This window comes from Schistocerca nitens, chromosome 1 (genome assembly GCF_023898315.1).
Source record: "Schistocerca nitens isolate TAMUIC-IGC-003100 chromosome 1, iqSchNite1.1, whole genome shotgun sequence".
In the NCBI taxonomy this organism is placed as follows: Eukaryota; Metazoa; Arthropoda; class Insecta; order Orthoptera; family Acrididae; genus Schistocerca; species Schistocerca nitens.
The window spans coordinates 657,577,090-657,865,447 of NC_064614.1; the positions used below are offsets into that span (position 1 = coordinate 657,577,090).

General features: G+C 42.5%; 2 protein-coding genes, 1 non-coding gene and 1 pseudogene across 3 annotated transcripts; 2 read left to right on the forward strand and 2 right to left on the reverse strand.

Moving 5' to 3' along the window:
• The first annotated feature begins 13,938 nt into the window (after positions 1-13,938).
• LOC126193633 (neuroligin-1-like) lies at positions 13,939-210,496 on the forward strand. The gene is made up of 9 exons (XM_049932707.1): positions 13,939-14,391; positions 20,070-20,369; positions 58,899-59,062; positions 70,951-71,030; positions 107,988-108,155; positions 169,215-169,258; positions 169,322-169,442; positions 178,426-178,670; positions 208,804-210,496. The coding sequence occupies exons 1-9, from the start codon at positions 13,939-13,941 to the stop codon at positions 209,029-209,031; spliced, it is 1,803 nt and encodes a 600-aa protein (XP_049788664.1). The 3' UTR covers positions 209,032-210,496.
• On the reverse strand, positions 106,406-106,480 carry Trnas-cga (transfer RNA serine (anticodon CGA)). Its single transcript has one exon. It is a non-coding gene; the product is annotated as a tRNA-Ser (tRNA).
• On the reverse strand, positions 169,747-169,864 carry LOC126205456 (5S ribosomal RNA; annotated as a pseudogene).
• Positions 210,497-213,012: 2,516 nt separating the features above from the next.
• LOC126193790 (uncharacterized) lies at positions 213,013-229,798 on the forward strand. The gene is made up of 3 exons (XM_049932717.1): positions 213,013-213,055; positions 228,774-229,051; positions 229,181-229,798. The coding sequence occupies exons 1-3, from the start codon at positions 213,013-213,015 to the stop codon at positions 229,796-229,798; spliced, it is 939 nt and encodes a 312-aa protein (XP_049788674.1).
• The last annotated feature ends 58,560 nt before the right edge of the window (positions 229,799-288,358 follow it).

Genomic DNA, 288,358 nt, shown 5'->3' on the forward strand with positions numbered 1-288,358 from the left:
TACTGACCTGCGGCCCGCAACTGGTGGAGTCAAAGTGGGGCGGGCAGCCGAGTGCGAAATGAATCTTGCAGAGTCCGCGGCTCATCCGGTTACCGAAGGCTGTCCTCAGTTCGTTAGCCCACCCGGCTCTGCCTTTCGCCCGAGCGCGATTAATCGAGTGGGACACCCCGTGCTGCACCGTCCAACGTAACCTCGTCAACAGGCGCAACAGAGAGAACGGGTGAAAAAAAGTGTGGAGAGAGCTTTTTTACCGAATGGGACGTTCTGATGGCGCCACAGGTCTCAGCTGGCGTCCGCAACTCTTCCAGCAGTGGTACTGATCTCGATGGCTTCCGCCGACTACCGACATCGGCCGAAGACGTCCGATCTTTCCAAATCAGTACGCTATTATGCGCACAGTCACAGCGTAGCCCATCTCATCGCCCGAACGTACATACTTCGCACGACAAACGGTGAAATGCAAATCAGTTTGTTTTCTTCGATAACATTGACCGGCACAACACGAAATACGGACTGTGAGAAACTGTTAAGTTTAGTCAAAGAAAAGGTTTGGGGCATCTTGAGTCTGTATGCAGTTCAGAATGTATGAACAGAAGTCACAGGTGTATTACAAACCACAAATAGGCAATATCTAGGCGTAAACCATAACCTCAAAAAATTCGTTCAAATGAGAAGGATGTTGTATCCTACGCGTGAAGCTACTGTAGTGGATCTTTCTTAGGTTATGGTAGGTGTGTAACCTCCCCCTTCCTAATCAGCCTACTGGATAGCGATATAACTGACCGTGATTGCATACGCCTAATGAAATTTCACTGTGAGTAAGACTTTCGTTACAAGAGAAAAATAACAACGGTTACTTGGTGGAAACTGCACAACAGACCCTTCTAAAGAATGAATCTATTCTAAATTAAGATACATACTGATGATAATTGGGTAGGATATGGTACAATCGCTCACGAACCGCACAGAGTGGGAAAGGATACCACGTAATATGTATTACTAAAATTTCTGATAATACAAAGAAAACACTGATTATTGAAACGGGGGATAATTAAACGGTCGCCAGCCTGACAGGGCAATGAATCTCCAGAATCTTAAGAAAGGCAATGGTAAAGAAATTTAAGTAATAATCACTGGGTTGGCAACAGAAGGTTGTCACGCATTTCTGCAGCACAACGGTTCACGAGAAGATAAATGAACCATAAAGCACTGAGTTTGCAGTTACTTATTCTGAAATACTAAATTTTGAAAGTAAAATTGACTGGAGTTATTAATTAAATAAATGTAACTAAGACTTTTTATGTAAAAAAATTACTTTTCGTAACGTCAGTGTAACGTAATTCAAACTTTAGAAAGAGGCAAGCAAGCTGCTTTTGATCATTGAAACATTGAATTGAAATTACTTTGAGCAAACAGGCAACTGATTTTACTTTTAATGTAACAACCATAAAACATATACCAAGTCAGCGGAAGTCACTCGCTTAGCTAAGTACGGAATAAATGAAATTGTGCACTCTTAATTTCTGCTGTATCTTTAGTTATTAGTTTTGCCAGTGAAATTTTTCGTCACTTTAAGTGAATGAAGTTAATACTCAAAATTGCAAATTATTTTGGCCTCTGTTATGCAATACAAGAATGAACAGTTGCTGAGGCAAAAATTTAGACTGAAACTGGTCATTAGCAAACACACAAAACTGGCAGTAAATAACCAGTTTTCATATTCTTCCGACACTCGGTGATTGCATAGAAAGGTAAGGGACCCTTCCTGCTAATAATGTCTGAGGACAATGACAACACAGATGCCCTACAAGTTTTAACTATTCCAAGTTATTATTCGAGTGAATCATGCTTTTTGAAAGGAATTCAACTGGGCAAAGCCTCTACAGTACTATGTCAATTAACAGTCTTACGATGTTGTAGCTGTGCGGACGACGACTAATGTAGCCGACGACACTGCTGAGGTGCCGTTGTTGCTGCTGCTGCTGTTCGACGAGAGGAAAACCGAGTCGTCTTCAGTGCCACGGATAATTATGGGACAGGCGATAATAGGAATTGCAGCTTTCTCCGACTGTCCACTCCTACCACGCTGTCAATACTCGCGGGTTAACGAATTAGGCGCGCCTACACTGGCGCGATCATAGCTGCACCCCACACCTGAGGGAGAGCCCAACAAACACTTCTGCACTCGTTCATGACTCAAGCTGCTCTGCCTCCTCCCTGCTCGCAACGCGATAGAGACTCCCCATAAGCAAAGATAAACAATGGCATAGCTACTCGCATTTTGTCGTTGCTATCGATATATTTAAATAAAGTTCCCTTGGCTACTACTCAGCAATTTACAACATTTTCAAAATACTTACAATTAGTTACATATAGCCAGAAAGAAATACACTATTACATAGATTACTTATTAAATGTAGTTGCTGTAATACAGCTTGTACATTCAGAATCAGAAGTACAGTACAAGTTGTCAACGGGTATCAAACGGCAAAAATTTTTAAGTGGTGCAGGAGGTATTTCATCTGCATTTTCGGCGTTACAGGTGGACCTTAGCTGCCTACAGATTATTATTACTACTGACTGCGTTTCTATGCCAGCAGGGTGGTGATTCTGTTACATGAAGTGGTTTGCAAAAGTGGCGTTTTTCCATTATTCAGTGTTCTAGGTGTTCAGAGTATCTTTCACACGTATGCTGAATGGCAGTCATTCAAGGTTAATTGACCTATATTCACACAACTTCAAATAAATTCAAGCAGTGTCTGTAATCTTGCTTTTCAAGGTCGCTACGAATCATCTCGAGTATGTAACAGAGTGTTTCTCTTTTCACTTCGTATATTCGTAAGATTTGTCTGATAATCAAAATAACTGAGGACAGAGTGTACAGTACTAACCTCCGTGCCGGACGCTGCCGGCTGTCTGCCCTATGTAACAAAAACAACTGAATAAAGCATTCAATGATAAACTTGAACAGATGTATAGCAACATCCTCCCAGACGAGATTCCGAGAAAGATAACGGTAAAAAATGGTAGTTTCTAAAAAAAAGACAAATAAATAAATTGAAAAAGGGTCGCTGACGGAAGCTTGGGCGGTGGAGCTAGACCCGGAGGTAAGCCGGTTCCAATCCTGGTGGTGGAAAAAATTTTAACTGCCAGTATTTGGCCGGCAACGGGAAGAGAGGTGCTAGCGTAAAGCTCTTGATCACCACACTTTGAGCCAATGTCCTTGTTTAGCAACAGGACAACCATTAACTACATGTCTTTGTCTACCTTCTTATAAAATCTGAATCGCTCTAAACCGTTTCCTTGCATTCGGTTCACGTAAGAATGTTTTTTACGCGCTACATGTAGCTAAACTTTAAACCATCGTATCTCTAGAACCGATAGGATTGTTAGATGAAAAAATATTCGTTTCGAGTTCATCCTTTTGTCGACCTTCGTGCAACTTTTGAAGCGATTCGTACAAGTTTAAGGCATATAAGTGGCTCGCATCAGAATCCTCCCAGAAAAACATGTTTTTTGCACCTAAAATCCAAAAGAAGCAAGATCAGTTACACTGGTGGTCCACATTTTATCGCTAGTGATTATGTATTTTTTATTCTTCTGGCAATGCGATAACTTTACTATTTAATTAATTCAGTACAGTAGATAATGTTGATACAATCGGCGCTACTACAAAGGCTTTAAAACAGGCATTAAACATAAAGTTTTGATGTTTATAAACTTCATCTCGATTTTAGAACACGTAATATATCTGGAACTATAGGTCGTGGTACCGTCAAACACACGGAGTTAGGCAGATTAAAATCATCATCATCATCATACGACACAAGCCTTACACGCGCGCGCAATACATCTATGTAGTATTGCGAATAGTGTGTAATAGAGCACGTTGTAAATAAACAGTCAAGAAACAGTACTCTCCAGGTTGTTTTAGAGATAGATAAAGATCTTTCACACGCATTCGGCATCTTTTTAATAACAAAAGTCGCATTGTAGCACTCGTCTGCAACCACAGAGGCGCTGTGGTCTCCGACCCACCGTTGAAAGAAAACCAATGCTACTACCCACACAAAATAGATTCTGACCTAACCAAACGTAACCTTCTCGATCCCGGCAAAAACTGACGAAGGAGATCGGACGCAGTATGGCTGAGCTGTCGGCCGATGTAATCGGGCGAGCTCTGGCTACAGTGTCTGACGACCGTTGTCTGCGGAACTGCGAACGCAGCTTAAGCCGCGAGCAATGCGCGTCGGCGTCGACACGTATTTCGCACTGAGTAGAGAAGGAGATCCATGAAACATTCAGGGGCATCAGCTGTTCGGCAATAAGGGAAGACAGCGGCTCGGGTCGAGCAGCGAGCTCAGGTGGTGAATATTGCATCGGCGGATGCGCGCAGGCGGTGCGCCCGCCGGATATTAATCAGGAACGCCGGGGAGACGAGACGCCTCTTTCCCCGCCGCCGCCGCCGCCACCGCCGCCCCGCGCATAGCGAGCACGAGCAATTGCTTGTTAGCTGCAGATTACAGCGCGCTCCATTACTCCCATAAACCAGTAGGCTCGGAGCCCGCGCCAGAATACTGATGGAGGCCGCCGTCTATTAGACGCGCTCGCTACTTTAGCACCGGCCTCGAGATGTCGATATCATATCGCGCGGGGTTCCGGTGGAACGGAGAAACGCAACCACAGGCCGAAGGGTCACAGGTAGCGTCGTGTTTCCCACAAGCGGCTGCTCCGTCAGAGGACGCAGCTAGTGTTCTGTTCAATGTTCTACACTGCTTCCTTAGCTGCGGCTTGTCTTCCTAACAGAATTCTTCTTCTCCTCCTCTTTCGCCATCTTCTTTGTCGTCACGATACCTGTTTCTTCCTCTTACCGCACCGTAGTGTTAAAGGAATTCGAAACAGAATTCTGTGAAGTTATTGTAACTGGTAAGTAATACATCACTGGTAGAGGGAAAATTTCACACAGATTCACATACGGCATTGTTAAACCACTTTATATGAAAAATTATATTTCCATTTCCTTACTGACGTCTTTTCTCAAAATATTCGGAAAAATAATGAACTCAAGACAAGACTCAAATTTAGGTAGAAACTATACTTACTTGCTTACTTACTTGGCTCTACAGCCCATCTAGGGCCCTGGCCTCTCTGACTGATCACAGCCCAATCCTGACGATTTTCTGCTCGTTTCCTCCATCTTCTGACTTCAGTTTTTCTCAAATCATTTTCCACGTCCTCCAGCCATCGTTTCCGGGGTCTCCCTTTGCTCCTTTTGCCACCTGGATTTCCCGTGTGAATCTTTTTGACAGCTCAATGCTCCAACATTCGCTCTACATGGCCCAGCCATCTCAATCAGGATTTCTATAAATTTATTCCAATTCCTTGTTTCTCCTTATCCTCCATTGTCCCACCTCATACACGGCTCCAAAAATCTTTCTTGGTATTTTCCTCTCCCATCTTCTCAAGAGCTCTTCTTCTGCTACAGTCATTGTCCATGTTTCGTAGCCATACATTACCACCGGCCTTATGAGGGTTGGGTTCGGTTGTTTGGGGGAAGAGACCAAACAGCGAGGTCATCAGTCTCATCGGATTATGGAAGGAAGTCGGCCATGCCCTTTCAAAGGAACCATCCCGGCATTTGCCTGGAGCGATTTAGGGAAATCACGGAAAACCTAAATCAGGATGGCCGGACGCGGGATTGAACCGTCGTCCTCCCGAATGCGAGTCCAGTGTGCTAGCCACTGCGCCATCTCGCTTGGTCCGGCCTTATGACTGTTCGATAGACACTCACCTTCGATTTTATGCTCAGGCTACGTGACTGAAGGCTCTTCATCAGAACCCAGTAAGCTCTATTTCCTGCAGCAATCCTAGACTTTATTTCTTCTCTTATTCTTCTATCCCCCGTAAACAAAACTCCCAGGTATTGGAACTTCTCACATCTCTCATAATTGCCTCTGTTCAACTTAATATATTTCTCTTTAACAACAGCATTTTTCCTGGAAGTAAAGAGATACAGTGTTTTTGAATTGTTTACTCTAAGTCCCAACTATTCTGCGTTATTTTCCATTCCGTCAAATCCTTCTTCCATTTATTTCAAACTTCTCGACAGCATACACACATCATCGGCATAAACTAGATTTTGGTGCATACGGTTAAGCAGCGTTCCACCTCGGTTATCAAACTCCACCCTTCGCATCACTCTCTCCAACACTATGTTGAATAGTAGCTTGGATAATACATCACCCTGTCTTAACCCTTGGTTGACCTCAAATTCTTTAGAAAGTTTTCCTTCTACTTTTACCTGACATTTTGTGCTGGTGAGGGTCATTTGTATCAGTCTGATAAATTTACTTGGGAATTCCGTCTCCATTAAGTTGTCATATAGATTTTTCCTTTTAACACTATTATAGGCCTGTTTAAAGTCTACAAAATGCTGGTGTACATCCACAATATTCATAACACTTTTCCAATATTAGCCTTATAATGAAGATCTAGTCAGTTGTTGATCTGCCCCGTGGAAAACCGCACCGGTAGTCTCCGAGTACTTCTTCTGTAACTAGTGGAAGTCTCATAGCAATGACTTTGGCTAATACTTTGTACACGGCGCTGACTAAAGAAATACCGCAATAATTTTCACAGTTTGCTTTGGCCTTCTTCTTAAGAATCGGGCATATAATGGCCATGGAAATGTTCGAAATTTGTCGTAAGGTCTTACGGGACCAAACTGCTGAGGTCATCGGTCCCTGAGTTTACGCACTACGTAATCTAACTTAAACTAACTTACATTAAGGACAACACACACATACGCGCGAATGCCCGATGGAGGACTCGAACCTCCGACGGGGGCAGCCGCGCAGACTGTGTCAAGGCGCCCTAGATCGCACGGCTACCCCGCGCGGCATAATGGCCATGTTGCGCTCGTCTGTACTGTACTGTAGAAACTGTCTATACTGTAGAAACCGTATGTACTGTAGAAACTATACTGACGCAAAAAATAGATTAATGAAATTATGGGAATAAATTTGTGTAGGTAACATATCTAAGTGGTTAACATTGCAAAATCACAGGTCAATGTAAGTGCGAAATAAGCCATTGGAAATGTGAAATGCTGGTACATTAATAACGGGCGTAACCCCCATAATGTTGAATGCAAGCATGAAAACGTGCATGCATCGTGTTGTACAGGTGCCGGATGTCAGTTTGTGGAATGGCGTTCCATGCCTGTTGCACTTGGTCCTCAACACAGGGACGGTTAAATCTGCTTGTGGGTGACACTGTATTTGGCGTCCGATAACGTCCCATTTGTGCTCCACTGCAGACAGATCTGGTGGTCGATCGGGTCAAGGCAACATGTCGACGATCTGTAGACCATGTATGTGGGCGAGAGTTATCTTGTTGGAAGACAACCCTAGAATGCTGTCCGTGAATGGCAACACAGCAGGTCGAATCACCACATTGATGTACAATTTTGCACTCAGGTGCGTGAGATAATCATTAGAGGGTTCCTGCTATCAAATGAAGTCGCACCCCAAACCAAATTTCTAGGTGTAGGTCCAATTCGTCTAGCACACGGACTAGTGAAGTGCAGGTCAACTGGCCTCCACCTAACCAACACACGGCCGTCACTGGCACGGAGGCAGAACCAGCTTTCATCAGAAAGCACAACAGACCTCCACCCTGTCTTCCAAGGAGGTTTCATTTGACACCGCTGAAGTAGCAGATGATGACGATTTAAGGTCTGTGAAATGACTCGAAGCTACGCTTGAAGTAATCGAATTGTAGCAGTTCGTTGGGTAACTGTGCTGCAAATTTCTGCTCAAATTTCTGCTTCCGATGCAGTACGTTGAATAAGCCAAAGTCGAAAACGATAGTCTTACTTCTCGGTACTGCCATGTGGACATCCAGAGCGCAGTCTTCTTGCAACCGTACATTCTCGTGACCACCACTGCTAGCAATCATGTACAGTGGCTTAATTCCGGGCTGGTCTTTCTCCAATACCACTGATGGAACATCCAGATTCTCGTAGCGCTATTACACAACTTCGTTCGTACTCACCAAACATTGTTAGTCTTAAATAATAAAATATCGTCAGTTGGACTTTTTTGGATATTTACAAGGAGTTTGTTTGCGTAGATCACGTTCCCTCTTTGAAAAAAGTAAGTTTTATGGACTTGAAGGCTTTAAGCACAACTGGTTTGAATCATACTTAACAAACAGAATGCAAAAGATTGTGCTGCCTAATTCAGACACTCTTGAAAGCGAAGAAAATTTTAATAACTGGGGGGAAATCACGAAGGATGTCCCAAATCGTTCAATTTAATTTTAGGTCCACTCCTACTGCATTGCTTGTAAAGATAGCTTCGTCGATAAAGAGATAGAAGCAGTTGAATTAGTCTCTCATCAGAAGAGGATGACAGAGTAGCATGCCTGAAGAACTGCATTCCTGCCAGCAGCTGTAGGCATTGTTCTTTATTTTTATATTGTTTTCGGTCGTAGTGACTATCACCACAGGAAGAAAAAGCAGCTCATTAGTTTGATAACCAGTTCATCTTTCCTTTAGATCAGGGCTTAACAACTGGCCGGTTTTGAGCGCGAGTACTCGCGTCTGCTCAGGCACATGCTCGCGAGCTGGTGCAAGGTCGCGGAGTAGGGAGGGGAGGGAGGGGAAATGCACGTGCACGTTTGAATGTGATCTCACGTTCTTAGCAGATTTAACTAGCCATCTGAATGCTTTGAACATTTTACTACAAGGTAAAGATCTGCTAATTACTCATTTCATAGATCGAATACGAGCTTTTAAAATGAAATTGACACTTTGGGTGAGTCAGCTGGAAACAGGAAACCTAGCTCATTTTCCTAAATTATCATCCATGCAAGATGTTCACAAAAAATGGTTCAAATGGCTCTGAGCACTATGGGACTCAACTGCTGAGGTCATTAGTCCCCTAGAACTTAGAACTAGTTAAACCTAACTAACCTAAGGACATCACAAACATCCATGCCCGAGGCAGGATTCGAACCTGCGACCGTAGCGGTCTTGCGGTTCCAGACTGCAGCGCCTTTAACCGCACGGCCACTTCGGCCGGCGATGTTCACAAAACTGTGAACGTTATTCACATAGTTTAGTTGATCAGCGCTTTCAAGGTCTGACAGCACTAGACAGTGATTTTGATCTGTTCTCTCCATATTCAGCGAATATTTAAGAGATTCGTCCTGAGCTTCAGCAAGAAATTATTGACCTGCAGTGTGACAGAGAATACAGAGACAAATTTCAGAACAAGAAAAATATTTTGGAATTCTACAGACACTTCCCTCAGGATAGATTTCCTCGTTTGCACAAACTGGCGGCTACAATAATATCAATGTTCGGTTCCACGTATGTTTGTGAACAACTGTTCTCTGCAATGAAATGTAACAAGACGCGCCTGAGAAACGCATTGTCTGATCGAAATTTAAACTGCACGCTGCGCCTAAAATGCACAAGAACAATTACTCCGAACATAGACGCAATTGTAAAGGGCAAAAAGTACAAGATAACCGAGAATCGCACACTTCAGTGACACCTTTTATTGTGTAACATTTCACAAATTAATACGAATGTAGAGGCATACACTAAGCTAATAAAATTATGTGGCACGTGTACATTCTCCTTTATTTGTTTCATTTGTCGCAGTAATAATTCGTGAGTGATATCCCTGCAGGTGGCCGCGGATTTACATCGACTGGCGGCAGCTGTTGTGTGCCCCACGTGACTCTCCCCACTCTCCGCTCTGGTCCGGTAGTGGGGATAGCGTGCTCGCGCTGCTCCGTGCTCGCGCCTTGCTGCTCACAGCTTGCTCCGCGAGCACGTATGTTGTGAAGCCCTGATTTAGATGAACTGAAAGTTTATGTCTACAAGATCATACGTACTACCCCATGACTCTAAGTATGTGCTGGTTTTCATCCACATGACGACTTTGCGTAAGGTCCAACGTAAAATGAATACGTTTCATAACAGAAAGATCTTGTAAGACCTGAAGATCACAGCAAATTCTGTCGAAACCGGTTGTTTCAAATATAGAAATATCTGTGCGATCGTGGCTGTTGAATTTTTGTAGATCGTACAGATGACGAATGCTGTCCCAGAATACGTTATGCCACGCCTGCTGTATCTGTTCACGTAGTTCTGTAAGAGTTGTTGGTTGACGAGTAGCACGAATCATGCCCCACACGTGCTCGATTGGGGACAAGTTCGGAAATCTTGCTGGCCAGAGAAGTTGCTGCACGTCTTGCAGAGCACGCTGAGTTCCACGAGTGGTTTATATGAGAGTATTATCCTGTTGGAGCAGCACATCACCACGCGTTGCAAGAACAGCGAAAGAACGGTTATAACAACATTCTGCACATACCCAGCACTGGTCAGCGTCCCTTCCAGAAACACCAAAAGTGAACGAGCACTGTAGCTTAGTGCACCCCACATCATAAGGCCTGGTGTGGGGCCAGTCTGTCTTGGACGAACTGACTCTTTGAGTTAGCGCTCATCAGGGCTACGTCGTATACACAAATGACCATCATGTGAATACAGATGCAACTTGCTTTCATCGCTGAAGACCACGGCGCGCCATTCCACATTCCAAGTGATCGTCTGACAGCACATCGATGCCGTCGCTTGAGAGGAAGACGGGCAAGAGGTGTGCGTGCCCATAGTCCCACTGCTAGTAACTGGTTCACGACAGTTCGTGTTAAGATGTCTGGGCTCACAGGCTGTGGTAGCTGTACGATCTACCGTTGCTGCCCTTACAATACGACGATCCAGTGCTGTGTGGACATCCAGAACCTCCTCTATGAGTGTGAGAATGTTCACATGACCACTAATACCGCAGGATTTCAGGATTTCAATACACCATATTATTCCCCAACCTTTTGGCAACAAAAGACTATTTTGCGACATAATCTCCAATCAGTGCGACAGCCATACGCCACCTTTGCGTATTGTGTGTTGAACTGGGGACCTAGAAATGATGGAGAGGCTTCGTCCCGCCGTAGCCCTCAGTGGCTCACAAACCCACAACAGGGCACAGCAGTCCACCCACTCCACCGCCGCCCCACACCGAGCCTAGCTTTATTGTGCGGTTCGGCCCTCAGTGCCGCGTCTCCCCTACCCCCCCCCCACCCCCCTCACCAGCACCCCACCAGAAGAGTGTAACCCCAAATGTTTGCGTGGTAGAGTGATTATGGTAACTGAGGCGGAAAAAGGAAAACCGGCACGCATTTGCTGAGGCAGATGGAAAACCGCCTTAAAACCACCCACAGGCTGGCCGGCACACCGGACATCGACACTAATACGCCGGGAGGATTCGTGCCGGAGACCGGCACGTCTTCCCGCTGGGGAAGCAAGGCGTTAGACCACGTGGCTATCCGGGCGGATACGCCACCTCACTGGGATGACCTGTACCCCCGCATGGTACCACTCCACTGGTCGATGTCGGAGCCAATGTCTTGCAACATCAACAACCTCCCCATTACCCACGTACTGCTTCAATGGGCCAAACAGAATGGAAGGTGCGAGATATGGGCATGTTGGCTGCATGACGGAGAACAGTCCAATGAAGTTTTGTGAACTTCTCTCTGGTGCGCAGACTTCTGTGACACCTCTCGTTGTCATCAAAAAGAAGAAGTTCGTTTGCAATTTGTGTCGTTTCTTCGTTTTCCTGAGGGTAGCACTATACATTTCCCAGTTGATAGTTCCACTATGAGGGAGGACACCACATAGAAAAAAATGGTTCAAATGGCTCTTAGTGGTATGGGACTTAACATCTGAGGTCATCAGTCCCCTAGAACTTAGAACTACTTAAGCCTAACTAACCTAAGGACATCACATACACCCATCCCTGAGGCAGGATTCGAACCTGCGACCGTAGCGGTAGCGCGATTCCAGACTGAAGCGCCTAGAACCGCTCGGCCACACCGGCCGGCACACCAGATAGAACATCATCTTCAGGTTCCCATACTTTACTGGCTGAGGACAGGGCTTTGAACTTTTTCTTCCGAGGAAAGGCGCTGTGGTGCCACTTGATCGTCGTTTTGTTTCCGGTTCGAAGTTATGAATCCATGTTTCATCGCCTGTGACGAAATTCGACAAAAAATTGTGACGAACAGCCCTGTAATGCGCAAGCTATTCCGCATAGTTGTACTTCGTCCTTGTTTATGGTTATCTGTTACGCGGCGAGTAAACCAGCGGGCACACACCTTTTAGTACCTGTAGTGTTGACGAGTGTGTCAGAGAAGTGTTTGTGATCCGTCAACAATCTCGGAGGAGTGTGTGTGTGCACTTTCCGGTATTACAGGAATCCGTGAGCGACCGGTCAGCATGCGGGAGATCGGTCAGGTTTGCGACCTTGTTGCGATGATGCCAAACGCCTCGCCCAACGACTCACCGTGTTCATTGACAGATTTCCCTAGATAATCTGAGAGCACCGATGAATATCTGCGATTCTCTGATTTTCCGCAATGAAGCCTAGATCCCTGTTCTCTGTGAGACACAACGTTCCACCGCCGCCCCCCTTGGTGCTAGCTGAAGCATGGCCAGAGCTTACGGTGGCGCTTATCACTCCCCAGCTCGGGAACCCCAGGGCTGCGGAGCCCGTACTCAGAAAGCGAATGGTGAGCCACTGAGGGGAAGGCCTCGGCACCAGCAGCAAAATTTAAACGCCGGCAGACTCAGGATGGTGTTGATTTTAAAGTCACCTCTCTCCAATCTCGCCTCCCCGAACAGATGGTTCAAATGGCACTGAACACTATGGGACTTAACTTTTGAGGTCATCACTCCCCTAGAACTTAGAACTATTTAAACCTAACTAACCTAAGGACATCACACACATCCATGCCCGAGGCAGGATTCGAACCTGCGACCGTAGCGGTCACGCGGTTCCAAACTGAAGCGCTTAGAACCGCACAGCCACACTAGTGTGTCGATGGGGATGAAATAATGATGATAAGGAGAACACAACACCCAGTAGCTGAGCGGAGAAAATCTCCAACCGGGAATCGAACCCGTACCATTAGGTATGACATTCGGTCGTGCTGACCACTCGGCTAGCAGGGGCAGACAAAGTATAGGGCTTAAACCGGGACTATTCTACAACGTCCCACAACAAATTTCGCATCTTGTTAACCGAAATTGTCGGAGAAAAAAAAAATACTACATTACGTATTGATCGCTCCTTGTATAATCCATCAGGTTAGCCGAGAGCACTAATGTGCTGCTTCCTGGACTCCGGTAGGAGCGCCAGCCCCGGATCGAATCCGCCTGGCGGATTAAAGACGTGGGCCGGTGTGTCGGCCAGCCGGGATGTGGTTTTTAGGCGGTTTTCCACACCCCGCTAGGTGAATACTGGGCTGGTCCCCATATTCCGCCTCAGTTACACGACACGCAGACATTTGTAACACTTCCGCATTATATCATGGTTTACACTGGACGCAGACAGCTGTGGTACACCGATTCCGTCCTGCCGGGTGGGGGGGGGGGGGGGGCAGGAAGGGCATGCGGCCACCCCTTTAAATTAACCTTGCCAAATCCGTTGTAACCATGCCGACCCTGCAGACATTGCGGGACAAAGGCACAATTGCAAGAAAGATCGATCGCTCCTCGTATAATGGAGACAGTATAATATGATATATATGAAGTTTCTAAAAAGAGCTACAAAACATCCAAAATGTAACCACAAAGTGACACAGAGCAAATAAATACTGTAAATCTAAAGAAATATCCCTAGAATAAGAATGGTATCGAAAGATTCATATGACAGAGCTGTGTCGTCATCAGAACAGATATCACAAGAGTATAGATTAGGTTCAGGATGTAGAAGTTGGTGGAAGTTGGGGCGCGTTGGACGATAACAAGTAGACGATCGTATAGATGTATCAGTCATGGCTGAGGCCCCGTATAGAGGCGAAGTGATGGCGGCTGTGCTTGCAGAGCTGGTGCGGCGCGTGGTGCTGCTGTCTGGGTCGGCGCTGAGCCCGTGGGCGGTGCAGCGCGACCCGCTGGCGGTGAAGCGGCGCGTGGCGGAGCACACGGGCTGCCACGGCGACCTGCTGGCCGAGGACCTGGCGCCGTGCCTGCGGGACCTGCCGCTGGCCGCGCTGCTCGCCGTGCGAGCTGACGCCCCGCGCTTCCTGCCCGGCTTCGCGCCCTTCCTCACGCCGGCGGACGCCTCCTCGGAGGCGGCGGAGGCGGCGGCGGCCGCGGCGGAGGCGGCGACGCGGGCCGCGGCCGAGGAGGCGGCGCCCGCCTGGAGGCTGGCCGCTGACGGGGACTCCCCCGCCGCCGCCGCCGCCGCCGACTTCCCCGACCGCGACCTGCTCTTCGGCCTCACCACCACCGAATCCTACCTCGACCTCAGCGCGCAGGTAAATGTACTCTCACTCCTCCTAGCAGCTGATTAACTCTGCAACAGTCAGTAGGATAGCGGCGTCGCCAGTAGTGGATGCTGTTGATCTCGTTGGAGTGTGAAAGATCAGGACCAGATCTGTCAAGGCCGCCGTTCAGACTTCCTTATTCAAGGTGTGCAGTTTCGTTTGCAGGAAGCAGGAGAAAATATAGGAACTAGTTGATTGGTATCTTAAAATTTTTGTATTCATGGGGATCCACAGCTTCGAAATGTTTAATAAACGTAAACGTGGTCTGTAGTAGGCTGTAATGTGATTTTTATTTGCTCGTGCGGTTCGCTAATTTCTACTATTTGTCATTTTCAAGCACAACCGCATGGTAACGGACAGCAACTAGTAATTTGTTGCCCCAGCTCCTGTCAGTTACCATATAATAGTGCTTCATAATGACAAGTAGTCGAAATTAGCTATTCGCACGATTAAATAAAAATCACATTACAGCCTATTATGGACCGTGTTTACGTTTGATTTATATCTGTTTTAAGTCCACTTGGGAGGGGCGTGTCAAACCCACAGTCCACTGCGGCACTCTCATCCATCGCCAACATCCTCGAAGGTTCATAGAGTTCTAGAGCGGAGAAATCTCGCACAGTAAGCGCTACAGACTGCAATGTCAACACCGCAACGCCGCCGGAAGCATGCCCCAACAACAGCTAACGACAGATGCGATGGCGTCTGTGAAGCGAATTCCAGATGGTGTTGGTCGTCATTGGAAGTTGAATATCAGGAACAGATTTGTCAAAGCAGCAATTCTGATACCCTTATTCAGCGTGCACAGGTTCACTGATGGTAAGCAGAATCAAATCTAGCTGCACTGGGGTTAGAATTATCGTACTTGATTCATTTTTCTTGTATATACAACTGGCGCTTAGGTTCGTGAAGCCCAGTCTTCAGCGGCAGTATGCTGTCGTTTCCTCACCCACAGCCTTTATGGTTCAATGCTGTCTGAGTAGGGCGACCTTACACAGTTAGTATTCCAGTGTGGTGGCCAGTGCGGCATTAGTTGCTAACAGTGCAGACTGCCACAGCTATGCAGTGTTAGGGCATACTGGCAGTCTGACCCAGCAGTGGCTAATTCCAGAGGCGATGGCATCTGTGAAGCGAACTCCAGATGTTGACGGATAGCGTCGATCTCATTGGAGAGTAGTGAATCACGAACAGATTTGTCAAAGTGGCCATCCTGATGCCTTTACCCAGGGTGTGCTGGTCCACTAGTGGCAAGCAAGATCAAATGTAGCCACAACTTAGAACTAGTTTGTTTATTTCCCTTCTACGTTGAACCCATTGTGCTCAGTGGAAATGTGCTGTCGTGTTCTTGTTCGCAGCCTTCGGATTTCTGCGCAGTTTAGAGAGGGGCGATCTTACACAGTTAGCGTCTCCGTCTTGTGGCTGGTGCTGCATCAGTTGCTGGCGATGTAGGCTAAGCAGCGGCTAGTGCCAGAAGTGATGGCATTTCTGTAATGAACCCCAGCCCCTCATGTATGGCTGGCTGTTTCTAGTTAATGGTCCTTCAGACCATCAGAGCTGGTCTAGGACTGTCTGGCAGGCGAACCCGTGAGACGACAGACACTGACGACAGCCTTAGCAGACGACAACAGAGCAATGAGGCTTCTCCAGACCACACAGTGGTAGCCCACTCTACAGTCGTTGACGACTCAGTATCCTTTGCCAGCTGGTCCGCCAGTGCTTGTAAGTGACAAGAGCAGGTCTGTTGACATTTCAATAACTCCGCTGGTTGCCGAACCGGTGGTAATACCAGCTTACTGAGAAGGGACCATGATGGCAGAATGCTGTGCTACCTGCTAACTGCAATCAGCACATTTAGAGCTGCGGCGGCTTGCACTCTTTGTTCACGACTTCCTGATCAAGAGCTTCCTGGTTCTGGGTCGATGGAAGTTCATAGAAGTCACTCAACACAGGGCCAAAGATGTTTTGTGTCCAGCCACAGCCAACATTGACGATCTACAAATACAATACCTCTGTGTGTAACAATTTGTAGATTTGTGGGAAGTTCTATGGGACCAAACTGCTGAGGTCATCGGTCCCTAAGTTTACACACTGCTTAGTCTAACTTAAACTAACTTACACTAAGGACAACACACACACCCATGCCCGAGAGAGGATTCGAACCTCCGACGGGGGGAGTCGCGTTAACTGTGACAAGGCGCCTGAGACTGCGCGGCTACCCCGTGCGGTCTCTGCGTGTACAATAGCCATTATGAAGTCACTGTCGTGAGAAAAAAATATGCACAAGTGGGGTGGGAAAAGTGTAACTGGTTGCATCTGCACCCTCACCTTCCCTGCAGCCCTCTTAAGTGTTAGGTGTCAGTGGGGAGACCTTGCTTTCTCGCTCCCCACACCTCCCTGTACACTCAGTCAGGATGTCGTGAACAAATAATATACAGAACAGAGATCCAGAAATTTTAAAAGAAGATATTCAGAAGACCATAGAATCCTAAAAAGTAAAACCTGCATATGACATTTGCTGACCAATTAATAGCCCACAACCACCATCCAACTAAAATAGACATAGATTTAAAATACTGAAATCCAGCCATAGCCTATTTTGAAAACTTATTGTGTGGTCATTTTACCGCAGCAGTTTTAGGTAAGAGTATTTTGAACTATGACTGACTAAGACACCAGAAGAGGTCGGGCCTGTGCTAACTCGTTTACACAATCTCAACCTTGGCGAATAATTTTGGTAGCCACTACGCCATTATGTGTGCGTTGATCATTGCTTTGAGTTTATCCTGTGGTGAGTGAAGAGGCTGTTTCAGATCCATAAAGGGATTCGAGTATGATTCCGACGTCTCCGAAAAAGGCAATCGCTGTTACCGTGTGTCAGCACAAATCTCGCGTGTTGACTGTTAGCCCTTCCAGAGGCAAGCAAGTCATCTTTTGTTCTCGTTTAATTTGGTGCGCAGCCGACTGCTACATTAAAAATGTCCGCACTATATAGAGAAAAATAGCAGAAGGGAAACTCTCTATGAACGATTACACTGCCTTATAATGGGGCGCACTATCAGAAACATTGCAAGAACTATAAAAAAAAAGGCAAACCTAACAGATAAAAGCTGAAGACACACACGCACAGAAACAGATAGGGAGGGGGCGAGGGCGGGTGGGAAGAGAGTGAGACAGAGAGAGAGAAAGGTAAAGAGGGAAACAGAGAAAGTAAATAGGGTTCAAAATAGACGCCAGAACGAGCTTGAAAAAAATGGTTCAAATGGCTCTGAGCACTATGGGACTCAACATCTTAGGTCATAAGTCCCCTAGAACTTAGAACTACTTAAACCTAACTAACCTAAGGACATCACACACACCCATGCCCGAGGCAGGATTCGAACCTGCGACCGTAGCAGTCCCGCGGTTCCGGACTGCAGCGCCAGAACCGCTAGACCACCGCGGCCGGCGAGCTTGAAAACAAAGCCTGGGTTCAAACTGCTTCCCGGCAGCTGCAATAGAAGCTTCAAGTCTTGTGCGCAAAAAGTGATGCAAACGACCTAGAATTTCATCAGAAATTTCCGTGCAGGTAATAATAATACGTCATTTCATATTATCTGTTTTAGTCGTTATGTCTTTGTAAACAAGGTCATTTAGAATGAGATATTCACTCTGCAGCGGAGTGTGCGCTGATATGAAACTTCCTGGCAGATTAAAACTGTGGGCCCGACCGAGACTCGAACTCGGGACTTTTGCCTTTCGCGGGCAAGTGCTCTACCATCTGAGCTACCGAAGCACGGCTCACGCCCGGTACTCACAGCTTTACTTCTGCCAGTACCTCGTCTCCTACCTTCCAAACTTTACAGAAGCTCCCCTGCGAACCTTGCAGAACTAGCACTCCTGAAAGAAAGGATACTGCGGAGACATGGCTTTTAAGGTCATTTAGTTTCCCTCAGAGGAAAATAGCTAAGCTCAAATCTTGTAGACTGGCAGGCCGAGAAACAGGTCCTTAGATACAACCCAGCGTTTCCTCTGTCAGTCCTATCTGGTATGGATCGCATACTTATAAGCAATATTCAAGAATCTGTCGAACGACAGTTTTGTAAGCTACGAGGGTCACTCTAAAAGAAATGCACACTATTTTTTTAAATCCATCTTTTATTCACTTGTTTGAAAGTTTTACAGTGTATAGATACATCCTTTAGGAACAATATTTTCATTTCTCCACATAATTTCTATCCCTCTCAACTACCTTACGCCATCTTGGAACCAGCGCCTGTATACCCGCACGGTAAAATTCTGGACCAACCTGTTGGAGCCACTGTTTGGCAGCGTGCACAAGGGAGTCATCATCTTCAAACCTTGATCAATTAAGAGAGTCTTTCAGTTTCCCAACGAGATGTGATAGTCACATGAAGCCAGGTCAGGACTGTAAGGCGGGTGTTTCAGTGTTGTCCATCCGAGTTTTGTGATCGCTTCCAGGGTTTTTTGACTGACATGTGGCCGTGCATTGTCGTGCAACAGCAAAAGATCCTGCTTTTGCCGATGTCGTCGAACACGACTCAATCGAGGTTGAAGTTTCCTCACTGTCGTCACATATGCATCAGAATTTATGGTGCTTCCACTCGGCATGATGTCCACAAGCAAGAGTCCTTCGGAATCGAGAAACACCGTAGCCATAACTTTTCCAGCAGAAGGTGTGGTTTTGAATTTTTTTTCTTGGGTGAATTTCCATGATGCCACTCCCTTAATTGCCTCTTCGTCTCTGGTGAAAAATGATGGAGCCATGTTTCATGACCTGTCACAATACTTCCAAAAAATTCATCTCCACCATTCTCGTACTGTTCCAAAAGTTCGCTGCATACCGTTTTTCTTGTTTCTTTGTGAGCCACTGTCAACATCCTAGGAACCCACCTGGCACAAACCCTTTTTAACGCCAACACTTTCAGTATTCTGCGAACACTTCCTTCCCCTATCCCAACCTAGCGTGACAATTCGTTCACTGTGATGCGTCTGTCAGCAGTCACCAATTCGTTAATTTTCTGCACATTGTCTGGAGTGTGTGCAGTACGAGGCCTCAATATTGCCGTGCCCCTTTCATCACGTAACCTGCTTGCCCACCGACTAACTGTACTGCGACCGACAGCAGCATCTCCATACACCTTTTTCAACCTCTTCTGGATGTTTCCCACTGTCTCGTATTCACAGCACAGGAATTCTATGATAGCACGTTGCTTCTGACGAACGTCAAGTGTAGCAGCCATCTTGAAGACATACTGAGACGGTGCCACTCACGGGAACAGGTTGAACTAAGTTTGAAAAGAAGCGGAAAGGATGTATCTACACATTGTAAAACTTTCACACATGCAGAATGGAAACTGTATTTTTACAAAAATAGTGTGCATTTCTTTAGGAGTGACCCTCGTACTTCCTTTGTTGATGGCCTCACAGTAGCAGAGTGCACGGTCTACTTAATCCACTAGATAAATATCCTCCACCACTGTTTAAAAATTCTAAGTTAAAAACTAAACTTTAAATTTTCAATCGGCACCTTATTTGCTGCACATTTAAAGGCTTGTCAAATGTTTCTGTAATCTCCTTTTGGAGAAATCGTTTGATGCGGTATAAGGCCCTGTTTTTCAAAATAGTTTTTCATATGTGTAAGTGCGAATTTATGGAACGACGTGCGACAGGACCTGGAGTTCGGCTTCAACGAGAGCCGGCGCGACCGCATCCTGCGGACTTTCGTGCGGAACGCGTACCTGTACCACTTGAACGAGATCTTCTCGACACTGAAGAACGAGTACACGGACTGGGAGCGGCCGGTGCAGCTGCCGCTCAACGTGCGCGACGCGACGCTGGAGCTGCTGAGCGACGGCCACACGGCGGCGCCGCTGCTGCGCGTCGGCTTCCTGCACGCGGCGCGCCCGGGGCCCGGCCGTACCTACTTCCTCCACTTCTGCCACCAGGCGGCAGAGCGCGACTTCCCGCAGGTAGGTAGGCAACCCGCATAGCAAGCTCCCGCAGTGTGCCACTGGTCTGCACCTCAATCAAAACATCTAACGAGTAGAACACGGCAAGTGCCATAACCCGATTTCCCAGGACAAAATAACCTAACACATGTCTTGGCTTTTCTGTAGATACCCTACCGTTTCTGAAAAAACGACGATCAAAGTTTTCGAGGCATTTTCGAGGAACTGTGTGCGTCTTTCACCGCGTGATATCTTCAGATGAAATGGTGGCACAGTGGCTATCGTCGTAGCTTCTTAATTTTTCCCCTGAATCGAAACCTGATCATTAATTTTATTTTTGTTTTTCATTAACGTACCCCTGTGTGTAGAAGGTTACTATACCTATGTTTTCCATTGTGTAGTTATATAACGGTGTCCATATAAGTCTACTAACTGTATGTCAGATAAATGCTTTTTAAAAAATGACAAGATTATTTGAAATTGTTTTCGGTGAAATTTCTGCGATTCATCATGATTCATAATCAGCTAAAAACGCCAGTTTTCGGAAAAATAATCCGTTACGCATGGTTTGACGCAAAATTATTGGCAAGGTGTGAAATCTTCAACAGTGTTAGCGGCGTTTCTTCCCCGAGTGAGATTCATACGAAGAAATATTATTGAGGCAAACTTTCCTTCGTGCGGTGTTCGTGGTGTTCGGAATATCTTTGTTTCGAATGTTTCTACGATCGTTGTCATCCAAGGGAATGCACCAAATCTTCCTGGAGAATAATCATACGAATAAAATATAAGAATCAATGTAAGAATTGATATGAGAATGAAATATCAGAATTTGAGGATTTGAAAACAGGTAACTCCTCAATACAGCACACCACATCGCGCGGTAAAAGGCACATAAAGTACCTCGAAAAACCTCGTAAATTTTGACTGTCTTTTTTTCGCCCAAAGGTCGAGTATCTAAGGATAAGCCCAGACACGTTTTCACTTGTTTTTACTCCTCTTACACTGAGTGAAGTTCCTGAGAAATCGGGTGATGGCACTTGCCGTGTTCTCTCCATTTGCCAAATTTGATGACTCTACCTCAAGAGGAAGTACCCTATAGGTTTTCATGAGTTAGCTAGCGAGTGTCAAAATATGTCACATAAATGGTCGACTCTTTCCCATACACTGACTTAGAAGTTGCATTTTTTTTTTACATTGCAGACCAAAATATGACATAAATTTCAATTTGATACGTTGTCCATTCCTGAGAAAAAGATGTCTTGACAGATGGACAGACAGACAGACCTAGAGATGGTTAAATAATCCTAAATAATTGTGTTCTTTTTAAAAAATTTGTTGTTAGTGATTACAAATCCGATGTCGGAATTACAAAATTCAACAAGACGGATCAAAAATTATAAATTTAGAGGTTTTAGCGAAATTTATGGTGTATTTTAACGTCACTGTCAACGAATTATAAGTCGGATTTGCAGTACTGAAACATTTTATTTGATATTTTACATTTTTGAATGTAAATCGTACTCACATTCGTCGCTTGCGTCATTTTCGCTATCAGAAGCCTCGTTGTAGGGTTGTCCACTGGGAGATTGTTCGAAATGCAGATCTCTTACGTCAGGTACCTTCTGTTTATCTTCTTCAGTTCTCATTTTTCTGGAATCTCCAGATGAGTGGATCCGAAATCACTCGAAGCCGATGGAATAAATCATGCATCGTTTTCTAAAGGGAATATTTGCGCGTAAAATCTTCTCGATAATGCCAGATATCTTTTTTTCTAGTTTCCTGCGCTTCTTCAGATAGCCGACCAGTTAGCAAGGGAGCAACTTCGACAACGGCATCTCCATGTATCAAAACAATATGTACTAATATCGGCATCGGACATTATTGCAGAATATTGTTCATCACTGTACAATAATTGTCTATACTGAGGACTGCCGCACGGAAAGAAACTGATCGTCCACTGAAAACGCGCCAATATGAGCTCGCAGATACATTTGAACATTTGAATTCGTTAACTATACTATTGAAGTAGTAGGAGAGCCATTTACAGACGCAGAGCCAAGCAGAGGAAATTCATAACCAACGATTTCGGATATTATCAACAGTAGTTTAGATAGTATTTTAGCTTCAAGCTGGTGTATGTCATTACACCAGTTAAAAATGTAATACAGAGTAATCATATCTTCTGAATAGTGATTAAAATTCTTCTGGATATTATGCCGCGTCATTGCTAAAAACTAACAACAACAATAATAACCTAAAACCGACGTTTCGGCTGAATTGCAACGGCCTTCCTCAGGGCACGACTGGTTTTGCATGGGGATAGGTGCTTCTGTTTATTACAGACTATCGATGTCTGACGTCACTGTTGTAAAACTTTTAATTGGCCCTCTAATATGATTGGCTAGTCATGACGTAAGGAAAGGTGGAAAGAAAGAGGCAATTCGTGGACGTCCATGTCGTCAACGATTGGTAGCTGTCCGCCAATCAGCGTTCGGCTTCTGGTCGGCAAGTTTTCCTCCTGGTGTGCGCGGAAGTGGACCGACAGTTGCTCTACAGCTGTTTGTGTAGATACGTCCGTGACCCGTGTAGCTCCTGCCCCGCGACCACTCGCGGCCCGTTGGACTGGGATGGCCGGCAGCCAGGACGCCGGGAGTTTGTAGCCATCTTCGGCATAGCACCCAGAAGAATTTTAATCACTATGACACCGGCCGCGGAAGCCTACGTTCTTATATCTTCTGAAGTTCTAGTCATCTTATTTTATCCTAGCAACAGGGTAGGATCACTGTCATTTATTAAACAGACCTCACAAACAATATCTGAAACCTGTGCCATTGTTCGAATCACTATTTACTGGCGATTGCCAAGACATGTATCATATTGACTTCTGGCTAGAATGCCGTCATAGTATTGGACAAGTATCCAACCATGCAATCTACATTATATTTCGAGGGACTAAAGTCGGAACATACACCTTTTTTTCATGTCTATTCTGGCCAGGTTTTGAAGTAAGTTGGCCCATCGCGCAGTGACTCGAACTCTGCTGGAAGCCCTTTCAGTGAGATGTCTGACAGACCATTCGTCCTCAAGAGCCTAAACCTGAATAGATGGCGATGTTGGACGCTGGGATCTGGGCCTAGTCGATGTTATAATTCCGTTGGTTTCAGGTTGGGACTCTGTGCAGCTCAGTCCATTTCAGCAATGTTATTGCCCAGGAGCCATTGACTCACAGATATTGCTTTATGAAAGGGCTCACTGTGCATTGTGCATTGTTATGCTGATACAGTCATCGTGTCTGAACTGTTCAACTACGGTACACTATACACAGTGCATTACAAAGTTTTCATATCCTTTCACATTTAGTATTTTCTTAAGTGCAATGAGGGGCCCACATCCTAACCACGAAAAACATTCCTATACAGTACAATCACCGTTGGCATTACACACGATCCGATTGATATAGAGTATACGGTGAATTTACTCGTTTCCGATCATCGATTATCCAGTGGCGTTCCTCTTCACATCACGTCAACCCTCATTTATCGTTGGCTGGAGAAATGTGCGGCTTCTGAGGAGCTACTCGACCGTTGTACCACATTTTTGCCCAGTCATTGTACTAGCCAGACTTCTGGTAGCGATTTGGAACTGACGAACGATTTCTTCCTCTGGCTTCATGCGACTATTTTTTTTATTTCTTTCTTTTTTTTTCTTTTTACAACCATCCTTTTAAATTCTAGACGGTCCCTGTCCATCACTACATAACCTCTGCCTGATCTCGATGTAATTGCGGTGGCACCTTCGCGTTTCCGCTTCACAATTATCTCATCGATAGTCGACTTGAGCGACTTTTGAAAGGTTGAAATGTCTCTGATTGATTTGTTTCTCAACTGATATCCAGTGACTAGCCCATCCTCTCTCTTGACCGAACCATTTTGTTGTTACTGCTTCTTTGCTCACAATACAGTACTCCTGGTCTGCTTTTATATTGACATCTAGTAGTCAGTCCCACATTATACCGGTTGATCAAAAAGTCAGTATAAATTTGAAAACTTAATAAACCACGGAATAATGTAGATAGAGAGGTAAAAATTGACGCACATGCTTGGAATGACAGGGGGTTTTATTGAAACCAAAAAAATTAACCCCATATTGCTAGCCTCGTGAAAGATCCCTTGCGCGCGTCGTTTGGTGATGATCGTGTGCTCAGCCGCCACTTTCGTCATGCTTGGCCTCCTAGGTCCCCAGACCTCAGTCCGTGCGATTATTGGCATTGGGGTTACCTGAAGTCGCAAGTGTATCGTGATAGACCGACATCTCTAGGGATGCTGAAAGACAACATCCGAAGCAATGCCTCACCATAACTCCGGACATGCTTTACAGTGCTGTTCACAATATTATTCCTCGACTACAGCTATTGTTGAGGAATGATGGTGGACATATTGAGCATTTCCTGTAAAGAACATCATCTTTGCTTTGTCTTACTTTGTTATGCTAATTATTGCTATTCTGATCAGATGAAGCGCCATCTGTCGGACATTTTTTGAACGTTTGTATTTTTTTGGTTCTAATAAAACCCCATGTCATTCCAAGCATTTGTGTCAATTTGTACCTCTCTATCTACATTATTCCGTGATTTATTCAGTTTTCAAATTTATACTGACTTTTTGATCACCCGATATATCGGTGTCCAGATACTTTTAATCAGACAGTGTATGGTTGCAGGTCTATCCCGTTCTAGATACATTCACATGCTGCCCGTTCAGTTGCAGTATTAGGTTTGCTTAGCGGGGTGGTAATTGTCTTCACTGTGTACTCCTGGAACTATTTCAGAACATGCTGTCGCACAAAATAAACACGTTGCGAGGAGAAACAGTGCATCCAACGACAACTGTAGCGCACAAAACAAACACGTTACACAGAGAAACAGTGCAATCAAAGAAAACTTTACAGACCATAAGTGTCGAGTGTACTTTCAGTAGCAGAGCGATACGACAGAAGTGATCAGAACAGATATCGTGACCACCCCCGTAGTTTCTCTGATAGCATTGTTGCTACGATAAACGCCTTGTAAACAACTGTCAGTCAGTTTGTTGTTCTGATCCAGACACGTACTACGCCTTACTAGCTGTTGTATCTCTGTCACCTATAAGTCTTACAAAAAAATGGTCCAAATGGCTCTGAGCACTATGGGACTTAACAAATAAATGGTTCAAATGGCTCTGAGCACTATGGGACTCAACTGCTGCGGTCATTAGTCCCCTAGAACTTAGAACTACTTAAACCTAACTAACCTAAGGACATCACACACATCCATGCCCGAGGCAGGATTCGAACCTGCGACCGTAGCAGTCGCACGGTTCCGGACTGCGCGCCTAGAACCGCGAGACCACCGCGGCCGGCGGGACTTAACATCTCAGGTCATCAGTCCCCTAGAACTTAGAACTACTTAAACCTAAGTAACCTAAGGACATCACACACATCCATGCCCGAGGCAGGATTCGAACCTGCGACCGTAGCGGACGCGCGGTTTCGGACAGAAGCGCCTAGAACCGCTCGGCCACACCGGCCGGCTGTAAGTCTTACACGAACTACCTGTAGACGACTGTGTTGAAATAACATTCTTTTAAACTTTTGTATATGTCGTTTTTAAAACAACGGTGGTTCAGAAACTGGCTGTATAGTTTGTTTACAATAAGCGTTTAAAGAAACAACATCGGTCAAAATAGAAATCTGTTACGTGAATGTTTTCGTCAGATGTGTACCTACGATTTTCATAGAGCCCTAACTCATAACTATAGCCAGAATCGCATCTTTCAACACTTGGTAGTCAGTCACCTTCGTAAAAGGCCGTTTACAACAGGTTGAAGAAGTTCATCGTGCCCGTGCTACCTTCACCACTGAATTCCGAAGAAGTCGAAGTCATTCGGTTGTTGTTCCACGAAAACTTCGATGTTCTGCAAAACATTGAAAGCATTGCGCTACTGTTTATTTTGACCAGTGAGTTCATAACAGAGAAGTTACCCTTTTATATAAAATGGGATCTATATGTGAATAAAAGTAATGTGATTTTAAGTTCCGTAGTCGTAAGAAATTTCGCAAAGCACAACAGAATAACTAAAGAGGGGCTTAACCGTAAGACGAAAGTGAATCCTTAGAATAGATCACTTATAGATGCAACTCGTGCTGTACAAATGTTTTCGCTCACCGTATCTTGCGACATCTAGAAAATTGAAGAGACCTGAGTCAGTGTAGTACAGAAATCATATCGGTTTCTCCTTCTTCGCTGGCTCGTGTCTCGAAGTTCAGGCAAATCCCGAAATGAAAACTTTATTTCCTAACACTTTCATATCTGATTAAGGCAGCTTATTCCCTCTCCGCGTTAAATGAAGTTAAAGTCAATGTACTACTTTCGAGAACGTAGTGAATACATGTGAAAGTATGGAGCATGTGGAAGACTAATTTGAAGACAGATCAGGGGGAATGAAAATAAGCTTATATGAATCCCAAATTATGTTCATGCTTATTATAATGTTCAATAGTTGAATACAAGATATCGTAAACAAAAGCAAATTACCACATAACAGCAGAAATGCCCGAAATATTATTTGATGAGTGGAAGAGCAATGAGCTAAGAAACTTGTAATCTTTCATAACTGAAACAGAATTGTATATTCATCCCAAGTGATCTGAAAACTAGTGTACACGAACAGAGACCATACATTTCCCAAGTCAAACCCGACTGGAAAATGTATCGCAGACAGAAATTTAATGCTATGTAAGCTGAAAACGACGTAACGTACAATCACGTAAATATATTGCAAGCATGGGAGCCAGCAACCATCTCACCATAATCCAGGACGAAATCAGTCGAGTATGCCCAGTTCACTTCCACGTTACAAGCGTCTGTATTTTCTTTTTTTCAGTAGTGAGTCTTCTGGCTGGCTTGAAGTGTGCCACCCCCTCCTCCCCCCTCTTCTCCTCCTCCCCCCCCCCCCCCCCCCCCGCGAATTCCACTGTAGCGTTATCCAGTTGTAATATGGGAAGATGTCAGCCGAGTGTTTAGTCTGGTAACTTTCTCTTAATGGAGAGAAAGGAAAACCGTATACTTCACGAAACGCAGCAGTACATCAACCTTGATCACACGCTTAATGAGTGAAACTGGAATAATGTAATTCGAAACTTCTATGATCACAAATCAGAGCTTGTCGTTTCGTTTTACGACATAAAAGTCCGTTTTGTTTCATTTTATGATAGGTACTTATTCTACGAAACAAACAAGCAAATGCTGTCAGAATAGGCATTGAACGCCCAACGATACCGACCAGCTACCGTGTCATTCTCAGTTCTTAACCGTCACCGGACGCGGATATGGCATGTGGTGAGCACACCGCTTTCCCTGCCGTTGCCAGTTTTCGTGACCGGTGCCGCTACTTGTCAATGTAGCAGCTCCTCAGTTGGCATCATAACGGCTGAGTATATTCCGCTTGCCAACAGAACTCGGAAGAATCGGACGTTGACCCATCCAAGTGCTAGCCAACCCCGACAGCGCTTAACTTTGGTGGTCTGAAGGGAACCGCTCTTACCAATGCGGTAAGGCCAACGTAATATACAATTAATGTGTGTCTTTCTTGTTAATAGTTTTTATTGGTATATCGGTATAGATACTGATGAACAGGAAAATAAGAGTTTACCTATAATTAACTCAGGGAAAGTGCAACAGTTAACCACAGAGAAAGAGCTACGCCTTTCTAATTAGCAGACGAAGATATGGTGTAGAATTCACGCAAATATTTACTTCATGATTAACTACAGAACATTTTTGTCACAATCTTGCGTTGTTTGTAACTGGTAAACCTTACAAAATTTTCAAAATATTATTCGGAACGAACAACATTCATCGTTACAAAAGTCTTTCGTTTGGTGCTACTGTCTTTGTCCTGCTGAAATACCAGCAGAGGATTTTTATAGCAAGTATTTTAATGACAGTAATCTCAGAAATAAGAGTACATTTTCGGACGCCCAAAACCTCCATAGTTCTTCCCTTAAAATGAATTCATAATGAATACCATTGAATTTCCTTTGAACTGAATACCACTGAATTTCCTTTGAACTGGATGTTATTTATATTACAAAGGAAAAATATCTCAAATAAAGGAATGTCACTGGTAAGTTTCACAAAATTTTGACTACAATGATAGTAAATCTTTTGTAACAGTTATTTAAAATATGAATCGTACAAGTTCACAACAACACTTGGTAGTTTTTAACACCCATGAACTGACACAATTAGAAAAACCAGGAAAGTGTCACAGAACAATAATGACAAGGCGCACGAAAACTTCTCCTAGTAGTTTGCCAAGTTTCTTTTTCGAAAGACAGAATAGAACATTTCGTCATTATTGAAGCATCTAACTATGGAGAAACAGCTCACGTGGACAAGGATGGGGCAGGGAATCAATTGTGACTTGGTAGTTGGAACCGTCCCAGTATTCGCCTAAAATATTTTAGGAAAGTATCAAATTCGGGATTTTTCTCCCCCTTCTTGTACTAACCACTTCGCCAGATCGCTCGATGAAAAAGTTACTTTTGTTGTTGGAAGATAGTAACATAGAGGAGAGTGTTAGTTGTTAAGACTATCACTAAAGTTACACTCTCGTGTAGATAAATAAAGACCGAACGGAACGAAAGAAAACAATCTGATTTTGTATAAACAGAATGTAATTATGCGTGTGACACTTCAGAACGGATACAAACAAGAGAATTTTTCTTTGTGTTATATGTTTCTCACAAAAACATATGAGTACAATTCATTTGTTACCACAGGTTTTACGCAGAAACATTATATCGATAATTCGTAAGAATCACATGACTGTGAGTGTGCATTCACTGTGTTTCACTGAGCACGTCTTGAGATTTTCGCAAACTTGCAGAACTCACAACTGAAAATCATGGGCTAACTACATGTGCTTCTTCACGATTCCTCCACGACTGTACGGACATTAGCTGCGGCTTTCCTGAGTGCGGCCGACAAATTTTCTGTATTCATGGTGAGTTAACGTTGTTCATCTTCACTCTGCAATTACGCACTTTTGGTGTTACACAGCTTTATGGTACGCAAATCCAGTTCACAGTGCACTGTCGTTATTATAGCTTTTGTTGTGATTCATCACGCTTTCACGCCATTTAATGACGGCGCACTTACGCACTGTTCAAAGAAGACGCGGTCATCTCACGTACATCAATATTAGACACCAGGCCACGCATTTAGTACACCACCAGTCCATGTAAGGGCGAAGAGAGCAATCATCTTCATATTAATAGACTGAAGAAAAAAAAACGTGTGTAAGAGGTGAGAGGATGGAAGAGCACAAGGGAGCGATACGAAAGCGTCATGGTGGAAATGGTGAAATGATGAGGGAGAGTGAGAAAGAGAAAAACTTTTGTAGGACTGATGACACCTTGAGGGTATCTCTCTTTAGCATCCCATATGAGAAGTATAAAAAACGACTTCCCAGTATCCACAGGATCAGGTGGAACCATAAGGGTGCCTGAAGCTGCTATAATCTACTGCAAATAAAGTAAGACCTATAGGTGCAACTGGAAGTATTATCCATGGTCCATAAAGTTATAGTAACAGCTATGGATGGATCTACAGGGATATTCTCGTCCTGTTCTCATGAGTAGTCTTGCTGGAGTGATGATGTAACACATTTCGGTCTGTTCGTTACCCAGTACATCGTATTACTTCTTTGTAACCATAGGTCTTCAGGAAACTTGTAATCATTTTAATCAAGACCAGTTTTATCTGTTTCGTTGCATATGAGAGACCGCGAGCGTGTCTTGTTAATGATCCGTTTGCCGCAGCTAAGGTACATTATCTCTTCCCAGGGGCCAATGCTGTTAATCACGTTGTACAGCGGAGCTTAAAGAACGCGATAAATTGTGGGAAGCCTATGGATGGAGGAGGGGAAAGGGGGGGGGGGAGTTTCATTTACTACGAAAGGAAAATGAAGGACTACACTATATTTATGATTCATTTTATCGGTGGCATACCTACGATTAAAACAATCTAGCATTCATTACAAACAGATCACTTAAAACAAGTAGTGAATTGGTGACAAAAATGTATTATTATAACTAATTGTTGGCAAGGTTCTGAGGCAGATGGGAGTAGTAAACTGATCACGGCACGGTCATCTTTACCCTACCACGGAGTTAAGCACGGAGTACATACTGATACCAAGGCGAAAGAGTGACAGCCAGTAAAGTGTACTACCAGGGCAAAGCGACAAGTCAAGGGTTCCCTAATTCCATATATTAACCCACTTATGATACCCTAACATGCTGTTGCTGAAGCATGATCTTACCCTAGTCAAAGATGACCACCACCAAACCGAAACAGTGCTATCTCAAAGCCGGCCGCGGTGGTCTCGCGGTTCTAGGCGCGTAGTCCGGAACCGTGCGATTGCTGCGGTCGCAGGTTCGAGTCCTGCCTCGGGCGTGGATGTGTGTGATGTCCTTAGGTTAGTTAGGCTTAAGTAGTTCTAAGTTCTAGGGGACTGATGACCACAGCAGTTGAGTCCCATGGTGCTCAGAGCCATTTGCTATCTCAAAGCCGCTCACGACTGCAGTCCCAGACATGGAAGAATGCAGATGATCTGCATCGGTAGTCAGAAGGCGCCCTCCATCTGTCCTCAGAGTCTGGATCCCGCGTGTAGAGTCCTCTCCAGAGTAAGCAACCTACGTCTTCTCTCTCCAGTATACCAAGCCTAACTGTTCTGGTGGCTGTTTTCCGCACATCTAAAGTTCTTCAGTCAATCGTTAAATTTACTGCCAATACTGGCCAATAGTGTATCTTTGTAGTAGTTGCAGTCCTCCCTCCAGAGGCTCTGTAAAACTGTTTCCCCAGTCAACGGACTTAGCACACCCCTTAATCTAAGAAGTGGAACTCAGAACCTAAGGCGCAGGTGTCATTTTCAGACTATGGGAAAACAGACAGGAAAGAATTATCCTGCGTCTCTTGGTGTCAGCTTGGCGGACCACCAGCCAAGTGACAATAATTTAAGCTAGCTGATGTTTTTGTACACTTCATAAAGATGTAGCCAAAACCAATACTTTCACATGCTCAGGCATTCCGACAATATTTCTACAAAGTCCTTCATCCCAGCGGGAAAGATTTATGTCAACTTGTGGATGTGTTCTATGGACAGAAAATTAAACTAGGGCAACTCGGGTGGGAGGGAGGGGTGGAGGTAGGGGTGGCAGCTCCTTAACACTGTGCCAGGGTCTCGATATTTTGTCCCAAGGCTCTGGAGGCTTTGTTGCCTGTCGCCTTGATGGCTGCAGCAGGGCCTTCTGCGACTCACAACAGCTCCGTCCTTCTGATCCATACCTGGTCGCAACTGCATTCTCCGGTGTGAAAGGAAGTCACCTTTCCCATCCCAAGAGTCACCCTGCGTCCAGTCAGCGTTCTCCCTCAAGGGTCCGCTTGCTTCCAATGGCCTCTTGTCCGTCACAACACACAACTACTACAGCATCCAGCAAATCATATCAGAATTTAAAAGTCACAGAGAGTTAGTTGTGACATTGCAATCACTGTCCTATTATTCATTTCAATTTCAAGTGGAATTGTTGTGTCTGATTGTCATTAGCCCGCTTATTCATCCTATAGTCTCACACGGGAATGAAATGTGGTTGGCTTGAACGACTAGCCACCTCTCATCACTCCCTCCTCACAATTCAGATTTTGCACAAGAGATGTCATATTCAAAAATTGTTAGCGTGGTATCCTAAAAGCGAAATTTTGAGGGACCTAGCTTCCTTGTGATCTCCTGGTACTACCTTCATACACAGGAATTGGGAGGAGAGGAGAAACACAAATATTGAAGCAAAAGTTCCGTTCACGCTTTTGGGAGCCACCCTTTTCATTCAAAGTTCTAACTGGGCACAAAGCTGAAGATAAATTACTTGACTTCATGGAGGGCTTACAAATGTAGAAACATTAATTGCAAAAATCGAAATAACAACCAAAACTACAAACAACTCTGCCACGCTCTTTGAAAAACACATTCACATCTTAATATGAGGGAAAATTACATATTATATAATTCCCTTCCTGAAAACATTTGTTGGTCCTTCATCTGATTCTGTAAATAAAGGGTTGCTGTTATAAGGCTGAGTAGTGCACGGCGAATGATAACGAATGATGGTGAAACGATTCGTCCTGCCCCCCTCCTTCTCCTTAATAGCTGACTCGTGTCCACGCCCTGAGATTTGTAATTTGTGTTGGTTTGAGTCAACACCACTGAAATACATACATTTCCTTCACATTTCAATTATCTAAGCGATCCTTTTACCTTCATACTTCAAGCCCTTAAATTTCATGCCCTTTGTGTTTGATTTCATTTAATTATTGATATTAATCAATTGTTGGCTCCTAGTGTGGGGCAATGTCATCAATCATCTACTCGTCATTTAAAGTCCGACAACAGAGAATTCTCAGTTCACTACAGTTATGTAATAGAATAGTGCCAAAAAATGTAATTAAGAACATTTTTACATATGCAAGGACATTTAATGAACTGCAGTGTTTTACATTTCATCCCAGGAAAAGTTCACCCGAATGTGGGATCATTCCGGATGGGATAGAATGGAGAGCGAGCCTATACTGGTGACTGTACAGTCAAAGCATTTCGCACTTACACTCAATGGTATCCTAATCTGAATAAAAACACCTATGACATTTATAATTACTAATTATGCCAGGATTGATACCGTAATTTTACTGCCTGTGAATTTGCACGAAGGATACGTTATAATACATGATAAATATAATATGATTCATGTCATAAGCTCTCTAGTAATCCACAACCACTTTATAAACAAACATGTCATATACTCTGACATCACTATGTATGAATTACACTTGCGTGAACTATTATTCAGAACTAGCAAGTGAGGTCGTGTTGAGGCATGGAGTCCAATTTAAAGAGAGAGCAGATACTCTTCACTCGTCGTCAGATGTATTTAATTGGAGACATCTTTGCGGCATGGGAATGGGAGAGACATCCTTCCTTCATGGCTGTTGCCCATCTAGGAATCAGCTTTCCAACATCTCACACAGCGACCGAGGGAGCGAAGTGAGTGTCTCACGGTTGGCGATACACATTCTCATGTTTTTTTTCTTCTTTTTGCGCCTGAGTGGCTCTGTCAGGATTAGGTTTTGGCCAGTTTATTATCCCTTAGTAGTGCAACCATATGTGGAACCCCTCTACTTTCTGGCAACTGTTATGATTTTCATTTACATTGTGTAAACGCATGAAGACACAAGACTGGCTCATAGAAAACAAAAAGCATGTGACATTAACAGGGTAGCGTGTTACATTTTTATCTCTGTATACATAGGGCAGAACATGGCTTACTGTTTAAAGCTGCATTGTATGGTTAAAAGCAGGGTATTGGTCCTCGCTAGGAGAAAATTGATCATGGATATATGCCCCTTGACACGGTGCTACTATGCGTTGTAACCTGGCCAGCTCGCGGTCCTTCAAAAAGGAATAGCCTCTGTTTTACCCCCACTGGGTGCCTCAGTGTGTATGCGAAGCCTTAGCATTGTACCGCCCTGTCGCGGGGGAGTGTTGTCACCTGTGTTGCCATCACTGTGTTGTAGCATGGCTGCTTGTTGGTTCAGCTAAGGTGCCAGCAAGGACACGCCCCGCTCCACACCCAACGATATGCTGCAGGCCCCATGCTGTGGCTTCGCCACTACTGATCCCCTAGAGGCATGTGCCGAACATTAGGACAGCTGACTGTCCTTACTCCACTGCTTCACCATACCAATGTGCGGTCACCCTCCTGCGAAGCCATTACGTGGTCCCCAGTTCACCTCAGCATGTCCAGTGTGTAGTGCTCTCACTCATGCCTGCTACTGCAGAGTCGTCACATACCATTCATTGCTCGTTTTCGCCAGCCCATATATATAACATTCGTTTCATCCTTCTTATTACATTCTTCTAACGTGGTTTAATACTTCACACAAAATTTAATAATTTTTATCTTACGTATCTGCTTATAAATGAGCACAGTTGTAGTAATATTACATTGGCCTCGGCTTTCGGTTATTCTTGTTTACCCTACATTCCTTTGTGGTCGTTTGTGGGGTTTTAGACGGTGTGTATTTTTCTTCAGTTTTTATTAGCTTTCTCTCATTGCACATTTTATTTAAATGGAGAAAAAAAGAAATTCATATACTTATTCTGCACAAATCTCCCGTTACAATCAAGTTTATTCCCTTGGACAGACGCTCATTCGCCCTTTCGTTCTTCACCTCCCTTGAGTACTTTTAAGGTATAACACTTGCTCCCTAATTTTCAACATATATACAAAAGACGGCACCCCATTCTCCCACAGCATATAAAGAAAAATACCACACACATTCTGCACATGGACCACCATATTCGGCCTCACTTGTTAAATCGAACCACTTGCTCAGCGAGGATAAAGAAAAATCATCTTTATTCCCCTCAGAAGTACTCATATTTTCTTTCACTTACTAAAGCGTAAAAAAAAAAAAAAATACAGGTTCTCCGGAAATCGCATGCGTTCCTTCACATCCTTGTACTCCAAGCCCTCTAATAACGTATGTACCTTCCTCACTTCTATTTGGTCTTACAGGTCTCCTTGCAAAACTTGTGCACTTGGCTAATATTCAGTATTCTCATTAGACCATTTCCACCTTTACTACATTCAATTTCCACCTTTACTATGCGCCCGAAGCTGCACACTGTACTCCCAAGTTGGCTTCTTCTCTCCAAACGCCTATATTTACTCCCAATAAATCGTAATATAATTTGAATTATCACATACTTCGCTAATCCTGATTTCACTTGAACCAATTCCATTCTGTCATTTATTCTTACCTAAAAGGCCTTTCTTACATTTTACGTCTTTCCCTAAAATGTTTTATATTGCTGACACGATGTTCTCCCGTACATTTGCCTATCTTGAGTGTCTCCACCATTACGACACTGGCACAATAATACACGAAATCCTCACTGGTCCGAGACAGTCTATGCTACCGCATCAATATCTTTTGACCTACTTCAGAGCTCCATGCTTCCGCGGACCGTTCCATTCCTTCTTACCTCTTTGCCATGGCTGCTCTTTTTTTCGACACAGCCACTTCTTTACGCCGCTGGTGTGGTGTTTCAGGAACTCTGACATCTCTGTAGTTTTGTCTGCAGCTGGCTTATTCTTCAGTATTAGGTTACCAGAGCGATTCCTGTTGCACTACGTGGCAAACTGTTCACTTCCTGAAAGTCTGTGAGGAACACAACCCACGATGTATGATATTTGCTGCAATATAATCGGCAGAGTCATCTTAATTCTCTCATGACCCTATCAGATGTATTAATTGAAGGGTAGTAAGTTGATATAAATAGCGGCCTCATCCTGTGATAACTCAATACCTCTTTCCATCTCGACCGCAACTGTGGCCTGTTATCAGATATAACCTTTTCCACTTGCCCAAAGTGTTTCAAGAATTCCTTCTGGAATGCATCCGATACCGTCCTGGCACCAAGGCCACGTATTTCGAGGTCAATTCTACCGTTACCAAAATAACGGTACCTTGCGACGGCATTTGCTACGAAATATGTTTTAAAATGCAGAGCAAAAAAGGGTATTTTTCAAGAGCTCATGCCTCACGTTCTGTTGTTGATAGAAAAACAGCGTCTTGTGTTCGGATAGCCCTACAGCACACGAATATTGCACACTTCCTCCAGATCAGGCAAATGCAGCAAATCGGCTGGCTCTTTTTGCATTAGATGTAGATCACGGTACGCCTGAAGGGTCTTATGAGGCACCATTTACTTCATGAGAAGGTCCTGCGAAAACCAGAAAAACGTCGTATGTTGGGTACCAGAACAGAGCCGCGGACTCCACGACGGCTTTCACATCAAATTCCTGAAATTTTTGTGATACATTCCTGAGATACCGATCTTGAACAAAATTGGAAATTTTCTTCATATCTTTATCCGTTTCCGGGATACAGAGGTTCAAAACTGCCCTACTTTTACAGGTAAACTAAGCACGAAAAATTCGGTGTGAGGCGAAAACATAGTTTATAAAGTGACGTAGCACGGAGAAATATGCTGTAAAGTGTCTCCTTTATCACCAGCAGGGTTCTGGGAACCACATGTTTTAGTACTGGAGCACATTCAAAGTTTTGTGCACGGAAAATCTGGTTTTAGGTGTAAAATTACATGTCTTTTCGTTATTTCAGTTTCACATAAGTAAACTGTCAAAATTTTATTGACCTATACAGTCCTTTTCATCTGCAGGCGAAAAAGGAAGGTAACCAGCGGAAAAACACTCCTAGCGGAGCACAAGAAAGGCGAATATGCTCCTATACAAAGGACACTGATTGAAAATCGGGGCCCCAGTTGCCTCATTCTGCCTTCCTCAGCACTTTTACAAATTTTCTCAAATACTTTCAACATAAATATCATTTCCGCCCTTTTTCAAATGGTTCAAATGGCTCTGAGCACTATGCGACTTAACTTCTAATGTCATCAGTCCCCTAGAACTTAGAACTACTTAAACATGACTAATCTAAGGACATCACACACATCCATGCCTGAGGCAGGATTCGAACCTGCGACCGTAGCGGTCGCGCGGTTCCAGACTGTAGCGCCTAGAACCGCTCGGCCACCCCAGCCGGCCCGCCCTTTTTATTGCTCATGAAAACCACTCATTACATGTTGTACCACCATACAGCGAGATCTCCAGAAGTGACGGTCCAGATTTCTGTACACGCCGGTACCTCTAATACCCAGTAGCACGTCCTCTTGCATTGATGCATGCTTGTATTCGTCGTGGCTTACTATCCACTAGTTCATCAAGGCACTGTTGGTCCAGATTGTCCCACTCAATGGCGATTCGGCGTAGATCCCTCAGAGTGTTTGGTGGGTCACGTCTTCATAAACAGCCCTTTTCAATCTATCCCAGGCATGTACGATAGGGTTTATGTCTGGAGAACATGCTGGCCACTCTAGTCGAGCAATGTCGTTATCCTGAAGGAAGTCATTCACAAGATGTGCACAATGGGGGCTAATGCCACTCCAAAAGAGCAGTGAACTTCCACCTTGCTACACCCGCTGAACAGTGTGTCTAAGGCGTTCAGCCTGACCAGGTTGCCTCCAAACACGTCTCCGACGATTGTCTGATTAAACGCATATGCGACACTCATCGGTGAAAAGAACGTGATGCCAATCCTGAATGGTCCATTTGGCATGTGGCTGGGCCACTCTGTACCGCCCTGCATGGTGTCGTGGTTGCAAAGATGGTCCTCTCAATGAACGTCGGGAGTAAAGTTGCGCATCATGAAGCCTATTGGGCACAGTTTGAGTCGTAACACGACGTCCTGTTGCTGCACGAAAAGCATTATTCAACATGGTGGCGTTGCTGCCAGGCTCCCTCCAAGCCATAATCCGTAGGTAGCTGTCATGCACTGCAGTAGTAGCACTTAGATGGCCTGAGCGAGACATGTCATCGACAGTTCCTGTCTCTCTGTATCTCCTCCATGTCCGTACAAGATCGCTTCCGTTGTTGAAGGCCCTTCCTGGCACAAAGTAACAATGCGGACGCCATCGAACCCGCGGTTTTGACCGTCTAGGGATGGTTGAACTACAGACAACAGGAGTCGTATACTTCCTCCCTAGTAGAATGACTGGAACTGATCGGCTGTCGGACCCCCTCCGTCAAATAGTCGCTGCTCATGCATGGTTGCTTCATCTTAGGGCGGGTTTAGTGACATCTCTGAACAGTGAAAGAGACTGTGTCTGTGATACAATATCCACAGTCAACGTCTATCTTCAGGAGTTCTGGGAACCAGGGTGATGCAAACAATTTTTATTGTATGTAGATAAGAAGCAGCAAATGGCCTATTACATTACTTTGGGGAACGCCAGAAATCACCTCTGTTTTATTCGATGACTTTCCGTCAGTTACTACGAACTGTGACCTCTCTGACGGGAGATCACGAATGCAGTCACATGTTGTTGTGGTCTTCAGTCCTGAGACTGGTTTGATGCAGCTCTCCATGCTACTCTATCCTGTGCAAGCTTCTTCATCTCCCAGTACCTACTGCAACCTATATCCTTCTGAATCTGCTTAGTGTATTCATCTCTTGGTCTCCCTCTACGATTTTTACCCTCCACGCTGCCCTCCAATACTAAATTTGTGATCCCTTGATGCCTCAGAACATGTCCTACCAACCGATCCCTTCTTCTGGTCAAGTTGTGCCACAAACTTCTCTTCTCCCCAATCCTATTCAATACTTCTTCATTATTTATGTGATCTACCCATCTAATCTTCAGCATTCTTCTGTAGCACCACATTTCGAAAGCTCCTATTCTCTTCTTGTCCAAACTATTTATCGTCCACGTTTCACTTCCATACATGGCTACACTCCATACAAGTACTTTCAGAAACGACCTCCTGACACTTAAATCTATACTCGATGTTAACAAATTTCTCTTCTTAAGAAACGCTTTCCTTGCCATTGCCAGTCTACATTTTATATCCTCTCTACTTCGACCATCATCGGTTACTTTGCTCCCCAAATAGCAAAACTCCTTTACTACTTTAAGTGTCTCATTTCCTAATCTAATTCCCTCAGCATCACCTGACTTAATTTGACAACATTCCATTGTTCTCGTTTTGCTTTTGTTGATGTTTATCTTATATCCTCCTTTCAAGACGCTATCCATTCCGTTCAACTGCTCTTCCAAGTCCTTTGCTGTCCCTGACAGAATTACAATGTCATCGGCGAACCTCAAAGTTTTCATTTCTTCTCCATGGATTTTAATACCTACTCCGAATTTTTCTTTTGTTTTTTTCTTTTACTGCTTGCTCAATATACAGATTGAATAACATCGGGGAGAGGCTACACCCTGTCTTACTCCCTTCCCAACAACTGCTTCCCTTTCATGTCCCTCGACTCTTATAACTGCCATCTGGTTTCTGTACAAATTGTAAATAGCCTTTCGCTCCCTGTATTTTACCCCTGCCACCTTCAGAGTCTGAAAGAGAGTATTCCAGTCAACATTGTCAAAAGCCTTCTCTAAGTCTACAAATGCTAGGAACGTAGGTTTGCCTTTCCTTAATCTTTCTTCTAAGATAAGTCGTAAGGACAGTATTGCCTCACGTGTTCCAGTATTTCTACGGAATCCAAACTGATCTTCCCCGAGGTCGGCTTCTACTAGTTTTTCCATTCGTCTGTAAAGAATTCGTGTTAGTATTTTGCAGTTGTGGCTTATTAAACTGACTGTTCGGTAATTTTCACATCTGTCAAAACCTGATTTCTTTGGGATTGGAATTATTATATTCGTCTTGAAGTCTGAGGGTATTTCGCCTGTTTCATACATCTTGCTCGCCATATGGTAGAGTTTTGTCAGGACTGGCTCTCCGAAGGCCATCAGTAGTTCCAATGGAATGTTGTCTACTCCGGGGGCCTTGTTTCGACTCAGGTCTTTCAGTGCTCTGTCAAACTCTTCACGCAGTATCGTATCTCCCATTTCCTAAGTCGTAAGGACAGTATTGCCTCACGTGTTCCAGTATTTCTACGGAATCCAAACTGATCTTCCCCGAGGTCGGCTTCTACTAGTTTTTCCATTCGTCTGTAAAGAATTCGTGTTAGTATTTTGCAGTTGTGGCTTATTAAACTGACTGTTCGGTAATTTTCACATCTGTCAAAACCTGATTTCTTTGGGATTGGAATTATTATATTCGTCTTGAAGTCTGAGGGTATTTCGCCTGTTTCATACATCTTGCTCGCCATATGGTAGAGTTTTGTCAGGACTGGCTCTCCGAAGGCCATCAGTAGTTCCAATGGAATGTTGTCTACTCCGGGGGCCTTGTTTCGACTCAGGTCTTTCAGTGCTCTGTCAAACTCTTCACGCAGTATCGTATCTCCCATTTCCTAAGTCGTAAGGACAGTATTGCCTCACGTGTTCCAGTATTTCTACGGAATCCAAACTGATCTTCCCCGAGGTCGGCTTCTACTAGTTTTTCCATTCGTCTGTAAAGAATTCGTGTTAGTATTTTGCAGTTGTGGCTTATTAAACTGACTGTTCGGTAATTTTCACATCTGTCAAAACCTGATTTCTTTGGGATTGGAATTATTATATTCGTCTTGAAGTCTGAGGGTATTTCGCCTGTTTCATACATCTTGCTCGCCATATGGTAGAGTTTTGTCAGGACTGGCTCTCCGAAGGCCATCAGTAGTTCCAATGGAATGTTGTCTACTCCGGGGGCCTTGTTTCGACTCAGGTCTTTCAGTGCTCTGTCAAACTCTTCACGCAGTATCGTATCTCCCATTTCCTCTTCATCTACATCCTCTTCCATTTCCATGATATTGTCCTCAAGTACATCGCCCTTGTATAAACCCTCTATATACTCTTTCCACCTTTCTGCCTTCCCTTCTTTGCTTAGAACTGGGTTGCCATCTGAGCTCTTGATATTCATACAAGTGGTTCTCTTCTCTCCAAAGGCCTCTTTAATTTTCCTGTAGGCAGTATCTATCTTACCCCTAGTGAGACAAGCCTCTACATCCTTACATTTGTCCTCTAGCCATCCCTGCTTAGCCATTTTGCACTTCCTGTCGATCTCATTTTTGAGAAGTTTGTATTCGTTTTTGTTGCTTCATTTACTGCATTTTTATATTTTTTCCTTTCATCAATTAAATTCAATATTTCTTCTGTTACCCAAGGATTTCTACTAGCCCTCGTCTTTTTACCTACTTGATCCTCTGCTGCCTTCACTACTTCATCCCTCAAAGCTACCCATTCTTCTTCTACTGTATTTCTTTCCCCCATTCCTGTCAATTGTTCCCTTATGCTCTCCATGAAACTCTCTACAACCTCTGGTCCTTTCAGTTTATCCAGGTCCCATCTTAAGTTCCCACCTTTTTGCAGTTTCTTCAGTTTTAATCTACAGGTCATAACCAATAGATTGTGGTCAGAGTCCACATCTGCCCCTGGAAATGTCTTACAATTTAAAACCTGGTTCCTAAATCTCTGTTTTACCATTATATAATCTATCTGATACCTTTTAGTATCTCCAGGGTTCTTCCATGTATACAACCTTCTTTCATGATTCTTAAACCAAGTGTTATCTATGATTAAGTTATGCTCTGTGCAAAATTCTATCAGACGACTTCCTCTTTCATTTCTTATCCCCAATCCATATTCACCCACTATGTTTCCTTCTCTCCCTTTTCCTACTCTCGAATTCCAGTCACCCATGACTATTAAATTTTCGTCACCCTTCACTATCTGAAAATTTCTTTTATCTCATCATACATTTCTTCAATTTCTTCGTCATCTGCATCTGCAGAGCTAGTTGGCATATAAACTTGTACTACTGTAGTAGGTGTGGGCTTTGTATCTATATTGGCCACAATAATGCGTTCACTATGCTGTTTGTAGTAGCTTACCCGCATTCCTATTTTCCTATTCATTATTAAACCTACTCCTGCATTACCCCTATTTGATTTTGTGTTTATAACCCTGTAGTCACCTGACCAGAAGTCTTGTTCCTCCTGCCACCGAACTTCACTAATTCTCACTATATCTGACTTTAACCTATCCATTTCCCTTTTAAAATTTTCTAACCTACCTGCCCGATTAAGTGATCTGACATTCCACGCTCCAATTCGTAGAACGCCAGTTTTCTTTCTCCTGATAACGACATCCTCTTGAGTAGTCCCCGCTCGGAGATCCGAATGGGGGACTATTTTACCTCCGGAATATTTTACCCAAGAGGACGCCATCATCGTTTAATCATACAGTAAAGCTGCATGCCCTCGGGAAAAATTACGGGCGTAGTTTCCCCTTGCTTTCAGCCGTTCGCAGTACCAGCACAGCAAGGCCGTTTTGATTATTGTTACAAGGCCAGATCAGTCAATCATTCAGACTGTTGCCCTTGCAACTACTGAAAAGGCTGCTGCCCCTCTTCAGGAACCACACGTTTGTCTGGCCTCTCAACAGATACCCCTCCGTTGTGGTTGCACCTACGGTACGGCTATCTGTATCGCTGAGGCACGCAAGCCTCCCCACCAATGGCAAGGTCCATGGTTCATGGGGGGAGGGCAGTCACATAACTGAGACGATATTCCATAATTTCACTACAAGCCGCTTGTGTGATACAGTGTCAAAAGCCTTGAACAAACTTCTGTCAGAAATTACAAAGTGTCTTACATGAGTTGTAGAGGTAAACTGGCTCACAACAGGAGTACTCATGTGTGATAGGACAGCTCTTTATTTCTTATATACACAATAATCTGGTAATAGGGTCAGCAGCAATCTCAGGTTGTTTGCTGATATTTGCGTGGTGTATGGGGAAGTGTCGTCGTTGAGTGATTCAAATTCAAATGGCTCTGTGCACTATGGGACTCAGCTTCTGAGGTCATTAGTCCCCTAGAACTTAGAACTAGTTAAACCTAACTAACCTAAGGACATCACAAACATCCATGCCCGAGGCAGGATTCGAACCTGCGACCGTAGCGGTCTTGCGGTTCCAGACTGCAGCGCCTTTAACCGCACGGCCACTTCGGCCGGCGTCGTTGAGTGACTGTAGGAAGATACAAGATGAATACGACAAAATTTCTCGTGGGTGTGATGAATGGCTCTAAATGGAAAAAGAAAAAGTAAGTTAATGTAAATGCGTGAGAAAAACAAACCTGTGAATACAGAGTTAGCAGTATACAGTTTCACACAGTCACGTCGATTAAATATATAGGCATAACGTTGCAAGGCGATAAGCAATGGCACGAAAGTGTAACGATTGTAGCAGGGAACGCAAACGGTCGTTTTCGGTTTATTGGAAGAATTTGAGGACACTAGCGCGACCCATTCTTGAGTACTACCCGAGTGTTTGGAGTCCGCACCAGGTCAGACTAAAGGAAAACATCGAAGCAATTCATTGGCGGTCTGCTAGATCTGTTACCGGTAGGTTCGAACAATATACAAACATTACTGACATATTTCGTGAACTCAAATGGGAATCTCTGGAGGGAAGGCGACGTTCTTTTCGAAGAACACTATTAAGAAAATTTAGGGAACCTGAATTTAAAACTGAGTGCAGAACTATTCTACTGCCATTAACGTACATTTCGCGTACGGTTCACGAACATAAAAAAAGAGAAACTAAGTCTTGTACGGAGGCATATTCGTAGACAGTCGTAGTTCTTCGCTCTGTTTGCCAGTGAAACAGGGAAGTAAATGACCAGCAGTGGTAGCTGGGTGTCAGCGGCCACATACTGTGCGATGGCCTGCGGAGTGTGTATGTGGATATGGATGTGTATCCATATCTCTGGCCTTCAACAAGTAGTTCGCCCTCTGTGTGGCCAGCTATGGTTTTTATTTGTGCTGATCAAATTACTTGTTAACAGCTTTCGTTGCTCTTAGAGAATGCCCAGTTTTTACACTTTCAATAAACCACGTCCTAAGGAGATTCCACTTTAAATCATTATTAATTCAGTAATATTTCTCCTCTAATATCACAGATCTCCATGTCGATACGACTGGCAGGAAACATCCTTTTCCTACATACGTGGCCTTCCCTCGTGCAGACATATTACTCTTCCTAATTTAGTTGCTTAAGAGTGTGTTTTGAAACTACTTCTGCAGCATCACTGTGCATGTGTTCTTATTTCCTTTTTTTCTTAATTTTCCCATTCTGCATATTAATTTTTATGTGATTATGTTCTCGAATCTTTGGCTTCCTGAATTTCTTCCCAAATTCTTTGGGAATATTCAAGACAAATTTCTAATGCTTGCAGTCCTGTGGTACCGCTTTACATTTAACACTGCCACTGGCGGAGAGACGAAGCTGATATGCTTCATCTTTGTGTCAGACTGAGTCTCCACTGCCATGACATGACAGGCAGAGATACAAGTGATGCTAGTTACAGACGTGAAACTAGCATCACATCTGAAAGAAACAGATTTCAAACCCATTCAACTCGCCTAGTTTGAAATTTTTCCCTTATTTCCCTGAATCACTTCAACTGAATTGTGGAGTTATTTACTTGAACAGGATACGCCCAACCTTGATCAACAGCCCTATCATTCAGTTGATAATGACATCCGCTAGTATGGGGTGCTAATCTGTAACCTCTATTGTTGATAATCAATAGTTCAGTTACGACAAGCTACTATGTAAGATGTCTACTCCCTTATTCATATCAATCACGGCCAAGTTTCTAAAACCAGATGTGTTGATATTACCACAGCGATCGGACCAATCTATATGCTGAACACCTTAGAGTGGGCAACTTATTCCCAAGGAATATGCGCCTGAACATGAAAAACGGGACCGTATGCCTACCGGTAGATGCCCTATCAAAATCATCACATTTGCCACTAAAAATCTTCACTCTCGTTAGATACTCTTGCAGTTCCCCTGCACGCTATAAATCCATGTGGATGTTGACACTGTTTGTTCCAAAGACACTAGGGAAAACAGTACAATGAGGACAGACATAAACGCTGTTGAAAAGACATGAGCACTGTTAAAGCAATGTTTTCAAGGATTTTACTTTAACAATAACAAGATAAAACTATTTACATCTGATCTTCCGTCGTGAGATTGTGGCTAAGAATAGCAATCGTCTTTCCTTCCTACTCAAAAAGGAAGCACAAAACAGCTACTAAGATATTAGATATTAGGTCACCTTGACGCGGGAAGTTTACCGAAAACTTTTTGTCCAAGAACTCCTTCGCGAATGATTTCATAGCCATATTACAATCCTCTCGCACAAGCAACCTCAGTTGTCACCTCAGTGCTTAAGGACGAAGACAGTCTAGAATTTAATGACGAGGTGATTTAGGAAAACCAAGAGAAGATTAAATGTAAATGACAAGAAATAGATCTGAACCACCAGTCCAGTGTCTTACGACAGCGCCACTCCACTCAGTCTAATGCTCACTATCACGGTATTCATCCTCCTGTACTTTATATCTTACAAATGTTCATCATTCTCAATCCCCCCCACAGTTCTTGGATTTTGTAGTGAAACTTGAAGCGGTAGGGAGCTGGTTTGGGAATGGAAAAGTACTGGGACCACAAAATAAACTGTTCTAGAACAAAAATTACTAACAAAAAATTAAATATTTTACAATGTGAAAACACACAGTTAAACATATCCTTGAATCTCATGAGACTAAGACGATGATTAAAAATAACAATAATGGTCGCCCCGCGTTTACGGGCTGAAATAAATTTATCAAATAATTCAAGTACGAACGAGTTACAACCAAAGGCGCTACGCGTTAACAGAGAGTTCAAGAACATCAGTTGACTGAACTCAGAAACTGCGCGAACGGTTTAAGGCCCAGTGATAATATCGTCCGCAGCGATGCTGAGACAATTTAAAGTATTTACCAGTTGCAGTATAAGTGATTATTCTTTGCAACTGTACAAACGGCTTAAGATCCAATGATAAATATCAACAACGGCGGAGCCATTTCAAGTTATACAATTTTACATACTATTTTCACACCGGAACACGACGTTTCGACCACAAAGACCAGTTTATGGCAACACTGGCCAATCTTAAGTGGACATAATTACACTTCAAGGGACTTAAACAATCATTTGGAACAAGTATGGGGTAACTGAATTAACGGCACTCGTCTATGCAACAGCTTTGCAATTGGCGAAGGGGCTCCAGGATTCACATTAATTACATTTAACCACTAAATGTTGTGAAAGATCTTAAGCTTAATCCCAAAGAGCTTTACGGCACAATGGTCGACCAAAACATCAGGTTAAACTTATACTAAAGGCCGCCTGCAGACGGTGTTTATTTAGATTTACTTAAGCGTGGATTTAGAAGAAATCAGTTGCATTAAGTTACATACAGCTGAGATATAAACACCAGACCAAGGCAAACGCTTAACTATTTTGGATGTGGAGACTGAGTATAACATGAACGTCAGTTCGTCCGTTTTGATTGATGTCTTGAAAGGACAGACTGTTTTTCGAGGAGGTCGTTTTGATTTTACTTTTTCTGTTACTGACAATCCAGTTGGTCAATGTTGGTTGACTATTGCAATAATTCGTATTGATACTACAACTAAGTCTACAGCGACGTCTTTGCACGAAAGCAAATAGCTTAAATAGCAGAGCAACTATAAGGACGGTATCATCTAAATCCAGTGAGTAGAAACGGAAAATAAACAAATCACGATATAATCATTACACAAGGTGCTAGTTCGGAAAATAGCATATCACAAGTAATTCCTACTTACTATAATTAACGGGTCAGCTGTCTTATCAAAACAAATACCTTTTCCGTAGATGTATGAGAAATTTACAAACAATTTAATGAATGCCACTAAACCGATCAAAGCATACAATGAGTCCCCGTTCTTGTTTCGCCACTGAAAAATAAGGCAGTAAATAATGTCTAATATATCCCTTACCAAATATGTATAAGCTGAATTATAGAAAATCAAAATATCAATGAACAAAATAAGTTTGCCAAAGACTGAAAGGGTTAAATGGTATTCTACTTAAATACGGAACTTCAATGAATTAAGCCAAAGTGGCAGACACTGAAAGCGTTAAATACTATCCAAATAAAATACCAAAACCATCAATTGATTAAAAAGGCTGGCGAGCTTTGAATAGATAACATCCCAGAGAGGTAGCTTACACCTAACCACAACAGTAAGTGCGATAAACAGTATTTTAATAAAATACGGGACAGTAGTGAATTTAAGAAGGCATGGGAGCCTTGAACAGATAACAAGACGGACAGGTAACTTACAGAACGATGACAGAAAGTGCAGTTTGCCCACACAAACAACGCAGCTGCGCTGCACAGTAACGTGGCAAGTAGACAAAAAAATAATAACTAATACAGGTTCGCCACAAATCACGAATACATATCCAGCAAATCGCCAAACACAGCCTAGTAGCACGACACAAACGAGTGCGTTTTGCTCACAACAGCGAAACGGAGGAACGATCACAAGTACCAGTTAGACCCAAAAGCAACCAGGAGGCAGTGGCTCACACAATGCTTAAGAACAAAATTACTGCTCGTACAAAATGCCTCACCATATAGTCTACAATACGGGCACGCAACTGTACCCCAAGCAAGCTCGCTTCCTACAATGGTCGAAAAGCTGATAGTAGAACTCCAACCGGTGTGATGACGCCAGTATCACTGCACACACCATGGACGGTAAAGTTCGACAAAATGGCCCTGACTCAGATCTCTGGGTGTCCAGAGTGTGGTACTGTTGCCTTGTTCCGAGGAACTCATCCAGAGCCCCAGAGCACCACGCCCCCCGCCCCTAGAGTTGACGGGAATGGGAGTTACCCTGCCAGTCCTTAAACTGATAGAAGGAAGACTGAGGAGCTTGAGTTTTGGAAAATAGCCTCAGTCCACCTCCTATACAATGATAACGTCAGCCGTATTGATGCGACACATGAATTTAAGATACCGAAACGTGTATTCAGAACCACATTTACATATGTTCAGTCACACAGGCTAAGAACTTGCGATAACTTCGACAACCTAGGGTGAACTGGGCTCCGCGTGAGTAGGTGTGGTTAATTCCAACCTTTGGGTTAACACTCATTGTACCAATGCTTAGCAGCGCCATCTCCCCTAGGTACACCACATGCACTGTTCAGTTATATTACCACAGCTGACTAATGACTCAAGGAGCTCTTATTAAGAGGATCTATACCTTCTTAGAGAATTTCAGTGAAGAGTCTATATATACACACTGAAGCGCCAAAGAAACTGTTATAGACACACGTTTTCAAATACAGAGATATACTATGTGATCAAGAGTATCCGGACACCTGGCTGAAAATGACTTATAAGTTCGTGGCGCCCCCCTCCCCCCCCCCCCTCCCACATCGGTAATGCTGGAATTCAATATGATGTTGACCCATCCTTAGCCTTGATGACAGCTTCCACTCTCGCAGGCATACGTTCAATCAGTTGCTGTAAGGATTCTTGCGGAATGGCAGCCCATTCTTCACGGACTGCTACGCTGAGGACAGGTATCGATGTCGACCGGTGAGGCCTGGCGCGAAGTCGGCGCTCAAAAACATCCCAAAGGTGTTCTATAAGATTCAGGTCAGGGCTCTGTGTAGGCCAGTCCATTAGAGGGATGTTATTGTCGTGTAACCACTCCGCCACAGGCCGTGCATTATGAACAGGTACTTGATCGTGTTGAAAGATGCAACCGCCATCCCCACCACACCATAACACCAGCGCCTCCGAATTTTAATGTTGACACTACACACGCTAGCAGATGTTCAACGGGCATTCGCCATATCCACACACTGCCATCACATCGCCACATTGTGTATTGTGATTCGTCACTCCACACAACGTTTTTCCACTGTTCAATCCTCCAATGTTTACTCTACTTACACAAAGCGAGGCGTCGTTCGGCATTTACCGGCATGATGTGTGGCTTATGAGCAGCTGCTCGACTATGAAATCCAAGTTTTCTCGCCTCCCGCCTAACTTTCATAGTACTTGCAGTGGAGCCTGATGCAGTTTTGAATTCCTGTGTGACGGTCTGGATAGATGTCTGTCTTACGCTTTTGTGCTGTGCGTGCCACTTCACTCTGTCTTGAGCCGCGTGACCGCAATAGTCACTGGTTCGAATCCTGCCTCGGGCATGGATGTGTGTGATGTCCTTAGGTTAGTTAGGTTTAAGTAGTTCTAAGTTCTAGGGGACTGATGACCTCAGATGTTAAGTCCCATCGTGCTCAGAGCCATTTGAATCATTTGTCTCTTCGCGTTCCCACTTGACTATCACATCGGAAACAGTGGACCTAGGGATGTTTAGGAGTGTGGAAATCTCGCGTACAGACGTATGACACAAGTAACACCAAGTCACCTGACCACGTTCGAAGTCCGTGAGTTCCGCGGAGCGCTCCATTCTGATCTCTCACGATATCTAATGACTACTGAGGTCGCTGATATGAAGTACCTGGCAGTAGGTGGCAGCAAAATGCACCTGATATGAAAAACGTATGTTTTTGAGGGTGTCCGGGTACTTTTCATCACATAGTATATGTAAAAAGGCAAAATACGGCGCTGCGGTCGGCAACAACTATATAAGACAACAAGTGTCTGACGCAGTTTTTAGATCGATTATTGCTGTTACAATGACAGGTTATCAAGATTTAAGTGAGTCAAAACGTGGTGTTATATTCAGGGCACGAGTGTTGGGACATAGTTTTTCCGAGGGAGCGCTGAAGTGGGGATTTTCCCGTACAACCACTTCACGAGTATACCGTAAATATTGGGAATCCGGTAAAACATCTAATCTCCGATATAGTTGCATCCGGAAAAAGATACTGCAGGTACGGGACCAACGACTGAAGAGAATCGCTCAGCGTGGCAGAATTGCAACCCCTCCGCAAATTGCTGCAGATTTCAATGCTGGGCCATCCACATGTGTCAGCGATCGAACCATTCAACGAAACATCATCGATATGGGCTTTCGGAGCCGAAGGCCCACTAGTATATTCTTGATGATAGCAAGAGGCTAAGCTTTACACCTCGCCCGGGCCCGTCGACGCTGTTGATGACTGTAAACATGTTGCCTGACTGGACGAGTCTCGTTTCAGATTGTATCAAGCGGATGGACGTGTATGCGTATGGTGACATCCTCATGAATCCATGGACCCTGCATGTCATCAGACGACTGTTCAAGCTGGTGGAGGCTCTCTAATGGTGTGGGGCGGGCGCATTTGGAGTGATATGGAACCCCTGATACGTCTAGATACTACTGTGACGGGTAATACGTACGTAAACATCCTGTCTGAACATGTGCTTCTATTTATTTCCATTGTCAATTCGTTGAGCAAATGATCAAAAATTTTTATCGATGCGTATTCAACTCTTTTCTGAGCCACTGACAGTTTTAACATAGTTTTTTTCCTCTGATGTTGTAATTGTGGACATTACCATTCTTCCGGATCATGTCGGATTATTTATGATGAAGTTCTTTAACGAATATGTGTGTGTGTGTGTGTGTGTGTGTGTGTGTGTGTGTGTGTGTGTGTGTGTGTGTGTGTGTGCGTGTGTGTGTGTGTAGTTAAAATGCCTAACACCTTGAAGAAATACCTGCCGGTACGTGATGACAACCGGTGAACACCAGATATTATTCTTACTACTCGGTTTTGTGAACTGAGTCCTTTGTAAGTGAAGAGCTAACCCAGAAAATCGTCCCTAAGGCAGTAGTGAGTGGAAATATGTAAAATATGTCATGAGGCTGAATCATTTGTTTCCAAGATTAGCAATTATACGAAGAGCGAAGGTGTCTGAACTTAAATGTTTGAGCTTCCCAGTAATATACTTGACCTAGTTCATGTGTTCATCAATACATCACTCAAAATTTAGGGGGCTCTACTTTGTTTATTAAGTCCTGTCCATGTGCTAGACCAACTGTTGGTTAGACTATTTTTTGTATGGAACTAAATATTGGATGTTATCTCAAATTCTGGAGAGTGTAAAGAACGACTTAATAATTATTTGAAAAACGTTATTAACAATTCTCTGTAATAGTCTGAAAAACGTACTATCTCTACTTGATGGATGTTAATTGGAACGTCATTCATTTACAGTCTCATCACAAGTATTCAGACACCTGTGGGTGGATATTAATATATGGTATGTCCATCCTTCTGCTTTATGATCGCTTGAACTCTGCTGGGGACACTTTCAACAAGGAGTTTGAATATCTGTGGAGGAATCATTTCCCAGGAGCCGAAAGTAGAGAAGGTGTTGATTTCGGACGTTGGGGATGGAGTGAAGTCATCGAACTCGTCCCAAACGTGTTCCATTTGGTGCAGGCCGAGACTCTGACAGGCCGGACCATTTCAGAAATGTCACCGTAATCATTGCCTCTCAACCGCTGTTTTGTAACAGGGTGAAGAGTCATGCCGATGCAGTCATCGTCTCCGAATTGATCCTCTGTTGTATACAGTACGCAATATCGTAAAATGAACTCATATTCTTACACAATTAACGTTTTCCTATGTGCACCAAGGTGACCACAACCTGAAGCGGAAAACACCCCAGTACTACTACACCACTTCTGCACAAGTTGGCAGGTAATGCTCGACAGGCGTTGGTCAAACCTAAATCCTTCCATCGGACTGCACTGCGTATGTCGTGATTCATCACTCCAAATCACTCGTTTCTAGTCATCCAGTCATCTAGTCACCACCTCCACCGTCGCATAGCATTGACTACAAGTATGTGCGGTTGGTGAGCAGCTGGTCGGCAATTGCACACCATTATTTTTAACCCCACACGCAAAGTAATTGTGTTTGTTGGACCGCTGGCAGCACTGTGGAACTCACAAATGATTCCTTCCGATAATTTCATGCGATTTTTTATAATCGCCCCTCACAACGCTCGACGGTCCCTGTTGGACAGTACTTGAGGTCTTCCAGGTCTTGGTTTGGTTTAGGCTGTTCCTCGCCGTTTCCACTTCATAGTCGCATCACTAACACTCGACATGAGGAACTTTTGAAGGGTTGAAATGTCCCTGATTGATGTGTTACTCAAGTGACTTCCATTGTGTTGTTGGCGTTCGAAGTCGCTGAGCAGTCCTGACGCTTCATAGTTTATCCCTATATGTTACGTAGTTTATGTGAGTGCAATGTGAAAGTAATTAAAATTGCCTTCTCGTAATCCTACAGGAAGAAAGGTGACGTAAATTTTGGAAATTTGTGGTAAGTTCTATGGGACCAAACTGCTAAGGTCATCGGTCCCTAGGCTTACACACTACTTAATCTAATTTAAACTGACTTACGCTAAGGACAACACACATACCCATGCCCAAGGGAGGACTCGAACCTTCGACAGGGGGAGCCGCGCGAACCGTGGCTAGGCGCAATCTGCCGCACGGGGTAGCCGTGTGGTCTAACCGGACGGCTACCCCGCACGACAGAAGTGACGTTACATTGGAACAAATAAGCCCTCGGTCACAAATATTAAGTCAAAATTGACCTGGTTTCGACGCTACTATGAGCGTCGTCTTCAGAATTAGATATATTAGGTATATAGTACATTAATAAAATTAAAGTTTGTACAGACTCGAAAAGATGCAGTACTTACAAGTCCATATTAAAAAAGATCTAAGCCGGAAAGGCGACGTCATGAACAGTTGTGAGATGGCGAGCCGCTAAGGGCTGCTCGTACTGTGAACAAGGATTGCAACAAGACTGAGGTGCCCACTTTAGAAACTGTGGGCAAGTAAACATGGTGTTGCTACGAGCGCCATCTAGTAGCCGCAGAAACAACTAGGCTACTGTACATTCAAAATTAGACACATGAAATTGTGATGCAGCTGATTCAGGCATAACGTAAGTATTAATAATAACAGGATAAAATTACATATTTATCTGCTTTAAATAGAGATACATTTTGTAACGTAAAAAACGTTATGTCATAACTACTAGATGGCGCTCGTAGCAACACCATGTTTACTTGCCCACATTTTCTAAAGTGGGCACCTCAGTCTTGTTGCAATCCTTGTTCACAGTACGAGCAGCCCTTAGCGGCTCGCCATCTCACAACTGTTCATGACGTCGCCTTTCCGGCTTAGATCTTTTTTAATATGTGACTTGTAAGTACTGCATCTTTTCGAGTCAGTACAAACTTTAATTTTATTAATGTACTATATACCTAATATATCAAATTCTGAGGACGACGCTCATAGTAGCGTCGAAACCCGGTCAATTTTGCCTTAATATTTGTGGCCGAGGGCTTATTTGTTCCAATACAATTCTGACACTGTCACTGAACCTTAGCAGCTATGTTCAAAGAAGTGACGTTGTTTCAATTAATAAAACTGATATTATTATTAAATACACTCCTGGAAATTGAAATAAGAACACCGTGAATTCATTGTCCCAGGAAGGGGAAACTTTATTGACACATTCCTGGGGTCAGATACATCACATGATCACACTGACAGAACCACAGGCACATAGACACAGGCAACAGAGCATGCACAATGTCGGCACTAGTACAGTGTATATCCACCTTTCGCAGCAATGCAGGCTGCTATTCTCCCATGGAGACGATCGTAGAGATGCTGGATGTAGTCCTGTGGAACGGCTTGCCATGCCATTTCCACCTGGCGCCTCAGTTGGACCAGCGTTCGTGCTGGACGTGCAGACCGCGTGAGACGACGCTTCATCCAGTCCCAAACATGCTCAATGGGGGACAGATCCGGAGATCTTGCTGGCCAGGGTAGTTGACTTACACCTTCTAGAGCACGTTCGGTGGCACGGGATACATGCGGACGTGCATTGTCCTGTTGGAACAGCAAGTTCCCTTGCCGGTCTAGGAATGGTAGAACGATGGGTTCGATGACGGTTTGGATGTACCGTGCACTATTCAGTGTCCCCTCGACGATCACCAGTGGTGTACGGCCAGTGTAGGAGATCGCTCCCCACACCATGATGCCGGGTGTTGGCCCTGTGTGCCTCGGTCGTATGCAGTCCTGATTGTGGCGCTCACCTGCACGGCGCCAAACACGCATACGACCATCATTGGCACCAAGGCAGAAGCGACTCTCATCGCTGAAGACGACACGTCTCCATTCGTCCCTCCATTCACGCCTGTCGCGACACCACTGGAGGCGGGCTGCACGATGTTGGGGCGTGAGCGGAAGACGGCCTAACGGTGTGCGGGACCGTAGCCCAGCTTCATGGAGACGGTTGCGAATGGTCCTCGCCGATACCCCAGGAGCAACAGTGTCCCTAATTTGCTGGGAAGTGGCGGTGCGGTCCCCTACGGCACTGCGTAGGATCCTACGGTCTTGGCGTGCATCCGTGCGTCGCTGCGGTCCGGTCCCAGGTCGACGGGCACGTGCACCTTCCGCCGACCACTGGCGACAACATCGATGAACTGTGGAGACCTCACGCCCCACGTGTTGAGCAATTCGGCGGTACGTCCACCCGGCCTCCCGCATGCCCACTATACCCCCTCGCTCAAAGTCCGTCAACTGCACATACGGTTCACGTCCACGCTGTCGCGGCATGCTACCAGTGTTAAAGACTGCGATGGAGCTCCGTATGCCACGGCAAACTGGCTGACACTGACGGCGGCTGTGCACAAATGCTGCGCAGCTAGCGCCATTCGACGGCCAACACCGCGGTTCCTGGTGTGTCCGCTGTGCCGTGCGTGTGATCATTGCTTGTACAGCCCTCTCGCAGTGTCCGGAGCAAGTATGGTGGGTCTGACACACCGGTGTCAATGTGTTCTTTTTTCCAGGAGTGTATAAGCTTTTTCTCTTTCCATTGTTAAATTGAAAATGCCTTTAAATAAAGCAATCTGCCTTTAAATAAAGCATTCTTTATAGGGCCTATTCTGAAAACTGACTTTCTGAATGCATTATCTTGCTCTGTTTGTATGAGTTCGGTCCATGCTAAAGCAAGTAAACAGCATCTGTTCTGTGTGGTTGCGTTAGGACCGTGTGGAAATGCGTAAAGAAATTTATACAGTGTCACGTACATAAACACGGACTTCGAGAGCTACTAATGTTACTCCCGATATTATTCTTATTTGCAGGTACTGAAATTACCATCGGTCGCGAATGCCGACCGATCGTCCATGCTTCCACGCAAAGCACCAACTAGCACCATTAATACGGCCAAAACTATTGGTTAAAAATGACTTCCGTTTGGAGGGGAACTCGGGGTGATTAGATTCCCTGAATGAAAAACGAAATTCTTTTTATGGTGATATTATTTAAATAAAGCAGCTCATACTTACAGAATAACTGCATGTATCCCGTCGAAGTGTAAAGGAGAGAGAACGATAAATTAGTCAGGAATAATTATGTTATCATCATTACATCAAAACCAAGCACGGCTCGATAATAAATGTTAAACAATAGGTTCTTTGGATCATGGTTAGATTTCTTTGATAAGTGACAATGTTATCTTAGGCACTTTGCCGATACCTCAAACACTTTACATCTTTTATTTGACATACGCGATTGCAAGCAACGGCTTAAAATGCTAAACTTGCTAGGATTTGTAAAAGCACTGCCACACCGTTCTGCTGTTACTGTTTCTCTACTGACGGCACAATTCTCCCCGCCTCCTTTCATACTGCAGGGTCAGTCTCTCGTCTAGTCATCATTTCCATATTACATAGGGTGTCCAGATACTTTTTGTCAAATAACGTACCTAAGGAATAGGAGTGAAACCTGGTTTCGCAGGACAGAGCGGATGAAGTTATGGTTGTGGAAAGAGCTAAGATCAATTGCTCTTAGTTGCACAAACATACAAACTTTATTTTGCTAAAACACTTAATCACACATGCGCTTAAAAGAATTCAGAAACAATACGGCTGAAGGCCACAACACAAGTCATTAAAATTGCCTTAAGGAATACACACTGCTGAAGGCCTTAGTTACAAAATAGAAGAACTGAGGGCTTAAGACCTGGATAACAGGAATTTCAGTTAGAAAATTTTAAAAGGTTTTAAACAAATGACCTAAATTTTAATTTAAGACGGCTGAAGGCCTTATCTTAAAATATTCAAATAAGGTTCGGCTGAAGACCATGGACAGTACTTGAGACAGAAATAACAATCTAAAAACAATAGAACAATGGTGTTCAGAAGTGCTCCAAGGGTCGGCCTGAGTAGGTAACTCTAACATAAGTTGCGGCGAGATAGGCAGCCAAGACTAAGTAATCAGATGGCAAACCGACCCAGGGACGGCTGAAGGACCGACCAACAAACTAATCAATCCCCTTCCGCCCGACCAACGCAGGACAACGGAAAATGTCAGCGAGGACGAAGATACCAGCAGCACTTAGTCTCCAAATACTGGTGTCTAAATACAGCCAAAGTACAATAACCACTAAAAAATATGAACACACACAAAGGCTGTCGAACTACACGCAGTGCCGGACAGCATCAACACGGCGAGGAAACTCGCGCTCGCTGCTCTGTCCCAACCGACCGACTACCTACTCCAGTACACAGACAGCATTCATTACTGCTCAGTGGAAATCGCAGAAGCTACACAAAGTTCCACGTAAACACTTGCACCAAGAACTCCAACAATCCTACAACCAATCACTGTGGAACAACAACAAGGAGAAATTGCAAGTCGACACACACAGAGTTTCCATAAACGGTCGGCGACCAAATACACGTCGTCCGATGAGACGACCGACCGAACGACCAACCGAGGTCGTCCCCGCTCAAGTTATGTGTGTCGGTATCAGTCGGGCGAGTTATGGCTGTCCGGAGCTCACTGCAGCTCCATGCCGACTCCCTTAATGTCCGTTCGGAGCTCGGAGACACGGCGACCCGGGCACACTAGCTCGGACTCACCCATGCAGAGGGAACAGTTGCCCATTGGGCACCCGACGTCCCTGTGCAAGGAAGGAACCGACCCACGTCCGGTCAAATAACCAACTGACGAGGCCCAGAAACGCTCAAAAGACCAAACACACGTCGCAAGATGAGACGACCGACGGAACGACCAGCCAACGCTCCTTCCTGCTCAAGTCTCCTTGCGTCGGACAGTGCATGTGTGTCGCCAGCGGTCGGCGATTACTGGCTGTCCTGAACTCACTGGCGCTGCGTCCCGATTGAACTGCCGACACACGACGACCCGGAAAATACTAGCTGTCGCTCCAGAGATGGTACGACAGTGTCCTTATCGATAAGCGTTGCAGGCAAGCCGGAAACTTAGTTACGCCAGTAAATCGAATAAGAAATGTGACGGCAGTACCGCAAAGAGAAGATGTTAAAATAAACGGTACGAAGAATGTTAACCAGCAAACCAATACTAGATTGTATAGACAGAGGAACGATAGATAAGGTCATTAGAGAATTTGGTGTTAAATCAAAACTAGCAAACATGATTCGTGAAACACTAACAGGTACAGTATCTAAAGTCAAATTTATGGGAGAAGTATCACAGCCTTTTGAAATAAAAACTGGTGTTAGATAATTTGATGGTTTATCACCTTTACTATTTAACTGTGTTCTAGAAAAAATTGTAAGGATCTGGAATTCGGAGCTAAAAAATCACAAATTTGAACCAATAACTCTGGGAAGGAAGACAAATGGAATTAAGGTAAACCGCTTGGCTTTTGCGGATGATTTAGCAATACTTTCAGAAAACCTGACATAAGCAGTTACTCAAATAAACATTCTGGAAAAATTAGCTAACAGAACTGGTCTCAAAATTTCAGCTGAAAAAACAAAATTCATGACAAATATAAAAAAATGCACCAAAATACATAGAAACACAAATAGGTAAAATAGAGCGAGTAAATAAATTTAAATATCTTGGAGAAACTATACAACAGAATGGACTAGAAAAATCTGCAATAGATGTAAGAATTAACAAAATGGAAAGAGCATATTGTTTGACCAAAAATATTTACAACAAGAAATGTATACCTAGAAAAACAAAACTAAAACACTACACCACAGTGGTACGACCAGAATGTTTATATGGATATGAATGCCTAACGATGAACTATAAGATGGACAAACTAGAGGTACTGGAAAGAAGGATTATTTGAAAAATAATGGGTGCAATGAAAACTGCAGATGGTTGGAAAATAAGAATTAATGAGGATACCTACAAAAATATAGAGAAAATATCTGAAGTAATGGCCAAACGAAGATTAACCTTTTTTGGACATCTGTACCGAATGGATGGAAATAGACTAACAAAGCAAATACTCCTATATTTCTGGAAGAAGTAATCGACAATAGCATCGATTACAGAAGTAACAAAAAATCTTGAAACAAACAACTTCAAAGAATCAGAAATAGCGGAAAGAAACCGTTCTAAAAACAAAGTACTAAATTTGGAAGGCTTTCAAAGCAGAAGAAATAAAAAAGCGGGAACAACATGGACAGAAGAAAGGAAGAGACTTCATGGGGAGAAAATGAGGGAATACTGGAAAAATAGGAAACAACAACAAAGGAAGAAGAGGAACTGAAGTTGTTAACGTGATGGTAGATGGTCAATACGATTGTTTTTTAAAAAAAAAAACGTACGAACACGAGCCACACAGAGCTCAAGGAGTGGTCCCAAAATTGAACCCTATGGACTCCCTTCGCGGTTTCTCCCCAGTGACTAACATTTTCTTTCCTTCCAATGTTGTTTGAATTTCATGGTACATCTTCTTGCTTTCTGTTGTATTTGACTGAAACCAGTTGTTTGTAAAGCCATCAAATACTTAAAAGTTAGGTTTTTCTAAGAGAGTAACTTGATATACGCAATCAATATCATGTGACGACATTTAATTATTTGTGGCTTGTAACGTTTGATGAGTGAATGGATAAATAAATAACATTCTCACTCGAGCAACACTTCAGTAGACTCTTTTGATTATGCAAACACCCTGCGAGCGAGCTTTGTTTGGGCGACGCTTTCGTAGCACTTGCACCTGCAGTCCAGGGGGAGTGGCAGGTGTCTGTGAGAGCCGGCGGTGTTGCAGAGGACGGGCAGCGTGCGGGGCGAGGACGTGCCGTACGTGCTGGGCCTGCCGCTGGCGGCGGCCGCGGCGGGCGCGCTGTCGCCGCAGCAGCACAACTTCAGCCGGCAGGACGCCGCCGTGTCGCGCCTGCTCATGCGCTACCTCGCCAACTTCGCCAGGACCGGGTCAGTACGCCTCACCTGCACTCTGCTGCCTGCAGCCGCGCGTTGCTCAGTGACACGGTTCTAGCCGAGGTAGCAAATAAAGACAATCACACATCTACAAAAAGATAACACATTAATTCGTATAGGTTTGCTGTAATTGAACTTCTGCTACTTGAGACGGCACCCATGACCAATGAGTGACGGTAAGACAGTGAAACTTTGTGGAAACATTCGAAAAGACATGAAAAGTAGGAATAGCGAAAGCACCATTGAAAGAAATACTTTCATGATATATATTTTCAGAATGAAACGACGAATGAAAATTCGTAGCAAAGCCAGAATTCGAACCTGGGTCTCACTCTCACTTTCTTTCCATTTTTTCTAGTTTCCTCTTCCTACAGCATTGCCCCATCTCATTTTCTTTGTTAAAGGTTTATCTTACCAGGGTTCTATCCCGGGATACTGGTTCACTTTTTTTTAGGCAGATGTGCTAACTACACTACTGGCCATTAAAATTGCTACACCACGAAGATGACGTGCTACAGACGCGAAATTTAACCGACAGGAAGAAGATGCTGTGATATGCAAGTGATTAGCTTTTCAGAGCATTCACAAAAGGTTGGCGCCGGTGGCGACACTTACAACGTGCTGACATGAGGAAAGTTTGCAACCGATTTCTGATTCACAAACAGCAGTTGACCGGCGTTGCTTGGTGAAACGTTGTTGTGATGCCTCGTCTAATGAGGAGAAAGGCGTAACATCACGTTTCCGACTTTGATAAAGGTATTATTGTAGCCTATCGCGATTGCGATTTATCTTATCGCGACATTGCTGCTCGCGTTGGTCGAGATCCAATGACTGTTAGCAGAATATGGAATCGGTGGGTTCAGGGATGTAATAGCGAACGCCGTGCTGGATACCAACGGCCTCGTATCACTAGCAGTAGAGATGACAGGCATCTTATCCGCATGGCTGTAACCGATCGTGCGGCCACATCTCGATCCCTGAGTCAACACATGTGGACGTTTGCAAGACAACAACCATCTGCACGAACAGTTCGACGACGTTTGCAGCACCATGGACTATCAGCTCGGAGACCTTGGCTGCGGTTACCCTTGACGCTGCATCACAGACTGGAGCGCCTGCGATGGTGTACTCAACGACGAATCTGGGTGCACGAATGGCAAAACGTCATTTTTTCGCATGAATCCAGGTTCTGTTTACAGCATCATGATGGTCGCATCCGTGTTTGGCCACATCGCGGTGAACGCACTTTGGAAGCGTGTATTCGTCATCGCCATACTGGCGTATCACCCGCGTGATGGTATGGGGTGCCATTGGTTAGACGTCTCGGTCACCTCTTGTTCGCAGTGACGGCACTTTGAACAGTGGACGTTACATTTCAGATGTGTTGCGACCATTCGATCCCTGCGAAAGCCTACATTTCAGCAGGATAGTGCACGACTGCATATTGCAGGTCGTGTACCGGCCTTTTTGGATACAGAAAATGTTCGACTGCTGCACTGGCCAGCACATTCTGCAGATCTCTCACCAATTGAAAACGTTACTTCAATGGTGGCCGAGCAACTGGCTCGTCACAATACGCCAGTCACTACTCTTGATGACCTGTGGTATCGTGTTAGCCGGCCGGAGTGGCCGAGCGGTTCTAGGCGCTACAGTCTGGAACCGCGCGACCGCTACGGTCGCAGGTTCGAATCCTGCCTCGGGCATGGATGTGTGTGATGTCCTTAGGTTAGTTAGGTTTAAGTAGTTCTAAGTTCTAGGGGACTGATGACCATAGAAGTTAAGTCCCGTAGTGCTCATAGCCATTTGAACCATTTTTGGTATCGTGTTGAAGCTGCATGGGCAGCTGTGCTTGTACACGCCGTCCAAGCTCTGTTTGACCCAATGCCCAGGCGTATCAAGGCCGTTATTACGGCCAGAGATGGTTGTTCTGGGTACTGATTTCTCAGGATCTATGCACCCAAATTGCGTGAAAATGTAATCACATGTCAGTTCTAGTATAATATATTTGTACAATGACTACCCGTTCATCATCTGCATTTCTTCTTGGTGTAGCAATTTTAATGGCCAGGGGTGTACTTTCCCTGGTCACAACGCCCTCCCTCCCCCAGGTTTATCACTGTGCTCGTCCCTTACATGGTACTGGCCTCTTCTATGGTTTTGGATTTTATTTCATTGATTTATTTATGTTTCTCTTTGAAATCTTACATCGTGCTACCCGAAAAAGAAAGAACTAAAACCGGCTTCCACCACTGAAAATGAAAAAATAATTATTTCCAGTCGTTGCTTACAAAATTTTTTTGTTTATTTTTTAGTAAGTAAAAAAGAAAAACAAGTGAAACAGAGCCAGAAATATTCTCCACTTCATCCAACTCATTGATGATTTAATACGAGATACAGCATGTCTACAAAAAGCGCACGATACTGTGGCAGACTTAGCCATGTCCAATGGGCTGTAAACATGTACGGGTAAAAGGCACAAGGGTCCAGACCATACCCGCTCCCCTCCACGTAATGAACATCATTCCAGACAAGCCACATAATTGTATTGTTCTTCATCCTGCACACGAAGGTTGAATCTGGACGCAGGACAATCTCACTGCGGATTGACGATTCCGTTGTCCTGCCAAGAATGGCCATTTGACGGCGGAGCCAACCGCGATGCCTGTGTCCGCAGGCGACCAACCCCTGTTTCTTATTCTGTCACATCAGACAAATCTTCCCCCTCACAGACGCTCTCAATATACACTCTCCACCTACCCGCTCTTTCCTCTGCATTTAACAGTGGAATTCCGTTGCTATCTTAATGACACCGCCCTTACTTTTAATTTCACGTAAGGTTGTTTTCACTTTCCTATATGCTGAGTGAATCCTTAATACCACCATTTCTTTCTCGATTTCTTCTCATTTTTCATGCAGCTATTTCGTCTTCCTTCTTTCATCAATCAACTGAAGTATTTCTTGTGTTAACCATGGTTTCTTCGCAGTTACTTGCTTTGTGGCTATGTTTTCTTCCCAATTTATGTGATTGACCTTTTTAGAGGCGACCATTCCTCTTCAACTGAGCTATTCCTTATTGCTGTACCTATAGCCAGAGAGAGCTTCAAGCGTATTTCGTCATTCCTTAGGACTTCCGTATCCCACTTCTTCGCGTATTGATTCTTCCTGACTACTCTCTTAAACTTCTGCCAATTCCTCATCACTACCACATTGTGGTCTGAGTCTATATGTGCTCCTGGGTGAGCCTCAGAATCCAGTGTCTGATTTCGGACTCTCTCTCTCTCACCATGATGTAATCTAACTGAAAAAATGTTTCAAATGGCTCTGAGCACTATGGGACTTAACATCTGAGGTCATCAGTCCGCTAGAACGTAAAACTACTTAAACCTAACTAACCTCAGGACATCACACGCATCCATGACCGAGGCACGATTCGAACCTGCGACCGTAGCTGTCGCTTGGTTCCAGACTGAAGCAGAACCGCTCGGGCATACCGGCCGGCTAATCTAACTGAAATCTTCCCGTACCACCCGCCTTTTTCCAGGTATACCTCTTCCTCTTGTGATTCTAAACAGAGTATTCGCTATTGCGAGCTGAAATTTATTACGGCACTCAATTAGTCTTTCTCCTCTCTCATTCCTTTTCCCAAGGCCATATTCTCCTCCAACCCTTTCTTCTACTACTTCCCCTACAGTTGCATTCCAGTCCCCCATGACTATTAGATCTTCATCTCTATTTTCATACTGTATTAACCTTTCTATATCCTCATATACTTTTTCTATTTCTTCATCTTCAGCTTGCGACGTCGGCATGTAAAACTGACCTGTCGTTGTCGGTGTTGGTTTGCTATCGATTCTGATAAGAACAACCCTATCATTAAACTGTTCACACCAACTCACTCTTTGCTCTGCATTCATTTTCATAACGAATCCTTCTCTCGTTATGCCATTTTCTGCTGCTATTGATATTACCCTGCATTGATCTGATCAGAAATCCTTGTCTTGTCTGCGTTTCACTTCACTGGCCCCTACTATATCGAGACTGTGCCTTTTCATTTCCCTTTTCAGATTTTCTAGTTTCCCTACCACATTGAAGCTTCTAACACCCCACGCCCCGACTCGTAGAAGGTTATCCTTTCATGTGTCTTAGTTTCCATTACCTTCTGCATCCTCTTTCCGTTGAACTTTATTGATTCTTCCGAATTTAGGAGCAGTTTCCCACCCGAAGGACAAGACAGTGTCCTGAACCTCTGTTCGCCCCTCCGCCGTCTTTGATAAGCCCGTTCGGTTGGGTTGAGTTGGGTTGTTTTGGGGGAAGAGACCAAACAGCGAGGTCATCGGTCTCATCGGGTTACGGAAGGACGGGGAAGGAAGTCGGCCGTGCCCTTTCAAAGGAACCATGCCCGTATTTGCCTGGAGCGATTTAGGGAAATCACGGAAAACCTAAATCAGGATGGCCGGACACGGGATTGAACCGTCGTCCTCCCGAATCCGAGTCCAGTGTGAAGCCCGTTGGAAGAATGAGAGTGACTTCTTATGCGGGAAGTCTTCAGCCGCCAATGCTGATTATTAATCAGAGTTTAAGCAGTAGCGTGCTTCGAACCAAGACTTGAGGATATTTTTATTACTAATCAAAGACGCTACTCTAGACAACGAGTGCAGCACCTTCATCGAGTAATGATCAATAATAACACGAAACAATCGATGGCGGACGATCGCCACGGCCCATGGAATCTCAACCGCGTCAAATCTCATACTCCCGGTCGTTAACCTGTGTTCCCGTAAAACGACAAACTGCATCCAAAACGTCCTTGAGCACCCTTATGTCGTCCTGGGTACGAAAAAGAACCATAACGTCATCGGCACGCGCGCGGACGATAAACCTTTTCCAAATAACGACCAGCCATCCAACCGAGCACCTATGGGCTGTAATAAGTATTCCAGAAATCGCACGAATAGACATAAATTGGGAACTCCACTATAGGACACCTCGACATACTTCATTCACGTCGATAGATGCCTGAATACCAGTAATTAGAGAGGGGAACACCCATCGTGCACCATTATTAGAACCAACAGCCGTCAATACTTGCAACAGAAAATCATCTCGACCAAACGCGTGTTTAAAATCAATAAAAAGTAAAGCTGCCGACACAGGAACGGTGGAAGCAATCGAGATGAGATCTCGACATTCAGCAACGGGAGTCAGTAGAGTACGACGCGAGACACAACTTTGATAACGCATGACAATGTCAGCAGGCAAAACTGACAGACGGCAATTTATCGTCCGCGCTACAGTTTTATAATCAAAACTGAGTAGTGTTATCGACCGGACCTGATCTATGGACAGATGTCCCGTCTTCTTTGGAATGAAAACGATTTTTCCGACCTCATAGGAGAACGGGATGTGTACCCCCTGTCCTACTTCATTCACCATAGGTGTTATCGTATCACCTATAGGAGGAAAGAACCGAACATAAACGTTTTTGGGAAGTCCATCCAGATCCGGTAATTTGGGGAAAAGAGATTGAACTAGAATGTCAGATGTCTCATCTCAGTGAAAAGCTCCAAAACTTCTCACAGTGAGCTGGCGTAACAACACCATGAAAGAGGGATGTAAAATCAGCAGACGGTGTACCGCCTGACTGCATTACAGTGTAAAGATCGGAAATTTTGCTCGTTGTATCAGGTTGTGGTGACAGCTCACGTCCATTAATAGAACGAATGGTTGTGAGACATGTCGTTTGAGAACGTCCATAACTCGCAGAGGGCCTATCATAAATATAACGGACAGCATTATAAAATTCCCGAGGTCTCCTCATTTCAGCCGCTTTGCCAGTGCATAAGAGCATGAGTGCAGTGCGAAGACGAGGTTTGGCAATGGCAACCCATCATTCCATAATTGAGGGATAACGCCCTTGGGAACGGCTTGCCACTCCCACACGGTAGCGATGATATCATCCAGAGAAAGGTCCGCCAGATATAATTTAGCTTCCAAATAGGGCGAGTATGGTGTACCCGCTGCGGCACGTGATTAACAGTCATTGAAATAGCACAGTGGTCAGTGAAGCTGGCAGGAATAACATCAGTTGGCAAAAGCTGGCTGCATAGGGAAGCAGACAAGTAAAAACATTCCAGTCGACTATTATCCAAGCATCCTGCAGACTCAACGACGCCACCATATCGTTAAGTTCACGACATTAGCTATAGTTTGGGGTCTGATCCACAGGACGTAAGATGCAGTTGAAATCTCCACCCATCAAAATGTTTTTGCAGAAGTAAATAAATTTTATGTATAAAATCGCGATCGGTCGCATGTACAACCAGATCTAGGTGGAGCACATAGAAAAACTATCGTGAGATCATAAAAACGACACCCTATACGCCGACGCAAGGGCATATGAGGGTGAGAACAACCGCGCAATTGCGTCAACAACTCGTACAGCCAAGATGTTGAACAGAATAATGCAAAAGAAAATTGAGGATCTCTTAGATGATGATCACTTTCACTTTCGGAAAGGTAACGGCGCCTGAGAAGCAGTTTTGAAGTTGCGGTTGATAACGAAAGCGAGAGTTAAGTAAAATCAAGGCACATGCATGGGATTTGTCGATCTTGAAAAAGCGTTCGAGAATGCAAAATTTGCCTGAAAAATGGGAGTGAGGTGTATGGAAAGACGGATAATATAGAACATATGTAAGAATAGGTAATAATAGGAGTGTAAGACCAAGAACGAAGAAATCGAATTAAAAAGAGTGTAAGTCAGGGACATGGTCTTCCGGCCCTACCGTCCAATCTACAGAGTGTCCCAGGAGGAATGACCAAGAGTCAGGGATATGACAGGAACTTCATTCGAAACAAAAAACTTTAATACACAAGCTCTCTGAAAGGCGTACCTTAAGAGATATGAGCTCTTCATCTTTGCTACTGTGAAACACATATTTACTACTGAACAAGTGCTCATGGCTTCCGAAGTATGCATTTTAGAGTCCACGTTTACTAGACTATTTTTTGCCGTACTACCTCCTCCCAAAACATGGACAGCAAAGACCTTTCAGTAGAAGAGATTTGTTTCATAGTATAGAAAATGAAGAAGTGCTCATAGCTCAAGGTATCCATTTTAGAGGCCATATTTATTAGGCTTTTTTGCTTCCGATTATCATTCCTGTCATATCCCTGAATATTGAAGATTCCTCCTAGTACAGCCTGTGTACATTCAACACCCAATGAAGTGAATAAAATAAAGGATGTAAATGATAAGATTCGCTGATGACATTGCTATCTTCAGTGAAAGGGAAGAAGAATTCAGGAGGTTTTGATTGCAATGAACCGTCTGATGATTACAGAATACTGATTGAGAAGAAATCGAAGAAAGATAAAAGTAATGAGCTGTAGAGGAAATGAGATAAGCGATAAATGTAACATCAAATCGGAGTCCACGAAGTAGACGATGTTAAGCAATTCTCCTACCGCGGAAGCAAAATAAGACAACGGACCGCGCAAGTCGGATATAAGAAGCACATCAACACAGGCAAAGAGGGCATTCCTGGCCAAGAGAAGTATGCTACTAGCAAATAACGGCCTTAATTCGAGGAAGAAATTCTGAGAATGTACGTTTGGAACACGGCACGGCATGGTAGTGGATCGTGGACTGTGGGGAACCCGGAAAAGAAGAGAAGCGAACCATTTCAGATAAGGTGCTATAGAAAGACGTTGAAAGTTTGGTGGACTGATACCATAAGGAATGAGGATATCGGGGAATAACTTCGTTGGCAGGTAGGGGAAGCTGTAGAGGGTCACGGTATAGGGGAAGACAGAAATTGGAATACATCCAACAAGTAATTGAGGACGTATGGTGCAGCTGCTATTCTGAGATGTTGGCACAAGAGAGGAATTCGTCTTCGGCAATCAGAAGACTGATACTTTAAAAAAAAATTAAAAAAATAAAATAAAATAAAATCAGATCTTTTTGTGGTAATCTGTTCCGTAATTTCGTATTTCAAACTCCAATTTTTTAAACTCACTTAACATCTATTTTGAACTTCTGAAAATCGACTGTATGTCACTATTATAGATAGATTTTAATGACACAGCCGGAAAGACTGGAGCCGATAGTATCTAATCCTTTTATCAAAGATAGGCTTCGATACCTCAAAGTATCGATTTTTTTTCTCGACATTTTTGTGAGTACGATAGCTTTCTTACGACGTTACTCATGAGTGAATATCCGACACCTTTCGTTCGACCCCGTGCCACTACCCATACACTCATAGAAAACATAATAAGAGACACGTAGGAAGACAGAATGTATTGTAGTGGCGTGGCCTGCTGATAGTCGCTACATCCAAAAGCTGGCAGTAATGTTTCGGCAGGCTGAGAGGCCGTGGGGTAAAGATTTCCGAGTACAGCCACACTGCATTGTTATATTAGTATCACAATCCGCCACAGCCGCAGTCGCTACACTCGGTCCGCAATTAATACGGAGATAATCCGGCTAACCTGAAGGGCGGATGCGCGCGATTGCACGTAACCGATAAACGGTGCGTACGGAACTTGCGTCCGAGATAAGTCGCACGTGGCACGCAATCACGATTTGGCCGGACCCGCTGGCTGGTAATCGCGATTTGCGCAGATCCGCGCTCTCTCTCTCACTCTCTCTCTCTCCCTCTGCCGTTTGCGCCCTACCGGCTTTGTCGCCCTAATGAGTCGTTTAATATTGTACGAACGGATAATGCGCTAACTTAGGCTCGCCGAGCAACGGCGGTGCTCTCGGCGCTGCCCGTTTTTGCGGCTCTCGCGTGCGCTCTCACTCGTTAGCAAGTCAAATTTGTGCCGTCGCGCGACGGGGCTAGGCGCGGCGTGTCCGGGCAGAAATAAACAAATCCATTTCCCGTAGCGGTGACAGGTGACGCGCGTGACAAATGCCGGCGATAGCGGCGCGCCCCCTGCGCTGTTTCACGCGCCGCCGCCCGCACCTACGCCCGGTTCCTGCAGGTAATCATACAAAGCTGCAAACGCCACGCCACACAAAACAATATCCGCTTTCCGAACAGTGATGGACGATATCGCTACCAGAACAAACTCCCCGGAAAATAAAAGCCCATTTCCGAAATGCCATGTCGCGCAGAACACCCGAACCAGAAGCTTTTATGGCCTCAGAGGAGGAGGGATGTGGGAAAAGGTGGCGGTTCGCGGGAGGGGGGGGGGGAGGGGGAGGAGAGAGGGGGAGAGTTGTGCCGAGATAAACAGCAGCGTGGAAGCGGGAGCACTGCATCTGGAGTCGATAGAAGCCTGCTCAACTAGCGTACCTAACAAAACATGCCTGCGTAATCCTATTTTACGTATTTATCAGGGTCTGTAGGACCGTGCGACCCAAAGTTACAGGGTGGCGCACAAACAACGGACTCCGAGTATAAACTGCTCGCGAGTTACGCACAAGTTGTTGCCTGCCACGAGCAGATACAACAAATAGATAAACATGTAATTATTAGATAGTAAAGAAATAACAAGTAAGCTAATGCAAATATCTATATTTACTCGATTGACCTTGTCTTTTACAACACATTAAGCGGTAAAAATGGCCTCCTTATGTTTGAAAACTAGCCCCGTGTTTGCTAACTTGGGACCCTTAATTGATATGCAATGTAGGGTCAGAACCACGATGTTATGGAAACCACATTGACGTTTGTCTACACCGAATCAGCACAAGGTGTGTAATGCAGCATTATAATAGCTCTGACATAAATCCCAATTGGGGTGACTTGTTTCTCATATGACTCATTCTTAAATTAATTGATCAAAATTTCCCCAAAAAATTATGATGGGGAAGGATTCAGATACGCGTGACTGTTTAACAGATAAAAGCCGTCCCAAAAATTACAATTACACTTATTTCCTTTAAATGGAACACAAAACTGATTTTGAATTTGCGCGAGGGTTGCCCAGAAAGTAATGTGCAGCATTTTTTTTTTTTCCCTCAACCGAATGCAATGCTACGAATGCGAAACGTTACGTGTGTATTATTTGAAGTTTCCTGAGTCAGCGCGCCAAGTTTTCGTCACTTCAGACAGATAGCGTAGCTGCAGGACAGTTTCAAAATGGTGTCTGTAGGTGATGTACGTTACATTGAATTTCTCACTGCAGAGAAAGAAACTGTGGGGTATATTCACAAAAGCTTGTGTAAAGTCTATGGGGCATCTGCTGTTGACAGAGGTACAGTTAGTCGCTGGGCATGGAAGGTGAGGTCATTAGAAGGCGGTTTAGAGGAGCTCCACGATTTGCAGCGGTCGGGGAGACCAGCCACGGCTGTCCACCTGACACGCCTGACCGAGCCCATTCGGACTTCCACTTGTTTTGGCCATTAAAAGGTGCCATTCTTGGAAGACATTTTGAGGACAATGAGGAGGTGATACACACAGTGAGGCACTGGCTCCGCAACCATGACAAGGATTGGAACTGACAGGGCACACACGCCCTTGTTTCGCGCTGGAGGAAGGCCATAGAAAACTTGTAAATATTCCTCACTTGATAGAGGCGTTGGCAAGAATATAATATAGACGACACTGCGTGGTGTAGTGTGATTCTCTGCTACAAGAAGGGGTAGCAAAGAAAACGTGTGAAACAAGTGTTCTTTATGTGATTTCCTCTATAGATGAGCTACACTTTCTTATAATTAACCCAACAAACCGAAGTCGGCCATGCTCCCTCCCCTGCAACCATCCTTACGTTCACGGTCCGTTTAATGCGACTTTTCAACGTTACGCTTTAATGTTTAATGGACGTCATTGTAAGCAGCATTTAGAAATACGTTATTTGAACATTACAGTGTCGCATTGTGTCAAACACTTTCGGGAAACCTAGGAATATGCCATATGCCTGTTGCTCTTAATCCACGGTTCGGCGGATATCGTGCGAGGAAAGGGCAAGTTAAGTTGCTTACGGGCAATGCTCACCACATGGAACAGACTTTAGTTCCCTCGTCGAAACTGGGGACGGATGTCGGGCAGGAACATGGAAGCCATGAATTATGATATCTGGGAACGGACGCCGGATTCTTTACACCAGGGTTCTTAACCGCCTTTTCTGTATCTTAATGAGTGCTGAACGAGGAAGTGACAGAGAAAAGATTGAGATCTTCATTTCGACTGTTTCGTTCCCCCCACGACTGCAGAAACACGTAGAAAAAGCCATCGCGTCAAGAATACGGCATTATGTAGCGTGACAAAAATTACTACCAAATAAATGTATGATTTATACAGTACGTTTAGCCACAATATTTTACATTGCATTAGCCACTTTTCAATCTGCGATTTAGTAGAATCACAGACAGTAACTACTAGAAATCTAGAGATGTCTGTCTCCATAACTGAGGGGTCAGCGCGGCAGAATGGCGTGCGAGTGGCCAAGGTTCGATTCTCGGCCGTATCAGGGATTTTCTCCGTTCGAGGACTGTATGTTGTGTTGTCTTCATCATTTCATCCTCATCGACACGCAAGTCGCCAAAGTAGCGTCAACTATAAAAACTTGCTCCAGGTGACTGGCCTACCCGTCGGGAGGTCCTAGCCGCACACAGATTTCATTCCACTAATAGAAATGCTAAGAATTTTCTAATGAATAAAACCTCTACGCCCCTAGGTTTCAGGAGAGGGCGAGAGTCTCTCTTCCACTCCACCCAGGCACGCACCCTTTTAGGAACGCCTATGATCATCGCATTTCGTCCAATAACTGTAACATTAAAGCCATTGGACAAGTTATGTAGTGTGTGATGTTTCCAGATCAACATAGCATATTGCTGTATAATCTCTTAAAACAAAAAATTAAAAAAATAAAACGACTTTTAGGAAAGATTCACCAGCGTCTCTGAAGAAGAGTGCTACTGTGTGTTGCAGGGACCCCAACAGCGGACCTGGCGAGCCGCCGCCTTTCTGGGACACGTACGATGCCATCAACCAGCTCTACCTGGCGCTCGGTGAGTGCAGCGCTGAAAACGAAGCCTTATGGGAATAGACGACTATAGCGTCTACCTTGCTATTTGAGCACAAAAGTCTTCCTGAACACCAACGTTCAACCTAAACAAATACTACAAGTAAACCACGAACATGTAGAGTCTTTACAGGATGTAGCATAATAACCGATACCAGTCATAATAGAAGGTGATTTTATTTAACACGCCACCGGTTTCACACGTGTGCCCATCTTCAGGTGGTTAAATTCATGTACGTATTTCCATACTCCCTGTTGGAGATCGCGGATTAAATAAAAAAGAAATAGTGTGATAACTTAACAGACACAAATGAAACATCTGGAAGTTGCTAAGCGACGCGTGTTGTAAAATATTATAGCACTTACACATAGTTGGTGTATCTATATTATTTTCATATTACATTTATCACGTCTTTTTTACAAAAACATTTCGTTTTGCTACATATTAACTGTATATTAATGACCATGCTAATTATTGGTACTTCCACATTATGTCTTTGATAAAATAGTGGCACTACTTTATCAAAGATATAATGTGAGAGCATCAATAATTAGCATCGTGACTAATATAAAGTTAACTTGTAAAAAAACATGATATGGTTACACCAGCTATATCTAAGTCCTGTAATATTTTACCGCGCTTGTCGCTTAGCCACTTCGAGATGTTTCTTTTGTGTCTGTTTAGTCACGATCACATCATTTGTTTTTGATTTAAACAGCGATCTCCAACAATGAGCATGGAAACATGTACATGAATGTAAACCACCTGAAGATGGGCACAAGCCAGAAATTGGTCGTGTGTTAAATAAATCACCTTCTATTGTGACGTAACGGTTATTATTCTACAGCCTATAAACGAAGAATCACAGACTTCAACTGCCTCCACTAGGATAAAATATATGTAAAGCCTTTGTCTCTTTCAGCAGTGCTAGACACGAATTATCTTACTTTTTACTAATCGTTTATCTCTGCATACCTACTTCATCAAGAACCCTCAACAACATTTTTAGATCCTCTTTTGATTGATTTGAACTGACCGCCAGTATGTACCCTCCTGTGCCAATCTCTTACAGCACTTACACGGGACACCCTCTACTATTTGTTGTATGTAGTCAAGTTTTTTTGTCTTCCGCTACAGTTCTCTTCTCTTCGCTTATTATCAGGGAAGTTGTTTTCTAATGTCTTAACGCATATCTTACAATTCTGCGCTTTTTTTCAACCTTCTTCTTCTTCTTCCCCCTCCTCTTCTTTGACGCTGCATTCCTTGATAAGCCTTGGCCTATACAACACCCTGCTTTATTCATCTTCTTTCTGTGCTTAACAACAACACTATTTTAGTGGATGGTGTTACGGGAGCTCAAATAAGACACGAATATGAATTAGAGCAACTTACACAAGGGAAATGTACACTGAAATGCAAAAAATAAATAAATAAATAAAAATTAAAAATAAACGCTCAGGGAAAACGCTGTTCAGGACGTATGGTAAGGCTGGCAGAAGAATGGATGCCAAAATTATAGTGAAAGAAAATTATTGTGCTTTGAAACAGTATATATTTAAAGAAAATATAATACAAAACTCACAAAACATGGGATTCGATTTAAAACGACGGAGACCAATATGCCGTCTTCTGAGTTTTGCCTGTGACCTAGAGCGTAATCCAGCAGTTCATTGGGCACGTCCCTCTCCACGATGCAAAAAACTGACTTGTCTTATTCACTCGTTCGCGCTACTGAATGCTGGTTCCCTGAGTTTTGGCGGCTGTACGTCGTTGCCTTTCTCCTACCAGGAAGACCACACATCTAGCCGAGGCATGACGTGACCTAGTAGTGCAGTTTACCGTGGAACCCGTACCACGCTGCAGTTTAATTTTTTAACGTAAACACATCATTTTCGGAGGTTTAAGTAACATTTACTGCCAAATAAAAGCCACACGACGATCGGAGCTCGAATGGCGCAGCTTTCGAATTGTAGCCTAACGCTGACACTCACTGTTATCAAACTACAATACGTTTATATCTGAGGGGAAAAAATTATTCGCTCTGAAGTACGCATGGAAGAACTGACATTTTATGTACTGAGTTGCAGTTGCCATCTTTGGGCTACATTCGGAAAATGATATATCGTCGATATCAGATCTTTATTGTACAAAGATCTAAAGTAGTATCCACGAAGTGTTGCTGCCATCTTTCGGTTAGATCCGTATCTTTGTGTTTAATGAGGAGTGGCGAACTTATCGACGTCTTAAAATATTTATGTATACTATAGACTGACTACGTTATATGTTTATAAAATAAGAAATATTGATGAAAAAAGTAATCATCAAACAGTTTGCATAATCGTGTCATCAGTCCCTTTGCATAAACTACAGCCGCCCCAATAAATAAGTGGTATATTCGGAATCAGCAGAGCCAGAATACCCAGGATAAGGTCAAAAATTCCAAGTGACAACAAAAAAATTTCATTTGTTCCCCAACGCAATGATGGTGGTGGTTAGTGTTTAACGTCCCGTCGACAACGAGGTCATTAGAGACGGAGCGCAAGCTCGGGTTAGGGAAGGATTGGGAAGGAAATCGGCCGTGCCCTTTCAAAGGAACCATCCCGGCATTTGCCTGAAACGATTTAGGGAAATCACGGAAAACCTAAATCAGGATGGCTGGAGACGGGATTGAACCGTCGTCCTCCCGAATGCGAGTCCAGTGTGCTAACCACTGCGCCACCTCGCTCGGTCCAACGCAATGATGTTGCCGAACTAGTTTTCAGATGTACGTCACCCCATCTCGTTCCAGGTACAAACGGTCTCAATACGTAAATGATCAGCAACATGTATTCGCTTCAATTTTGTACGTTCCAATTGCATCATCAACGAAAGTATGTCCTCCTTACTTTCAGAAACGACAGCACTAGGTGACGTCTATGGAATTTCATATCTCTGTTAGACATATACAAATCATGTAGTTGGAAATTCACTGTCAAACGCCAGAGACGTATCTTCTATACAACACTTTCACGTTTTTTTTTTTTTTTTTTTTTTTTTTTTTTTTTTTTTTTTTTTTTAATGAGATATTGCATTATCCACCTGTGACTCACAGGATGTATATACTGCATTATAATTTGTGGCGAATTAAATACAATACACTTAGCAGCTTTGGTTACTAAGAACACACATGTTAATGGGCGGTGTTGTAGGAGCTCGACCCTAACACCTATGGTCGCGAAATTTTTCGTGGATGAATTTTAAGGTGGTGCACGGAGAACACCAGAGTACCAACGAAAGTACCTTTACAGATACGCTGAGCATAGGTTGGCGGTGGGGCAGCACTTAAGGAGTCTACAGCTGAATTCCTGTGCAAGCTACACAAGATTCGTAAAAATAACCGTGGATGTTGATTGAAGTGTCCACCTACAAAAGTAACGCGATGGCACTCTCGAACTTGGAGTACGGGATAAACAAACTCACACACTGTGTTTACCTTGCAGCAACTGCCCCTCCCTCCCCCTAACCGCTGCTCAGTCACCATCACCACCACCGCCACCGACAACGATATTCTGTCTTCAGCTCTAAGACAAAATACTGATGGAGCTTTCTTTGAGCCATCAGTCTTCTGACTGGTTTGATGCGACTCGCCACGAATTCCTGTCCCGTGCCAACCTCTTCATCTCAGAGTAGCATTTGCAAACTACGTCCTCAGTCCTTTGCTAGATGTATTCCAGCCTCTCCCTTCTACAGTTTTTAGCCTCTACAGTTCCCTCTAGTAACATGGAAGTAACTCCCTGATGTCTTAACAGCTATCCTATCGCCCTGTACCTTCTCCTTCTCATTGTTTTTCACATATTCTTTTTCTCTCCGATTCTGCGCAGAACCTGCTCATTCTCTACCTTATCAGTCCACTTAATTTTCAACATTCGTGTGGGACACCACATCTCAAATGCTTCGATTCTCTTCTTTTTCCGTCTCCCCATAGTCCATATTTCACTACCATGCAATGCTGTGCTCCAAACGTACTCGTATATTCTCAGAAATTTCTTCCTAAAATTGAGGTCTATGTTTGATACTAGTAGACTTCTCTTGGCCAGGAATTCCCTTTTTGCCATTGATAGTCTGATTTTGATGTCCTTCTTGGTCCGTCCGTCATTGGTTATTTTGCTGCCTAGTTAGTAGAATTCCTTGACTTCATCTACTTCCTGACCATAATCTCGCTGTTCTCATTTCTGCTACTCCTCGTTACTTTCGTCTTTCTTCGATTTACTCTCAATCCATATTCTGTACTCATTAGACTGTTCATTACATTCGGCAGATTATGTAATTCTTCTTTACTTTCACTCAGGACAGCAGTATCATCAGCGAATCGTATTGATATCCTTCCACCTTGAATTTTAATCCCACTTCTGAATCTTTCTTTTATTTCCATCATTGCTTCTTCGATGTACAGATTGAACAGTAGGGGCGAAAGACTACATCCCTGTCGTATACACTTTTTAATCTCTGTACTTTTTTCTTTGTCGTCTACTTTTATTATTTCCTCTTGGCAAATGTAAAATATTATGATGGTGCAGAGTGCAACTAGACTTAGTGATACGATAGAAGAAAAAGAAAAAATTAACTTCGTAGGATAAAGTGGTACAGCCTCCACAAGATTCAGCCGATCTCTAAGCCAACTAGGTTTATCTTTCGTCACCAGCAAATTTACGATTTTGAAAGACGGTCGAATATGAGTTTGGAAGTGGGCTTTCAGAAAGCAAAATAAAGATGCTACTGAAATACGGATGTCGTTGAATCTGACAAATCGTCAAAAGCGGTGTTTGCAATTTGTACTAAACCTGGGAGCGACGTATCGTTGAACTTTGCAGTGCACGCTATCCCACCCATGTAAACGGGTTGATAGTTATGGTTATGCTTATACATAAATGCGTGTTACATTTCAGAAATCGTGTACACGACAGATCAAAATACATCCCGCTTCAATTAAAAGAAAAGTTCTCCAAGTTTCTACGAAACCAACGGCAGCGCGCTGAAATTTAAACATGAGCAATAATTTACTATTTTGGAATACAGTAAAATTTCTGCCCTTATAAACGCCCGAGAGCGTTAATTCCAGAAAGCAGCGCCTCCGTTCAGCAGCATCAAGAGGATATACATGAATATCCGTGACGACGGCTGTTCGTGCGTGGCTACTCGAGTGGTAGGGTGCCCAGGGCGAGGCGAGGGAGCGTCGCAGTGCTTACAGAAGCTTAGCCGCGAAGGCCTCGCAAGTCCGTGACTCTGGCGAGTTTGGAGAGAGGCATTTCGCAGACAACCATCTGATGAAGCGACCGCAGAAGTCTCAAATGTAAGCCTTCCGCACTTAGGATGCTTCAGAACCCTAGGCAAAAGGGCTCTGATTCGCGCTCCAATTTAGGTGTTGATATGCAAAAGGGATCTGAAACTGACGGCATGACAGATTTCACTCGTATTAAGTGACGAAACAGGGTTCCTTATGTCTGACAAAGTGAAGAGGCACGAAGTGCACATCTGGGGAAGCGAAATTCACAGACAGCCCCATAACATATACGTATTAGCTTAAGCATATCTTTTGAATCGTTTTAAAAGGGGAGATACTGTATGTGAGTCAGCTTTATTTCAAAAGCCAACGGTCAAGCGATGGTTTACTTCGATATGCCTGGAAACTAGCTAAATGGCACATCTTGCATTTTGATTGCTCTCTTGTTTACTATCACAGAGAAGTGCCATGAAATGTTAATAACTATTTGCCACGGGCATGCGCGAATTACATAGTCGCCTCGGTGACCTGACTTAAACCCCTGAGACTTCCGTCAGCTTTAATTTGTGAAGATTACTGCCTCATCACCTTCGTTACCTCCAAATCTTCTAGCTGTATGAGACAACACTGCGAGCTCTCTGGCAGCGCTTTGTTGTTCTCAAAGTTTTAAACATGGATGTTTGATTCAGTGACCGTTTATAAATTAAAGTTGAAACAAATGAGCCCTCTGTCACAATTTTAGTCTTATTAACCATGTCTCAACACTTCTAAGAGTGTCTTCATCAGAATTTAAATCTTTAAAGTGGCCTATAACATAATTACAAATTTATGGGAAAAGAAATTTTTTATATAAAAGTGTAAGTGCTGTCAAACAATACAGGACAGACACAGTACTTACATGTCACGTATAAAATAAATAACAGGTGAGAAGGGCTATAGTCACAATTTTAAAAAAAATGGCACAGCTCCTTCTGTTCTACTTTCGAAAGAAAAATTCAACCAGGAAATCAGTTTACTCAAAACGATAGCAGTTAATAACTAGTATGAACCTTGCATGGTAGATGACCTAATTAAAAAGAAAACTGTTAAAAGAGTTACTACGCTCGACGCTTCTATCATTGAATCCAACCCAAAAAAATACTTTTCTATTCCTTTCATGGGGCCCATATCCTATCATATCCAACGCCTTATTCGTAATAAATACAACTGCAACAGTAATAATCTGAGAAAAAAAACTTCATTTATAATTTAAAATCGACTCGCTCCCCTTTAGAAGGTTCTGGAGTCTATACGATTTTCTGAGCCACTTGCCCTTCTTACTACGTATGACAAACAAGACGTGCCTTTGCAAACACATGTAAAGAACACCTTTTAAGAAAAAATGGCATTACCACCCAAAATTCGTTTTTTTGCCACCCGTCTTCTGATTACAGGTCACGCGCCTAAAACTATCTACGATATCAACATTTTGCACACCGAGAAGAAAGGGCGTAGATTAGATATTCTTGAAGAATTAGAGATTTTTAAACATCTTTCTCGAAATGATAGCCTCATTCTTAATGAGGAGCTGCGGTTGCGTAATAAAAATTTCTTTAACAGTATGAAGCCGTTACTTGACATTTAACATCAGGTCTCATCGTGCAGTTACCGAAATGTTTTTTTTTTTTCCATCTAAGTCAACTCATAATTTTTCATTTATTAAATGGTTTATTGGATGTATTTCATGTTATATCGTTTTCTACAGGTTGTGTCATTCAGCCTTTTTGTATGTTCTATAGTGATGTTTTTTCACTTCAAACTGTACTTCTAAGCTCTGATGTAGACAAATTGTTACTTTACCTGTCACTGTTAAACAAAATATTGCCTTTTACATCATGTACTGAATAATGTTGATCAAAATATTCGTCTGTCTACATTTGCATGTTAAGTAGCCAAGTTGTGCTTGCGGCTACTAGATGGCACTCTCGGTGCAATGTTCACCTGCCACAGTTGTTAATGTTGGCGCCTCAGTCTGAAGCAAAACAAATGCGAGCAGCCCGTAGTGGCTTGCCTCCCACACATTGTGACTAAAGCTGTTTCGCTTTACATTTATTTTATACGTGACTTGTAATTACTGCTTCTTTTTATACTGTTAATCAGTTTTCAGACTGTATTTCTATGCTTTTACATAAGCAAAATGTTACCATGTCTACTGTTGTTATATAAAACTTTGCCTGTGAGTTCAAGTACTAAATACTGTTCATTTTAACATTCAGCTGTCTATATTTTTAATGTTAAGTAGCCTACTTATATTTACGGCTACCAGATGGCACTCTTGGTGTCATCTTCAGCTGCCCGCACTTGTTAACGCGGGCGCCTCAGTCCCTTGCTACCTGTGGCTTTACAGATATGAGCAGCCCATAGCGGCTCGCATTCATCCATTTTTTTTTACTAAAGCCCTTCTGGCCTGCTATTTATTTTATACGTGACATGTAAGTACTGTCTCTGTCCTTTATTGTTAGTCAGCACTTACACTTTTATATAAAGAATTTTCTTTCCCCATAAATTTGTAATTATGTTATAGGCCACTTTAAACATTTAAATTCTGATGAAGGCACTCTTAGAAGAGCTGCAACCTGGTTACTAAAACTAAATATTGGGACCGAGGGCTCATTTGTTTCAACTGTGTTGTTCTACTTGAGTAGACCGGTGCGTTCGTCCCTTCCAAATTCTCAGTCAGAGTTTCATCTCCGTACCGCCATCAAGTGAATTACGAGAGCGCCATCAGCGCAGTTGGGTTTTTGTTGTGTGTTACGAAAACGTAACAGCGGAATTAAGAGCAGGGTTATGCAGTCAAGTTCTGTGTGAAACTTGGAGAAACCGCAAGTGTGATCTTCGAAAAGTCGAAACAGACCTGTGGCGAGCATCCCTTATCAACAGCACAAGTTTTTCGATGGCACAAACCATTTTTGGAAAGCCGAGAACATGTTGAATATGAACCTCGCTCAGGGAGACCTTGAACTTAAAAAACCAACGAGAACGTCGGTCGTATGCGTGCTCTTGTGAGATCGGGCCGACTTTTAACAATTAGGATGATCGGTGACCTGTTATACTAAAATACTTTCATCATGTATCACATTTTGAACGAAGATCTGCATATGCACCAGAATGGTGCCGAAAAACGTCACCACTGAGCAGAAGGATAATTGAATATAAGTGTGAGTTGATTTTCTTAAGAGGATTGCCAATGGCCACGAATGACGATGTGATCACTGGTGATGGACTACGATCCTGAGACAAAGCGGCAAAGTGAGGATGGCACACAGAGACATCTCCTCCACGGAAGGAGGTTCGAACGAGCAAAGCAGAGATCAAAACAGTGCTGGTTTCCTTTTTTGGCAGTAGGGGCATAAAGAATTTGTTCCTGTCGGACAAACTGTCAACCAGGTGTTTTACAAAGATATCCTTGAAAGGCTCAGGAAAAGGGTGAATCGAATGAGATCGGACACTGCAGACCAGGGGATGCTGCATCATGCGAACGCCTCATGTCACACGGCCACTTCCATCATGGAATTTTTCACCTCAAAAGGCGTTCCTGTTGTTCCACAGGCCTCCTATTCGCCAGATCTGAGTCTTTGTAACTTTTCTCTTTTTCCGAAATTTAAAAATGTCTTAAAAGGAATTCATTTTGTGACTCCGGAGAACATTCAAAAGAATGTGGCCGTCATGTTAAACGCCCTACTAATAGAAGCTCAAAAATGGCTCTGAGCACTAAGGGACTTAACATCTGTGGTCATCAGTCCCCTAGAACTTAGAACTACTCAAACCTAACTAACCTAAGGACATCACACACATCCATGCCCGAGGCAGGATTCGAACCTGCGACCGTAGCAGTCACGCGTTTCCACACTGAAGCGCCTAGAACCGCACGGCCACATAGGCCGGTACTAATAGAAGCCTTTCGGCGCTTCTATCAAGGCTCGGAACGACTCCGAAGGTGAATACCTGCACAAAGGAACTGCTTTGAGGGGGACAATATTGTTATTTGAAATAGAATAAAGACTTGGCAGATGAAAAGAAATCAGTCTCATTACTTTTATTACACACTTGGAGTAAGATTTATTGTTGTGGCTTCAATTGGCCCTGATACGATACGACGCGTATTGTTAACTTTCCTTTACAAATGCACCGCTCTTTCCAACAAATATATGTCTTCTATTCGCCTACTTCATTACGGATTTCACGTTTACGTTTCATTTCATGTTGCTTCCTAGTACCACCACTACATAAACTTGGAATTTTAAAAACCGCCTTCTACACAATACGATGTATTTCTTTTTTTCTATTTACCCAAACATATGTCATCGTCTGTGGACCTATATCTATTTCTGTAAAAATATTCCATAAAATTCATGGTTTTTTTGTACCTTAGGCGTAAACATAATAACATGTGCACATTTCTTTTCGTTTGATTGCTCAGCTGAAACTAAATTAATTTCGAAAGTGGACTTAAAAAAGTCGGCTTGCATTTATGTGCCTTTTTATGGTTTTACAGCATGCCATCTGTAAAATAGTCTGGATAATTTGTTTAAAAAGTTATTAATTTTAAATACTTTTTCCGAGAGCAGTGGCAATGTACGTACTGTACTTACGTTTTCTGTCCTGTTGTACATCTCTGTACGGCCCTCTACTTTACAATTACACATACTGCTTTTCACACCTTTTACACTCCTCTCACGTAATATCACATGTTTTCATATCCAGAAAATAGATTTGAAAGAAAACTTGCGAACGTTTGTTGCAATATTTTATAGTGCACCTGCTGAGAGACAACTTATTTAATTTGTATGTTTGTGTGCAAGAGAGAAAGACGGCGGGCAGGGGGGAGGGAGAGGGAGAAAGAGAGAGGGAGGGAGGGAGAGCGGGGGCGGGAGAGGAGATTGAGAGGCAATCGAGGACGTTTTACATGTTATGTCATAGAACAGTTTCTTGTCGCATAGCGGTGTGTGCTGACTCAAAATTTAAATGTTTATGTGTCAATGAGAAGTTAGACTGGTTGTGAATGAGTGTACCTTTGGTTGTGGTTGCCTTGTATAATTCAAGATTGTTTGTTGTTGGTTCTGTGTTTTAGATACATGGAACACTTAACAGAATTCCGCTAGATAAACTCAGCTAAACACAGGAGATAACACAATACACCATATAGCCAGATAGAATGCGTACAATACACAAACTAAACAACAAAATAAAAAAAATAAGAAACAAAGACAGAAAAATTAACAACTACCTCAAAGGCGCAGGAACGCTAACACACAAACACAGAGAGCACAGGTAAACACGAACACTTTACAAAAAACGCTGCCTGGCACATACAGTGTATTGATGAAAGAAGAACTACAAATGTCATACCGCGCAAACAACACAATATAAAAAATATCAATACTAACAACATCTCCACACACAAATTTAACAAAACTTGGATCTATTTGTTAAATCTGTCCGTTAGCTTGTAGTTCTATATAGGCCAAACATTGTAGGTGTTCTGGGGACCTAAGACACTTAAAAAGTGAAAATACACACTCCATTTTTGCGGATAATCTCATTCAGGAAGACCACCACCTAAATAAGTTTAAACTGATCACAAGTTCCTCGTAGAAAACAGTAACCTCTACGAAAAACGCATAGTAGCGATGAAGTACGATATACAGTACAAGGAAAGAAAGTTTTGAACGAACACACAAAGCAATGCAACAAAGCACACTGTTTGCAACACTTAATTAATTATACAAAGACACATCCTTAAAGAAAGTATAGTATATCAGACATCCTTGACAATCCAAAAACAAGTGCTTTTAAATTCCCCCTCCTCTCTCCACCCCTGTCCCCCTCCCGTCAACCTACCCCACCCCCTCTCTCTCTCACAAAAGCAAAATGATTAATAAATGAATGGCGACAAGAACATAGCGGCTCTTGATGGCTACAAAAGTCCTTCCAAAAATTTCACTTCTGTGTATGAAGATGTGTGATACTAACTGATAGTGAAATGCAAAGGCCTGAGAAACGTAAGTACCACTACTCCTCCTGGAAAAAGCATTTGCAGGTAATGATCCTTTAACAAATTCTTCCAACTACTTCGCTCATGACATGCTGTCAAATTATAAAGAAACCTGCCAAGTGCGAGTAGGTCCCACACTCTAAGTGCTCCGTACAAACTTAATTGTTTAGCCGGCCGCTGGTGGCCGAGTGGTTCTGGCGCTACAGTCTGGAACCGCGCGACCGCTACGGTCGCAGGTTCGAATCCTGCCTCGGGCATGGATGTGTGTGTTGTCCTTAGGTTAGTTAGGTTTAAGTAGTTCTAAGTTCTAGGGGACTTATGACCTCAGCAGTTGAGTCCCATAGTGCTCAGAGCCATTTGAACCATTTGAACCTTAATTGTTTATACAGATACGCCTGATTCACCTATAGGTTTTGATAAGTGAGCTCGCGTCTATCAAAATATGTGGCATAAATGACCGAATCTTTTGATTGCATTGACTCAGAAGCTTAATTTTTTTTACACCTCTAAGAGCTCGTAGACGATAATATTTCATATAAATTTCAACTTTATACCTTTACCTGTTCCTGAAAAATAACTGTTGCGGATGAACAACGAAAACAAAAAAAAATGCGCGCTTTATGGCTTTTAGGACTAAAAAGAAAACAACGACGATCTTTGTATAATTTTTTTACAGAAATAAATCCAGTCCAACAGGAGGTGAAACATAAGTGTCCATCACATTTGAGTAAATAGAAAAAGGAAATACGTAGCGTTATTCAGAAAACGGAGTTTAGAAACCGTAATTCCATTTGGAAATTCTAACAAGGTGATTACCCTCACCAGTTAAAAGCCAGTCATAAGCTGTTCCTTTAAGTCGCACCTGACGGTCGTAAAGGGTCTTTCAACTCGTAAAACTCTACCTGTGTAAGCCAGCTGTCCAGGTTCGAATCCTGGTTGGAACGTAATTTTGACTGGGCACACTTTATCGTGTGAACAATTATGTATTGACTGTAGAGCTTCTTTTTTCGTTTTCGCAGAACTACCGTTGTATGACATGCTGCCTCGTGAGTTTCTAGTCGGTTTCCTCCAATTAAGTCTGACGAATTTCTTGGTAGCAGCCCGTAAACGCCAGCGTTGGCGGGGGCGGAATTTCTTTCAGATGCATGCGACTGAAAAATTTGCTACAGTGGAGCGCGTCAATATAAAGCCGTCTATCGGAGACATGTCACTGGTGTATTCGCTCGGTTGCATATTTTGCGCAGGCGAACGAAGTCGGTGCAGAATAAGGAATACGTCAAACGTTAAACAGATCTTTACTGCGCACCGCCAAGAAAAATTTGAAATATAGCGATGCTCGAAAAAGTGTCTTCTTTGACGTCACTGAAAATACGAAAGCATCGTAAAATAAATGTGTGGTAATCGATAGGAAGACTGCTGGCTTGATGACACTTGCTCCTGCCTCTACTTGGTTGCCAGAGAACACAAAATGTTGGTCTGTCATCGATGCATGGCATCCCGAAGTAAAAGCTATTGACATGAATTAAGAAACAGATACACTGCCTGACAAAAAAAATGAGGCACCCAGAAGGAGAGGAGGAAAGAAAATGAGACTTAGCAGCTTGAGAGATTGCATCACTTTACTTCAGTGATCACAAAAACGAATTAAACTGTCAAAGAACTTGGCAGCATGAGCCCACTTACCCGTGTGACGCACCCCACTGGATAAATGCATAGATACTGTTGGGAAGGGTGTCAGCTAGATATCTTGGATACTGACACTGAGATGGAATTGATGTCTGATAAGGATCACAACTAGTTGTTCTTGTAGCCCGCTCCGCAAATACGTTCCACTAATGTCAGTACACTGAGCCGATCTGAGCGGCCGAGGTTGGCAGGAGCGGCGCTTATATTCACTTCTTGCAGATGTCGCTCCTGGCTCGACACGGTCCTTGTCAGCGGGCTATTGGCTGACGTTTCCTCACCTTCTTCTCTGGTTTTCCGTTCTTCGTCTTCGTTCAGGGGCTTGTGGCTACGCCAGAACAGCGTTTATGCCCAAGATGGATTTCTTGTGGTTTTTGCATAATTTTGTCCAACCCCTGTATGTAGCATAGAACCTACACTGATCAGCCATAACATTATGCCTATCGACGTATTATAGATACACACCCGACCAGGAGACAGCAGCGTCACCTGGCGAGGAAGGACTGCAAGTCAGGCACACGCATGGTGCATGTAATATCAGTAGCTGGCCATGTGCGATACGAGCATTTCGGAAACGGCATCACTTGTTGCGTGTTCGAGTAGTGACAGTCTTACACAGGTGGCCACCCCTCATTACAAATGTCGGACGTGGTAGGCTAGGCAGACTGACTAAACAGGAGAGGCTCGGAACTAACATCAGACTTAAACGCTGGGCAGAGTAAGAATGTGTCTGAAAATACTCTCCTAACGATGGGCCTGCGCAGCCGATGTCCCATGCATGTGCCAATAGTAGCACCGCGACATCGGCAACTACGACTGAAATGGGCATTTGACCATAGGCACTGGACGTTGATCCAGTGGCAGAGTTTTGCATGGTCTGATGAATCCCGATACCTTCTTCATCATGGGGATGGGAGGGCGCCAATCCGCCGTCTTCCAGTGGAACAGCTCGTTGACATGTGCGGGACGGAGATGAGTTGGTGGCGGCTCCTTTACGCTCTGCGGAACATTCACATGGCCATCCATGGCCCCAATGGAGCTCACGCAAGTCACCACTATGCCTCTCCAGAACACTGAAATAAAGTGCACCCCACACCATAACACCAGCATTAACACTGTTGTGCTTCTCCAGAACATTAAAATAAAGGGCACCCCACGCCATAAAAATAGGATTAACACAACTGTGCCTCTCAAAAACATTGGAAGGAAGAGATCCCTGCACCATGACATCAGGATTAACATGGCTGTGCCTCTCCAGAACATTGAAAGAAGAGGCACAGCACACCATAACACCAGGATTAACATTGCTGTTCCTCTCCGATACTTTGGTAGATAGAACTCCCCACCATGACACAGGATTAACACTGCTGTGCGTTGATCCTCCCCCCCCCCCCCTTTTAAACCAACCAACTACTGTGCCTCTCCAAAACACTGGAGGAAAAAGCTACCCACACCATAACACCGGCATTAACAACATTGTGTCTCTCCAGAACATTAAATGAGAGGGTACCCCACACCATAACACCAGGATTAACACTGCTGAGCCTCTCCAAAACATTTGAAGAATGAACTCCTCTCACCATGACGCCAGGATTAACATAGCCATGCTTCTCCTAAAAAGTGGAAAAATAGGATTTATTCACAGTTCGCCATAATACTCGTTGACGGTAGTAATCGGAGGTAGTGCAGAACTAAAATTCATTGCTGGACACAATGCGACACCTTTAATCAGGAATTCATGCTTCCTAGTAATGGGACCCCTATAAACGCAGCATTTCACATTGTGGTTCTAATGGCAGCCTAAATGTGCGATGGTAATTCCCTAGTCTGGCTGGTAGTAGGCTCTGACTAATTCTGCAGGATGACGCAGAATATTGAATTACTTGTTCTAGAGCAGAAGTCCCAGATGTGAAAGCCGGCCGAAGTGGCCGCGCGGTTCTGGCGCTGCAGTCCGGAACCGCGAGACCGCTACGGTCGCAGGTTCGAATCCTGTCTCGGGCATGGATGTGTGTGATGTCCTTAGGTTAGTTAGGTTTAACTAGTTCTAAGTTCTAGGGGACTAATGACCTCAGCAGTTGAGTCCCATAGTGCTCAGAGCCATTTGAACCATTTTTGAACCCAGATGTAAAAGCCTTACGTTGCTCTTGGTGCATAATATGGCGAATCACCTTTGGGGTGGTGACACGTGATTTACTGGAGCCTTGACAACACTTATGTGTCCTCAGTCTGTCCCTATGCATTCCAGCACTATGTCACTGTCATGTCCGAATGTCCCACACATTTGGATACTACACGATTTGACTAGCCTATCAAATGGAGACCCAGAATGATGCCCCTTTCAAACTCTGTCAGGTGCTGTCAACGCTAATCTAAAATGTGTGCGCAGACATCAGTGTCTTCAAAAGTGATCACTTAGCACCTCACGTTGTTCACACCCCTTATATTTCCTGCCAGGCCTGTAACAACACTTAACATGAACTCCACTAACGTACTCTGATGGCTGTTTACCCTGTCACAGAGAATTGCGACTCGTTTACATACCTGTCGATGCTGTGCAGGTATAGGAAATTGCAATGACATCCGGCAGTGTCTTGTTGGTACTTCACTCTTTTTTTCAGGCAGCGCGTATCGATTATGAATAAAAGAAATAAGAAATGTTAATTCTGCTCTTTGAACCCACATCGAAACGTTGAGAAGTATTCAGATTAATATTTGGCGTTGCAAGATCTACGTTAATTTGTGTTGTTGTCTAAAATGTGACATGGTAAGAGATGGGGCGCTTCTTACGTGAAATAACTGAAACAAGGAGTGTGAAGAAAACACTAAACTAGAACAAGGCACGGGATGACTGTACATGTGTTAAGACAGCAAGGAATCACTTCCATGAAAGAGGCAAAAGTTGCAGGGGAAGACAGGCTGGAATATATACGAAAAATGTCGGAGGATATTAGGTAGCTATACTGTTAATCTGAGATGAAGAGATAGACACAAGAGAGAAGACTATGATAGCGGGCCAAAATGTAGTTATCGGATTCAATAAACTATCGCCCTTAGATTAGTTACTCGTTGGCGGAGTTAACCTCGATAAAAATGATAAAAATATATTCTTATTGTAATAGACAGCTTTCACTTTTTTTTCGTTCAAATGGACTGAGAGAAATTTATATAATAATTTTTACCCACTTGTGTTAAAATTTTTTGAATGTCATCCTTAATTCTTTTCTGTCTTTCCTTACTCACTTCATCTGCTCATCTCTGCTACGTCCAACAACTCGAAAAAGTGGGTGCATATTCAAATGTTATATCCACTTAAATTATACATAGTTATCACCAGAATTCTTAGTCGAGACCCCGAACATATTTAGTCTCTTTTGATGCTTTTCCATAATCTTTCCACCTGCTCTAGTCTTTCTAGTAATCTCTTCCTTCATATTTATTCTTCGTCCTTGCCAGTCTAGTTATTACCTCACTTCCTAGAGCCAGTTTGTCTGACTCTTCTGAACTGTGGTAGTAAGCTTCTTCACAAGAACTTGCATTGCTTTGTTTCCGTTTTTATTATTCCTATTTTTAGGTACCTTCTATTCGTCTACTTTATACTAATTTATTTCAAAATGTCAAACATTTGGCAAGGGATCCATATGTGTATTTATTCTTCTTTTTTCCTGTATTGTTTTTCAATCCATTTCAGGGTTGGCTGGCAGTAAGTAAGTACCTGCTCTACAGCCACAGAGATTTGGTATTCAACAGAGCTGATGATAAAAGCTGTAGGGGTTTCGATTCTCCCTTCAGTAAGTATGTACCAAGTAAAAAATTACTCGAACAGTCCACGGGTGTACTGCCGGTTCATAGTGTCCAACGGGCACAATATTTCGGCGATCAGACATGTCACTATAGTCAGGTGCGCTGACGAACTAAGCTCCTTCGCTTCGCAAATCCACGGGACTTTGTGCTCCGGTGTGTTGTAGGATGGGCGGTTCACGCCTTTCCTGTTTCTCCCTGGGGTTATTTTACGTGTCTTCTCGTTTGGGATCTTTGTCACGGTTGCGTTGCTGTTATGAGGTAGTTGCGGTGTTCTGTTACACCAGCAACAGATCTGCCCACCTTGTGGTCGGGCGCCAGTGCACTTGGTTGCCCAAGTCGCGGACGAGGTTGTCCTCCGACGTCCGAGCGGCCGCATAAAAACGTTGCGCCGCTTGCCGGAATCGATGTTTTAACAACGGTTCTCTTGCTACTCTGTGGAGTTTTCTGGTGCTTAAGTCTCGCGGCAGATGGAGCGCTAACCTAAACGCCTTGTTCTGGACCGTCTGCAGCTTTGCAATTGACGAGACGGCCGCGTTGCCCCACATCACGGCTGCATACTCTAAAACTGGCCTGATAAGTGTTAGGTACAGAGTAATGCTGCAGTGCGGGGGCAGGGTCGTCGCTGGATTGAGTAAGGGGTTTAGTAAGAGCAATCTGCCTAGCGCTTTACACCTTACTTCCGTGATGTGCGCCTTCCACTTCAGGCGCCGGTCCAAAGTGACGCCTAGGAAGCGTCCTGTGTTCTACAATGGGATGGGGCCTCCCATGATGCTGAGTGGCTGCAGGTCGGCAGGAATCTTCTTCCTTGTGAAGATCACCGCCTGGCTTTTGGCTGCGTTGAACTTGAGCCGCCATTTGGTGGCCCAAGCTCCGAGGACGTCGCAAGCCGATTGCAGGCGGTGACGCATCAGCCTGGCGTTTACTCTTCTTCCATAAAGCACCGTGTCGTCCGCATAGAGATCAACGTGCAAGCCCTGCCTCTTCGGGACGTCAGCGGTGTATAGAGAGTAGAGCAAGGGGCCGATGACGGACCCTTGCGGTACCCCAACTGTCGACGTCCCGTCGTCGGCGCGCAAGTGGAAGGTGCGCCCAGTCAGGCAGGATTTGAACAGGCGGTCGTGCGACACCGGTAGCCCCTGTGTAAGTAGTTTATACACAAGGCTGTCGCGTCACACGCTATCGAAGGTTCTGGAAACGACCAGGAGTACCGTCCCAAGAAACTCGCGACGTTCCAGCGCCCCCATCGCCTGCCCTACCATCCATATAAGCTGCTGCTGTGTAGAGTGGCCTCTCCTGAAGCCGAACTGCTCGTCAGGGAGAAGGCCTTTCTCCCCGACGTGTCGCCACAGCCACTTGACATACAGCCTCTCTAAAACCTCCGAAACTGCAGGCAACAGGCTGATGGGTTGGTGGTTTTGCGGCAGTCGCAGGTCTTTTACGGCTTTGGGGACCGCTATAAGTTCCGAATGTTTCCATGGAGACGGGAAGCTGCACGTCCCGAGCACGGAGTTGAAGATCCTCGTTAGTTGCCGCACAGCGTTCGGCGGCGGCATCTTCAGCAGCTCGCTGATGATGTTGTTGCACCCTCCTGCCTTCCTTGTCTGTAGGCGAGCGAGTTGTTGCGCTACCTCATCTCTGTGACTTCTGTGATGACGTCGTCCACCTCTCGGTGCGCCAGGTACACAGGGAGGCGCTGTTTTATCAGGCGGCGGACGTGTTCTTCGTCTACGACGTCTTCCACCGGCGTGAAATCGACGGTGAATGCGTCGGCTAACGCGCCGACTATGGCGTCAGGCTCGGTGATGACGTCACGTCCGACCTCGAGCGGCTGGACTCGCTGGCGTTGTTGCAGGAAGCTTTTTGTCATCTTCCAGGCCGTTACGTTTTCTATCCGGAGAGTGGCAATTCTGCCGGCCCAGTCGCGGTTCCGGTGGTTTGCAATCACTTAATTTTGCGACGCATGCGGTTGGTTGTGGCCTTCGTTGCCGGCTGTCGCGTAGTCTGCCACTCTTGGAACAGGCGGTTCTTCTCCCGGATGGCGTGGAGGATGTCTGGTGGGAGCTGCTTCGCCGTTGACGTCTTCGTTCACGAGGCGTGGCTGCTGCTACTGCTGTTTCGTGCGTCAGACGCGTGAATGCGGCAAAGGCCGCATCGGCGCCCTCTGCTTCTGGGACAGGCATGGCGGTGACTGTCTCTTCTAGGTGGTACCGGAAGTGGTCCCAGTCGACGTTGCGGTACTGCTTGCAGCCCTCCCGTGGTGCGACTCCGTCAGTGACGAGATCGAAGATCACAGGAACGTGATGGGACGATAGCGCCACGCGTGTGGTCGTGATAGCGTCGTGTGTCGCACCCTTGATGATAGCGACGTCCAAAACGTCGGCGCGGCCGCGTTTGGGATAGTGTGTGGGGTCAAAAGGCCCCACCACTATCGCGTCGTGTTGTTGGACCGCTCGCAGTAGCCTCCTCCCGCTAGTCGTCGTCACCCGGGAGTTCCACTGTGGGTGTTTGGCGTTGAAGTCGCCGCCGGTGAGCAAGTTGCCACGCATCGACAACAGCTAGTGGAAGTCTTGTGGTTGCAGCAGCCGTCCTGGTTGTCGATACGCGGCCACAAACTTCACCTGGCCCGCTGAGGTGTTGACCACGACACCAGTAGCTTCTAGCGTGGTCAGCTCTGGCAGCTGGAAGGGATGGTGGCTTAGTGATGTCTTCACATACACCGCTGTTCCGCCGCCAGTCGTCTCTCGGTCGGTGCGGTACCACCGGAAGTTCGGCGCCCGCACTTGCGCTACTGCCTTCAGCCAGGTTTCGGTGATCACGAATGCTGTTCGCATTCCAAATGCAAACGGTGAGCCGCAGTATTGGCGTTTCAGCCATGATTTGGGGCAGGCACGTGTCGTGGTGGCCTGGTTGACCACAGGCAGGGCAGATACTATCATCCGCGGAAGCTGCAGTATGAGCTACATGAATTCACGGAGCATTTCGCGCAGCTCTGTAGCTTCACTGGGCGCACCTGGCGTCTCTGTCGTCTGCGTCGGTGGAGGCAGGGCTTGCTCGGGGGGCGCCGAAGCGGCGGGGACGTTGTTTGGCCGTCCTCCGCGTCTACCGCGCCGATTTTCTTCCCTGGCCGGCGTGGACACTGCTGCTGGGGCTGCTCCGGCCGGCGCTGGTTGCCCTCGCCGCTGTCCAAGGGGGCGGGTGGGCCGATCTCGTTGTCGGTGCCGCAGATGTGGCGGCAGCCGCCGCAAAATTTTTGCCCGCTTGCACAGGCCTGGAGGGCGCAGGTCGCCCCCTGGCTGCAGCTCTCTTGAAGGCCTTGCAGCTCCTGTAGTACCTCTTTGCAGTTTCAGCAGGTCGGTATGTCCTTTCTGGGGAGCGGACACTCCATGCTGGCGTGGTTTCCCGAGCATTTCACGCAGAGCGGCATCACCTGGCAGAACTTTGCTGTATGGTCGATGCCTTAGCAGTTGAAGTACGGTGGAGGTCCTCCTCTGCACCGTAATTTCTCCACAGTAACTTCAGCACTGCCCACCCTCTTTTCCTGGAATATCTTCCTATGAATAGAATTGTCATCCAGGACAGCAAGGAAGGGCGGTATGTCACTGTTATCTCTGGGTGATTTCATCCGCGATGTGCTGCGGATGACGTAGCCCTTCTCTTCGAGTAGTTATCGTAGGTAGACCTGGTCCATGTTGAAAGGCAGTTTTCGGAAAACCACCTTCAGTGTCTTCACCGGTTCGGACGAGTATGTGAAGGAACGGAGTCCCTCACGCTTCGTCAGCTCCATCACACCGCGGTAATCGTCCGCGGTGTGTGTGATGACGCGGTTCAGGTCTCGGCCTGTCACCACCTGTTTGATCTTCGTCTCAAAGTCTTTGAAGCTCCCTCCCACTGGATGACAACCGGTGGGACAGGTGGCGCCCTCTTCTGCTGTTCTGTGTTGGTCGCCTCCGCTGTTGCGTCAGGGAGGCTGCTGTAGGGGTTGGCGGTGTTCACTCCGCCTGCTGCTGTTGCTAGCACGACTTCCCTGGCAGTGTGCTGCCTCGTGCCTTCTAAACCCGTCTTCATCCGTCCTGGGCGGGGTCCCGGTCCCCTGGCGAGACGTCTTCTGCTGGGTGCGCTGTTGGACGTGCTGGCGGCGGGGCGCTTTGCGGACGCATCGTGCAATGCATCGGCACGACGCTTCCGGCAGGTGCTCTCCAGGGCCGGGTTCCCTTCTTGGTTTCCCGATTTTTGGGCTCCAGGGATGAGCCCCATCAGGAATTGGAGGTGCTTGTCCTCCTGCGTTGCAGCTGTTGCGCCCCCATTTTTTGGGTTGCTCGGGGCGCCGTTGCTGGTTTCGGCCACAGGTCATCCGGCAGCGGCTTCCGTGGTCTTGGTGGAGGTGGGTGAGGATATTTGCGGCCGTCCCACGTCAGAAACACGCGCTACGGTCTACGACGGTGGTTGGCGGTCAGAACGAGCCATTGCATCTTCTTGGCACCACTCTTCGTACGCCGATTTACCATAGGTGATGGGCGGGTCGAGTCCGCCACGCCACTCGCCTCGCCAGCCAAGAGTGCGTCCGCATAACGGCTCTTCGCGCAGGAGGAGTGTTGCCTGTCTCGGTGTCCAGGTCCACGTCGTGGTCCATCGTAGATTCCAGACAGGACACGGCCTCTGCCAGAGCAAGCCCTAACGACAGCCGCCCCCCACTCTACTCGCTTCAGTGGCGTATGCCACCTCCGCATAACGAATTCCTATACCCAGATCGTTTGTCGGCTCTTGAGCCTCGTCCATGAGCCGGGTCATTATGCTTGGGTGGCCGGATAGGGAAGCCGACTGAGCGAGCTCGGCCGGACAGCGATCCGCCACACCCTTCGCTTCGTCGCTATGGCATCCCGGCTCGGAATGAAGTGAGCTCCTGAGGGCGGGTGGCCGTCTTAAATCCCCTTCCCCTGCGAGGCGTTCTCTCCGCGGTCCGCGCCCGCAGCCGCGAGTCGGCGATTGCTGAGACGCTGGCGTCGGCGTCTAAGGTGGCGCCGGTGTAATTGCCTCGTCAGGCCCTGGTCGCCCATTCGTTTTCTTTGCTGAGCGTCTTCTTAATTAGACCCCACAAAAAATATACAGGTTCTATTTGATTTCATCTCACAGTGTTTACAGACTCTGATTGGAGCGCCTGATGGCTTCTTAATACTACTGGATTCTTACAGTTTATATACTGGTTTAAAATCCTAATCATCGGTGTACTACCATGTACCGAATCTGCAGTATAAAGTTCATTCAAAGTGAATGTCAAGATTTTGTAACATTACGACCATAGGATGTCCAACTGATCATTTCACATGTTTCGGCCAGTAATTATTCAGTCACGAATATCGATGCTTCCCATCTGCATAAAGCAACACATCCGGCGTCAGATACGACTCCATGTAATTTTTGGCTCTAACTTTGCTTATTCTAATAATTTTTTGGATATTTTTACTATACTGATAAACTCCTGAATGCTCTTTAAGAGCTTTTTTTGTAGAATCAGATTTCAATTAAAGAGATTAAATCATTCCCAGGCTATCCGCGGCAGTACTGCATTCGAGTCCCATTTCCTTCTTTTTTCCTTATCTTCCACCAAACACATTTATTGGTACAATGGATCATGTTTCTTCGGAAATGAATAAAAAATAATGATAATGTCAAGTAATCGAGGTATAACAACGAATCGTGATGAAATGAACATTTATTTATCCATACAGTCATGCACATGTCACAAACACGGTGTATGGCATTCAAAGCAGGTATAGCTCTGTATGACTTCAATGCGATACGCCCTTGGATGTATCGATAAACAAATATTCGCAATTTAATATTTCACAATGAGTATCAGTATTGTTACTGATCGTTCCTGAAGAAACAAGATTTGTCGTAGCGATACAAATATTTGGTGGAAGTTTAGGAAAACAAATGGAGTGGCCTGACCCCAGTCATCCTAGTTGGTTGCACTAATGGCGCTCCACGACAGCAGACCCACTCCTGTGATATTTAACACGCTCGTCAAACTTTCGACGTCGATTTCTGGAAAAGCTTGAGAAACGCATCTTACTAGAGCAGCATGTGTTATACCTGAGCATGTGCTACAGCTGTGCTATATATCGGCAAACTAGGAGACATGTCGATTGTATACCTCCATTTCAAGTTTTGGCAACCGTGCAATAACCTAATGCAGTCCTCCTCGGTAGCCATACTGTCAGAGTGGAGAATTGCTAACTCAAAAGACCCGACTCCGATTCCCGCCTCGGTCGGAGATTTTCTCCGCTTGGGGACTGGCTTTTCTGTTGTCCTTACGTTCGCGTCGTAATTGAAATTCCACTATCGAGATGACTGTATGGGAAAGTCATTAAAATCAGAAAATTGGAACAGAGATCAACATAAACATCATTTCCGCCCTTTTTATTGCTCATGAAAACTACACATTGCATGTAGCACCACCATACAGCGAGATCTTCAGAGGTGGTGGTCCAGATTGCTGTACACACCGGTACCTCTATTACCCAGTAGCACGTCCTCTTGCATTGACGCATGCTTATGTTCGTCGTGACATACTATCCACAAGTACATCAAGCCACTGTTGGTCAAGAATGTCCCATTCCTGAAAAACGGCGATTCGGCATAGATCCCTCAGAGTGGTTGGTGGGTCACGTCTCTATAACCAGACCTTTTCAATGTATCCCAGGCATGTTCGATTGGGTTCATGTCTGGAGAACATGCTGGATACTCTAGTCGAGCGATGTCATTCAGAATATGAGCACGATGGGGCGCGAATTTTCGCCCATGAAGACGAATGCTTCGCCAATATGCTGCCGATATGGGTGCACTATCGGTCGGAGGATGGCATTCATGTATCATCCTGTCGTTACGGCGCGTTCCATGACCACCAGCGACGTACGTCGGCGTACGTCGGCCACCTCAAAATATCAGGGAACCTACAGCTTGCTGCACTCTCTAGACAGTTCTCTAAGGCATTCAGTCTGACCGGGTTGCCTCCAAACACGTCTCCGATTATTATCTGGTTGAAGACATATACGACACTCTTCGGTGAAGAAAACCTGATGCCATTCGGCATGTTGTTGAGCCCACCTGTACCGCGCTGCCTGGTGTTGTGGTTGCAAAGATGGACCTCGCCATGGACGTTGGGAGTGAAGTTGCGCATGATGCAGCCTATTGCGCTCTGTATGAGTCGCAACACGACGTCCTGTGGCTGCACGGAAAGCATTATGCAACGTGGTGGCGTTGCTGTCAGTGTTCCTGCGAACCATAATCGGTAGGTAGCGGTCATCCACTGCAGTAGTAGCCCTTGGGTGGCCTGAGCGAGGGATGTCATCGACAGTTCCTGTCTCTCTGTATACCCTCCATGTCCGAAGAACATCGCTTTGGTTCACTCCGAGACGCCTGGAAACTTCCATTGCTGAGAGTTCATCCTGGCACAATGCGGACAAGTAACAATGCGACGCGATCGAGCCGCGGTATTGACCGTCTAGGTATGGTTGAACTACAGACAACACGAGCCGTGTGCCTCCTTCCTGGTGGAATGACTGGAACTGATCGGCTGTCGGATCCCCTTCGTCTAATAGGCGCTCCTCTTGCATGGTTGTTTACATCTTTGGGCGGATTTAGTAACATCTCTGAACAGTCAAAGGGTCTGTGTCTGTGATACAATATCCACAGTCAACGTCTATCTTCAGGAGTTCGGGGAACCGTTGTGAAGCAAAACTTTTTTTTGATGTGTGTAATATAAAGGGAGTAGAATTCGTTATGAATAGGAATGCAGGGCAGAGATTGAATTACTTTGGACAGTTCAGTTATATGTTTGTTCTCATCAAAATCGACAGCAAATCAATACCAATAACAATTGTTCAGGTTCACAGGCCGTCGGCGCTAGCCGAACACGAAGAGATAGAGGAATCATATGAGAAAAATGAAAGAGTAATTCAGTAAGTAAAGGGAGATGCCAATCTAATTATCATATTGAATTGGAATGTGGTTGTGGGGGAAGCAGCAGAAGAAAGGTTTACGGGAGAATTTGGCCTTGGTACTAGGAAAGAGAGAGAAGAAAGACTGAGTTCTGCAATAAATTTCAGCTATTAACAGCGAATACTCTGATCAAAAATCACAGGAGGAGGAGGTATGCTTTGAAACGCCTGGAGATACGAGAAGATTTCAGTTAGATTTCATCACGGGCACGCAGAGACTTATCCAGGACCAGATATAGACTCAGAGCACAGTTCAGCAGTGATGAAGAATAGGCTGAAGTTTAAGAGACTAGTCAGGAAGAATCAATACTCAAAGAAGCGGCATACGGAAGTAAAAGGAATGAAGAGATACACTTGAAGTTCTCTGAGGCTATAGATATTGCAAAAAGTTGGAAAGGAAACGATAGCTACAAAGAAAGTAACTGCGAAGAAACCATGAGTTACAGAAGAAATACTTCAGCTGATTATAGAAAGAAGAAAGTACAAAAATGTTCAGGAAAGTTCAGGAATACAGAAATACAAGCCATTTAGGAATTAAACAAATAGGAAGTGCAGGGAAACTAATGCGAAATGGCGACGTGAAAAGTGCAAGGAAATTTTAAAAAACGACTGTCGGAAAAACTAACTCAGCATATACAAAAAAAGCGTTAGACAGTGTGAAATGGTGGAAGTTGTTCGAAATTCTGAGAAAAATAGGGATAAGCTTGGGGAAATACAGCTAATATACAATATGTACAAGAGCTAAGAGGGAATAATAAGAGCGGACTACCAAGAAAGAAGTGCTCGGATTAAAAACGGTGTAAGACAGGGATGAAGTCTTTCACCACTACTGTTCAATCTGTACATCGAAGAAGCAGCGATGGAAATAAAAGAAAGGTTCAGGAGCGGGATTAATATTCAAGATGAAAGGATGCCAGTGATATGATTCGCTGATGGCATTGCTATCCTGAATGGAAGTGAAGAATTACATGGCCCGCTGAATGAAACGAAAAGTCTAATGTGTGCAGAATATGGACTGAGAGTAAATCTAAGAAAGACGGAAGTAATGAGAAGCAGCAGAAATGAGAACACAAAGAAAAAAAATCACGATTGGTGGTCACGAAGTAGATGAAGTTAAGGGATTCTGCTACCTAGGCAGCAAAATAACCAATGATGAACGGAGGAAGGAGGACATCAAAAGTAAACCAGCACTGGCAGAAAGGGAGTTTCTGGCCAAGAGAAGTACTGGTCTCAAACATGGTCCTTAATTTGAGGAAGGAACTTCTGAAACCGTGCGTCTGTAGCACAGTATACCATACAGTAGTGAATCATGGGCTGTGTGGAAACGGAAAATAAAGAGAACTGAAACATTTGAGATATGGTGCTACAGAATAATGTTGAAAATTAGGTGTACCGATAAGGTAAGGATCGAGAAGGTTCTCAGCAGAATCGGCTAGGAAAGTAATATATCTATAAAGCAGACATGAGGGGACAAGATGATATAACATCTGTTACGATATCGGGGAATTACTTCCACGGTACCAGAGGGAGCTGTTGAGGGTAAAAACTATAGAAGAAGATAGATGTTGGAATACGTCCAGAAAATAAGTAACAACATAGGTTACAAGTGCTAATTTTAGATGAAGAGGTTGATCTTGAGAGTTAATCTAGCGGCGTTACTTGAATCAAACTTCACGGAGTCTAATCTTTACTTCCGGAAAACCACAGCAATTTCACAAAAAATCTCCACATGACTCGAATACCCATACGAAGTCGCACACTCGGGACCACATATAAACGTTTTCCTAGCCCGAACAACACTTTCACTTAAGTTGAGTTTCAGAAAATACCCGCCGATAGCAAATACCTTTTGTCACGATCAAAGTTACTTCTATGCTGTTTGAATACTAGTTGAAGATTATGTATTTGCTAGCTTTAATGTTTCGCGCCTGCCTGCCAAGGGCACATTTCTGATTGATCAGTGTAGCTGTCCAGTGACTGACAACATTGCAGAAAATTTGTAATTAAGATCTGAGCGTCATTCGGGAGGTGAGTGTGGATAATGTCGACAGTCTAGATGGAGGTGCTTATAAACATTCAAATAGTAAATACACGTATTAACGAACAAAGTTATGCATTTCCCGCCAAGCCTTGCATTGTAAATCGCAGCATTGTCTATAGTTTCCAGTACGAAATGGCCCTTATTCGTAGCTTCTCTTTCGCGCTTCGTGACCACCTCTGCCAGGAGCGCAAGCTTACAGCAGTGTGATTCTTTCCATGCAGCATAACGTAAACAAATGTGCGATGACGTGGAGCGTAAATGCCACAGTCGTGCTCAAAAATATCCGAACGACCTGAATTGCATTTCATATGATTCACATGCCACCCACGTAACGCATCTATCTAGCAGGTCCTCTAATCGCTCCTCAGTACAGTCGTTTGACTATTGAAAATGGTTCCAACAACTGCTCTGTATCGCAATAACTCAAGATGTCAAGTAATACCACGGTACTACAAATATCAGGGAACACCTTATCACAGATAAGACTGTCCTTAAGGCTTGTAAGCTCACATTTATTACAATAAATGATATGCCTGAATGTTACCACTCTCATTATTACGTCAGATAGGTAATTGACGTTGTAAGTTCGTCATATTCATGATTTTCTCTTCAAAGTAACATACCATACTTATAATTTAACACAAAATGACATTATCAATTCAAGTTATTCACGAGCAGCTAGTTGAGAATATGTATGAACTTCAAATGACACGACGAACCGTCTCGTTCTGCATATGGATTCAAACCCAGGTCATGCAGACTAAGCAGAGATATCGCGGCTGACGGAAACTAACAGTCATTCCTGACTAGGCATATAGAGAGTGATATACCTCAGTTTTAGACAGTATCAGTTAGCAAATATCAACTTTAAATTACATAACGTAAACATTTTTAATGGACGCGAATTACTACCCAGCATCTATTGTCTTTGCTAACGAACTAAGAGATATGTTAAATATTGCTTCTTCACAAGTAACTTACTTGAAATGCCGTGAGGTAAAGCTTTGTATTGGATAGGGATTCGAACACAGAACCTAATCGGATTGTTATCGAAGCACAATCAATTGTGACATATCGGATTTTCTTGGCAGTAGCTAGATGTTTTAACTGAAATGACGAGACGAAATATTGATTTTTCCCTTCCCAGGATTCCAACCTGGCACCTATCGCTGTTATATTCTAGAGAAAACGGACGTTAAATATGAGTTTGTTGCACCAGCAGCGACATGTGAGCATGTTTGAACTAGAAATAATATGACGAAGAGTTAAGTGATGACTGGGAATCGAACCCCACACATATCGCTGTTGACTGCACACAAAGAGACGTCAGCTACCGAATTTTTCTCCATCAGCAGCTCGGAATAAGATCCTTGAACTTACTGTGATCTCGCAAATAATTCTGTGTCTCACTGGGAGTCAAAAACGTCAGACATCGTTAGTGAAAATACATTAAAAATCAAAATTTGTATCCACCAGCAGATAGGTGTTCTCATGGTAGAGCTTGATAATACATAATGAAAACTTTAGTGCCGGGCCAGGATTCTAACCCATTCACGTGCAATATGTGGAGATCTTGAGAATTCTGCAGTTTTGAACAAACAACAAATTGTAGTCGAGCTGTATTGTCACGAAGGGATCAAATTCCGTGTTAAGGGCGGTCTGAGTTGCATTCCCAGTTCAGAACCAATTTTATCGACATACAGACGCTCAATTAAAAGATGGAATAAGCGTCCTGTGACCCAACATAGCGTTTCTTTTGTCACTAGAAATAAATCACGAGTATAGGAAAGGTTACTGCTGATATAGTTTATTGTGGTTCAACATAACATCTACGTGGTAGAGAAGAAATATCATGTTTAACGTGAATTTCAGACCACAATGCCATTATACCTTCTTCATTTGGCACAGCCAGAAGAGAATAGAATCTGTCTCTCCTTATCAAAAATCATCAGCAGAAGGTGGAATGGAACCCAGACCATAGGGATACAAACCGATCATAAAACCAACAGACCACCAAATCCTCCGCTCCATGACTCATTTTTCTACCACAACAACGTTGCGCCACACTGGATGAGAATTTTGACAAACAGATTCCCTGTAGTGGTTTGCACCATGTTCGGTACATTCGTTTAATTGACTGACCGAATCGCCATGAACTAGCTGCCTCGGCCACCCAGTGCATACATTCGACTCTATTTTCTAATCACCGAAATAAAATAGCGTAACTGCCACCTACACAGAACTGACAACAGTGTAGGCTACAGAAATTTAAATAGGAAGTGTTCCTCTTCACTTGAGCTACTCTATTGCGCTATCTGTTTGTTGAAAACGTCGTGCAGTGCAAAAGAAAAGCCGGCCGAAGTGGCCGTGCGGTTAAAGGCGCTGCAGTCTGGAACCGCAAGACCGCTACGGTCGCAGGTTCGAATCCTGCCTCGGGCATGGATGTTTGTGATGTCCTTAGGTTAGTTAGGTTTAACTAGTTCTAAGTTCTAGGGGACTAATGACCTCAGCAGTTGAGTCCCATAGTGCTCAGAGCCATTTGAACCATTTGCAAAAGAAAAGCTGTAACTATCTGTCTCTCAGAAGTCTCGATCCGGCCATATGCATTATCCCACAGCACTGTGGAATGCGGAAGTTCTCCTTGACTTCTGGAGTTGGTATAGCAAACTGTCAGCTACTAGCGTAGTGGTAAGCGTTTTGCACTCTAGATAAGATGTCGCGAGTTCGAGTACATTCACTGCTACATTTTTTAAAACGCAATTCTGCTGTCTGCTGAAGTTATCAATCTAACGGAACTTTGAACATAATTCCCTTCACTTCTCAGCCCAAAATAGTCGCACGTGGAAAAAGAGCTAACTTCTGCGACATTTTGTTCTTTTCAGGTGTAATAGACGGCCAGGCAGCAGTTGCATCTCGAAACTTTTGTATTCTGTATGGGGGAGCGCATCGTGCCAAAATAAGTCATAAAAGTATTTTCTACACGCTGCCTGCCTTTAGGACAGATACAAGACAACGGTCGCGCCGGCGATGAGTGCTCCGGAGGCGAGTGAGGGGATCTTTTACCAAATAGGTGCGCCACCACTGACTGAACAGTTGTTGTCAGCCTGCGAAATACACACATTAAAAAAAAATTTGCATCACATCTGTTCCCAGAACTCCTGAAGATACACGTTTACTGTGGATATTGTAACACAGACGAAGTCCCTTTGACTGTTCAGAGACGTCACTAAACCCGCCCAAAGATGTAAACAACCATACATGAGCTGCACCTATTACATGGAGGGGGTCCGACAGCCGATAAGTTCCAGTCATTCCACCAGGAAGGAGGTACACGGCTCGTGTTGTCTGTAATTCAACCATGCCTAGACGGTCAATACCGCGTTTCGATCGCATCTGCAGTGTTACTTGAAGGTCTCTCAACAAGGAAAGTATCCAAACATCTCGGAGTGAACCAAAACGATGTTGTTCGAACATGGAGGAGATACATAGACAGGAACTGTCGATGATATGCCTCGCTCAGGCCACCCAAGGGTACTACTTCAGTGGATGACCGCTAGCTACGGATTATGGCTCAGAGGAATCTTGACAGCAACGCCACCATGTTGAGTAATGCTTTTCGTGCAGCAACAGGACGTCCTGTTACGACTCAAACTGTGCACAATAGGCTGCATGATGCGCAACTTCACTCTCGACGTCCACGGCGAGGTCCATCTTTGCAACCACGACACCAGGTACAGATGGGCCCAACAACATGCCGAATGGACAGCTCAGGATTGACATCGCGTTCTCTTCACCAATGAGTGTCGTATATGCTTTCAACCAGGCAATCATCGGAGATGTGTTTGGAGGCAACCCGGCCAGGCTGAACGCCTTAGAGAACTGTCTAGAGAGTGCAGCAAGCTGTAGGTTCCCTGATATTTTGAGGTGGCCGACGTACACCGACGTACGCCGCTGGTGGTCATGGAAGGTGCCATAACGACTGTACGATAAGTGAATGGCATCCTCCGACCGATAGTACATCCATATCGGCAGCATATTGGCGAGGCATTCGTCTTCATGGACGACAATTCGCGCCCCATCGTGCTCATATTGTGAATGACATCGCTCGACTAGAGTGTCCACCATGTTCTCCACACATGAACCCTATCGAACATGCCTGGGATACATTGAAAAGGGCTGTTTATGGAGACGCGACCCACCAACCACCCAGAGAGATCTATGCCGAATCGCCGTTTTTCAGGAATGGGACATTCTTGACCAACAGTGGCTTGATGTACTTATGGATAGTATGTCACGACGAACATAGGCATGCGTCAATGCAAGACGACGTGCTACTGGGTAATAGAGGTACCGGTGTGTACAGCAATCTGGACCACCACCTCTGAACTTCTCGCTGTATGGCGGTACAACATGCAATGTATGGTTTTCATGAGCAATAAAAATGGCGGAATTGTTGTTTATGTTGATCTCTATTCCAGTTTTCTGTACAGGTTCGGAACTCTCGGAACCGAGGCGATGCAAAACTTTTTTAGCGTGTGTATTATACGGCCCTTTGTCATACAGGGTACTATCAGTGCTTGGTGCTGGGATATCTTTCATTTCTCATATACAGTATACTGCATACTACAAATCGATGTTCCGAAATGCTTTTAAAAACATGTTTTATATTATTTTCCTTGATCATTATAAAACAAAACAACATGTTAACAGCACTTGAAACATTAATTTGCCACTAACACACATATTTTACGGGAAGTACGTTGACACAGTTTAGGCTGAACTTTAAGGCCTCCGATACCCAAACTGGTTCAGATTCTGAAACCGAGTGAGGATTCGCAGTGATAAGGCACTAGTATTCACAGCGGCCAGCACATCAGACTCGCATTCGTGATGATAGTGGTTCAGATCACTGTCCAGCCATCCAGATTTCGATTTTACGTGATTTTCGCTAATTCATTCAATATGAATGCTGTGAACAGCAGTACATTTTACAGCAGTACTCAGTCTGCACTTTTGGCTAGTTTCCACCATATTTTAACAGTTTTCGATGTTTCTAAGCTGTTTTTGTGTATTTCTTGCCTTTATTATATTAGCACATGTTTCAAAAAAGATCTGAAGATGTTCATCGCCGAGCGAAACCGGTTGTCTGACGACAAAAAGTTTTGTGATCTTAAGGAAATAAAAAAAATTATTCTACAGTAACATTAGTCAGGTTGTCAATAGTTCTTGTTGAGTCAGTTTATCTCAGTGAAGCAGGTTCTGCTTCACCAAACAATACCATAGATTAGTAGTGTATAATGAAGCTGGCTCTTTATCAGACAGAAGAATCGCAAGCATATTAGATAGGATATTCAGCGTCTCAATTCAATCTGATTTTTCAGAGTTGAGACGGGGGCTTTTTTTTTCCTGCAGAAGGTTTGAAACATTTCTTTTTGTGTCCTTAGATCTAATATGTACATGCATTTCAATGCTGAGAATAGAATAACTCATTTCTTTTATATGAAATGAGACAGCTTATTTACGGCATGCTGGGTTTACATGTTCTTTAAACCTTGTATTAAAATTGCGCCTAGTCAGAAACATATACTTCTAGAAGCATAGAACTCTGAAAGGATATTTTTCTGTTTTAACTTTCTGACAACATATCTCGATACACTCTCAGATTACGGTACTCTACGATAACTTGGTCTAACGCCATTTGGATCAGATGAAAGGAACGTTGATGGACGAACCAATAGCGCTTTTCGAATGGGCAGATAGCGGGCAGACCTTTCCTTGCTGAGGGTTAATTGATCCCTGAGATATTGCAGTGCCTGTGTTGACCAGAAAAGCGATACCAAGTTCCTTCGGAGACGTGTCCATCTCCGTAGGAACAGCCACGGCAACGACCACAGCCGTTATGAAATACATGAAATGTATTCGCTGTTGTTAGTATGGACAATCATCGCCTATATAATGGAATGACGACCAAAAAAATTGTGCCGGAGCGAGGATCGAATCCGGATTTGCCGCTTATCGCGATGTGTCGCTATCCGAGCACGACTCAGAACCAAAGTTCCACATGTCGTCAACTATGTGTGTACAACCTGCAATCGTACATCTATTATTTAATATTCCTGTACAGAGGAGACATTTTAATTGAAAGACGCTTGCCCGTCCATGTCTGCGTTTTCTGAATAACACAGGCACTGCAGTATGGTATTTATCCGTTGACACCGGGCGATCTACTTCCAATTACAAAGTCTCCTCTGTTCGGGAATTACAGGTAGGAGTGCAGGCAAATGGTTGACGACATATGGAAGTTTGGGTCCGGCTCTGATTCTTGCTCGGATAGCCTAATGGTAAGGTGACCACTCGCAATAAGCGGGAAATCCCGGTACACGTCCCGACTCGGCACAAATTTTCATTGTTGTCATTCCATTATGCAGCTGAACATATTTCATGTCTTGATTGATCTCCACAAAATCACTGTCGTAGCCATTCTGCGCAGCTTTATACTGAATAGTGTGGTATTCTCGTTGAAAAGCTTCCTTTTTTTGGGGTATGCTTTGTAAACGGAGTAAAGTGCCCGGTAAGCCGCCCTTTTGTATTTCATGGGATGATTAGAGGATTGATGGATAGTCGTGCTGGCAGTATAGTCTTCCGAAAAGCATCAAAATAGAAAGTAGCCCGTTCCTTAGTTACATGTAGGCCCAAATGCGGTAAGAACTTATCGACACTACGTTCCATTGAACATTGAATTTCATGCTGCAGGGAGTTCAGACGATGCAGAAACTAGTTACAGTTGCTGTTTAAACCTCTATATAGCATAAACACATCGTCTACATATCGCAACCACAATGTAATCCTATCCTTGTGGTCTAGGGATTGGTGATCATATTGAGACTCGAAGTGCGTCATTTAGAAGTTGGCAAGACAATAAGACAAAGGGGACCCCACTGCAAGTCCTTTTTCTTGGATTTACGTACAAACTCCAAACTTAAAATAACTGAGTTTCAAAATGTTGTCTAGAAGCTGTAAAAGATCTTCCAAATCGCCTTCTAGGCGTCCACTAAATGCACGAAAATCCGCGGATACAATTTACTGAACAAATGGCTCTGAGGTCATCAGCCCCCCAAAACTTAGAAGTACTTAAACCTAACTAACCTAAGGACATCACACACATCCATGCCCGAGGCAGGATTCGAACCTGAGACCGTAGCGGTCGCGCGGCTCCACACGATAGCGCCTAGAACCGCTCGGCCACTCCGGCCGGCTTTACTGAATACTTTTTGTAGGGATGTTGGAATACATGTTCCTGACATCAAGCGACGCCATAGTGCCTTCAGGTATATTTATCTTTGAAAACTCAGAAATTAAGTGCTATCTATTTCGGATTGTGGCCTGAATCGGAAGATTAGAGTGTTTATAAATGTACCAAGCCAAAAGTCTTTCCGACTCATAGTCAACCCATTACATGCATTCACAACTGGGCAGCCAGGATAACTATCTTCGTGGACCTTGAAGGTTGCGCTTAGGTTAGGCGCAGGTGGAATGAGAGTACGTTTCCAGAGGAATGAGAGTACGTGTTTTAAAACACTGGGAGCTGTGATGGCCCTCCCCAGAAAGTTTTTTTGTATCAAGATGTAACACGTCAGCCTCAGTTGCAAATAGAAACTAAACTTTACCCAGGTTTCAGCCAAAATAATTTGACCTTCTTCAGAAGCGAGTGACACTAAACTACCGAAGAAGGCCAAATTATTTTGGCTGAAACCTGGGTAAAGTTTGGTTTCTATTTGCAACTGAGGCTGACCTATAACACGTTCAGTCATCAAAGTTGCTGACAGGGCAGCACAATGTTAAAAATTCTTGTTTGTATCACTACAGTGCATTCGCAGTTACATTAAACGACTATTTTATGTATATTTGGAGCAAAAACAATGTTGTGTAAGACTTCAAGCAGAATGGTAAGGATAGTTGGGCTACAGAGTGGTGCAGTTATCATCGTCATGGAAAACTGGACAGCAGCAGAAATGATTAGCGAACAAGTTAACACAGTAAACAGAAGATTTACTTAACCTGTATTTCTCCAAGTGTATGAAGACTCAATACAATTAATGCAGCAAGAAATAGAGTTCAGCCCTCGTTGTCAACAAGGCAGAGGCTCTCTCAGCTGAGCACGAACTGTGGTGACAGAGCCGCGACTGGGCGGCGGCTGCATAGTGTCACGTAACGAAGAGTCTCCAAGAGCGAGTGGGTTGCCTGGCTGCCGTCCTATATTGTGGCGGCAGAGGCGCTCGTCCTCCAGAGCCGTCGGTGGCGTGGCTCAGTGGGCGTCCACCGGATCCCGTACGGCTGCTATCGGCATCTGACGGAAACTTTCAATTCAGTTGCCACATGTGATGTGGTATCCATGTGTAAAACCAAAAATACTATTTGAATACAGGGATATTTTTGCCAGTGAGGCATCTCTGAAATCAGTTAAGCTTGTTTCCAGAATGATATTTTCACTCTGCAGCGGAGTTTGCGCTGATATGAAACTTCCTAGCAGATTAAAATTGTATGCTGGACCGAGACTTGAACTCGGGACCTTTGCCTTTCGCGGGCAAGTGCTCTACCAACTGAGCTATCCAAGCACGACTCACGCCCCCTCCTCACAGCTTTACTTCTGCCAGTACCTCGTCTCCTACCTAGAGCACTTGCCCGCGAAAGGCAAAGGTCCCGAGTTTCAGTCTCGGTCCAGCACACGGTTTTAATCTGCCAGGAAGTTTCAAATGGTTCAAATGGCTCTAACAAGGGAACCTCCCATCGCACCCCCCTAAGATTTAGTTATAAGTTGGCACAGTGGATAGGCCTAGAAAAATGGAACACAGACCAATCGAGAAAACAGGAAGAAGTTTTGTGGAACTATGAAAAAAATAAGCAAAATATACAAACTGAGTAGTCCATGCGCAAGATAGGCAACTTCAAGGACAGTCTGAGCTAAGGAGCGCCGTGGTCCCGTGGTTAGCGTGAGCTGCTGCGGAACAGGAGGTCCTTGGTTCAAGTCTTCCCTCGAGTGAAAAGTTTAATTTTTTATTTTCAGACAATTATTATCTGTCCGTCCATTATGTTTTCTTCCCTTTTTTGGGAGTGATTATCACATCCACAAGAAAACCTAAATCGGGCAAGGTAGAAGAATCTTTTTACCCATTCGCCAAGTGTACAAGTTAGGTGGGTCAGCAACATATTCCTGTCATGTTACGCACATGCCGTCACCAGTGTCGTATAGAATATATCAGATGTGTTTTCCTGTGGAGAAATCGGTTGACCTATGACCTTGCGATCAAATGTTTTCAGTTCCCATTGGAGAGGTACGTCCTTTCGTCTACTAATGGCACGGTTTTGCGGTGCGGTCGCAAAACACAGACACTAAATTTATTACAGTGAATAGAGACGTCAATGAACGAACGGACAGATCATAACTTTGCGAAGATAAAAAAAGTAAATTTCTCACTCGAGGGAGGACTTGAACCAAGGACCTCTCGATCCACAGCCGCTTACGCTAACCACGGGACCACGGCACTCCTTAGCTCACACTCTCCTTGAAGTTGCCTATCTTGCGCATGGACTACTCAGTTTGCACATTTTGCTTATTTTTTTCATAGTTCCACACAACTTCTTCCTGTTTTCTCGATTGATCTGTGTTCTGTTTTTCAAGGCCTATCCACTATGCCAACTTATAACTAAATCTGAGAGGGGTGCGATGGGGAGGTTCCCTTGTAAGCACTATGGGACTTAACATCTGAGGTCATCAGTCCCTAGACTTAGAACTACTTACACCTAACTAACCTAAGGACATCACACATACCCATGCCCGAGGCAGGATTCGAATCTGCGACCGTAGCAGCAGGCCGGTTCCGGACTGAAACGCCTAGAACCGCTCGGCCACAGCGGCCGGCAGGAAGTTTCAGTTAAGCTTGTTATTTGACTTACAGGTAAATCATACTGTCACTTATAGACGTAAAAATGAATCTAGGACACTGCAGTGTACTATTAAGAACCGGTACACCAGTAGGCAGGTCCTGTCCAGGATACTGCTGGTAGATGATCGCTCTGCCTTCTCGACCAGACAGAGAAGTGATGACAATTACTCGCGTTGCAGGCGTGGGTGCCGGCGCGGGCTCGTCGCAGGCTGACACGAAGAGCCACTACCGCGGCCACAAGATGTCCGTCTGGCTCAACCTGATACCGCAGCTGCACCGGCCCGGCGGCTCCGACCTCAGCATGCGCCACCACCACTTCCAGGAGGAGGGCGCCCAGTTCTACGATGGTGAGTACTGCAGCCCAGGCGCCCAACACAAGCGGCTCCCTTGCGCCTTAACTGCTGAATACATACGTAGTGAGATGCTCACTACTCTAGCACTAATAGATATACACTGCTTGATGATTTCTAGAAACGGGTAAATGCTTCTGTCTGGATCTCGGCTAGGTAAAGCCCTTTCTTACAGGTTAATAAGTATTGAACTATGAAATAAAATCATCATAACATCTGAACGGTTTGCGTTAGGACGTTCGAACTGTACGGTTGGGTGCTGGGCGTGATGGGAATTAGTATTCGCATTATGGTATGGTTTAGCGACGAAGCCCATTTTCAGTTGGATGGATTCATCCACAAGCAAAACTGGCGCATTTAGGGGACTGAGAACCACCAATTCGCGATCGAAAAGTCTCTTCACTGTCAACGGTGACTGCCTGGTGTACAATGTCCAGTCACAGAATAATCGGTACGATATTCCTTGATGGCACGGTGATTACCGAACGATATTTGAAGGTTTCGGGAGATGATTTCATCCCCATTACCCAAAGTGACTCTGATTTCAACAAGATGTGGTTCACGCAAGACGGAGCTCGACCCCATCGAAGCAGGAGAGTGATGTTCTGGAGGAGCACTTTCGGGACCGCTTTCTGGCCTTGCGTTACACAGAGGCCACTAGTATAGGCCTCGATTGGCCGCTATATTCTCCGGATCTGAACACATGCGCCTCCTTTTTGAGGGGCTTTCCCGAAAGTCTGACTGGTTTGATGCAGCCCTCCACGAATTCCCCTCCTGTGCTAACCTCTCCATCTCAGAGTAGCACTTGCAACCTACGTCCTCAATTATTTGCCGGATGTATTTCAATCTCTGTCTCCCTCTACAGTTCTTGCCCTCTAGAGCTCCCTCTAGTTCCATGCAAGTCATTCCCTTTTGTCTTAACAAATGTCCTATCATTCTGTCTCTTCTCCTTATCAGTGTTTTCCACATATTCCTTTCCTCTCCGATTCTGCGCAGAACCACCTCATTCCTTACCTTATCAGTCCACCTAATTTTCAACATTCGTCTGAAGCAGTACACGCTGCGTCCGTCTTTGGTTATTTTACTGCCTAGGTAGCAGAATTCTTTAACTTCATCTACATCGTGACCATCAATCCTGATGTTAAGTTTCTCGCTGTTCTCATTTCTACTATTTCTCATTACCATCGTCTTTCTTCGATTTACTCTCAAGCCATGCTGTGTACTCATTAGACTGTTCATTCCGTTCAGCAGTTCATGTAATTCTTCTTTACTTTCACTCAGGAAAGCAATGTCATCAGCGAATAGTATCATTGATATCCTTTCACCTTGAATTTTAATTCCACCCCTGAACCTTTCTTTTATTTCCATCATTGCTTCTTCGATGTACAGATTGAACAGTAGGGGTGCAAGGCTACATCCTTGTCTTACACCCTTTTTTAAACGAGCACTTCGTTCTTGGTCGTTCACTCTTATTATTCCCTCTTGGCTCTCGTAAATATTGCATATCACCCATCTCTCCCTACAGATTACCCCTACTTTTTTCAGAATTTCGAACATCTTGCACTATTTTACATTGTGGAACGCTTTTTCCAGATCGACAAATCCTATGGACGTGTCTTGATTATTCTTTAGTCTTGCTTCCATTATTAATCGCAACGTCATAATTGCCTCTCTCATGCCTTTACTTTTCCTAAAGCCAAACTGATCGTCATCTAGCGCATTCTCAATTTTCCTTTCCATTCTTCTGTATATTATTCTTGTAAGCAACTTGGATGCATGAGCTGTTAAGCTAATTGTGCGATAATTCTCTCACTTGTCAGTTCTTGCCGTCTTCGGAATTGTGTGGATAATGCTTTTCCGAAAGTCAGATGGTATGTCGCCAGACTCATACATTCTACACACCAACGTGACTAGTCGTTTTGTTGCCACTTCACCCAATGATTTTAGAAATTCTGATGGAATGTTATTTATCCCTTCTGCCTTATTTTACCTTAAGCCCTCCAAAGCTCTTTTAAATTCTGATTCTAATACTGGATCCCCTATCTCTTCTAAATCGATTCCTGTTTCTTCTTTATCACATCAGACAAATCTTCCTCCTTCTAGAGGATTTCCACTTATCCGCTCTCTCCTCTGCATTTAACAGTGGAATTCCCGTTGCACTCTTAATGTTGCCACCCTTGCTTTTAATGTCACCGAAGGTTGGTTTGACTTTCCTGTATGCTAAGTCTGTCCTTCCGACAATTATTTCTTTTTCGATGCCTTCATATTTTTCCTGCAGCCATTTAGTCTTAGCTTCCCTGCACTCCTATTTATTTCATTCATCAGCGACTTGCATTTCTGTGTTCCTGAGTTTCCCAGAACATATATGTTTTTCCTCCTTGCATCAATCAACTCAAGCAATTACTTTCTTTGTGCCTATCTTTTCCTTCCCAACTTTTGTGATGGCCCTTTTTAGCGATGTCTATTCCTCTTCAACTGTACTGCCTACTGAGCAATTCATTACTGCTGTATCTATAGCCTTAGAGAACTTCAAGCGTATCTCGTCATTCCTTAGTACGTCCGTATTCTACTTCTTTGCCTATTGATTCGACCAGGTCTTAAACTTCAGCAATAATCCCAAAACCATTGCTGATCTGCTACTCATGAAGTCATCGATGGCATCGATGTTCCGACACTTCCGCGAGTCATGCAGAAATTCGCTATTCGTCTGCACCACATCATTGCCAATGATGATAATCATATCGAAGATGTCATAACCTAAATCTGAATATATGTAGTGACGTTTATGTGTTGAATTAAGTATGTGCACGCCGTAGTTTGTAACTAATTTACGGTTTTTTTCCTATAGTTCAATAATTGTCACCCTATACGAAAGCCACTTGGCCGCCTTGCATGTCACATTTTCTTTTGGGTCATCAATCTTAAGACTGGTTCGATGCGGGCTCACAACGATTTCCTTACTTCTGCCAACTTCTTCATTTCAAACTAGCACTTGCACCCAACTTCCTATATTATTTGTTGGATGTACTCCAATCTCCATCTACCTCTCAGTTTTTGTCATCTATGTTACCTCTAGCATCAAGTAAGCAGCCGCGCGGTTTGAGTCGACGCGTCACAGACTGCGCAGCCCCTCCTGCCAGAGGTTCGAGTCCTCCCTCGGGCATGGGTGTGTGTTGTTCTTAGCATAAGTTAGCTTAAGTAGTGTGTAAGTCTAGGGACTGATGACCTTAGCAGTTTGGTCCCTTAGGAATTCATACACATTTGAACATTTTGAACCATGTAAGCTGTTTCCTGATATTGTAACACATGTCGTATCATCCTGTTTCCTTCTTCTTGTCAGTGTTTTCCGTACACTCATTCCTTACCTTATCAGTTCACCTAATTTTCGACATCCTTCTGTAGTACCGCGACTCAGACGCTTCGATATTCTTTTTTATCCGTTTTACCCAAAGTCCATGTTTCACTACCATACAATGCTATGTTCCAAACGTTCATTCTCAGAAATTTTTTCCTCAAATTAAGCCCTTTATTTGATGTCAGTGAATTATTCTTGGCCAGGAATACCCTCTTTGCCTATGATAAATTACTTTTGATGTCATCCTTCGTTCGTCTGTCATGTTTTATTTTGCTTCTAAGTAGAATTCTCTAACTTCATCTACTTTGTGGTCACAAATTTCGATATTAAGTGCGTCCTTAATCTCATATCTGTGACGTGTCATTAGTTTCGTCTTTCTTCAGTTTACTCTCAGTCCATATTCTGTACTCGTGAGACTCCTCATTCCATTCTAGAGATCCTGTGTTGCTTTCTCGCGTTCTATGAGTGTAGCAATGACACCACCAAAACTTATCATTGATTTTCTTTCACCCTGAATTTTCTTTTAAGTTCTTCTGCTGTCTTTTTTAGAAACTTAGATTAGTGAGCTATTACGCTCACTGTGCGATAGTTCTCAGATTTATCACCCCTTTCTACCTTTGGGTTTGTGTGGATGATATTTTTCCGAAAGTCTCATGCTGAGTCTCCAGTCTCATAGATTCTACAGATCAACGTTAATAGTCGTTTGATGGCACTACTCCGAAGATTTCAGGAATTGCGAAGCAATGTTATTTATCCCTTCTGCTTTATTCAGTTGTAAATCTTCCAGAGCTCTGTTAAACTCTGGCTTTAATACTGGATGCCATATCAAGTCCCATTTCTTCTTGTGTGACGTCATCAGACACGTTCTCCCGTTCTTAAAGAGCTCTTTATATTTGCACCCTTACTTTTAATTTCACCGAAGTTGTTTTGACTCTATATGCTGAATAAGTCCTGCCGACGGCTATTTCTTTCTCGATTTCTTCACACTCTTCGTGCGACCATTTCGCTTGGCTTCCCTGTTATTTCTTTCCTAAGTGACTTACATTGCTGTATTCCTGTCTTCTCCTGAACAATCTTCTATTTGCTTCTTTCGCCGATCACTAAACGTTTTTCTTCTTGTGCCCCACGTTTCTTCGCAGTTACCTTCCTTATATCTGTGTCTGTCTGACCAACTTCCGTGAATATTCTGTTTAAAGCTGTCCATTCCTCTTTAACTGAACCGCCTACCGTTGTATTCATTATGGTAGTATCTACTGCTTTAGACAATTTCAAGTGCCCCTAATTATTCTTCAGTAATTCAGTATCACACTTCTTTCCGCACTGATTCTTCCTCACTTTTTTCTTTAACTTCAATTCACTCCACAGTATTACTAAATTGTGATCCGAGTCTGCGCTGTCTGATAAATAGTATTCACACAACGCTATGTAAAGCGAAATTGTTCACTAGGTATCACGAGAAGCGGACCCGCCAGTATACAAGGAGACGGGCAGCATTGCGTTGTCAGTAGAGGAACAGTAACGGCAGAATGAGTCAGTCAGGAGAACTCAGGACTTTGCACGCGGACTAGTCGTTGGATGTCACTTGAGAAACAAATCCATCAGGGACAGCCACACCCTTCTAACGCTGCTTGTCTGTTGTTGATGCGATAGTGAAGTGGAAACACAAGGGAACAACCACAGCTAAACCGAGACCAGACTCTCACGAACCGATGGATGGGAACCGTAGATCATTGTGAAGGTTGGGTGCAAAAAATAACATGAAATCGGCGAGTGGAAACACTCCCGAGTTTCAAAGTGTTGACAGCAGTCCAGCTAGCACAGTGACCGTGCGTAGGGAGTTTGAAAGTATGGTGTGTAGTGGTCGAGTGGTTCCCCACAAGCCACTCATTTCTGAAGTCTGTGAAAATCAAGGCTGTGAGACGACTCAAGTGATCAACACGCTGTGACAATTCGATGGAAGGGTTTGGGTTTGGTGAATGCCCGGAGAATTTTATCTTCCGTTATGTGTAGCGCCAACAGTGAAGAACAGAAGCAATTGTGTTGTGGTAAGGGGGTATTTTTCGTATAAATAGTGTGCTCCACTTATTGTGCTTGAGAAAATGCTAAATGAGGAATGATAAGAACACATTTTGCAGCATTTTGTACTGCATTCAGCAGAGGAGCTGTTCGCTCCCTGTCATAAACCAGCATCTGTGAGACAATGGTTTGTGGGTAATAACATTCCTGAAAAAGATTGCCATTCCCAGACTCCAGAGTTGAACACAACAGAACACCTTCGGAACGAGATACGTCGACTTCGGTCCAGGCCCTAGCTATCAACAACACTGCCTTCTCTGGCAGAATTTCCTGCCATTACCCCACAGACATTCAGACTCTTCATTTAAAGGGTCCCAGAAGAACTTGAGTAGTCAAAAAGGCGAAGGGGGGGATACACTCGTTGTTAAAGTCCATTAATAGGATTCGAGATACTTTTGATCATAAAGTGTATATCTGCTCCTGGGTACGCCTTACAATCCAATATGCAATTTCTGAATCTCTGTCTGAACATAATTTTTCTTTTTGTCATCAGTCTACTGACTGGTTTGATGCGGCCCGCCACGAATTCCTTTCCTGTGCTAACCTCTTCATCTCAGAGTAGCACTTGCAACCTACGTCCTCAATTATTTGCTTGACGTATTCCAATCTCTGTCTTCCTCTACAGTTATTGCCCTCTACAGCTCCCTCTAGTACCATGGAAGTCATTCCCTCATGTCTTAGCAGATGTCCTATCATCCTGTCCCTTCTCCTTCAGTGTTTTCCACATATTCCTTTCCTCTCCGATTCTGCGTAGAACCTCCTCATTCCTTACCTTATCAGTCCACCTAATTTTCAACATTCGTCTATAGCACCACATCTCAAATGCTTCGATTCTCTTCTGTTCCGGTTTTCCCACAGTCCATGTTTCACTACCATACAATGCTGTACTCCAGACGTACATCCTCAGAAATTTCTTCCTCAAATTAAGGCCGGTATTTGATATTAGAAGACTTCTCTTGGCCAGAAATGCCTTTTTTGCCATAGCGAGTCTGCTTTTGATGTCTTCCTTGCTCTGTCCGTTATTGGTTATTTTACTGCCTAGGTAGCAGAATTCCTTAACTTCATTCACTTCGTGACCATCAATCCTGATGTTAAGTTTCTCGCTGTTCTCATTTCTACTACTTCTCATTACCTTCGTCTTTTTCCGATTTACTCTCAAACCATACTGTGTACTCATTAAACTGTTCATTCCGTTCAGCAGATCATTTAATTCTTCTTCACTTTCACTCAGGATAGCAATGTCATCAGTGAATCTTATCATTGATATCCTTTCACCTTGTATTTTAATTCCACTCCTGAACCTTTCTTTTATTTCCATCATTGCTTCCTCGATGTACAGATTGAAGAGTAGGGGCGAAAGGCTACGGCCTTGTCTTACACCCTTCTTAATACGAGAACATCGTTCTTGATCGTCCACTCTTATTATTCCCTCTTTGTTGTTGTACATATTGTATATGACCCGTCTCTCCCTATAGCTTACCCCTACTTTTTTCAGAATCTCGAACAGCTTGCACCATTTTATATTGTCGAACGCTTTTTCCAGGTCGACAAATCCTATGAAAGGGTCTTGATTTTTCTTTAGCCTTGTTTCTATTATTAGCCGTAACGTCAGAATTGCCTCTCTCGTCCCTTTACTTTTCCTAAAGCCAAACTGATCGTCACCTAGCGCATTCTCAATTTTCTTTTCCATTCTTCTGTATATTATTCTTGTAAGCAGCTTCGATGAATGAGCTGTTAAGCTAATTGTGCGATAATTCTCGCACTTGTCAGCTCTTGTCGTTTTGTTGCCACTTCCCCCAATGATTTTAGAAATTCTGATGGAATGTTATCTATCCCTTCTGCCTTATTTGACCGTAAGTCCTCCAAAACTCTTTTAGATTCCGATTCTAATACTGGATCCCCTATCTCTTCTAAATCGACTCATGTTTCTTCTTCTATCACATCAGACAAATCTTCACCCTCATAGAGGCTTTCAATGTATTCTTTCCACCTATCTGCTCTCTCCTCTGCATTTAACAGTGGAATTCCCGTTGCACTCTTAATGTTACCACCGTTGCTTTTAATGTCACCAAAAGTTGTTTTGACTTTCCTGTATGCTGAGTCTGTCCTTCCGACAATCATATCTTTTTCGATGTCTTCACATTTTTCCTGCAGTCATTTCGTCTCAGCTTCCCTGCACTTCCTATTTATTTCATTCCTCAGCGACTTGTATTTCTGTATTCCTGATTTTCCCGGAACATGTTTGTACTTCCTCCTTTCATCAATCAACTGAAGTATTTCTTCTGTTACCCATGGTTTCTTCGCAGCTACCTTCTTTGTACCTATGTTTTCCTTCCCAACTTCTGTGATGGCCCTTTTTAGAGAAGTCCATTCCTCTTCAACTGTACTGCCTACTGCGCTATTCCTTATTGCTGTATCTGTAGCGTTAGAGAACTTCAAACGTATCTCGTCATTCCTTAGTACTTCCATATCCCACTTCTTTGCGTATTGATTCTTCCTGACTAATGTCTTGAACTTCAGCCTACTCTTCATCACTACTATATTGTGATCTGAGTCTATATCTGCTCCTGGGTACGCCTTACAGTCCAGTATCTGATTTCGGAATCTCTGTCTGACCATGATGTAATCTAATTGAAATCTTCCCGTATCTCCCGGCCTTTTCCAAGTATACCTCCTCCTCTTGTGATTCTTGAACAGGGTATTGGCTATTACTAGCTGAAACTTGTTACAGAACTAAATTAGTCTTTCTCCTCTTTCGTTCCTCGTCCCAAGCCCATATTCTCCCGTAACCTTTTCTTCTACTCCTTCCCCTACAACTGCATTCCAGTCGCCCATGACTATTAGATTTTCGTCCCCCTTTACATACTGCATTTCCCTTTCAATATCCTCATACACTTTCTCTATCTGTTCATCTTAAGCTTGCGAAGTCGGCATGTATATCTGAACTATCGTTGTCGGTGTTGGTCTGCTGTCGATTCTGATTGGAACAACCCGGTCACTGAAATGTTCACAGTAACACACCCTCTGCCCTACCTTCCTATTCATAACGAATCCTACACCTGTTATACCATTTTCTGCTGCTATTGATATTACCCGATAATCATCTGACCAGAAATCCTTGTCTTCCTTCCACTTCACTTCACTGACCCCTACTATATCTAGATTGAGCCTTTGCATTTCCCTTTTCAGATTTTCTAGTTTCCCTACCACGTTCAAGCTTCTGACATTCCACGCCCCGACTCGTAGAACGTTATCCTTTCGTTGATTATTCAGTCTTTTTCTCATGGTAACCTCCCCCTTGGCAGTCCCCTCCCGGAGATCCGAATGGGGGACTATTCCGGCATCTTTTGCCAATGGAGAGATCATCATGACACTTCTTCAATTACAGGCCACATGTCCTGTGGATACACGTTACGTCTCTTTAATGCAGTGGTCTCCATTGCCTTCTGCATCCTCATGTCGTTGATCATTGCTGATTCTTCCGCCTTTAGGGGTAATTTCCCACCCCTAGGACAAGAGAGTGCCCTGAACCTCTATCCGCTTCTCCGCCCTCTTTGACAAGGCCGTTGGCAGAATGAGGCTGACTTCTTATGCCGGAAGTCTTCGGCCGCCAATGCTGATTATTTATCAAAATTTAGGCAGTGGCGGGGATCGAACCCGGGACTGAAGACGTTTTGATTATGAATCAAAAACGCTACCCCTAGACCATAATACAAAAAAAAAGTAGTTGAAATGGTTCAAAGTACTATGGGACTTAAGGTCTTACGTCATCAGTCCACTAAAACTTAGAACTACTTAAACCTAACTAACCTAAGGACATCACACACATCCATGCCCGAGGCAGGATTCGAACCTGCGACTGTAGCAGCCGCGTGGTTCCGGACTGAAGCACCTAGAACCACTCGGCCACAACGTCCAGCAGACCATAATGCAATCCAGCTGAAATGTCCCAGTGTCTGCTGGTCCTTCCCAAGTATATCACCTCCTTTTCTGATTTTTGAACACTGAATTCGATATCACCGACTGAAATTTAATACAGATCTCAATTAGTCTTTCACCTCTATGATTCCGGTAATACAGTCTTCTGTTCTTTGCCTTACAACCACGTTCCAATCATCCATGTTGTTAGACCATCACTTTCCTTTACACACTAAATTACCCGTTCAGTATTCTCATATACTTTCTCTCTCTCTCTTTTCTTCTCCACTTGTAACATCAGCGGTTACACCTGAACTACTATTGTTGATTCTGATGACTGACTTTATCACTGAATTGTTCGCAGTAATTCAAATCACTCTCTGACCCACCTTCCTTTTCATAACGAATCCTACTGCCATTATACCATTTGTTGTTGCTGTTGATATTACCCTAGACTCATATGACCAGAAATCCTTATCGACTTTACGTTTCACTTCACTGCCTCCACTATATTTACACTGTCTTTGAATTTCCCTTTCACATTTACTACCTTCCCCACAACTTTCAGGCCTCCGACATTCCACGGCCCAACTTAGAACGTCATGCCTTTGTTGGTTACCCAATCCTTTTTTCATAATTATCACGCCCTTGGCAGTACCCTCCCGGAGATCCGAAAAAGGGACTAGCATGTAGTTTTTTCCAGAGGAAAGATCATGAAGACATTTTTTCCAACAGCAGGTCACATGTCCTGTGGATATCTCTCATGCTGTGGTTTCCACTGCCTCCTTTGTGGTAACGCCGTTGATCATTGTCGTTTCTTTCGCCCTTTATGGCCAATTTCCCATTCCAAAGGAACTTGGAACCTCTGTCCGCTCCTCCGCCCTCTTCGACAAGGCAGTTTGCAAAACAAGGATGACTCCTTATACCGGAAGTCTTTGGCCCCCATTGCTGCTGACCTACCTCCAAAATTTAAGCAACGGCTGGTTTCGAACCTGAGTCTTAGGACGTTTCGATTAGTAGTTAAATATGTTTCTATCAGTAGTCAAAGACGCAATCCGTTTACTTTCATTTATTGCTCAGTATGTATTGGCATAGGCATACAAAAAGCAGAATCGTGTATCGCTACTCTGCTAACGAACTTTCATTAATGAACTCTAACACTGACTCAACCTTTTCACAATTTAAATAAATCCCTTACAGGTTGTTAATTAACAAAGAATCTGAGCATTATCGTTTCTTCTATGCTGTATGTGGCAGAAGCCTCAGTTCTGAAAAAAGAAAAATGGTCTTCGGCCCCTATAACAATATATTTGGCACCAGCTCCAAACTGCATGCAGTACCCTTCGATGTCCGGGAACTGTTAGCTTTTCCCTTTGCATTGTTTGTTTTAGCAAGCTGACGTGTTATTGAAGGAAGCTTCTTTTTTAAGACTGCACTTGGTTTCAGACCGGATTTTTAAAAGATTTTTTTTAAAGTTCGCATAACTTTGCGTGAATTTCTTTTGTTTGCGATAACTCATGATGATGCGTTGTGAGGTTCATTTTCTTCTGTTAGAATATAGTGAACTGAATGGTTTCTGGCATCTGGGCTTATGAAGTCGGCCGGCGTTACCGTAGTTAATAACGTTCTGCTAATGTTTGCTAACTTTTATCGTGGAACAGCCCATATTTCTTTGGGATTTTCGGGTACAAATCTGTGATAATGAGTATCTGTCGAAATGCACTTGATACCCATTTGCATGTTTGCAAGATTTGCGTGCGTTTTTATTTTGTTGATAGTTTATGGTTAAGTGCAAAATACCACGATGCTTTCATCTGCAATGGAAAATTGCACCCAGCCGGATCTTTTTTGTTTTAGTTTTATAATGTTTCTTTTTGCCTCATTGGTTTCTGATACATCCCTCTCCATTTCGTCATCTCCTTTTCAGATATCTTCATTGTAAGGTAACAGTGTTTTATTAATAAGTATTTCAGTTGGTAGAGATCGTTCCCTATGTATTGTACGTCGATACATGTGTCCTACTCATGGGGGTAATCCTAGACCACGGCTGCGATCCCGTGTAAGTCATACCGTACTAAATGTAGAATGGTGTAATAAGTGTGTGTACAGTGCAGTGTTTGTGTTGCATCCGCAAGTCCTTTATCCGCCTCACCAGGTACTGGGACATTATAACTACTTTAGCCCGTTCTGTAGGTCTACGTTAGACTTATGATGTTGGGCTTTCGCTTCGTCTGAATTTACGTCTGCTGACGTCGGTTTTCGTGTATTTCATAGAACGTAGAGGACGATCGTGACACATGTTAATACAATGTACTCTGTCATATTCTGGATACGTTCCTGTAGTTCCAACTTTCTATCGTAGTTATAAAACGGATTTTGTAAAACTTTATGCAGAATATTTCCCCAACATTGGGACACATATCTTGCATACTGTTGAGGGTTACTAATAGAATTCGTTTATAAAATAAAAATGTACTAAAATATAACATTATATCAACGTACGACAGTTATCAGTATATTAAGCGATGCACAGTGTATTTGTAAATAAATGTATGAGAAACTTTGACAGTTACGCGGATAAAATGTTATACTGAACATTATTAGTGTTGTATGTGATACACAAACAGACGTCAGACAATAATATGAAGATTCCAATGGATGGAATGAGCTTTGTGGCAGCTTTCGCCAGTTACGTAACTGACCTCTATTACTGTGAAAGAAACAGGAATGACTAAGGAGCAACGCAACTGCCGTTGCAACGGAAGAAGGAAGGACGTGTAAGGTGTCAGGGAAAAAAGTAAGGTTGCAATGTTGCCATCTTTAGCCCTCAAAGACGTAAAAAATGCGTCTACAATCTCCACGATACTGCACATTCAAGCCAATATAACATATTCCCTCTCTAATAGGCAATAATAATGAGTTAAACTTTCTTTGGAAATTTTTGGTAAGTTCCTATGGGACCAAACTGCTGAGGTCATCAGTCCCTAGGCTTACACACTACTTACTCTAACTTATACTAACTTACGCTAAGGACAACGCACACATCCATGCCCGAGGGAGGACTCGAACCTACGACGGAGGCAGCCACGCGAAACGTGGCAAGGAGCCCTAGACCGCGCGGCTACGTCGCGCGGCTATGAGTTAAACAATAATAATTATTGTTACCAATCGCTTGTAACGCTAAAATATGCAAAACGGGTATTATTGACACTATCTTTTAAATTTCAGATTCAAAGTAATGTTATTAGACTAACCAGGGATACACCCACAAATAGAGATGTTGTCTGTTAGCTGAGTTGGGTCCATTGCTCTTAGTTTGTAATTATTGAATATATACAGGGTGGTCGGAAGCAGTCTTAAAAGTTTGTAAGGTTGTTGCAGAAGAGATTGTGCTGAGACACAATTGTTACGGAAACACATCGATACGTTGCACCTTTTCCAAGTTAATTGACGTTAAAGTTAGTCAAGTAAGCCGTTGTACGAGCGAATTCAGGTGGCTCACCAGTGAAGGTGTCGGTAAAACGTTCTTCGTTTCGTTTGCTAAAACTGAACAAGAGAGCGATTCAAAATTGGACATGGGAGGGTGGTAAGGGTCGAACGCGATCCAAAGGCTGAGCAATCTCGTGCACTATCATCTACCTCATGAGACTAACTGACACTAATTGTATCTTGAGGACAGTTTGAATTTACGGCGCAACGGCTTGATTGGCTAACTCCAGTGCTAATTAACTCGGGAACGGCGCAACGCATCGTATTTTTGTCTTAACACTTATTTCGAAGTACAACGTATCCTCCAACATCCTTACAAGTATTTCAGACTGTTTCTGACCACCCTGTATGTGGTTGTATGTTATTGTAGTCCTGGTGTAATGTGTATCTGACGTTCCAGTACTGTGCGCAGAAAAAGACTGTGATCTGGGGAACCTTCTGCGCAAGACACTCCTCGCTCTACACTTCTCTGTCTTACTCATATAGGCGCCTTGTTAGTAACTAGGATTAGTGTATGTGCCCACACACAGGCTGCAAAACTTAGTAACCCTTAGGACTCCCACGAGAGACGCCTAGGAGGCGTCTGATGACAGCCTGGAGGGAACTTCCGTCGGATGGCGCCCCCTCAGACGCCAGCAGAATCACGACAAAGAGCGGCCCGTAGACCAGCAGCTAGCAGAGGCTGTGGCTAGTTGTAGACGCAGCTGGGTGACCTACATCTCGTCGATGGCTGGTGCGGAGTTCAAATGGTTCAAATGGCTCTGAGCACTATGGGACTTAACATCTACGGTCATCAGTCCCCTAGAACTTAGAACTACTTAAACCTAACTAACCTAAGGACATCACACAACACCCAGTCATCACGAGGCAGAGAAAATACCTGACCCCCCCGGGAATCGAATCCGGGAATCCGGGCGCGGGAAGCGAGAACGCTACCGCACGACCACTAGCTGCGGACTGGTGCGGAGTAGCTCTCATCGTAGGTCAGCAGTAGGAAACAGATATCGCCAGATCCAGAAGGAAAATATTTATGAGAAATTTTTCCTACCGGGTAACGCAACGTATCACACAGTGGGGGGGGGGGGGGGGGGGGCAGCGTCAAGGGGCAGCGTGATGCAGCCCCTCTCGCCACTGCATCGGCTGGTGCCTCTCGCTGTTCGAGCCCTGGCAGCGACAATCCTCTTACAGACGCAGCCCGCCGTGTCACAGATTGTTAAGTTTGCTAGGGAAGGTACTGGTGCAGCACACACCAGGGGCGTTGAATAAGTAAAGTAACACATTTTCTCGGCCAATTTCGGACGGCGAAATGCGGAGTTTTTTGTGGGAAATCGAGGAATATTCCCGCTTCAGGGTCCATAAGTTCCGATAGGTAGTGGTGCTATATGTAGCCTTCAAAATGGAGGTTCTTCCCATTAAGTTTCTTGTGGTGGAACACCAGAACGTCGCAGATATTCATAGTCCCACGCAGAATGTCTACGGTGACCTGGCAGTGAACAAAAGAACGGTGAGTCGTTGGGTGAGGCGTCAGTCCACATCCCAACAAGGTGGCGCAAACCCGTCCGTTCACCCGCGTGCCGGCCGACCGCACAAAGCTCCGACGCCTGCAATGTTGGAACGTGCAGACACTCTCATTCCAGGTGATCGGCGGATCTCGATCAGACACCTCGCTGCTCAAATTGACGTCTCTGATGGTAGTGCCTGCACAATCGTCCACATTTGCAGTACTCAGAAGTGCTTGCTATTCTCAGGACATTGAAGAAACTACTTCAGCTTGTTCCTCGACACAAAAAATTCAGATGAACTTCTCTTTCTCCATAACAACGCAAGGCCTCACATAAGTCTGCACACTCGACAGGAGCTCACAAAAATGCATTGGATTGTTCGTCATCATCCGCCCTACAGCCTGGATGTCGTACATTTCGACTTCCATCTGTTTGGCCGAATGAAGGATGCACTCCGCCAGCAGCAGTACGTGAATTATGGGGAGCTTATTGACGCAGCAAGACGTTGGGTCGGATGTCGACCACTAACTTGGTACCATGGGGGCATATAGGCCGCAGCACTGAAAAGAGATTATATTAAAAATAAAATTTTGCGTCCAAAAGAATGGGGAATAATATAGTGCATTGGTGTCCTGAATAAAGATGATGTGTCAGCGAAGCATTGAATTCAGCTTTTACACAACGACACGAGCTCACCACAATATGTTGTGGGGTGGTAGGACTAGACCACGTGGCAATCACCATCGACAGTTGCACTGAACATTTGTTTGGCACATTTACACAAGACAACAAATAAAACCTTCAACACATTTTTAAAATTACCATTTAGGTGAGAACAAGTTACTTCAAAATTTAAACATTCATAAACCACGGAACTTACGGCCTATTACACATTTAGTGAAATGAGTTAAAAACGATTTACTCAAAAACTTGAAGAACAATTTACTAAAATTTAACGAGGAAATGTAGTCTTTCGTTACTGCAGTGATTGGTATTAACAAAGTAGTTCAGAGTACAGGTAACAACAAATCAGCTGCATCAGACTGACATCTGCCTTCAGTAACTAGAAACGCAAAATTCATTTCAGCACATCATCTGTAGAATTAATCAACCTATTAATGAACATCAGCAAGGCAGTACAAATCTACGAGTATTATCTTATGTGTGTAAGACCAATTATAGCCACACTTAAACTTGTGATTAAATCAGAATTGTGCCGGCCGGTGTGGCCGAGCGGTTCTAGGCGCTTGAGTCTGCAACCGCGCGACCACTACGGTCGCAGGTTCGAATCTTGCCTTGGGCATTGATGTGTGTGAAGTCCTTAGGTTAGTCAGGTTTAAGTAGTTCTAAGTTCTATGCGACTGATGACCTCAGAAGTTAAGTCCCATAGTGCTCAGAGCCATTTGAACCATTTTGAAATCAGAATTAACTACCATATCCACATAGTGTCATTGAAGGAATTCTTGTACTTTCATCAATAGAATCAGTTTAAAACAATTGCCGGCCGTTGTGGCCGAGTGGTTCTAGGCGCTTCAGTCTGGAACCGCGCGACCGCCTGCCTCGGGCATGGATGTGTGTGATGTCCTTAGGTTAGTTAGGTTTAAGTAGTTCTAAGTTCTAGGAGACTGATGACCTCATATGTTAAGTCCATAGTGCTCAGATCCATTTGAACCATTTTTGTTTCAAACTATTTAAACACACAATAACAACTGGCCTCTCAGTAACTTGTAAGTATTTATGATACTACTCATTTAGAATTAGACACGTGTCTTTCAGACACACTATCACTTCAGACAGAAACGTAACAGTAATGTTACTGCAGTTCACAGCAAAATATGTCCAGGTAAAATTTTATCCGTGTATATCTATAGCAATTAGCCAGCTTAACTCCGTCGTGTGATATAAATACAATAACCATGCGGCACTTAGACAAGGATCAGCCAAACTGTTTTCATTGGCCGTTAACACCGACAATAGCAATCTGCAAACCGAATGCATCAGCACTCCAGGTCCTAGTAGATGTTAATCATCACATCACACGCAGCCCTCACTAGAACCTTGCGCACTAAGCAAGTTGGAATTAACACATTCGAGGACAGACTCAGTAGGAGTAGCAACGGCCGGCCAAGAAAATGAAGTCAACAGCACTGAACCCAGCAGTCGATTCCGGCCACAATTTACAGCACAAGCAAGGCCCTTACGCTCTCGCTTCTTTGACGAAGCCAGCCGCCGCATATTCCTGTGCCAGGAGACATGCAGGAAGCGAAATACACCAACGGCTTCCCAGTAACGTGAGTGCTTCCACGCCGGCGATATTTGCTACGGCGCAGTCACCCAGGTAAACAGCCCCCTTTAGATGTGCTCTCCCTGCTGCCTCGCACGGCGCCTGTACTGTCCGCCAGACTTCCCAAACGACGTTGCTACTAGGCGCCCCAAAGCAAAATCCTCGCTACCTGCTAGATCTTACCCCTCGCTCCCCGATCGGCCCGGTAGGTGGCGCCACCGCGCGCTCTACGCACACCACCGGAAAGATGACCCACACCAGCGGCGGGAATATCGCTAATCGAGCCACACCGCTCAAAGACAACCTGCTTTCAGAAAAGAATGTGTTGCATTATTTATTGAATGCCTCGCGTAATTTGTCCTTGTTTTTTTATGGAGCTCTAAATAGCCGTAAGTACCTACAGTTTCTAACGGATATACTGCTGCAGTTATTGGAAGAGATCCTACTGGAGGTAATGCACTTAATGTGGTGTCAACATGTACACATCACCGTTTCGGTTCATAAAATTACAAACCTTCTTAAAGAAACATTTGGAGATAGTTTGAATGGTTGTTAGGGAAACGTATATTGCCTGTAATCTCTTAGACTTCACTCCACTGGAGTTTCATTCGTGGTGAAAATTAAAATTAGATGTCTATAAGGAAACATTGACGACGCCGGAAGAATGCCGTGTAACACTGACCCGTGCTGCGATGTAATCCGTACGAAACTGCTTGTCCGCAATCGCTTCACAGCAGGTATCACAGCCCAAGGTGAACATTTTGAGCATTAAATTTGACAGTTATAAACACAAACACATGCACAGTGCCTGAATTACGCGTTTGCTTGCAGCTGTTTAGGCGTTTATGGGGCCTCTTCGCCTGACTGCGGAGCAGTGCTTTGCGACACTGTTATCGTGTTACTGATAGGTCACGTTCCACGCATATTATGTTGTCGAAGGCACCTACGTAGGCCCTTTCAAATGACACAGAAGAATAGCGCACAGTTCCATCAAAAGGAAGTCGATGCAAACATTGTGTGGAGCTATAAACGTTTAAAACTACTTCGGTACGTCATTGAATTCGACTCATTGTTCTCTTTAAATTGGCGAAATCAGCACTTTAATATATTGGCGTCGGTCTGTCTTATACAGGGTGGTCATTGATAGTGACCAGGCCAAATATCTCGCGAAATAAGCGTCAAACGAAAAAACTACAAACAACAAAACTTGCCTAGCTTGAAGGGGGAAACCAGATGGCGCTATGGTTGGCCCGCTAAATGGCGCTGCCATAGGTCAAACGGATGTCAACTGCGTTTTTTTTTTAATGTTGTTGTTGTTGTTGTTGTTGTGGTCTTCAGTCCAGAGACTGGTTTGATGCAGCTTTCCATGCTTCTCTATCCTGTGCAAGCTTCTTCATCTCCCAGTACCTGATGCAACCTACATCCTTTTGAATCTGTTTAGTGTATTCATCTGTTGGTCTCCCTCTACGATTTTTACCGTAGGTACGTTTGAACATTTTATTTCGGTTGTTCCAATGTGATACATGTACCTTTGTGAACTTATCATTTCTGACAACGCATGCTGTTACAGCCTGATTACCTGTAAACAACGCATTAATGCAATAAATGCTCAAAATTATGTCCGTCAACATCAATGCATTTGGTAATACGTGTAACGACATTCCTCCCAACAGCGACTAGTTCGCCTTCCGTAATGTTCGCACATGCATTGACAATACGCTGACGCATATTGTCATGCGTTGTCGGTGGATCACGATAGCAAATATCCTTCAACTTTCCCCACAGAAAGAAATCCGTGGAAATGCCGCACCATACATTAACCCGCCAAGGTCGCTGATGTTCCACTTGTCACAGCCATCGTGGAGTTTCCGTTGCCCAATAGTGCATATTATGCCGGCTTACGTTAATCGATGTTGATGTAGCGTTCTCAACAGCGACGTTTTTGATATTCCCGATTCTCGCGCAGTTTGTCTGCTACTGATGTGCGGATTAGTCGCGACAGCACCTAAAACACCTACTTGGCCATCATCATTTGTTGCAGGTCGTGGTTGAAGTTTCACATGTGTCTGAACACTTCCTGTTTCCTTAAATAACGTAACTATCCGGCGAACGGTCCGGACACTTGGGTGATGTCGTCCAGGGTACCGAGCAGCATACATAGCACACGCCCGTTGGGCATTTTGATCACAATAGCCGTACATCAACACGATATCGACCTTTTCCGCAACTGGTAAACGGTCCATTTTAACATGGGTAATGTATCGCGAGGCAAATACCGTCCGCACGGGCGGAATGTTACGTGATACCACGTACTTATACATTTGTGGCTATTACAGCGCCATCTACCACAAAGCGAAAAAAGTGGTCCAACTAAAACATTCATATATCTTTACGCACTGCACGAATATGTAATAAAAAATGGGGATTCCTATTTAAATAATCGCAGTTGATATCTGTTTGACGTATGGCAGCGCCATCTAGCGAACCAACCATAGCGCCATCTGGTTTCCCTCTTCAAGCTAGACAAGTTTCGTACTTTGTAGTTTTTTCGTTTGACGCTTATTTCGTGAGATATCTGGCCCGATCACTACCAATGGACCACCCTGTATACTGTACAAGGTGGGCCACGTAAGACGTAACATTCCATTTATTTCATTAACGGTTCTAGGTATCGAAACGAAATTTTCGGCAGATTATAGTATTCTAAGAGACACCTACTTTTATTACGTGATAAAGAGTCTTAACTCTTGTATCGACTGGTATATTGAAGCAAGTGTGATTTTTTAAATATAAGGATATATTTTTAACGACAGCCGAAAGCGCTTGAAAGGACAAGTATAGGGATATAAAGCTCGTTAATTCTGAGACTGAAACTCTTCGCAAAAGAATTCGATAAATATTCTAAAATTGAAAGACATGTTGACTGGAAACGTCTATTGTGTTGTAAACAAGCTCATGCCATGCTACGTTATTGTATAAAACCTTTCAACTGTTTACTTGTTAGCAGTGCAGAATTAGCAGGAACTGTGGGGTCTGTTTGCAGGTCATTTCTTCTTCAACATTCCTTGCATGCAGACATGTACAACAACGGGGAGAAGTTAGACATGCTACTCTTATACGGCGAATGTCAAAGAAATGCTGTCAAATAGGTACCGGCAGTATAGGCATGTCTATCTTGATCGTCTCCGTCCTTCGCGGGAGACACTTGCACGATTATTAAGTCACTTGTGGGAACAGGTACCTTTAAAGGACGAAGACGAAAACTGCAACTGGCAGAGCACATGAAGAAGCTGTTCTGACTAAAGCGTTTATTAGTCCGTATGGTGACGCGAGACGTACTGCCAAGGGATGTGGGATCAGTAACATGAGTGTCATTCGCATCTTACACCGACATATATTCCACCTCAATCATCTGTCACTACATCAGGCACTCGGAGGACTTGTTTCTAACGTCATAGAGAATTTTGTCTGTCTGCTCTGCAAGGCCTGGGAAACCGCACTACATTTTTCCAACACGTGCTCTTTGCCGACGGAGCAACATTTACGAACCACTGTTATGTAAATTTATCTAACATGCGCTACTGGGCAGCTGAAAATTCACTCCTGGCTTCATCGGGTGCAACACCAACTACCATGGGGTTATACGTATGGTGTGGCAAAATAGAAAATTCCATTGCGGTACTTTACTTCATCTCAGGATTGTTAAATGCAAACAAATATGCACTCTTTCTTCATTTTACCTGTTCTAGAGAGACACCACTCGAAGGAACAGTGTGTTTCTGATACCAGCTCACTCTTTCCGTGTTGCAATGCAAATTTTCCTGACCGTTGCACAGAACGGAATGCTGCATTACAATGGCCGACCAGTTCCCCTCATTTGACTCCTCTTGACGTCTTTCTACGGGAAGCACTGAAAGGTGCAGTCTGTCATGACGCCCCAGCCACGCCAGACGATATGCGTTGTGGATTCACGACACCATGTAATGGCATAACATCCAACGAACTTTCATCCGTTCATCTATCTCTCGAACGGTAACTGCAAATGTGTCGCGCAGCCGATGGTAAATAATTTGAGCACACACTAACTAAGGTGTAAAACTAAGTTTCCTTAATAAAGGTATTTATTTTGTGGCCGACATTCTGAATAAAACATTTATTTTATTTAAAGTATATTCCACCTGATCACAATTTCGAGTAATAATTAGACACATTTGTCCGGCAGCAAATGTTTTATCTTTAACAAGCATTCCGTCGTCTCCAGGCAAAGAGAGATTAGGTACTACCTTTTTCACGTCTAAGAAAGTTAATATAGTAGTTTCTTTTTTTCCGTGAACAGGACTGTTTATCATTTGAAGTACGAACCACCGACGATTGTGTTTCGACTTTGACAAATAAGCAGCAACGGGGAGTGTTTAAATAGAAAACTACCTGGCGAAACTGTGGTTGTTTCCCCACGTTCCTGCTAAGGCACACACATCTTAAACCGCTTTCCTAAGACCCATCTGATGCACCAGAAGGTAGCATATGCCGCAGTTCCACGCACAGAAACCATAGGTGACGTGTATCCATGTCGTAGAGAAAATTAGGTTTTAGCTTAGTAGCATAAGCCTGTTCCATAGCGTATAACGATGGAGCCTGGCATGAGAGCTCTTGTTGGCGGTGTTTACACCGCAATAGCTGACTCTGGCCGTATTGCTTTCCAATTTTAATACATTTCTCAAGCTCTATATCACTGAAATTGTCTTTCCAGCAGCTGTTGAATGCAGTTATGAATGGTACACGGTTCCATTAAAAAAAAGTACTTGTTTCAATGTCGCGATTGATACCAGAATAATTAGCAGTATTCACACAAAATAGTTGCTTCTCAGCATACATCAACACGTTTCGATATTCGTAATCGCTCTCGAAATAAAAGCGGCGTTACGTCTTACGTGACTCACATGTTCCTAAATAAAAACTCATCCATGGTAAAATATGTCTCGTCACGAATTAGAGTTTCCAGCTTGCTCTATAAATTAATTTAGCCATTTGTCAGACATCCTATATAACAGACATTATTAAATCTAAAGTGTATATGCATGCTTCTTTCTCTCTCTCTCTCTCTCTCTCTCTCTCTCTCTCTCTCTTCCCGTCACACACACACACACACACACACACACACACACACTTTTTCTGCCCTACATATGAGAATGAAAAAACTCTGTTTCTCGTATAAAATACCATCTCGCTTAGCTTTTGTCTCACTAGCCCATATGGTTCTCATGAGCCTTGAGCTGGCACATTGCGCTTACTGTCGCCTTTTCTAGAAAATTGCTTTCGTTGTTTGGGTAGCTGTCTACTACTGGAAACAGGAAACAGTGGCCCGAATTACTTCCCTACGTTATGGAGCGTCTGTTTATATTTGCTCAGCTTTTCTCCGGCACAGGGAATTGATATTCTCGGCACACTTACACAATAACGTCGGAAGATATTTCCTTATAATGGAGATGAAGTTGCCCGCATAAGCAATGTTATAAGAGGCCAGACGATTTAAGCTTCAGCCATAGATTGCTCCACCAGAGGCGTTCTGTAAACTACAAATTGTAGCGATGGCAGTGGAGAACAAACGGCCATTACAACAATTTAGTAGCATGTGGCAACGCACAGGACTGGGTAATAATTCGAGGATGTCTGTTTCTGCCAACTCATTGCTTCTTTCCTTTTTTGTGAATCGAAGTGTCTCAGATCATGTCGCGGTTTTTCAGTACGGTAAAACGCTTTTAAATGCAGTTACGAGTAACGCAGGCATATACCATTTCACTGCTCAGAGCTCCACTACACGATCTAATAGGAAATCCTCTCACTGTAAGAGTAGTTATGTGATCCTAAATGATAAGTAAACACTCAAAAATTCGAAAAGCAAAAGTATACAATGTTTCGCAAAATTGCCGCCTCGGTCCATTGCATCATCGTTCGTCTGGAGCTGTTCTGTGTGTCAAAAGTCACGCACTCGCCAAAACTATAATGGCAGTCTTTCTTTTCGTCGTACTTGTACTGAATATTTTCTTGCCTTTTTTTAGTGTGTTTTCCCCATTTATATACACTGATGAGTCAGAAAATTATGACCATCCATCTAACAGCCGGTATGTCCACCTTTGGAACGGGTAAAAGCAGCGACACGTCGTCGCATGGAAGCAATCAGACATTGGTAGGCCGCTGGAGGGAGTTGGTACCGCATCTGCACACACAATTCCGGGGAGGGGGGCGATAAGCTCTGACGCTACGTTCAATCACATCCCACATGTGTTCGGTCGGGTTCAGATCTGACGAGTCAAAGGGCCATCACATCTACTGGAACTCGCCACTTGTTCCTCGAACCACGTCATCACACTCCTGGTCTTGTGACATGGCGCATTATCTTGCTGAACATTGCCACTGTCGTTGAGAAACATGATCGTCATGAAGGGGTGTGCGTAGTCTGCAGCCAGTGTAAGATACTCCTTGGTCGTCATGGTTCCCCACAAGAGTTCCATTGTACCATAGATGCCCACATGAATGTTCTCCAGAGTGTAATGGGGGCACCGCCAGCTTTTCTCAGCAGTGCAGCACAGGTGTCGAGGACCTGTTCCCCTGGACGAAGACGGATTCACGCGCTCCCATAGGTATGATGAAGAAGATATTGGGATTCATCCCAACCTTGCGAGGCTCTGCCACTGCGCCAACGTCCAAAGCCGATGATCACGCATCCACTTCAGTCGTAGTTCCCGATGTCGTGGTGTTAACAACGGCACATGCATAGGCCGTCGGCTACGGAGGCTCATCGTTACGAGTGTTCGGTACACTGTGTGTTCGTCCGCAGCTCGTGGTCGTGCGGTAGCGTTCTCGCTTCCCACGCCCGGGTTCCCGGGTTCGATTCCCGGTGGGGTCAGGGATTTTCTCTGCCTCGTGATGACTGGGTGTTGTGTGCTGTCCTTAGGTTAGTTAGGTTTAAGTAGTTCTACGTTCTAGGAGACTGATGACCATAGATGTTAAGTCCCATAGTGCTCAGAGCCATTTTAACCATTTTTACACTGTGTGTTCAGATACACTTTTACTCTACCCATCATTAAAGTATGATATTAGTGCCGCCACAATTCACCGCCTGTCCTATTTTACCAGTTTGCCCTGCCTACAACGTCCGACATCTGTAACGAGGGGTGGTCGCCCAACTCCACGACGTCTGGACATGATCTCACCTTGGTTTCGCCACATGTTGAAGACACTCACCACAGCTCTCTTCGAACAGCCTACAAGTCGTGCTGTTACCGAAATCTTCGTTCCGAGCCTCTGGGTCATCACACTCTGCCTTCGGTCAGATCAGAAAGATCGCGCTTCTTCCCAATTCTACACACGGACGGCTCACTCACTGATACTGGATGCACCGTGTGCGTGTCTAATTGGCAGTCATGCCCCTCCAGGTAACGTTGCTATCTCCTGGACAGGTTTATATCGATAGTAAGTCGGTAGTCGTAATGTTCTCAAGGATCAGTGTGCGTAGTTGTCTGAAGAGTTTTATAGCCCTCATCGCTTGTTTTCCGACGTCTCCATACATACGTATCATTTACATGTTTAGCATCTGTAGCTGTGCTTCGGCTAGCTGCCGAAGAATGAAGAATTTGTTGCACTACAATGATCGATTGATATGGCAGTTTCATTGCCAACTAGCGTGTGCTAAAGGTCTTGCTCAGTCGTGTGGTATAACTCAGAAGGAGTGTGTTGTGTTTGTTCCGTTAGACACAGGGATCAAAATAAAAGTACGTTACATGCTGAAAGGTTGCTGCCTTTAGCTGCAAAGTCCCAGAGACTGGCTGAATTTAACTTTCCCAACTACTGCACGTACCACCCCCATCGCGACACACGAAACTACGAAAAACAGCTAGTATATATGAGCTACCCTGAGTCGAAACTATCCACTTCCTTCTCTCGCTCAGCAAAAATGAGAAAAATTATTTTCGGTGTTAGTCAACTAACCTACAGAGCGTGACATAACTATTTTTCCGGAAATATCTGTGTACAGTATTTTCTTCGGTGTTTTCCTCTTTTTATTACTCAGGTCAATGACACTTACCTATTTGACAACAAAAATATAATATCAGTCACACACTTTTTAAAAAAATATCAATTTCTGATCATTAGATTATAATAAAAGATTAAGACACCGGAATAGAATCAGAGAGACATGGGGTTCAAGTCCCTCCCGGCCATAGAGATTTTCGTCGGTTCCCTTCATCGCTCAGCTGAATGCCGGGATGGCTCCTCTGAAAAGGACACCACCGATTTCACACCCGTCCCTGTCCAGTTCAGTTTTTGCTCCCTCTCGAAATACTTCGTCGTCGACGGGACGTAAACTCCTAATCTTGCTTCCTTTTCCTACTCAACAGATCAGAACAACGGGAGATTCCATAACTTTTACAGCTACTTTTCTGAGCCAGCTGAATGTTTTCTATTTGCGCGCATTTACGCATTATTCCTGGGAAGCATTGGTCAGTTGTTTATCTTCAACTAGTGCAAATACAGGAGTCTTGCTTCGAAACAACTGCAGTGAAGAGAAGTTTCTCGTGACGACATTCTCGTGTAAAATATTCTCGGACTTCTTTCCGTAACAGTTCTGGGAAAAATCTCGAAGTTTCGAGAACTGACTGCTGTGGCTGCAGCTGTAATGGCCTAATACACACATCAAAAAAGTTTTGCATCACCTCTGTTCCTAGAGTTCCGGAACCTGTACAGAAAATTTGAATAGAGATCAACATAAACATCATTTCGACCCTTTTTATTACTCACGAAAACCACACATTGTCTGTTGTACCACCATACAGCGAGACCTTCAGAGGTGGTGGTCCAGATTGCTGTACACACCGGTACCTCTAATACCCAGTAGCACGTCCTCTTGCATTGATGCATGCCTGTATTCGTCGTGGCGTACTATCCACAAGTTCATAAAGGCACTGTTAGTCCAGATTGTCATACTCCTAAAAAACGGCGATTCAGCGTAGATCCCTCAAGAGTGGTTGGTGGGTCACGTCGTCCATAAACAGCCCTTTACAATCCATCCCAGACATGTTCGATAGTATTCATGTGTGGAGAACATGCTGGCCACTCTAGTCGATAAATGTCTTTACCCTGAAGAGAGTCATTCACAAGATGTGCACGATGGGGGTGTGAATTGTCGTCGATGAAGACGAATGCCTCGCCAATATGATGCCGATATGGTTGCACTATCGGTCGAAGGATGGCATTCACGTATCGTACAGCCGTTACGGCGCCTTCCATGATCATCAGCGGCGTACGTCGGCCCCACATAATGCCACCCCCAAAACAGCAATGAACCTCCACCTCGCTGCACTCCCTCTAAGGGGTTCAGCCTGACCTGGTTGCCTCCAAACAGGTCTCCGACGAATGTCTGGTTGAAGGCATATGCGACACTCATCCGTGAAGAGAACGTGATGCCAATCCTGAGCGGTCCGTTCGGCATGTTATCGGGCCCATCTGTACCACGCTGCATGGTGTCGTGGTTGCAAAGATGGACCTCGCCATGGACTTCGGGAGTGAAATTACGCATCATGCAGCCAATTGCGCACAGTTTGAGTCGTAACACTACGTCCTGTGGCTGCACGAAAAGCATTATTCAACATGGTGGCGTTGCTGCTAGGGTTCCTCCGAGCCATAATCCGTACATAGCAGTCATCCATTGCAGTAGTAGCCCTTGGGCGGCCTGAGTGAGGCATATCATCGACAGTTCCTGTCCCCCTGTATCTCCTCCATGTCCGAACAAGGTTACTATGGTTCAATCCGAGACGGCTGGACACTTCCCTTTTTGAGAGCCCTTCCTGGCACGAAGTAACAATGCGGACGCAATCGAACCGCGGTATTGACCGTCTAGGCATGGTTGAACTACAGACAACACGAGCCGTGTATCTCTTTCCTGGTGGAATGTCTGGAGCTGATCGGCTGTCGGACCCCCTTCGTCTCATAGGCGCTGCTCGTGCGTGGTTGCTTACATCTTTGAGCGGGTTTAGTGACATCACTGAACAGCTAAAAGTGACTGTGTCTGTGATACAATATCTACAGTCAAAGTCTACCCTCAGGAGTTCTGGGAACCGGTGTAATGCAAAACTCATTTTGATGTGTGTATCCCATGAACGGTTTCTAATTAGTCGGTGTACGTCATCGTGTCCTTGGTTCAAATGGCTCTGAGCACTATGGGACTTAACATCTGAGGTCATCAGCCCCCTAGAACTTAGAACTAATTAAACCTAACTAACCTAAGGACATCACACACATCCATGCCCGAGGCAGGATTCGAACCTGTGACCGTAGCTGTCGCGTGGTTCCAGACTGTAGCGCCTAGAACCGCTCGGCCACCCCGGCCGGCTGCACCAGCAGGACAACGAAATGTGTCACTCAGCCCGCAGTGTACCTGTGTGGTTAGAAGAGCACCAGGATGGGATACCGCACTACCATGGCAACCAAACACCCCGTATTTAAATCCAGTCGACCACTTCGGTCGAGCTGTACGCGCCACGGATACTCAACCGAGAAACCTAGCACAGCTGGCCACGGCACAAGAGACGACGTGGCTCCACCTTCCTACCAGAACCCCTTTGATTCTTTTCCTGCACGACACGCGGCAGTTCGCAATGTGGTTATTCAAGCTTTTGATAGGTGGTCACATTAATGTGACTGGACAAAGCGTATGGTACTATTGGTGGAGGCAATACACGACCTATTTATTTAGCCTGACTCGTGATGTTTGAGGGGTCGGTCGTGCACTGTCGCTTTAAAGTACATAGGCCTACATTAAACGCAGAACTAATCCTGAAACTCATTTTGGCAAATGAGCAAATCAGCGAGACATAAATTATAAATAAATAAGAAAATGAAGATTAATGAAGTAGATCAGACCAGAGTGTTGTATTTTAAACCAAGGAAATATTTAGTTACCTGAAATTCAAACAAGTGAAAAAGTTGGCTTCACAAAAGAGGATTAAAATAAAAAATAGAACAGCAACTACACAATAATTAGTTATGTAGTATGTAGTACGAAGTGTGAAGTGCGAGCAGAGCTTATAATACAGAAATTCGTGTGAGCAAAGTTCATTTCACTGTACAGTAGTTTACCAAAATCAACAGAAAATACCCAGAGCCTGACGTGCAGTTTCCTACTATCAGTCGCGTTGTTAAAAGTTCGTTATTCCAAATAAACACTACAATAGAACATGAAATAACTCTATTACACACTAATTCAAGCGTTAACTGCAGTGAATAATCACAGTTCACAGTTGCCTCAAATCCCATGAACAAAACTAAAGTTCGCATAGTCACGCAAAATCAAATACCGATAAACACAAATACTCTAAATCCCCTGAAAAGTTAAAGACGTTAACTCGCGCCAACAAAATTATTCAGAGTCCACTGAACTGTTATAGGATTTAACTCGTGCGCGACACGTCAGCTGCACTCCTTCTGGACAGAAACAAGCTCACCATCAGCGACGAAAGCTCGCCGGCAGATTTTACTGACTAAAGAAATGATGACCAGCAAAAGACTTCACGCGTCCTTTTGCTCGTACTTAAGTGCTCTCTGTGACACCACACACAACTGAATCCCAGTTAGCTGTTTAAATACATCTACATCCTGCTCCACAAGCCACCTGATGGTGTGTGGCGGAGGGTACGTTCGGTACTACCTGTTCCCTCCAACCCTTTTCCGATCGCGAATAGTGCGTGGGAAGAATGATTGTCGGTAACCCTCTGTATTGGCTCTAATTTCTCGAATTTTCTCCTCGTGGCCATTGCGCGGGGTGTATGTGGGGGGGAAGTAATATGTTGTCTGACTCCTCCTGAAAAGTGCTGTCCCCAAATTTCAGTAGTAAATCTCTCCGTGATGCACAACGTCTCTCTTGTAACGTCTGCCAGTGGAATTTGTTTAGCATCTCCGTAACGCTCTCTCGCCAGCTAAGACATACGGTGACGAAACGTGCCGCTCTTCGTTGGATCTTCTCTATATCCTCTATCAGTTCTAACTGATAGGGATTCCAGATAGATGAACAATGCTCAAGAATCTGGCGAACAAGTGCCTTATAAGCCACTTCTGTCGTGGATGAGCTACATTTCCTTAAGATTCTTCCGATGAATCTGAGTGTTGTGTCTGCTTTTCCCACTATCTGTTTTGTATGGTCTTTCCACTTAAGGTCGTTCTGGATAGTTACGCCTGGATATTTTACGGCAGACGCTGTGTCCAGCTGTTTGTCATCAATCGTATAGCTGTACAGAAATGGATTTCGTTTCCTATGTATGCGCAATATGATACATTTATTTACGTTCAGCAACTGCCAGAGTCTGCACCATTCATCAATTATCTGCAGGTCGCTCTGCAAATTCTTACTATCTTCTGGCCTTGCTACTTTGGTATAAACAACTGCATCATCTGCGAACAGCCTTAAAGAGCATCCAACGCTTTGTACTAGATCATTTATGTGTATTGTGAACAGCAACAGTCCTATCACACTTCCCTGTGGTGCTTCGGATATTACCTTTACATCTGTCTATTTCTTCCGTTACGAGCGACGTGTTGAGTTCTGTCTCCAAGAAAGTCTTGAATCCAATCGCAGGTCTGCTCCAATACTCCATAAGCTCGTATTTCTTTCATTAAACGGCAATGGAGGACGGTGTCAAATGCCTTACTGAAATCAAAGAGTACGGCATCCGCATGAGCGCCGCTGTCCACTGCGCTGTGGATCTCATGGAGGAACACTTCGAGCCGAGTTTCGCAGGATATCTGTTTGCAGAATCCTTATTGATTTTTATAGAGGAGCTGTTAGTTTTCCGAGAACGTCATAATTCTTGAGCATAAAACTTGTTCCATAATTCTACAACAGATTGTCATCAACGATATAGGTCTATAATTGTGTGGATCTGTCTTACGGCCTTTCTTAAAAACGGGTATGACCTGCGCTTTTTTCCAGTCATTAGGTACCTTTCGTTGCTACGATAAATTACTGCTAGAAGGGGAGCAAGTTCTTTCACATAATCTTTATAGAAACTTATAGGTGTCTCATCTTGTCCTGATCCCTTTCCACTACTAAGCAACTGTAGCTACTTTTCAGTTCCGCGATCGGCTATCTCAATATCTCCCATTTCGACTTTCGCACGACGATTGAAAGGAGGGACAGTGTTACGATCTTCCGCGGTAAAACAGCTTCGGAAGACCAAATTCAGTATTTCTGCCTTCTCTCTGTTATCTTCCGTTTCGGTGCCGGATTGGTCGCTGAGAGGATGAATAGATGATTTTGACCCACTTACTGATTTTACATACGACCAAAATCTCTTAGGATTTTCACTCAGGTCGGTTGACAACGTCTTACTTTCGAAATCATTGAGATCTTCTCTCATTGCTCTCCTTGAGCTCATTTTCGCTTTGTTCAGCTTTTGTTTGTCAGCTAGGTTTTTACTTCTCTTGAATCTAAGATGAAGTGCTCTTTGTTTACGTAGAGCTTTTCTAACACGGCTATTAAGCCATGGTGGATCTTTCCCATCCCTTAAAACCTTACTTGGAACATACTTGTCTAGGGCATATTGAACGATGGCTTTGAATTTTTTCCATTTGTTCTTCACATCTTCGTCCTCATCACCGAATATTTGATGCTCACTGCTGAGATATTATGAAATTTGTATCCTGTCAACCTTGCTGAGCAAATATATCTTCCTACATTTCTTAACATTCCTTGTAGGACCCTGCGTCATAAATGCTGTCATAGTCTTACGATCACTGATACCTTCCTCTACGGTAACTGATTCGATATGTTCAGGTCTGTTTGTCGCCAGGAGATCTAAGACGTTACCCTCACGAGTTGGGTCTCTATGTGCTCAAGGTAATTTTCGGACAAGACATCCAGAACAATGCCACACGATTGCCTGTCTGAGGTACCAGTTTTGATAATGACCTCCATTCAGATTTAAAGCTAATTACACATAAAATATGACACCAGATAGCATAGAAATTCACTGGCGTTAACTTGGAATATCTCATTAAAATACTGACAGTATTAAACAAGTTATTAACGAAGTTTACGAATGTATGCCTACTTTCGGTTTTCCAGTGTGATAAAACTTACGGAACTTTACAAATACTTACGAAATAATAATAGTTACTCATCCAAAGGAGACATTAGGCAAGGATCTGAAAAACGTGCTGCCGTTATATCACGTGTGACTGGAGGATTAACATTGCTGGCACAGTTCCATGTCAAGTTTTAGTAAACTCGCCTGTAATACACATGCCTGATCTGCGTTGTGACGTTTCTTGACATCATACGCATTCATATGACGCTACAAATACTCCCTCTGGTTTTGCACCTGCGGCCTAGGGCACCTCCTTCGCTTATTAATTAAAACTTCGATCCCGTGTTCGAAACCTACCACTGCTTAAATTTTGAGTAATAATCAGCATTGTCCGTCGAATACTCCCGGCATCAGAAGTCACCCTCATTCTTCCAACGGCCTTGTCAAAAAGGAAGGAGAAGATGACAGAAGTTCAGGGCACACTCTTGTCCTTGGGGTGTGAAACATCTCCTGAGGCTGAGCATGCAAGCATGAGGATACAGGAGGCAATGGAAGCCATTGCATTAAAAACACACAACTTGTATCCACGAGGCAGGTGGACTGTGGAGGTAAAAAGGTGTCCATTGGCAAAAGATTCCAGAACAGTCCTCCATTCGGATTTCCGAGAGGGCACTGCCAAGGGGGAGGTGACCATGGCAAAAATATTGAATAACTAACCAAAGGATAACGTACTAAGAGTCGGGGTGTGAAATTTCAGAAGCTTGACCGTGGTAGGGAAGCTAGAAAACCTCAAAAGGAAAATTTAAAGGCTCAATCTAGATGTAGTAGAGGTCAGTGAAGTTAAATTAAAGAAGACAAGGATTTCTGGTCAGATGATTATAGGCTAATATAAACAACAGCAGAAAATGGTATAACGAGATTAGGAATCGTTAGGAATAGGAAGGTAAGACAAAGAGTATGTTACTGTGAACACTTCAGTGACAAGTTTGTTCTTGTCAGAATCGACGGCAAACCAACACCGACAAAAACAGTTTGAGTATACATGCCAACGTTGCAAGCTGTAAATGAAGAGATAGAGAAAGTATATGAGGATGTTCAAAGGGTAGTACAGTACGTAAAAGGATGTGGAAATATAATACTCATGGGGAACTGGACCGCAGTTGTAGGGGAAGGCTAGAAGAAACGGGTACATGGCTTGGGACAAGGTGTGAGAGAGGAGAAAAACTGAGTTCTGTAATAAATTTCAGCTAGTAATAGCGAATACTCTGTTCAAAAGGAGAAGGTATACTTGGAAAAGGCCGGATAATATGGGAAGATTTCAGTTAGATTACATCATGGTCAGACAGAGATTCCGAAATCAGATTCTGGATTGCAAGGCATACCCAGGACCAGATATAGACCCATATCACAATGTAGTTGTGATGAAGAGGAGGCTGAAGTTTAGGAGATTAGTCAAAAAGAATATACGCAAAAAAGTGAGATACTGAACTACCAAGGAATGACGAGATACGCTTGAATTTCACTCAGGCTACAATACAACAATAAGAAATAGCTCAGTAGGCAGGACAGTTCAAAAGGATTGTACATCTCTACAAAGGGCAGTCACAGAAGTTGGAAAGATAAGCATAGGTACAAAGAAGATAACTGGGAAGAAAAACCATAGTTAGCAGAAGAAATACTTCAGTTGATCGATGAAAGGAGGAAGTATAAAAATGTTCAGGAAAATTCAGGGATACAGAAACACAAGACGCTGAGGAATGAAATAAATAGAAATGCTGAATGAAAAATGTGAAGAATTCGAATAAGAAATTGTTGGAAAGACTGAGTCAGCATATAGGAAAGTCAAAACAACCTCCGGTGAAGTTAAAAGCAGGTGTGGTAACATTAAAAGGGCAACGGGAATTCCATTGTCAAATACAGAGGAAAGAGCGGATAAGTGGGAAGCGTACATTGAAGCCCTCTATGATGGGGAAGATTTGTCTGACGTGATAGAAGAAGAAACAAGATTCGATTTAGAAGAAATAGGGGATCCAGTATTAGAATCAGAATTAAAAGATCTTTGGAGCACTTACGATCAAATAAGGCAGAAGGGGTAGATAACATTCCAGCAGAATTTCTAAAATCGTTGGGGGAAGAGGCAACAAAACAACAATTCACGTTGGTGTGTAGAATGTATGAGTCTGACGAGATACCACCTGACTTTCGGAAAAATATTATCCACACAGTTCCGAAGAACGCAAGAGCTGACAAGTGCGACAATTGTCACGCACTCAGCTTAACAGCAGAGGCATCCAAGTTGCTGACAAGAATAATATACAGAAGATTTGAAAAGAAAATTGAGGATGTGTTAGATGGCGATCAGTTTGGCTTTAGGAAAGGTAAAGGCACCGTGATGGCAATTCTGACGTTGCGGTTGATAATGGAAGCAAAGCTAAAGAAAAATCAAGACACGTTCACAGGATCTGTCGGCCTGTAAAATGCGTTCGACAACGTAAACTGGTACAAAATGTTTGAAATTCTGACGAAAATAGGGGTATGCTTTAGGCAGAGACGGGTAATGTATAATAAGTACAAGAGCCAAGAGGAAATAATAAGAGTGGACGACCAAGAACGAAGTGCTCGGCTAAAAAAGGATGTAAGACATGGATGTAGTCTTTCGACCCTATCTGTGCATCGAAGAAGCAATAAAAGAAAGGTTAAGGAGTGGGATTAAAATTCAAGGTGAAAGGATATCAATGATACAATGAGAAGTAGTAGAAATGAGAAAACGAGAAACCTAACGTCAAGATTGATGTTCACGAAATAGATGAAGTTAAGGAATTCTAGTACCCATGCAGCAAAATAGTCAATGACGGACGGAGCAAGGAGGACATCAAAAGAAGCAGGCTAACAATGGCAAAAAGGCCTTTCCTGGCCAAGAGAAGTCTAATATTGTCAAAAATAGGTATTAATTCCAGGAAGAAATTTTTGAGAATGTACGTTTGGAGCACAGCGTTGAATGGTAGTGAAATATGCACTCTTGGAAAACCTGAATAGAAGAGAATCGAAGCATTTGAGACGCTGTGTTACAGACGAATGCTGAAATTAGGTGGACTGATAAGCTAAGGAACGAGGAGGTTCTGCGCAAAATCGGAGAGGAATGGCATATGTGGTAAACAATGACAAGGAGAAGGAACAAGACTTACCTTCTGAGGTCATCAGTCCCCTAGAACTTAGAACTACTTAAACCTAACTAACCTAAGGACATTACACACATCCATGCCCGAGGCAGGACTGTAGCGCTTAGAACCGCTCGGCCACAGTGGACGGCATATGTTAAGACAAAGTGCAGCCATCAGTGCTACATGAATTCTTGGCAACAAAACGGATTCGCATTCTGGAAGACGACGGTTCAAATCCACGTCCATATTTAGGTTTTCCGTGGTTTCCCTGAAATTTCTCCAGGTAAATGCCGGGACGGCTCCGTTGCAAGGGCACGGCCGAGTTCCTTTCCCATCCTTGAAACAATCCCAGTTTATGCTCCGTTTCTGATGACCTCAATGTCGGCGGGTAGTAGACGGAGCTATAGATGTCATAAACTGTAGAGGAAGACAGATTGGAATACACCCAGCAAATAATTGAGTACGTAGCCAGAATGAGATTTTCTCTCTGCAGCGGAGTGTACGCTGATATGAAACTTCCTAGCAGATTAAAACTGTGTGCCGGACCGAGACGAGGTACTGGCAAAACTAAAGCTGTGAGGACGGGGCGTGAGTCGTGCTTGGGTAGGTCAGTTGGTAGAGCACTTGCCCGCGAAAGGCAAAGGTCCCGAGTTCGAGTCTCGTTCCGGCACACAGTTTTAATCCGCCAGGAAGTTTCAATTGAGGACGTAGTTTGCAACAAGTGGTACTCTAAGATGAAGAGGTTGACAGAGGACAAGAAGTCGTGGCGGGCCGCATCAAACCAGTCAGATGACTGATGACTCAAAAAAAGATTATACCCAGATTACTCAATTGATTTATTAGGTATTAAATTATTAATCTATTGTAATTAAGACAGTATATACATTTGCTTGAAACTGCGATGAACTTGTCTGATCGCCATGATTTTTCTGTTGTACTTGGTTTCCCTATATCACGTATATAAGTTCCGCAATGTAATTTCGTTGAAAGTTTATACTGCCTTTCGTTTTGTCCATATTAGCTGTCACTGTTTCGCCTTTCGTTTCTCAGCCAGTGTGCGCGCTGTGGCCCCCAGGAAAATCCGTCGTCCAGTAACCCAGCCATCAGTGCTACCTGAATTCTTGGCAAAAAAATGGATTCGCATTCGGGAAGACGACGGTTCAAATCCACGTCCATATTTAAGTTTTCCGTGGTTTCCCCGAAATTTCTCCAGGTAAATGCCGGAATGGCTCCGTTGCAAGGGCACGGCCGAGTTCCTTTCCCATCCTTGAAACAATCCCAGTTTATGCTCCGTGTCTGATGATCTCAATTTCGGCGGGACGTTAAACCCTAATCTTTCTTCTTTCCTTCGAATTTCTTTGAATTACTTGCCCTGCTCGCGTAGTCAGTCTCGGCCGGCTGGTTTCGGTGGTCAATCATACACCATTCTGTACAGCGCCGCGAGCCTGCTTCTCGTAATGTCACATTCCTAGGTGGTCATAAAGTAGATGTTATTTCTCGTATTCACAGGACACTGCCTGTTTTGGTGGATGCAGTTCCACAGAAAGGAATGCGCGCAATCAGTAGAATATCACCTGATTGTTCAGCATTTTCGCGTTTCCATTTCATACAGAACGCCAAACTTATATTGCATGCCCCAAAGGCAATATTCGAGAAAACGTACTCGTACTTCGCAACCCAAGTTGTCCTCGTGAGGAACAGGTGTAGCTTTTTTATTTCAATTAATTTAAAATGGCTCTCTTCTGGATTGTATGGTGGAAACTCTGCACACTGGGATGTAAATCAGAAGTTATGGGTTCTTCATTGTCTCCAACAGTGGAGCATTTTAAGGAAAATGAATTAAGAAACAGAGGAATTCGCCAAATTGTTTGCGCTCCTGTGTGAGTGGTATTTGCCACCAGCGGAGCCGTTGACGCCATCTACGTCAGTATGGCACCAGGTGACGTACACCGACAAATCGGAAGGTATTCATTGGCTACAACAGGCCACCACTGTAACAGCAGCCACAATAGTCGGTAGTGATAACTGTTGAAAGCTTGAGTTTTTATACATAATTGACGCAGCAACCCTACCGATTTTTTTTCAGTAGAACGAACTGTTTTCAGGTGAATAGAAAGGAGTATTATTTTGTTATTATGATTTTTTCTTATGTCAGTGACGCTACATGGCCTGAAGATCCACACAAAAAATGTATAACTCTGAAGAACACGACATCGTAGACCTGATACTAGACTGGTGCCCATTAAAACTGCGACACCATGAACGCGGCATGTAAAAGACGTGAAACTGGCATGCTTGGCTAAGCAAATAATAAGCATGTCAATACAACCTCGTGAAGTCGGTGGGAGTGGCAGTGGGGTGAGTAGCAATTTACGGCTGTTTGCTGATGACGCTATGATGAACGGGGAGGTATGGATGTTGAGTGACTGTAGGAATCTACAAGATGACTTACACAAAATTTCTAATTGATGTGATAAATGGCAGCTTGCTCTAAAGGTAGGAAAATGTAGGTTAATGCGGATAAGTAGGTAAAACAGTCCTGTTACGTTCGAATACGGCATTAGTAGCGTGCAGCTTGAAACATTCTCTTAAATATATAGGCATAATGTTGCAAAGCACTATGAAATGGAATGAGCACGTCAGGTTGGTGGTTGAAAAGGTGTATGGTCGATTTCACTTTATTGGGAGAATTTTGGGAACGTCTAGCTCATCCATAAAGGAGACGGCGAATATAATGCTAGTGCTACCCATTCTTGTGTAGTGCTCGAGTGTTTGGGATCTCCACCAGGTCGTATTAGAGGGAGATATTGAAATAAGAAGCACGTGGCACAGATGTCTACGCACAGGCCAAGCAGTTACCGAAAATTACTGGATGTTGGTTTACGAGCACACTGCCTGCGCCCGACTTGTGTTTCATTGGGTACAATATGAGACACATTTGCTGGCCAAGACCTCGATGTGAGTTCACCATAATGCCCCCAAAACCACTGTAGCATGACTCTGATCTTTTAACACGGACGTTTATCCTGCTAAAATATATCACCTTAGGGGGAGGCTTCAAGCATGAAACGATGCTAGTGGTTCACAATAATGTTCACGTATGAGTAATTCACTGCTGTCAGGATGCCGTCGATTGCCACCACAGATCGCATGGAAGTCCAACTCAGTGCACCCCATAGCATAATTCTACCTGCATCTGTGGCGCGATGCATGCGCAGCCATTCGCCTGGATAATGGCATGTAAGGGCCCAACCATCTACCTGGTGTAACAAGAAATGCGGTTCATTCGACACGCGACACGTTACTATTGATCCATGGTGAAAACTCATTGATGCCGTGCCCACTAATATCATAACTGACGATGTCGTAGGGTCAACACAGGTACACGCAGAGGTCTGTGATGCGGAGCTCCATGCTCAACAATAGCTTGCGAAATGCGTTCTCCGAAACACTGGTGAATATACCAGCATCGCAATCTCTGGTCAGATAGGCCACAGATCATTCAGATTTGCCACAGATCATTGTCTGCCCTGCATTACACAAGAGGGAAATTCTCTACAAATACGTAAAGGCTTTTTTTTTTAAATTACCGCTACCAGTCACAAACTTTGTCAACTATTGAATTACTTATTTATTTAGCGACATGTTTCGATGGTTATAACTCATTTTCAAGCTAAATGGCATTACAAAAACAATTATACAATAAGGTCATACTGATGTTACATTGTCTTTTCGTAAATGCTGTCATCCGTGGACGAAGAGAAAACTTAGTAAGAGGCGAGGTCATTTTGGAACCTGGACCGATGTTTGCACGAAAATGTTTTGTAACGGTCACTCACTTTGTTCTTCTGGCGTGGCAGTCTCCATCGGGCACACATCTTTGAATACCCAACTGGTAGCCCGCGCGGCTAGCCGTGCTGTCTAATGCACTGCTTTCCGGGCGGGAATCAGTGCCGGTACCCGGCACGAATTCGCCCAGCGGATTAGTGTCGAGGTCCGGTGTGCCGGCCAGTCTGTGGGTGGTTTTTAAGACGGTTTTCCATCTGCCTCGGTGAATGCGGGCTGGTTCCCCTTATTCCGCCTCAGTTACACTATGTCGGCGATTGCTGCGCAAGCACTGTCTCCACGTACGCGTACACCATAATGACTCTCTACCACGCAAACTTTGGGATTACACTCGTTTGGTATGAGACCGCACAATAACCCTGGGTTCGGTGGGGATGACGGTGGGTTGGGTGGATTGTTGTGGCCTGTTGTGGGTTGTGAACCACTGAGGTGTACGGCGGAACGAAGCCTTTCCGTCGTTTCTAGATCCCCGGTTCAATACACAATACACCCCAACTGGTGAAAGATTGTGTCAGCACTATCAACAGAGACGTCCAGTTGGGCAGCGATTTTTTTCACTGTGATCGGCCCATCACTTCGAATGAGAGTGTCTCTAGACTCCAACAGTGCAGGAGTCACAATTGCGTGCGGTTGGCTGCCACGCGGGTGATCGGACAGGGTTGTGCGACCTTGTTGTGGTGATGGTAGACCCCTCTCCCCACGACTCACCGTGCTTTTGTTCACTGCCACATCTAGGTATTCGTTTTGCAAGCGCCTATGAACATCTGCGATGCTCTGGTTTTCCGCCCAAAGAAACTCATTGACGGCTCCCTGCTTGGATCGCACCTCTCTTACAGACGCCATTTTGAAGGCTACTTGGAGCACCGCCACCTTTCGGAACTTATGGAACTACAGGTGCTGAAGCTGAATATTCTTCTGTGTCCCACAGCAAATTCCGCGTTTTGTCAACCTAAATTGACCGAGAAAAAAATTGTGCTGCATTACTTATTGGCGCTCCTAGTAAAAATTAGCTCCTTCTGCGCATTTATGTAACTAAAGCAATTACTTTTGATGAAAGTACACTTTGCATGCACAACACAAAAAAAAATTACTGTCGTTATTTCGTACTCAGTAGAACGTTCTTCATCATGATCAAATGCAAAAGGTTCCTGTTATTATTGATAAGTTGTTTAGCAATAATACAAACATGCTTTATATATGGTTGACGAAGTATTCAAGCGATGTTTGACGTGATTATACGCATTCTTTTTACTTTACCTTTTTTTTGACGAATTGCGTTTTCTAGCACTACATGATAAGTCTGTATGTTTTTACTTTTATAACATCCTTCTGTTTCACGTAACAAATCAATAATTTTCGAATAAAACCAGATTTAAAGATTAACAATTTTAATTTTGATATAAATACTGTTTATTTTTAAGTAATAGATAGTAGGATAATTATATAGAACAAAAATGTTCCGCAGATTACGTAGCTCTTTATATATCCTCGCTCAGTTTCTAGACAGTTCTTTCTTGGGATGTCTAGTAAGGCAGAGGTCGCATGCGCAAACAAAGCGATCGCAATGAGGCAATGCGCGATAGTTATGCAACATCTCTAGTGTACAGATAACGCAGTTGCAATCTTAACTGACCAAAGGAGCTAGGAAAACTCCTATAGTCTGCATATACTTACGATAATCTGCTATAGCCTACAGTAGTTTTACAACTCTGGTCGTCATCGTGATTTCCTGACGCCACAGCTTGGGTCACTATTGGTTACACAACACAATCACCTCTGGTTCGCATGGCTGGTAGTTTCCGAAGCAGGTGCTACATTGTTTATCTGCCAAGGCCAGTAGTTGTGCCCTAGTTGTACGGTCTCCGTGAGGTTGTCGTAAAGCAATATAAGAAGAGACCACATGTGGCCCATGCTGTCCTGACGTACCTTTCCATTAAGGCCCAGGCCGTAATGTTCTCCAGAACTCTCAGCCACAAAAAATTATCGTCTTGGGTTGCCGAGAGGTTTGGCATGCTACTACTCGCTATTCACTATCACTGAGTTGGTGCAGCACGAAGTGACGTACCCGTGCCAGTCATCCAAGTTCAGTTCGAGTCGATGGCCAGACAGGTTAGAGCCATTATTACTGCGGGAGCTGGCAGCTCTGTGTACTACATTTCGCACACTGTATGCCCTCAGATCAGCTATAAATGTATTCATATACTCACACTACTGTGCTGCACACACGTAGCGAATAATATTCCATTATTCTTCCTGCTCTTGTCACTAGTACTGGTTAGCAGTATACCTATGCAAAACTGTCGACAGCACTAGTGACGCAAGTTATTTTTCGAGTGATAAAAATCAAGAGATGATTTATAAGACACAAAGAATGTATTCGCAATTGGGAATATAAACTACGATCGACTGCATATTGGAATGATGACAATGAAAATTTGTGTCGGACCGGGACTCGAATTCAGATTTCACGCTTCACGCGGTTGTCTTAATTACTTCGGCTATCCGTGCACGAATCACGGCCAGACCGGAACTTCAAAACATCGTCCATGTGTCACAACTTACACTCGTACGTTTCATATATTGCCGCCCAGGAATGACATATCTATTGAGAGTCGAATCCTGGTGTTGGCGAATAAATACGAAATAGCAGTGCCTATGTTATTAAGAAGTACGATGTAACGTTCTTTTGGACATGCTTGCACGTCCGAAGGAACATTGCATCGCACTTCTTTATAACATAGGCACTGCTATTTCTTATGATTTATAAGAGACTTCAAGGCGCTATTTCTGCTGTTCAAATGTTTTTTTTTCTTTGCTCACTAGAACAAAAACTGCCTTTCCGTCAGTGTTTAGGAATGGACTTCCGAATTATCATTACATTCTTCGTTAGGAAGATAAAAATTTCCAGTTATCAGAATGTTTTAGCTAAATTGAATGTTACGACGCGTTGAAATCCTTTATTAAAAAGGGCTTAAGGGCAATCAAAATATGTAACGTAGCGATAAGCTCCCTAGGGAGGATAGCACTTTCCATTGTGTAAAGGAAATTTCGCCGACACAACGGTTCGGCTACGCAGCACGTCTTGTTTTGCTGACAAGGGACAGTTTTCTCGCACTGCTGCGAGCTCCGGAAAAAACAACGCTGCCTTTTGTGCAAGAGAAGATGAGATTTTCGCACATCTCTACTGCCATAGCCAAATAATGGTCAAAGCAATAAAAGCAGAGTTAAGTAACTGCAATAGGAATACTGGACAGGAGCAGACTAGAAATGCTTTTGTTTGATCTGAAACTAATTCAGCTGACCACCCTTTAGAAAATCGCACGACAGCGTATTTTCAGCATGATTCCCCTCTGGAACAAGTGGACTTCCTGTAATCCGTACGCTGCTTGGCCATGTTTATTGTGAAGAACAGCTGCACCTACGCAGACATCATGAACGAGACATACTTCATTCGTTGCTAACGAATAAGCAGTACGTAATAGCCGCAACGTATAAGTCGTGTTTGCATTTTCATTGCGATCAGAGGCGTTTACACCATAATCCCAAAATGATTCCATCTGCTCATGGAGCCGGCCGAAGTGGCCGTGCGGTTAAAGGCGCTGCAGTCTGGAACCGCAAGACAGCTACGGTCGCAGGTTCGAATCCTGCCTCGGGCATGGATGATTGTGATGTCCTTAGGTTAGTTAGGTTTAACTAGTTCTAAGTTCTAGGGGACTAATGACCTCAGCAGTTGAGTCCCATAGTGCTCAGAGCCATTTGAACCATTTTTTCTGCTCATGGAAATACACACTTTCTGATCAAAAGCATCCGGACACCGCTACGGAATGCGGAATTGAGCGCTAGATCAGAAGCGGACCCACCAGTATAAAAGAAGGCGGGGAGTACCGTGTAGTCAGTAGAGAAGCGGTAACAGCAGACCGGGTCGGTCAAGAGAGTTCAGTGACATCGAACGTAGACTAATAATTGGATGTCACCTGAGTATCAGATCCATCAGGGACATTTCAACTCTTCTAAAGCTGCCCAAAAATGGTTCAAATGGCTCTGAGCACTATGCGACTTAACTTCTGAGGTCATCAGTCGCCTAGAACTTAGAACTAATTAAACCTAACTAACCTAAGGACATCACACACATCCATGCCCGAGGCAGGATTCGAACCTGCGACCGTAGCGATCGTTCGGCTCCAAAATGTAGCGCCTAGAACCGCACGGCACTCCGGCCGGCTAAAGCTGCCCAAGTCGACTGTTGCTCATATGGTTGTGAATAGAAACGCGAAGGTACAATCAAGCTAAGGGAAGGCCAGCCAGAGAGCATGGACTGACGAACAAGGGCCGTCGAGCACTGCGGTGTGTGGTCGTGAAAAATCGCACGGAATTAGCAGAAGGAAACGCTCGTGAGTTCCAGAATGCTACTAGCAGTCCAACTGGCACAATGATTGCTCGTATGGGGTCAAAAGAATGGAGTAAAAAGGCCGAGCAGCTTCTCAAAAGCCATACAGTTCTGTAGCCAGTGCTAAGCAACGTTTTAGCTGGTGTGAAGTGTGATTTGGAGTGACGAATCACGTAATACGCTATGGCAATCCTATTGAAAGGTTTCGGTTTTGGAGAATGCCTGGGAAACATTTTCTGCCATTACGTGTAGTGCCAACAGTGAAGTACGAGGGAAGTTTGAAAAATCCGCGCAAAGTCCGAGAGATGTCACCACCGGCGCGTGTTGAGGTCATGTTTAGTTAGTAGGATCATTGGATAGAACACACACTAAGTTTCAGCCATACTGGTCAGTTTCTTTGTGTTTGGCATTCGTGTGAATCAGGGAAGTCGAGTGATTGTCAAAAAATGGACGAAGAAGAATTTCGTGTGGTGATTAAACATTACTTTATGAAAGGAAAAACGCGTCAGGAGACTAAAGAGAAGCTTGATAAACATTATGGTGACTCTGCACCTTCGATTAAAACAGTTTATAAGTGGTTTCAAAATTTTCGGAGTGGGCATATTGGCACAAGTGATGCTGAACCTTCTGGGCGCCCTGTGGAGGTTACGACTCCAGAAATCATTGATAAAATCCATGAAATGGTGATGAATGACAGAAGAGTTAAGGTGCGTGAGATTGCTAGTGCTGTGGGCATCTCGAATGAACGGGTACATAATATTTTGCATAAACATTTGGACATGAGAAAGCTATCCGCAAGATGGTTTCCGCGATTGCTCACGCTTGACCAAAAACAGAACTGTGTGAAGTGTTGCAAGGATGGTTTGCAGCTTTTCAGGACTTTAAGCGTCGTGTGGTCATTGTGGATGAAACATGGATACATTACTATACTCCTGAGACCAAACAACAATCCAAACAATGTGTTACTAAGGGAGAATCTGCATCAAAAAAGGCGAAGACTATTCCTTCGGCCGGAAGGGTTATGGCGACTGTCTTTTGAGATTCGCAATGGATAATCCTCATCGACTGTCTGGAAAAGGGTAAAACTATTACAGTTGAATATTATTCATCGTTATTAGACCGTTGGAAAACAGAGCTGCAAGAAAAACGCCGGCGATTGGACTGCAAAAAAAAGTCCTTTTCAATCACGACAATGCACCAGCACACATCTCAGCAGTCGTGGTCGCAAAATTAATGGAAATATGATTCCAACTCGTTTCACATCCCCCCTATTATCCAGACTTGACTCCCTCGCACTACTATTTGTTCCCCAATTTGAAGAAATGGCTGGTGGGACAAAGAGGAGGTAATTGCAGCAACTAACAGCTATTTTGCAGACTTGGACAAATCCTATTATTCGGAAGGCATCAACAAATTAGAACAGCGTTGGACGAAATGTATAAGTCTAAAAGCAGACTGTGTCGAAAAATAAAAAATGTTCACCCCAAACACATAAGTAGTTTTTATTTTTGCACGGATTTTTCAAACGCTCCTCGAAAAGTGGAGGTGGTGTTACGGTATGCTGATTTTCGTGATTAGGGTGTGCTCCCGTGATTGTGCTTAAGGAATCGCTAAATGCGAAAGGATATGAACATATTTGCGTATATACTTTGGACAGACTTTTCCTCAAAACTAAATGAAAAATATCCTGAACATTTTATTTAGAGATGTCCGAGGCATAAAAACGTTTAGACAATACAACCGTACGTCCACTACTTAAGACTGCCTGTTCACAACTGAGTGATCGAAGGCACAACTGTTGTTCACACTTTCTTTAATTCAAGCTGCCACTGTAGTTATTGCGCTGACATTTATAAACAAGGAATAAAATCAGTGTCGGAAGTTTGGACAGACAATGTACAGCCTTGCACATTTTCTTTAAGTATCCGACAGAGTGATCAGGATCCCCTGCCCAGCCTGATTATCGATCTAGAGTAAGTCAGAAATACACTGGCTTAGAAACAGTGTCGCAGGACGCCTCCCGCGGAAGGCGCCGTCGATCCAGTGGCTCGAGAGCACCGGTAAACATCGCCGCCCTGCACTTGCCCCTTAGTCGTCGCTACTCTGTATCGAAATCTACATGATTACTCTGTAATTCACAATTATGTGCCTGGCAGAGGGCCCATCGAAACACCTTCGAGCTATTTCTCTACCATTCCAATCCCCAACAGCACCCGGAAAAAACGAATACTTCAATCTTTCCGTGCGGGCCTTGATTTCTCTTCTTTTAGTACCATGATCATTTCTCTGTATCTACGTGGGTTCCAACAAAATATTTTCATAGTCTGAGGAGAAAGTTGGTGATTGACATTTCGTGAGAAGATCCTGCCGCAACGAAAAAGTCTTTGTTTTAATGATTGCCACCCCAATTCCCAAATCGCACTCTCTCCCCCACTTCGCGATAACACAAAATAAGCTGCTCCTCTTTGGACTTTTTCGATGTCCTCCAGCTGTCCTAATTAATGTCGATCCCACACCACACAGCAATACTCCATAAGAGGACGGACAAGCAGTCTCTTTAATAGACCTGTTGCATTTTCTAAGTGTTCTGCCAGTAAATCGCAGTCTTTGGTTTGCTTTCCACACAACCGTCCGAGTTTAAGTTACTCGTAATTGTAACCCCTGTGTATTTAGTTCAATTCACAGCCTTCAGATTTATGTGATTTATCGTGTAACCGAAATTTTGCGAATTCCTTTTAGTACCCATATGCTGACTTCATACTTTTCATTAATATTTAGAATCAGTTGTCACTTTTCGTTCCAAATCGATATCTTGTCTGAATCATTTTACAATTGGTTTCGTTCTTCTGATGACTTTACTAGATGGGAAATGGCTGCATCATCTGCAAACAATATAGGAGGGCTGCTCGTATGGTCTTCTTAATCTTTTACGTAGATCAGGAAGAGCAGATGCCCCATAACACTTCCTTGAGGAACGCCAGATATTACTTCTGTTTTGTTCGACGAATTTCCGTCAGTTACTACGAACTGTGTCGTTTCTGACAGAAAATCACGAATCCAGCGCATAACTAAGACGACACTCCTCCATAGGCACGCAATTTGATTAGAAGCCGCTCGTGAGCAAAGTTATTAAAAGCTCTCTGGAAACCAAAAAATTAGAGCCAATTTGATACCCCCTGTTGATACAGCACTCATTACTTCGTGCTAATAAAGAACTACTTGTGTTTCACAAGAACGATGTTTCTAAATCCGTGTTGGTTATTTGTCAATCAAACATTTTCTTCGTGGTATTTCGTAACGTTCGAGCACAGTTTATGTTCGAACTCCTACTGTAAATCCACTTAGCGATATGGGTCTGTAATTCAGCGAATTACTAGTATTTTCTTTCCTGCGTATTGGCGTGACTTGTGCAACTTTCCTGTCTTTAGATAGGGATCTTTCGACGAGCGAGCAGGTGTATATGAATGCTAAGAGCGGAACTATTGTATCAGCATACTCTAAAGGGAATCTAACTGGTTTACGATCTGGACCGGAGACCTTGCATTTATTGAGTGATTTAAACTGCTTCATTACACCCAGAATATCTGCTTTTAAGTTACTCGTGTTTTCAGATGTTCTTGATGCGAATCCTGGAATATTTATTTCGTGTTCTTTCGTGGAGGAAATTTCGAAATTGTGTTAGCAACTTTGCTTTAGTACCACTGTCATCACTAACATCGCCATTGTTTGTCGCACAGTGAAGGGACTCGTTGCGTCTTGCCGCTGGTGTACTTTGCATACGATCAGAATCTCTTTAGGATTTCTGCCAGATTTCTAGGCAGAATTTCGTTGGGGAAACTATTAAAAGCATCTCGCACTGAAGTTTTGTAAAACGTCGCCAATCATGGAGATTTTGTGTTCTTTTAAATTTGGCATTCTTTTTTCGTCGCTTCTGCAACTGTCTTCGGACCTGTTTTGTGTACCATGGGGGATCAGTACAATCTCTTATTAACCGGAGGATAGCCACGAAAACAAACTTATTATTTGGTATAAATTTCGCAGATGCCACAGACACTATTCCTTTTAATCTAAACTACATCTCGTCTACGTTTACACAGGCAGGCTGGAAGGAGTGAAGACTGTCATTTTGGAAGGCGTCAAGCGAATTTTTATCTACTTCTTTTTAAATAGAAGTATTTTTTCGTTTATATTTGGTGGATTTGGATGTTACGGCATTCAGTCCCGCTACCAAGATCTTACGGTCACTAATCCTTGCATCCATCATGATGCTCCGCATTTGCTCAAGATTATTTGTTGCTAAGAAGTCAAGTATGTTTTCGCAGCCATTTACACTTCGGGTGGGCTCCGGAACTAATTGTTGGAAAAATTTTCTGAGGGCGCATTCGGTAAAATATACGACATTTTCTGCCTACCTCCGACCAGTGGCGGATACAGAAAAACCTCAAGGACGGGACGCTAAAGATATCTTGAGCTACCTTTACTTTTACCGTAATAAAAAATAATCAAGTCACATACAAAGTTTAAGAAAGTTTTGTTTAAACTGATTATACACATATACAAACCATCTTATGATATAAAAAAGTTACAGTTGTGGTTCTCTTCCTTAAATGATGAATTCTATACGCCTGTTCTTCCTGGCAAATTGGTTAATCACATCGTCAATAGGACAATCAATGTCAGGGTGAGTGTTCAACAGAGCTAAGCCATTAAGTCGATCCTCCTCCATTGTCGACCTCAGCCATGTCTTTGTACGCCTCAGTGTTGAGGAACTTCTTTCTGCTGTAGCAATATATGCAGGTAGACAAGCAAATACTTTGTACAACGTGTGCAAAGTAGGATAGTCAGATCTAGGACAAACAGACAACGCTTGCATAATAGAATCACGATCATTAAGGGCGTTTATGCTCGTTTGATTGTATTGAAGATTCTCTCCTATTAGCCTCTTTTTAATCACAAAGAGTGATTCTTCTTCAAAGAACGGTAGTTCAGTTCAGCACTCATTCAATTTATGCGCCAGGTCATTACCGTCATGGTTCAGTAGTTGTGAGGGCAAAAGTATGTTGAATTTTAAAAGATAATGGTACATAGGAAAGTATAACTACTCGATTCAGTCGAGTTGACTGGCGAAAGAAACGAACGAATAGCATGCGGGCTGACTGGCGGGGACGGAACGATTGACAATGCGGGTGGCCCCGCAATGGTTGTGTGTGTGTGTGGGGGGGGGGGGGGGGGGGGGGGGGGAGCGCGTGCTCCACGCAACCCTCATATGTATCCGCCACTGCCTCCGACTCTAAATATGTATCATCGCAGGTAAATTGAACTCACCACGAATTGTAAATATATGAACGGGGTAACTATTTGAAACATGATTCAGATCTTGTTTGGACTGTTCAGCAACTGTTTCATTTGAGTCGGGGGTCGATAAAAGGAACCAATTATTAATTTATTGCGGTTTTATAGTGTCTACCCATACTACCTGACATAAACTATCTACTTCAATTTCGCTACGGGGTAAACTACTTCTGACAGCAATAAATGCTCCATCACCAATTATATTTAATCTATCCTTTCTGAATATGGTTAGGTCCTTTGCAAATATTTCTGCCTAACTCGTTTCCGGTTTTACCCAGCTTTCCGAACATATAAGGATTAGAGCTTCAGTGCTTTCTATTAGCGCTTGTAGCCCTGGTTCTTTTCCGAAACAGCTGCGACAGTTTATAACTACAATACCAATTATTGCTCGGTCTACCTTCCTGTATTTCCCCAGCATTCTTTTAGACTGGCACACTTTCTGTAGCTTCCCGAGACCCTCAAAATTAAAAAAAAAAAAACTACACACAGTCCCCACTTCCCCTGTAGCCTCTTCCTGTGTATGGTGGCCCTCTGACCCTTGGCCCTATGGGGCAAGGCGAGGAATGTGCAGGCTACACGGTCGCAGAACCATCTCAGCCTCTGGTTCACACCAGCCACTCGGCTCTGTACCACAGCATCACAGTCGGTTCTGTCGACCATTCTACAGGTAGTGAGCTGCACCTTCACCTCTCAAGAAAGACTGGTCGTTTTAGCACTTCGACTAGCTGGCCAAAATCAGGGGTAAATCTTTTGCAATTTAAAGCGACACACATCGTTAGAACCGACATAAGCCACCACCTGAGAGTTGGATGCACGCTGTAATCTTCATGGCACCCAGAGGAAGCCTCTCCATATTTGGAATGACTACTTCCAGAATGCACACAGAGCGAACACTGAATTCCTTGACAGCGATATCCCTAAGGGCCCCCATTACGCGCCTAACGTTGGAACTCTTAAACTACCCATAATCCACCCTCGGTGAATGCCCAGAGCTTGTGGCCCGAGAGGCTTTATCTGGAACAGGGCGGCTGCATATGGCTGAGTGTCTTTGTCACCACCTTTGAACAACCACCCACTCGACCATGGGTGAGCGGTCATGGGACTCGTGGGACACGCCAGATGTCCTTCGGATCCCCCTATCCGGTTCCTCGCAACGATGCCTAATGGCAACAGCCTCAAGCTGTGTGACCGAAGCCAACACCACATGGAGCTGTGAGCGAAGGGTCACCAATTCAGCTCGCATCTGAACACAGCAATCACATTCCCTATCCATACCAAAGACGGCAAAACTCTACACCGAAAAGTTATTAGATCGTTAGACTGTGCCTAGTAATCACTCAAACGCATAATACATTAAAAAAACTAAACTAGTAATCACACAGATAACTGAAAATAAGTCGCTCCTGAATAAAGTTTTTTGATTCTCTGAAATATTCTGCACGCACCATTAATAGCGGATCAAAGTTGTTTGCTTTAAGTTTTCGATTCGGGTCACTCCCTGCACGGTTTTGCGTATGCTTACGACGACTTCCGCTAATCTCTAACCTTTTCTCCTTCGTGAACTCCGCCACCATCGACCTCAGAGAGCACCTGTTTGTTCGACCAGTCTGCGTCACTGTCAGTCAGAGAATAAATTGTGTTCTGCGAACGTAGAATACGGCAGAAAGTTTCATTATTTACTTTTCCATTCATTCATCTGTTTCGGTTTTGCCACCAAAAATGTCACTGCGACTGCCATCTAATCTATTCCGCTTGTTTTAGATTTGAAGGTGGCCTGATGCGGCCGAAACGATTCATCTGGACCTTGTTTTGTTTGACATCTGGTTATACTGATTTAGATTATCCTGGTTACAGTGTGTAGAAATGGCGTGATTTCTCCTTCAAGAAGACCGTAACCGACCCCTACTGCATTTCTCTTTCATTTCACTTAGTGTTCCGTTCATAACTTTCTGTCAAGTCACTGTCGGACGCTAACGGAGAAAGGACCTCAGGAGGAATACTTTTCCTTCATTATCACCATGAAAAAAAATGGCTCTGAGCACTATGGGACTTAACTTCTGAGGTCATCAGTCCCCTAGAACTTAGAACTACTTAAACCTAACTAACCTAAGGACATCACACACATCCATGCCCGAAGCAGGATTCGAACCTGCGACAGTAGCAGTCACGCGGTTCCGGACTGAAGTGCCTAGAACCGCACGGCCACCGCGGCCGGCTATCACCATGAAAATTAAGTTTATTTTGGTTCTTTGCCTTGACAGACACTGAGACTTCTCCTGTTTGTTTCGGTCCTGTGGGACTTGGCGTTAGTAATTGGTCTTTACTGTGATAAAATGAATTACCAGCCTCCGTATCGAAGAGACAACAATAGCAGAGCCGCAACAGCTCGCAGGATTCCTCTTCCGCCTTTGAGAAACGCGGTGACAAACGTATGGTAATGTGCTGACTCGCGGCGTGCTCCATTATTCATGGGCGAGATGAATCACAAAATCTAATAAACGGGGCAAGCTTTTAGACGCTCCCTGAGCACTCTCCTTTCTTTGTCTCTCTTTTTTATTCATTCATCGACAGGAGAGGCTGCGCCGGGGCCGGGGCGATCGGCGGCCGGGAATGGTCTTTACGCCTCGGCGGGAGCCACTTTAATGTTTAAAGTCGGCGCAACAGGCCAGAGCAGGCGCGGCGCGTCGGCCGCGGCTTAAAATTTCAAGGACGGCCTCCCTTCGAGGCCGGCTCAAGCGGATTAATTAGCTGCTCCGCGGCCCGGCCGTAAATCTGACAAACCCCCGGCCCGCACCACGCATAGAATATGCATTAACGCGCGCGCTTGCGCCATCCCAGCCCCAGCCGGCTACACGGCGCGAGCAAATCACGGCGCCCGTCACCTCACCTCACCTCTCCTGGCGGGTCGCTGCGCCCGTAGCGAGTAAACAGTCTGCACAGCCGAGACTGCAGCGCCCCTTAAGGCTACAGTACACTGACGTGACAAAAGGCGTAGGACAGTGATATGCACATACAAAGGGTGGTCCATTGATCGTGACCGGGCCAAATATCTCACAAAATAAGCGTCAAACGAAAAAACTACAAAGAACGAAGCTTGTCTACCTTGAAGGGGGAAACCAGATGGCGCTGTGGTTGACCCGCTAGATGGCGCTGCCATAGATCAAACGGATGTCAACTGCGTTTTTTTTAATAGGAACCCCCATTTTTTAGCCCACATCTCGTGGTCGTGCGGTAGCGTTCTTGCTTCCCACGCCCGGGTTCCCGGGTTCGATTCCCGGCGGGGTCAGGGATTTTCTCTGCCTCGTGATGGCTGGGTGTTGTGTGCTGTCCTTAGGTTAGTTAGGTTTAAGTAGTTCTAAGTTCTAGGGGACTGATGACCATAGATGTTAAGTCCCATAGTGCTCAGAGCCCCATTTTTTATTACATATTCGTGTAGTACGTAAAGAAATATGAATGTTTTAGTTGGACCACTTTTTTCGCTCTGTGATAGATGGCGCTGTAATAGTCACAAACATATGGCTCACAATTTTAGACGAACAGTTGGTAACAGGTAGGTTTTTTAAATTAAAATACAGAACGTAGGTACGTTTGAACATTTTATTTCGGTTGTTCCAGTGTGATACATGTACCTTTGTGAACTTATCATTTCTGACAACGCATGCTGTTACAGCCTGATTACCTGTAAATACCACATTAATGCAATAAATGCTCAAAATTATGTCCGTCAACATCAATGCATTTGGCAATATGTGTAACGACATTATTCTCAACAGCGAGTAGTTCGCCTTTCGTAATGTTCGCACATGCATTGACAATGCGCTGACGCATGTTGTCAGACGTTGTCGGTGGATCACAATAGCAAATATCCTTCACCTTTCCCCACAGAAAGAAATCCGGGGACGTCAGACCCGGTGAACGTGCGGACCATGGTATGGTGCTTCGACGACCAATCCACCTGTCATGAAATATGCTATTCAATACCGCTTCAACCGCACGCGAGCTATGTGCCGGACATCCATCATCTTCGAAGTACATCGCCATTCTGTCATGCAGTGAAACATCTTGTAGTAACGTCGGTAGAACATTACGTAGGAAATCAGCAACATTACACCATTTACACTGCCATCTATAAAATGGGGACCAGTTATCCTTCCTCCCATAATGCCGCACCATAAATTAACCCACCAAGGTCACTGATGTTCCACTTTTCGCAGCCATCGTGGATTTTCCGTTGCCCAATAGTGCATATTATGCTGGTTTACGTTACCGCTGTTGTTGAATGACGCTTCGTCGCTAAATAGAACGCGTGCAAAAAAATCTGTCATCGTCCCGTAATTTCTCTTGTGCCCAGTGCAATCGATGTCGATGTAGCATTCTCAACACCGACGTTTTTGAGATTTCCGATTCTGGCGCAATTTGTCTGCTACTGATGTGCGGATTAGCCGCGATAGCAAATACCGAAGCAAATACCGTCTGCACTTGCGGAATGTTACGTGATACCACGTACTTATACATTTGTGACTCTTACAGCGCCATCTATCACAAAGCGAAAAAAGTGGTCCAACTAAAACATTCATATTTCTCTACGTACTACACGAATATGTAATAAAAAATGGGGGTTCCTACTTAAAAAAACGCAGTTGATATCCGTTTGACCTATGGCAGCGCCATCTAGCTGGCCCACCGTAGCGCCATCTGGTTTCACCCTTCAAGCTAAACGAGTTTCGTTCTTTGTAGTTTTTTCGTTTGATGCTTATGCCGTGAGACATTGGCCCGGTCACTATCAATGGACGACCCTGTATACAGATGACGGTAGTATCGCGTACCCAAGGTATAAAAGGACAGTGCGATGGCGGAGCTATCATTTGTACTCATGTGATCCGTGTGAAAAGGTTTCCGAAGTGATTACTGACGTGCGATGTGAATTAACAGGCTTTTAACGCGGAGTGGTAGTTGGAGGCAGACGCATGGGACATTCCATATCGGAAATGATTAGGGAATTCAGTATTCCGCGATCCTCAGTTTCAAGAGTGTGCCGGGAATATTGCACCTCGGGGATTACCTCTCACTTACAGACAATGCAGTGGTCGACGTCTTTCACTTAGCGACCGAGAGCAGCGGCGTTTGCAACATTGCGTGAAATAACCGCAAAAATCAGTATGGGACGTGCCACGAATGAATCAGTTAGGTTGGTGAGGAGAAATTTGGCGTTAATGGGCTATGGCAGAAGACGAACGACGCGAGTGCCTTCGCTAACAGCACGACATCGCCTGCATCGCCTCTCCTGGGCTCGTGACCACATCGTTTGGATTCCAGATGACTCGTAAACCGTGGCCTGGTCAGATGAAACCCGATTTCAGTTGGTAAAAGCTCATAGCGCAGACCCCAAGAAAACGATATATCCAAAAGAACAGACACTAAGCATTCAAGTAATTGATTCGCCTCAGTGCACGATGAATCTACCAGCTTCAGTGCGGATGCACAGATACTTTCGACCTCCAGCAGGAATCTTAAAGCAGCTAGCATGGAGGACATGGGCGGGGACTGTGGATATGTGGCGCCCTGTGGGATTATAAGTTGGCCGGGAGGCGTGCCGAAGTGGGCCGCGCATTTGCGACAAATGCTGTGTGCGGATGGCGCAGTGGCTAACGCAACTGCCTAGTAAGCAACTGATCCCAGATTCGAGTTCCAGTGCGGCACACATTTTGACACGTAGATATCTAAATAGATGACAGAGGGATAGACAAACAATTAAAATCGCTCAAAAGAGGAAAGGCCGCTGTACCTGATGGGATACAAGTTCGATTTTACACAGAGTACGCGTAGGAACTTGCCCCCCTCCTTGCAACGGTGTACCGTAGAGGTCTCTAGAAGAGCGTAGCGTTCCAAAAGATTGGAAAAGGGCACAGGTTATCCCCGTTTTCAAGAAGGGACGTCGAACAGATGTGCAGAACTATAGACCTATATCTCTAACGACGATCAGTTGTAGAATTTTGGAACACGTATTATGTTCGAGTACAATGACATTTCTGGAGACTAGAAATCTACTCTGTAGGAATCACCGTGGGTTTCGAAAAAGACGATCGTGTGAAACCCAGCTAGCGCTATTCCTCCACGAGACTCAGAGGGCCATAGACACGGGTTCCCAGGTAGATGCCGTGTTTCTTGACTTCCGCAAGGCGTTCGATACAATTCCCCACAGTCGTTTAATGAACAAAGTAAGAGCATATGGACTATCAGACCAATTGTGTGATTGGATTGAAGAGTTCCTAGATAACAGAACGCAGCATGTCATTCTCAATGGAGAGAAGTCTGCCAAAGTAAGAGTGATTTCAGGTGTGCCACATGGGAGTGTCGTAAGATCGTTGCTATTCACAATATACATAAATGACCTTGTGGATGATATCGGAAGTTCACTGAGGCTTTTTGCGGATGATGCTGTGGTATATCGAGAAGTTGTAACAATGGAAAATTGTACTGAAATGCAGGAGGATCTCCAAAGAATTGACGTATGGTGCAGGGAATGGCAATTGAATCTCAATGTAGACAAGTGTAGTGTGCTGCGAATACATAGAAAGAAAGATCCTTTATCATTTAGCTACAATGTAACAGGTCAGCAACTGGAAGCAGTTAATTCTGTAAATTATCGGGGAGCAGGCATTAGGAGTGATTTAAAATGGAATGACCATATAAAATTAATCGTCGGTAAAGCAGATGCCAGACTGAAATTTATTGGAAGAATCCTAAGGACATGCAATCCGAAAACAAAGGAAGTAGGTTACAGTACGCTTGTTCGCCCACTGCTTGAATACTGCTCACCAGTGTGGGATCCGTACCAGACAGGATTGATAGAAGATATAAGATCCAACGGAGAGCAGCGCGCTTCGTTACAGGATCATTTAGTAATCGCGAAAGCGTTACGGAGACGATAGATAAACTCCAGTGGGAGAGACTGCAAGAGAGATGCTCAGTAGCTCGGTACGGGCTTTTGTTGAAGTTTCGAGAACATACTTTCACCGATGAGGCAAGCAGTATATTGCTCCCTCCTGCATACATCTCGCGAAGAGACCATGAGGATAAAACCAGAGAAATTAGAGCCCACACAGAGGCATACCGACAATCTTTCTTTCCACGAACAATACGAGACTGGAATAGAAGGGAGAACCGATAGAGGTACTCAAAGTACCCCCGCCACACACCGTCAGGTAGCTTGCGGAGTATGGATGTAAATGTAGATGCAGATATTGCCGCTGTTTTCACATAAAGTCTCGGTGCAGCTGATATCAATAATTCCTTTCCCCTTCTTTCATTTGACCCCCGTCCACCTTCAATTTACATAATACATATCACAGCTGTGGATAGCTCGTGGTGTCTGTTCTTCCGGACATGTTCGAAAGAACAGATACCACATGTTCATAGCATATATATCTACATCAAACAAAATTGTCAGACTTTGCATGGGGTTGATATTTTGCCTACATGTTGCTGTAATATTTTTCTGATAAACACTTTCCCATCAATCTAAGATTACTACTCTCTACTAAGTCTATCATACATCCTTGGAGCACATATTAAACGTCTGGAAAGCACCCCTTATTGTGGGTGACGGGGTAACGTACAGCTTTCTTGATGCCAAGAAGATTGCAGTCTACTCGTATACATCGCTAGATATCCTGCTCTTCTTCTTAGAAGTTGTAGTGAACCGAAAGCTTTACGAGATTCTAGAAGTACTGACTCCGAGATATACGCTCACTCACTTATAAAATTCAAACGTCCAGAAGGAGGAGAGGAAGAGAAATGAAATTATTCGCACTGAAAGATTATATGGCTTTATTTTAGTGATCACAAAGCGGATGAAAAGCGATATGGTTAGTACGGAACACTACTTATCTTTGTCAGCCGGATTGTACATCCTCTTAGATGCTTACACTGGTTCCCTAGGGAGAGGTACAGCTCTTGTATCGTTTAGTGCTGTTATTGTCTCAGAGCTGTTGTAACTGACCTTCTGCACCCTGAATATTGTCACTAGATTAGAGTTAGCGTACAAGCTAGTCCCATACGCATTCTATTGATGGAAGATCTGTGGATCTTTCTGGGAAAGGAAGAACGCTAATATCATTCGTGGGGTTATGATTATCACGTAGATAAGAAAAATCCCGTCTTTTGCAACTGCGTGTTTTATTTGTTTCTAACCAATCATGCTGCTCCGTTAATCTCAGGCAACATCAGCGTTTTCATTTTTGTGACCTTCTCATGCATATGGTCTTCTGTAGAAACTAGACATACACAGTACAGGTTTGTAGCTCACAGGTCACATTTACACATTTCACTACACGTAAGCTATCCTATTGCACGCTTCACATAATCTTGCTCACTTGCTGTAGAGCCGGCAAAGGAATCCTGGAAGCTGTAGAGGGTAAGAGTGGAGTGGGTTTGGAATGTAGATGAAGACGTAGGTGTAGAGGCGTAAGCAAAATGACGGCCCTTCAAACTCACTCAAGTTCTGATAACGTTGTCCCAATCTTTGTTTTAAGTCCGTGGTGGATCCAAAGTGCTACCTTTTATTGAGGCTGGAGTTCTGGCGTGAGGTAAGTTTACGATTCAATATTGGCATTATTTAGACATTAACACGGGCCTGAGCTCATGGTCCGTAGGCTATACTACAGTGGTCATTACTGCGATTAATATTTAATTTCACTTAGGGGCGCCTCCACAATTTTGCGAGGTACTTTTACCCAGTGCCATTGTTCTGGGGTGATTGAGTCTGTGAATTCCAGGTGTCTAGTGGTAAACCGTAGCACGTCGATTTTGTCCTGTAGGGTTTTGGCTTTAATCCTGATTTGGTCACAGATCGGTAACCAGTGGAGTTCTTGGTGTAAGTCGTTGATCTGGGCCCATCTAGGGGCATCAAGGACGAGTCTTAAACACCTGTTCTGGATCACCTGTAGTGGCTTGATATACGTGAGTCTTGTGATGACCCGCGTTAAGGAGCCCGTGGTCTAGGGCCGCCGGCACGGTAGCTCAGCGTGTTCGGTCAGAGGGTTAGCTGCCCTCTGTAATAAAAAAACTGAGTTAATCGATCATCAACGAACTTAAACTGATGTCTTACGACGTCCGCCCTGAACAGACGCAACGAACAAAAGCGAACAGAATGAGATTAAAAAAAAAAAAGGGTAGCGTCTTTGATTCATATTCAAAACGTCTTCGGTCCCGGGTTCGATCCCCGCCACTGCCTAAATTTTTAAAAATAATCAGCGTTGGCGGCCGAAGACTTCCGGCATTAGAAGTCAGCCTCATTCTGCCAACGGCCTTGTCAAAGAGGGCGGAGGAGCGGATAGAGGTTCAGGGCACTCTCTTGTCCTAGGGGTGGGAAATTACCCCTAAAGGCGGAAGAATCAGAAATGATCAACGACATGAGGATGCAGAAGGCAATGGAAACCACTGCATTAAAGACACGTAACGTGTATCCACAGGACATGTGGCCTGTAATTGAAGAAATGTCATGATGATCTCTCCATTGGCAAAAGATTCCGGAATAGTCCCCCACTCGGATATCCGGGAGGGGACTGCCAAGGGGGAGGTTACCATGAGAAAAAGATTGAATAATCAACGAAAGGATAACGTTCTACGAGTCGGGGCGTGGAATGTCAGAAGCTTGAACGTGGTAGGGAAACTAGAAAATCTGAAAAGGGAAATGCAAAGGCTCAATCTAGATATAGTAGGGGTCAGTGAAGTGAAGTGGAAGGAAGACAAGGATTTCTGGTCAGATGAGTATCGGGTAATATCAACAGCAGCAGAAAATGGTATAACAGGTGTAGGATTCGTTATGAATAGGAAGGTAGGGCAGAGGGTGTGTTACTGTGAACAGTTCAGTGACTGGGTTGTTCCAATCAGAATCGACAGCAGACCAACATCGACAACGATAGTTCAGGTATACATGCCGACGTCGCAAGCTGAAGATGAACAAATAGAGAAAGTGTATGAGGATATTGAAAGGGTAATGCAGTATGTTAAGGAGGACGAAAATCTAATAGTCATGGGCGACTGGAATGCAGTTGTAGGGGAAGAAAGGGTTGCGAGAGAATATGGGCTTGGGACAAGGAATGAAAGAAGAGAAAGACTAATTGAGTCCTGTGACAAGTTTCAGCTAGTAATAGCGAATACCCTGTTCAAGAATCACAAGAGGAGGAGGTATACTTGGAAAAGGCCGGGAGATACGGGAAGATTTCAATTAGATTACATCATGGTCAGACAGAGATTCCGAAATCAGATACTGGCGTACCCAGGAGCAGATATAGACTCAGATCACAATATAGTAGTGATGAAGAGTAGGCTGAAGTTCAAGACATTAGTCAGGAAGAATCAATACGCAAAGAAGTGGGATACGGAAGTACTAAGGAATGACGAGATACGTTTGAAGTTCTCTAACGCTATAGATGCAGCAATAAGGAATAGCGCAGTAGGCAGTACAGTTGAAGAGGAATGGACGTCTCTAAAAAGGGCCATCACAGAAGTTGGGAAGGAAAAAATTGGTACAAAGAAGGTAGCTGCGAAGAAACCATTGGTAACAGAAGAAATACTTCAGTTGATTGATGAAAGGAGGAAGTACAAACATGTTCCGGGAAAATCAGGAAGACAGAAATACAAGTCGCTGAGGAATGAAATAAATAGGAAGTGCATGGAAGCTAAGACGAAATGGCTGCAGGAAAAATGTGAAGACTTCGAAAAAGATATGATTGTCGGAAGGACAGACTCAGCATACAGGAAAGTCAAAACAACCTTTGGTGACATTAAAAGCAACGATGGTAACATTAAGAGTGCACGGGAATTCCACTGTTAAATGCAGAGGAGAGAGCAGATAGGTGGAAAGAATACATTGAAAGCCTCTATAAGGGTGAAGATTTGTCTGATGTGATAGAAGAAGAAACAGGAGTCGATTTAGAAGAGATAGGGGATCCAGTATTAGAATCGGAATTTAAAAGAGCTTTGGAGGACTTACGGTCAAATAAGGCAGAAGGGATAGATAACATTCCATCAGAGTTTCTAAAATCATTGGGGGAAGTGGCAACAAAACGACTATTCACGTTGGTGTGTAGAATATATGAGTCTGGCGACATGCCATCTGACTTTCGGAAAAGCATCATCCACACAATTCCGAAGACGGCAAGAGCTGACAAGTGCGAGAATTATCGCACAATCAGCTTAACAGCTCATGTATCGAAGCTGCTTATAAGAATAATATATAGAAGAATGGAAAAGAAAATTGAGAATGCGCTAGGTGACGATCAGTTTGGCTTTAGGAAAAGTAAAGGGACGAGAGAGGCAATTCTGACGTTACGGCTAATAATGGAAGCAAGGCTAAAGAAAAATCAAGACACTTTCATAGGAATTGTCGACCTGGAAAAAGCGTTCGACAATGTAAAATGATGCAAGCTGTTCGAGATTCTGAAAAAAGTAGGGGTAAGCTATAGGGAGAGACGGGTCATATACAATATGTACAACAACCAAGAGGGAATAAGAAGAGTGGACGATCAAGAACGAAGTGCTCGTATTAAGAAGGGTGTAAGACAAGGCTGTAGCCTTTCGCCCCTACTCTTCAATCTGTACATCGAGGAAGCAATGATGGAAATAAAAGAAAGGTTCAGGAGTGGAATTAAAATACAAGGTGAAAGGATATCAATGATACGATTCGCTGATGACATTGCTATCCTGAGTGAAAGTGAAGAAGAATTAAATGATGTGCTGAACGGAATGAACAGTCTAATGAGTACACAGTATGGTTTGAGAGTAAATCGGAGAAAGACGAAGGTAATGAGAAGTAGTAGAAATGAGAACAGCGAGAAACTTAACATCAGGATTGATGGTCACGAAGTCAATGAAGTTAAGGAATTCTGCTACCTAGGCAGTAAAATAACCAATAACGGACGGAGCAAGGAGGACATCAAAAGCAGACTCGCTATGGCAAAAAAGGCATTTCTGGCCAAGAGAAGTCTACTAATATCAAATACCGGCTTTAATTTGAGGAAGAAATTTCTGCGGATGTACGTCTGGAGTACAGCATTGTATGGTAGTGGAACATGGACTGTGGGAAAACCGGAACAGAAGAGAATCGAAGCATTTGAGACGTGGTGCTATAGACGAATGTTGAAAATTAGGTGGACTGATAAGGTAAGGAATGAGGAGGTTCTACGCAGAATCGGAGAGGAAAGGAATATGTGGAAAACACTGATAAGTAGAAGGGACAGGATGATAGGACATCTGCTAAGACATGAGGGAATGACTTCCATGGTACTAGAGGGAGCTGTAGAGGGCAAAAACTGTAGAGGAAGACAGAGATTGGAATACGTGAAGCAAATAATTGAGGACGTAAGTTGCAAATGCTACTCTGAGATGAAGAGGTTAGCACAGGAAAGGAATTCGTGGCGGGCCGCATCAAACCAGTCAGTAGACTGATGACCAAAAAAAAAAAGAAAAAGAGTAATGCGGGTATGACCGTTGCCTTATATAGTTTAAGCTTTGTCTTTTCGTTCATCTGCACGCTGGCCAGTAGCGGGTACAGCTGGTGAAGGAGATATAATAACTGCACCCTCTTAGACTGGATGTGAAGTTTGAAAAGAATTTTGCTGTCCGAAGTTACCTGTAGATAAATAACTTGATCGTTGCAGGTGATTATTCGGTTGCCGAGAGTAAGTCTGTCACGCAGCTTGGGACGTCGGCGAGTGAACATCACCGCTCTGGTTTTCCAGCGTTGACTCTAATGTGGTTCGCTGCTGCTCATTCTTCCATTAAAATGAGTTGACGCTGCAATCGCGCTATGCCAGCGGTAGTCCGTCTGCTGCTCGTTAGTAGGGTGGTGTCGTCCGCAAACTGGGCAAGGACGACTTGGGGCAGCACTGGTAAATCTTTTACATATAGGATAAAGAGAGTCAGCGACAATGCCGGTCCCTGTGGGACCCCGGAGTAGTCTGTAGCTTGACCGTTGCTCATCGTCTTCACCATGATCCGACGGTTTTGTTAAAAGGTGCTAATCAGTCTAGGGAAGAAGACTGGAATGGTCTGGAGATCAAGAAGTTTTAGAGGTAGCTAATCTCGCAATGCCCTACCGTTTGCCTTTTCGATGCCTTAAGAAATTGCTGCAGCGTAGTAGATTGTAGACGATGTATTCTATTACCCGCAGGAGTCGGGAGTTCTGCAGACAGCGAAGGCTGGAAGGGGAACTAATGAGACCGGATGATGCGATTAGTGATGAAAGGTCTTAATTGTTGCAGATTAAGACGTTTCAGAATTTTTGACAGTGTTGATAAAAGGCTGATCGATCTAGTCAACCATCCGACGCACAGCACGTTCGTTATATGTAAAGTGACAAACTTGATAACGTGGTCACACACACTAACACTGTTCTAGCCACGTCAGATGATTCTATTTCTAACCGCTTACCTACGGGGTGAGGGTGACTGCATCTACATTCAGTCCGAGTTCTTCACTTTGACAGCGAGTGTAGCTAAGCGCGTTACTTTCCAAAAAAAACTGGGTGCATTTCCGCATCGTATTCTCCCGAATACGTACCGTCTGCAGACAGAGTGCTAGCTGGGGGTCATCTGTGGGCAGGCTCGGTACGGCCGCAGACGCTGCAGAGGCCGGCGCCGCCGCCCCCGCCGCCCACGGAGCCTCCGCCGCCGCCGCCCCCGCCGCCCGCCGCCAGCGCCCCCGGCGGCGGCACGCCGCACCCACCCGCCTCCACGACCGAGTGCCCGCCCAACGCCACCACGACGGGGGCTGCGCCGGGCAGCGACGGCAGGACGCCGCCCGACCCCGGGTCGTCGTTGCTCAACCAAGGTAAAGCGGCCGCCCCTCTGCTTCAGCCCGCCTGCGTCTGCTGGTGTTTCAGGAAGATTCATCTCATTTTACAAGACTACGTCTTCGACACGAATTAAGACTAACTTAAGCAAAGGACTGCAAAGAATTTTTTTTCCGACAGAACCATCTTATTATAAAAAAAATACTCGTCTTCAGGCCACGAGTGGCCTACCGGGACCATCCGACAGCCGTGTCATCCTCAGTGGAGGATGCGGATAGGAGGGTCGTGGGGTCAGCACACTGCTCTCCCAGTCGTTATGACCGAAACCGCTACTATTCGGTATGGCAACAGCGCATGGCGGCCTGGATGGTCACCCATCCAAGCGCCGACCACGCCCGACAGTGCTTAACTTCGGTGATCTCACGGGAACCGGTGTATCCACTACGGCAAGGCCGTTGCCTCATCTTATTATAAAATGGTATATTTTTTCATACAGCCTTTGGGTATATCTTACTCGCACAACTATGATTATGATCAAAGTTTCCACTTACCTTTCACAAATGCTTTCCCCCGCAGGGACAACTGTTAACCAGTAGTCTCTACTTTAGTGAGCATCTCTGGAATTACTACAGGCACAGCTGTCGGTATGCGGCATCGATCTTTGACGAATCTGACAAATCCTGCACCCCTCCTACCAAAAAAGAAAAAAAAAAGGGGAAAAACATACCACGAGATCAAGGAATGTTGTAGTCCATTGGTGCAAAGAGAGATCTGTACGTCCCTTACGTTGAAGCAGCTCACTCTTCAGGAATGCTCCTCCACGTACACCAGTGTGGTTGTGCTTCGTCCCGATGAAAGATCAAATTGGTCTCTTCATGTGTAGCTCCAAATCCTCGACGTACAAGGGCTGTTCGGAAAGAAAGGAACGATCGGTCGCGAAATAGAAACACACATTCTGCAGTGTCTCTAGTATGCCCGTAGATAGCGCCACGACGCTCTCCTCAGTTCAGAGCACACAATGAGCACGCGAAGATGCCTAGGAAATAGTGTCTCCCGTGAAGTATGGCTGCCTGCCGTGAGATGTCGCCTGATTTCATGGTACCTCGCATAACGTAACTGTCACGCGTTTCCTTCTTCATGCCAATTCTCGGCCATACACTCCAAAGGCAATGAGGACTCTCCCGCAGCGTCTTCAATGGGAAGGGTTTGGTTACCCACAATACCGCCCGGACTTAGCTCACTCTGATTTTCATCTCTCCTCCAATGAACCGCTGGCTATGGAGACAACATTTTGGCACAGACAACGAGCTGCAGTTCAGCGTACAAAATTGTCAGAAGAATAGGAGGTTGCCTTCTTTGATAAGGGTACTGAAAAATTGGTACAACGCCACGACGGACGTCTAAGTCGGAGCAGCGACTAAGAAGAGAAGTAGCTGGAAGGTGTCGCTCACTGTTGCAAATGAAACAGTTTTGACTTTCACAGTGGTTTCCATTTCGCGGCCGATCGTTCCTTACTGTCCGAATAGCCTTCGTAATTTCTGAATTCTAAAACCATTGTAAACGTCCACCATAGATTGCCGGATTTCTCTTTCTTTACACAGATTAATTTTATTGTTTAATGTACCTGGTGGTAATCATTAAAGTGCAGCTACCTATAGAGATCCATTGTGGGCTGTAATTATCGTATAACAGCGAAACTTGATAGATATGCTAATGCGTTAATGTGGAACCGGTTCAGGCTGTAAAAATTAGTTTCAATTTTAACCATCAGATGCAAATCTGACGCGGTAAATGCAAGAAAGACGTACGGGGATGTCTCCTTATTTAATGTAATAGGAATGGGACGTCAGCAAAAAAGGTTAAACATTTGAGGCCAATGTACGGCCTGGGAATAGAACTCTTTTCCCAAATTCTTTTATTTCTACAAAATTTCACAAGCAAACTCCGCCCTCACTGGCTGGGTAGAACTACAGCTGTGGGCAATAACACGTTTACTGGAAGTTTTCCCCCAAGAGACCACTCGAGATTCCCCGTCGTAGCGAACACAGATTCTTGCATTGGAAGTTTGTTATTCGGTACTCCTGGCCCGCCCCACTTGAGTTACTCGAAGGCGTAAAATTAGTGGGACACAGGCGAGAGCACGCACAGCTATCCACTGTTCTGTTTTGGTAAACACTTGAACACCTGCAGCCGCGCTTCCCTCGGAGGTTGGCGGCCGCTGCGGCCGCTCTATACGGATTACAGAAATCCCCCAGTTCACCATTCATACCGTCAGGCTGTGGCCTTCGGCGTTCAGGCGGGGACGTAGCCGAGCTCTGTCTCGCGTACTGCCTTTCCGCAAAATCTTATAATTACAAATTCGCGAAATTCTCGCGTGCCGATGCGTTTCCACATAGATTTCCTGCAACGTAATTTAGAGTATTACTCCAACAAAACCTAAAGTGTCACGTTAAATGGACTCATTTAAGGTGCAAGGCCATTGCCACCTTACAACTGGAAGTACATGTACTACTGTAGCTATTGGCACTAATAGTGACAATAGTAGTAATGACAACAATAATAATGACAGTAGCAGATATAAGAAGAATTTTACGTGTTAAAAAAAAAGTTTTCTGAGATAGCAATTTCTTGGAAAAAAGAATACATGGTTGAAAGAGGGACCTACAGGGGTAAAGAGTGCGTACAGTGACAATGGAAATTATTGTTACTTTAGTAGATATGTCGTTAACTGTTTTCTGAAGATGTAGACGTTATTCAGTCCTGTAATACGATGTGGGAGGTTATTCCAGAGTCGGGTTACTGCTACTGAGAAGGACTTCGAGAAAGTGGGCTAGCAATGGATTGGGACAAAAAGGATTTTGCTCTAATGGGAACGGATGTTTCTGCCATGTTGTTCAGACAAGAGCGTTAAGGACGAGGAGAAGTACGAGGGACAGTGATCGCTGATGAGATAGTCTAGAAGACAAAGAGTAGTGAAACCTCTGCGCTTGACTGCACGCAGCCAGAATAGTTGTGCATATGATAGTGAAATATGATCAAAGAATGGTACTTCGCAGGTATAACGAACACAGGCATTCATAACCAATTCCAGGCATCGTTAGCGTTCTTGAGAATGGCCTTGCAAGAAAACATCGCTGTAATCAATATTGGAAGTATAACTGTTTGTACAAGTTTCTTTTTCAGGTCTAGAGGGTAGCGCCTTTTATAATTTTGTACGACATGGAGGGATGCTGATCCCTTCTTGTACATTGCGGTTACGTGTTCAGACCAATGTAGATTTTCATCTATTATTACTCATACACTCTTCGATGGAGGAGAAAAGTTTACATTTGTCCTGATTAAAGATGGTAAGGATTCCCCATATTTCAGGGTAATAAACCTAGAAAGACCAACCAGTTCCGCTTGTGTCTTGTATGGGTTGAGCTGTTAACCATATATCCTGCCCCCTTTTTCGTAGTGCACACAGGTCAGTATTGAGATTCACGATGGCTGTCTTCAGGTTTATTGGTTGAGAGCTAGATACAACTTGAGGTCATCAGCGTACATGTGGTATTTACAGTAAGAGCGAACTGAAGACACAATATTTACGTACAATGAAAAGAATAAAGAACATAATAACGAACCCTGAGGAGACGCCTGATTCTACATGCTTCCATTGCGACTCCATGGTGCCGGATATGCACTGCTGGCGAGACGTCAGGTATGAGCGAAACCACTGCACTGCGCTTGGCGAGAAATTAGAAGAGAAAGACATCCCAAGGTGAATGATGGATGTCATAAAAAGTCTGTAAAATAACAATTCAGTCAACTGTGTCCTTTTCAAAGGAACTATTTCGAAATTTGCCTTTAGTATTCTTAAAAAAAATCGGGAATCTATATCCGCATAGCCGGTCAGGAATCAGAACCTCCTTCTTTGCGAATGTGATTACGTTGTGCTAACCATTGCACCCATCTCGCCCGATCTCTTATAATAATGATTAGGAATATGTTTAGATAATACTCACTACAATAATTAACAAAATTTAAATATCGTGGATGCAATGTTACGCACGATTACAGTGTAAATGCTGACACCAACCAACAAATTTTTCAGGAATGTACGGGACGGTTGGAACACCTGTAAGTTAGATTCTGTGGAAACACAAACAAATTATTAATAGACCCGCCGTTTTGTATAACAGTGAAGTTGTGATAAGAAAATTCAAGGACAAAACAACAACCCAGCGGCTAAACGAAGTTTCTCGCTGTTTCATAAACAACACAAGCAAAGGCAACCCAGTATGATGTAACTAAAGATTACAGATTCGCAGTGTAAAACCGTGATAGCCGATGTTGCCTATTGCGAAACATTCTTTTAAGTCACCAGTCTTTGAACTGATTTCATGCTGTCCTTTATCTTTCCCAATCTTATGCTAATCTTTTAATCTTTACGTTTTTACTACAAACAACAGTTTCTGTAATCTGTTTCGCTAATGTTTCCCTTCACTGCACTTTCAGCGCCAAGTGAACCATTGTGCATGCTGCAACACCTGTCCCGCTAAATTGTATATTCTTCTGGTAATGATCTTCCATAGACTACTTTCCTTCTCTCTTCTTTGTAGTGCTTCTTCATTTTGTACTTTAACTGTCCATTTAATTTTTAACGTTCTCGGACTGCAGCACACGTCCAACGCTTCCAGTATATTTTTTACCTCTTTGTCTCTCACTTAACTGATAATAACTTATATGTTTGCCAGTGTGGACTGTTTCATCATTATTATTGTTATTTGATGGTAGGTTTGATGGTGGATTTCATAAAGCCAAAATAGACTGGGTTGAAATCGGTAACATTATTTCTGCGCGCGGCGGTACCTCGACTTTCGCAACAGTTTCTCGGAAAAAAGAGGAGGGCGGGGGGGGGGGGGGGGTGGAGGAGGTGTCCTAGCAAAGAAATGACGCAGTAGCTTTCTCTCTAGCTTGTATCGTTCCCCATGGTGGGTTCAAAGAACGGGTCCAGGACGCTAAATTGGCCTGCGTGTTGGCTGTCGGCCTTTTGTTCACTCGACCTGCCCTCCTCTATTGGAAAATAACGAATGGTCAATTCATACACGCACGAACAGTGATCACTTTGCCTACTAAAATAGTTCTGTTAATGAGGAATTTAATCAAACTCTTACAACAATCCTCACGCTTCAGCAGTCTTGTTAGGAACTAAGCGTACATTGCTCGAAGTCTGATTAAGAATACGGACATAAGTAATGAGGAAATCATACATAGGTATGTATTCAACTGTATTCTTTCACTCTGCACTCTCTCTTATTGGTAAATCTTGCGTGATGGATAATACTAATCCCATGTTCTGTTTGAGGCTGTCCCAACGTAATAAATGCTTAAAAGGTTCTCGGCCAGAGCGTCAGATCGTATTGTCTAAATTCGACATTTCCACAAGTCAGTTGCTCGACATCTTCAGGTCTCACTGTGGCTAGCTGTTGTGGCTGTCCAATTTATACAAGCAACACTAATCTTCTATAATTCCCCCTCTGTTGAGTATCTGATTCATTGCAGAGAGATTTTGAAATCCCATAGGAGGCAATGGAAATGCTGCATCAACGTCAAGGTCCGGAATGTCAGCGGGATGGGTGGTTCCATTACGTATTAATAGGCGAAGAGATCCATTATTGTCTGATTATACTTTTGGCGGTGTATCATTGGAAGGAACCGTCTGGAGCAACCTAAAGAGGTATGAACTTATAAAACTAGTTATATTCAAAAGCAGATGCCAGAACTAACTTTACGGAGACGCTCAAAAAAACCTAGTAGCAGTCACTATAAGGTTGGTATCGTGCATCACAGACAAGTTTACTTTTGAAATTCGAAAATCGTACTTTCCAAGAAAAGTTGGACAACATAAGCCGAGGTTTGGCCGAGTCGGAAAATAAATTAATTTGATCATAGACCAAAAACTCATAAAAATGCATACGTTGTGATGTCGCCCATACGGGATGCAATGTAATTAATAGTATTGACCGTGCACTGTTCACGAGAATCAAACATTTTAAATACAATAGAAAATGTATGAACACTGTGCATAAGATCAGCTCCCAGCAACACACCTGAAAATAAGACTTAATCTAAGGTATTTGTTTTAAAATAAAAGGGGAAACTAATCACTGGACCTGTGCGTAAGGAAACACGTTGAATCGTTGGATGTGCTAACGGGAAAGCTAAGAGGTGGGTGGCGTAGGTGCGAAAACGTTAAGAGAAAATTGTGAATAAAATCATTTATTCCTAATATATGGATGTGAGGCATGTACACAATCCCTGATAACATTAATTCGTAAAACAGTAAAGAAAAGCATCGATACATTCGACGTTATAATCTACACCTAAAATCATTGGTGTGAATCATTCATACCACTGCTGTTGCCTGATAACTGATCGCAATAAGTCGTGAAACGGTACACGTTTCGCAGTACACCCGCGTGCCCACGTTGTTTGTGGAGACGCAGTTGCCAGGTATCATGGCCAAGTTGCAACAATATCACATCACACAATCATGAACAGTTAACATTCTTTAAAACAAACATGAGATCGGACAGTTAGTGATGACGGTAGCCCAACAAACCACGTGGCTGGCTCCCCATGGATGAAAGATACGTAAAGCAAGGAAAATTTACGAGAAGGAAAAGCTATTAATATTTAGAAAAATAAAAGCTTATACAGGCACAGCTGAAGGCAGACAGACATTCATACAGAATCGAGTGCTCACTTCTTATCGACACATTTGTGTGGCGCTCCTCCAGCGGATCCAAATCTGCTGTAGAAATATAATGAAAGAAAAATCTTCCAAAGTTTTGCATTCCTTGCTGTGACAAGGCAAAGCAATCTTTCAGAGTTGAAAAGCGAGACCAAGAGCTAACAGCTCTCCTCTCGCCAAGTAACAACGCGCCACGCGCTCAGTGTAACTCACCCTTCTTCGACTGGAGCACAGCTGTGGACGCTTCCCGTACCGGCGGCAGACTGCCTCCCTTTTTCTTCTCCAGCCTCTTCCACGCTCCCCGTGGCCCGGAAAACCCAAAGACGCCATTTCCGCCAACAACCTAACGCAGGTAGATTTCTCACAAGTAGCGCAAACCTCTTTGCCTACTTGACTACTACGAGAGTTGGCTATTCTGTACAACTGCTGCTGAATCTGTATGACTATCGCAGACTTTCTGCAGCAGACAATGCCACCGTCTAGCAACGTGGCACACGACCACATTCGTTTAATCACACCACTATGAGAGTTATGAAAAAAGAGAAACAAGTAAAAGAAAGAGAAATGCTAGTGAAAGTGGGCTATCAGACTAATGAAAGGAGGCTACAAGACCCTTTCAATGGACGTCTATAGTGTAATAACTAGAACGGCTTCTGATACCAAATGTAACAATTGTGTTACTAAATGTGACACTTCTGCTACTAAATGTAACTGGGTTTTCTATTTGGATGCTGTCAATTGTCAGGATGAGCATTCTAAAGCGTTCTGTCAGGGTTAAAATATTAAATAAATTAACTTTTCTCTCTTACAACATGTGGGCAGGGTGGGTTCTTCCTTGGCTCGGGTATGAGGTCGAATGAAACATCATTTTTACATAAGAATAACTTTTATTGAAGATTTGTACAACTGTATCTTACGGGATGTTCTGGTTCGGAGAGCGGCAGCTGTGTCGTTTGTGAAGTCTTCTGCTGCGGCAGCGGCGGCGGCGGCGGCGGCGTCTGATTACGCGTAGCGGTGTGTATCTCGTGTCGCTGTCTCGCCCAGCTGACGGGAGACGCTCAGCGCGAGGTGGCCGGTTTAATTATTGCGAGCGAAGTCGTGCGTCGGATGATACCTTGGGAGTGGCGTCCCAGTGTTTCTCTTCTCTATGCGGCCGCGTGTGTTCTGCGTCGACCAGCGGAGCGGCGCGGCGGGGGAAGGCCAGTGTCCCGGACTCGAACCACGGACTCCCGCTTGCCAGTCTTCGGCTGTCAGGTCTTCATCCCAGCTCACAGGTGACTACTGATGTGAGGCCGTCTTCTTCCCGTCCTCACGAGTCACCCGGGTATGTAAAAACCAGACTTCAAATACCTTTTAACTTCTGTCTTCTGGCGCTACGGCGGCTGCTTGCTATTCCATTACAGCGGCGGACTTGGTTCGTCTGTGCATGATGCAGACTCTTCTTGCATGACGGTCTTCAGCACCGAAACTGACTGAAAACTACTGCTACTCTTCTTTTCTTCCTTCGTCTCTCGTCTTCGTCTTCGTCTCCGTCTCCGTCTTCATCTTCATCTGTCTGGCCCACTGCGTCTCGCGTATTTATTCACTTCAGTTTACTGGAGGTGAACGACTTCACGGTCATTGCCTCGTCTGTCACGTTGAAAAGCTTCTCGAAGAATCTTCTTAACGTCGGTCGTTGGCTCTTGGAATGTAGGCGAGGGCCTTTGCTCACATACGACAACTGAGAAACACGTGAGCCGGTCGGGCGATGCCCTGACGGCTGAATCGACAGCGCCCGCTTATGTGGAATTTGCTGACTTCAGGGTCAGTGTCTCTTCTGTTCTGCTGTACGGCTCGCTGCTTGCGAGTATGTAACTCTCTAAACTAAACCAAGTTTTTCATTTATATTCTAATTTCTAGTTCACTTTAATTTCACTAATTTATTTACTTACGTACCACTCAACAATAGAGACAGTATGACTCAATATTTCTGCAGGGGATTTCCAATGATTTTTGAGTCCATGCCACATCGAGTTGCTGCATTACGCCAGGCAAAAGGAGGTCCGACACGATATTAGGAGTCATCCGATGACTCTTGTCACCTCGGTGTAGGTGATGTTTTGTTTTCATTTTAATTTGATTTTCACTGTCAAAATGATCTGTGGATTAATATTCAATAAACTTCTTCTGCTAGTAGCATTCTCTCCATCCGTCATACAGTGTCTGATCTCCATGCAGCTCCCAGGAATGTGAGAGCAGTCGGTCCGCGCAGTGAGAGCAGAGTGGAAGTTGGAACTTGTCAACAGGCGGCGGCGGTGGAGGTGGCCTGCTGCGGCGGCTGGCGTCGTCGCACTACCAGAGCTACACGGCGGCGTTGTCGGTGACGATCGCGGTGGGCTGCTGCCTGCTGCTGCTCAACGTGCTCATCTTCGCCGGCATCTACAGGCAGCGCGGGGCCGGGCGGCGCGCGCGCCGCGACAAGGAGGAGGAGAAGAAGATGGCCGCCGTGGCCGCCGCCAGCGCCGCCGGCGACGCCGCCGAGGCCACCAAGGTTACGCTCGCTCTGCCGCCACTAGAATTAAGTGGGGTATCAGCTGTCTCATTCTACCTATCACAGGACCTTTAAAAATTTTCCCAAAAATTTTAGCATGCAAATACACTACTGGCCATTAAAGTTGCTACACCACAAAGATGACGTGCTACAGACGCGAAATTTAACCGACAGGAAGAAGATGCTGTGATATGCAAATGATTAGCTTTTCAGAGCATTCACACAAGGCTGGCGCCGGTGGTGACACCTACAACGTGCTGACATGAGCAAAGTTTCCAACCGATTTCTCATACACAAACAGCAGTTGACCGGCGTTGCCGGGTGAAACGTTGTTGTGATGCCTCGTCTAAGGAGGGGAAATGCGTACCATCACGTTTCCGACTTTGATAAAGGTCGTATTGTAGCCTATCGCAATTGCGGTTTATCGTTTCGCGACATTGCTGCACGCGTTGGTCGAGATCCAATGACTGTTAGCAGAATATTGAATCGGTGGGTTCAGGAGGGTAATACGGAACGCCGTGCTGGATCCCAACGGCACCGTATCACTAGCAGTAGAGATGACAGGCATCTTATCCGCATGGCTGTAACGGATCGTGCAGCCACCTCTCGATCCCTGAGTCAACAGATGGGGACGTTTGCGAGACAACAACCATCTGCACGAACAGTTCGACGACGTTTGCAGCAGTATAGACCATCAGCTCGGAGACATGGCTGCAGTTGCCCTTGACGCTGCATCCTAGACAGGAGCACCTGCCATGATCTACTCAACGACTAACCTGGGTGCACTAATGCCAAACGTCATTTTTTCGGATGAATCCAGGTTCTGTTTACAACATCGTGATGGTCGCATCCGTGTTTGGCGACATCGCGGTGAACGCACATCGGAAGCATATATTCGTCATCGCCATACTGGGGGGGAGGGGGGGGGGGAAGCAGGGATTTTGAGGAACTCTTTTCCGTTTTATTCACGCATGTGTCAATGGTCAATGTCGCGCCCCTTCATGATCACATCACATGAGGGCGCGAATGCAAGGGTAAAAATTGCAGTCGCATTGCAGTCCAAAGGGGTGCGGTCACGTTTATTGTGGATGCAGCCCCACAATATCCTTACAGAAGGGCTGAACCGTCCGAGGATGTCAGTAGTGTCAAAGGCGGTCAAGAACGTCTTCCTGTTCCAGATCGCACTGTGAACTGTCGTTTCCGACTTCGAAATGTGTGTGATTCAACGCCCCAGGGGAAAGGGTTGTCCCCTTGGGCCTTTTAGTGCCGCTTCCTAGTGGTGTTGTGTCTCGAATGTTTTCCTCAGCCACGCATAAGAAAACTGCACGATTTCAACTTTGGTCGTCACGGTTCTGAACTCCGTCGCAGGAACGTCTAAAGAAGGAGTGGAATGTACAAGGGGGATGTGATGACCTTCCCATCGTGTGACACGTCCACGATGGTGTTGGGCAGAACTGCGGTTAAATCAGGTGCCAATGTGACACCATTAACCCACCCTGGACGTCACATGAGCTTCTGAGGAGTAGTTTTTTTTTTTTTTTTTTTTTTTTTTTTTTATCGCATGTGACGACACCTTGCTGTTACAAACATTGTCGGGTTCAATAGTGACATCGCAGGACGCCGCGCTCCTGCACCGTTGCAGAGGAAGGTCTTATGCTGCAGGTTGTATGCAACTTTGAGACAAATTTCAAAATTATGCGTCGTAGAAAGACGAAATTAGAGGGTTTCGAAGAAGTTATCCTTTAATTCCGTTGCGCAGTGTCGTTTACTTACGTGAAATTGAAATAAAGCAAACTAATTATACAACTCAAGCCGGATGTTGCGTGGACATAAATTTTGCATGTGCTTCACTACAGCAACGTCGAGCTCCCAGTACCTTCTGATGACAACAGAGACACTTTACAGCATAGTTCTCCGTGCTACGTCACATCATGAACTACATTTTCGCCTCGACTGGGGTTTAAGTGCGTATATTATCTAGTATGTAAGTAGGATAACTTTGAACCTCTGTATCTAGGAAACGGATTGAGACATCAAGAAAATTTTCAAGGTTGTTCGAGATCGGGGTATTAGGAGTATATCGAAACAAATTATACCCATTTGCTGTGCATAGTAGTCTTGGAATCTGTGGCTCGGTTTTGATATCCCGTTTGGTACCGAAAAACCTTGTTTTTTGGGGTGTTTCTCGACAAAGGATAAAGATTTTTGAAAACTAGACAATGGCACTTCAAGACAAATGCCTGTAGGTAGAGAATATGTCGTTAAAATTTGAGAAGTTTGCTGGGGTTATTTATTAGTTGGTTTTCGCCTCATACCTGAATTTATGTGCGAATTTTACGTGTACATGTTAGGAACTTTCAAGCTCCGAATCTCGGCAACGGATAAAAATAGCAACAAAATTTTCAAGGTTACTCGAGATCGGAACCGTAGGAACATATCGCAAAATGTGAGCCGTTTGCTGTGCACAGTCATCTTGGAATCCTTGGCTCTGTTTTGGTACGCAAAATTGCAAAGAAAAACATTTTTTAGCAGCCGGCCATGAACGGTGTCTCCATAACCCCAAAGAGCGCACAGTAGATCACAATAAATGCAAAAAAGAACCAACCGGTTTGCTCCATTTGATTAATCAGGAGAAAATGTGTAATATTCGTACTTTGACATTGCACTGTAGGGCAGTGACGCTAAGGCGATCCTTCTGTTGCGAATTAAAATGGTCCTAGCCCAAGGGCAATCCAAAACACTTGACACTAGCTCTCTAACATCAGCAGAACCTGAGGTATGAGCCCCAGAAGACTACCGTTTTTATGCACAGCATTTTGGAACACATTAAGCAGAGCTTGCTGTCATATGTGTACTGACATAGAGTGCATTGTAACAGCGAAATGTGACACGATCGAATGTATGTAATAATAGATGCAAAAAAGTTCCAGTAAAATCGGTTCTTGAAAGAGCCATTTGTGCAAGCTTCTTTGAACTTAGGCTGAAGCATTAATGTAAATAAATCATGTAAAATGTCTTAATATAATAACAACATGTTGTTATTCAATTACAAATGTTAGCCATCTGTGGAGGTCATGGCATGTTAGATTTAGAGGGAGCTTGGCGCAGAAAAGGCTGGGACATCTCCCACATCCCCCATCCCAAACTGAACTGTAGATATGCACTTGCATTTGCGAGTTAAATGCAAATGTATGGTTACTAGCTCTCACTGATTTCAGTTCAGGTAGTGAGGGTACATGGTGTTATTTCGATGATCATAATGTTGAATAAAATTTAGAAAGAACTTGGCAGTAAGAGCTCATTTACCAGTATGATGCTACACCCTCTCTGTTCTGGGTGCACACACTGATTTGGTTGGCAAGTGTGTCACAAAGCCCTTGTATCCTCTCCTGAGACAAGCTGGCCCACCAATGTTGTAACTAGTCCACATACATACACTCTAAAATATCCAAAGTTTTTCAGTATACAGGAGAAAAATAAACTGCAAACGGAAATCCATATCTGAAACAGTCATCCACCGAGGCACCAGAGTGTTGCATTCTTAGGAGACAAGGCCTCTCTATGCAGCATCTAGCTGCTCCTTCTCCAATGACTATAGTGGCATTCAGTTGCGATCACTAAACAACAAACAGCACTGCGAGGTGTTATCTCTATTGTCTGTCAGTGTACAAAGTCATCTTTGCAGCCAAGGAGATCACCTAGTGGCAGGTGCTGGCTACAACTTTGAAAATATGTAGCATCATTGGATGGCATTTCCGGATCAATGTTCCTACCCTCAATTTGTTCCTCAAGACACCCTTTAAAGTGCCTAGAAGTCTGTCAGTATTGTTTTGTAACACCATGTTCAAAGTAAAAATACATCACAATAATACATCACAAAGTAAATAAATAAATAAAGTAAAATAACATGAATCATAATGAACCAGGTAACATATGAGAAAAAATATATTAAGTAAATATGTAAATACACTATATATACTTCAAACAGGTAGCACATCTGAACTGAAGAAGTATAAAAGTAGGGGACTTGACAGTCTGGAATGCACATAAATCACAAAATGATCAAAGGACCATAAGAAGCCTCCGAAATGCCAAACATCCAGCAGTCTGTGTTGGGGAGTTTAGCTCTCACCACATATGATGGGGCTACACAAAGTGTAATCAGGCTGGAGAAAGACTGGCCATGAGGAAAGATCATCATGATCTACTTCTCCTTCATGATCGGAAAGAGAAAGTAGCTTTCCATTCCACTCACGATCTATATTTCCTTTATCATCCAAAAGAGAAGGCAGCTTTCCTCTCCAAAGTGTGTAATTCTAAGTCGATTTTGTCTTATGCTTCACCACTTGTGGAGAAATAGTACTGCCCTTCAAGATCAAGGAGGGCACTGAGAGATTCTCACAAAAGGTCAACAATGACCTGTGATAATTGGAGTTGTCGTTACTCTCCAAATTATAGACAGCCCACAACTCTCTTGCTGGAACCTAAATAGCGAAGACTGGAGAAAAAATATCAGGAACACATAAAGGAAAACACCAATAGGATCCACCCCATGGCCAGCAAACTACAACAGATTTACTGTGTTACTAAAGACCATAGCAACAAAAATCATCCTTCGTGGAGGAAGGAAAGAGTACATCACATGCTTATCAGAAGAGTGTGAGAAACTAATGGATGACTCTAAAAGGACTGAATACAGTGCAGTAGATCAAGTAAAAAAAAAACATATTGCAGGAGACAGTATCCTTTCTTAAGGGATGGAATTTACTACAAAATTGGGAGAAACAAACAACATGAAAACTGGAGCTGCCATTGTCTCACCACACTCAGGAAAACACCAGAAATAAAAATTACTGGTACAGAAAAAAAGGAAAAGAGAAGAAAACTGAAGATACATTTTGGAAATTGCTCTGAAAGAACATAAATTGCATGTGAAGTTGATATTGATGAAACAGATTATGCTCTGAAACAGGTGAAAAACCACAGCCCCAGGCGTGGATGGTGTACTACCAGAATTTTTAAAAGATTTGGGACCAAAAACCAAACTCTAATTGGGCAGATTCTTCACGAAGATACCTGATTCTACAAAACTTCTAAAGATATGAAAGAAGACGAAGGTGATTGCAATACTTAAATGAAGAAAACGGCAGATGATCTGAAGAACTGTAGATCTATCTCTCTACTGTGTGCTACCTACAGACTGGCTGAAAGGGTATTGCCATTTATCAAAAAGGTCCTGCTGGTGGAACAAGCCGGTTTCGGAAAAAACAGGAGCTGATGAGCAACAAGAATTGATGCTGACCACGTGCATAGAGAAAAGCTTCCAAGACATAATGAAGACAGTAGTGGTGCTGCAGTGTCTGACAGTCTGGATCCAAGGGCTTTTAGGTAAACCCGTAGAAGGTACCAAATGCAAGCAGACACTAAACATTGAAGATCATGAAATCTATGCTACTGGAGAGAACTTACAGAGTTCACCTGAGAGACAAGATAAGCAGTGTCAGAGCACTGCACAATGCCCTACCTCAAGGTTCTCTCCCCCTCCCCCGCCCCCCCCCCCCCTATTTTTTATTTTTCAACTTACAAACACTGGATTTACCACACGAGGTCATATAAATTTGCCTTTGCCAATGTGTTAGCAGTTACCACACAATCAAAGTCATTTGAACAGCTGGAAGTTCCTCTGAATAGTGATCTATATATCACAGACTCTTCATGAGTGTTATACCAGTATACATGAAACCAAGCCATTTCACATCAGTAAGTATCACTATGCATTTCAACAACATAAAATTCGCAAGAAGTTGATCCTTTAACCTAATAGAGAGCCAATTAAAGGTGACAACACCCCTAAATACTTAGAAATTAAACTTGACTGTACACTTTCCTACAACTACAGCCTAGAAGAACTGAAGCAAAAACCAAACTCCAGGAACTCTATACTAGCCAAACTAGCATGCAACTCATGCAGAAGGGACCCAAACAGTTTGCACACATCAGCATTGGCACTGGTGTATAGTACTGCAGAATACTGTGCCCCAGTATGTGCAGTGAGCACACACACAAAGAAAGTTGTTTTGGAGCTCAATGAATAAATGAGGATCATAAGTGTCTCATTGAAACTGACCGCCACAACCTGGCTACCAGTGCTAACCAGTGTCCAACTATCAAACATCAGATGCAAAGCTGTAATAAAAAAAGTAGTGGAAGAAGATACTAGACCAATGTGGTCACTCAGTTCATCATCATTTACACACAAAGAATTGACTCAATTTGAGGTTGCCTCTCCAGGAAACCACCCAAGAAATAGAAGCTTTTGAGGAAGAAAGGATTGGCAGGAACTCTGGTGAAGAAACATCTGGCAAAATGGATCTCTCATTGCTGACATGACCAAATAAGTTACTGGTTTTGACTTTCCAAGAAGATACTGGACAAGATTAAACAGAATAATAGCTGGAGCAGGTTGGTGTAAAAGCTTAACAACAAAGTGAAACCTTGCAAATGGTGCTCTTTGTGAGTTTGGTGAACTTCAAACTATGGATCACAGTTTAAATTGTGTAATTTGTGGTTTCAAAGGAGACAGAATTAAGGACATCCACAAAATTTCCAGAGAAGGCATCCACTGGCCAAGTAATCTCCAGTGCTATTTGACCTTACCTTACTTAATTAATATATTAATAGACTTCTATTTCTATGTCATTCTCTTTGATTCATGAGCAAAATAATTCTTGATATCATAGAAACTGGCTCTGAGTTAGAATTGATGTCTGGGATGGTCCCATACATGTTCTATTGAGAACATGTTTTATTGAGGACAGATCTGGGGATCTTGCTGGCCATGGGAGTACCTCATCATACTGACAGCCCATAGAGTCACATGCCTTATATGGGCAAGCAGTGCCCTGTTAAAAAATGGTATCATGATTCCTTATAGATAGCACATAAGGACACAGCGTGTTAATGATGTACTGTTATGCTATAACAGTTCCCTCAATCACAACCAGCCATGAAATGAAGTCATACTAAATGGCTCTCCAAATCATTGGAAGAATGGGACCTCTCCCCAAGTTGCTGCAGTACACATTGACACTGGTCATCTGGGGTAGTGCAGAACCACAATTCATCATTCAACACAGTGCAACACAATTCATCAGCAGTCCATGATTGCCAGTCATGGCACCACTCCAAATGCAGTCATTGGTGTTGTGCTGTTATTATTATTTATTGAGCATCCATTTTATCATATACAATGATATAGGAGTTGTCAAGTTACGTTATATGAGTTTGTTAGTGGCAGTCTGCAAAAGGGATGGTAATCACATTGTCCAGTTGCTGCTAATATCTGTCCATTAGTGCAGGATGACACAGAATGTTGCAGGGAATCTATTATTTTTCCAGGTGTGGTAGATGCAGATGTGAAGGGGCTACAATGTTTGGTGCCTAATGAGTGACTGGAAGTTCAATGATGAATGTGCCTGACCTCATACTCCCATGCAGTCCAACATTGGGTTACTGCTAATATTTAAATGCCCCACAAATCTGGATACCACGCAGTTCAACCAGCCTGGCAAATGGAGATCCACAATAAGGCCCCTTTCCAAATCTGTCAGATGCTGATAACATTGTTTCACAGGGATATGTGACACCTCCAGGTCCTTTACAGTAATCAGTCAACATCTTATGCTATTTGTGGCCCTTATACACCCTACTAAGCTGGTAATAACAATGATCTATGGTAACTGTTCTACCTGTCACAGATAATTGCAGCTCTAATCATTGTGTACTTGTGTGCAAAGTTACTTTGACATCTGACCATGTCTTCTGGATGCTCCCCCCCCCCCCCCCTTCCCCACAGGCAGTGCATTTGAAATGTTAACTTTTCCATCAAGTCCCCATCAGGTTGAGTTCAGATTTCACCCATAGCCCATGGATCAGCATGATGGGGTAACAGGAATTTTTTCTGTTCATATACAAGATCTAAAGTGCCAGTATGGATAGATTGAGAAGGGCCTCTACCTCGACCTTCAAAATCCCATGATCTTAATACTTTGCATTTTTCTGTGTGGGCCCATCAAGAAAGTGAAGTGTGTAGCACTGCTACTGGTATGGTTGAAAGCCTGGAGTAGCAAAGGCTACCATATGATCGAGGGTTTTCTGAATGAACGCACACTCCACAGCAGACATGAGTGCTTCAGAATGTGAGGACATCACTTGAAGCACCTTATATGTGTAAATTGTAACAAGGAACATGCTGAGGCAGAATTGTACTTCTTTTAAGGAAAGGCCATGGCTCAATTAAATGAGCACTGAATCAAAAACTTTAAATTTCAAATACATTTATATTAACCAGAGTCACCCTTCCAGAATTAATTTTTATTCTGAAGTGGAATGTGTACTGATATGCAACTTCTTGGCAGATTAAAACTGTGTGCCAGATGAGGTTCCAGTTTAAAGGCTCCAATTTAATCCTCATACCACTGAAAAGATGAGTGAAATTATATTAATGACAGTGGTATTGAGAAACAGCTGAACAAAGCTCCAATGCCCAATGGAATCCCTGTCAGATTCCATACTGAATCTGCAGCCGTGTTATCCCCTCTTCTAACTATAATCTACCATAGATCCCTTAAACATAAAACCGTGCCCAGTAGTTGGAAGAAAGCACAAGTCACACCTGTCTACAAGAAGCACAGCAGAAATGATCCACAAAACTACCATCCAATATCCTTGACATCAGTTTGTTGTCTTAGAACATATTCTGAGCTTAAATATAATGAGGTATATCAAAGAGAATGATCCCTCCATGCCAATCAGCATGGATTCCAAAAATGTTGATGTTGTGGATCCTAACTCAACTTTTCTCACATGGCATACTGAAAGCTTTGGATCAAGGCAGTCAGGTAGATGCAGTATTTCTTGATTTCTGAAAAACATTTGATTCAGTACCACATCTACACTTAGTGTCGAGAGTGCGATCATACAGGCTGTTTTAGTTGCAATCTTCAGCGCAACGACTGGTTCAATGCAGCTCTCCATGCAACTCAATGTTGAGTAAGCCTCTTCATCTCTCAATAACTACTGCAACCTATATCCTTCTGAACCTGCTTACTATCTTCAGCTCCTAGTCTCCCTCAACAATTTTTACCCCCCCCCCCCCCAAATACTAAACTACTGATCCCCTGGTGCCACAAAATGTTTTCTATCAACTGATCCCTTCTTTTGGTCAAGTTGCGCCACAAATTTCTGGTCTCCCCAATTCTATTAAGTACCTCCTCATTAATTATGTGATCAACCCATCTAATCTTCAACATTAATCTGCACCATAACATTTTGAAATCTTCTATTCGATTTTTGTCAGCACTATTTATCACCCATATTTCACTTCCATAGATGACTACACTCGATATAAATACTTCCAGAAAAGACTTCTTAACACTTAAATCTATACCCAATGTTAACAAATTTATCTTCCCCAGAAAAGTTTTTCTTGCCATTACCAGTCTACATTTCATATCATCTCTACTTTGGCCATCATCAGTTATTTTGCTGCTCAAATAACATAACTCCTCTACTACTTTAAGTGTCTCATTTCCTAAAATAATTCCCTTAGCATCACGCAATTTAATTTGACAACATTCTACTAACCTTGTTTTGCTTTTGTTGATGGACATCTTATGTCCTCCTTTCAAGACAAAGTCCATTCAATTCAACTGCTCTTCCAAGTCCTTTGCTGTCTCTGACAGAATTACATCATCATCAGCAAACCTCAAAGTTTTTATTTCTTTTCCATGACCTTTAATTCCTACTCGAATTATTTCATTTCCTCTACTACTTTTTTAGTGGACAGATTGAACATCATCAGGGACAGGCTACATACCTATCTCACTCACTCCCTTCATAATCACTGCTTCCCTTTCAAGCCCCTTAACTCTTTTAACTGCAGTCTGGTTTCTGTACAAGCTGTAAAGAGCTCTTCACTCCCTGTTTTATCCCTGCTACCTTCATAATTTCACAGAGAGTATCCCAGTCAACATTGTCAAAAGGTTTCTTTAAGTCTACAAATGCTATAAACATAGGATTTCCTTCCCTTAGCCTACTTGTAACATAAGTCATAGGGTCCGTATTGCCTCCTGTGTTCCTACATTCCTCTGGAATCTTCTCCGAGGTCGGCTTCTACCAGTTTTTCCATTCTTCTGTTAAGAATTTGTGTTAGTATTTTGTAACCATGACTTATTAAACTGATATTGTGGTAGTTTTATCACCTGTCAGCAACTACTTTATTTGGGATTGGAATTATTACATTCTCCTTTAAGTCTGAGGGTATTTCACCAGTCTCATTCATTTGCCCACCAGAGGAAGAGTTTTCTCATGGGTGGCTCTTCCAAGGCTATCAGTAGTTCAGACAAAACATTGTCTAGTGCCACAGATTGTTTCGGCTTAGATCTTCCAGAGCTCTGTGAAATTCTTCTTGAAGTATCATATCTCCCATCTCATCTTCCCTTTCTCTAATATTGACTTCAAGTTTATCTCCCTTGTATAGACCCTCTATATACTCCTTGCACCTTTCAGCTTTCCCTTCTATGCTTAACACTGGTTATCCACTGGAGCTCTTGATGTTCATACAGCAGCTTCCCTTTTCCCCAGAGGCCTTTTTAATTTTCCTGTAGATGGTATCTATCATTCCTCTGGTGAAATACGCTTCTAAATCCTTACATTTTCCTCTAGCTGTTCTTGCTTAGCCATTTTGCACTTGCTATCAATCTCATTTTTTAAACATTTCTATTCTCTTTCACCTGCTTCATTTGCTGCAGTTTTATATTTTCCCTTTTCATCAATTACATTTAATATCTCTCCTGTTCTCCAAGGACTTCTAATTGGTTTTGTGTTTTTACCTATTTGATCCTCTGCTGCCTTCACTATTTCATCTCTTAAGGCTACTGGCTCAATTTTCTACTGTATTCCTTTCCCCTGTTATGGTATAATGCTTTTACTGTCTCCCTAAATAAAGACACTTATTTCTGACAGTATACAGTTTTATAATCTAATAAAAAAAATAATAAATGTTTAGGTATAAGGAAATAATGAGGTTAATTTTTTGGTGTGTTGGACAAGCACAATAAGCTGAGCTATGCCTGCAAATGGGTAAAGAATCTTTTCACATTAGTTCCACATAAATGAAATAGTCTTTCTCTTGTTTTAGATTTATGCTTACCAATTAATAATACTACATCTCATCACTGTATCCATCTACAAAATCTTCAGCGTGTCCATCATTCCCTTTGTGATCAGATCTTCATAATAGCTCCAAAGTCTACAGGTGGGCTTCTTGGATTTTTATATATTACAGTACTACTTGGAATAATAATTCAATTTTTCACTGGTGAAATATCGCTATATTATTTCTTCTACACACATAAGAAATACAAACTTTTTACTTATTCTCACATCCAAAACAGTTACGTTCGTTTATTAACAGAGAGTGAGTCCTTCCTCTTACTGAGGAACAGGAAAAGCATCTTATGTTTTTTTTAACATTTGAAAATCAAAAATACATGACAGTAGGCACAGGCTCTACACTGGGCTACCACTTCCCCTTTTCTCTTTGCCTTTGAAAAAATAATCATAAAAGCAAGAAATGGAGAAGGTACATCACATCCTCCTTCTGAAACTCTCAGCAACCTCTGGTTCTTTCAACTTATCTTTTTTCAGTTTCTTCTGTTTTAATCTAGAGTTCATAACCTGTAAGTTGTGGTCAGAGTTCACATCTGCCCTTGGAAATATCTTACAATTTAAAATCTGGTTCATAAATCTCTGGGGTATCAAGTGAAGTTAGAGACTGGATTGAAGACTTTTTGGTAGGAAGGACATGGCATGTTATCTTGGATGAAGAGTCAATGACAGATATAGAAGTAACTTCATATGTGCCTCAGGGATGTGTATTCAGACCCTTGCTGTTCGTGGTTGTGTTAATGACCTAGTGGACAAGATTAATAGTAACCTCAGACTGTTTGCAGACGATACAGTTATCTATAATGAAGTACTATCTATAAAAATCTGCATAGATACTCAGTCAGATGCTGATAAGATTTCAGAGTGGTGCAAAAATAGGGAACTTGCCTTAAAATTTCAGAAATGTAAAATTGTTCACTTCCCAAAATGAAAAAACATGGTATTCTATGACTACAATATCAATGAGCCACAGATGGAATCAGCCAGCTCATATAAATACCGTACCTGAGTGTAAAACAGTTTACAGATGTGAAATGAAATGATAACATAGGCTCAGTTGTGGATAAAGCAGATGATGGACTAAAGTTTATTGATAGAATACTGAGGAAGAGCAATCAGTCAACAATGGAGATTGCTCAAAAATCACTCATGTGACCCAATCTAGAATATTGCTCAAGTGTCTGGGAACCATATCAAATAGGACCAACAGGGATATTGGTTGTATAGAGAGAAAACAGCATGAATAGTAACATATATATATATTCCCCCCCCCCCCCCCCCCCCATGGGAGAGTGTCAGAGTGATGTTGAAGAAACTGAACTGACACACTCTTGAAGACAGAACTATCCAGAGAATGGCTACTAACAATGTTTCAAGAACTGACTTTAAATGATTACAGTATGATTATACTGCAACTACCAAAGCATTGCTCACATAGGGATTGTATAGACTAAATTAGAATAATTACACCATACACAGAGGCGTTTAAGCAATCACTCTTCCCACACTCCAAACAGGAAGAAACTCTAATAACTAGTATAATGTGACATACCTCTGTCATGCACTTCATGGTGGTTTGCAGAGTATAGATGTAGATGTAGATGACTAGTCCTTGCAGCATAGCTTCCACCAGTACTTCATCTCCTATCTTCCAAACTTCACAGAAGTTCTCTTGCAAAACTTGTGGGACTAATACTCCTGGAAGAAAGGATATTGCAGAGAAATGGCTTAGCCACAGCCTAGGGGACTCTTTCCAGAATTAATATTCACTCTGCAGTGGAGTGCACACTGATAAGAAACTTCATGGCAGATTAAAACTATGCTGAAGTAAGACCCGAACCTGGGATCTTTACCTTTTGTGGGCAAGTGCTCTACTGACTGGGCTAGCTGAGCACAAGTTCCACAAGTTTTGCAGGAGAACTTCAGTGAAGTATGGAAGACAGGAGATGTAGTACTAGTGGAAGTTAAGCTGTGAGGACAGGTCCTGAGTTGTGAGCACAGTTAGTAGAGCATTTACCCAACAAAGGCCCATGTTCAAGTCAAGTAGATTTAATCTACCAGATGAGACTGTATATTCTGTCATAAAACTAAGTGATAACCCACACAAATGAAGTAATGCAGGAGGTTGCAGGCATGTAGGATTCAAGTAATACTGGAAAATTATTTGGATTCATTTGGAGTGGCAGGGTACGCTATAACTGACAGATGACTAGGTTTCAAAAATGATTTCATAGTCTTGAAGGGGAAAGCGATTGAAATTACCTTGAGAAAAGGCATGGTGCATTCTGTGATGAAAGGAAGATAGAACAGATTGATAGAAACGTGGGATCAGGCCAGAGTTCTGAAGGATGAGGGATGCAGCAAAGTGCTGGGAAACAATTATGCCTTCTGCAAAGGACTAGTATAGCTATTGCAGGTAGATGAGGAGCTGTGAGAACTTCATCAGTGAGTGGTTGAAAAGGTTTTATTTCCATACTTTTTTTATTTTTCATTTTCTACTCCTGAATGCAATGCAGGCTGTTCAAGTTGAGACTTATTGTAGAGTCAAGATCAGTCCACTTAAACAACAGGCAAGCTGGTAGTGGAACAGAGAGGGTCTCAGCTGGAAATATTTGGGATAGGATTTGTCTTACAAATCAAGGGAAACATCCCAAAAATCAGGATTATAAGTTGGAAAGTATTTTTATTTCATTCTGAACAATTTCTCTCAGACATAAATGTGAAATCCTAGAGTATGTGTAAATGTATTTTCATGTGTACATAATCAGGTCAATGACTAGTTCAAGATGTGCAGTGTCCGTGTGTCACTTCCAGTTGCCAGTCTGCCACAGAATAATTCCAAAGAGGAAAGCTACTGATTTATCCAGTTATCATTATTTTGCAGTTCTATAGAAATAAACACAATACGAGTATTTCACAGTCCTCACTACAGTTCTTGAAGCTGAGGGCCAACCATCTGTTGATACCAGAAAAGTTGTTGTTCAGCTTTCTTCATTTGTGTTGGTTCTCACAGAGTTTCATTAATACTGGCATCTTATGAATGATTATCACGATAGACTATAGAATCCCACCTGAGTTCCTTTAGTTATTATCATAAGCTCCCAGTAAAGTCATAGAGCAGGGCAGAGTTCAGCATCAGTAGCTCACTGTTAGTACACAGCTTGTATACATCATTTATTTAGTAGAATACTTACACGCCTCTGAGTATAAGTGAACAGTAACTGTTCATGATGAAAGAGTTTTGAGATATCACAAAAATGGCATAGGTTACACTTGTTACTAGTCAACATCCACTGCATGTTCAGTCTTCAAACATACTAAATTCATACAGTTGTCTATGTTGTGGGAGTATGCATTGTGTAGATCTTTCTGGAGAAAGGAGGGGTGGAAAAGGGGGGGGGGCTTAGAGTGCATTCTCATCAGTTTCATTGGTCAGTAAACAATTAGATGGTCTTTTCCTGGCAACTGATGATATATTACCTATACATACATCATTATCTGCTGTGTATTTGTTTGTAAAATTTAACAGCTAATGGAAAAGGAGGGAATAACAACATGAAAAGGATAGATAACTACTTACTACACAGAAGAGGTGCTGAGTGGCAGACAGGTTCATTGAAAAAAGATTACTCAATATCATTAGCTATTGGGCTAAGTCCTCCTTCAGATGTACACAAACCTAGTACACACACATTGACACACATTACTTATTCACATGCCTACAGTTAATCATGAGAACAACTGAATGAAAACAATCAGTTCAGTTGCTTGTTGTCAAACAATTGACATCTTCAGTTGAGGTTTATGTATTGGTTTAATTATTCACTCAGTCTTTTGACTGAAACCAGCCTATTGATGCAACAAATGAAAACAGCTGATTCAGTCAATTGTATTTTTATGTATCAATTAAATTATTATTCATTCATTTCTTTCTAGCGAAACCTGTCTGTAGGAGAAACTGAATGAAAACACTCAATTCAGTAATAATTTTGAATGTTGACTGACTTCCCCAATCTTTCTCTTCAAGTGAAACCAGTCTGTAGTTTTTCTGTCAGTTTGACTATGTATTCATTGTTTTAGTTGAAACCACACCTCATTGGTTTAGATGACTAAGCTATCCACTCATTCATCTGAGTGAAAATAGTTTTTTTTTCATTGGAAACTATTGCCTTGGATTAAGTTATGCCAGGTGCAATTAACACAAAACTAATTGAGCTGATGTATCATTTGGGGAACAAAGTTGAGCATAAAAGTTCCCTAAGGGAAATGTGAAGAAGAAAGGAATATTGCCAGATTTCAATGACTGGATGTATTCTGTTTTATTGGGAAAATGTAATTGTATCCATTAATTAAAAATCATATCAATCTAGCATTTAAATACTTTTCAGCCATTTATTTGTGTGGAAGGTAAAAATATTGCACAGAAAATTACTTACCAGTTATGTACATGCAAATCAGACCCAAGGACACAAACCATTTTACAGCCTTTGAAAAGTAGCAAATATAGTGTTTCACAGGCATCATTCCACACACTGGTACTTGAGTTCCACAGTTAAGTATGTCCCTGGCACATCACTGTAAACTGTCTGCACCCCGTGGACCGTTGGGAAAGACAAATGGACTTGCCTGATCTTTGGTGCATTCAGTTTTGAGCAGAAACATTTGATTGTATTAGCATTGTTTAATTATTATAGATAACTGCACTCTGTCATTGCCTGTCATAGCTTTTATTATTAATCTGATACTTGTTTTTTTGTTGCACGCTACTAAATAACGTTTAGTTTGGTTTTTCATCCATGTTTATGAGCAGGCATTTACTTGCTAGTGAACTTTGTGTTTGGGTCCAAATACAGAAACACTCAGTGGCATGGGAATGGAAGAAATCAAATGACTAGATGAAAAGTGATTATCAAGATAAAATCAGTATGATATACCATATCTACAAAGATGAGTCACATTTCGAAACTACATTAATTAAAGAAATTCAAAGACTATTAATAATGGCAAAAATAATGCAAAAAAATGCTTCTGAAAAAAGCAAGTGATTAAGTCACTAAAAAATTAAAACAGTCACCACAGTATATATCTAAAAAGAATTATTGGTGATAGATATAAACCAGCAGGAAGAAAGGCACAGAGTTTATCAATGTAAATAATAAAATAATTTCTCAAAAGTATAGGAAACAATAGATTGCTACTTACCACAAAGATGAGACATTAAGTTGCAGACAAGCACAACTAAGAGGTACTTATACAAACTTCCGGCCACAGCTTTCATCAGCTAAAGAGAAACACACACCATACATGCACACAAGCAAGCACACCTCATGCACACATTACCACCAACTCTGGCAGCTGGTTTGAGCTGCTGGAGTTGGCAGTCATGTGTGCATAAGGTGTGCTTGCTTGTGTGCATGGATGGTGTGTGTTTCTCTTTTACTGATGAAGGCTGTGGCCAAAAGGTTTGTGTAAGTGTCTTTTAACTGTGCTTGCCTGAAACTTAACAATCAACTATGTTGTTGATATTCCTACCTGTAGTTTTCATTGTTTGAAAATACATTCTTCTCTTATTTAAACATAAATTTGTACCTAATGTAGCACCAGTTATTAACCTTTTAAAACTAGCCAAGGGCTCACATTTAATGCCAGCAGCATGAGAAAACTGTAGTCAAATAAATAAATATGTGATTCTTAGAAACACATTTTTTTAGAAATATACATTTTACTAATCTGTTCCTGAAATAAGACGATAGTGCATTACTTATCTCTAAAAAAGTTGGCAACTCTAGCCATGTTTCTTGTGAAACTGTCAAGGCTGTAAAAGTGTGTAAGTGAAATCCCTCAAAGCCAAGGTGAGTACATTCATATAACTGACATAACTGTCAGATATTTGTGTCATTCAATTGGCTCACATTGACTGAAACCACTAAAACCCGCAGAGTGAGTTACAAACATTTATATAGCTGACATGGTTGCACAGAGTAAATTCATTCAGTTGTTAAATTTGACTACACATCAAACATACCAACCACCAACAATACCACCACTCTGACAGTTGCCAGCCATTTCACATCAAAATGTCTCTTCCATACAGCTGAGCCACCCACAGCTGTCACATCTATAGTGGTGACTAGACCTTCTTTAAATATGCCAAGGGAATCACTGCGGCTTTCACAGATTGAAATTACCATCCCCTCCCTAGCCAGAAACATATCTCCTGTGTCTTGTCTTCCCAGTCACCTATTATATCCCATATCTCAACTGTCCAGCAACAGAGGAGCATCTCCCCTCCTCTCCTCATCATCACTCCATTCCACCAAGGACTAAAGCAACTGAATCATATTCTCCACCAGGGCTTCAACTCACTGCATTCCCTGAAATGCGAAATTTCCTCTCCACTATTCTCCCCCCCCCTCCCACTGTTGTACTGCACCACCTACCCAACATACACAACATCCTTGTCTGTCCCTATTCCAGCCATGCTCCCAACGCATGGCTCCACAGTTCATACCTCAGCAGCAGACCTAGATGCAAGACCTGACCCATACATACTCCGTATATGACCTACTCCAGTTCTATCACAAGCATCTCGTAACCCATCAAAGGCAGGGCCATCTGTGAAAGCAGCCATGTGATCTCCCAGGCTAACTGCAACCATTGTGCTGCATTTTACATGGGTGTGACCACTAACAAGCTGACTCTCTACATGATTGACCACCACCAAACTGTAGCCAGGAGACATCAGGACCACTCAATACACAAACATACCACTGAACAGTGTGCGCTCAACTTCAACAACTTCACAGCCTTTATCATCTGGATTCTTCCCACCAATACTATGTTTTCTGAACTGCACAGGTGGGAACTCTCCTTGCAGCATATTCTTTGTTCCCATAACCCCCTAGCCTCAACTATTCTTAGTTCATGTCTTCCCCCTACCTATACCCACTCTTCCCTACTCCCACTCTAGCCCTACACATGCCAACTATCCCCCCAGTGAACCTGTATAGTCGTATTCTCTTCTCTTTTTCTCCTCACTCCCCTTTGGCCCCCTCCCCCTCATCACACAATGCAGCCTCACAATGCTCCATTTAGCAGCCCATTATTGTGTTCTCACCACATTCATGATTTGTGAATGCTCCCACCAGCAGCATTAGAATTTTCCCCCATGCCTTCCTTGCTATCCCTGACCCTCCTTGCCCAACACTTCTTCTATACCCCACTACACACCTCAGGAAAGATAACAGCTCACCTCAGAAGCAGTCACAGTCAATGCCCAAATATGACAGTGTGTGTTTAAGTTATGCATGGATGAATGTGCTTGTCTCTTGTTTTGTCTAAGTCAGGTGAAGGACTTTGTCCAACAGCTGATAATATCGAGCAGTGTTTTTTATCTTTTTTAATGTGCCTGTCTGCCACTCAGTGCCTCCTCTATGTAGTGAGTAGCAATTCATCCTTTTCATGTTTCTGTTAATACAGTTCTCTTGATCTATTCACTCCTATTTGCCTTTGAAAAATTGAAATCGACACACATGGCAACTCTAGTTTCAAACCTTTATAGAGATTCAAATGTTTCCCACAGTTAAATCTGAGTATAGTTCTGAGCAATGTGTTGTTACATCAGGTTTTTAAAAGGTCATTCCCCATCTTATTGAACAACAAACAACATCCAAGAAACTTATTTAATGGTGTAAAAAGTAAGAACAGTTTTGTTCATGATTACTACACAAACCTACAAACAAACAAACACAATCCAAACAGACTATGAAGGCTCAACATTACTGACTGGCCACCTTGTCATCCTCAGCACTGAGGCATCATTTGAGGTAGATATGGTGCATGTAGTAAGCACACCACTCTCCCAGCCATTGTCAGTTTTCATAACTGGTGTTTCTGCTTCTCAATCAAGTATCTCATCAATGACCTCACAGGGGCTGAGTGCACCCCATTGGCAATAGCACTCAGCAGATGTGGACAGTGACCCATTCAAGTGCTATCCAAGCCTGCTGTCAGAGCACAAAAAGATGAATAAGTTTCTCTTTAAAAGTCTCTGACAAAAAAATGGGGAGCCAGCTACCTCAATCCCCATACCACATTCCTCATTGAATATTTACACCCTTTTAACATAGAAAATTTTAAATCCTTTTACTCAGTCTCTCTCTCTCTCTCTCTCTCTCTCTCTCTCTCTCTCTCTCTCTCTTTCAAGTTAAACTTCATACTTGGCATTTCCCTCTCACTGACACTATACATGTCTCTCTCCCACTGTCTCCTTTTTCTCCCACTGATTTACAGTATATCCCACTGCCACTCCATCCTCTCTCACTTCCCTTTCTCCTTTTGTCTTTCATTTCCACTGCCATTGTTCCACAACACTTCATAATTTCAAAATTTCTGTGAGGTCCAACTTATTTTTTTCTCTGTACCCATGTGTTTAAAATTCTGGTCCAAAATGCAACCTCCTCCTCTGTATCCACATGTTTAATTTTGCTGGTCATGGAGGGTCCAGACCCCCAAGCCTATGTATGGTCTCCATTCATCTCTATGTTTCATTTTCACTGTCTCCTCTTGCTTTTGCTCCCACTACTTCTATTTCCATCCATCTCTCTTTCTCTTTTGCTGCCACTGTATTCCACTGACTGTTAGTATCTTCTCTCTCTTTGGCTCCAGCTGCTATTGCCTTCATTCACCTCTCTCTAACTTTCTTTGCCACTTTCTCTCTCACCACAATCACTGTCTCCTCTCTCTTCCTCTCTCACTGGCACTGTCTCCTCTCCCCTCTATTGTCATTGTCTCTCTGCTACTCTCTTTCAGCACAAAAAATTGCTATGTTTGAATGCCAAATTTTTTTGTGAAGAAAGTGGAATGAGGATTAAGGCAGCTGGTACCCCAATTTACTGCCAGAGTCTCTTAAAGAGAAACATATTCTCCTTTCTTGTGCTCCTCAAGTTCACATACAAATGCACAACTGAAGTGTCTAATTTGCAATTACAAAGAATTTTGTGTAACAAAATAACTGTTCATAAGGTGCTTATGTTGCCAGGGGGCACCACTCTGAATAATTTCCAGGTCAAGACAGCCTATTATAAGGAGGCAGCACATCACAAAATTTTATTTGTGGAAAAATTGTGTTAAAAAACATAATTTGGTAAGCACAGATCCCTTGACATGTGCTCACTACATCAGTTAAAACTGCATTTATTGAGTATTATTTTATATGCATATGTATGGTAACTTTGAACTTCTGAATCTGGGTAATGGATAGTGATACAGAAAAAAGTTTCAAGGTTCCTCAAAATATTGTTTTATGAGTATATGACAAATGTTGACAATTTCCCATGAACAGAAATTACAGAAGTGTGTATCCCCACAAGTGGTGCTTTTGGCAACCAGAGATCATGATTTTTTGGGTCTACTTGATACTGGATACAGATTTTTTTAAAACAGAAAAATGGCATTTCTGGGTGAATGTCTAAAGAATGTACAATTAAAATTTCAGCCATTTGCTAAGGTTATGTCACCAGATAACTGTCGAACACAGGAAAAAATGGCTAAAACTGGCTTTTGCTATTTTCTGCGTAAATATGGTAACCTTGAACGTCTGTGTCTTGATAACAGATGAAGATATCACAAAAAGTTTCAAAGCTGCCTGGGAAAATCATCTTAAGGGTATATGGTAAAAATTCTGACCATCTGCCATGAATAGAAGTGATAGATGTGGCCATTCCTGCAACTGGTACTTTTAGTAACCAAAGATCATAGATTTTCAGAGTTTTCACACCCATGAACAAGCTACCTCATGTTCACCATAGAAGACACCTCATTGAAAGGAACCATCCAATTTTCTCAATTTGCCTGGACTGGAGGAAGTGTGTAGTGTTTAAATTTTGACACTGTACAGTAGGATAGCTACAGTATGCCCATTCTTCTGAGAGGCATGTGAATTATCACTAGGCCAATGGCAATCCAAAACATTTGATGACTTATCTCTGTGATCAAAGGAAGCCAAGATATGATCCCCTGAAAAATCTGTTTTTCGAATGTAGCTTTTTCTAACATATTGGTAAAGTGCACTGTCAAGCATGGGCCAATATAAATTAATGAAATATGACATAATCACATTCAAGGACAAAGTGATCCAAAGTACAAAATTTATTGAATTTAAATGGTCTTTAACCACAACAGCTTTTCTGTAATTTTTATGACTAATTAAAATGAAAGACAGACAAAAAGTTAGTAAACTGCTTATTATTTCAAAAGTAATCAACGTAACTGCTAATACATTTGTCCCACTGTGTTACAAGGTGGTTAGTGGCTAACAGAACACGCCTACAGAACCATGACTGTGCCCAGGCATGCACCTTTTCATCTGAAGCAAACTGACAACCACAAGCGTCTTCCTTCACGGCTTCAAAAATATTGAAAATGTATGAGCAGATATCGGGGCTGTAAGGAAGATGTGTAAGAGCTTCCCAGCAAAACTTCTGCAGTGTAGTCACAACAAACTTATACTTTCTCCATATAGTACAGGGGTGTCAAGCAATTGATAATTTTCAAATCCACAATTTTTCCCCAGTTTTTATAGGAAAATTATTTCCATTATACTTTTTTATTAATTTTGAGACTAAACAATCCTTTTCCAAACTTTATATTGATAATTATCAGAGATGCATAATTAGTTACAATTAAAATGTTTTCAAAATATTAAATAATGGATTTTTATTTGCATGCAATAAAAAATACAAAATAAAAACTATAAATTCTGCTCTTACATATACATATACAATGTAGCTTTTTGATTAAGGGAAACAAACTAGAAATTTATCAGGATAAAAATGAATAATTCATTTGTGTAAATTTTCTATTTCTGACAAAATCTTTGAGGCATCTCTCAACATATGTGCTCTTTTCGTTTCTAATTCCTTGATTTCAGCTTGCTTTCATTTGTTCATCCCTTTCTGTTTCACCTTCCTTTTCTTATGTTTCATATTTTCTTTGGGCAAAGAATGTGCATTGCAAAACCAATGTATAAATCTTTTATCAATGTTGAAATTGTCGACTCCATTTGCACCCTGGACTGTGTCATATACGTATCTTTGAGCAATAGGGCTTTTTCCTGTTTGATTTTCAACTATAATTTTAGAATTTGCAGAAAAGCCTCACTCAACAGAAGCATTTCCATATGAGAGTATTAATATAATTTGCACAAAATTTCAGAAATTCAGGTGTGACTTTGAAAATGAATTTATTATATTAAGCCAGAATTTATCAAGAAGGTTTTCACTTATCTTATAACATTTCATCTCGTCTTCAGTGCTTTTTTTCTCTGCAGATCTCCAAAAATTTAAGTATGATGTGGTCTGCCTTTGAACCCTACTTCCTGGTTTAATGTGATTTCTGGATTCAAGCACGAAACCACGCATGTTGAGCTGTATCTGAGTGGTGATCTTTATCGCGACTTCTCTACTATTCCAATAATTCATGGTCACATATTTTCCTTTAGCAATAATATTTCCTCTTCAGATACAAAGTACTTCACACAGAAATGGAGACATCAGGACATCACTCTGAAAACAGTAAATATGGTTCCAACAAACATGCTCTTGAACTGAAGAATGTCAGTTACGCAGCTAGCAATTTGTCCCTGACAGGTTCATCAACAACTCCGAAACTTGATGACTGAGGAATAGTTTTTGATTTCTTTATCTCTTGGTAACATAAGTTCAAATGTGTTCAAGAATTTCCACAGCTTTTTCAGCAGCATTGGCGTTTTTTACCCATCTTGCTCCACAAAATGACTTAGGGAAAGATGAAGATATGTTTGTCTCAGTGTATTGCGACCTTTGTGAATGTGAATCATGAAATAAATAATAAAGCACTCTCAAAAATGACACAATTCCTCAATTAGTTTTGGGTATTTCTGTTTTTAAAGAGCCATGTAATATGTACAAAGTGCAGGTACAAAACTGTAGCAGTTTTAGACAACTGAAGGAGTCTTTTAGTTTCTTGTCTAAGTCATTCCAAAGTTTTAAACTCACCTTTGGTCTGTCCATTGACAACTGCAAAATTTTTTGGGGGGTTTTCCAAATCCCATGATCTTTTTACACCTTCAAGAAAATCGTTTGCCCTTGTACATTTAAGAAAAAAAGAGAATTAAAGTATATGTATTTTTAATGATTTGTCATGGTCCCAAAATTGTACATATAAATCCATCTGGGTTTTTTGAGAAACCATATTTGTACTTTCATCAAATACAAGTGTGATCATTTCACATTTGTCAGTCACGTCAGAAAGTTCACAAGTCATGTATGATGTCAATCTGTATACAATGCTGTAGCAAAGTTTTGATTTTTGCAATTGCATTTTCTTTGCAATTTGACTTTCCATAAATAATGAAGGAGATAACGCTACACAGTCTGATGAACTCTGACCTGACAAATGACTCCTGATGATGCACAAACACCACAAAATTTTAGGTCACGTAACACCATCTGATAGTAAATATTCGTGTAGTCATCTGTCATTTGTTTATTTCTTTCAAATAGTCTTCGTACGTTACTGGCAGTACAGTTAGCCTTTTGCCACTGAGCAGTGTGTCAGAAGTGTGCAAGTAGCATCATTACTGCATTTACCAGGCAATCTTGTATTTTAATAACTGTTTAAATTTTGTGTCAAATAGTTTGTGCTCTCTGTAGATTAGTTCAGACGTTCTTTGCACAACAGTATTTAGCATGGATAGGGACTGCGACTGCTGTGTTCAGATGCAGGCTGAGTTGGCATCCCTTCGCTCCCAGCTTCAGGCAGTGTTGGCTTTGGTCACACAGCTTGAAGCTGTTGCCAATGGGCATCACTGTGGGGGTCCGGACGAGGGTTTGTCGGGGACGGCCAGCTTGTCCCACACATCCCCCGATTGGACTACGACTGGTGCTGCCTGGGATACTGCCCACATTGAGGCTGACCCCTCAATCGTGGTAGAGTGGGAGGTCATCTCGAGGTGTGGCAGGGGGCAAAAGACATTCTGGAGGGCTGAACGGAAGGCCTCTCCAGTTTGTCTGATGAAACAGTTTCAAGCTCTCTTTCCGGCTGATACTGATCTTCAGCCGGACATGGCTGCTTGTCCTGTTCCAGAGGTTGCCCCTCAGTCTGCAAGATCCATGTGGTTGCAGAAGGTGGGCTTACTGGTAGTTGGGAGCTCCAACTTCAGGTGCGTAATGGAGCCCCTTAGGGATATGGCTGCAAGGGAGGGGAAGAAAACCAATGTGCACTCCGTGTGCATACTGGGGGGAGTCATTCCAGAAAGGGTCCTTTCGAATTCCATGAAGGGTACAGAGTGCATCTATCTGCAGGTGGTCGCTCATATTGGCACCAATGATGTGTGTCACTATGGATCAGAGGAAATCCTCTCTGGCTTCCGGCGGCTATCTGATTTGGTGAAAACTGCCAGTTTCACTAGTAGGATGAAAGCAGAGCTCACCATCTGCAGCATCGTCGACAGGACTGACTCCAGACCTTTGGTACAGAGCCGAGTGGAGGATCTGAATCAGAGGCTGAGATGGTTCTGTGACCATGTGGGCTGCAGATTCCTCGACTTGCGCCATTGGGTGGTGGGGTTTCAGGTTCCGCTGGATAGGTCAGGAGTCCACTACACCCAGCAGGTGGCTACTCAGGTAGCAGGAGTTGTGTGGTGTGGACTGGGTGGGTTTTTAGGTTAGATGGCCTTGGGCAAGTACAGAAAGGGCAACAGCCTCAAAGGGTGTGGGGCAAAGTCAGGACATGCAGGGACCAATCAGCAATCGGTATTGTAATTGTAAACTGTTGAAACGGCGTTGATAAAGTAACGGAATTTCAAGCGCTGATGGAAAGCACCAAATCTGAAATCATTATAGGTACAGAAAGATGGCTGAAGCCAGAGATAAATTCTGCTGAAATTTTTACAAAGGCACAGACGGTGTTTAGAAAGGATAGATTGCATGTAACCGGTGGTGGCATGTTTGTCGCTGTTAGTAGTAGTTTATCCTGTAGTGAAATAGAAGTGGATAGTTTCTGTGAATTATTATGGGTGGAGGTTATACTCAACAACTGAGCTAGGTTAATAATTGGCTCCTTTTACTGACCTCCTGACTCAGCAGCATTAGTGGTAGAACAACTGAGAGAAAATCTGGAATACATTTCACATAAATTTCCTCAGCATGTTATAGTCTTAGGTGGAGATTTCAATTTACCAAATATAGAGTGGGACACTCAGGTGTTTAGGACGGATGGTAGGGACAGACCATTGAGTGACATTATACTGAGTGCACTATCCAAAAATTACCTTGAGCAATTAAACAGAGAACCAACTCGTGGAGATAACATCTTGGACCTACTGATAACAAACAGACCTGAACTTTTTGACTCTGTAAGCACAGAACAGGGAGTCAATGAACATAAGGCCATTGCAGCATCCCTGAATATGGAAGTTAATAGGAATATAAAAAAAGGGAGGAAGGTTTATCTGTTTAGCAAGAGTAATAGGAGGCAGATTTCAGACTACCTAACAGATCAAAACGAAAATTTCTGTTCTCACACTGACAATGTTGAGTGTTTATGGAAAAAGTTCAAGGCAATCATAAAATGCGTTTTAGACAGGTATGTGCTGAGTAAAACTTTGAGGGATGGGAAAAACCCACCGTGGTTCAACAACAAAGTTAGGAAACTACTGCGAAAGCAAAGAGAGCTTCACTGCAAGTTTAAACGCAGCCAAAACTTCTCAGACAAACGGAAGCTAAATCATGTCAAAGTTAGCGTAAGGAGGGCTATGCGTGAAGCATTCAGTGAATTCTAAAGTAAAATTCTATGTACCGACATGACAGAAAATCCTAGGAAGTTCTGGTCTTATGTTAAATCAGTAAATGGATTGAAGCAGCATATCCAGACACTCTGGGATGAAGATGGCATTGAAACAGAGGATGACACACATAAAGCTGAAATACTAAACACCTTTTTCCAAAGCTGTTTCACAGAGGAAGACTGCAATGCAATTCCTTCTCTAAATTCTCGCATGAACTAAAAAATGGCTGTAATAGAAAAAAGTTTCCAAGGAATAGAAAAGCAACTGAAATCACTCAACAGAGGAAAGTCCACTGGACCTGACGGGATACCAATTCGATTCTACACAGAGTATGCGAAAGAACTTGCCCCCCTTCTAACAGCCATGTACCGTAAGTCTCTAGAGGAATGGAAGGTTCCAAATGATTGGAAAAGAGCACAGGTAGACCCAGTTTTCAAGAAGGGTCATCGAGCAGATGCGCAAAACTATAGGCCTATATCTCTCACATCGATCTGTTGTAGAATTTTAGAACATGTTTTTACTCATGTATTATGTCACTTCTCGAAACCCAGAACCTACTCTGTAGGAATCAACATGGATTCTGGAAACAGCGATCGTGTGAGACCCAACTCGCTTTATTTGTTCATGAGACCCAACAAATATTAGATACAGGCTCCCAGGTAGATGCCATTTTCCTTGGCTTCCAGAAGGCATTCGATACAGTTCCACACTGTCACCTAAGTAAGAGACTATGGAATATCAGACCAGCTGTGTGGCTGGATTGAAGAGTTTTTAGCAAACAGAACACAGCATGTTGTTCTCAATGGAGAGACATCTACAGATGTTAAGGCAACCTCTGGTGTGCCACAGTGGAGTGTTATGGGACCATTGGTTTTCACAATATATGTATATGACCTTGTAGATAGTGTCGGAAGTTCCATGCAGCTTTTTGCGGATGATGCTGTAGTATACAGAGAAGCTGCAGCATCAGAAAATTGCAGCGAAATGCAGGAAGATCTGCCATGGATAGGCACTTGGTGCAGGGAGTAGCAACTGACCCTTAACATAGACAAATGTAATGTACTGCGAATACATAGAAAGAAGGATCCTTTACAGTATGATTATATGATAGTGGAACAAACACTGGTAGCAGTTACTTCTGTAAAATATCTGGGAGTATATGTACGGAATGATTTGAAGTTAGCGTAAAAGCGTAAATTAATTGTTGGTAAGGCGGGTGCCAAGTTGAGATTCATTGGGAGAGTCCTTAGAAAATTTAGTCCATCAACAAAGGAGGTGGCTTACAAAACACTCGTTTGACCTATACTTGAGTATTGCTCATCAGTGTGGGATCTGTACCAGGTCGGGTTGACAGAGGAGATAGAGAAGATCCAAAGAAGAGTGGCGCATTTTGTCACAGGGTTATTTGGTAAGCGTAATAGCATTATGGAGATGTGTAGCAAACTCAAGTGGCAGACTCTGCAAGAGAGGTGCTCTGCATCATGGTGTAGCTTGCTGTCTAGGTTTCGAGAGGGTGCGTTTCTGGATGAGGTATTGAATATATTCCTTCCCCCTACTTATACCTCCCGAGGAGATCATGAATGTAAAATTAGAGAGATTCAAGTGTGCACAGAGGCTTTCCGGCAGTTGTTCTTCCCACAAACCATAAGCGACTGGAACAGGAAAGGGAGGTAATGACAGTGGCACGTTAAGTGCCCTCCGCCGCACACCTTTGGGAGGCTTGCAGAGTGAAAATTTAGATGAATGTAGATGTAGATGGCTGCATTGCATACTGATTCCCTGGACCATTTTGTGGCTTTGAATATATCACTTGGTTTGATACTGTACCTCCTTTTTAAAACAACACACTCTATATTAGCTAATAAATTATACACATTTACAAATTAATAAATTGTACTTCAGACTAAAAATGATTTATAATATTTCTCAAAATTGGGATGAAACACCCACATTCCTCCAATAAAAAAATAAATAAATAAAATAAAAAATAAATAACGAAGAACCCTGTGCAACTGAATATTTCTTCCCACCCTCACTTTCTTCCCTAGTCTGGATCTAACCTATACCACCACATATTTTAAGAATACGAGTGAGGTTTCTCATATCCACAATTGAGTAGAATCCTGAGTGCATAAGAGAGCAAATGTGAGTCTCAAGTCTCAGTCCATACGATATTCAAACTCACTGTGATTGTTTACAACTAATCTCACATTTACTAAACAACCAACAGTCAAACCCGATTGCAGTTGCAAGTTGCCTAACACCTTCCAGGGGCAAAAAAAATTTATTTTCTATATTTTATGTAATTATTGACCAAATTTAGAAATTCATAATGCTGTCATAATCTACTCATTAAGAGATATATTCATATGTTGAAGGTTTCACACAAAAAGTCAAGTATTATAGTTAGAAATTGTGCACATAACTCATGGCACATAAATTACTTAGACTATATTCATCCAGAATATGAAAATGAGACTTTCAATGAACTATACACCTTCTTTAAAACCTTCTTTTTGACTGCTGCTAACTACAACAATCTAACAGTAGGGGTTACAACAGGTTTAATGCAATTTTGGACATTGTACTAAACTGAATATGAACATGCCTATAAAACGCTTTTACAAAACTTATGTCCACGGCTTGTGGTCTTGCGGTAGCGTTCTCGCTTCCCGCGCAAGAAGTCCCGGGTTCGATTCCCGACGGGGTCAGGGATTTTCTCTCCCTCAAGATGACTGGGTGTTGTGTGTCTTTCATCATCATTTCATCCTCATTCACTCGCAAGTCGCCATAGTGGCATTAAAGAACTTGTGGCACGGCAGCCGAACCGCCCCACGAGGGGTCTCCCGGCCACCAATGCCATACACTCATTAACAAAACTTATTACTCCCATGTATTTCTACCATAGTAGCTGACATGTACTTTATGCCAGACTTCAAAGAAATGAATTCTTCCACCTCTCCCCACCTCTCTTGCGGTACCAGTAGCACCAGTCACCTTCCTCGGATCTTGGATCCCCACCACATGCAACAATCAACAGGTATAAATCAGTTATGAATCATTGTATAAATATTGAATTACCAACATATGTTATGTGTGTGACATCTAGATTCCCCTTTGAATATCTGAATCTCATTTGAAATACCACAGATGGTTTAAATTCATAATGTATCAATATGGGTATGGTACCAAAAAACTTTTAAAAATACAGATTTTTAAATAAAATATAAGGTTTTTCCCAGTTTTTCCTGGTTTTGAAAATTCCTGGCTCTTTCTAGGTTTTTAGGATTTCAGGGTTCACTGTACACCCTGAGTCCGACTCTGACCAGATGCAATTTCCATATTTCATGGCTATCAGTTTGCTTCGGACAAAGAGGTGCATGCCTGGATACAATCATAGTTCTGTAGGCAACTGCAAACGTTTTTCCATAAAGGTATTGACATTAAGTCTCACAGTCGAATGAATGTATTAATAGTTATGCTGATTACTTTTGAAATACTAAACAGTTTACTTATTTCTTTCCATTTGACTGACCCTTATGTATGGTCATCATCATCAGATATATCACTCTCACTAAACTGCTTTAACAAGACAGACATATCTGGTTATAATCACACAGATTGAAACTAGTCATAAATAAAAATAAAAACTTCTGCAATAAAAGCCTGTTTTTAAATTCAACAAATGTAAATTAAGAAATTTTGTGAACACCAAAGTCATCCAAAAGATTATTAATTGTATTTGAAAACATTTTAGAACTGAAGGTCTGACTTTGTAGAGTTTAGCTTTTGCAAGACGTCTCTTCATTTGATACATACATCCAAAATAGGACTTAATAGTCTAATTCAGCTGCAAAAGCTTGGAAATTAAAGTTTTATAGCTATAAACTTCTAATTAATGTTGTCTAAGTAATTAATTTATTTGATTTTGAAGGCTCTTCAGAAATAAAGATTACAAGCCTACTTATTCTTGGGCTTCTGAAATATTTTCACAATAAAGTCTAGCTATCCTGTAAACAGCATACTAACTGTGGTCTGAAATTCTACAGACTGACTCTACATATGGTCTTGTTACAGATACCCCTGGCTGGTAATGAGATGCCTCTGCGAGAATTCCGCTCGTCGCCGTCCAAGCGCTGCTGCCCAGGTGCCAGCACCATTGCTGGAAGTGGGCCCATCCCTGATCCACCGCCACCTCCCAAGAATCATCCTCCAGCCCCAGGAATCCTCCGTCAAGTTGGTGGTGGCATGCCAACTCCTGCAACAGCAAAGAAACGTGTTCAGATACAAGAGATTTCTGTCTGATAGTTTGAGTAATCGATCTCAGCCCCCCCAAGTCTTTCAGTTGACATTGCAGACATGGATTACACAGCAGAATTTGCCCTTCTGTGTTATTCCAAATGAATTTAATGCATCAAAAAGGCCACAGAGCACATTTTGTGAAACTTAGATTAATGTGCTTTCCTGTATGGTTATGACAAGCCTTGAATATCAGGCCTACTTCATTTTAGAACATTTTTCTATAATGCAATTTGGTGAATTATCGTTTTGGAATTGTCTCCTAATTTGTTTTTGGTGTTCTGTCATTCAGAAACATGCTGCGTTTTGTAATATCAGACTACAATGAATTAATATTGAAATCATAATTATCAGACAATGGTGGATACAAATTCCAGAAAATATTACATGAGTGGATTTCTGTCTTTTGCCATAATTTATCTGATCAGCTGAGTGTCAGAAATATGTGCAGAGGAACATCCAGACCAGTGCAGGTACTGTAGGAAAATGAGTGTTACAACCAATAATGTGAGACTGTGATAACAGCAGTTGTTCTACAGTGTGAAAGCAGTGATGTGATTTTTGTTCTGCTGCTCAACTATACTATTACACAGAAAATCAAGTGCAGCACATACTATGATGTTGAGCAAGGTTTTCTTTTCATTCAATTAAAATAGATTCTGAAGACAAATCATTTTCATTTCCTAAGCAGCAGGAAGCAGTGACTCCCCATCAGAGGAAAAAGTGGGGGCTGCAAACTTCTAGATGTCTTTCTCTATCTTCACTTTTTGTATGTTGATAATAGTATTACTGATATGCTCTAATGTGACAACTGTCAACACAAATGTTTACAATCAAGATTCACAAATGTTCCATGCATCCTCTCTGAAGACTTATTTTTATTTCTTCACTGAAACTGCACAATAAATCAGGCACAAAAAGAAAAATACCAATAATAATAACAACAGTGATAACAGATTACAAAGCAGCTCAACAATAAATTCTTATTCAGCAGCAGTAAAAGGTATGTTTCAGTGAACATATTCTTATGTGAGGCAACATTTATGAGCTATTTTGCGATATTCCTAAGTCACCAAAACTGTACAAATGTTGAAAGGATCAAAATTGCACTGAACACATCACTGATCCAATTCAGATGAAATTATACCTTTTATCATCAGCCTTTTGTCATCCCATGATTATGTTAATAATAATTATTACTATTATTGTTGTTGTTGCAACACATTATGTGGCTATTGTACTTCTTGAAAGACCTCATGTATTGTACTCCCTAAAGTCGCTGTGCAATAGTACTGTACATCAATTTCATGCATTTTAAAGGCATATCTTTCTTTCCTTGCTTCTCACATTTCCAGCCCCTCTCATTTGTACTTCCTTTCCTCCCCTCACTCCTCCCTCCCTCCCTCCATCCCTCTCTGCTTCACTCCTCTCTCTCTCTCTCACACACACACTCTCTCTCTCTCTCTCTCTCTCTCTCTCTCTCTCTCTCTCTCACACACACACACACACACATATATATATATATATATATATATATATATATATATATATATATATATATATATATATACAAACTCCAAGCCTCAGCTACACTCCTGCAATATTTCATGCCCTGGTAAAAACGGTAAAAAAAAGAGCGCAACCAAGCTCAGTAATACATCTGATATATTCCTGTTGCATAGCCATAAACAACATTTTATTAATGACATGTTTTTCAAACCAATTACATCAGAAATGGCTTTTAAAGTGGCCAATACATCACTGCCTCTAATGTAATTAACATCCGAGCAACCTTTAATGCATTTTGCTCTGAGAAATTGTAAACACTAAATAAAACTTTATATTTTCCAATGTATAATTATCAGGTCTTTATTTGTTGCTTACGGGAAACAGAATAATGTGTTGCATATGAAATTTCAATAATCTTCAATGAAATAAGTGTGTATTTGTGTCCAAAACTTGGTAATTTTTGTGCAAAAAATATAAATAAAAATGTTATGATGCGTAAGACAAATGTGTCTTATGTAACAAAATAAAATATAATTATTAGCCTTATAATAAATTACCAATGAGTTTAGCCATTTCCATGCAAGTTTAATCTACAAATATTTTGTTACAGTGCTTTTGAGATCTATGAAACGTTTTGCATTGAAGGAACAGTCATTTATATTCAAATCCCTGTATAGGTGGCTGAGTGTATGACTGCCTGCACTAATACCAGAGAAAGTGACTAAGCGTTCTGCCACAAATAATGTCTGATTACTTACATACCAAGAGAACAGACAACAACTCGACCAGTAAACAAGAGAATTCTTTGTTGCATTTAGAAATTGTTTCTCAATGGCAAAAATTAAAAATAATGCTTCATGTACAATTTGCAGTTCTGAAAGAAGAATTACATATTCAGAATATTAACTTTGTGAAAATATACTACAACTAGCTTTCCCAGTGACTGAAAGACAATTATTCAGTAACAAAGGAGAGCCTTATGAACGGAAGAAGAGAGATTCTTATTATTATGAATTTCTTGCACACACATAAATGTGGCACATGTCCTAAGACTACAAATAAATTGACTCATTCTTTTAAACAGAATTACTACATTTTTATTAAGCATTATTCCACTTTACCTTTAATATCATAACAAATCTGTAACATCTAATTTCATATTCATAAATAAGGAAAAAAAAGTCATCTCGTTTATATGCTAGAAATTTACTTTGATTTATTTGGTACTTTATATGATTCCTGAGTAAAATAATACATAATTTTCAACACAGATCTTTTCTCTGTCAAGTACTCCAGAAATATCTGATTTTATTGTCTACCCTACTGTTGTGCTTTAATGACAATGAACTATTTGGGATGGTCAGTCCTGATATTCTTTTAGACAAGCGTAAGAAGTAGCAAAAGAGCTTGGAACACTTTATTTTATTTTATTTGAGAATTACTACAATATACAAAACAAAATCTGAAACATAATTCCACATAAAATGTTATCATAACATACTTATTTACTTACCTGTCAACATGAACCACAGTCAGTTCAATGACTCACTTCTCAGCCTCGTCCATTGGGCTCAGTCACTGGCAGTATTCTCATGGGCTCACAGGATCTCCAGATCTTTCTTGATCCAATCCATCCACCTCAGTTCTAGTCTCACTCCTTGCATCTTCCCTTCAAGCACTGCCTTTGCCTCTCAGTACATGTCCCAGCCATTAAGTTATTCTGTTCTTTACTACAGCTCTCACATCTGGTTCATTAAACATCCTGTGTTTCTTCTTCTTCTAAAAATTCCATTTTTTAACAGAGGTCAGAAAATATTTTTTTATAACATAAGGCAGATAATAACTTGGAAATGAAAAATATATAATTAATTAAAATATAAAAAGATTTAATTAATAACTTCATCTAATATTAAAAACTATTCTCATAGTCTCCTGGACAATCTTTTTGGAAGAGAAATAGGAAAGATCACCTTTTAAATGAAACAGCATGACTGACAGTGTACCCTCTGTTTAAATGTTTCTTATTTTGTGTAGGAACGTATTTAACTGTTCCAGTCATTCAGTGCTAAGATGAATTAAGACTGAATGTTAATCACAGATAGAAGTGAATTGGGAGAAAAAGTAAACTTAGTGAATATGCTTGAGCATTTCAGTAGTTTTGTTTCTTTACACATGGCAGTCAGCAATATTCAAAGCACTACTTGTTCACAGAAAACATTTTACAGTTTCAACCCACAAAGATTCATATTACATAACTTCACATAGACACTAATGACAGTCTGCCACCAAAAATAGATATTATTAAGCATACACTAAATGAAACCCTTGCTTGGATCCAGTAACATTACAAGCTAAGCTGGAATTAACACAGAGCACTAACCCTCCTTCATTGTGAAGGAGAAAATATGTTGTGAAAGGTTAAAAAAGATGGACAGGTGACTCAGATCTCAGGAAGAATGAGACCCACATATAGTGAGAATGAGGACAGATCAAGATCTACTACACATTTCACCTCCTGAAAGTAAGTATTGGCTGGCAATTCTGTGTCTTGATTTATTTGTTTTTGTGAGAATTTTCCTTTGATACAATTAAGTGCCCCTAGATATACCTTGTAGAGTTTAGCTATTTCCTTGCAAATTTTGTCTAGAATAATATTCAATTTTTGTTGGAGAGGTATTAAAACTGACAAAATGTTTTACATTGAATAAACAGTAATTTGTATTTAAACCCCTTTTAGGAGACCAGGCATATTACTTCCTGCACTGATAGCATGACTAACCAGTCTGCTCATAACAATTTTGTGTTATTTAAATGTACAGAGAATGACAGTGATGGGCCAAAAACAACAAAGCTCTCTATTGATCTTTGAAAGTATGTTTCTCTTTTGTGAAAACATGAAAGTATTCATTCATTAAAATTGTGTTAAATGGGGAGACACAAAATATGTAGTCTCACAAGGTGAAGTAGATAACTGCACTTTTGCAAAGGTATCTACAAAGAACTTGGTGTCTTAGACACACTAACCAGTGCATTTATTCTGTAATGCTATTTTGTAATAATAAAAACGGTTTTAGTTGAACTGTTATTTACACATAGCCACAACATAAGAAACAAAATTTATGTGCAGGTAGTCTATTACTCTTTGTCCAGAGTTCATGGTGGAATTCCATATTCTGGTGTTTTTTAAGCTTCCATTAGGCATTAAAAAAGTGAGAATCCCTGCATATCCAAAGAAAATTCCTGATTAGTCATTTGTCTATAGGTAATTATTTTGTTACCTAAACTGCTAGCCATTAAAATTTCAACACCAAGGAGGATACTAAATAATGAAATTTTACTTATTGTGCATAAACAGGTGAATAGGAATAACTTGCTGTAAAATCTGTATGTGAATGAGGGTTTTGATGGTCTGAAATTTAGTACATAGAGCTGCCACTTCTGGTGCCATTAACAGTTCTAACTGAACAGCATTATGTTACTCTGAATTTGGATATTAAATACAGGTATGTCATATCAAACTTTGTATCCTTTGTAGAGTTTTATGTATGCTTCCTAGGGGAAATAGGAATCTAGTATGCTAAAAGTTTGTAGTGGGTGAATTTCTATCTTTTTTTATTTGTGGTAAGTGGCACTGTTGGCTTTACAGGAATTATTTTAGGGAAGGTTAGCTTAATTTAGTGTTATTAATTAGGCTAATTTTCTTGTATTGAATTATGAAAGGAAATTAATCTCTGTGTAATGAGTACAACTAACAAAGCCTGAGTCACATTAAGTTTTAATCAACTAAACAGATGGAATTACAGTTTGTGTCATTGCTCTCTTGTAGGCTGTCTATAGTAGGCTGTTGGTAGCAATTTTTGGGACCCATAGGGGTGAAGCCATGTGGAAGGGTGACTGTTCTGTAGCATTGGCAAACATCTTCATTTTCGCCCCCCCCCCCCCCCCCAGTGAAACACTTCTCAGGAAAAGATCCTTGGGGCGTGGGCATCCTGAAATTCATAGTTTTCTTTTCTTTCTTCTCCAACTGGAGTACCATAACTATCCTCCCACTTTCCAAATGCAACATTTTCCATCAATGGGACCCTTCTCATATCCATTTAGGAAAAGCCTGTTTTCACAGAACTGCCCAAGATGTAACATACACTAATTTCTGGCTACAGTTGATAAATAGCAGAAACAATAAATAAGTTTAATATTCATCTGATGGTATCCTAGTCATAAAAAAAACAACATAGGGCACTAATCCTGAATAGTGAAAAGAAAAGTGTCTGTTTTATCAGCCCCCTTTGTGACTAGTGTACTCATGCAAAGAAAGATGATGTAAAACTCATTGAGACAGAATGTGGCATAAATATAAAATACTATTAGAATTGATATTCATATTAAATGAATGATCACTTTTGATAACATACATCAACCTTGATCAAATTGAAATGAGGTCAAGTACATGACCATGCTTAGTGGTTCTGGATTCTTTTCAGAAAATACTCATGTAAGAAATATGAATAAGTAAATTTATTACAAGTGAGACACATTTATCATTGTAATCATGAAGTACAAAGAATGAACAATATAAGTGTGGCATCTCTGGCACAGAGCGCCCTATCTTTGACTTTTATTTCTTTGGACTGCTTTGGTCTAGCTTCTTCTCGGCATGCTACTTGTTCTTCTGCCATGTTTGTTCATTTTGTCTCAGTGATTAATAAATGTGTATTCGATACTTAGTGTGTGTTATTACCAACCAACCATATGTGATAACCACATAATAAAATTTTCAATAATTTTATTTAAGAATTGTTAAAATTAGTTCTGAACATCAAAAGTTCAGTGTTCATTTGTATTTAATTTGTGTTCTAAGGTAAGGAATATGCAGGGTTACATATCACTTTGGTGAAGTGATGTGTTGCATGGCATCTACAAAACTGATGAATAATGATCACCACCATAAAAGCTTTACTTAAGTAATGAATTAGCATAGTATGCTGTTTAGAAGTTTGTCTCCTTTTTGGTCATGTGCTGTGGAGTGGATGACTGCAATGTATCTGCAAGTCAGGATGAATCTAGCACTCATTAAGTTTTGCAGTACCTGCCTTTTGCAGGTTATGCTGCTTCACTGCATCCTGCCATGAAGATATGATGCACTTCATGGAAGAAGAACTGCCATGACGATTGCAGTGACATCAAGTGAACAGCAGAAGCAGCTTTGGCTGCCACTTTTCTGTTAGCTGATTCGAGTGAGAGTGAATGCCATTTTATATCAAATTAAACTACAGTCAATACAGCCCATTTGTCAGAAAGCATTGTATGTGGTGTTTATGTATTGTAATAAATTGGTCAATATACTGATTTCAAAGAAGAAGGCCTCAACATCATTTCTTGGATGACTGGAATTTGTGAAATATCTTTACATCTTCAAGTACAGAAGAAGTTGCAGGAGAAGAGGAGGTGTACATGAACAAAGAGCACTTACCCACGAAAGACAAAGGTCCTGAATTCGAGTCTCGGTCTGGCACACAGTTTTAATCTGCTAGGAAATTTCATCAACAAAGATGTTCATGATTATTCTAGCTTGGCATATTAAACATAAGAGGACAGAATTATTAACCAATGCTGACCAGAAATTTATTTATGAATTTGTCACATCACATAACATATGGACTGGGTAGAACACTTCAGACAGTAGATTAGGAATATCTACAATTAAATTTGTATGTGACTGAGGATACACTATCAACAGCATTATGTCATACTGAATTTGGATGACACATATGCATATGTCATTCCGTGCTGTTTCACCACTGTGAGAAAGTTCATAGGTGATGAGGGCACCACAGGTTCTTGGTAACCTATGAACAGACGTTGTCAGTGGGTAGGAGGTATGGAGAATGCGCTGGCCTAGGTTACAGCTGAACATCCTCTGTATTGAGATAGGTCAAGACTGCACAGACCACACACAGTGTCATGTTGTTTTATTGCAAGACAGTGTCACAGAGACCTCAAAGATGGGGCACAGCTACCTTCCTTAACACACCAGAACAGCAACAACCACTATCCAGTCTACCAGCTAAGCAAACAAGAGGTGAGCATGTTGTGTACTCAATGGCACCATGTAACATAACACGAAGTGCTGGACTTGTGTGGTGATGATTATTTCAAAATGGTAATGTTCTTTCTCCTAGGAGCCACTGTGAAGCTGTAAGCAGAACCTAGACATGTTTGAAATGTTGTAATTGGGTATGCCAATGCTGACACACATCTCTCTGCTGCCACATCTAGGAAAGCTACAACAATAGTCAACATATTGCTGACTTTTATTTTATGGTCATAAGGCCATCATCCATGGCATAGTTCTCTGCATAACATTTCATCTTCCAATGCTGAAGACATCATCAGATGCTTTAACTCTGAAAGCAGTTAAAGTCTCAAACAAAGTCAACAAGCCAAATTGAAAGAGATCCGAGAAATTAGAGCAAATACGGAGACTTACAAGCAGTTGTTCTTCCCACGCACAATTCGTGAATGGAACAGGGAAGGGGGGATCAGATAGTGGTACAATAAGTACCCTCCGCCACACACCGTAAGGTGGCTCGCGGAGTATAGATGTAGATGTAGATGTAGATGTTTATTTGTACCCATGCAATGGCCAGTTTGTGAACTCATGTTATGGAGCTTGCAGTGGGAAGAGATGGTGCTGCTTGTTTTATTTAGTACTAAGGCCTTTAACTCACACATCTAATTTCAATTCTTCTCCTTTCACGTTAAAGCTGTTTTTGTGGACCTGAATTCCTACAGTTTGTCTGCACATCCTAGTACATAATGATTATATCATGCTAAACCCTCTGCTAATGCTGATTTATCCATCTTGTCCAACTGACAACTGCTCTTGTGTTCCTTAAGGCAGGTAATAACACTTCTTTTTGTAGTTCCTATGTACACTTGACCAAAAGTAAGGTATACTGTATTTTACGTACTGTAAGATGCTATGGGCTATAGGATACACCTTAATTTTTAAGCAGTTTTTTTAAATAATAACATTTTTACTTTTTATATTATTAGACTGCAAAGCCAGACTAAAAAAAAAAATTCTTAGTTTATAAAACTGAACTGACTTTTAAAATCCGTAAAAATTGTCATCTGAACTTTCTTCTTATTCTTATTCTTGTCCTTCCTCTTTGTTGCCATCGTTGTCCTGTTCATTTATAAGATGGTTTTCACTGCCATCAAGAGCATTACTTATGCTGCACTTCTTGAAAGATTTAACGATGATATCCTCTCTCACTCTAGATGATAACTGTTTTAACCACTGGCACATTTGTTTGATTGTAGGTAATTTTAAAGTTCCCTTCAGTGTGAATTCGTGTTAGGTTTCATCCATCATCCATTTGTTCCATTCCTCTCTCATATATACTCTAAATGGTTTATTTATCAAGACATCAAGAGGTTGCAATTATGAAGTAAGTCCTCCTGGAATAACAGCAGGTTTTGTATTTCTCTGTCTAAATTTCTCTTTCACAGAATCTTTCAAATGACTTCTAAACTGATCTAGCACAAGAAGAGAACTCTTCTTCAATAAAGCACCTTTCTTTCTCTCCCACATTCTGTTGATCCGTAATTTCCTACCAGCCTTGTCCATCCGACCCTTGCAGTATATGTGAACAACACCACCTGGGGGTATTTCAGAAGGTTTTCGTATTGTTTTGCAATTGAAAATGATAATTGGATGAATTTTAGTACCATCAGCGCTATATGTCCACTTGTTTTTATAGTTACAATTGCAGTACCTTTCATGGTGACAGTTCTGTTACTTGGCACATCAAATATCAGAGGAGTTTTGTCCATATTTGCTGTTTGGCTTAGTTTCTTTGATGTTGAATAATAAAGTGATGGAAAGATAATATTACTCTTGTGGCATTTACTGAGATACTTTGGTTTTGATTCGCATGCTAAATCCATGATGCATCATAAATCTGTAGCACCAACCAACACCACCCTTAAAGTCTGTTGAGTTCCACTGTAGTGCTTGCTTATGAGTGTGTATTTGAATCATTTTTGTTTTAATCCCAATGTCATTTTCACAGTGACCTTGAATCCACTTCAATACATCTTTAGTTTTGGCCATTTTGATTTCAGTCCTCTATTTGCACATTTAATCTTCCTCATTTTTTTCAGTTCTTTTTCACTAGTCCATCAATCATGAATGGTTTTTTTTCTGTTGGTGGAGGGCCAAAATGTCTCTTGGCTGCTCTGTTTTCATGTTCTTCTGCATACGCTATTACTTTCAATTTACAGTCAACATCATATGAATCCCTTTTATTCTTTTCTGTTATGAGACTATCTCCTAACAAAAATATTGTACTACTACCGATAACACAAATCACTTTCAATTCAAGTTCACTGGCACCATAGACTGCAATGATGCATCATAGGATAGATAGTGTTCTGGGTTTGTGATAATGGGCTGGGAGGGAGACAGTGTTAGCAAGCTTGTGAATCCTCATAACTCATGTTTGTCGGATCAGTGCATTGTTGCTGCCAGTTGAATCCAGTATCGCCAGATAGAGATAGGTTTCCCGCAGCATTGACTGTATGGCCATTTTTAAGACTGGGGGGAATTTTAAATCAAGCACTAGACTTTTTATATTAATTTCAAGTGTAAGACTGGTGGGGGGGGGGGGGGGGTTAAATCAAACAGTAGACTTTTATATTAATTTCAAGTATAAGTCACATCTGAATTTTGGAGGCAATTTTTTAAAGAAAAAAGTGCATTTTACAGTCTTTAAAATGCAGTGTGCATGTGTGTGTGTGTGTGTGTGTGTGTGTGTGTGTGTGTGTGTGTGTGTGTGTGTGTGTGTGTCTCCAGGAACAACAAAAACACTGTCAAGCAACTTAGCTTTCAGCCACAAAGGCTTTTGTCAGAATTAGACAACATACTCATACACACACTCATGCAAGAACAATTTACACATGCATGATCACAGTATATGTGCACACTCTTGCTATGGCAAGTGGTTGGCATACATCCTTTGCGGTGTTCAAATGTTTGTACATATTGTTTTAAACTCTGTATCAGTTCTGTTTTTCTGAGTATTCTGATGATGCTGTCTAGTGGCAGTAGGAGTATACAAAATCCCTTGTATTTGTGGTTCTGTAAAGGTTATGCAAATGCAAATGGACCTGCTTTCCTTCTAACAGCATTTATCATAGACTGCTGGAGCAACGAGAGGTACCTAGCGACTGGAAAAAAGTGTAGGTTATTCCCATTTTCAGGAAGGGCTGTAGAACAGATGCACAAAGGGCCATAGGACAGATGCACAAAATTATAGGTCTATACTGTTGACATCAATCTGTTGCAGAATTACAGAACATGTTTTATGCTCCAGAATTATGATATTTTTGGAGAACAAAAACATTCTGTATAAAAATCAACATAGATTTCACAAACAGATAACTTGAAAAATTCAGCTCACTCTGTTTCTCCATGGCACTGTGGACAATGGTGCTCAGGTTGATGCCACGTTTCTTGACTTCATCGAAGAATTTGACACTGACCTGAAGTGCTGGTTGGTGAAAAAATAAATGAGCTTAGCTAGTATTGGACCATATTTGTGACTATACTCAAAACTTCCTTGTAGACAGAACTCAACACATTACTTTTAATAGAACAAAATCAGCAGGTTTAATGATAATTCCAGGAGTACCGCAAAGGAGTGTGATAGGACTATTACTTTTTACAATATTTATAAATGATCGAGTAGAAAGTGTTGGAAACTATTTATGACTGTTTGCAGACTGTAAGAAAGTAGCAACACCAGAAGACAGTATTAGTTTGGAGAATGACCTGTGGAGGACTGATGAATGGTACAGTCTTTGGCAGTTGACCCTGAAAGTAAATAAATGTAACATATTGTGCATTCATAGGAAAAGAAAACTGCTACTCTACAACTACACTATTGATGACAAACTTAAGTGGAATGACCACATAAAACAAATATTAGGAAAAGCATATGCGAGGCAGAGATTCATAGGACGAATCTTAAGAAAACGTAACTCATCCACAAAAGAAGTGACTTACAAGGTATTTGCTTGACTGATTCTTGAGTATTGTTCATCAATATGGCGTCCTTACCAGGTAAAATAGATAGAGAAGATTCAACATAGAGCAGCATATTTCATCAAAGGATCATTTACTTGGCATGAGTGTGTTACATAGATGCACAACAAACTCCAGTGGCAGAAATTATAAGAGCACTACAGAGAGGTTTACTGCTGAAATTTTGAGACAGCATTTTCTGGGAAGAGTCAGACAACATATTACTTTGGCCTGCATACCTCTCACAAAATGAGCACAATGAGAAATTTTGAGAAATTACAGGTATTACAGAGGCTTACTGACAATCATTCCTCCCACATGCCATTTGTGAGCGGTCAGTTAATGGTACCAGAAATACCCTCCATCACATACCATTAGGTGGCTTGTGGAGCATGATGTAGATGTAATTGTATATGTAGAAGTGCTAATTCTAAACAAGTAACCTGTTGTGTATCTTTCCTAGTACGGAATATAGATGGGGTGAATCCTATCTATTTTGTAAGGTAGCTCAGAAATGCTAGTCATTTGCATATCTAATCATGCAGTACATGTAATGCCAATTTGAGGTTGGTTTTTTGCTTGCTGATTTCATGGAACAGCAGCAGTGTAGTTTCAAAGATCACAGATTCCTCCTGTTCACGCATTGCAAATGGCAGTGTTTGTTGTAAAGTAAAAGCTGTTATGCTCATTTTAATGTGTTAAATGTAGCTATCATAATCACAAATATTTTGTACCAGTGAAGCGACTGATTTTTTTTTTTTTTTTTTTTTTTTTTTCCCCTACAAGCTGCTCTTCTATTACTACTGTAAACATGGACTTGTTGGACAAAACTGAAGGTTCACCTTCATGGTGACAGTTATGTAACAGAATGACTGGATGAATGAATGTGTGTGTTCAAACATGATGGAAAAGTTAACAAAATTCTTATGAGTAAGGGGAGGTCACACGATTTGGTAAAACTATGGGGGCTGGCCCAAAAGTAATACACCACTTTTTTTTTCTCAGACGAAAACAATGCTACAAATGCAAAATGTTACATATGTATGACTTGAAGTCTCCTGAGTGAGTGCACCAAGTTTCCGTCACTTGCAACAGGTACTGTAGCTGCAGGACAGTTCCAAACTGGCATCTGTAGGTGATGTACATTACAAGCAATGTGCCATCATTGAATTCCTCACTGCAGAAAAAGAAACTATGATGGATATTTACAAACGCTTGTCCAAAGTCTATGGATCATCTGCTGTTGACAGAAGTACAGTTAGTCACTGGGCACGGAGGATGAGGTCATCAGAAGGCAATTTGGCAGAGCTCCACGATTTGCAACATTCAGGGAGACCATCCACAGCTGTCACACCTGACACGCCTGACCTAGCTCCCTCAGACTTCCACTTGTTTGAGCTATTAAAGGCTGCCATTTGTGGAAGACATTTTGGGAATGATGAGGAGGCGATTCGCACAGTGAAGCACTGGCTCTGCAGCAGGACAGGGATTGGTACCGACAAGGCATATATGCCCTTATTTTGCACTGGAGGAAGACCACAGAATGGGATGGAGATTATGTGGAAAAATAGGGTGTGTAGGTAAAACACCATTCTTTTGTGTGTGTAATTTCTCATTATGTTCAATAAAGAATTGTTGAAGAAAACAATGTGGTGCATTACTCTCTGGGCAACCTTTTTATAAAAAAGCTTTGGAACAAAAGCCACACTTTTGGTCAGTAGGCTCTAGGGTCCTCCAGGGCACAAGACTGCTGACCTCTGAAGATAGTCTCTCTGTATTAGACCTTACTTTGCAATCAGTGTCGCTGTCATGAGTCACCAGTGGATTGTTTAGTGTCAAGAGTACTGGTTGTAGGTGGTTGTAAGAGGCTGTTACTCGTTCTATTCAAGTAGTTGACTGGCAAGTTGTTTGGTGATTACATTTGATCAAGTATCTGGACACTGTTGCCCTCTCTGGAGGTATTTGTACATGAGGAACAGTGCCCTCCAAGGGCACCTAACACTACACTCACCGCGGCAAGGGAGAGATTTGACAACGGTGAATGGGCTGTCAGTCAGGCGGTTGCCCTTAGCTCATGGCCGCATGCCATATAAATGGCAAAAATGTATATTGTGATTGTTAACTTATCTATGAGTAATAAGTACTTATCTCAACTCTCGTGTTTCATTAAATTCTGAATGGATCTGACTATTATACAGTGCTCTTCAATTCATGGTCCTCCAGTACATTTACGTTGTCGTCTGCAGACGCTAACATTTTGGTCCTCCGGGCTAGATTGTGATGGATTCAACAAAGTAACGTGCAGCGACAGCCATCCGTCGGTGGAACGGCAGCGACAAGTGTCGACAGAGCAACACAGAGACGTAGCCTGTAGTGTCAAGACTGCATATCTGGAAGTTAAGTACGTACCTGGTCTGGCTATCCTGCTTCCTGCAATTCCCACTCATTCTAAATTCTGCTTCTGCTGTTGCCTGCCATTGCTGGCTTTCCATGATGGATGAAGTATTAAGAAAGAAACTTTTAACCACATGCTCGGTGGCGAAAGCAAGCCTCACACAGTTGTTTAAGTTTGCAAACGAATTCGATGTAGGGCTAACAGCTAAATCGGACACTTTGGACATTATCAAAGATCATGGAGAAGTATGAGGATGCGCAGTTACAGATCGAATTTTTTGAAGATGTAGAGAGTTATGCTGAGGACAGAGAAACATTCTAAAATATAGTATTCTACATTTCGAAAAAAATTAGAGCGATTCTGATGAATTACACAAACACAGTTGACAAGGTTTCGTCAGATATTGGGTCTGCCTTGAGTGTATCAAAACATATCATCAAGCTGCCCACCATAAAACTGCCATCATTTAATGGCGATGTAACGCAGTTCCGGCATTTTCACGACACACTTATGAGTCTCGTCGTAAACAATGAGGTACTAGAGGACATTGCTAAGTACCATCATTTGCTGAGTTCTATAACAGGTGAAGTACACAATGTAATTGCCCAACTCCCTGTTACTAATATTAATTTTGAGGTAGCTTTTGATTTGGTCTGTAATAGATACAATAATCCTCGACTGATTGCATCAGCACACTTAAAGAAACTGCTAATGCTACAAGGAATGAAAAAGCCATGTTCAAGTGAAGTTCATGCATTGCTGAACAAGGCTTTAAGCAATGTGTGTTGTAACCATGACAGGAACTGTTGCAGGTTTGACACTAACAAAAACACCATGGGACTGACGGGAGCGGCCCATGAACAAACAAGACGGACGAACGGGAATGGAAGGACAAGCACAATGACAGACAACCGAGCAAGACACCAAGATCAACAACAATGTATTAAGCAACGGGGTCACAAGAGACAACCTCTGGAAACCAAACAATACCCACTCGTAAACAGGAAGTAAGCACACGCAATGTAAACACGATGTCTGTAAGCGAGATGTCAACTGAATCAATACGAATACCAGACTGCCTCACTGAGTGAGAGGCAGCCACCTATTTACATGACAGGGTATGTTGCTATTGGCTGCTGGGACCTCATTCTCCACAGTGGCGCCCTCACATTAGACTCAGGGCCAGGAGCAGCCACGGCCTACAGCGCTACTGCTGCAGCGACCTCTAGTGGTCATCGAGTTCCATGCCGTCTGGTGCGGATTCGAAACCTGCGGCGCTCAGTACCAGGATGTGAAAGCACTGATGGCATTATAGCTAGACGTCTCTTTGCAAGAATACATCACAGCTCCTTTTAGTAAGGATTGAACATTCTATAAGAACCGAATTTGAAGCCAGTCTGGGGTCAAGTAGCTTTCCAACATTTAAAGAAACTTGTGCCTTTCTCGAGAATAAATGTAAATCTTTAGAAGGCTATAGTGCCACAACGTCATGGCACAACTGTTAATAAACATCAGAATGTGCCCAACACTGAGCAGTTTGGACATTCGAAACAGACATACATTGCTACAAGTATCGCATGTGTCATGGACTACCAGAAAATTCAAACAAGCCACATGCAGTGAACTTAAAGCTGTTGTGATGTGCAGCAACTTGTGCTACAGCTGTCTGAAGAATGATCACAGGGCTTTTCAATGCAACTCCATTATCTCTCATACCTGCGGTAAACGACACCACACATTATTACATGCAGAATTACAATGGATACAAGATGCACCAAGGAAGGAGTGTGCAGTGACATGCCAGACAAACACAATGGCAAACATCAGTCAACTACATCAAGCTATTGTCGCTGACTAGCAGTCCAGGCAAATGAGAACTCATTGCGACAGCGAGAATAAGGTTGTAAGACACCAATGGAAAATGGCAGACTTGTCATGCTCTTTTAGATTCTGGGTTGCAGTCATGCTTTGCATCAGAAACAGATGCACAGTGCCTCAGACTTCAAAGGTGGCACAGAAGCATACCAATTCAAGGAATAGGTGCAGCCCACTCAGAAATAAAACTCCGTGTCTCTATAGTAGTGTGCTAACAGCTTTACTTCCGCTAGTACCGCTGCTGGCGGAAATAAAGGTGTGAGGAGAGGTCGTGCTTGGGTAGCTCAGTTGGTAGAGCAATTGCCTGTGAAAGGCACAGTCTAGCACACAGTTTTAATCTGCCAATAAGTTTCATTCTTGCTAATGAGTTCTGTGTGGACCATTGTATCTCAGGTTGTGATACAGTAGAGGATGCAATCAAAGTCCAGAAAAGAAAGGTAGTTTCTCATTATGGAAATGGTCCAGTAACAGTGAGGAATTCCTCAAAAATATCCCCTCAGAGTTAAAAGAGACACAAGAACCCTTACAGCTTGATAACGATGAGGATATCAAAATTTTAGGTTTGTTCTGGCATCCAGCTGCTGATCAGGTCCAAATTGCGAATAATGTCATGCCAGCACTTAAGATCTACTACCTCGGAAAACACATTGTACTGGCCCATCATCCATATTTGATCTTCTGGTATTAATGGGTCCCACTGTTATCACATTCAAAATCTTTTTGCAACGTCTGTGGCAGCTTCAGTTAACATAGGACGAGCCCTTGTCTCAAGAGCTGAATTGCATGTGGCAGACACTATACAGAGAGGTTCATATGACAGGTAATATTCGTGTTGATTGTAGAGTCATTACAGAAGGAAAAATTGTCAGCATTCAACTGCACAGATTCTGTGACCTTCAGAGAAGGCCTATGGCTGTTGTATATATGTATGATCAACTAATCATCATATTGTGTCATATTATTAAGCTCCAAAACATGAGTATCTCCATTGAAAAAGTTGTCCTTACATTGCTTGGAACTCGGTGGTGCACTCTTCCTGTCATGACTACTACAGCATGTTGCTCGCTAGCAGGATATAGACAACGAATGAACTTACTTGTGTATTGAATCATCCATCGTACTCTGTCATGGCTCTTGTCTCCACCCACCTGGTGGAAGACATTTGTGGGCAACTGTGTAGCTGAGATACAAGAAAATACAGCAGCAGCGACATGGAACCATGTGTCTACAATTGAAAACCCAGCTGATTTGACTTCGCGAGTAGTAGTATTGGGACAACCTATGTTGTACCCCACTCTCCATTGTTGCCAGATGTATGCAAGATAGTGACGCTGATGTCATCCAAGATGGCGGCGTGTAGACTTGGCAACAGTGCATGACATCATCCAAGATGGTGGCAATGACATCATCCAAGATGGCGGATTTTGGTGGGAAGTTTGAATTTGGGTGGGAAGTTTGAACTTTGGTGGAAAGTTTGAATCTTGGTGGGAAGTTAGGTCAATTGGGCTACCTCCACTAACCTAAACCCCTCCCCTCCCTCCCCCTGAAAAATGCTGGGAAGTACAAATTCCAACACGATAATGCATCACACCTCTACTAACCTAAGAAAATCACGGAAGATAGGTCACTTGGGCTATCCCCACTAACCTAAGTCACCCAACCGCCACCTCTTCCTAGGAACTGGCGCCAAGTTTGAATTTTGGCGGTAAAGACAGGTCAATTTGCGTATCTCTGCTAAGCTAAGAAAATGGGGTGAAAGATGGGACACTTGGACTACCACCACTAACCTAAGTCATCCGACTGCCACCTCCTTCTAGGAATTTGTTGGAAAAGCACTTAGCCTACACTGGGCTGCTGGAGAGAGGAAGGAGTGTACTTTATTTATTTTGGGACAATTTATTTAGGGATGGAGAATATTTATCACAGTGATACAGAACACACGATCTGACATGCCACACAGCATACAGACCTGCAAACTACTCCTAAATAACTCATGTATAATGCTCTACACATGGGCTTGCTAATTGTAAACTGCCAAAAATACGCATTGCACAACCTACAGACATGCAAACCACTCGTAAATAATGCAACACATTTATGTACAGAGAGCCAAACAACTCATAAATTGTCAAAATAATAATCCATCTAAAAGACTCTGCAAACATGCTTGCTAATCGTCAACTGTTGAAACCATGCACCAATCTTTATTTTAACAATTACAGGCACCACCACCAGCCAGTGTGTTCACCAGGCGGTCTGCGCTCCAACTGACCTAGTACACAGTACCACCACCAGAGGGAAATGTCATCCATTCTGTGACGTAATCCAAGACGGAAGCGATGATGTCAGTTGATGACGCAAGTACAGTTACCCAAGATGGCGACAAACTGTGTGTTCACCACAAGGTCTAGATCTAGTACACAGTACCACCACCAGAGTGTGCTGTCATCCGTTCAGTTACACAATCCAAGATGGTGGGGGGAAATGGCGGGAAAATGACTCTGCCTGTTTTGGACATAAGTTTTTATTTTGTAGACAATGTCTCCACCATGAGATCTAGACTCCAACTGACCTAGTACACAATACTATCACCAGAGGGTGCAGTCATCCCTCCTGTGACGTAATCCCAGATGGTAGTCTGGAGGGGGAAAATGGCACGAAAATGACTCAGTCTGCACTGGGCTGTTGGATAGAGTAAGGAAGGAGTGCAATTTATTTATTTTGGAACAATTTATTTAGGGATGGAGTATATTTATCACACTCGTACAAAACACATGCTGGAGTCATGCCACACAGCTCAAAGATATGTAAACTACTCCTAAATAACGCTCTGCAGACACGCAAACAGCTCCTAATTTACTGAAATAAATTCAGTACAGACCTGCAAACTGCTCCTAAAAATACAGCACATTGATGTGCAGGCATGAAATTGTAAACTATCCAAAGAACGCATAGCACAGCCTACAGACCTGCTCGCAAAGTAATGGAACAGACACCCAATCAACGGGCGCAAGCACCGCTCCCCAACCCTGTCCATTGGACTGCACAGGAGGTTAGCGGCAGCCCCCGTGAAGTGACATGGCCATCAGCTGTCAAACCACACACAGACACCCGCATGGGTCCCGCATGTATGAGGCAGTGGCATCCCTTTCGTACTTTACATCTGAGAAATTCCTCTCAAAATACATGTTCACCAAGGCACCGTTGCTGATGTGAGAGGGTGGGGGCACAGACGCTCCAGGGTTGTGCAAGCCGTCACAGCCATGAGCTGCTGCCGAACGCAGGTGGAAGTTGTTTCTAATTTCGAGTATACAGTCAGTGTTATACTGACGTCACAGAACTCCAAGGCACGTTCACCTCTGGGCAGCACGTGTCTTTACCGTTGATGACAAAATAGCACAGAGCACATTGTTCCTAGCGCAATGTGAGAGACGTGTCTAACCCTGCTTAACTGCCTAGCATGACTGACGCAACACCGTGAAGTGCACGCATAGCTACAAACCTTTGCAAGCCCTCCTAACAAGGTTCTCAATCTTATACTGATGTCACATGGTATGTAAAAAATAAGAACCGCCATCTTGGATGACGTCATCGCCGCCATCTTGGATACATTTGGTATTAATCAGAGTGGGGTACAACATAGGTTGCCCCAATACTAGTAGTGTCTTCTGCAGACCTGCAAGAAAACAGCCTGTGTTGGGAAGGACCAGCTTGGCTTAAGGAAGACATCAGTTCATGATCTGTGATGGACACCTCTAGTGATTTTGCAATTTTGCAGCTCAGGAGCTGCCAGAAGAAAGGGTTAAAGTCCTCTGTCACATCAGCAGAGCAATTCAAGACGGTATCATCTGTTGATTCTCAAAGTTGTTACGATTACAGTGGATAATGGCATAGCTGAATTGTCTCGTAGTGAACTGCAGGACACTTTGCGGCAGTGTGTCAGGATAGCACATGAAGATACACATGGAACAAAAATCTACCTGTTGAAGACCATGAAGCTAGTGGATAAAAATAGCAAGCTAAAATCAGTGCGTCCTATCCTTGATGACATGAGACTGCCACAGGTTGAAGGCAGGCTACAAAATGCTGATATGTCATATGAGGAGAAAGATCAACTCATACTGCCACCTAACCATCATCTCACACGACTAGTTGTGGTAAGTGAACATCGTCATCTTTCCCACAGTGGGTGTCAACTGTTGTTTATGTCTCTCAGAAAGCAATAATGGATTCCTAATGGACAAAATGAAATCTGTCGTGCTCTGCATCAGTGCTTGATTTTTCAGCAATTAAAGGTGAATCCCGCACAACAGCTCATGGGAGACCTACCACATTCATATGTAGAAGCTGTGAGGCCTTTCTTCAGTTGTAGGATTGATTACACAGGATCGTTCTATGTGAAAACTGGCTCACAGAGATCCAAATTAAAGGAAAGGTGCTATGTTGTCTTGTTTGTGTGCCTGGCTACACGAGCAATGCATTTGGAAGTAGTTGGTAAGATGATGACTGAAGCATTCCTGTTGGACTTAAGAAGATTTATTTCACGGCGGGGTAGGTGCCAAAACCCGTACAGTGACAATGGGAAGAAATTCGTTGGAGCTAGGCAGGAACTTAGCATGTTACAAGCTGCTGTGAGCAGTGATTATGAGCAGACACAGGTGAAAAGCTTTATGAATGAACAAGGCATCGACTGGCACTTCTTTCCTCCTGTGTCACCACGCTTTGGTGGAATATGGGTAGCAGGAGTGAAGCCCTTCAAGTACCACTTGCGGCGAATGATAGGAACCATATGTCCAACTTTCGAAGAGTTGACAACCCTGACTTGCCATACTGAGGCTCTCACGCCACTGTTGTGCAATCCTACTGATCCCCAGGCCCTCATCCTAGGTTATTTCCTCATTTGAACCACAATCACTAGCATCCCTCAGCCAGATCTAGGTACAGCCAACCTTAGCTTGCTCACAAGGTGGGAACTACTACAACAAGGCTTCCAGATCTTTTGGCGGCGCTGGTCATCTGCCTACTTGCATCATCTGCAGCAGTGGGCCAAGTTGATGGTCCCTAGTCAGAATGCGCAACCTCGTGCATTGGTCATAGTAAGAGAAAATAACCTGTCACACTTATGTTTGGAGCTGGCCATCATTGAAGGAGTACATCCTGGGCGTGATGGAATGGTCCGAGTGGCCACTATTCACTTGCCGCAAGGGATTTTCAAGAGATGAATCTGCAAGCTACATCGTTTACTGGTTGATGTGATACAAAAGTGAACAATGTATTGTGTGTACCTTGCAGCAGGCTAAGTGTATTTCGTCATTTTTTTTAAGTTTAAATGCATATATGTTTACATGATTGTGATTTCCAGATACCAGTTACAAACTCAATGGACAGAATACCTGGTTGAAGGATGCAATGTTGTGTGTATTTAGTTGTGTTATTTGCTATGATTTAGTAGGACTTGTGTTACTTGTATTATGCTGAAAAGAAATTAATATTTCTTTGGCAGCCGGTATGTTCAGTCGTTACATTTGACTGAATCTCTGGACAGTGCTGCCCTTTGGAGGTATTTGTACATGAGGGACAGTGGTCAGTGGGCCGCCACCCCTCCAAGTGCACCTAACGATACACTCTCCATGGCGAGGAAGAGATTTGACAGTGGTGAATGGGCTGTCAGTCAGGTGGCTGTCCTTAGCTCATGGCCGCGCATGCCATTTAAATGACAAAGATGTATTTTTTGATTGTTAACTTACCTATGAATAATAAGTGATTATCTCAACTCACATGTTTCATTACAATCTGAATGGATCTGAGCCATTACATAGTACTCTTCAATTCATGGTCCTCTGGTACATTTATGATTATGTCTGTCGATGCTAACACAGGTAACAGCAAGTCAATAACTTGAAACTATACACAATGTGTGTGATCATAGGCTTTTTCTTGAATAAATTTACTGCATAACTTTGTGTGAGGTAACTTTCATGTAGTTTTTCACTACCAGAAGTGCCACATCACATGTTTCAGTTTGAATTTTGTTACCATTGGATACAGTGCTTGGTCAGTCAGTATGGGGTCAGTTGAAGAGTTGAGAGAACATACGTGTAGCTGTAGCAGTTTGTCTAATACACAGAAATTCAGTTTAGTCTCTGTTTTCACATGCTTCTGTGAAGGACTGAACTGTACCTGTGTATTTTACTCTGTGAACTAGTGTTTGCTAACTAAATCTAAGTTTTCCTTGTAAAAATTTTAGTGCATTAGCTTTGGGTGAGGTGGCTTTCTTGGGTAGTATGGACTATAAATAGCATAGCAGCAGAACTTAGCTGTATCCTGCAGATTGTTAGTTTAGTGTTACATTACTTGTGGTATGTACAAAAACTGGTTAAAGATGGATAGCGACAGCAACTGTTTTGTATGGATGCAGGGGGAACTGGCCATTCTTTGTAAACAGATGGAAGCTGTGTCAGCCATGGTCAGCAGACTCCAGGCTTCTGCCCTCAGCTGCAGTGCATTTGAGTGCCTCTGGAATCAATAGCATCATCTGTGATCCCTGATGCCACTGCACTTTCTGATTCACATGTTGCTGCCAGTTGACATTTGCCTTACAGTGACTGGCAAACAGGGGTCATGAATCCCTGGGTGGAAAGAAAAAGTGGGTACTGGCCACATGGCTGTCCTCTCACACCTTAAAAACAGGTCTGAGGGATTGCCCACTGCTGAAAGTAGATCTGAGCCACCTCTGGATGCCTCGCCTGTTGGGACCATTGCCAGTCTTCCAGAGAGGTTTGGACAAGTACAGAGGGTGGAACTACTTGTTGTTGGGAGCTCCAGTATTAGGTAAGTGATGGTACCAATCAGGATAATAGTTGGAATGTTGGAATAGAAGGCCAGTGTCCGCTATGCTTGCTGGAGTCTCTCATATGAGGTGTGGAGGAGGCTCTGCAGGCAGTGACTGAGAGCACTTGGTGCACCCGACTGCAAATCATGGCTGATGTCAGCATGAATGATGCCTGGGTTCAGGGTCCATCCTTGTTTCCCACAGGCAGTTTGCTGATTTGGTGAAAACAGCTAGTCTCTCTCACAAGATGGAAGTAGAGCTACTTTTTTGTAGCACTGCTCCCAAAAGCAATCACGGTTCTCTGGTTTGGAGCCAAGTAGAAAACTTAAACCAGAGGCTCTCGTGATTCTGTGATGATTTTGCATGAGTATTTATTGATCTCTTTTTTATCAAGTGGAGAAATGTAGGATCCCTGAGGGCATGGACTATAAGCGGGATAGTGGAGTGCATATGGTGTGTACATGTGAGTTTTTTAAAATAGAGAAATCTCTCCACATGACTAAAAAGCTCTATTTGGACTCCAGACAGGGATGCATTCATCATAGTGGATTGGAGAAAGAACATGTTAAAACAGTATTAATTAACTCCATGGGGTGTCTGGAAAGGTCCCAGAACTAGTCTTGTAGATAAACAGAAACAATGCTCACATAATACTAGGGACAAAAAACTGGCTGATATTAGTTTTCAATAGCAATGAAATTCTAAACTCAAATTCTGATTGTGGAGGCATGTTTATAACAATAAGAAATACGATTTCTAGTGAGATTTCTACAGCTCCAGAGTGTGAAATAATTTGGGTGCAGATAAGTGGTAAAGGTGGATCAGACATGCTCATTTGATGCTTTTAGAGACTCCCACCTCAACAGCATTAGTGGTAGAATATCAGTCATTTTATTGTTTTAGGTCCAGATTTTAACTTACCAGCTGTAGACTGAGAGGCTCAACTGATTAGGATGGGTATCAAAGGCAGAGAATTGAGTGAAATTGTTCTAAGTGTTTTGTCCAAAAATTACCTTGTGCAGTTAATCAGAGAACCAACTCATGAAGGCAACATTTTAGACCTGCTGGAGACAAATAGATCCAAATGTTTCAAATCAATTAGTATATAACAGGGAATCACTGATCAAAAGGCCATTATGGCATCACTGAATTCGGCTTTAAATAGGAATACAAAACAAGGTAGGAAACGCTTTCTGTTTAGCAAGTGTGACAAAGACAGATTTCATATTACTTACAAATTCAACTCAAACACTTCATCCACAGCCCCGATAATGCTGAGCATCAATGGTCAGAGTTCAAGAGCATCATACAATAAAATTGTGAGCAATGGAAAAGACCCACCATGGTTCAAGAACCATATTACAGGTAGAAAGCTGCCACAACAGCAAAGAGAGCTTCACTGCAAATTTAAATGTACCCAGAGTCTCACAAATAAACAAAAGCCAAATGAAGCTAAATTAGGGTAAGGAGAGTTGTATGTGTGAAGCATTCAACCAATCCAAGAGTAAAATTCTATTGACTGACTTGACAGAAAGTCCTAAGAAGTTTTGGTCTTAAGTCAAATGAGAAAATGGATAAAAGCTATCTGTCCAGACACTCTGTGACCATGTTGTTGTTGTTGTTGTGGTCTTCAGTCCTGAGACTGGTTTGATGCAGCTCTCCATGCTATTCTATCCTGTGCAAGCTTCTTCATCTCCCAATACGTACTGCAGCCTACATCCTTCTGAATCTGTTTAGTGTATTCATCTCTTGGTCTCCCTCTACGATTTTTACCCTCCACGCTGCCCTCCAATACTAAGTTGGTGATCCCTTGATGCCTCAGAACATGTCCTACCAACCGATCCCTTCTTCTTGTCAAGCTGTGCCACAAACTCCTCTTCTCTCCAATCCTATTCAATACTTCCTCATTAGTCATGTGATCTACCCACCTAATCTTCAGCATTCTTCTGTAGCACCACATTTCAAAGGCTTCTATTCTCCTCTTGTCCAAACTATTTATTGTCCATGTTTCACTTCCATACATGGCTGCACTCCATACAAATACTTTCAGGAACGACTTCCTGACATTTAAATCTATACTCAATGTTAACAAATTTCTCTTCTTCAGAAACGCTTTCCCTGCCATTGCCAGTCTACATTTTATATCCTCTCTACTTCGACCATCATCAGTTACTTTGCTCCCCAAATAGCAAAACTCATTTACTACTTTAAGTGTATCATTTCCTAATCTAATTCCCTCAGCATCACCCGACTTAATTCGACTACATTCAATTATCCTCATTTTGCTTTTGTTGATGTTCATCTTATATCCTCCCTTCAAGACACTGTCCATTCCGTTCAACTGCTCTTCCAAGTCCTTTGCTGTCTCTGACAGAACTACAATGTCATCGGTGAACCTTAAAGTTTTTATTTCTTCTCCACGGATTTTAATACCTACTCCGAATTTTTCTTTTGTTTCCTTTACTGCTTGCTCAATATACAGATTGAATAACATCAGGGAGAGGCTAAAACCCTGTCTCACTCCCTTCCCAACCACTGCTTCCCTTTCATGTCCCTTGACTCTTATAACTGCCATCTGGTTTCTGTACAAATTGTAAATAGCCTTTCGCTCCCTGTATTTTACCCCTGCCACCTTCAGAATTTGAAAGAGACTATTCCAGCCAACATTGTCAAAAGCTTTCTCCAAGTCTACAAATGCTAGAAATGTAGGTTTGCCTTTTCTTAATCTAGCTTCTAAGATAAGTCGTAGGGTCAGTATTGCCTCACGTGTTCCCATATTTCTATGGAATCCAAACTGATCTTCCCCGAGGTCGGCTTCTACCAGTTTTTCCATTCATCTGTACAGAATTCGCGTTAGTATTTTGCAGCTGTGACTTATTAAACTGACAGTTCGGTAATTTTCACATCTTTCAATGCCTGCTTTCTTTGGGATTGGAATTATTATATTCTTCTTGAAGTCTGAGGGTATTTCGCATGTCTCATACATTTTGCTCACCAGATGGTAGAGTTTTGTCAGGACTGGCTCTCCCAAGGCCATCAGTAGTTCTAATGGAATTTTGTCTACTCCTGGGGCCTTGTTTCGACTTAGGTCTTTCAGTGCTCTATCAAATTCTTCACGCAGTATCATATCTCCCATTTCATCTTCATCTACATCCTCTTCCAATTCCATAATATTGTCTTCAAGAACATCACCCTTGTATAGTCCCTCTGTATACTCCTTCCACCTTTCTGCTTTCCCCTCTTTGCTTAGAACTGGGTTTCCATCTGAGCCCTTGATATTCATACAAGTGGTTCTCTTTTCTCCAAAGGTCTCTTTAATTTTCCTGTAGGCAGTATCTATCTTACCCCTGGTGAGACAAGCCTCTACATCCTTACATTTGCCCTCTAGCCATGCCTGCTTAGCCATTTTGCACTTCCTGTCAATCTCATTTTTGAGACATTTGTATTCCTTTTTGCCTGCTTCATTTACTGCAGTTTTATATTTTCTCCTTTCATCAAATAAATTCAGTATTTCTTCTGTCACCCAAGGATTTCTACTAGCCCTCATCTTTTTCCTACTTGATCCTCTGCTGCCTTCACCACTTCATCCCTCAAAGCTACCCATTTTTCTTCTACTGTATTTCTTTCCCCCATTCCTATCAATTGTTCCCTTATGCTCTCCCTGAAATTCTGTACAACCTCTGGTTTAGTCAAATTCCCACCTTTTTGCAGTTTCTTCAGTTTTAATCTACAGTTCATAACCAATAGATTGTGACTTATTTGTGACCATAATGGCATTGAAACACAGGGCAACATGGAAAGTTTAATAACTTATTTTTCCAAAACTCTTTCATAGAGGAAGATCACACTGTAGTTCTTCCTTCAAATTATCACAAAAATGACAAAATGGCAGATATCAAAATAAGTGACCAAGGGATAGTGAACAACTGAAAACATTCACCAAAGGAAAGGCCACTAGTACCAAAGGGATAACAGTTTGGTTCTACACAGACTATGTGAAAGAATTTGCCCCTCTTCTATCAGAAGTGTACCATAGGTCTCTAGAGGAGCAAAACATACTTAAGGACTGGAAAAAAGCACAAGTACACAAAACTATAGGCCCATAGTACTGATGTCAGTCTGTTGGAAAATTTTGGAACATGTTTTATGTTAGTGAATTATGACATTTCAGGAGACCAATATCTCCCCTGCAAGAAGCAACATGGATTCCAAAAAGAATGACTGTGTGAAACCCAGCTTGAGCTTGCTCTGTTCATCCACAGTACCCAGGAAGTCGTAGATACATGCAGCCAAATTCATGCCTTGTTCCTTGACTTCTGGAAGGTATTTGATACAGTTCCACACTGCCACCTAGAATATCAGACCACTTACGTGATATTAGTGAAGAGTTTCAAGCAAATAAAACTTAGCTTGCCATTGAGGAGTCTTTGGACATAAAAGTAACTTTGGGTGAGTCCCAAGGGAGTGTTGTAGAACCATTATTTTTCACAATATATGCAAGCTCCACAAGGCTTTTGGCAGATGCTGTTATGCAGAGAAGTCACAATGCTATAAAACTGAAAAAACGCAGGAAGACCTGTGGAGGCTTGCACTTGGTGCAGGAAGTGGCAACTGACCCTAAACATAAACAAATGTAACAAAGTGCAATTGTTGTACAACTATTTGATTGCAGAACTGTCATTGGAAGCAGTTACTTCCACAAAAATCTAGATGTATGTGTATGGAACAATTTCAAGTGGAATGATCACTTAGTTGTGGGTAAGGCAAATGCCAGTCTGAGATTCATTGGAAGAAATCTCAGGAAATATAGTCCATCGAACAAAGAAAGTAGTTGACAAAGCACTTGTTCGACCAATACTGATAAGTGATGATCCAAAGAGGAGCAGCATGTTCCATTACAGGTCCATTTAGTAAGCATGAAAGTATCAGGGAGATGCTCAGTTAACTCCAATGGCAGGTGCACCAAGAGAAGTGTTCCGTTATCATGGTTTGGCCTGCTGCTAAAATTCTGAAAGTGTACATTTCTACAAGAGACAACTAATGTATTGCTTCCTCCTATGTGTAGCTCATGAAAAGACAATGAAGATAAAATTGGAGGGATTTGAGCCTACATGGAGGCTTACTAGGAACCATTCTTCCTGTGAACTATATGCAACAGGAAAAGGAAAAGAGGAAGAGACAGTGGTACACAAAGTACCTTTCACCACTCACCATAAATTGGTTTGTGGAGTATAAATGTACATGTAGATGTACAATGGAAACCCTTTTCAGAAACCAGAAGTTTCTTAGTTCTGAAGAGAGCCACAGAATACCAGTCAAAATATTAGGTTTTATTTTAAGTTTGCCAGTTCCATAAAACTTTCATTGAGAGTGACACAGGTTGTGAAAGCAAAACATTTAGATGGTAAAAATGCTATAAAATCTCTTCATATCCATATGAGAGTTAGTCTGTATGAGTATTAGTTTACAAACGGTCCACACTGTTCTGGGTAGGATATTGTTTCTTCCCAACTTCTAGTGAAGTGCCAATACTTAAAGTCAGTGGTGGCATCAGTTACAGAATCCCAGAAATAGCTACTCCAAAACAATCCAACAGTTTATTCAGTCCCATTTACACAGTTGGCAGTTCAGAAACACCATCTGTTGCTGCTATAGCAACTTCCAAAGGGTGACAACCCACGATGAGGGTAACTCATTTATATCAAATAATGCGGTCAAAAGACACCTGTTTAAGTCTGCATCTTCAGCACAACAAGTTTCCTTCAACACTGTTTAAGTACAAATAAATCGAATAAATTAATAGCTTCTGATTCTTCTCAGAACAAAGACATCATACAGGTGGATACTTCTTTGCAATTAAAGTGAGGTGGATGTTCAGGTCAGTTACACCAAACAACACCTTTTCAACAGTAGTTTGTTTATTCGCCTCTTTACACTAGCAAGGCTTACAAAGAACTGCCTATGGCAGAAGAAAGCAAAGATAATCTTAGCTTAGCATCCAAAGACGATGCTTGGAGTCTAGAGACATATGTATATCGATGCTGGTGTCGACCTCCTCATCGGCGCCACATAGCTCCGCCCCCCCCCCCCCCCCCACGCATTACGGAGTACTCTTCTTGAGGAGAGGCCAGGGAGGTGACCTAGGTGTTGGTAGGGGTGGTCTGCAAGAGCCGGAATACGGTCAGCTCGACAGCGTCGTCAGGGAGCTGCGTGGGTAGATGACGTGAAGGAAGGTTCAGCCACCGAACCTGGAAGTCGTTGAAGCACACCGGGCATTGTACTGGGCGTGCTGGTCATGTGGTGACAGGTAGGCTGGCAGTTTGCGAGTAAAATGGAGCGACAACAACGATGTCTCCGGTGGGCATGGCGAACACATGAAGCATGTCCAGGTTGACGTCGGGTGAGAGGGGAACACATTTCACCAGGTGGCAGGGAATGGCAGAGATTGTGTCATGAGCACCAGATGAAGGGAAACACACAACAAACAGTGTATCATCACGTAGTATTATAGAGATGTTGTGGATTATGTCCGGGGGAACAGGCACAAACACCTCGAGCGAGGGCACGTTCAAGATGGGGGGGCATGAGAAACCTCGACAGGGTGAGGCAGGCGACGGAGGAGAGGTCGAAGGGACCGGTGAAGGGCCCGGCGGTGAGGACGAAATCATAGGTAAGCTTGACGTGGGGAGCATGGGGTCACTCGACGGAGTGCGTGAGACTTGAGTAGGGGGTGAGGTCGCAGGACAGCTTGATGATTGGAGCTGGAAGTCACTCGATTAAGTGTGTAAGTCCGACCTGGAGGGAGTGGTTGGAGCATCGTGAGCCATGACAGTGAGTGGCGTGGTCGTGACCTGAAGGGGGGTAGAAGAAGGCTCGACATGAGCAGGCTTAAGTCTGTTGATAGAGACTGTGACAGCTGATTCTTTCATCTGGATGTCATAGGTGCTGTCTGAGTGCTGGAGAACTCGGTATGGGCCGGTATATGGAGGTTGGAGGGGAGCACGAACAGTGTCATCTCGGAGCATGACATACTCACAATAGTCCAGAGATTTCGGGACGTGAACCTTAGGGCGGGAATGGCTGGTGGGCAGAGTGATGTGGAGGTTGATGAAGTGGTGTCTGACGTTGTCCATGAAGTAAGGTAAGTCAGACTGAGGGAGAGAAGCAGAAGGGCTCACAAGTTCACCAGGGAGAATAGTGTTGTGGCCATATACAAACTTGGCTATTGTGCCTTTGAGGTCTTCCATATAGATTGCACGAATTCCGAGTAGCACAAGGGGAAGGGCCTCCATCCAAAGAGAGTCGTGGCATCAAAGAGCCGCCTTGAAAGTGCGGTGCCAGCGCTCAACTAGCCCGTTACTTTGCGGGTGATATGCTGTGGTATGGATGCAGCGGATGCCGCAAATGTTATAAATCTCGTTGAACAGGGCCAACTCAAATTGTCTGCCCTGGTCAGTCGTGATGATAGCTGGACATCCGAAACGCGATACCCATGACTCGACGAAAGCTCAAGCAACAGTTTCTGCTGTAATATTGGGGAGGGGGACAGCCTTGACCCAGCGAGTTGTTCGGTCAATAGACAAGAGGACATAATGAGAGCCGTTATGTTATAGGGGGGTAAAAGACTAACAGTGTCAATATGAATATGCTGGAAACGCCCAGGAGGGTTCGAAAAGGCGCTGAGCAGGGGCGTGGGGGGGGGGGGGGGGTGAAGTGTTCTTGTGTGCTTTGCAGCCAGCCGGTGTGGCCGTGCGCTTCTAGGCGCTTCAGTCTGGAACCGCTTGACTGCTATGGTCGCAGGTTCGAATCCTGCCTCCGGCATGGATGTGTGTGATGTCCTTAGGTTAGTTAGATTTAATTAGTTCTACGTTCTAGGGGACTGATGACCACAGATGTTAAGTCCCATAGCGCTCAGAGCCATTTGCACCATTTTTTTGTACTTTGCATCACTGGCATGCGATGCAGGAGTGTGCCCATTGCTGGCAATCCTTGTTGACATTTCTCCACACAAAGCGCTCCACTACGAGGCGGGCAGACGCACGAACACCAGGGTGGGCTAAATTATGCAATGTGTTGAAGACAGCTCGATGGATCGTGGCTGGGATGAGGGGGCATAATGTGCCTGTACTGTGGCTGGGATGAGGGGGCATAATGTGCCTGTACTGTCGTTGCACCAGATATCACCAGAAATGCCAGGGAAGGTGTTGCGGACGAAGTGTAGTGAAGAGGTAGAGTCTGAGATCAGGTTTTGTGTGTCCTCGTCGGCGGGTTGGAGGTTAGGCAGTTCAGAGAGGTCTAACAGTGAATGGACGGCATTGACTCGTGAAAAAATCAGCAACTATATTGTCAGCACCCTTTATGTGTCTGACATCGGTGGTGAACTGAGATATGAAGTCCATGTATCTGAAGCGGCGAGGAGGTGGGTCAGCTGGCGGGTTTGTAATGGCCGCAGCCAGGGGTTTGTGGTCCGTTAAAACATAGAAAGGGCGTCCCTCAACGTCAGTCTTAAAATGCTTGATCACTTCATAGACCGTGAGCAACTCCCTGTGAAACGCAGAATATTTCCGTTGTGCGTTGGTGAGCTTGCGCGAGAAGAACTGCAGAGGCGAAGTCTGTCCGTCGATTGTCAAGCTAAGGACAGCACAGATGGCAGTATCACTCGCATCTGTGGTGATGAAAAGCTGCACTTTGGGATGAGGATTCGCGATGGTGCAGGCCTCAGCAAGAAGGCTTTTGAGGGCAGTGAAAGAGTCAGTCATAGCAGGGGTAAATGGAACGGGCCGAGATCCAGAAGTGTGGGTGCCTGCCAAGACATCCATCAGTGGAGCCTGAAACTCTGCAGTCTGAGGTAGATGTTGGCAATAATAATTAACTATCCCCAGAAAGCGCCGGAGCTCTTTGAATGACGCAGGTCTGGGTAGGTTTAGTATTGTTTGTACCTTCTCAGGGGGTGGTGAGATGCCGTCAGCTGAGCCCTGAAAACCAAGAAAAGTGACAGCGGGTTGATGTAGCTGCAATTTGTACTGGTTGGTCTCGATGCCTGCTGCCGCGAGTGTGTTCATAACAGTTTCCACATGTCGAATGTTGTCCTCGATGGAGGAGCTGAACATAAGAATGTCATCAAGATATGCAAAGCAGAATTTTAGGTCGAATAGCACTTCGTTGATGAAGCGTTGCCAGGTCTGGGTTGCGTTTTTCAGATCGAAGGGCATGAATCAAAACTGAAATAACCCGATTGGGGTGGTGATTGCTGTCTTCTCGATGTCTTCAGGTGCCATGGGGATCTGGTGGTAGGCCCATTTGCAATCAATGACAGAGAACGTGGTCACACCTGCGAGGGAACTGGTAAAGTCGGCAACGTTGGGTGTAAGGTAGGTGTCCATAATTGCTCATGCATTTAGTCGACGTTAGTCTCCACACATGTGCCAGGACCCGTCTTTCTTGGGTGTCATATGAACGGGCGTAGACCAGCTACTGGCAGAGGGTTAAATGACGCCGGAGCTTAGAAGTTCAGAAATCTGCTGTTTAAGGCTGGAGAGGCACTTGGGACAAAGTCGACATTGTTTACTGGAGATCGGGGGACCTGGCGTGAGGTGAAGTTTGTGAACCGTGCCGTTGGTGACGACGGAAATGTTGCCAGCGGCATGGGAGGCGGTTTGTTTACAATGTGCGGCGGACGGGGCAGGTGAGGCGTGGTCGTGGTGTTTGGAGCCACTCGGCGGATCCGACGGGAGCCGAGGTGGCATAGTGTCCCAGGAGTCAATGCGACAAGATGGTCGCCGGCCCGAAGCAGTGGCACCAAGGTCAGGTGAGCTCGGTAGAGCTCATGAGGCGTTAGTGAGTCCATTGTCCAAGGGCGCTGCCTGTGGCAGCACGGTCGCAGGCGGAGCGCTAGGCACGAGTGCACTGTTTGTGTTGTCGGTGGCAGTCACACGGCGGCGCGCAGGAGCCGAAGTTGCATAGTTTGAGGTGATGCCTGCGAGGGGAGGGATAGGAGCTGTAAGTTCGGGAACACATGACCCTCGTTGCTCACATATAAAGTCGTCCATAACTATCCAGTTGTTCCCGGACAGAATGGAGCACTGGGGTGTCCTGTCATGTTGTGCGCAGGAGGCGGCACCCGGACCTACCTGTGATTGGCGTTTGGGAAGCAGCAGGGTGGTCTGCAGTTCCGTGCTGCCTCACCAAACCGTGTGTGGAAGTAACAGTATGGCTAGTGCGGTTGCATTTCCTGCGGAAAGTTCGTTGCCAGAGGCAGTGGCCGAAGTTTGGTGGCCGCAACAGGTTCAGTTGCAGTAGGGGACGTGACCATGGGCAGAGCTGGTGACGTCCCAGCTGCTTGTTTAATGCTTCCCGGGGCAAACGGAACAGTCGGTATAGCGCGGCCCCAGCCACGTCCGACCGCGGGATGAAGAGCCTGAACCTGAGACTTACCAGGTAGGCAGTGGCTGGCGAAATAGAGCAGTGATGCATCATGCAGTTTGTCAACAATTGTTATTCGTTACTCGACAGGTTAGGGAGACCTCTGAGCAGATGGCAAGGAGAGCTGTGTCAGAAGGTAGATCGTCACTGACCAGGGCCCGTATCCGTCTCCAGAGTTGGGTAGGTTTGTCGTTGCCTAGTTGCTCGACATGGAGCACTTGCTGTACTGCTGTCTCAGTTGAGCACGCAAGCCGACGTAGAGCTGTCTTTTTGGCTAGAGTGTACCAGGTAGACGAGTCCAGGATGTCGACCAGGTCAGCAATCAAGTCCTCCTGGTCGTGCAGGTGGGTGATAAGGCACAGAAATCTGGTTGATTCGTTGAGTTTGTAATGGTCGAACACATTGTCCACAATTTTGAACCAGGTTGTTGCCCTGTTGGGATTAAATGGTGGCAGCATCGGTAAGCGTTGTAGAATGTTCGGAAGAACAGGGTGAGTTGAATTCGTCGGGGCATTGCCTGAAATGAGCTGTTGTTGCTGCAGTATTCCAGGAGAATGTGCCTCCAGGGGATGTGGCGATGATAGCTGGTCGGGTGACAGTGTGAAGGTGATGCGTTGTGGTTGAGCGCGATCTGTCGCGACGCAGAAGGCCGACGTGGGTGAGGCACCGAGATGCGCCGAGAACGGTAGCGGAAGCTCGACTGGAGCCAGTGCGGTGGCGACAGGTGAGAAAAAGTTCAAAGTTTGAAAACGCATGCTAGTCCGCAGAAAGCTCGATGTAAAATCAGAGCCGGAGCCACCTGTGTTGCAGAGAGGCTGCAGAGGTGCGGGCTGTCAAGAAGCACAGTGTGGAAAAATGATGTCGAACGTCGGACGGAATGTGTGAATGTTCTACATCTACATCTACATCCATACTCTGCAAGCCACCTGACGGTGTGTGTCAGAGGGTACCCTGAGTACCTCTATCAGTTCTCCCTTCTATTCCAGTCTCGTATTGTTCGTGGAAAGAAGGATTGTCAGTATGCTTCTGTGTGGGCTCTAATCTCTCTGATTTTATCCTCATGGTCTCTTTGCAAGATATACGTAGGAGGGAGCAATATACTGCTTGACTCTTTGGTGAAGGTATGTTCTCAAAACTTAAACAAAAGCCCTAGTGAGCTACTGAGTGTCTCTCCTGCAGAGTCTTCCACTGGAGTTTATCTATCATCTTCATACCGCTTTCGCAATTACTAAATGATCCTGTAACAAAGCGCGCTGCTCTCCGTTGGATCTTCTCTATCTTTTCTATCAACCCTATCTGGTACGGATCCCACACTGCTGAGCAGTATTCAAGCAGTGGGCGAACAAGCGTACTGTAACCTACTTCCTTTGTTTTCAGATTGCATTTCCTTTGGATTCTTCCAGTGAATCTCAGTTTGGCATCTGCTTTACTGACGATCAACTTTATATGATCATTCCATTTTAAATCACTCCTAATGCGTACTCCCAGATAATTTATGGAATTAACTGCTTCCAGTTGCTGACCTGCTATTTTGTAGCTAAATGATAAGGAAGCTATCTTTCTATGTATTCGCAGCACGTTACACTTGTCTACATTGAGATTCAACTGCCATTCCCTGCACCATGCGTCAATTCGCTGCAGATCCTCCTGCATTCCTGCATTTCAGTACCATTTTCCATTGTTACAACCTCTCGATACACCACAGCATCATCTGCAAAAAGCCTCAGTGAACATCCGATGTCATCCACCAGATCATTTATGTATATTGTGAATAGCAATGGTCCTATGACACTCCCCTGCGGCACACCTGAAATCACTCTTACTTCGGAAGACTTCTCTCCATTGAGAATGACATGCTGCATTCTGTTATCTAGGAATTCCTCAATCCAATCAGACAATTGGTCTGATAGTCCATATGCTCTTACTTTGTTCATTAAACGACTGTGGGGAACTGTATCGAACGCCTTGCGGAAGTCAAGAAACACGGCATCTACCTGTGAACCCGTGTCTCTGAGTCTCGTGGATGAATAGCGCGAGCTGGGTTTCACACGACCGCCTTTTTCGAAACCCATGCTGATTCCTACAGAGTAGATTTCTAGTCTCCAAAAAAGTCATTCTACTCGAACATGTTCATTGTTCATAGTCACTCCACTCAAAATGGTGTGCGGATAAGGTGAATGTCATGGCACAAAACACTAAGGCATAGCAGTGGGATGGAGGTGGAGGTCAGGTGCAGATAACAAGCTATTGTTCCTGTTGCAGGCCGAGGTATCGAAGCAGGAAGGCGTGTGCTGATGCTGAACCGAGGCAGGCGCGGGCGTGGTTGGATGCTGCGGAGGTTCACCTGTGAACAAAGCAGTTCTGGCCACGTGGCAGGAATCTGCATGGTACTGCACGGACTGCGGCGTGGCAAATCTTTGTCCTGGCGGTGGTAGGTTGTCCAATTAAGCATTTGCAGAAATTGGCATTGGTCCCGCACTGCACGGAGATATGTAAGAGGTAACTGCACCGTCAATGAGGGAGGGCACATGTTTGGGAACAAAGGCATCTGACAGCCGGAGTCATGCACACTCCTAACCTCACTTATTGTTGCAGGATCGAAAACGTCCATCGAAATCGGCATAATTGTTGAGTGAGAGGCACCGTGTTGCAGTCCTGGTGAGTGTACATCGCTCGCAACACAATGCATGTCAATCACAAAATCCGGCATTAGGCGTTGGGCCAAATCATTGTTTGAATGCTGTGTCAATGTAATACATGCGAAAATAACCGACGCAGAGGCCTTGGAAACAGTAAAACGGCGACAACGGAAGACGTTACAACTCGGGGTCACCAGTGAGGTGGATGGTCGGGTCAGTTACACCAAACAACACCTTTTCAACAGTAGTTCATTTATTCACCTCTTTACACTAGCAAGGCTTACAAAGAACTGCCTATGGCGAAAGAATGCAAAGATAATCTTCGCTTAGCATCCAAAGATGATGCTTGGAATCTAGAGACAAATGTATATCAATGTTGGTGTCGACCTCATCGGCACCTCAAAAGTACTCTGGATATTTCCTGAATAACTGAAGTGTTGCTGCTGGAGAACACTAAACTGCATCAGGCTGGGAAGCACTCTAATACAAACTATTCTCTTTGTTCACCTACAAGCCATTGGGGCACTCACAGTAGGCACAACGTGTGACTGAATGGAGAATGGAGGCTGCACTGCATTAGGAAAATAGACTTGTCCATGTGTGAGCCAAATTTAGACAGCTGGGAATAATAGAGTCCAAATCTTTTCAGGAAATAGGTAAATATTGTAAGGTCATCATAAATAAGTCCACCAGGGAGCATGTACTACACATCAGCAAACTGACATTAAGACAACTGAGGCCAAGACAGCCCACAGCAGTCCTTAAAAGACACGTAAAACGTGTGTAAAAACGTTTTCAAGGAACTACAAATCATGACACTGCCATGTATCTATATTTATGGAATTATATGTTTTATGAAGGCACACCAAGAGCATTCTTTGTTAACCAGTCAAGTACATAACTACAAAATGAGAAATAAAAATGACTTTCATAGAGAAAGTCACACAAAAGCTATGTATCAAAAAAGTGTTCTTTATCAGCCAAAAATTTTATTTAGTGCACTACCAAAGGCAATAAAAAGTATACCAAAATTCCACATATTCAAAAAAGAACTTAAAAAATCTAAATTAGTAAGAATTTTTATAGTGTCAAGGAATACTTAAATCACCAGCATTCAATATACAGTAGCTTATTTCATTCATCATAATGATCCAAGATGCTCATTGAAAACTAAATTGCATTCATTTGTTATTCTAATTTAGCATATTACGAATGTTGTTATGTGTATGGTTTCATGTTATATGTAATAATACTTTATTTATGAACATATAATTGCAAATCTTTTCATGTCCTATTTTCTATGTGAGGCAATGTATGACAAATCCTATAGCATTTTTATAGTGATGAGATACAAGGATGCTAAGTAAATAAATAAATAAATAATCAGCCACTGTTGTTTACCAACATTACCTGGTACAGATGGATGTATACCTTCAAGCCACATCTAGTGACATCATCAGAGGCATGCATAATTATAGTGATTGATCCATCAGATTACATTAGATTAGATTAGTACTTGTTCCATAGATCATGAATAAGACACTTCACAATGATGTGGAACATATCAGGTTAATAAAAGGTGTCTATACAAGATATTACATTACACAAAATATTACATGACACTTAATATTTTTAATTTTTCTTGTGGGGGTTGCGGAAATTACCCACTTACTATATCCAAAAATTCATCTAATGAGTAGAAGCAGTTGCCATTCAGAGATTCTTTTAATTTCTTTTAAATGTTATATGGCTATCTGTCAGACTTTTAATGCTATTAGGTAAGTGACCAAAGGCTTTTGTGGCAGCATAATTTACCCCCTTCTGAGCCAAAGTTAGTTTTAACCTTGAGTAGTGAAGGTTATCCTTTCTCCTAGTGTTGTAGCCATGTACACTGCTATTACTTTTGAATTTGTTCAGATTGTTGAGAACCACTTAATGATTTTCTGAAAACCATCGTTTACAATTTCACCAGTTAATTCTTGTCTGTTGGGTGTGATAGCTATACTTGTATCATCGGCAAAAATTACCAGCTTTGCATCTTCGTGAATATAAAATGGCAATTTTATATTTTTCCATTGAAAAACCCTTCTGGAAACCAAACAACATTTTGTTAAAACTTTATTTTTACAAAGGTGTGAAGCTACTCTACAATACATTACTTTTTCAAGAATTTTGGATAAGGCAGTCAGAAGAGAGATTGGGCGGTAGTTGTTGACGTCAGACGTATCCCCTTTTTTATGCATTGGTTTAACAATGTCATACTTCAATCTATCTGGGAAAATACCCTGCTTCAGAGAGCTATTACATATGTGGCTAAGAATCCCACTTATTTCTCGGTAACAAGTTTTTATTATCCTGCTGGAAATGCCATCTATTCCATGTGAGCTTTTATTCTTGAGAGAGTTTATCATCTTCCTAATTTCAGAAGGAGAAGTGGGTGCAATTTCAATTGTATCAAATGGTGTGGGTAAGGCCTCTTCCATTAACTGCCTTGCTTCTTCTAATGAACATTTAGATCCTATTTTCTCTAGAACATTTAAAAAATGATTATTCAAAATGTTTTCAACTTCTGGCCTGTCGTTTATCAAGTTTCCATTTGCTTTGATGGTGACGCCGTCATCCTGTACTCTTGGTTGCCCTGTCTCAAAATGTTCAGCTGGATTTCAAGATCCCTTCCCCCTCTAAACAGCCGATAGGGCTGGAACTGTCCTGGCTGGTACTGAAGAAGATGATATGGGTGAGGCACAGCCTGCTGAAAAGACTGGATTTTGGTTCCTGGTGCTTCTGGTGGTAGAAGAGAGATTTCCAGGCTCAGCAGCACAGTTTCAAGAGACAATGGTGGGTTGGATTTGTGCTTGCCACTGCTTCCTGAGTGAACTGTGTATCTGACAACAGTCCTGCACAAATTGGATGTCCTCCAGTGTGTCATCCAGGCACAGATCCAAAAGAGTGATGGGAGCACCAGGCATCCCAAGTATCCCCACTGTGGGATGTCACGTTGGATCTGGGTGCTAAGTCAGCTTTTGTCAGTCCTTGGATTGGATGAGGCATGGCAGCGAAATGTTCTGTAGGACACCAGCTGCTCCCATGCTCAACATGTCCCAGGCATGTGGATGATATTTCATTGTAGATAGTCTCAGCATCAGGTCTGATGCAGCAGACTGCAACTACCCACTGAGTGTGGGACACTGAGTTCTGTCCAGCCCGGTAAGTGACAGATGTAGTTGTCCAGGAAAAAAACCTCAGACTGGCAGTTGACAGGTGGTGGCTAACACTGAAGAGCACTCAGTGGTTAGGTGGGTCTCAGTTTGACCCCCAGCCCATCAGGTGGTGGCTGGATCCTCTTGTCAAGTGGTTCTGTCAGGATGACAGAAGAGCACATGATGACTTCATGGTAAAGGCCAATACTATGATGGTTGATAACTCAATAACTCTCTTCTTTGACACATGCCCAGCCTAGCCAGATGGCCAATATTCATTTGAAACAAAATGTGTTTGCAGTTGTGTCATGGTTACAGAAGTCATGTGTGCCAAATGCTGAAGTGTTCTTGGTTTCAGTCATCATCCATGCACTGACTGGCTGGTGGAACCTGTGGCATAATACTGGGGCAGCAATGGCCCACATTATGGGATTTATTCTGTCTGCTCAGGCTCATGTTGTTACATTCTTTCCCACTACTAAGAATTCAGATCACCAAATTCTTCCTCTTGCTGCACCTGAAACTGGTTAATTTTTATGGTTCATCATGGACACATATTTAAAGATTTTCCATGCTATGAGTTTGAACTAATGTTCTTCATGATGTTTCATTACATGCTCACACAGCTGCTCCATCAAAATTCAACTACTCTGGGTGGCTAGCATCTGGTATATGGAGGCGAGAAGGTTGAGTACAGGATATCATTCAGATACATTTGGTATTCTCCAGCTACATCATTGAAGGGGAGACTGGGTAGGTAGAGTGAGCAACATGTAACTTTAATATGTGGTATTTAATTATTTGGACCCAGTATTGGTGGCAAGTAGCTGCAAAAAAGGTCTGGAGATGTAGCAACTTGTGCCATTTAGTATCAGGTCCTACTCATACAGCTCTACTTGTTGTGTGCTACTTATCCAGTACTGATCACAACATTTGCAGATGACTGCTACTGAATCTTCCACTGAAAAGAGCCAATGGATACATACTGTTTCAAAATATTCATTTCTGCCTGTTAACATTGCCCAAGGACACTCATTACGTTGGTTTCTACAGCAAGAACAGATTGAGTCATATAATCCTGGAACTGTATCTACCTACTTAGTAGCACTGATACAGTAATATCCGCAACCCCCACAAGAAAAATTAAAAATATTAAGTGTCATGTAATATTTTGTGTGATGTAATATCTTGTATAGACATGTACAATGAAATATCATCCACATGCCTGGGACATGTTGAGCATGGGAGCAGCTGGTGTCCTACAGAACACTTCGCTGCCATGCCTCATCCAATCCAAGGACTGACAAAAGCTGACTTAGCACCCAGATCCAACGTGACATCCCACAGTGGGGATACTTGGGATGCCTGGTTCTCCCATCACTCTTTTGGATCTGTGCCTGGATGACACACTGGAGGACATCCAATTTGTGCAGGACTGTTGTCAGATACACAGTTCACTCAGGAAGCAGTGGCAAGCACAAATCCAACCCACCATTGTCTCTTGAAACTGTGCTGCTGAGCCTGGAAATCTCTCTTCTACCACCAGAAGCACCAGGAACCAAAATCCAGTCTTTTCAGCAGGCTGTGCCTCACCCATATCATCTTCTTCAGTACCAGCCAGGACAGTTCCAGCCCTATCGGCTGTTTAGAGGGGGAAGGGATCTTGAAATCCAGCTGAACATTTTGAGACAGGGCAACCAAGAGTACAGGATGACGGCGTCACCATCAAAGCAAATGGAAACTTGATAAATGACAGGCCAGAAGTTGAAAACATTTTGAATAATCATTTTTTAAATGTTCTAGAGAAAATAGGATCTAAATTTTCATTAAAAGAAGCAAGGCAGTTAATGGAAGAGGCCTTACCCACACCATTTGATACAATTGAAATTCCACCCACTTCTCCTTCTGAAATTAGGAAGATGATAAACTCTCTCAAGAATAAAAGCTCACATGGAATAGATGGCATTTCCAGCAGGATAATAAAAGCTTGTTACCAAGAAATAAGTGGGATTCTTAGCCACATATGTAATAGCTCTCTGAAGCAGGGTATTTTCCCAGATAGACTGAAGTATGCCATTGTTAAACCAATGCATAAAAAAGGGGATACGTCTGACGTCAACAACTACCGCCCAATCTCTCTTCTGACTGCCTTATCCAAAATTCTTGAAAAAGTAATGTATTGTAGAGTAGCTTCACACCTTTGTAAAAATAAAGTTTTAACAAAATGTCAGTTTGGTTTCCAGAAGGGTTTTTCAATGGAAAAATATAAAATTGCCATTTTATATTCACGAAGATGCAAAGCTGGTACTTTTTGCCGATGATACAAGTATAGCTATCACACCCAACAGACAAGAATTAACTGGTGAAATTGTAAACGATGGTTTTCAGAAAATCATTAAGTGGTTCTCTGCAAATGGGCTCTCATTAAACTTTGACAAAACACAGTATATACAGTTCCACACAGTAAATGGAATGACACCATTAATAAATATAGACTTCAATCAGAAATTGGTAGCTAAGGTAGAATATTCAAAATTTCTAGGTGTATGCATTGATGAGGGGTTGAACGGGATAAAATACACTGAGGATCTGCTGAAACGTTTGAGTTCAGCTACTTATCCTATTAGGGTCACTGCCAATTTTGGCAATATACATCTAGTAAATTAGCTTACCACACCTATTTTCATTCTCTGCTTTCATATGGCATCATATTCTGGGTTAACTCATCATTGAGTAAAAGAGTTTTCATTGCACAAAAGTGTGTAATCAGAATAACTGCTAGAGCTCATCCAACATCATCCTGCAGACACTTATTTAAATAGCTAGAGATCTTCACTGTAGCCTCACAATATATATATATTCCCTCATGAAATTTGTTATTAACAATCTGAACAAATTCAAAAGTAATAGCAGTGTACATGGCTACAACACTAGGAGAAAGGATGATCTTCACTACTCAAGGTTAAAACTAACTTTGGCTCAGAAGGGGGTAAATTATGCTGCCACAAAAGCCTTTGGTCACTTACCTAATAGCATTAAAAGTCTGACAGATAGCCATATAACATTTAAAAGAAATTAAAAGAATCTCTGAATGGCAACTGCTTCTACTCATTAGATGAATTTTTGGATATAGTAAGTGGGTAATTTCCGCAACCCCCACAAGAAAAATTAAAAATATTAAGTGTCATGTAATATTTTGTGTAATGTAATATCTTGTATGGACACCTTTTATTAACCTGATATGTTCCACATCATTGTGAAGTGTCTTATTCATGATCTATGGAACAAGTACTAATCTAATCTAATGTAATCTGATGGATCAATCACTATAATTATGCATGCCTCTGATGATGTCACTAGATGTGGCTTGAAGGTATACATCCATCTGTACCAGGTAATGTTGGTAAACAACAGTGGCTGATTATTTATTTATTTATTTACTTAGCATCCTTGTATCTCATCACTATAAAAATGCTATAGGATTTGTCATACATTGCCTCACATAGAAAACAGGACATGAAAAGATTTGCAATTATATGTTCATAAATAAAGTATTATTACATATAACATGAAACCATACACATAACAACATTCGTAATATGCTAAATTAGAATAACAAATGATTGCAATTTAGTTTTCAATGAGCATCTTGGATCATTATGATGAATGAAATAAGCTACTGTATATTGAATGCTGGTGATTTAAGTATTCCTTGACACTATAAAAATTCTTACTAATTTAGATTTTTTAAGTTCTTTTTTGAATATGTGGAATTTTGGTATACTTTTTATTGCCTTTGGTAGTGCACTAAATAAAATTTTTGGCTGATAAAGAACACTTTTTTGATACATAGCTTTTGTGTGACTTTCTCTATGAAAGTCATTTTTATTTCTCATTTTGTAGTTATGTACTTGACTGGTTAACAAAGAATGCTCTTGGTGTGCCTTCATAAAACATATAATTCCATAAATATAGATACATGGCAGTGTCATGATTTGTAGTTCCTTGAAAACGTTTTTACACACGTTTTACGTGTCTTTTAAGGACTGCTGTGGGCTGTCTTGGCCTCAGTTGTCTTAATGTCAGTTTGCTGATGTGTAGTACATGCTCCCTGGTGGACTTATTTATGATGACCTTACAATATTTACCTATTTCCTGAAAAGATTTGGACTCTATTATTCCCAGCTGTCTAAATTTGGCTCACACATGGACAAGTCTATTTTCCTAATGCAGTGCAGCCTCCATTCTCCATTCGGTCACACGTTGTGCCTACTGTGAGTGCCCCAATGGCTTGTAGGTGAACAAAGAGAATAGTTTGTATCAGAGTGCTTGCCAGCCTGATGCAGTTTAGTGTTCTCCAGCAGCAACACTTCAGTTATTCAGGAAATATCCAGAGAACTTTTGAGGCGTCGATGAGGTCGACACCAGCATTGATATACATTTGTCTCTAGATTCCAAGCATCATCTTTGGATGCTAAGCGAAGATTATCTTTGCTTTCTTTCGCCATAGGCAGTTCTTTGTAAGCCTTGCTAGTGTAAAGAGGTGAATAAATGAACTACTGTTGAAAAGGTGTTGTTTGGTGTAACTGACCCGACCATCCACCTCACTGGTGACCCCGAGTTGTAACGTCTTCCGTTTTCGCCGTTTTACTGTTTCCAAGGCCTCTGCGTCGGTTATTTTCACATGTATTACATTGACACAGCATTCAAACAATGATTTGGCCCAACGCCTAATGCTGGATTTTGTGATCGACATGCATTGCGTTGCGGGCGATGTACACTCACCAGGACTGCAACACGATGCCTCTCACTCGACAATTACACCGATTTCGATGAACGTTTTCGATCCTGCAACAATAAGTGAGGTTAGGAGTGTGCATGACTCCGGCTGTCAGATGCCTTTGTTCCCACCACATGTGCCCTCCCTCATTGACGGTGCAGTTACCTCTTACATATCTCCGTGCAGTGCGGGACCAATGCCAATTTCTGCAAATGCTTAATTGGACAACCTACCACCGCCAGGACAATGATTTGCCACGCCGCAGCTCTATTAACCTGGTGCCGTATAATCCTCTATCTCTTTGCAAAATTGTATGCCACTGACACATCCTCCCCAAGGGATAGCTTACATAACTCTAAAAGAGAGGGCACTGTATGATCATAAATTACCTCATACAAGGATGGACCGGTACTGTGGTGCGCCTTTGAGTTATAGACCGCAACTACATTTGATAGTAAACTGTCCCAGCCACTGTGATGAGTATTCACGTAATAACTCAACATTTTCCCTATGTTTCTGTGTACTGATTTCTACCTCCCATTTGAATGAGGGTGCAATGAGATTGTTCATAGCTTATGCGTTGTTACAAGCCAACAAAACTACTTCATCAACTCAGACATGAAATATGTAGAGTCTGCATAGGATAAGGTGCCCGATAATGAATAGTGGCAGGGAACTAGATATATATTGGAAAACTTAAAAAAAAATTGCTGCTTAAATAATTAAAAGGAAAATTTTTAAAGAATGATTTAAAAAGGATTGGAAAGTACTCATGTTCTGGGTGAACTTTAACTGGCACTAATATAAACAGACCTTCAAGATTGTATACATATATTCAATATCCAACATTCATAAATTTGAGTACATCCATTTTGTTACTGCTATTATGCTTGGAGACTGGTATGACAATACTGGCTCCGGATCGCCCCTCCTCTGCTCGTGCAAATTCTTCTTGTTAGCTTTGATCAATGCACAATTAGAATACATACTTTTGAACTATACCAAGGTGGTGGAACTCATCACATGTCCACCTGCTACCACTTATAGGAACAGAGAGATGAATCTAAGAAATTGAAGAGCATCTCTCTATCTCTCTTTTCTCTCTCTCTCTCTCTCTCTCTCTCTCTCTCTCTATATATATATATATATATATATATATATATATATATATATATATATAAAATAGAGGGAAACATTCCACGTAGGAAAAATATATCTAAAAACAAAGATGATGTGACTTACCAAATGAAAGTGCTGGCAGGTCGACAGACACACAAACGAACACAAACATACACACAAAATTCAAGCTTTCGCAACAAACTGTTGCCTCATCAGGAAAGAGGGAAGGAGAGGGAAAGACGAAAGGATGTGGGTTTTAAGGGAGAAGGTAAGGAGTCATTCCAATCCCGGGAGCAGAAAGACTTACCTTAGGGGAAAAAAGGACGGGTATACACTCGCACACACACACATATCCATCCACAGATATACAGACACAAGCAGACATCTCACAAGCAGACATATATATATATATATATATATATATATATATATATATATATATATATATATATATATATATATAACAGAGGGAAACATTCCACGTGGAAAAAATATATCTAAAAAGAAAGATGATGAGACTTACCAAACATTTGTTTGGTAAGTCTCATCATCTTTCTTTATATATATATATATATATATATATATATATATATATATATATATATATATATATATATATATATATATAATAACGATATGGAGCAATGCATTTGAAGAGCAAGTGCAGCCATACCGTGGGATGTGCTGCTCAAAACTGTGGACAACTTTTGCAGGCGATTCACTTTATGCATTGAAGCAAATGGGGATAATTTTGAACAATTTCTTTGTGGCTTATTTCATTAATTAAGCACCCCAAATTGTGAGAGGCAAGAGGACTCACACTAATGAAGCACCCCATGGGAACATCATTCTACATGTCCATGTCATTGTTCCTGGCATAACGAAAGAACTGGTGAACATTTTTTGTTATTTTGCTGCGTATTTCTCAGATAATTCTAAATAAATCAGAGTTATTCCCCAATTTTACTTGTTTCTTGATTTCATTGCCATCTGTCAATGGTTTAAAACAATGTTTCAGTCAAAACTTTACTTCTTTGTGAATAATCTGAATTTGCAATAAAAAAGGGGGTTTCCATTTAAGATTTAAATGTTGCCCCCCACCCCACCCTATGGGGCAGGGGCTGGAGGTCACATGTAGTATCATTTGATGTCCCCCTTTGAGCTTATGAACTTGTCTTACCCAATATTTTTACACGATGTATAGTTTTCGAGATAATCTCATCCAAAACTTCAGATGAAACCCCCTGTGTATATATAAAACTTTGTGTTCTGCCTTAGGGCAGGTCTTGTCATGGGGGAACTCTCATCAGAGAGGTGCACCACATGAGCATCTAGGGAAGTGATTCCAGTGGTGGTTTCCCGTTTCCTTCCAAAAGAAAAGAACAAGAGAGTAGAGAAAAGAAAGAAAGTAATATTAACATTAATAATAATAATATGTTCCATTGTAACTGTAATTGTCCGCCACTGTGCTCTGACGTCTTACAAAGGTGCACAATGTCTGAGCTCATTTCCCTTTTTATGGGTTGATAACTCTGGCCGGCATGGGCATAGACTTTATTTTTCAGCCATTTGAGTATTCTTATGATTACCAATTTATATAGGCATGTCAGCTCCCTTAATACATACATACATAAGTTCTCCTTCCTAACAAAGTGTTTGCTGTAAGCACCTAGTCCCATTACTGTCAGTCAGTATCTGCCCAGTGTTTAGCTTGTGAAGCATGCGCGCTCAGCTCGATGTCTACTACCAATCACTTATGATCATACCACACCAGCGATAAAGCCAGAGTGAAATATCTATATCATTCCTCATTTTTCATAAACAGTTTGAGATATCGAAATGATATGTTGGAAAATGATAGCAGGCAAGGAGGAGAGTATTTTTCCATATGGTTATTATGCAAAACTTCATTATCTACTTTGTTTTTCCACTAACTAAAGACATTTTCGATGAAAGAATGTAATTTTTGAGGGCCTTCGATAGCTGGTGTAATCAGAAATGCTATGGGTTTTGGAACAAAATAAATGATGACATTACACATTTATTTTGTACAGATTATGTGCTTTTTCATAAGATACTGACCTTACTTTTCCTCAGCTCCTCACTTAATAAACCACTGTTTCAGAATTCTCTCACAATTGCATCTGAATAACATGTTAGTGAGGTGGGACTATGTAAACTCTGCTGTGGTTTGGAAAACAAAGCAAATTATAACATGGCAATGCGAGAAATATGTCAGTTTTATTCAAAATTCGCCACTCATGACACTTCTCTGAAAGTTACAAATGGTTAACAAGCCAGGCGAAAATAAATTGCTGCATTTTTGGTGAAATTCTTTTTAGATATTAACGAAAGTAGAGGTGGCAGATCTTTTTTGATGCTCACCATGCAAATATGGATATGGAGGAGCCCTGCTAAATATTTACAAAAAAATGTGAACATTGGCTTCAGTTTAGAATGGCACTTCCCATCCAGCATTTGACATTTCCCCTTCATAGTCCCCACCACAACTGCTCTCCCCTTGCATCCCCTGACATCTGCACATCTGCTGACCATGATATTCTGTGCAGGCTATACCCTGATACACAGTCTCTGGCAGCCCAAACTTTAAAATCCAGTTGTTTATCATTGCCTGAGCTACTGTCCCTAACTACTGGCTTGAGACAGCAGTCATAGCCAATTAATGATGTCAAAAGAGAGCTGTTATAGTTACGGCAAAATAGTTCCCCATCAGTGTCTGTGCAAATGGTTGAGGACAACCATACCAATCATCTAAAAGATCCATTGCCTCTGGAAATCTCTGTAATGCAAGCCTTGATGACTTAGCTCAGCTCTCTTAGCACGTGGTAGGCATTGTTTTACATATTGCTCTACATCCTGCTTGAGTGGTCTCCAACTGTAATGTTTTGCAACATGTCTCTCAGTAGTGCAATGATCTCCATGGCCTGCTAAAATAGTCATGGGCCTGCCTCACACTTGCTGACACAAATGACAATATGTCACCTGCACTTTGTTTTTTGTACAATACTCCATTGTCAGTTCTGAACTGAGCATCCATCACAAACTACTGACAGTCTAGATCAGCTGCTTGAGCCTTATGCCACCCATCTACAGAAATATCCACACACTCCAGTGTGTATACAATGTAACTCAGTCTGTTAGTAACGCAATGGTTTTTCCTGGGGCGGTCTATTAATTCCAAACAGAACTCACTAAGCTGTAAAAACCCATCAGGTTAAGCAGCTACTCAGATCTTTAAGGTTGGTTAACCATTTCAATGCTACATGATCTCTTATGGCTTTGAAATGCCTACTACACGGACAGCAATGGAAATACACGATACATAAATGTCGACGAGCATCTCTTCTTTTTAGTTGAATAACATCTTGGGCTGTCGGATGTTCTGCCAGATATCAGAGTCATTCTTGCACGATATTTCTGTAACGTAGCTCGTAACCTTCATCAGGTGTGACCTGAGACTGCTCCTCGAGTGTACCTGGTCCAGTATTTACGTCTGTGGCCTTCCCCCTCGACCAGCGGCTGCAGGCGTTCCCTCTATGGTCCCCGCCCACTCACTGTGACCTTCTGGAGCATTGCCATTCTGTTTTCTGTCTGCTGTGGTTCTGAGTGTTCCCTCTGCAGTCCGCACCCAACAGATCCTCTCCTGGGTGTTCCATTTTCGGTCTGTTGCGTTTGGAGTTCTGTCTGGGTTGCCAGGCGTTCTCCCTGCAGTCCTCTCCCACTCACTGCGATCTTCTGGAGCGTCGCCATTCCGTTCTTGGTCCGCTGCAGTTCTGGGTGTTCCCTCTGCAGTCTGTGCCCATCAGACCTGCTTCCGGACATTCCATCTTCAGTCCAGAGAGCTTGGCACTCTGTGTGGGGATTGTTTTCTGTATCCACGCCTTCAGTTCTTCTATTCATGGAGTGCTGCAGCTGTTCCCATTGCTCCTTTAATAATTCCAGTGCAGGATCCCAGGCTCTGCTTAGCTGGTATCCCATGTCTGGTTCATGAGATTGTCAGTTACTTTTATCTCCATTGATTCCCTTATAACACTGTCCCAAAGTCTGTGTATCTGTGCTAGAATCTTGGTTTCATCATAATTCATGGCATGATCTAGTTCTAGACAGTGATTTCGTCACCTGTCTTAATCGGGTGTACCTTTGATGTTCCTTACACCTGATATCGTCTGATTGTTGTCTGGCCAATGTAGAACATGCCACATTGACAAGGTATATTGTAAATGCCTGGTTTCTGTAACTCCAGGTCGTCTTTAATCTTTCCAAAATTATCTATACAGTCAGGTATTACCTGGCTTCTGTCAACCTCTTGCACATAACAGCAAACTACAGTGTACAAAGCACTCTGCTTTGCCCAGTTCTTCATTTTCTGGCAAAGTCCCAAATGTACATAACGTGTTAACTGGCAAATATGCTCCTACATACGCTCAGACTAGCTTCCCTGTACCTTTCAGTATTTTATACAAAGAGTTAAGTCTAAGGGATCATGCACTTAGTTTAGTTGGCTTACCCCACATCTGTGACATACCTTGTGGTGTTACAGTTTTTTCAGAAGTAAAATCTACACTAAATGATGTCTAGTCTAACACTAACATACACCTTTCCTGATCATCCTTTTTGTGATGCTTACTCAGGAAACCCAGTCCAAGTATGACATCATAACCTTTGTCAACCCAAGGAAGTACTCCTACACAAGACACAAAGTCCTTCTCTCCCACTCTAAAGTTTACCCATACCAAACTGAATGAATGAATACCACTCTCACATCAGCCACTTAATGTACAATGAGGTGTGTTCAACTTTTTCACACCAATGAATCTCAACTTGCTATGGTCACCTGTCACTCTATATCCAATAAAAATTTGTGTACCCTTCCTCCTTCAAGGCCAGTTAAAAAGCATTCTGCCACTGATTCAGCACACAGGTATCCTGTGCTCATATTCGCTAGGAACACTGCACAGGGGTTGCATCATTCTCTTTTTTTATTTAATACCTGAGTGTGAGCTCTCCCCTGCAGCCATCTTTACTGTGCATGCAGATACATGAGTGGACACACTCATTCAAGGATTTGAACTTTCTTACATCTCCCACACTGAGGTTTCCTATAATTCTGCTGAATGTGTCTAGGCTGATCACAACAAGACACATGGTTTCTTCATTCAAGATTGTCTTGTTTGCCATTATCCTGGTCATGGCATCTCTCTCTACTAATGCTATTGCAGTCCTTATGACGTTATTCAAGACCACTGAGAATTATACTTGCACCTTGCATGAAATTTTGACTGGAAAACCTCACAAAAATGAGTCTAACACATTCTGTTTTGCTTCCTGCAAAATACTCATGTTGGCATTGGTATCATATGTTACTTATAAGTATTAGTGTTCAGTTTTCTAATGCAATCAATAAAACTTTCTACATACTTTCCCTCTCTCTGTGATAAACCATAAAGCTGCTTGTGATAAAATCTAACAGTATTTTTCCTTCTATACTGTATCCCTCTTGTAGGGCCAGAAAAAAATTGAGGATTATGTAACTTGTTAACTTCAGTTGAATCACACTTAGTAACTTTTCACCGTTCGACCCCACCAATTCTGCAAGTGTCGGTAAGTTATCTATAAAAATGAAAATATCTTCCCCCAATCTACTTGAAAAAGAAGTTTGTAATGAGGTGACACATATCCAGGACATGTACGAACATGTTACGAGAGGACTGTTCCCTTCTCTTCCCATGCAGACTATCAAGCTCCTTGTGTAACTCTAAATTACTAGCTCATATTTGAACAGTCTGATCCGATACATGTAGAATTATTTCCTGAGCCAAAACCTTTCCCATGAAATCATTTAGATTACTGTCTATTACTCAGGGTGTATACAAATACGACCTGGGAGATCCGGGAAAAACCAGGAATTTTTTAGAATTCCGAGATTTTTTCATTGTTTTAGTTTTCTGTTAAATTTTTGTAATTTTGACTGGTAAGGACTGATACTCTAACAAAGGATATTACTATATCCCACTACTGCAGAATAACACTTCAACAATAAAACATAAATAAGAGAAAAAAATGAAAATAACTTAAATTGCAAAGGAAATGGGCTATATACAACAGTGACACACAGGGCTTATGCAAATGTCTGCCAACAGCAAAATGTGTCAAAGGTTTTAGAAAGACTATGCAATGCTTCATGACAACAAATTGCCTCCGATGAGCATGAAGTCACAACTGTTTACATTAGATTTGGTTTAGCAGTTACGAGCAGGTTCATGCGCATGCGCAATTGAGTCGCATTTGAGTAGTAGATTCTCCCACTTCTGGCTACAGGAATGTAGCTATTGGCTTTGCAAGCAGCTAGATGCTACCAGGAAAAGGGGGCACCAAATTCATATTCTTGAGGAAAAAAAACTTGTTTCACAAAGCGCCTGGCACCCAGTGCATGTTGGTCTATCGATTATTCATATGATTTTGAAACACATCCCTGTTGGTTTTTGAACATTCTTGAACACATTTTAAATTGATTTCTGAATGAATCATAAGTTTATTTTTGAATGCGTGTATAGTGTACTTGATTTCTCTGTCAGGAGAATCTTCGTCACATCTACAAATAAACTTTCCGCAGACAAAGGGGATGGGGCTATACGAGCTGAGCGGAGTAAAGTCGAAAAGAGGAATGTCAATCGCTGTCTGATTATGTGGTTGATTGGGTTTGCAAATGATCAGCGTTGTCATAATTACTAGCAAAATCCATAGATTCAAACTATCAGAATGGAAATAAATGACTAACAGCAATAACAGGTGAGAAAGATTACGTTTAAGTTCTAGGTGTATCAAAGAAAATGAAATTTTGATAGAAAATTTTTGGTCAGATCTGTACACTAGTAAGGACCAGTTGTACAGTCCCCACCTAACAGCCACTTAAGTTCTATTCTGCAAGTAATGCGGAAAATGTGTTGTACAAACATGTAACAACTTCTAACCAGAGAATAATCGCGAGATAATTAAACCTGTGATTCTGGCAGGGTTAGTGAAGTTAATCGGCGAACAAATTTTGACAATGACAGGAATAGCTACAGAATTGGTGGTGACAAGATTGTTTGTTAGAACGAGGAAGGACAAGAAACGAGGATGTCACACAAATTATGGAAGAGTAAGACGATTCCAAATTTATATAAAAATTTTGTAATACTACTTTTTGATCGCATGCTTGAGAAACTGGTGCATATGAATGAAATGTGAAACTATTTCCTAACATAAAGCCTTTTGCTTGTAGTAGGCCTAATAGGCATTTGATATTGGTACTTCATGAATTATATTCTGTCGTGTTATAAAAATGACCATTTGTGCCAAACAATCTCTTTTATTTGGTGTGCGTTACAAAGTTGCTGCAATATTAGAAAGGCCTATTTTGTTTTATCTCACAGACAGTGACAAAATAGACGTAATCAGATCGAGAAACCACACCAGTCTTGGGTATTATTTGCATTAACAGCTTTATCGGTATTAGATAATGACATTGTGATTTTTCATATAGCAAAACGTTTGACGAACTTTGATGAGGTAGTAAACTCTTTTCCTGAAAGGAAAGCATGCCATGTAAAGCTGTAGCAAGATTAGAGAGAAAAATTGCTAGGAGTTAAGAATTGAAGAAATGTCTACTTTCTTGCTTGTCTCTTGTCTTTATTGGTTTTATGTATCCTATATTTAATTTTATGTCACACAAAACAGCAACTTATTAGCTAATAGGCAATAAAGAGTGCAAATTTTCTGAAGAGTTCTTGTTCTCCCAATTACAAATAATCCCATCCACAATTAACTGCGAGTTTTTTTTTTTTTTTTTTTTTTTTTTTTTTTTTTTTTTTTTTTTTTCAATATATAAAAGTAAAGAGGGGCAGGCTGTCAAACCAGTCGTTTCAATTTCCACTGTCCTGAATATAGTTTGATGGCATCCATTACAAAATATACACGTTCCAATTCCACAGAGTGAAATACAGTAACGTGCGATAGAAGAATGCTGTATGAAGAGGCGTTGCACTGCACTTTGGCACACTTAAGACCAAATAACATGTCTTACATTTCCTTGAACACAAATGTTTTATGTTTCAGACTTTTCAGAAAGATGTGCGCTACAAGATGAACAAATTTTTGAAAAATCGATTTTTTTTAGAATTGACCCGGTTAGTAAATATTGTAGATCTGGGCTGATGCACAGCGCAATCTGAGCTATAGTGGGTAGTCTCCATGTGGCCCATGTTTACATTTAGTGATTTTGCTGTTTACCCTTCGTTTACTCTCACATCAAATGAAAACAAAACGGATATCTGTGGCCAGAAGCTATGAAGTTCAAAAATGGTTCAAATGGCTCTGTGCACTATGCTACTTAACTTCTGAGGTCATCAGTCACCTAGAACTTAGAACTAATTAAACCTAACTAACCTAAGGACATCACACACATCCATGCCCGAGGCAGGATTTGAACCTGCGACCGTAGCGGTCGCTCGGTTCCAGACTGCAGCGCCTATATCCGCACGGCCAGCTGGCAGCTATGAAGTGAATAGTAAATCCATTCACATAATTATGGAAGGCTAACATATATTTTCTGTTTCAGATTTTATTTTATTTCCACCTTTCTTACAGTCAAGCATTAATCACCTTGCAGAACAATGAAGTTATTTTTTTCTGTTTGCTAAAGAAATTTGACTTTTATTAACTTTTTCCGCAGAGGCAGTCAATGTATTTGAAATGAAATGTTGAATTCCACAGTACTCGCTAGTTTCAACTGTTTACTGCATTTCAAGTGCATGTTTTCATCTTCTAGCACATATGGCATTATGCCATAATAAAGAACCAAGCATGATATAATACATTACTGATGCTCCAAGAAAATTTACATCCAGGAAATCACATCGAAAAGCTTAATATCAGGTCAAGGTCTACTTCATTGGGAATCTGGATATACGAATGTGCACTTTAAATGTGCACGTGTTAGTACGGTTCATGAAATTCCTATGCTCTTGAAGTATCCTGTGATGTCTTGTTTCTTTTATGACATAATATATGATCTTTCAATGTTTTACACATCTTGGTAGCTGCGCAAGCACAGTGTCGCCTGTTATCTGTGCCCTCTGGAAACTGCAGAAGAGAACGTATTTCTAACAGGTTGCGGGAAAATACTGCGAATGGTGGTTTGAAAAGGGTTACTTTCAAAGTAAATGTCCTTTTACATAAGTTGAACTATGTGCGAGAATGTACCATGAATTTCTTAAATCAGCATTTGACTCTCACTTAAAAATCAACTCTTTGATGATGAGCCATTTAGAAGAATTTCAAACCCTGAAGATCAGACATTTAAGTCATTATTAAAAATTTTACTGGCATATTCGTGTGATATATGTTAAAGTATAGCACGCGCAAAAAAGATCAACATTATATTCGAAAGCTTAGCTTCTCTTGCAGCTTATTAACCTTAAAGACCAATATTATATGTGAAAGCATTGCTTTTCTTGTAGCAACACTATGAATATTAATTTAAACTATTAACTTTCCCTGTTTGTGTGTTCATGCTATATAACAGTGATGCTGCTGTTGGCTGACTACGTCACGTGTCCTATGCTCTGAATATCCACTGTCATCTGCTGGCAAGATCACATGACATGAGCTACAACTGGGTTACGAAAGTGCATCGCAATCTTGATTTCAATGAATCAGAAAGTAACATACGGCGTTTGATAGAATTCCGATGTATGCTTTCGTAATATGAAAATACGCAGTGTACATATTGCTGCACATCAAAGATATTTCCAGAACATGGCTTTTCCCTGAGTTTTGTTTTCTAAAGTGCCAAGAAATTCTGTGCCCATGTATAAAACTATAACCATTCAAAGGATTGATAAGTTTTGCAGTTCTGAGGGAAAATGTACTGTCACTTAACACAGAAAAAGTGTTTTCACCCAAGAGAAAGTGTATTTTTAATCGGGAAATCTGGGAAAAATCCGGGAATTTTATTTCCTTGCCCGCGTATGCACCCTGTTACTACTAAATAACAAAGTAACAATATTCCCAAGTTCAAAACAAGGAGGAGAAAACCAAAAGTCAGCAATCACTCATTTTTCCTGTGCCTACTGCCCTCATTGCTTTTTAATGCTGCAAATGTTGAATCCTCACTGCAGACTTCAACAGTACTTTTGACACAACTTGCAGAGGGTGTGGGTATGCTCTGATGGAGGACAGTGGGTTAGGGTGAGTCATGATCTGCTCAAAGGTTGCAAAATCCATCTATTAAATTATTATAAGCTCAAGCCAACATCTGCCAACAGTTCGAAGGTGGGCCTCAGCCCACAAACCGTATGGCAGTGAAGAGTTGTAGTATGTTATTGGCCCCTGCTACACTCATTGCAGCCCTTGCAATGTTTGCAATCTCAGCCAGCAGCTTCGCAGCATCAGGGCTGATGTAGCAGGCTTTTACTGCCTAGTGAGCATGGGATGTCCAGTCCCATCCAGCTATGGCAAGTAATGGTCAGAGTCATCCATTGAGTGAACCCCAGACCAGCACGTGGCTGGCAGTGACTAGCACTATTGAGCACCCAGCAGCTTGGACCCACAGAAGGCCTCAGTTTGACCTGTGACCCATCAGGCGGCTAGATCCTGTTGGCAGGTAGTCCTGTTAGCATGACAGCAGAGACACTATGACTCGATGATGCTCTACTTCAACAAATGCCCAGCCTGCCAGGTGGCTAATGCTAATTGATATCAAAACCAGTTTGTTGTGCTGTTGAGGCTGCAGATGTCATGTATGCCACATGCCCTGGTATCAGTAAACACTCAGGCACTGATTAGCAGGCAGTCCTTAATGTCCAGTGAATGCTGTGGTACAACTCTGGGTCAGCAATGCTGCTGTAAGTGGCCAACTTTACAGCATCAATCTTGTCTACCTATGCTCGTGTCATTATGTACTCATATATTGTCCATCCTGATTGTAATACTCAACAAACTGACCTGTTATGTCCTAGCCCAGCACAGGGTGAGTTGTAGTTCGACATACTCTGTACCGCCACTCTTGTAAACTCAATTCCTTGTTACATTTTACTGAATACCATCCTGACTTCTCTTGAAACAAACAGAAACAAAGACTTTCAGAGGTGCATGTACTGAATAGCTCAAACGTTGTTGCTGGAGAATGCTATAACTTTGTCCGGTAGTGAAGCTTTCTAATACAAACCAGTTTCTTCGTGTGCGTATGTGTCATTGGTGCATGCAAATTAGGCACATCGTATCAATGAATTGAGAATAGAGACCATAGCACATTAGGAAAGTAGAAATGTCTGTTTGCAAGCCAAATGTTGACAAATAACAGAGTCCAAATGAATACCTGGAAAATAATTAAATATCACAGGTTGTTGTAAATAAGCCCACCAGAGAGCGTGTAGTGAACATCACTGAGCTGAGAAAAGTGAGGCCAAAACAGTCTGTGGAAGTCCTTAAAACTGTCACTGTTGTTTCACCACAAGATCAGGCAGCAGTGGGTGTATCACTGTGCACTGCAGATAGTGACCTCACCAAAGGTATGAATAATTGTATCAGTTGATCAACTGATATGCCCTGTGTGGTTACAAGAACACCAGCATTTGCATTGCTTCCAGAACACTTTCTCTGAGCACATCCAAACATCATAACAAGGTTAAAGAACGGAACAAAAAGTTGCCTCTATATGTGACATTTGCCTGCTTTATTTCTTTGTTGATAGTCCTCAGTATTGATGTACTGCATTGTTATACTGGCTGAAAATTGAGGGGTGGAAGATGTCCACTGACTACTGTAAATGATGAAGCTGATAATTGCACAATTTTGTTTCACAGTTCTTTCCTTTCATTGTTCACAAGCCCCCAATATTACAGAATTATATGGCCAATTCACTATTGGTAAATGTTGATAAGCCTCATTAATAGCTTGCAGGCAGCATCAGCATACTGTTACAATAGTTTGCTGTTGAACATATATGGGCAGTAAAAACCTAACCACACAGCTCATAGCTCTTGCAGAATAATATGGTACATGTGACACTATTTTTCAAATAAGTTAAACAGACATTGTCAATGTATAAGTTACAGAAATTACAATTAAAACATAACTCATTCAATTAATTGAATACATCAAAAAATTCCCTCTTTTTAACACTTCCTTCTACCACAAAGGTTAGGCCAAATTATTTGTTTAAATAATGAAATTATCAGACATAGTTATACAAACAATACTTTTGACAAACTTAGTAATTGTTTTGGAATTAATTAAGGGCTGGATTCGTAAATATGTTTTCGAATAGCACCAAATAAATACTTTAGTACAGAATTTATATTTTTTTATAAGCCAACGGTAGAACCTTAAGTTATGAAACAATTAATGATTTCAGCCTATAACAAAAGAATTAACTATGAGTGGTCAGAATAAATTAGGAAGTTAATTATATACACAAACTAAGCCCAAAATTAGACCTGGTGCTATTTTCCTTAAGACAGGGGGCCAACCTGTCTCTTATAGGGAAATGCAGATTATACTCATGCATGTTAATGGTAATTGTAATTAGGCAGAAATGAAAATAAAATGAATTTAAGGGAGCAGATGGCAAAACAAGAGAGGAAGTAAGGAGGTCCCAGCTTGCTTCGTCACATATACCTTAAGCTAAAGCAACCTCTACAAGAATTGGTTGTACTTTTAGTGAAGATGATAACTAGTGAATTTCACACCAGCCTAAAAAAATACGGCACATTCTCAGCAGCATAACAAACAAAATCAGAGCTTCACACAAAGGGAACTCCAGGCTTGATTATCAACAATATCAGAAAAAGGGTAGATAGTTACTCACTGTAAAGATGACCCATTGAGCTGCAGACAGGCACATTGAAAAGACTGTTACATATTATAGCTTTTAGCCAAAGCCTTCTTCGACAAAGATATCCTGTACACATTCACACAAGGAAGCCCACCTCACGCACACTTGACCTCTACCACCGGCAGCTCCTACCGGAGCATGTGGTGTGCTTGTTCATATGTATTTGTGTGTGTGTGTGTGTTTTCTTTGCTGAAGCATGCTTTTGCTGGAAGGTATAATGTGTAACAATCTTTTTCTTATGCCTGTCTGCAACTCAGCATGCCATCTTTATGGTGAATAGCAGTCTATCCTTTTCCTAATATTGTTAAAATTAGAGCCTCTCTCACCTGAGGTGTATCACGCTCCTTGGGAACACAGCATTGTGCAGACACTGTGTTTCCCAGCATTTCATAGATCATGTACATGGGTGTCCACAGGATTTTATCCAGGAAGGGCATGATTCTAAAACTGCCATTACTGACATTGTTTATTTGGTGAGTTGGAAGATATTGTGCTGCATGAACAAAGCATCACAAGAGATATACAAAACATTGTTTGCAAAGATAGTATAGATAGTATAGGTGTTTTGCCATTATTTTTTTTAAAGTTACATTGCTTTATTCCTAATCAGTATGCAAAGTATACCCTTGTATAGTATTAAAAAATGGAAATTCCAGGTAAGAATATTAACAATGTAGAAAAAGATAGATTGCTACTTACTGTAAAGAAGATATGTTAAGTTGCAGACAGGCACAATTAAAAGACAGTTTGGCCACAGCTTTCACCAGAAAGAGAGGAACACACCACATTCATACACACTTATTCATACACACAAATGAACACACCTCATGCACACACGACCACCAACTCCAGAAGCTCAGGCCAGAGTGACAGAATGTACTCTACATTTTCCTACATTGTTTGTATATTATTAATGTGATTATGGATTCCACCTTTCTTTTTCCAGTAATGATCCTAAATCAGTGCCATTTCTGATTAAATTAATTGTATCTACTGAATTGGGAAGTAAAGATAAAAAATAATCAAACAATTTTTTATTCATAAATAAACAATGTTAGGTGAATACTGAAGATTTTTTTTTTAAATATCAGAACTGAGAAATTCAACAAATATAACTAACAAAAAGTACCACAGAGTAATACTTTTCAAAATGGAAACAGGAAATAAACTTAAAGAAAAACTTATTAAAGTCTGATGCGATCTGTAACACTGTTTCCTTACTAAGCTTCACATCTAATCATTCTAATGGATTTCTTGCATTATCTTCATGTCTTCTATATTTTTTGTTTACTTGACTGAGGTAATTAAAGCTTAAGCAAATGGGTTTTGAATCTACATTTTTTACCTGTTTATGTAAGATGTATCCCAGTCTCAGCATTCAGCTAGATTGATGTGGAAACCTTCCAAAACTTCTTTCAAATTAGTCAGTAGAACTAAACAGAATCTCGCAGCCTAGGACATAAACAAGGCTCAACTCCCCAGCTTGACACATTATTATTCCACAATGCCAACTACATTGCATTATTTTGTAACTCTGTGGCTGCATGTTGCTTTGTGCTGTGCTGTGCTCTGAAGACATCAAGAAGCATCTTTGCTGTATTGACAGTGTAACAAGCCGAAGTAATTTCATGATTTCCCTCAGCACTCAGCACCCCTAAATTTGTTGTTCGTAGAACCACAGTCATTTTTAAAAATGCATCAGAAATCTGAAATGAATGAAAAGCCTGTACCCAGGATTACAAGACGGGGCAACTGCACCCCTTTGAACCTCCCCCCTCCCGTAGTAGATGCGTATGTTCATGTACACAATGTCAGAGAATAACAAGAAGAAAACTCAGTGCTTTCAGAGGCTGTCTTAACTGAGAAGCACAGTTTTTATTTCGAGATGTTGGTCAGTTAGCTGTTTGCTATTTGGTCACCATAATTAAGGATACAGGGTATGTCCCAGGAGTTCCTGGAATAATTTTCAGTAGTTGGCAAAGCTGGCTGGCAAGGCAGAGATTCAGGCAGAGAAGTTGGTGTGGGATCTAAGCTTCAGAACAAGACTAGTGTCATTTGGCTGTGAGCAGTTTTTGAGACAGTGTCACACTTCATGCAGCAATATCTACTGCATCCTCATCGAGCAAAAAATGGATCAGTTTTTGGAGCAACATTATGCCATCAAGTTCTGTGTGAAACTGAGGAAAAATGGGGTGGAAACAGTTGAATGATTTCCAAATACGTAGGACCTTGACAATCCATGCTTTGGAAAGTGATGAAACAAAGTGACACAAGAAGTTCTGGGAAGGTCAGGGGTCTGTCAACAATGATGACCACTCAGGATGCATGTTGACATCACAAATGGATGGCTCTGTGCAAAACGTGAGTCAAGTTGTGGACAAGGACCAACAATTAAGTGTTTGGATGATAGCAGAGTATGTAGAATACCCAGAACAATCAGTAACTACATTTTAACTGAGGATCTTCAAATGAGGAAAGTCTGTATGAAAACAGTGCCAAAAGTCCTGACAAGTGAGATGAAGGAGAAGCATTTGCTGAAATACCAGGAATTGTATAAGCACAATGAAATGGAGACAGAATTTTTTGACAGATTGATCACAGGGGAAGGGATGCACATTTTTGAGTATGATTCTGAAACAAAGCATCAGAGCAGTGAATGGCACACCAAGGGGTCTCCTCAAATGAAGAAAGCAAGGATGAATAAATTGTGAATCAAGGCAATGCACTTTGTGTTTTTGTCATAAAAGGTGTGGCCCAAACTGAATTCATGATACAAGGACAAACAGTTGACAAGGAGTTTTACTGAAAAGTGCTCAAACAGTTGGGCAACAGGGTTTGAAGAGTCTGAAAAGAAAGTCACAATAATTGGATCGTGCACTATGACAACATGCAAAGCTGCACCAAACTCATTGTCTCTGAGATACTGACCAAAATGGATGTGGTATTACTGTCCCAGACACTGTACTGCTCCGATCTGGCACTAGCAGACATGTTTTGTTCCCAACGATCAAAATAACCCTGAAATGAACTTGGCACTGGACACTGAAGGCAGTAAAAGCAGCTTCAATGACCGCAGTAAATGAGAATCCTGTTGACAACTTCCAAGGTACCTTAGTGGATTGTAAACTGGTATTGAATGAATGATTTTCAAAAAATTCATTCAAGGAACTTTTGGTATAGACACTATACAACAGACATATAGAACTTGCAGACTGGCAGCTGACTTTGAAATCTATCAGGTGAGAGCTATGTACCTCGTAGCAGCCCACACAGATAAAGAGGGCCAAGCAGACTGTAAAATTGTTTTGAATTAATCCCTTATGGAACATTAATACTTACAATAGCAATAAGCACCATTAGTGCGTACATATAAAAACATAAATGTCAGCATACTCACATAAAAATGAATTTAGTAGGGTTAAATAAACAGCAGTTAAATATTACAACTGGCAAAGAAGCAACTTTTTTAATTGTAAGCGATTTTCTGTGCACAGAGTAAGATGTTGATTTAGCGACTTTTAAGCACAATATAATCCCTATGAGTTCTTCTTCACGATGAACTTCATCAAAAATGAATAACTGCAGAAACAAACTAAAACTCCTAAGCTAGCTGACAGTCCAGATGCATTTGAATTTTTTATGGCATTAAATTTGTTATATTTTCTTGGAAGTAATCATTAGAAATATGTAAAGATACTTGTCAGTGTGCTATACTACTAGGTGTCTGTCGGGTTCAGTCTACAGAATGAGCAAAGGGAGAATAACCTTTTGCTATATACATGGCATCTCAGATGAATAGAGATGGCATCAATGTATTGGAAATACCAATATTTTGTAGAAATAATATCCATATTCCTAGATCAATATTATACTGTCACTATATTAACAGCATCAATACATTTCCCCAATATATGGAGCTTTCATAATTCCATTTTTTTAATTTTTACTGGATATTGTATCTAAATAACCAATGTATTTCATGAATCCTGCCAAAATAACTTAACAGAATGAATATTCACTAATTATTTCTTGTGTCACAGTGATATATGGCATATAATAAAGGAGACAATAAGTTGGAAAGGATAGATTGCTACTCACCTTATAGAGGAGATGCTGATTAGCAGACAGGCACAACAAAACGATTGCTATACACTTTAGTTTTCCAGCCAAACAGCCTTCTTCTAAAGTAGGAAACAGACACACATTCACACAAGGACAGCTCATACACATGACCACTGTCCCTGGCATTGAGGCCTCAGTGTGCATAAATGTATGGGTGCTTCCTGCTTTAGAAGAAGACCTTTTGGCCAAAACCTCAAACATATAGCAGTCTTTCTGATGTGCCTGTCTGTCTTTCAAAATCTCCTCTTTATGGTGGGCAATAATCTACCCTTTTCATAATACTGTTGTTATTCCATCCTGAATTTTCCATTGTTTTAATTATACAATTATGTAGATAAGCTTCCCATTGTATTCACAGATTGCCTATATTATGGATCCAGACCTACTGCATTATTTCTCTTACGACACAGACAAATCCGTCTCCATAGCAACCTCGTACTGCTCAGTGTCTCCTTCATCATCCAATATTAACAGTGGCCAGAGACAGTAATCATGTTTGTGACAGTTGTGCTTGCATCAACACGTGTGTGTAGTCTACTTCAGAAGAAGGTCTTTCGGCCCAAAGCCCCCATAATTAGCAATCACCTATTTTGACAATCTCCTGACAAATGATCAGGTTAGTATGTATTATATTCAAATGTTTTATGTTTTTTATGTTATACTTTTTGACATGTTCCACATCCATGAGAACCATCTCATTTTTTGGGTCTATGGAACAAAAACCGAATCTAATCTAATCTAACCTAATTTTTTTGTTATGCCTGTCTGTGACTCAACACCTCCTCTATATTGTAGGTTGCAGGCTCTCCTTTTCATAATATTGTCTTTATTCTATCCTGGATTTTCCATAGTTTGACTTAATAAACAAATTGGAGGCATTGTTAACTTCATAAAATATCCAGTAAATAGCAGTGGTTGAGTGAGACAAGAGCAGAAAATTATATATATATTCTTCAAAATGATACTGGTTCTGAGGAAACATTGAAACTCCACATTCCGTAAGAAAACAATTTTTGGTTTCATTAAAGACTCTCAGTTACTTGTTTCTAGGCCTAACTGTCTCTCCAAGCTGAATGGTAGGGAGCAGGAAAGTGCTACAGAAGTGAAGAACTCATATTTAGGACATCTTACAACAGTATTATAAAGGGAAATCCATGTCATAGCTAGTATGGCAATTTCACCACTATATTGTTTCATCCCATCAACCCAGCAGTTAAAAAGCTGATCTTCTGAAGGAATTTAGTAGGACATTTAATGGCAGAGTGCACTCACATGTATTTACACTGGTCATGTTTTTTGACCCAAAATTCAAAAACAAACCTTTACTTTTATAAGAGAAAAAATTACCCTCCTGTAATAAAAAAACTGTTTCCTTGGTTTTAAAATGAGTGTTGCACAAATTTTGCAACAGTGTTTAAACTGATATATTTTCTAACTTCATTTCTTTGGCAGACACTGAACTAAAGGTACTAACTTTAAAATATGTTAAAGTTGCAATAAAACCGACATTTTTAATGTACAAGTACTTGTTATTTATTACACACAACAAGGGAGACTACAGTGTAAAAAATATATAAGTATGTATTACTTTTTTGTAAAAACAAAATTTAATTACAGTTCAAATATTGCACATTGCTCTATTAAACCAGTTTAAGGCTCCATGCTTCAGAAAAGTTAAATAGACATAAATAATTTGTGTGTGCCAGTTATGAAATAAAATAATCACCACTGATTTGAAAATATCAGGAACAAGCTAATTAATAAAAACTGACAAAGAATTTGGTGCAGTTTAACTGTCTTATGAATAGCACAGATATGTGACATCAAGGGTGTGGAATATGTTAGACAGGTAACTACCACTGACGGTTTAACTGAAATTTTCTTCTGAGCCCTCTGGAACGTGACATCAAGGGTGTGGAATATGTTAGACAGGTAACTACCACTGACGGTTTAACTGAAATTTTCTTCTGAGCCCTCTGGAACATTGCAGAAATGCTAACTTGTTTCTTGGACTTGTAATGGGACATTCTCCTCTAGCATTACTTTTCCTCAACAGTGGTCATTGATGCCAGTATTATTTTTCGAATTTTGGACAGGTAAATACTATCTCAGTTGCTTTTCTGAAAACTTCCCTATAATTTTATAGACATTATGTTGTATTTTGGGCTAAAATTTATGAAAAGGAATTACTGAAATATTTTAATTTTGATGTTATAATGGATAAGTACTAGTTCTGAATGTGCAGTTAAAATTATTTTTTTAGAAACATTTGAAATTACAGATTACTTGCACACTTAAAATTTTTATTATTAATTATTCAATCCTGTACTGTCTACTATGTTTATATCTGGATTCATTTACGAAATAATAATCAAAATTAATACTGTGACAGAAACTAGTAGAAATTCACTTTTTAAGAAAAGCTTGTAAACCCTTTGGAATACTGTTATTTTCACAGACTGGGAGTCATAAGCTTGCCTCTGATGCAATCAGATGTATTTTTGTATAATAGGTACGAGCAATGTAATTACATCTTTGTTAATGTGAAAAATCAAAACACTGTATGATATACTAAAATGTGAGGAAATATATTTATGTAAAAAATGCTGCAACAACAATCCTCAAATTTATTTAGCTCAAACCAGGTGTGAGAACCTGATGTGAAATTTTCAGTTTCAACAATCAGCCCCTAGACATGAAAAGGTGGAGGCATCTCAGCATGATAAGCTAAGTAATTTTGATAGTCCATTCTGATCTTTGCCCTCTCAACTCTTCACAAAAGACTTTGCTTATTAAAATTGGAACAAATGAGCCCTCAGTCACAATTATTTTTAGTCTTATTGACCAGGTTTCAACATTTCTAAGAGTCCAGAATGAGATTTTCACTCTGCAGCGGAGTGTGCGCTGATATGAAACTTCCTGGCAGACTAAAACTGTGTGCCCGACCGAGACTCGAACTCGGGACCTTTGCCTTTTGCGGGCAAGTGCTCTACCAACTGAGCTGCTGAAGCATGACTCACGCCCGGTACTCACAGCTTTACTTCTGCCAGTACCTCGTCTCCTACCTTCCAAACTTTACAGAAGCTCTCCTGCGAACCATGCAGAACTGGTTCGCAGGAGAGCTTCTGTAAAGTTTGGAAGGTAGGAGACGAGGTACTGGCAGAAGTAAAGCTGTGAGTACCGGGCGTGAGTCGTGCTTCAGTAGCTCAGTTGGTAGAGCACTTGCCCGCGAAAGGCATAGGTCCCGAGTTCGAGTCACGGTCGGGCACACAGTTTTAATCTGCCAGGAAGTTTCATATCAGCGCACACACCGCTGCAGAGTGAAAATCTCATTCTGGAAACATCCCCCAGGCTGTGGCTAAGCCATGTCTCCGCAATATCCTTTCTTTCAGGAGTGCTAGTTCTGCATGGTTTGCAGGAGAGCTTCTGTAAAGTTTGGAAGGTAGGAGACGAGGTACTGGCAGAAGTAAAGCTGTGAGTACCAGGCGTGAGTCGTGCTTCGGTAGCTCAGTTGGTAGAGCACTTGCCTGCGAAAGGCAAAGGTCCCGAGTTCGAGTCTCGGTCGGGCACACAGTTTTAATCTGCCAGGAAGTTTCACTTCTAAGAGTGCCTTCATTAGAATTAAAACAATTAAAATGACCTATAACATAGTTACAAATTTATAGGAAAAGATATTTTTTATATAAAAAGTGTAAGTACTGACTAACAATAAAAGACAGAAGCAGTACTTACATGTCATATATAAAATAATTAACAGGCCAGAAGGGCTTTAGTCACAAAATATATGTATTTTTTTGTGAATATTTAGTCACAAAAAATATATATTTTTTGTGAATATTATACTTAAGCCCTTCTGGCCTGTTAATTATTTTATATATGACATGTAAGTACTGCCTCTGAGGCCAGTGTTCCATAGCTTATCTAATAGGTAGTAGTGTTCAGACAGTCAAAAGTTCTCAGTGCCACTTATTACAGCTTTTTGTTAGCTGCAATAGTCAGGAGGCATGCTTTACTGATGCTGCACATTTTAGTAATTTTGACTGAGATAAACTCATGCTGCAGTGTTCTTCTTTGGCATGCCAGTGTAGAAGTGTGCACGGAGACAGCTAAGTGAAAAACCCATGCAGTATACTTCTCTACTTGAAGATCTAAAATTGCATATTTCACTGTTGGCATCACTTCTGCATAATCTTTCATTGATTGTATCAATACCCAATTGCATTGCAATATATTGTGTAATTTTGAATATTCTCGAGTGCTGCGATAAAATCATATGGTTATTGTCAATTATAGGCTGTAAATTAATTGTGCTCTTTTAAAATTTTTGAGAACAGTAGGCCTATCCTCATTCAAAACAACCATTCTCTAATTTCATTGTACAATTATGTGATAAATAGGCTATTTTTGACAATTTTAGTATGCTTACAAAGCTATATTTTTGGAATTTACCAGTACAAGTGTTTTGGATATGTAACTTATTTCATAGAAAATCAGAGTTGTGGTTCACAGTTCTGCCAAAGAATACATCATCTCTGAACTTCATTGTATATTGACACAAATAAATGTGGATTTATAAGGTTTTTCAGAAGCTACCATTGTCCTTTTGCCTAATCTACAAGCAATTCGTAGTAATTTGGCATTTGTGATTTAATTACTGTAGCAGATATTCTAACATATTGCGTTACATCTAGTTTTCCATTAAAGAGAAGTAGCCCTATACCTTATCTGCATTTATAGTAAATGAACTCTGTTTTTGAGTTTGGTAACAACTATAATTAACCTCAAAATGTTTATGCAAACTAGTAACTTTTACCACAGATTTATTTATTTATTTATTTATTTATTTATTATTATTATTTTGCCTTAATAGATATCTGGCTTTTTGTATTTGCTTCAGTTCTTATTGGGATTTAGCCACTTGTAGGCTCAACAGATCAAAAGACAGTCAGCGAGTGTAATTTAATATTATTTGGCACCAGCCAAGATGCAGTCCCACTGTGAATGCTGTTCTCAAACATGGGATGAGTTGGTTGATGTTTGTAAGCAGCTGGAAATCGCCCTGACTGCTGTCAAATGATTGGCAGCTGTTGCAAATCGATGTGTTGGAAGAGCTCCTGAGAGTTGTGTACCTTTGATACTGGTACCATAGGTACTTCAAGTACATTCCTCTCCTTGGATCCTGTCTCCTCTGCAGAAAGTACATGATCTGTCATTGCAGTTGACTGCAAGTGGTGTGTCAGTGGAGATCCAGGCATCTCGTACATGGTGGATGGGAACCAGGGAGGACTCAGGGTGTTGTACTGACCCCCCTAACAAACAACTTTTGAGGTACACAAAACAGGTCCGAACTCTGTTGCAGAGGCAACGGAAAAAGCATGCGAAGTTCAGAAGAACGCGAAATCCCAAAGATTGGCTAAAATTTACAGACGTGCGAAATTTGGCACGGACCTCAATGCGAGATGCCTTTAATAGGTTCCACAATGAAACATTGTCTTGAAATTTGGTAGAAAATCCGAAGAAATTCTGGTCGTATGTAAAGTACACAAGTGGCAAGACGCAGTCAATACCTTCGCTGCGCAGTGCCGATGGTACTGTTACCGACAACTGTGCTGCTAAAGCGGAGTTATCGAACGCAGTTTTCCGAAATTCCTTCACCAGGGAAGATGGATGGAATATTACAGAATTTGAAACACGAACAGCTGCTAGCATGAGTTTCTTAGAAGTAGATACCTTAGGGGTTGTGAAGCAACTCAAATCGCTTGATACGGGTAAGTCTTCAGGTCTAGATTGTGTACCGATTAGGTTCCTTTCAGATTACGCTGATACAATAGCTCCCTACTTAGCACTCATACACAACCGCTCACTCACCGATAGATCTGTGCCTACAGATTGGAAAATTGCGCAGCTTGCACCAGTGTTTAAGAAGGTTAGCAGGAGTAATCCATCTAACTACAGACCTATATCATTGACGTCGGTTTGCAGTAGGGTTTTGGAGCATATACTGTATTCAAACATTATGAATCACCTCGAAGGGAATGATCTATTGATACGTAATCAGCATGGTTTCAGAAAACATCGTTCTTGTGCAACACAGCTAGCTCTTTATTCGCACGAAGTAATGGCTGCTATCGACAGGGGATCTCAAGTTGATTCCGTATTTCTAGATTTCTGGAAAGCTTTTGACACTGTTCCTCACAAGCAACATCTAATCAATCTGTGGGCCTATGGGGTATCGTCTCAGTTGTGCGACTGGATTCGTGATTTCCTGTCAGGAAGGTCGCAGTTCGTAGTAATAGACATCAAATCATCGAGTAAAACTGAAGTGATATCAGGTGTTCCTGAGGGAAGCGTCTGGGACCTCTGTTGTTCCTGATCTATATAAATGACCTGGGTGACAATCTGAGCAGTTCTCTTAGGTTGTTCGCAGATGATGCTGTAATTTACCGTCTAGTAAGGTCATCCGAAGACCAGTATCAGTTGCAAAGCGATTTAGAAAAGATTGCTGTATGGTGTGGCAGGTGACGCTAAATAATGAAAAGTGTGAGGTGATCCACATGAGTTCCAAAAGAAATCCGTTGGAATTCGATTACTCGATAAATAGTACAATTCTCAAGGCTGTCAATTCAACTAAGTACCAGGGTGTTAAAATTATGAACAACTTCAGTTGGAAAGACCACATAGATAATATTGTGGGGAAGGCGAGCCAAAGGTTGCATTTCATTGGCAGGACACTTAGAAGATGCAACAAGTCCACTAAAGAGACAGCTTACACTACACTCGTTCGTCCTCTGTTAGAATATTGCTGCGCGGTGTGGGATCCTTACCAACTGGGATTGACGGAGGACATCGAAAGGGTGCAAAAAAGGACAGCTCGTTTTGTATTATCACGTAGTAGGGGAGAGAGTGTGGCAGATATGATACGCAAATTGGGATGGAAGTCATTACAGCAAAGACGTTTTTCGTCGCAGCGAGATCTATTTACGAAATTTCAGTCACCAACTTTCTCTTCCGAATGCAAAAATATTTTGTTGAGCCCAACATACATAGGTAGGAATGATCATCAAAATAAAATAAGGGAAATCAGAGCTCGAACAGAAAGGTTTAGGTGTTCGTTTTTCCCGCACACTGTTCGGGAGTGGAATGGTAGAGAGATAGTATGATTGTGGTTCGACGAACCCTCTGCCAAGCACTTAAATGTGAATTGCAGAGTAGTCATGTAGATGTAGAGGTGCTGTCTTTCACTGAAACTGAAACTGAGCCAGTAGGACTCACTTCACCTGTTTTGGGGAAACCTGTTTTGTCTGGTGTCAAGAGGAGGCAAACACCAAAGTATAGGAGTCTATTAATCATTGGCAGTTCAAACTTACAATGAATGATTATGCCCCTTAGGGAAATGGCAGCAAGGGACAGGAAAGGACACAAGAGACAGGAAAGGACACGAGGTACTATGCTTTGGGGCTTCATTCAATATGTTGAAGAGGCTATTCCGGCAGCTGTTGAGGGAAAAGAGTGCAACCAACCATAGATTGTGGTGCACTTGGGAACAAATGATACCTGTTGTCGAGGCTCCAAGATTATACTTGGGTCACTCCAGCAACTGGCAGAGAAGGCTGACAAGACCAGCCATGTGTGTGGAGTTTCAGCAAAGCTCACAATATGCAGCATTGTCCCCAGAACAGAATGTGGCCTTTTGGTTCAGAGTCAAGTGGAAGGACTGAACCAGAGATTTCAAAGTTTCTGTGACAAGCTAGTCTGAAACTCCCTGGACTTGCACCATAGGGTTGAGAACTGTAGGGTCCCCCTAAAAAAAAAATCAGCTGACTGTGCGTGGAGTGCATATGAGCAGTTTTAGATTAGGGGACTCTCCATCCAATCCAGATAATGATAACTGTGGGAATCCAGGAAATATCAGAGTAAGATCAAAAGAAATGCTTCCTGTAGATGAGAGAATTAAAATCTTAATGGTAAACTACCAAAGCATTCAGAATAAAGTGACAGAGTTTGAAGGGCTCATGAAAAGCAGTGAAGCTCACATAACACTAAGTACAGAAAACTGGTTGAAACATGAAATCGGTAGAAATGAAGTTTTTGGGGAAAATTTAAGTGTATATCAAAAGTTTAGGCAAATGGTAAATGGAGATTGTTTTATATGTTGCAGTAGACAAGAAACTCAAATTGACTGAGGTAGAAATTGAAGCTGCATATGAGATTGTTTGGGAAGGGGTGGGCATAAAATGATAATTGGAGCCTTCTGTTACCCACCAGACTCATCTCCTGATGTGTTTGAAAACCTCAGAGAAAATCTCTAATCATGTGTGCATAAGTTCCTCAATCATACTGTAATAATAGGTGGAGACTTTCACCATCCAATAATTAATTCGGAAAAAAAAAGTTTTGTTAGTAGAGCGCATGATAAGACATCCTGTGAAACATTACTAAATGTCTTCTCTGCCAAGAAGAGATAGTTAGAAATCCCAGATAGTTAGGAACCACACTCATGATGGAAATATATTGGTTCTAGTGGCAACAAATAGACCTGACCTCTTAGAGGATGTCACATCGAAACTGGTATCAGTGACCATGATGCAGTTGTGGCAGCAATGATTACTGAAGTACAAAGGACAATTAAAACAAGCAGAAAGGTATATATGTTCAGTAAACTAGAAAAAAAAATCTGTTGTATCATATCTCAGGAGGAACATGATACTTTCAGCACATGGCAGGAGCATATAGAGGAACTATGGCTCAAGTTTAAAAGAATAGTTGGTGCACTGGCTGGATATGTCCCCAGCAGAATGGTTCATAATGGGAGGGGACATCCGTGCTATACAGTCACTGTAAAGAAACTTTTAAAGAAAGAGAGATTACTGCATAATAGGTGTAAAACAAAGCATAGGGCTAGACAGAGAGGTGCCAAATGAAACATGTTTTGCTATCAATGTGTGATACCTTCAACGACTACCCTAGCAGAACATTGTCAAATGATATTTCACAAAACCCAAAGAAATTTTGGTCATATGTAAAGGCTTTAGTGGCACTAAAATTAGTGCCCAGTCCCTAGCGAATGAGACAGGAACTGAAATTGAGGGCAACAAAGCAAAAGCTGAAATGCATAAGTCAATTTCCAAATGCTCCTTTATAAAGGAAAACTCAGGATAACTTTCCCAATTTAATCCTTGGACCAGTGAAAAGATGAATGGAATAAGTATTAGTGTCAGCGGTGTGGAGAAACAGCTGAATCATTAAAATTAAACAAAGTTCCAGGGCTCAATGGAATTCCCATTAGATTCTACACTGATTTTGTGGCTTAGTTAGCCCCTCTTCTAACTATAATCTACTGCTGATCCCTCACACAAAAAAACTGCCCAGTTCTTGGAAAAAAGCACAGGTCACACCCGTCTACAAGACAGGTATAGTAGAAGTGATCCACAAGACTACCGTCCGCTATCCTTGACATCAATTTGTTTCAGACTCTTAGAACATATTCTGATCTCAAACATAATGAAGTATCTTGAACAGAATGACTTCCACAATTCCAAACAGCAAGATATTCAAAAACATTGATCTTATGAAACCCAACTCGCACTTTTCTCACGTGATACACTGAAAGCTTGGGAACAAAACAGTCTGGTAGGTGCAGCCTTTCTTGATCTCCAAAAAGTATTTTACTCCATACCACACCCATGTTTATCATCAAAAGTACAATTATATAGGGTATCAAGTCAACATTGTGACTGGATTGAGGACTTTTAGGTAGGGAGGACTCAGCATGTTATCTTTGATGGAGAGTCATCGTAGAAGTAACTTCAGGTGTGCTGGGACCATTGCTGTTCATGTTGTGTATTAATTACCTTGCAGACAATATTAATAGTACCTTAGACTTTTTGCAGATGATGCAGTTATCTGTTATGACGTGCTAACTGACAAAATCTGTACAAATATTCAATCAGATGTATAAGATTTTAAAGTGGGGTAAAGATTGGCAACTTGCTTTAAATGTTCAGAAATCTAAAATTGTGAACTTAAAAAAAACAAAAAAAATATAGTATCCTAGACTATAATATCACTGAGACTTGGAATTGGCCAACACTTTGTAGGTATATAAAATGGAATGATCACATAGGTTCAGTTGTGGGTAAAGCAGGTGGTAGACTTCGGTTTATTGGCAGAATAATGAGGAAGTGTAATCAGTCTACAAAGGAGATTGCTTACAAGTGACTCGTGTGATCAGTTCTAGAATATTGCTGAAGTGTGTGAGACGCATACCAAATAGGACTAACAGGGGATATTGAGGGCAGGGCAGTGCAAATGGTCACAGGTTTGTTTGATGCATAGGAGCTTGTCACAGAGACACTAAAGGAATTGAACTGGAAGATTCTTGAAGATACATGTAAACTATCCCAAGAAAGTCTGTTAACAAAGTTTCAAGAACCAGCTTTAAATGATGAGTCTAGGAATATAGTACAATCCCCTACATACTGCTCACAAGGGAGGATAAAGGTAGAATAAATACTGCATGAATAGAGGCAGTCAAAACATTCTTCCTATGCCCCATACATCACTGGAATGGGGAGAAATCCTAATAACTGGTACAGTGGAACATACCCTCTACCATGCACCTCATGGTGGTTTGCAGGTTATAGATCTGGATGCAGATGTAGAAGATTGTTGAGGGACCCCATCAAGGCCAGTAGAGTTGGAATTTTTTCATTATTTTAATGCTTTTGCTACTTCATCTTGTGAGACAGAGCTGACATTCATTGATCCTCTGCATGCATTAATTTTATATTCACTGGCTTGAGTGTTCTCATTAAGGTTTGATTTTATCATATTATCAGCAATACCTACAAAAAAGTTGTTAAATGTGTTGAACAGTGGAAAATCCAGGATGGAATAATGACAATGTTATGAAAAGGATAGTTACTACTCACCACATGGTGGAGATAATGAATTACAGATAGACACAACAAAAATATTGTCAAACAAAGCTTTCAGCCAAACAGGGCTTCATCAGAATAGACAACATACACACTCATACTCAGACAAATGCTACTCACACAGACATGACCACTTTCTCTGGCTGCCAAGGCCAGACATCCATTTGTATCGAAAATCTGTAATCCAGTGTAACACATTGGATGCTATCAATAAAAGATTATCCATACCAATAACTTATTTTTGAAGATATTCCATATGATTATATCTCGTTAGTGGCCAAAATTGCAGTACAGTATCAGGATATGTAAGATGCTCGTTCACCTGTGAATTATGTGTGAAAAAATGAATTTTTTTTACTAGAGCAGTGTGTCCAGAACCTGTGCTGATTATTTTTGAGAAACTTTATAAACTCCATGAATATCATAATCTTTGAGCTTACCACGTGTTACAGGATCCTGAAATAGACAGGTGTCACAGATATCAACAACTAGAAAAAGAGAGTCATTCTGCAGAGTATTCACTGTGCAAATCTTGTCTATTCACTTTTAGAAGTATCTTCATGTGCATTCTGTCCATTGTCTTCTGTTTAAACACTGGCAGATCCATGAGAAACTGTATGGAAGGTTTCAACGCATTTATTGACTTGAAAATGACTAAAACTTCCTAGAATTTTCTTAAAGATCTTTTATCATGGTTTTCTACGGAAACTGTTGTGGGTTTCATGCATATCCCTCTTACATGTGCATGAGTTGATATAAGGTTTTCTGTACCATTTTCCCTAATTCTCTTATGCAGTGAAAGTAAAACAATGCCTGCTTTCACAACATTCTTTAAATAGCACTATTAAACCAAGTTAAGTGTTTGCCTTTTTTCTGCATCTTATATTTCCCTTGGTTCAGTATTTGGAGCAACTGTCATTTTTCTCCTGTTACCATTTCTTTTCTTTTAAGCCCTATCTGTTACTTTTTCTTCTTTCTCTTTATTATTTTTTTTTTCAGGTAACCCTTTCCACCTTCTTCCTTGTTTTATGGCTTAATCTTTCCTCCTCCTTTCAATTCTGTTGTGTATTATAATTAATTTCTTTTGCAATTATTATGGTTTACCGTTACAATTTGTGTTTTTCCAACTTACATTTTAACAATGAATTGTTACTTTCTGTTCAGTAATTTGTTTTGTAACAGAAGCAGTGAAACATCAAATAAAAATATAAAAAGGTCTAGCATTGTTCTTCCATAGTGTAAGATGAATGCTAATTTTGAGAAGGCAGGAGGGAGCTATATTACAGAGGAAGAAAGCTCAGTACAGTTAGAATGACTCCTGTAAGATTGTGCTGGGCCTGATAAATTTCCTCGCAGCAGACTTAACCGAATCTTCAAATCGGTCTATTCTAGGAACAGAAAACACACAGAGCTCTTTCACATACAGTTACAGCAAAGAACAAAGTTGAGACTACTAAACAGCAAATGAGCTGCCTGGAAATTTGGCTCACTACAAACTTTACCAGTATAAGCTCAACCCCCGCCTTACAAACTTTATAGTGGTTTAAGCTAAAAACTCCACAAAGATATGTTTTTGGTCACAATACCAGAGAATTAAATTGAATTCTCTCTGACAGAATTTTTCTTATGAGATGTTTCTGACTAATCTCCATTATCTGTCTGTTCTGTCTTCCTCTGGAGTGGGTCTGTTTTAAGAATCAGAGTGTAGAGCACTATTATATGGAAAAATTCAGAGGTACTGTTGTAATGAGCATGCAAATAGAGAAAAAAATGCATGAAAAAGGTAAAACTTTTTTTTCTTGGAGTTCTTATTTGTACTTAGCAACCTTGTAGCATTATATTATTAATCTTAAACTTAAGTTCAGTTAAGAGAAATTTATCTGTTTGATAAAAAATAACAAGTTGGAGTACATGAACATTGATTCCAGTGGAAAGTAAAAAAAATTACGTAAGTACTATTCACCTCCATACACCAAAAAGTATTTATATGAGAGAGAAACAGCACTTTGGATTCTTAATAACCATCTTTCTTTTGAGAACTTAGATAAAATAATCCACTCATAAAAAATTATTACAGTGAATAATACAAATCTTTTGTGTAAAATATAAAAATTTTTCACATGGATGGCACACTAGGAAAAGTAATTTAGTCAGCTGCACTCATATTTCATAAAATAAATCAAATAAACCACTCATCTATAGCTAGAGATGTGTGGTGCATATACAGACAGAACAGAAGACTTTTTATAGTAGCTTTTGAGCTCTTGCCCTTCTCTGGTAAACGTAAACATATTCACACACACAACCACACATACACCTACATGCAATGTCCTTGGCAATGGCAAGCTTGACTATACTATTAATAGCGGTTGCCTGGGTGATGGAGGTGGGCAGGGGGTACGGAAGGATGCACGAGGTGAGGAGTAGGGTTGCCAGATGTACAGTTTTAGCTGGGACAGTATGGAACTTTCCTGCTTTGTTCTGAGTATGGTGCAAATCTTTAACCATACACCAAATGTGCTGATTTTAAACATGAGGCATAAGGACCTATATTTTTTAATATTCCATTACCAAATTTTATGATGCAGATTATGTTTTTCATGCTAGGGCACACATGTGGTGGCAGTTGAGACTGAGAGTGAGATGGATGTGACTTCAGAAGCAGAACTGCATTGTGTGCACCCTATTAAAAAGGAAATCAACAAGGCCTGCCTAGTTCTTGCTCGGCAGAAGTCAGTTGACTTCGACCTGCTCATATTTTGTGTCGATTGCTGCCAACCTCAGCAATGCAACACAGAACCTCAGGTTGTAGCCTTGCGAAGTGATTGTTATGGTGTGTTCTTTTTATTGCCAAAATGTAAGTTTTATTACTGGCTCTTTTCAATTTCGAATTGTCTATGATACAGAATTAGGAGCAAAAAAAAGCACCATCATTCAACATGAAACTATCAATTCCAATTGGAGCCTTGCTTGGGCATAAACTGAAACCAGTATGTATGTGTGAGCGTAGTACTAGCACTGCATTACCGAAGTGCAGCTTGTTCTCCCAACACCACACCCCATCAGAATTTTACTTCTTTTTGTGAACAAGGTATACTTCCACTCCATGCAACAAGGCACATTGTTTTGTTTACTTCGGGAGCACGTTCAACACTTTATCACAAGCCATCATATATTTTACATTTCAGAAGTAGTGTGTTCAAAATGGATGGAACTGTGACAAATCCCACAAAAAGAAAATTATACACTCCTGGAAATGGAAAAAAGAACACATTGACACCGGTGTGTCAGACCCACCATACTTGCTCCGGACACTGCGAGAGGGCTGTACAAGCAATGATCACACGCACGGCACAGTGGACACACCAGGAACCGCGGTGTTGGCCGTCGAATGGCGCTAGCTGCGCAGCATTTGTGCACCGCCGCCGTCAGTGTCAGCCAGTTTGCCGTGGCATACGGAGCTCCATCGCAGTCTTTAACACTGGTAGCATGCCGCGACAGCGTGGACGTGAACCGTATGTGCAGTTGACGGACTTTGAGCGAGGGCGTATAGTGGGCATGCGGGAGGCCGGGTGGATGTACCGCCGAATTGCTCAACACGTGGGGCGTGAGGTCTCCATCAGTTGTCGCCAGTGGTCGGCGAAAGGTGCACGTGCCCGTCGACCTGGGACCGGACCGCAGCGACGCACGGATGCACGCCAAGACCGTAGGATCCTACGCAGTGCCGTAGGGGACCGCACCGCCACTTCCCAGCAAATTAGGGACACTGTTGCTCCTGGGGTATCGGCGAGGACCATTCGCAACCGTCTCCATGAAGCTGGGCTATGGTCCCGCACACCGTTAGACCGTCTTCCGCTCATGCCCCAACATCGTGCAGCCCACCTCCAGTGGTGTCGCGACAGGCATGAATGGAGGGACGAATGGAGACGTGTCGTCTTCAGCGATGAGAGTCGCTTCTGCCTTGGTGCCAATGATGGTCGTATGCGTGTTTGGCGCCATGCAGGTGAGTGCCACAATCAGGACTGCATACAACCGAGGCACACAGGGCCAACACCCGGCATCATGGTGTGGGGAGCGATCTCCTACACTGGCCGTACACCACTGGTGATCGTCGAGGGGACACTGAATAGTGCACGGTACATCCAAACCATCATCGAACCCATCGTTCTACCATTCCTAGACCGGCAAGGGAACTTGCTGTTCCAACAGGACAATGCACGTCCGCATGTATCCCGTGCCACCCAACGTGCTCTAGAAGGTGTAAGTCAACTACCCTGGCCAGCAAGATCTCCGGATCTGTCCCCCATTGAGCATGTTTGGGACTGGATGAAGCGTCGTCTCACGCGGTCTGCACATCCAGCATGAACGCTGGTCCAACTGAGGCGCCAGGTGGAAATGGCATGGCAAGCCGTTCCACAGGACTACATCCAGCATCTCTACGATCGTCTCCATGGGAGAATAGCAGCCTGCATTGCTGCGAAAGGTGGATATACACTGTACTAGTGCCAACATTGTGCATGCTCTGTTGCCTGTGTCTATGTGCCTGTGGTTCTGTCAGTGTGATCATGTGATGTATCTGACCCCAGGAATGTGTCAATAAAGTTTCCCCTTCCTGGGACAATGAATTCACGGTGTTCTTATTTCAATTTCCAGGAGTGTATATTCAAACTAGAACATACTGTAATAGAAGACTGCAAGTGTTTTGTTCAGTTTGGGAAAAAGAATATCCAGAACTGCAGACAGTTCCAGGAAATGTATATAAAGCGACAAGTACCTTATGTGTTGGAAAAGCTGGAGAGGGATTTTCAATTTCATATATCGGTGTAACTGATGTTAGGCATCATTTTAATAGTGTCATCCACAGACACTTAACACTGTACAGACCACACTGATGAAAAGTCTCTACAAGGTGGACTCTGTTGAACCAGACAAGGTCTGTAGTAGGTGCATGCTCATTTCAACATTTCTAAGTTTCAAGGTAATAATAGACCTGTTTAGTAAATTATAAAAGGATGCTATTATTACTGCTTCTTTCTTCATTTTCCGATAACAGTGTCTGAACTTTCATTCGTGTTTCACACAGTTAAACATCTTATTAACTTGCCAAACTGACTGCAATGTAAAAATATCTTCTCTGTTATTTCTGGATTTGGCCATTCCAAATAAAATCACATGTGGTAAAACAAAATGTCAGGCATTAGTTACTGGTGTTTTGGGGCCAAATAGTGTCACTAATTTAACTCAGAAGCTGAAGGAGAACAAGTTTTTTGGTGTGGGGTTTGATGCTTCCAATAAAGGTAATGGAAAGTGTTATCCTATTTGTGTATGGTACTTTGATGTGCAAGTAGGCATCTCAGTATTCTAGATTTCTATGAGGAGTCTTGGTAATCTCCATCTGCAATGACTGAGCAGGTCTTGAAAAGGGTTCCAAAACACAAGTTGAATTTTTCCCAGGTTTCAAGTCTTACTGCAGACAATACACTGCAAACCACTGGAAGACAAACTGTGTTTATGCTCACTTAAAAAACAGAAACTCTTGGTACAGTGAAATCAAACTGTTGTGCACATATAGGCCATAATTGCTGTAAATATGGTATGAATGCTATGTCAATAGATATTGAAATGTTAGTAATTACGACTTTCAACTATTTCTCAAATTCAGATAAAAGGGTATCTCAGTTGAAACATTTCTTTCAATTTGTTGATATACTTTGTTGAGACATGTACCTACAAGGTGGTTAAGCCTAAAGCCTGCCACAGAAATACTGTTGTAAAATCTTCTGGCAATTATATCAATTTTCTCTAGTGTAGATGATTGCCCCAGCTTTATTAAAAACAATTTGATATGTGTGTCTGGTTCAGGCAAACAACAAATTTAAGTGGAATTATATCTACAATTTTCCTTACACTTAACTGTTGTCTTTCCAAAGGGTGAACTCAACTTAGGAGAAAATGAACTGACAATTTGTGACATATACCAGGTGATGGAGAAAATAAAAATGGAGCAAGAACATAGGATAAATGATCTGTTTTTTTGGATATAAGGTGCAACTGTTGCTAGTTAAATTTGAGGACCTGATCCCAGATGACAAATAAATACAACTGAAAGACTGCAAACATATGTACGAAGTTTGTCTGAAATATTTAAGTAAATGGTTTGATTTTGATGAGAGTAACATTTTGTCCTTAATGGATTGCATATCATTTGCAAAAAAATCTGAGTTTCAAAATATTTTGAAATTAGCTGAATCACTTTATATTGTTGATTTCTTTCGTGTACACAAAATGTATTCAGAGGTTGATATGGTTTCTGATTTGTTTTGGGGAGAAGGTAATGAGCATTTGTAAGCAAAGTTAGCTACTATGACAATACCATAGTGATGGGTCTACATTATAGAAATGATTGGCACGTCAAAACTGTGCTGTGTTTTAGTTTTAGTAACTGTTTTTTTCATTTTTTTAGGATTTTTCATTTAAATACATTCACAGAGAGAGTTTTCTCCATCATGAACATT

What these genes read in the sequence shown, in the direction of transcription:
- LOC126193633 (XM_049932707.1), top strand. Translation starts at nt 13,939, where the DNA reads ATGGCGGCTGTGCTTGCAGAGCTGGTGCGGCGCGTGGTGCTGCTGTCT. An exon ending in GCCAACTTCGCCAGGACCGG is followed by an intron (nt 59,063 to 70,950) that starts GTCAGTACGCCT and finishes TGTGTGTTGCAG; the next exon opens with GGACCCCAACAGCGGACCTG. An exon ending in GTCGTCGTTGCTCAACCAAG is followed by an intron (nt 169,443 to 178,425) that starts GTAAAGCGGCCG and finishes ACTTGTCAACAG; the next exon opens with GCGGCGGCGGTGGAGGTGGC.
- LOC126193790 (XM_049932717.1), top strand. Translation starts at nt 213,013, where the DNA reads ATGAGGACAGATCAAGATCTACTACACATTTCACCTCCTGAAA. An exon ending in ACACATTTCACCTCCTGAAA is followed by an intron (nt 213,056 to 228,773) that starts GTAAGTATTGGC and finishes TTACGATTACAG; the next exon opens with TGGATAATGGCATAGCTGAA. An exon ending in ATCTCACACGACTAGTTGTG is followed by an intron (nt 229,052 to 229,180) that starts GTAAGTGAACAT and finishes TTGATTTTTCAG; the next exon opens with CAATTAAAGGTGAATCCCGC.